General features: G+C 37.6%; 2 protein-coding genes across 7 annotated transcripts; one reads left to right on the forward strand and one right to left on the reverse strand.

The window, feature by feature from the left end:
- Window positions 1–35,153: 35,153 nt before the first annotated feature.
- LOC103176098 (ankyrin repeat domain-containing protein SOWAHC-like) lies at window positions 35,154–208,382 on the reverse strand. Of its 6 annotated transcripts, XM_007889478.2 has the most exons (14): window positions 208,164–208,382; window positions 205,258–205,319; window positions 175,234–175,488; window positions 147,685–147,807; window positions 122,834–122,896; window positions 107,459–107,581; window positions 92,832–92,843; window positions 89,487–89,489; window positions 73,665–73,751; window positions 70,660–70,662; window positions 70,367–70,369; window positions 66,347–66,419; window positions 41,128–41,223; window positions 35,154–35,862 (listed from the first exon to the last, which is right to left on the reverse strand). In XM_007889478.2, exons 1-14 carry the CDS (start codon window positions 208,300–208,302, stop codon window positions 35,672–35,674), a joined length of 1,233 nt encoding a protein of 410 aa, XP_007887669.1. In that variant the 5' UTR covers window positions 208,303–208,382; the 3' UTR covers window positions 35,154–35,671. The 6 variants fall into 6 exon arrangements, with proteins under 6 accessions (XP_007887669.1, XP_007887671.1, XP_007887672.1 ...); XM_007889480.2 differs by lacking the exon at window positions 70,660–70,662; XM_007889484.2 differs by lacking the exons at window positions 35,154–35,862; window positions 41,128–41,223 and adding an exon at window positions 57,633–59,084.
- Window positions 208,383–214,926: 6,544 nt separating this feature from the next.
- On the forward strand, window positions 214,927–218,106 carry irx5a (iroquois homeobox 5a). Its single transcript, XM_042340335.1, has 3 exons — window positions 214,927–215,487; window positions 216,087–216,492; window positions 217,116–218,106. Exons 1-3 carry the CDS (start codon window positions 215,251–215,253, stop codon window positions 218,024–218,026), a joined length of 1,554 nt encoding a protein of 517 aa, XP_042196269.1. The 5' UTR covers window positions 214,927–215,250; the 3' UTR covers window positions 218,027–218,106.
- The last annotated feature ends 70,252 nt before the right edge of the window (window positions 218,107–288,358 follow it).

Genomic DNA, 288,358 nt, shown 5'->3' on the forward strand with positions numbered 1-288,358 from the left:
CCTCTGAAGCATTCTGGAGAATTATTTAGTTATTGTATCTTAGAAATCTGAAGTTTGGAGGCAATTAATCTTAGGCTCTTATGCTCCCGTGGAACCTGTGTGATGTAAGGCAAGTGCTGACACTTTTATGTAAACATGAAGCTTAACCTATTTTTGAAGTGCTAAATGTTGCTTTGATCATGCACTTTTCACAAGTACCAAGCATGCCAGCACTTAGGTTTGCTCTTCAGGTAACAAAGAACCCTAATCCTTTTCTTTAATTCATATCCACCTGTAAAATAGTGATGGATTATTCTCTCTGTTTATTTTGGTTATCATTTTTTAAAAAAGTATGTCTCACGTTTAACTCTTTTGAGGTTTGAAGAAGTAGAGGTATTAGATAGTATTTTCTTTGAGCATTGAACATTTCTTACAGCCCACTTTGAGTGGGTTATGTAGTTTTACAGTTTTACGTTACCAGTAGAATCAAACCCATGTACAGATATTCCATGCAGTATGTTCGGATTATACTGCAAATTGGAATAAAATAAATGTATTCACAGATTAATTAACTGATAAAGTACATACCAGAAGTTAATATAATAAACTGAGATATAATAAGCAAAGTCTCTTGCCAAGGGACTAAACCAGCACAATGGAGAATAATACTATTTTTAAAACGCTTTTTACCCTCCAATCCATTCCCTTGCAATTTTCCTTTCAGCAAACCTTTTCATTTGTGATTTTTATTCAAAAGAAAAACATTTAGTGATGTGCCTTTTTGCTTTTAGCTATTCTGGAGGCCTATTCTGGGTTACTCCTAGAGTACAGTATTGTAACATTTAATGTGCCAGAAATGTACCAAGCAGGTAGTGTCTGTAACTTTGACAAACCAATTGGAATTACATTTGTTTAACTGTAACTAGAATGGCCTCATGAGGCTACCAGCCTTATTTACACTGAAGAATTTGGAAGAAGCAGGGCACACATGGGTCATGCCCAGTTGTCATCTTTGGGCAGAAACCAATAGATTTATTACAATATAATAATCCTTGCATTTCACGCGGGAAGATGTCTTAAAGCGCTTCACAGTATTTACTGTGGTATGTAGAGACTGAATTTGTAGGCAAACACATTAGCCAATTTGAACACACAGCCAATAATGAATTTCTTTGGGGGAATAGTGACCAGGACACCAGAGGTGGGGCCATGCGATTTTTAATGTCCACATGAACTGGTAGACGAGACCTCGGTTTAACATCTGATTCAAAGAATTACGCCTTCAACAATGCAGTGCACCGTCCAGCACTGTAATTGATTGTCAGTGTAGATCGTGCAAATTCTGACATGGGGCTTGGACACACAACTTTCTGACTCAGAGGTTAGAATGCTACCAACTGAGCCAGACTCCACTTTGTGTAAACAATACTGTGTGATGCCGATTTTCCTGCTTTTAGTCACATCTGTATGTACAGAACGTTCTGCTCACACAGTTGTGTCGTAGTTAGTGATTGCCAAGCCACCCACGTCCCAAAAGTATTCGAATATATTTTTTGATCATTTCCACTTCGCCTGGTAGCACTTGGATGGCACAGATCTGTGATATTCCCACATGTCTGTAACTCGGCAAACTTGTGTCAGTTACAAAAACATGTGTGTTTAAAATCTGTGAGACTGATGTGGTGCAACTATAATTTTGCTTACAGTGCCTATTTTTCAAATGCCAAGCTCTCTGTTCTTTAGAGAGAAGAGTGATTGTTTATGATGCGACTGTGAGGGGTCTGTGAGGTACTGTAACACTGTAAGATCAATTAAAAGAATGTTAAAAGAGCAGTGTTAAATGGTGGGATCTTGCTGTTGTGCTATTTTGAGATTGTTCTACAACTGTTACAAATTAACCCAGTATATTTATCCCATTGGATTTAGTCTCAAACATTTATAAATATTGGACAGGAAATATGAATAGGCAATCATTATAATCAATATTAACCTTAGTTTGGTAAACTATGAAGGACACAAGCAATGACCTTTGGATTTTTTTTAAGAAATTCTATTTCCCAGTTTTACATGGTTCAGTGCTGTATGTTCCCTACCTTGAATTTTTTTCCCCTTATTTTGCATTGACGGTCTTTCTTCGTTCGCTTTTCCATGTACTCATTTTGCTCCACTCTCTTGTTTGTGTGAAAAGTGCCAGGCAGTAATAAAATTCTCATTCAAAACAATACCTCTTGGAACTGTTTGCTTGTTAATGGCTCTACAAACAATGCTTATTGAGCGAGGATTTATACACTGTTGTAAAAGTCCTAAAACTGTTCAAAGTGCAGTATAACATCCCATGATTGATAGCAAGGAATCCATTTACGTTCCCTGTTATTCATTAATTTTAATTACCAACTTTTACCTATTCACTGGGCAGTTACTACAGCTGCAAAACATACACTTGTAAAATGCATAACTTCCCTTATTCTGATTTTTAAGGTGGAAACAAAACAAACAATGCCGCTTGGGAAAAAGTCATTGATCTTTTGTACTTTCAGAAGCATGACAAAACCTTGTTTTACTTCATTGAACATTCAGTTATGTCTTTGCTCTTCCAGCATCTATCCGATTTAATCCATTCTGTCTCTCTGCAGAGGTATTCCACTTTGTTCATAAGCACATAACATAACCCTAGTCCCTCGCGACTTCTTTCTGAAATTAAAAACCCAGACACTCGTCCAGATGTCTTAGAAGATAAGGACGAGGCTAACTTGTGCGCCACAGAGGACCCGAGGAGTAGGAATTCACGTATATATCATCACATAGTTATTAACCAGGACCACAGCTAGTGCAACACAAACATCTTCTATAGACCCTGATTCAGACTTGGCAGTGTTAAGAAAATACCCTCCAGCAATGTGTTCTATTATGCTGAAATAAAAGTAGACATGAATGGCAATAGAAACAGTAAAGTATTGTTTTCAGTTTCAATGTTGGCCATAGAGTTAACTAGTCTTAAAGTAAAATGCCTCCAAATGCTGATGTAAGTAGTTGCTTATACAAATGAGCTATTGAATATCAACAATCTTATTTGGCAATAAGACACCGATGCTTACAGAAATTGAGTATAGGAAGCAAATTTCTATGGAACAGTTTATCTTGGAGGAACTGACAGCTGTATCTGATCAAAACCAAAAGCAGTGATTGATTCTGACAAGGAGAAATCACCTTCATTGCTAAGCAACTTATTAGAAACCCAGTGTACATAATACTGAGGTGAATATTTTCAAGATAGCATGTGGTGAAAAGGTTTAATATGGTAACAATAGTACATGAGTACTATTCTAGACTAAAGGGCTCTGCTGTGGAAAATGCAATTTTTAATGTTTCTGGAGACTGTAAATGTAAGTTGATATACATGAGTATTGAATAATGTTCTCCATTTATTTATTTATCAGATTCTACCCAGTGATTTTCCAATATACAGTAGTTTTCTAATTCAGAGTATACATGGAGCAGCCCACATCCCTGCTTTATTGAATAAATTGAAGCTTTGCGAAAAGATTAAATTTGATAATGATATACAAAGCTGTATTTTACAATTGTAATATATTAGCTGCTGTGTAATTGAATCCCTTCAGAGGCTAGTGTGATAGCCTTAGCTCCTCGAAGTCGGAGTACGTCAAAACAACTCTTGCTTAAAACTTAAAACAGTTCTTACAAATGTGCTTAAATATTAACTGACATAACACAATTTGCAACAGCTTGTGGTGGTTTCTTAGATGAGGCAAACGGGAGTGGGGCTGAGCTAGACCTGGTTATAACTATTTGAGTGGATTCTGGCCCAGTTACATGCTGGTTTGTTTGGCCACTTTATTCTCTCAATAGTCCATATTTCGCAAGAATTCATACTGAAATATTAGTACATGGTTACATTTTCACATGCTCCTTCTTATGACCAAATCGAATGTTCACACCAGCAAACGTAACTGAGGTATTTTTTATCCCGTGTAGACATCAGGTAGCTCGAGAGGTGATTTTTTTTGTGTTCTTTTCTGGTCAGCCTGGCTATCACCAGGTGGATGGTAGGTACCAGGAACTCCCTGAGAGTGGCGAGTACACAGAGAGCTCTGGAAAGATGACCTGCGAATGATGCATCTATTTAAGCCATTTGTGGTTAAGGTTCAGGTATCTCCACATAAAGATGGATAAAGGAAATAAAGAAAAACAAGTGGGAAAGAAGAGGGAAAGGGAATTCGAAGCTTGTTGGCCGTAGTGATCAGGATAACTTATTTCAGTCTATATCCTTTGGTATTAGCTTATAATAGGGAAAATCCAAAGATAACAACAAATACTAAGCTGCTTATTAGCATCAAAGCCTGTTAATGAAGAGAATTGGCAGCTATTGTTTTAACACTTCGAGCACTGCAGTTCGACTCACAAGTCTAAATCCTGTGGGGGTCTTAAGAGCTGCTAGGTTTTTCTCCTTTCATTGTTCCTGCTTCCTGCTGTGGACATGAAAATCATACCAGAGATCTGTCTAGATTCAAACACCCGAGTCTTCAGTCTTATAGCTTTTCATTGGTTGTAAAGCTGGGCTATAAACCCATTTTGTCAGCTATTGAAAGGAAATTTTTCTAACAAAAAATAGAAGTGGCTCCTCCTTTTCAAATAGATGGTGGGAGTCGAGAGAGGTTTTAAAAGATGACTTTTAAAGTCAAATCAATAGAAACAACAACTTGGATTTTTATAGCATTTTTATAGCATCTCAGAGCGCTGCACAGTGGCGGGGTTAGATGCCAAGCAAAGGTAGGAATATGTTGGAATAGGTAGGAAAAAAAGGTATATTAGACAGAAAATAATAAAATAAAGAAATTAACTAGGAAAGGAAAAATGACTGTCAAAGGAAAGACAGGATGATCACAGGTGAAGTTTTTGAATTTTTTTATTTAATTTTTTTAAAAAATGGATTTCAGCGAGTGAAGGTTAATATAACACTAATACTGCTGCCCTGGTGTTTGAGGAGCTTTTCCTACTGTAATTGTGATTTTGTTTTCAGCATCAGAGTGCATGGATTGAAAATATACAAACCCAGTCTACTCACAGAAACAGAAGAATCCTTATCGACTTGCAGGGAGTCTAAGGGTTACACTTTATTAATAAAGAAGGGCTTGTATTTTCAGCATTGTAATAGCTAATCTGTGAACAGGAAGTATTAAACAGAAGAAATAAACAGTATTTAGACTGTTATGTGAGTATTATTGCCTCTCTATAATAACAAAACTACTCAGCCCCCTATATTGCTTCTTAAATAGCTTAGTCCAGGCTTATGGTTATCATTCAGCAGTGTTGGATCTTTGTTAGTTTCCCAGTGAAACTTGCAAGAAAAGCTGAGGAGTTTACTGGAGATATTTGTTTTAACACAAACCAGCTTTGTCCAATAATGCCCCGTCTTTACCAGACACCGCAGAGTGATTACTGATCTCAACTCTGCCGGGCAGTGAATTGAGTTTTTTTTTAAAAAAACAGGCTAATAATGACCTGTGGCAAAATAACTGGTTCGGATTACTCTGATCTAAACCTCTCCAGAAACTGTTTATTTTAGACTAATTCAGATTAAACTGTCGTAAGTGCTAATGTTTACAGGAGATCTGATTCAGTCTGTTTCATTGACTGCTCAAACCTAACTGCTTAAGGAAACAATCTGAATCTGTTCCAGGGAACCCAAAGCTGAACACTTTGAACTGGAAACTTGTGTGGAGAACGTAAACAGATACAAGTTATAACTAGTCTATAAGCTAAACTTCTTTAACCCAGAAGTAGAAACTAATCCAGATGTACACGGCATCAAAGTTTTCAGTATCAGAGTCCTATTTGAGCTTTCTTTGCTCACTCCAGGTTCTTTGATTGTCTATGTAAAATACTACTTTTTTTTGGTCAGCCGAGTGTGGAAACCCATCGCCGTGCTTGTGAGTATCTGCACTAGATTAACTTCCACATATGCACGGAAATTTCCTTTTGTATGAATGGAATGTTCACTCTACAAAGATTAAAGGAGCTGTAGTATATGAGGAGTGATGGCTGTTTGTACCTAGTTGTTAATGTCAAAACAACATATTTTCTATTAATACAAAGAGTTGTGAGAAGACTAAACAGTAAATACAATAAGGACAGAGGATATTATACCAAGTGACCCAAGTATGTCTTCCTTTATTTCCTCTCCCTCTCTTTGCTGAAAGCACATATACCAGTACCTTTGCAGTTTATTAGCTGTTCTTCACTTGCAAGTCTAGACGCTCACTAAATGTTGGTGGGCTATTCGACAGCAGGGGGGCATCATAGCCAAGCTGAATGACCAGACCGTGAAACTCCTTACCTCCCTCAGTCTTCCCTTCTTCTTACAATCGACAGGTTTTTATTATCCAAACGCAGTGTCAAAATTACCCCCTTTTTGACTTGTTTTTCTTTGCCACTCCTCAACCTTGACTGTGGGATTGATCTTTCATCCCTGTTTCCCAATAAAACAAAATTCCAGCAGGAGTCACGGGAGAAAGATGAGGAGTAGGAACTCTGGCTGAGTTTCTTCCTCCAAAGCGCCCAGATATTTAGGCTGTTATAGCTCTCGAACTGCTGCTCTGACTCAGAATCAACATGGAGTTGGGATCAGACCATGGTTTTTTCAGCACAGAAACATTGCTAAATACTTCTAACAGGCTTCTTATATTAAATTCTTCATATTTGTTATAGAGACTATAATATTGTACCATATCCAAGGGCTTTATAGATGCTTGATGTTCAGCATGACTTTTTTTTAGGCAAATGCTGTAGCCAGTTTGCACACAAGGTCCCATAAACAACCATGGGATGACCATGCAATTAATCTGGAGAATTGTTTGCCAGGACATGGGGAGAAGCTTCTCTTTTTAAACAGCATTATAGGAATCCTCAGTACTGATGTTGGGTGCAGCTCCAAGCCAACACGGAGTGGGCTCTATAACAGGTAAAGTCAGGAGTATAACTGCTCTAATATTCTCAATTTTTTTGTAAACAAAAATCTGCAGATCAGTTGTAGATTTAAATTGTGTAGTATAATTTCCATAGGGGAGAGAATTATCAATAAAATATTATTCCTGCAAGTAATTTAGACATCGTGGCTCACTTACTTTGCTAAATTCTAAGAGTCTGTGTTTTTTAAAAAAAGGAATAAATGGAGCAGGAGCTGAATACCCTCATCTATTTATTTAATATCTTCCTACAGAGTAGCTTATTTAGTTCACAATAGGAACTTTACCTCAGGACCCTTGTTGGCATGTTCTAAACAAAACAACACCACAAGAACTATGAAACAATTACTTAACGTGATGGATTAGTAATACATTGGGGAAGAGAACTGGAAAACAAGAAATGTAAATTTCCGAGGTTACCATACAACACGACCAGCCCTCATCTGCCCACATCTGCTTTAGGTTGCTCCACGGAGACTACAAAACAATTTAGCAGCAGATCTTCCTAAAAGTCAGCAGAGATTCCATAGAAAAGAAGTCCAGCATAGATCCCAAACCAAGTGGGATACATTGAAGAATGGCATGAAGGGAAAGGAGGCACGCTATGCCAATTCAGCACTAGTTTCCGGAGGGGGACCATCTGCCCACCTCAAGCTGCAAAGGGAGAGGGATCTGTATCCTTAGACATCAGGTGGGATTGGAAGAGTAATTTTCCACATGGCACAACAAATCTTAGTGCCAAATCTATAAAGTCAATCAAACTAAGCACATTTACAACGATTGTTCTTGGATACAAGCCATACTGTCCTGTTGTGTTTGGGCAAAGCTAGCAAATCAACAATCAAGACATGCTTAAATGACAAGGGCATCTGTCACCTGTGATGCTGAGATGATGTCGGACGAAGTCCATCACTGGCATTTTGAAATGGACCAAAGCAATTCAAGATTCTGTGACGATAACTTGGCTCGGGAAAGCATGAATTGTGGAAGTGTGTTCAAAATCCTCTTGAAAGCGTTGCTATTGTGCAGTTAGCAAACCAGTAATTCCTGAGCTATTTCCATCTGATCTTGATACTGAAAGTTCTCTCCTGGCAAGCAATGGTTTGATAACGTGTTGATAACGTGTTGACCAAAGCCAAAAATTTCTGCAAAACAATTTTCAAATCAGCAATTTTTAACAAGTGGATCAGGAATGTTACACGTGGGACCATATCTCCATTAAAGATTTTTTTTAAAATTAACCAGCACAGGCACAATGGGCCAAATGGCGTCCTTCTGTGCTGTAGGATTTTATGATTCTATGAATTCAACCAATATCTGATATTCACAAAACATCCATGACCAGTATTAGTGAGTAATGTTCGTTTTGAAGTAATCTTTTTTGTACGTTACTAACATTGCAAGAATAGACTACTTTGCAAGACCCAAAAGCTGATAATTTAGCATCAATTTAAAAGATATTAAAGAATAATTTGAATAATATCACTGCGTTCTAATATGTCTGACATAGATATATTTCAACAAGAAGAAAACCAATTTGGAGAACCATTATTTGGATTTATTGGAGCGTTTAAACAATCCTGTAAATGGTTAAAATGAAATTTTACAAAAGAAAGTGAGAATAAAGAGGAAGGGGAAATGTTAGGAAATTATGTGATAACAGGGCCAATTATATATTACTGTATGTTTTTAGTTATTTTAGTAATAATTCAAAAAACAATTGATATAATGTCTTTCATGTTAGGGGAACGTCGCAAAGCCCACAAATATACAGTCAATTCACTTTACAGCATATTCTGTGAAGTGTTTTGAGACGTTTAGAAAACGTGAAAAGCGCTAAATCAAATGCAAGGATTATTATAAAGTGCTTCACAGGATATACTGTAAAGTGTGTAAATTGTAATGGCACCACCTTGATGATTCAATCCGTGGGCCCTGTGCCTGTTAAGCTGCTGATAATCAACGAGTTAACAGCTACCATTAAAATATGGTGTGTAGTTAGTTGTTAATAGTAAAACAGGTCTATTCCTGACTCTATCCGATAACATTTCCAGATCCCACCAGCCACTCCTCCAGGTTTAATATTCATGAATAAACACTTGTTCTGAGACCAGCTTTCCTGATTTTTTTCTGCAGACTTTATTGAGGACATCGCTTCTACTTCAGTAATTTTATTATTCCAAACTAAATCTGATTGAGTTCATACAAATTGCTCACTAATCAAATTTTGAACAGTGATTTTTTTTGATTCACAGAGACTGGCTCCTCACGTATATATCTTTTTTGACCACATTTTAAACTTGAGCGCTTTACTCTTTTCAAAACAATGCCATCCAGAAGTTAAAAACAGATGTTTTGCCTTTTGTAGTTTTAAAGTTGACAATCGATATTCAGTTCAAATAAAAGCTGTTTAGGAACTTCAGAGAATTAACAGTGCCAAAAGATTGCCAACATGTTCGACTACATTTGTCACGAATCCTTTGATCATGCAGAGCAAAGAAAAGGGGTCATCAAAATCAAGCTGTTACTTGCTCTCCCTGAGTTTTATAACATGCAAATATATTTACTTCAGAAAATGCAATATTTATGAAACAGATGATTTGCAAGTTAAACAAAGGAGGTCACTGTAAACTCTGCATGCACAATATCTAGTCTTGATGGAAATATCTTTCACAGGCTGCTATATTTGGGCAATAATAGCCTCCATGCAGGGACTACATGAAGGTTGAATACTTGGGTACAGGATTAACAGAAACATTAAACATGTAGGGCACAACCCCTCCATCTTGACTGCTAACATTACTTTACTACACACCAAAAGAATTAAATTTTACAACCCAAAATATTTTTCGAGAGAAAATTAGCCAACAGCTATAGAGTGATCTTAATATCGATCATAATTTACTTTTCTCTTCTTTCCAAAAGGTCTCTATAAATGGAATCGTGTTGTTGTTGTTGGACTCTATCTGATACATGATTCTACAGCTACGAATAACTCAATCCTGTTTTTTTTGGGGGGGAATCTTTATAATTTAGTTTCACATCAGGCTTCAGTTTGACCAACCAATCCATTGAAGGAGTCCCTAAGTTACATTTACAAAGAAATCATTCTATCAGCAAAACTTATATGTACATTTGTAAATACTTGTCTGTTTCCATAAAGTAGCGCAATGATACGACTGTAAAATAACAGAAGCTTGTCACGGTCCTGGCTTTAATTGGTCTTAAAATTAAAGATGGTGACAAAATTTTCGAATTCAGTTGTAAACTGCAAGTATTCTTATTGTATTTGTTAACCTGACCAGCTCCAGCCTTTCTCCATTTGGAAATGTGCTCTTTGGCACCACACTGCACATTGGATGATAATAAATGAAAGTCACTTGATGTTTTTGAATGACTTTCAGTTATGGTGAAATATCATTCACATGAGATTCATTTTTAGAATTCATCTCAAAGCTAAGAGGAGCAATTTAATTCCATCATTAGCTTTTTAAAAAAAATTGAGACTAAAAGTGTTTTTGGAGAACCAAACGTTTCATTTTATTATTGTCCAGACTTCATGGGAGCCAGTCTGATTTGAGTTGTTTGCTGATGTGGTTGTTAATCAAAAGACAGGATTAAACAAACCCTTTACAAATTATCTTATGATGAAACTTACCCCGAGGGGTCTGTTGAAAAGGAAAGAAAGATTTAGAAAAAAATAGCATTTTTTTTAAAAAAAAGCCAGCTCCCTAATGGTCATTGACTGATGTGAATATTAAAATGGAGTGTTCACATCAAAACAGTAGGAATAACTACAGTTTGGTGAGTTCTTTGTTGCTCAATTTTGTTTTAATTTGATACTTGATGCAATTAATTTTGATCAAGATGCTTTTTTTGTCCACTTAAGGGGAAGAAAACAACAGTGTGGCTTTCTTGAGTCAGACTGACTGTCTTACTGACAAAATTGAGGGATGTAACATGAGGATTAGTCATGTATTAACCAACACATAGGCCAGCTACTGCATTCAAAGCTCCTCACATCAGTGCTCTCAAACTATTAACCTGAGCCATTCCCTTTCTCAGGAGCTCACAGTTGTCTTGTTGGAATTCTTTAATGTGGACCTCAGAATGGCAGTTTCCCAAGAGATAATAATAATAATAATATCACTGTTGTTCAATATTATTTGTTGGTATTTTACCCATGTTTGCTGCAAATGTATTCAGGACCATGATAAGTTCAAAGCCAACTCAACTGCTCAAAATTTCTTTGAAATGAAAGAAATGCATCTTAATTTTGGTCAATTTCTGAAACTAACTTCCTGTCAGGACTCTATCAACTTAAAGAGAAGGTTCATCACTGCCTTTCCAGGTTAGACAATAAATGCTGTGCTTAAGCAGCATCACCTACAACCCAACAATGAGTTTTAAAAAATGGTTTCTATTATATTCTTAGTGGTTGAGTATAGTAGGAGTAAAGTTCTCCTATCAACAAACTGTTTTTCTAGCGACCCTGGTTTGGAGCAGAAATCCAGGTTAAATTCCCTATCCTAGTCCAAAGTGCTAAGGCCAATTGAAATTACCCAGATTAGATTATTTAATCAGTGGAACCCTCTTGGTCTGTATGGACTAGTATTAGACTGGAAGACAAGTTTACTGAGTCATTGGGCAGCTTTGTTTCTTTTAATAGCCATGTTCAATTTGTTTCCAGTTGCTATCTGTCACTCCATCAACTTCACAACAGAATCCCTGTTGCGGAACAGAGCAGAGCTCTAAGTTTGGATGAAATTGCAAGAATTTTTTTTGTGTAGAGTGGGGGATAGGGGAACCTTACAATGTTTATCAACCCTCCTTCAGTCCAACTCAAAATCTAATGTAAGAATATATATTCCATCCCCTTTGAAGAATAGCTATGCCAAATAACTGGGAAAGTCACAGCATGCGAGATACAGGCTCATACTCTGCATGGGTCAAGAGTCACACAAAGAAGCTACATGACCTTGTGTCAGTCCCTGTCTGCTCACCACCCATTGAAAAACATTTTTTCAATGGTTGCTTTATTGGTAATGAATGAAGCACACAAAGAATGCTTCATTCATTGCAAACAGAAAGCATATGGAATAAATGTTATTCAATGGGCAACACTTTTTCCCCATAAACTGTGATGCAAGCTTGGATTCATATTGAGATTCTCTGCCTGTAGTGCCCTCACTGGACATTAATCCCCATAGTGGTACAAACTACAAACAACACACTTTGAATAACATGATTACCTTCCAATAGTAACAGTCTTATAGTTTCCAGGAACCTAACTCAGTATATCATTCCTTTGTAAAATGTTAAGTCTCATATCTTTCACTCTACAAGACTGGCTGTAAGGTAATAAAATTAATACTCCTTTTGTTTGATATAACAGCTTTCATATTGGGAGGACGTCTCAAAGCACTTCACGGGATTAACTCTAAAGTATAGGGGCATGTGTATTTGTAGACAAACATGACAGCCAATTTGTGCACAACAATGTCATGAAGTGAATGACCAATTTTAGCTGGGGTTAATCCGGCAGCACTCTGGGAGAAATTCCTTTTGTGAATGATTTATATTTGAAACAGAAAAAACACTCTTTTTGCACCTAAAACTTCAGTATATTATATTATCAAATAGAAAGACGACGTCTCAAAGTGTTTGCTGGGGAAATACCTATAATGTCAACAGCTGTATCTTTTGAAATGGTTATGTATATTTAGGTCAATTAGGAGCATCCAACACTGCCATGTCCCTCAAAGGAATGGCCTATCCGGTAGTCGGCACATACCCAAGAAGGCATCTCAGTTGACATTCTAAACCGTAGCAGGGTAACTGCAGGTGAGGTTGTGCATTGAAGGGAAATGCCTAGTCTTCTGTACAGCCACTGGGTGTGCATCCATGTGCATCGTCTGCCTAGGCTAATCTGGTGGGCACAGTGATCTTCTGCCTAATCTTGGCAGTGATCACAATCGCTGTGTCGTGTTGTAAAGGACATTGCTGTGGTCATGTTAAGACCATAGTGGCCAACCAATGCACCAGGCAGGGACAAGCTGTGACAACGGGACATTATGTATCAAGCATCGTCAGCTTGATGAACAAAGCAGCACCAGAACTCACTGAAAACGTTGACACAATAATGAATTCTAACCCTGGCTGAGTGATATCAAGATGCTTACAAATGTACAGTACAGCAAATGTCACAAATTGATCCAGGGGAAAATTGTGCAAACAAGTGGTGGAGTAAGAACATAAATGAGATTGAAAGGTCTTCCGACCAACATAACAGCAAACGTGTCCACAAAACCATCACGTCCATCTGTGAAGCACAAACCTGTCCAAAAAGGGCAAGCAACCTACTGATTACAGACCAGAACCTCACTCTCCAGCAATAGTTTGAACACTTCAATGAACACCTTGGCACTACATCAACTGTGGAGGTGGAAGCAATAAAGGCCATCGCATCACAGCCCACTCAGTATGAGTTGGCACGTCCATCAGGCCAAGCTGAAGTTTACACAGTCATCAAATATGTAAAGAATGGCTCGTGGACCAGATGGCCTTTCCTGCTGGAGGCTTGAGACACGACAGCTCAACCCTATGCGGCTCCCTTCACAAACCTATCTGCCTCGTTTGGAGAAAGGATTTGCATAAGAAAGGAAAAATTATATATTGTCGCTATATACAAAAAGCAGAGACAAATCTGTAGTGACTACAGATGGATATTAGTCCCATTGATTGCCAGGAAAATTCCTGTCATGAATGATATCTTCCCTAAGCCTCAATGTGGTTTGGATACGGAACAAAGTTCAACTAACATGACTTTCATGGCTGCCGGATCAGGGAGAAGTGTAGGGAACAACAAAATGGAATTCTTGGGTGTACCTGACTAAAGTATTTGACACAATAAATATAGTAACTTTCTGGCAAATACTCAGCATGTCAGGCTACCCCATCAAACTCAAGTCACCTCTACGATGGTGGTCGTATCTTAGCACTATAGCTGGAGATGTTTTTGAATCATTCTCTGTCACTAATGGTGTTAAGTAAGATCATGTGTTCGCTCTTGGCTTATTTGCTGCAGTTCTTTTGGCTGCTCAACACCTGGACAAATGAAAGGGTTTACATTTAATTCAGACATGCGAGAATTGTATCCCTTTTTAAAAACGGAATCCCACCATTACATTAACAAGAAATACCTGGTAGAAGCTTTGTTCTGTTTCAGAGATCAACCTACTGTGCTGTGCGTATAATGAAAAACAGGAGCAGTTCATTTTGTAGCTGATATTTCTGCTTAACAAAGGACTTTTGAGTCCAGAGTATTATGCACCATTTATTATACACTAGAGTGCATATTAGGAGATATGTTCTAAACTCCAGTTTTTTGGAGAAAAGTTCAAAACAATAATCATTACTCAGTCAAATCTTTGAAATCTACAATTTGAAAATGTTTCTAGTCTTTATCCTCTTACCAGAAGGCTACTTGACCATAGGGGCTATCATTGCCAAGATAGATTCTCTCTTTAGCTTTCATATTTTCAGTGTGTGGCTGTGGGGAGGGTGGTGAGAAACCTGGCCTATCTCCAGTGTGTAGTGACCAGTGTTAGAAATCCAGCCTACCTCTACTCTCTATGCTGGTGCTAGGGGCACTAAGTTTCTAAAGTATAAATCAACTGTTTGCAATTAGTTTGTTCAACATTCTGTGTATGATATTAAATACGACCGTATCCATTTCAAAGCCCTCCATAAAATATGGAATCTTCTTAATGATATATCTAATCAGATCAATTTTAAATACCAAAAAGGAAAATAATACTACTGGGGTAATAATTATATCAGTGGAATTTACTTAGGCCAACACTATTCACACCAACCCTTGTAATTCAATTTAAAGTTATCAGTAGTTTCCCTATTGAGGTTTCAGCTCTAACCAGCATCTCAGGTTACTTTTACATGTTCCGAGTTGAGGCTTGGATTCATGGCAGAAATAGAAACCAGATCGCATCATAAAAAAGGTTGCAAGGTTTTAAAAATGCCTCACATTCTGACATTATTTTAGTTGCTCTCCAGCAGATCACAACATCAGGAAGTAATGTTTTGAAAGATAGGAGAGAATATAGAAAGAGAGACATGTGGACAGGCTGCACTTAGGATCACTCCAGTGCAAAGGGAAAATAAAGTACATGGAGGATCATCAAACCTGATGGGGACTAAGGGCAAACACTTAAAGAGACAGTAACACTTTGTATCCATCAGCCCAGACTTGGATTCCAAACGATCAGCAGTGAATCCCTTCATCAGCGTTGCTTTGAGTACGTTTCCTTCAGCAAGTATTAACAGTCTTAATTGATTCCTTGCACACGTTTACCCAGGATGTGAAGTCACTTGGTACAGCCTGCATCCACTCTGCACAGCTGCAATAATATCACTAGACCATAGACAACTGTGAAATGTGGTAAATCCAGTCTATGATGTCCATGGAAAGCATCTGAAACTGTGCTACAGGAAGGATTCTATCATTTTACTGCGATGCTCTAACACTAGGGAACAGGCAGCAATCAGGGTCAAAAGACTGGTGTAGGATGCATTTGAGCAGTCTGCATGCCATTAATGTCTTTCGCTTCAGAAGCTTCAATCTAACTGTCCAGAGAAGAACACGTAGAGAATGGCATGAAGTGAGGCACAAGCCATTATATCATTATGTACAAATGAACTATGAAAGGGTACCAGCCCTGCTGGGTGTGAAGTCCAGAATTCACATTTGCTAACACATGCAAACACTCCTTGCCAATGCCCTGTAACAAAAAAGGAGTCACTACATTTTTTTTTGCTGCTCCAGTTTTTTTCCTTCCCTCCTGAAGGCATTCGACTCATCACCCCCCCACCCATGCCCCCCGGTTTCCTGTCTTTTGAATGAAGTCAATTGCAGCACCCAGGCTGAGATGAACTAACTCAGCACAGACTGAAAGTTGAACTATCTGGTTTGGATGGCAGTGCAAGTTCATGTTGATATCGTTCAGCTTTAAGCACTCTATATCATTGAACCAAGTTTCTTCATAGAATGCATCGATGTTTTATATGCTGACAGTGCCAAACATAGTGAGAAGCCAGCTTTGTGGAACAAGACTTCTCATGAGACCAAATTAAAACTGTGACCAAATGTTTCCCAAAGGGCAAAAAATATATGTATGAATGAAAAGTTCTAGAACAGTCTTTGAAGTATTTAGAATGGCAAATATGTTTGTGTTGGCACTATTAATTTGTGTGACTGAATCTGCAGTAGCAGATTGTGGGATACGGATGGACACAACCAACAATTGCACCACAAGATTGATTACAAGTTTGGTTTGGATGAAGAAAGCCCTTCGGCCTATTTGGTAAATAGAATAATAATGGCACGGCAATGGGCCATTTGGTCTAACTAGTCTGTGCCGGTGTTTATACTCCACATGAGTCTCCACCCCTCCTATTCCCTTCTCTCTCATTTATGTATCAAGTTTCCTCTTAAGTCTGCTGATGCTTTCTGTGCCAACCACAGCTCCCAGCAGTGAATTCTACATTCTCACCACTCTGTGAAGGAGTTCCTCCTGAACTTCCTTTTAGACCTGCAACTAGCAATCTTATACTATGCCCCCCCTCCTCATTTTGGATTGGCATTACACTTTAATGTGGCTCAAAGGATCTTTGAGCAGTGTTTGTTTATATCTGAAGTTGTGGCATGTCACAGTAAGAGAGTACAACAGTGCAAGTGACATCTTTAGTATTGAATGAGTTAAAGTTTGTGCTGCTATTTTCTTTCTTTGTCTGTTCAAAACTTCACATCTGTGTGACATATTTAAAAGCCAGGCATAGTACCAAGCAGTTGATGTAAAGACCAGCAGTTTATAATGAAAATACAGAATAATTACCCTGAGGCAATATTTATTCATTATGCATACATATTTGTATAATCTGAGTTTACTAATTAATATATTATGTATACTGTATATCAAGGAGATGAATATTCACCACTATTGTTAATGTTAATGGTGATGTAATTTTATTAAAGTATAAAATTAGAACCGCAGTTGTGGTGATATAGTCCGTTTCACTATTATTAGATCTGATCTGCATCTTGCAGGCTGGAAGGGTTTCAGGACTGAAACTCATTCCAGTTTGTTAGATTTGAATGAACTCTTTTTATGTGTAACACAGAATTAAATTGTTTAGTGCAGTATTTGAATATTTAACTCGGTGAGCAATTAAATCAATGTAAACCAAATAAAAGCCAAGCCACATGAAAAGAACATGCTTTACAGGCTTCTTAAAGACACAAACAGGCAGCACAGGATTAGGATATGTTATCGGCCTCTTTCAACCAATGTTTATTACTCCTGTAACACACATCCATTACATAATATTTAAAATCTCATTAAAATACAGCTCCTGAGACACATGAAATGATGGGAGGCAGAAACACAAGGTGCAGCTTTTGGATCGGGGGGCCTCTAGCTCAGTGTGTTTGTTTTCAGTCGAGGTTAATGTGGAAAGCACATGTTATTATGCCACAAAACATTTCATAATGTAACGATCAAATAGAAATGATAGATAGTCAGCAAAGGACATTTGTGATGTAAATGCGATCCCAGACTAATCCAGCTTTATACGTTTAAACCGAAAAACTATTTTGTAAAAATGATGTAAATGTGTTTCTGATTAGGACACACTCATAATTGTGTGATATTCACCCCCTACCCCCCCTCCCCTCCCCACACACACATGAACCTCTGTAGACATGAGCTCTAAGCAGGGCAGAGGTTATTAGAAGCAGTGTGGGTGTAATATGGATTACGTTTAAAAGTAATAAAAACGAGAGCACTTGGTTACGTGAAATATTTGTCGGTGGATTCCTGAGTGTAGCTTTCTTTCATGTGCAAACTGTATTAAATGAGGCATTTAATTCAACAAATCCAAAGATCTGATCCACCAGAAATAGAGACTGGGTTAGTTCAATTTGTAACAAACGATCTCCAGATGATCAAAGTTCTAAGAGATGGTTCCAACATACTGCTTAAATTAGCCTAACACCGCTGCGCTTGGCAGTGGTACAATATTTGGAATGTCTTACCAGAAGAAAAATTCCTTAGCACACATGGTTCCAATATCTGGGAATACCAGGCTAACTTTTTAATGGTCTGACAGAGCGCATTGGCGCTAACTTTCTTGACTGCAAGTTCTTGTGCTGTCACCCACAAGCCATGTTCAGATTTTTTCTTTTATTAAGGCTGAATAAGAGGATTGTATGCGAGCACTTCAGTGTCACTAGGTTCCCCCTGCCCTAACTACAAGCAGCTACAATGAAAGCTCTGCTTCTCCTTCCCTGCGACTGAAATTCGGCAAAGTGCATGATTGTTTTCAAAGAATAACTAGGCATTGTATTTTTTGAAGATTGTAAAACCAACTGCAAGATTAGGGTTTATGAGTTTATGTATCATGATGTAGATAAGCAATAAATTAATTATGTAAAGGAGAAGTGATGGACAGTCATGGAATATACAAAAACAAATGAGCTTCACGATAAACCTTATGAGAAAAGTTACTTGCGACCGGTCTAGATTTCCTGAAATATTGTGTTTGTTTTCCACAGTTTGCAAGGCAGGTGCTCTGTTTGAGTAAAAGGAAGTGATGTGCAATCAGAATGTTTTTATTTAGTGGGTACTTTTCTTCCGTAAAGGTTCAGGCAATATTGGCAATACTTGCTGTGAGATCCTGTGTCAGATATTTTGCATTGCTAAGCCCCAAGTTACACCAGACCATTATTATGGATATTGGTGAGCCCAAAGTATCTTTGACTTCAAGCTACTTCTGTTTCTTTAGGACACAGCTAGAGCTTGTGCAGCCTTAACTAAAGCACTTGCTGTTATCACTTTCAATGGATGTTTAACCATAGAGGGATCCACTTTCATGTGATAATTCTTCCGCTAAATTTATAGGATTTTAAAGGCTTTCTTGCTCTCATTGTTACTGAAGGGTGATTAAACTACTTCAGCATGCTCAAGGCTTGTATCTTGAACCTTCATCAGTTAACAGAGAGATCCTGAAGTAACCAGACTTCAACAGCACTTCAGTTAAGAAAAGCACTGAAATCCCAACTATGTTCGGTTTATGAAGAAAAAATTCATTTGGCGTTCATATGTATATATCTGAACTGGGAAATACACTTGCCAAGTAGCCAGAAGCAACTCACTTTCAAGCTTTGACATGGTCGAAGTAAACTCCCCCTCACTAGCTCCAGCTCCAACTTCATATTGTGCTAGCTTTCTCAATATTTGTGGTTTATTTGATTCTCTTTGCTCTCTTAGCATGCCCTCCCCGTCAATACAACAACAAAATTGCATTTGTATAGCGCCTTTCATGTCAGGAGGACGCAAGGCACTGGATAATCAGTGTGTTGGACCCAAGCAATAAGTGGGCCATTAACGACAGTTAAGCAAGCCAGCCTTGAATAGAGATTTCTCAGAGAGAACCTTATTATAGAAGTAAATTGTTAAATGGGATTAAGAAAGTAAACTGGGTATTCTGGAAGGATGAGATCAAAGGGGACAAAGGGTCTTTTTCATCCAAACCTCTCTTGTGATCTTGTGACATGCTTAGTCTTTTTTTCTATTAATTATTTTCTTTGATTAATATCCGGATAATAGCATTGTAGTAAGTTAAAGTTGGATAAATTCAGAATTAGGCCTATTCACAAAGCATTCAGTGATGCTTAAAAAATATTTTCTATCAGTATTTTAATAGAGTAACAGACTGAGAGATTGAATTTTAAGCCTATTCAGATGGTTCTGGGCAGCTCAGAATACAAGCATACAAGCCCCAATCCGATCTGTTTATATCTGTGATGCATCCACTGACTAGACATTAGTTTGTGGAATATTGTACATTAAACGCACTTATATTAAAACAAAAGCCACCATTCTGTATGGATGGAGGCGTACATTGGGGAGGAAGCCATAAGCTATGACATACAATGAACATGTGACAAAATATATCAACAAATAATAGGAAAATAATGTGTATGTAGTGAGTAATCTAATGCTGACTTTAACGAAAAAAAGGAAGATCTTTCCTACAGTTTTGTCCAGAAATAAATGTACATTAAACGCCAGACAGTAAATGTGTAATATAGAGAGAGGTTTTTGTGCAGCGAAGAAGCTGCTTGTTGTAAGAAGATTATGCAAGATGATGGATTTCCCTTTGTTCTTGTTTGCAATAGGAATTCTTCTCAGACATTTTTGATTCTTCACCTCAAGTTCTTCAGACCATTGGATCACAAGCTAACGCGGGATAAGAAAAGATCATTTAGCCTTTTAAGCCCAGAGACTATCATTCTCTGTTGGTCCTATTTTGTACTCTACCAAAGTCGGTCAGTTTTCTGAGGGGAAGTTCGACAATGATTCTCTTGGATGCACAAAAGGTAATAAGCCAAACACTCCGGATTATCTATTTATCTTTATATTCTATATTATTCAGTTCTGATTGATTCTTGTGTTTCATGGGGTAATTTTCAAATTTCTTTTGCATTTCCTGCATAGCCTCTTTTAGTCTAATTCCACTGCCCCAAATGTTGTACGGATTTTTATTTCAGAAACAATCTAATCCTTGTCAGAGTCACAAATGTGAATACACATGACTGTCCGTAAAGAGAGAATGCCCCACTCGTATAAATGCAGTCTGGTGGATTTTCTAAGGGTTAAAAATGATTTTGCTTAAATGAGTCAAAAAATCTGCCAAAGGATGTTAACTTTAAGTGAATACAAAACATTGGAACATTTGCTTTGATCAAACGCTTTTAATAACCTTTAAAATGCACAGAAGCTTTGACTTTCAAGTCAAAAATGCATTTAAAAAAATCTTCTTCAAACCTTTGCTCTCCCCTTGATAACAGTTCAGCTGTGATGTGTACATGCCATCTTTAAAGTATGGAACTAATTGATGGAAATGTAGAGCTCTTACTGAGGTGAACAGGGTGGATAAATAAAAACTCCATATTACATAAATCTACATTGCCAACATCAAAGCAACAGGATCCAACTTAAGTGTATTTGGATAATGCAGTAATTTATGCAAAAGTGCCCTGCGCTAGGCAGGTTTTCACTGTTCCAACAAAGCGCCTTTGATAAATACCTCTAATTTATTGTCATGTACCTTAAATCAAAGTAAAACATTTACAGCCTGTGTGTTGAAGTAATACAGAAGTCCCATCAGTTTAAGTGAATGCAGAGGCTTATCTTTTAAAACCCTCAGGTTTCAATAATGAAAGTTAAGATTAGAATACTCAAACATGCGGCTGAGGTTGTATTCTGCATCTCAGATTGGAAAATTCAAAACACCCAAGATTGAAAAAGAAAATATTCTTTATAGTAGCGTATCTGTGGAATTTATTATTTTTTTGAAGAAAAACGAGTTTTCAAAACAATCCACATCCTTCTGTTCAAAAGATCTAAAGTCTTTTTCTCGTGTTTGAAAATAATTTGAAGAAAATAAAACAAAATGAAAACCAGTGGCAGGGGAAGGAGCTGATAGATTAATCAAAGGCGTTCAAACTATTTTTTTTAACTAAGAAGTTATATATGGGCTTTTGGGGTTAATGGAGAATTTTAAAGGTGGGATGTGCATTGGGTAGCAGTGTTTTTTTTTCATGTTTGAACAGTAACCTAAGTAGACCAAGCTAAAATTGACACTGCTTTAAACTTGGGAAGACAGATTTAGACAAATTCCCTAATTTCCACTCTTCCATCAAGGGAGAATTTAATTTCAGTCAAGATCTGATAAGATCTGTTCCATTTCTTGCCAAAGAAAAGTTGATCTTAACATGATTTTCTAAGAGGGGAGAATCGTTCTTCCATGCAGACTGGGAACGCTTAAAAACCATGAGTAGGTTGCGTGGGTAGAGCATCGTTTCTGTGCTTAAAAGACTGTGGTGTATGTGTGCAAGTTAATTGAATGATGTTAAATTGTCGCAATTGTTTTATTGAATACTAAAATTGGCTAGTTTATCCATTCAAGCAGACAAATGTGTCTTATAATTTTTGGCTGAGCGAAACCTTTTTCTTTAACCCCTAAACTGTGTTTTCAATTTTATTTCTTACTGCTAGGCCCCCATGAAATGCCATCTTCACAATGTAATTTAATTTAACCACACACAGCTTTCGTAGCTTTAAAACATGCTTGTATTGCGTGCGCCTCTGCACTTCTCCTTAAAAGCTTAAATAAAAAGCAGAGTATGGTTTAAAGTGCCACATCTGTTGGACAGTGTATTACAGTATTAAACTGTGTGAGGAATGTTATGGTTTCCCTCTGTGTGTCATATGGAGCCTAACTATTCCAACCAGCCATACGTTGTTAATGTTTATACCGTGATAAGGCTTTGTAGACTTGGTTGGATATCCGTACCCTAATTCAATATTTGGGTGTGTTATTTTCAAGACTAGTCATCTAGGAAATCGCTCAGGCACCAAAACCCATGACACATCCACGCGCTTATACTTTATGTGCTCCCCCTCCCCCACGAATCAATGCCACCACCACCCCCCCACCCCTCAGCCCCACCATGAATTGATGCCCCATCTTAGCTGACAATCCCGAGTCCTTTCGGTCAGCCACTGACTGTGAGACTAATTGAAATGACTTTATAGACTCCATATCAGTCTCTATGACTCACTCAAGCCCAGACCACAATACACCGTGTAGTGCACAACGGGACTCCTACAAAGTAATGGACACCATATTTTCTCAATATACAGGAATATTTTTACCTGTTGTGTATGTGACCTTCATATTCCAAATATAACCACTAACTTAAATTAGAAAAAAAATGAGAATAAAAGCATATGGACTCCTGCAATGACTCATTGGAAAATGGTACTGAGCGATAATGAGCAGGATAGCCTCTGGTTTAGTTCTTCCTCTGCATTGTGTTAGATGATCAAAGTTGGAGCAGGGATCGGGTGGGGGGGAAGGAGGAGAAAATCAACCACGTTTCGAATTACTAAAGTAATCCCTATTGGTGATTGGAGTAAGAATAGTATCGGGCTTGATACCCACATTAATTGAATAGTGTGCTGACGATCACTGTTCAGACTCGCACATGAAGAATACTTATTTGGGAGAGCATCTTAACATCAAGATATTCACCAAAATCCACTTCTTCAATGAACAAAGCTGCCTGTAAATAACCAAGTACCTTCGGTAAGCCTTAGCTAGATTGAATATGACGTAATACCACTCATGCCTATTGATAGTTTGTATTTGCCAGTACCTGTGCTAATACACCTTATCTTGAGGTAGTATATTCAGAAGAGGATGGGGGTAAACAACAACAAATTATATTTATATAGCGCCTGGACCGGAGCAAGGGTTTGGGATCAGGAGGGGTAGAGGACGGTGGGGCAGGTCAGGTGGGGGACATGGAGCAGGCTGCTGAGTGGAGGGAGCGGACAGGTTGATATGATGTTTTTTCGCAGGTCACAGAGGTAGGAAGGAGCAAGGCCATGGAGGACTTTGAAGGTGAGGACGAGAATTTTGAACTCTATCCTCTGATGAGGCCATAGCAACGTATCTATTAGAATGGCTACACTAGTAGAACCGATTTCATTGTCTGCTTATTGAATAAATGTTGTACTCTTAAGCTAACCATTATTATCCCTATGTTACCTCGGGCCAAACTTTGGCTCAAGCAATCTTCATTTCAACGTAACAGAAATACTGTCCTGTGCCAGTGTATTTTTTTTAGGTTGTGAGAAGGGATTGATCCATACATTACTTGAATTAAAAAATGAGTGGTAGTAAAATTGGATTCACTGAGAATCAGAAAGCTAGGATAAAATGGTTCCAGGAAGCCAAATCTTCATTGTCCAGGCTTAATCTATGTTAGACACTAAAATCCCCTTGAAAAATGTGTTCTAAATACTTGTGGGATGTGGCTTTATGATCAATTGCTACAGGCACAGTGCAGAGATACTGTATTTGATTTCTCTTTTTGACAAATTCAAATCTCTGCCTTATGAATGTAAAATATGCCTTTTCCTCTCATCAAGTTACTCCCACAACCTGCCCTTTTGTTTCTACATAAATGAGTTTGAGTACTATGATTGGGGTGGTGTTGTGCATTCACAACAACTTATCTTACTTCTTGATAGCATGACTTTTATATTAAAAAAAACATGTTAAAACTACTGCTCTGCTGTTATGTTTCTGGTTACCACACAGATCTTAGTGAGGCAGCACTGTTGCAATAAAAGCTAAATAGTGCCTTTAAAAATACTAATGGATAAAAGGATCAAGTAATCCCAGAAATTTAAATGTGTGTGCATCCAGTTTCTATTATTTTTCAGAATTATAATCCATGAAAAAAGATTTATAAGTGCAATATTTGTGTCGGCTTATGGTGCATTTTGTAATGGAAACGGAGTCGATAATCTGATTTTGGTTCAGATCACTGAATTTCTGATTTCATTTTTAAAATAGTCCACTTTACTCTGTGTTTGGAACATTACAAGCAACTTTAAAATAGGAGTTCTACCAAATGTATTTATTTCCATTTGCAATTACAGTGTTTGCCAGTGTTGCGGCAACTTTAGTTCAAATAAACAAGTGAAGGGTAGTACTTATACACATGTACAGTAATGTGCACAAAGCTAAAACTAAAATCCACAGATGCTGAAAATCTGAAATAAAGACACTAAATGCTGGAAATAATCAATCAGCATCTGGAATTAAAAGCTAGGTTCGCGTTTGCGATATAACCTCATTGTTTTGTGCAATGTATGTAATTGAGTGCATGTATTTAGCAGAAATGTTGGGGAAGTGAATGAGCAGGGAAGCAAAACTGGGTGAACAATACATTTTCACACTTGTTTCAATCTTTTAATATTAATAATAGTTGTGCGTCTTGGCTTGCCACATGTTTACTGTTTACAAGATGTTTAGTGAATCCCCCCCAATTGTGGATGGCTTTGCAATTCTTTCAACTTCTCTCTGCATGTTCCTTGGCAGGAAAAACCCAAGCTTTAATTGGGGCTTAATGATAAGTAAGGTTTTAGCATTGTATTAATGAAAGCAACCAGGTAATCCAGCCGAACATTTATTTGCCTAATTTTTTTTAAATGGAGATACTGCTTGTACAGTAGTAAAAGGAAAGATTATTGAGGCTAGCTTGACCCTTCTTTATTATAGCAATAAAATGTTACAAAAGTAAGATAACCAAATCTCTGGTGGCTTACGAGAAGCTTATTCTCACTAATTGCCTTATTACACATTGAATCGTGAAATTTGTTTTAAAGGCGAGTTGTGTGTTGTTATACATAACAAATATATGGTGTGATTTTCACTGATTGCCTAAGTATTGAACGGTTAACTAACATTTTAGTGTAAGGAATTAGAATTAACACATTCACCTTTCACACCCACAAGCTATTACTTGCATTGCTTTGTAGCTTGTTACAAATTCTCAGGTGTACATTTGAGTGTTTGCCCACTAACATTGGCAACTTTACTGACGACCAGAGAATTGTCTGCATTGTTTTCACAGAAGCCCGATAATGAGCAAAATATAGGAGGAAACATAGCTCTGAACATTTAAGTACATGTTGCCACATTAAAGCTAGGGCCTAACTGCATGACTGCTGTTCTTTTATAAAGTAAAGACTGTTTTTTTAACAAGGGCTCAATCTGAACATACTTACGGAGTAACAGTGATTAAGGATGTACATTCCTTACCACGAAACCTTTGAGAACCCTGCTTTAGTAGTTCACAAGAATGACAAAGAAGCTTTGGCTGGGTCATTGAAAACATATGTGCATTTAATTCTTGTTGCTAAAGTAGAAAATGACATTAGCAGGGTCTGACCTTCGAGCAGAACATGGCTCCTTATTTGTGTAGGCCCAACATCTTTCTCTTTCACTCCCCCCCTTCCTCTCCGCTCCCCTTTCCCCCTCTCTCTCTCTGGTGCTTATTGATAGCAGCAGCAGAAATGCCTACAGTATGCATTATTTTAAATACTTTCTAATTTCTTAATAGCACAATCATAGAGATCAAATTTACACCTGAGAAATTGTAGGCTGTTTAATAAGCTACAGGAAAATGTATTTTAAAATTGACTGCCCTTAGGCCAGCATAATTGCAAGCTACACTTGCGTTGCTGTAAATTGCACTGCTCAGGAAATTCAAAGGAAAATTGCAAGGAAAGGTTGGGCTTAATATTGAGGAGGCATTCAAGGGTTGGAGCAGTCACCACTGTGCTCACAGTTTGCCTGAAACCAAAGTTGGCAGAAAACCAACTATATCTGAGACACATTCATTTATTTCAAGAGCAAAATATTGGAATTTGAGGGGCATTAGGAAAACATATTTAGAAAACATTTTGTTTCAGTGTTTTATGATCCTTCGGGATGACATGTGGAGCTAATAGTAATCAGATAGTAAGTATCATAATTATACACCTAATAATTGGGAATTTTTTTTCTGAAAAGCAGTAATTTAAAAAAAACTTGAACGTTACACATGATTTTTATTCGGCATTAACTTTATAAATTAGTTACTTCTGGGGAAGAGACCTATTTATTTTGTGCGCACTAAATTAAGGGATGTCATTCCAGGGAAATGGAACAGATAGGGATTTTTGCAGCAAGTATTGCAATCAGACATTTTAGTTCACTTTGAATGTTGTGTAAATCTCACTCTACTCTACCGAACAATGTGTCTAAACTCCACTCTCAGAAGATCTCACCCATTCCTCACCCATTGCACCAGCATGAGATTTCCATGTCTCATTGCCTGAAAAGAAAAGTGCGGACATATTTGCCCCAAATCGCGGACAAATTTTGTTGAAAATTGTGGGGAGTTGATTGGTGCTGTTGAGGTGCATTTTACTGTCAATCTACATTTTTTCACTGTCATGATAAAAACTAAACATGAGAAAATAACACATACGAGATGTGTGAGGGTTAGGGTACCTGATCTCTCGCAGGTTTATCGCACTGCACTGCCTTTAGCCACCCTACCCACCTTGACGTCAGGTAAAACAGGGGCCAGAAACGTATTTTTTTTAGCGGGTTTATAGCAGATGGTGCTGTTTTTAGCAGATTTCGCAGAAAAGTTGCGGACACACTTTTCTATGTGCCCAGCTAACAGTCTTTTGAATAAGATACTAATTTAGTACCAACTCACATTGAATTGTGAGCAGCTTTATGGCGTGGACTTGAGCCCAACAGGAACTGGAAAAAAAAACCTGGCCAAACTATACTTTATAACCTTGCAGCAGACAGACAGAGGCAAAATGAGAGTGAGTGCAAACTACAGGCAGCTCGAGCTCGATTCCAACATTGGTCAGAATTGAAAGTACTGATTCACTGTGACATCCAATTCCCTCAGCAAATGGATCAGGATGATCACAACACAACAATACTTTTATTCCAAATAACCAGAGTGGAGACAACCTCTTTTGTATATTTTTCCCCACAAAATACACAGTTAATCCACTTTACAATATATTCTGTGAAGCGCTTTGAGACGTCTCAATAATGTGATCAAGCACTATATCAAATGCAAGGATTATTATTTTGAGTTAGATGCAAGGGTTTCTCTACATGTAACTTGCATAATTGGAAAAGAAACAATAGGTTACAAATAAGGTGAAATTAATAACAATTGGACAATAGAATGGGAGGAGAAAAAATATTTTTTTTAAAGTGCTTTTTCACTCTAAGTTTCTCTTTGCCCAACCCTGAGGGCTTCCCAGTCAACTCTGGCCCTGGCTTCACTGCATTGTAGATCAATGGTTTGGATGAAGAAGGCCCTTCAGCCCATCTGATCCCATCACTTTCTCCAGAACTCCCTGTCATCTTCCTATCAAAGCATTAATCTGCTTTTTAAATGAGTTCAATGTCCTAACCTCAACCACCAACCTGGCAACCTGTTCCGGTTGGTAATTATCCTCTGGGTAAAGAAAAACTTTTTTCAATCCCATTTGAAATGTTATATACCTCTGTAAGGTTGTCCTTTTTCAGGATTGAGAGCCCTAGCTTTTTCAATCGTTGCTCATAGTTAGTTCCTCTTTGTTGCTTTTAATCAAAGTATCTATTTTTGAAATCTAACATTAAAATTGTATTATGGTAGCTTCTGACATTTCAGAGGTTTTATTACTCTTAAAGTGTCAGAGTTCAATAAATAAAAATGAGCTAAACCACTTAGCCCATGAAATAGGATTTCCTTGAACCTGCTAGCCATCCAAGGGTTAATAGTTTGCTCCATGCACAGATTTTTCCTATTAATTTCTGCAGTATTAAATTCCTCTCTGTAGCAAGCTGTTTCTTTTAATAAACACTTTTCTTCCTGCCTGCAGTGCACCCCAGTGATCCAAAGTGAACTTCTACTCTTTTTGCCCCTTAACAGCATTCACGGCCCATGTTCATTCAACAACGGCTTGGAATGTGTCAAAGGCTTATTCTTAATAGCAGAACATAAGATGATGGGTCATGTCACTTCAATGCCAGAAATGCCGTGGATTATCCCATTCTGGGATTCAATTGTTACCCATTAATTTTGTTCTAGTCATTGGGCAACGTATAAACAAATAGTTTCATAAGAACATACCATCAAATGTTTGGATAAAATAAGATTGACATGTGCGCAATATGAATTAGATCCAAGAAGAAAAAAAAATGAATGGAAAGAAGGTTATACATATTGTAAAATAGCACTGACAAATGCTAATATTGAAGCGTTTAGGTTTGTGAACACTTAAATATTGGCATTTTAACCTTAAAGGCAGTGCGCTGTCTTCTCTCGTCATTTCAGGCAGATTTATAATTTTGAGAATAGTCTGGAACAGCTCGGATTGCTTCCAGAAGTGGTGATGTCAAAACAGCAGGAGCATGCTCTTGCGGATGCACAGTAGTTGCTATGATGATGTCCTGCTCATTGAGGATGTCGTTGGGTCAAACTGTTTACATTCAAGTCTTGTTTGCAAGCAGGCAAATTGATGACGTGAAATAAACCTCCTCCTTGGAGAAATGGGCTGCCTTGAGAATTTATCACAAGCTAACTATTATGGGACATGACACATGAGTGGGATTTAGGGGTACGAGTCACTACATCGCTAAACCCATCAGCATAATATGTGATGTCAGTAAATAAAGCAAATAGCATCTTAGGGTGGTTGATTGATGGACAAATTACGTCAATGGAACCGATGCTGAACTTGTACAGGGCACTGAGCTGCTCCCACCTGGAGTATGGTGTACAGTTCTGGTTACCATTATATAAGGCCATCTTGACATTGAAAGGGATATAGCAAAGAGCAAGTAGATAGATATCTGGAATTAGGCAACTGGGTTATGAAGAGAGGCTATGGAACAGTAGAATATTGATGCGTTTTGCAGGTGAACAAGTGTGCAGCCAATTTGCACATAGAAATGTCCCACAAAGAGCCGCAAAGTGAATGACCAATTTTATCCAGTGGGTTGTTGGCCAGAACATCTCATCAGAAGGATGACACCTCTGCCAGTGCAGCACATCTCCAGTACTGGGTTGGAGAGACAGCCAACAAAGACAGCCTGGTCAATATTTAATTGAAGTATTGAAAATCATAAAGCAAGATAAACTAAACACGAATCATATGTCAAACACGGTTAAAAATCTAAACAATGGGAGAGAAACTCAACGCTCAGAAGAGGGAAGGTACCCAGAGAGTTCAGATTTATTGATTTATACCTAACAGTGATTATGTGCAATAGGCTAGTCAGGGAGGTAGATTGTGTCAGCAGATTCAAGAAGGAATGAGATAGCTACTGCCAATGATCTCTCTTTTTTCTCCTAAAGATGTTGCATTACATTGCTTCTTAGATCCTTAATAATAATAATAACTCTTGCATTTGATATAGAGCCTTATCATGTCTTCAAGACGTCACAAAGCGTTTCATAGAATATACTGTAAAGTGAATTGACTGTATATTTTGATATTTTGTGAGTGAAACACGGCAGTCAATTGCACACAGTAGTATTCCAGCAATGGCTCTCCAGTACCTTGTCAAAGAATATGTGCTTTCCAGCAGGTAGAGAACCGGAGTAGGAACTCTGGCTGACATTTCCTCTCTCTCTGCAGCTAATTTCAGCATCCTAACTGGACTCTATCTGAGATCGGTTAACTCAGCACAGACAGAATCAAATCTGCAACCTACTGTAAATCAAATACAAGGATTATTATTATCTATCTGTGCCACAAGCTTTTGTGCTTTTACTTACCAACCCATTGAAAACATCTTTGGCCCTTTTTCTTTATATTTATCCTTCTAGTATTCAATAAAAATATTAGAAAATGTTACTTTGTTTAACAATACAATCGGTGCTGCACATTTTGGACAATGCACTACTATTTTGATGTTTTCTGATTTTATTGGGTTGCGATTACACTGCAATTCATCTGGCTGATAGATCTTATTCTCAGACTGTTCAAGGTAACATTGATAATAAAAAAATAACTTTGCATCTGCTATAGTACCTCACAGACAGGAGAATGTCTCAAAACGCTACACAGGATATACTGTAAAATATGTTTTGTAGGCGAACACAGCAGCCAATTTGGGCATAGGGGGATTTTATCTGGGGGATTATTGGCCAGGACGTCTGAAGAAACTCCTTTCTCTTTTCAATCTTGCCATCGTATCTTTAACATCCACTTGAACAGGGAAACAGAACCTCGGTTTAACATATCATTCAAAGGACAGCAACCTCAACATTGCAGAGCTTCCCTCCCATCACTGTATTGGAGTGTTAGCTTAGTGAGTTCAAATTTGATGTAGGGTTTCAAATCACAAACCTCTAATTCAAATAGTGCTATCAAGTGACACCTCATTAACTGCATTGACTTTATGCAGGTAGTCATAAAAAGCAGCCAATCAGTTCTGATGAAGAATCAGCCTCAAACATTAACCTATCTTGTTTCTTTGATACTTTGCTCATTTCCAGCATTTTCTGTTTTTATTTAACATTCCCAATATGTTTTATAATTTATGGAGCATTACTCTAATGCAATAATAATCATAGCAATAACCTCAGCAGTTCCCCTACAGCATCTCAGGATGTGCTCCCATTTCACAGCGGAATCCAATGTTACAGTAAATTGTCAGATTCCAGGGATTGGTCACGAAGATTTTACAAATGTGAAATAAAATTAAAAGCTGCTCTCGCAGGGATGACAGCTATTATATCCAAACCTGTTATTAATGCTAAATATTTTTAAAAGCATCATTTGAGGAATCGATGAATGCTGTAAACAAGAATGTTTTAATGATAATCAATTTCCGCACTTAGTACTGGTAAACAAAGGTGGGACTGCAAGTTTGAAGAAAATTGTCAAAAAGATGAGGATTTAGACTAAAACATGCATCAGTTAGATGTGTGATATTCTGAGTCTAAAATCGCCATGCTCCAGTTTCAAGGCCTATTTTTCTTCGGTTGTCAATTGTTTTCTAACAAACCTTGGATTGATTTTTCCCGAAGCTTTTAGTAAGATATGCTTCTAAGAGTTCGTAATGTATGCATTGGCAGACAATTTCAAATTAATTGGTTCTTTAGCAGCTAACATGCTGCTGTTGTATTTTTCCACAGCTGTTTTATTTTATTTAGAAAGTTGTGTCTAATCCTATGATCCAACTTATAGACAGTTAGTCTGAGTATTAGGACTGTATCAAGTATCCATGATTTGATGTGATGAAGTCCAAAGTGATGCCTTCATTAGCAATATCTGCAAATTGCTATTTGAATTTTTGTTTTCACATGTTTTCAATGACGTTAATGCAATATCATTTCTTCTACTAGAATGCGTGGTTTAGCTCTGATATCTAGAAGTACGTCTACATTCTGATACAAAAGGATAATGTGTTGGCCCTGCCCCTTAGTCTTCATGGCAGGAATGATTGATTTTGCAAACTTTGCTTTTTTTAAATTTGACCAAAAAAAGAACTGAGGAAAAGGTTGGCCAAGAAGTTTCATGAAACGGTACAGCACCCAACGTATGAGAAGTAAAATGTAGTTCAATGGAAGACTGATGTATTTTGTCCTGACTTCTGGAACCTGAGAATCACAAATTATCACAATGAAAACATTTTGAGAGCCTGGATTTGTACTAGAGGGAAAAGGAACACAGATAGAGGAAGCTGATAGTATCAGCTGCAAAGGGGCTTTGTTTTCGCAAATGATGTATGGTTCCTGAGACAGGCTTAGCAAACAAATTACTGCCCCTATCCACTCCAGTAGAGTACTTGGCCACTTCAGAACAAATCACAGTTAGATAAATAACACTATAAGAAGATACCACTCCACAAACTGCTAACAATAGCCTATTCAGCATGTATCACAGGAAACACTGCCATAAGTATTAATTATAGCTTAAATGGGTAATTCATCAATTCCATGGTCTCTAGAGTAATAAACTTACTGTTCAGATTTAATGCACTGAAATGCTGGTGAAAAGCATCTCTTAGTAGTAAGTCACCAATTAAACCAATGGATCGTTTTAGAATTAAATTACTGAGTGTTTTTTATTTAGCCAGAAAAATGTCTGCGAGTGTTGGTTTTTATTCAGTTTTGAAAGAACAGCTGAAACGTCAATGAGAAAAAAGTGATGATGGTTTGTGATCTTGATTTATGTGTTTAGTGAGGACATTCTTCCAAAGTCACATAGATTCCAGGTAGAATGCACTTCCCGGTTCTGCTCCATACTGGCCTGATGTATGACACATTGCAGCTCAGCCACAGAGCCTTGCATGTGCAAAGAATGGACTCCTGGCCGCATTCTGGAGGTGCCACTCTGTATATTATCAGAAAGTACTTATATACAATTAACAAATTAAAACTTAAGAGACTTTATGGAAATACAGTACCATCAGTAAGAAAAAAATGCAGAGGTAGAAATTTTCTGGATCTAGTAAAAGGCTCTCAGTTTCTGCCTCTGACCAATATTGATGTCAAAATGTGCTTATGAAAAATCTAACATTAAATCTCATGATTTTTCTACAAATCCAATGCTACATTTTATTTAAAACACAACTCTGTACTTAGTAAACATTGCATCTAAATATATCGTGGGGGAGAAAACAAGAAATAATTAAAGCATTTCAAACCTATTGATTAAGCTCCTTAGCAGATTTGATTCAGGATTTATGAATATTTTAGTAAAATATGTGAAGTGTAACGTCATTTGCTGCCTAATCCACAAACTGACATGCCAAATTCCTCTAGTGAGGCATTGGGTTGTGTAAATAATAAATAATACTTAAAAAGGAACCACTGAGCGATTTTACAGTCATCCCTGAGAGTGTAATATCCTAGTGAGAATAGAGTGAATAATTGAATGCAGCCAAATGTTGTGGCACCTTATTTCTACAGGTCACGTCAATATCTTTGTCCAACCTTAATTTTCCCATGGTGGTCACTGCTTTCCCACAATGTGAAATATGTTTTTAGCCTGCTCCCCAGTGGATTATTTGGTTCTTGGGGAAGTGTCTTTGAATCACTGAACCTTCCTTGACCCTGACTAATCAAAGCTTGGTTGCTATTGCTAAGACCTGGCTCGTATCTTCCCTGGGCTTGGATGGACTTTGACCACCCATTAACACTTTGCAGAAGGTCTCAAAGTTTTATCACAGGCATCTGTACGAACTTGCTTTTTAATTTGTGGTTCCCTTTCCGCAATCAGTATTAACACTTCTGATTAGTAAATATTGTTATCATTAACACTCAACGTTAGGAGGAAGTATGCAGTGACATGTGCTGAATTTTAGGCAGTTTTCTGATTCTCGTTGGTGAGATCTGAGTCTATCTATATCATTGTGTTTTGTCGATAGAAATCCTGGAAAATCATCTACCCATGCTGTATGTTTTGGAGAAAATAACCATGATTGAGCAGCTCAGCAAAGCTCTGGTTTGCAATTAATTTTTCAAGAAGGTCCAATTTGCTACAAAATCCTTCACCCCAAAGAGCATGTGAACATCAACTAGTAATGAAATGTGTATTTGCAGTTTAAGCTGCTGCAGGGGTCTGGCCACAATTATTGACTTAAGTAATTGAGAGGATGGAGTGGCTGTTACAGTGCATTATGATCCCGTTCTTTCACACTAGCAGACAGGGGTTTCAATCCTGTCTAGCCAAAGACCACTTCTCAATGTCTGGACTATGAATTCAAATTCCCAATGTGGGGCTTGAACCCAGCATCTTCTAATTTGCTGGTGAGAGCAAATGAGCCAGGTTGACGTCTAACAGCCCACACTACTGCTGTCAAATTTCCTTTAACATTGGAATTTTAGAGGATGGTATTCCACTTACTCCTAAGACATTTAAGAAGCAGCTTGATGCTGTGAAGTGTTTTTCCTGAAGAATGAGATTAAATGGGCTAAAGGACCTTCTTCATTCAAATCTGTCTTGTGAAATATAGCAACTTTGACAATGTGTGCTCAGACTGTGATTTTCTCGTAGCTGCAATTGTAAGTTTTTGCTCTTACTCTTGGGAACATCAGCATAACCTAAAAAGATTTATGTTTTTAATTGCTAGACAAAGGGTAGTTTTTCTGGTACTGTAGTTGGGCAGACAGATAAGAGGATCCCAATACTGCTACTGTTCATCTATGCATCACGTAACTCAATAATGTCCCTGGATTCAAATGGCAAAAATGAGAGAAATTATCTCAAATGCAACATTTCTGTACGTGTTCATGTAAAACTGAATATAGTGCATATGTTCATGTACATTAATGAAGTATTCCCTTGCTGGTGAATTCTGACGATTGAAGCTTATTGGTATCTTTACGTGTCTGTAAAGTTTGTGAGTGGAGACGGAATGCCCGTTCAAATCTACGTTACATGTGAGCAAGAGTGGCTGTGGTTCAGCAGGTGTAAGCGAGTAATAGCTCTGGTCCATGGTTTGGGCCTTTGCCAGTAACAGATGTGTTCAGTCAAATGAATAATTGAAAACCTTAAACAAAATCAGCAGCTTGGCTATTTCTGCTGCATAATAAAGCAGCTCTCATAAAGGTAGTGGAAAAAAAACGCCCTGCTCATCATCACTGCCATTAACAATCATGAGCAAAGATGAAAACAACGCATGGTTTATACTGAAAATGAAGGCTTATAACCAGAAAGAGTCCCAGGAGTCCATTACCAATTTTAATAATACATCAAGGAGCCATACCCTGAGCAAACAGTTCTATGCGAAAGCCAAACACAACAAACTACTTACAGTTACCGCATGGAGAGGCAACTCCCAGTGCTATGAATTTAGCAAATTTATAAAGGTACATAACATGATAGCTATTAGCTAAATTAAAAGAGAGCCATTACTGTAGTGGAGAGTTGAGCCACTTGCCAGTTTAGGACCACAAGCCGGAAACTTGGAAGATGCATTTTTATACAGGCGAGTGGCATGAGCAACAGTCAAATTATGTGCATGAATAATAAAATACATCTAATTAAAAAAACTGTAGTTAAATATGCAAAAAATAATGATAATGAGATTGTGCAATACCTCAGAGTATAGCACATTATAAATTACTTAGAAGTGTAAGTTGGCCTGACCCAAACATTGACTGCTTGAAGCTGCCTCGTACATTGTGTATGCACGCAAGTGCTTGTGGTCCCAACATTGCAGTGCTGTTTGGAACGGTTAGACCACCATCAAATCCTGGTACAGGAAGGAGAGCGGCGCTTTTGTAACAACGCCTTCTCTGCACTTTGCAGAGCCATCTCTGCGTACGGCAAGATTTCCGTCCCCGTTCGACTCTGGCTGCGGGATTGAGTATTTCGCAGAAGGGCCGGGAAATTGTTGTGCTTACGAGCGGGCCTATCTTCACTCGTCAATTTGCCACCTAGAGAAAGGAAAAGTTTTCGTTTGGGAGCAGAATTAGGCTTTCACGAAGCAGAGAATTTTATTTCATTGTTTTCACACTTTCCAGTGTGAAAACATTTCCTTTTTACTGTCTGGGAAAAGGAGTATGGTGATGTTTAGTGAACAACAACAAACTGCATTTACGCAACAACGATTTGCATTTATAACTTACTTGGAAGTGCATTGCACTGAACTGATCAGTATAGCTGTTGGCTGCTGGTATAAAGGGGCCATACATTCCAACAGGGTTGATAAGGTCTCCTGAGTATTGACCTCCCGTCTACTTATTTTTGACTTTTCGTGTTGTTTTGCTACACAATATCTTTTGAGCAGTATTCATCAGAATTGTTCATGCCAACCAGTGTGCAAAGTTTCCAAAGTTCTGTTTGCCAAACACTGAATCCACCTGTATGTATCACGTCACTTCTACTGTGGCTTTGGTTCATTCTGGCAAATGTGTGCCACGCTCAATGTAATTAGATTTGTTTTTACTTGTGTGTAAGTATTATAATAATGGTCTTCTAGGTTGGAAGCTAAAACTAGGCTTGAAGTGTATTCCATACACTTATCCAAAGTGTATAATTATCCACTGTATAAGTAACAGATCTAGGTTTCTGAAATTGTGGACATTCAAATGGAATATACACTTAGACAGGATATAATTAAAATCATAGAATGCGAGTTAGGTATTTTGAGCAACTATTCCATATAATACCTGATTGAAGAATTTAATAAGCAGGGAATGAGAAAAGCCCCATCAAGTTGATACTGCAACATATGTTTCTGCCCCTGAAGAGCAATGGAAAGAATATGTGCATAACCTTAAAATCACTGACCAGGTGTCGCCTATGCTATGACAGTCATATGGCCTCGGAAGCAAATTCATTAAACCTTTTATTCTGTCACTTTTGAGGATCAAATATTTCTAATCAAAAGAACAACAAACTTTATTAAATAACACACACATAACACAAGCTCTAAATAATAGATGCATATTTCTCAAAAGAAATGCACTGAGCTGGTGAAATAAATACCAACTTAGTGGCAGACTGTATCCAGAGCAAGTTAAAATCCACGCTATGAGGCCACCTAAATTTTAATTAGTGACATATTTTATTTAGCAATGTGCTGTTTCCTGATTTAAAAGCTTAATTCATTTAGTTATTTATTTCACAACAGCAGAATTCAGACATGAAAAAGATGCAAATGAGGCTGTATATAATGTCTTATGCAGGAAGTTGAGGCACTTTTATAATTAAATGATGAAGTAGCAAATTCTTAAAACACCAACGTGTCTGTCTGAAATTAAGTTTAAACCTACGCAGTATTTTCTCTTCACGTCAATAAGCATTTGAGCTGGTCAATAAATTTTTTAATAGTACTATGGACTTGACTGACTTGCGCTTAACTATTCAAAGTACCAGCAATTAAACTGTCAGCTGATATCAGTAGCCACTTTCCCTTCAATCTGAAATCAGCCATACACACATTTAGCACAGACTCCAAACACACTGCACTGTTCTGTAATCCCTAGTCTGTGCTGCAGATATTCATTCCATGACATACAATAGTTGTTTGCATTCACTGTGATACCATTTGCAGAACAGATGCAGTTATAGCTATTATCTAAGTCATATTTGTTGCTTCTTATCTTAAATTTAATGATTTATCTTAGGACTGACAAAAGGGTGGAGTTCTTTTTTGTTAGTTATATAGTGCTACCAGATGTCTCTTTACTCTGGTTTATCTCTGTTTCATTGTTACATCCTAGTTTTAAACTAAAATGAGTTCTGGGGGTGGAGAAGACAGGAAACCGTCTCATTTGAGTCATCTCGAACCACACACAAGGTGATTCTGCAGGGTCAGTGCCATGTGTGTAGAGATTTTGATATCCAGTGAAACAACATTGATATGGGAATGGCCAATTTCACCTCTCTATTGTTCTAGTTTTCTGCTATTTTTCCTCTTTACTAAGGGTGTTGCCTTAGAGTTGCTGGTTATGAATACACTGAACACACAGTGAAAGTCTGAAACTTGGGCACAAGACATCAAGCACTTCAAGACTGGCACCAAGCCCTTCTCTGGCTACAAGTATAATCCTGTACCAACCTTGATGAATGCAGCAAAACAAATCGTTACGAGACTGCTTAGAGAACTTACTGGTGAATCTTGTTCTTTTTCTCCATATACTTTGATTGGATCTTGTTTCTGTGATGGCAGCAACACTTATCTGAATAATTTGCATGTTCACTCACAGAATACAATACTTCCCTGGAACCTACTGTCTAAAACAAATCTGACAAGTAGGTTTCAAATCAAATCGTTTGAACTGGGGCCTTGCACTGGATTTGAGAAGATAGAATAATTGAGATCAATGCAGTTGTCCACAGCAAAGTGTGAAATGTTAACGTTATTTGCATCAGACAATGTCAAGTCTGGCATTTTACACTAATCTAATAAATGGTTACATGACAGTCCTAGAACTTGCTGACTATGGGTAATACTTAACTCAGTGCTCAATAAACTTACTATACATTTATTATAGTGCTGCATTACAAAATAATGCAGTCTAATTATAAATGTATTGGGGAATAAATTCTGGATGTGTTTCAGGACCCACGTCCACTGGAATTCCACTTGGATGGTGATCTCAATTTGGAGATCCGTGAAATCACTGTGGAGTGCTGTTCCAGAGGGTCAGCCGAGACACATCTGGGATTTGTTAATTGCTAGTCCTTTTGTGAATCTCGCACGTTAGCCCACATTACCTGCTTTCCACAGAGACGAAGCCTGTGCAGAAGACAAGTCTATTTTCAGCAATTATAATATTCATAAGAGTGAATTCCTCTAATTAAAGTGAATATTAATTCCTTTCAGGGAGTTGAAAATAACAATACCTTGCTCCTTTAGAACTTTTGCAAAAATTGTCTGGAAGAAATAAAGCGCTGAAAAAATACTGCTTAGTATCAGCTCATTGGATTTGAAGACTCGAGCACTAAGCATTGCACCAGATTGTAGAAGAAGAAACCATGTGAAACTTGGTGGTTGAGCATGAATTCACTGAATAGTTTCTGTGCTGTTTTTATAATGCACTGAATGCATTTACTTCAATTCTAAACATCAGTGAAATGAAATCAGTCCCTAAATCCTCGTAATGATTAGCTTTGACTACCTCTTGCTGACTTGCCTGGCACATTTAATCCAACAGTCGGAAAATACAACAAAATCTTGGCGTTAAGCGTTTTTTTGTTTTTATGAAAGTTACGAGGACTATAACTTAATGTTAAAAGCTATGTTATAAAATATTTGTCATTTATTGCGCACTGGACTCTTGGGGGCAGTCCTCCAAATATGGTCAGCATTGGCCATAAAATTCAGGACTCTGCAATAATCTATATTACATGTTTATGTAGATGTCCAATTTATTCATGTCAGTCTATATACAAACTGTGGATTACCACCTATATATAAAAAACTGTAATTTCTGGCTGCTGCAGGTCTTTAACACAATAATACCCTTGATCTATTTTAAAGAATATGTGGCAGATTATGTATAATGTAAGAATAGCACTGAGATTATTTTGCTACCAATATACAGTCATGTATTTTCTCAGTCCGCCAGACAAGTCATTATGTTCAGCTTGCTTTAATTTTGGTACGCCTGTATGAAAACAGTACACTGCAAATTTAGTTTACATATGTAGCTCAGTTACACCAAGACACATTCTATACTTCACTTAAATATTTCCATGCAGCATACCTTTAAGCTTATGTAATGTTGAATAATTTTTAATATAATGTTCTCACTGCCTGCTTAAAGTGTTAACTTGAGAATTGGCCTATGCATAGAGAAGCATGTTTATTTTACAATGAGAAAGTCATAATATCGTTCCTGTGCTATGTATGCCAAGGCACATGCTTTTATTTTAAGAAAATAAAACTTGTTCTGTAATGAGTTCTTTTCCCCACAGAATTCCATAGCACTGCAATTTCAACAGATGAATAAATCATTGTTGAAAAGTTCTAATTTTTCATTATTTGTTTTTTGGAAAATTAACTGAAGGATACAGGTGAATAATAGTTGATCTATAAAGTATTGCCTTGAAATGAGTTCCTTCAATATGATGAAATCAAAACTTTATTAACCGAAAGATTTGCCAAAAAATATCTACTGTATTTTCAGCGTTGACTGTCTCGACAAGGGTCCAAACGCTGCCAATGAGGTGGGTGGGTGGGGGGGCAAGGATTTTTTTTAATAACAAGCATGTATTTTATTTCTGGCAACAAAATTAAGATTTAGAATCTACTATTGTCGCAGTGTTTGACAAAGCACAACACAAAACTTTACATTTTAAATAGGTAATACTAAAACTCTGAGACCCCTTCCCAAAAATATTAGAATTTGTGATTATTCTAATATTCTTAGAGAACGTATAATAATATAAGATTTTCAGAATTCTCCAAATCATCTCAGTTTATTGTTCGGATAGTATGTTCTGTACTAGAGTTTCCTTTCTCCTTTCTCCCCCCAACCCGCCCCATCATGAAGGCTGTCAAATCAAGAAAGTCATTAACAAATCTTGATAAATTACACCATATACAATATTAATGCTGATTAATTTCAAATTACACAAACTTCTTTTGCATAACATTATATTTCTTTGTCAAACTCATATACAAAGAATAACGCTCCAGGCATCATTTCACACAGACAAATTTAACACAGTGGTTTTTTTTTAAAAAAATGTTTCGGTTTTGTGAAAGAAATAATGATCCTGTCGTCTTTAACTGTATGAGCGCTGCAAAGTTCTATTTTTTGTGGGAAAACATCATACGTGAAACCTTTCTAAAATAAGTCACTATCAGAAAGTAATACTGTAGTAGGATTTAAAGCATAAATCTCAAGGATAGGGACAAGTACAGTTTTTGAAAAAATAATTAACCAACATGTCTAAGAACTTCAACAGTAAAGAGCTTCCTTAAGCCAAATCGTAGAGCCAACAGCTCCTGTCATCTAAGAGTTAATACTGTAGTCAGTTCATGACGGTTCAAACAAAAGTTATAACAATGAAATCTGTTCCCTATCAGTAATATGAAGGTCAATTGCACATTATTTTCACCATCTGGAGCTCTCTTTCTCTTGCATTTTTTAATGATCTACTGCACTTTTATTTCTGCTTGTTCTTTGCTACGACTGACAAGTGGGAAAGGGGGAAAAAAAATCAGTGAGAACGCTGAGACTTACATGGCTGCAATGAGGCTGGCTTGAATAAATCTTCACTCCCTTTCCAGTACTGCAGTGGCATCTTCCCATAGTAATCCCTGATGTTTGGTTTGGCATCTGGAAAAAAACACTATTATTAGGAGTAAAAGCTACAATTAACAATGCACATTGGACATTTTGACTGATTTTCCACTTCCAGACTAGTCATTTTTCCATTAGATTAATAATCAGATGTTGGGATCATCCCCTTCCAAACAACATAAATCTGAGGCAGCCACTGGAGTCCTGACATTGCTCTCACACTCTCTTTAGGAGACCACCCAAACGACCACAACAGGCTGTATGCTTGCTGACTTCATTGCTGCTCTCCCCAAAGTGCTCTAGAGGAACACCAATACCCTACATAATGCATTGCAGCATGATAGGATTTTCAAAACTTAAAATCCGCACAGTAGCAGTTACGTTTCGAAAGTACAATAATAATGCAGGTAATACATAAGTTACCGAAGCTTACTAAGGCTATAGTGTGTGATCCAAAAGGATTTATGGTAGAATAAGAGACTGAAAGCTAATTAAAGCACAACAAAAGGGTTTAGTGATTTAATTGGCAATCCAGCATAAAACCTGTGGACCATTCACTGACGATACATAGTTTGGTAAAACAATTTGCACTTATATAGTGCCTTTCACATAGGAAGAACATCTGAAGTGCTTTATAACGGCAGAGTGTGATTCTGAGTTGGGAGGCAGATAGGGGCTACAGGGAAGGTGACAAGAGCAGAGTCAAACAGAAGAATCTTTCAATAGGATTTGAAAGCAAAGAGGGTGGGGTGAGGCAGGTGCATTTCACAAGCCGGTTCTGGAGAGTGTGGGCAAAGGAGCTGAAAGCTCCCGCATTGATTGTTTTTATTCACGACCAAGGACAACATCCACGACAGATTCTGGATAATTGTCTTTGTACAATAATGTCCTTGGTCGTTAAACTTTCCTATGTTATTGGTGCACTTTCAGTGGTGCAACTATGGAGGTTGGCAACTAGACATCATATCATAGTCTCCAGCTTCAAATTACCCTGACACCCCCTGAAAATGTTTAACAACAGCTGAGGTTTCTTCTTTTTGTGCTTTATTTTGTGCTAGATAGCACTTCCTTCGCCTCCATGTGTTTCTCCCAGGATCCTGGCCAACAATTCCCCAAATAAAAATTGATCATTCCCCTCCTGGCTGTTTGTGGGACATTACTGTGTGCAAATTGGCTGACACATTGTGCAGTAAAATTCTGTGACGTACTTTGAGAGGTTTTGACAATGTAATATGGCACTTTATAAAATGCTGGGTTTATCTGCTCCTGTTGCATTGTTGCTATTGTACTTAGGTAATAAAATAGGAATACGTTTATTATGAGCTTGATCCGTACCAATGTCAGTTTAGCTAAAAATCTATGTTGAGTTTACGCCGTCGAGTTTTCCTGATACTGTACAGCAAACATGACATGCAGGAAAAAGTATTTGCAGATTGTTTTATTTGAAAAGGTTGCTGCTGATATCACTTCCTGTGCATTGCACACATGTGAAGGAAATTCTATCAGCAGCACTTCCTTTGCATGCTTACAACGCACAGGATATACGCAGGAACACGACAGCCTACATGACAGTTAGGGTTAGGGTTTTGGCCTTTATTTGCTCTCAGCTCATAACACGTGCTCTGTGAAATTAAACCCAGAATAACACTTTATAACAAGCTTGCCCCATACTGGTACTGCAAGATTTGCAAGGCCCAATTATAACAATAGCAACTTGATGACGTAACGATATCATTATGTCGTCGATCACGTCTGATTGAGCTGATTCATTATTTTAAGCTTAACTTTAGTACAATTGAGGTAAAAGTAAAATGGGCAATTGTACTACAAGCAAGCAGATCCCGGTACTAATAAACCTATTCCAAATTCTGCTTTCAGACAATAACTCTCCTTTAAACTCATTCCTGGCATGTTAGGTTTTGTTTCCAGGCAACAACGGATGATGTCACTACATTGGCATCCTTGTGTGTGCGGCTAGATTTCACAGGTCTGAGGTCGGCAGTATTGTAAACACTATAGGTGCCCAGGGAGCACCTATAGTGAGCCCGGCACAGTCCTCCAGGTACAAGTCTAAACGGGGTCACAGAGAAATGTACACCTTGGAGAGCGTCATTAGCATTTATTTATGGATCTATATAATTGTTTGTTTAAATACTTTTTATTATTCCATTGCTGTCTCTGATCCTCCCGACTTCACAGCAGCAGCTCTGATATCGAATAATGAAAGGTTGGGAGGCTCAGCCTCACAAGGCATTACTGACGTTTAACCACTGATGTGCTAAAATCTGTGGTAGCTTTTTTTAAAAAAAAGTGTCAGATCCACAACAGTAATTTTTACAATTCAAATTTTGCAGCATAAAATGAGCACCGCTGTGACCTTAGAATAAGTCTTCAATTCAACAATAATTTCTCTGTATTTATGTGTTGCATTTAGCGCATACGCCTTTAAGCAGTTAATAGCGAGATGAGTGTGCACAATCTTATTTTGAATATTTTGCGAAATGTTTCTGAAAAATATTGCCTTGTTTTGCTGAAGCATCTCCAATGCTTGTGCTTCAAGATATGTTCCCAGTGCCAGGCAGTGATCTGAGGAAGTCTTCATTTGATAAGTATACTCGATAAAAGCGTGTTTAATTCCTTTGGAGAACATTGTGGGATGCTCATGGAAGTGTGGATGTTAAAATAGGCTTCAAGTTTATTTCTGTTTATGTGACAGCTTGAGGTTTAAAATTTGATGCATGTTTTGACTGAACAGCAATGGTTCCAATGTATATTTCATTCGCACATGTGACTACATAGTACAAGAAATAGCAATGCACATGTAAAGCAGGTAAATACCTCATGTGGATTTTTTGCTACTGATTTGATCAAGTCCCCAAAGATCGAGGGGAATATAGGAGAAAATAATTATCTATCTCTCCTCATTCCAGGTCTTTCCCGTTTAATATAGCTGTTCCTTGGCTGAAAGGTGTAATTGTGACTGGCTTGGGGTACATTTCTTGGATCTTCCTGGAAAATTATCCAAATGGCCAAAATTCATGTTTGAAACTTTTAAGTTGTCAGGCTATTTGACAAAGGAGATTATCATAGCCAAGCCTGATCCTCTCCTTACATGTGCAGTTCCCACCAGGTGTTACAATAACAATTTACATTTTATATAGCGCTTTTCATGTCACACAGCAGAATAATAGATTACTTGATAATGATCAAGAGAGCAACTAGTTCTCCACTGGAATAAAATTCTCCAGGACCAACAGTTCTCACTGAGCCTATGCTGGTGCTTAAGACTTAAACTAACATTTCGCTTAAACTAATTACTTTTATCCCAATTCCTGTTTTTTTCCCATAAGCTTTGATATTATTCTGGTTCAAATGTTTATCTTTCTTTCATCTATTACCTATCTTTTTTCTCAGTTGATTGGTACTGGTGGCAAAACATTCAATAATCTGATAAACTTCTGCTTGTGAAAATAATTCCATCCTGTTTTACAGATTTGTGAAGGGAGGAAAAGGCTGTGTACAAATGCTTTACATGTTTGCTGGTTTCAGTCTTCCCTCTAAAGATTTCCAGTTCTCAGACTTATCCCCAGATATTTCCCTCAGTCGTAGTTTTATTTCTCTGTCTCGCTCTCTCCTGACTCTTCCTCTCTTCGCATTTACCATTCTCAACTTTCTTTCCACATATGCCCCAATCTCAACACTGTTCCAGGGTATCAATGTGACCTGATTTCTTAGTTAGTATGTGCCCACTGTACCACTCTAAAAACGAACAAAGAAAATCCATTCATTTTAAACAAAAACACACAAAATTCACTGAGATCTCTCCGGATGCTTGAAATTTGAAGCCATTCTCACCATCCAGTTCAATGTTAGCTAGAACATGTCTATAACACTAAATTGCCCATCAAATTAGTTTAACACTGTAACTCACTGTAGGTTAACAATAACTGGACAGCTTTGATTTTTTTATAATTGTTATTTGTAGAATCAATACTTGGATAGAGAGTGCTGTAAAATTATCCTTTTCAAAAATGGCAAGAAATATATCTTTGCCTTAAAATAACAATTCAGTTTGAACTGTTTATCTTCAATTCTTCATTACAAGTTAAAATACATAATTTTTCAGTTTTGTAAAACGAGTTCACAGTCTCGTTCCTCTTCACTGGATTAAAACTTCCAAACTACATAAGTGTTACTGAACACAGCTCCTAAGAACACATTATTTTCAAGGTAAGAACAGATGTTTCTTAATCTACCGGCACCATACATTAGGGTATTCAGATTATTCCATGGTATGTTACTGTGAATAACTTACTTGCTCCATCATTATGTGGGTCATTAAAGACATAAGCGAGCTTTTATGCTCTAGTTTCATACAGCTGTCAGCAGCCTGTGCTGCAATAAGTACATTCTTAGCAAACGCCTAGTACTTCGAAAAATCAAAACAATTCTTATCGCACAACACCCAGAGGATAAGGGTTGTTTTGTGATGAGGGCTTTACATTTTCCCTTGTTCACAGTTAATTACTGAAATCAAAACATGTAGTGAAGCCGCGGAGCTTCTGCTAAGAATAAATCAACACGGTAAGTCGAGGGGTCCAAACGGGCAAGGAGGCAGGACAATAAGGGTTATGTTGTTGTGTTCCATGGCTGGGTCACAAATCTGTGATTTAGCGGATGTAACCTCCACATGTCAGTGTTGCAAAGGTGTATGGGGAGCAGCCTTTCATTCTCATAAACAGGGCAGATTCCAAGCCAGCCTCGACCCACTCATTGTTCATTTCCTAAAGAAAACAGCCACAGACAGCCGAGGAAAAGAATTATTAGGGGTGTTGGAATAGGAAATGTCCAGAGTTCCTGACATATTATGATTGGCTTCGAGCAGAGGGAAGCGGCTAAAGAGAGCAGCCCTGATGGGTGCTAGGATTGTTCTGTTCTAACGTACACAATGACATCCTCATACAAGCAGATGGTAAAAAATAACTTTTGCGGAAACCTGCAATGAACTTGCCTTGCTTTCACTCTGGGGACTATTAAGAAAACTCAACTAACGGGGTAGAATATGGAATCAATCTTTTCCTTTTTAGTTTGTGCTCTTCAAACCCTCTTTAAATGATTCTGTCATCAACATGAAAAGGGGAAAAGCTACAATTTATACAACAAATTAGGTAATTAGAGGCAGAGTACAAACGACAACTCTTCCTTAATACCTGAACAAACATTGTAACTGGACTCACTGGTTCATAAGGAAATAGCCACTTTAGTGAACTACATCCACTGCTGACAAGTACTCAAGCAACTATAATGAAAGTGGAAAGAGTTTAGAACTGTAAATGTTCCACAGCTTTCAGCATGAAACAGCTACATGATACTGCTACAGGTTTCTGATTTATTCTGACTCAGTAGGGATAATGGGATAAATTTCCAGTGTTATGTTATCTTAATTAATACCTCTGTGTCAATTAATACTAATAGCTAATTTAGTGACCTCATGATATTTAGCAGATCAACTAGTTCTGGGTATTCATCGCTATGAAAAAGTGCTGCTGTGATAAAATAATTATATTGGTAATTTGTATGCTGATGCAGTGCTTTAAAAATTCATATGAACAATGAACATTTAGTTGTCAGATTATTACCCTTTGTTTTACTCCTTTGATAACGCCACAATACTTTTCTATAAAGAAACACGCTTGTTCCTGATCGGGGGCCTGGGAAATTTGTTCAGCAGTGGGCCCTTAAATTGTTCAGCAGGTAGCCCTTTAACCCCAAACACAGAGAGAATTTGCGTCAGTTGGCAAATCTTTTGGGATTTTTCCAGATGTCCCGGTGAGTTAGTTATAAACCCTGCACCTGTTTCTAAGACAAACTATCTTGTGTGACTTCCTTGTTCATGTGTCCTGCCAGATGTAGAAAAAAAGGACAACAAATAATAAAAACTTGGTGCTCTTTTCCTATCAAGGAGGTTGCACTGTGTGTCTATGTGAAATTAAAATGTCACTGTTTTCTTGACAGCACATCTTTGGTGACAGAAACAACATTAATTGTTAATCTGATCAATTTAGAATTAATATTCAGCACAGTTGGCAGCTTGTTATCCTGAGCTAATAAAGACTACAAATGGTAACGTCCCAGCCGTGTTTATCAAAGCAGTATAAAGTGGCAATGTAAATGCTGATGCATTTGGCACAATAGTTTGAAAGAGTAATTTAGGAAAGGCAACTGATGTATGAAAACTTGCATCAGTGCAGTCGTACATGCAACAGTTTGGGAACAAGTAGCTCAATGGATGTATGAGTCTGTGCTCATTGCTATGGTTTGTTGATATTTACCAGAGGCTGGAAATTTCTTGTCTAGAAATCCAGATAGTGTTCGCAATGGCATGCTACACGGCTTTAGCTGGTTTAACTCCAGCAGTACTCCAATCCAAACTCTAGGGTCTGCAAGCTTCAATTCTTGCCAACTTGCACTAATGACTTCTTGAATTAGTTAAGCAATAAGTAGGGTGCAAACCCTCCAGGGAGAGAGTGTGCCTTCTATCCCAGGAAGAGGTAAAATCTATGCATACATATGTGGAACTCTGTCTGGTTTGGATAGTCTTAAGCCTGTGGATGGATTTCCATGTGTGTCAGACACACAGCTGACCCAAAAACATAGCTGAAGGTAGTAAATCTTGCAGGGGTGTGACATTTGTATCCATCATAGGCCCACATTAACTACTCGCTGCCAGGGATTGGATGGATGCTTGCTTGCCAAGCACACTCCCTTGAGGAAAATAATTAAGTATGTGATGTGATAATTATCATCTGTGATAAGTTTCACATTCTACATTTTCTCTTCCATTCCACAATACTCCTTGACATTAAATGGAGAGGTCCTGAACAGAAAGCCACCAATTTACTAGAGGTCTATAGGGACAGGGATCAGATAGACCAATCAAACCCTCCCTATTTGACTACCGGGGATCAAACAAATACTTGATGTCACATTGCCTTCTTCATTGAACTATCGAGCAAACATTTGACAAAATGCAGAAAGTAATGGAATTTTTTTTGCCATTAACATCAGACGGCTCCCACTGAACAAGTTGATGAGAATTTTTTTTTTTTAGTAAGATTTTATAGAATGATTATCCAGCCCTCACTATGAGACGAGCGAAAATGCATTGTAGATGGGGAGAATTGCAGTGCAAATGCGAGAGAGATTCTATCCTCTGTACATGGGCCCATATTGCCCATGTATTTTTAACCCAAACTTGAGGGTCCACATGAGGGTACTTTCAGCTCCTCAGTGAGTCTTAACTAGTCCATTTGGGGGCATTTCAAGTATGGAATTCACATAAGGTGAAACAAGCTCATAAGCCAGTGCTAACCAGGTGCCTGGGGTACCATTTCAGTGTGGAGTGACAGGCAGCTGTCAGAGTGTGGGGGAAGGGTGCAAAGTGAAGTTGCTTGGCACATTGGGGACAGCATTACTGAGCTGTACATTATTATTCTACTGGTTGTGTTCTCAGTATTGTTAACTCATCCATTTACCTGATCCAAATATAAATCTGACCTGCGCAATTTTTTTCAAAAAACAAAAAATCAGAACTTGTGTCCAATCTCCCATCTTTATTCAAATATCACGTACGTTCCTGACCAACGCAGAACAGTTCTTGGTAAACTAGCTGTGCGTTTATCGAGGTTAAACATGTTGCAGCTCACAGTTCACATTGCTTACAGATCAGGCTGAATGCTCGAGCACAGAGGCAGAGCAAGCTAGCTGCCTTTTTAGCCAATCGCTAATACACTTAAAGTGAAACAATTGTGCTGGGTAATGTGGATATGTGTGATTTAAAAGCTAAACCTAACCCTTGATATTTGATTGAATCCCCCATTTCCACTTACAAGGAATGAATCAACACTGGCACACAGCTGATTGGACCCGATTAGTAATGATTTCATTTTATCTGTATTTAGTGTCAGGCAGTTCACGTTCGCCCACATCCTTTCAGTGGTCTTTAGATTTGTCAGCACTGTAAACAATTGTGTCATCGATTTAGAAACAGACTTTGGAACAAGTTCAGTGTTTTCCACGTCAGTAATAACAGATCATTAATGTGAAAGGCAAGACATTTTCAGGTAAATTCTACACCCACCACCACCTCCAAAAAAAAGGTTATTTTTATCGTTGTAATTAATCATTATATAGTTCAAAAGTAATAAACTTTTTAGTATCAACTTCACCTCCCCTCCCCTCATAAGCATATTTTAGTCATAGATTTCATTGTAGATTTCAACAAATGACAATGAGCAATTGAAGGAGTTCTATTTCCTTTGCTGAAAAACAGAACTGTGTTGTTGGTGCTGAAATTAGAGCTTTGGTGGCGATAAAATTTGAGCAAAAAATGTACATGATGCTTTTTGTTTCTCTTCAGATCAACTGCAGATAGTTAATCTGATACAGTATCTGAAAATGAAAGCAGTTTAAATGCCAACCCAATCACAACAACTTCTCGTTCTCACTTTCAGTTTGTAATTTAATACTCTACCCCACCCCCTCTCCTCCCAAAGATTTTGTTCATTGTTAGTATCTTAGATACAAATGACAGAGAATGGTTGCTTTGCACTATCACATCTCACAGTAGTTTCAGCTGGTCTGTGCTATGCAAATGCAATTCACAGCAAATAATCGATAATATCTTTGACAATAACTTCCGATGTATTGAGCCAAACTTGGCAGAGAAATGTGAATAAATCAAGGCAAAGTGATTTACTGCAGTACCAGGGATAATGCTACCATTCCAGTAAAAGATTACTCTGTTCTTTCTTCACAATTAGAACAGCTATCTTGGGTGAAGCACTACTCAGCAAGAACAAAAAAAAATTGCTCTTGTGACTTGAAAAATGTACAGCTAATGATAGTTTAATACTGCCAAAAGGATCATTTTTAAAGCATTTTACTTTCACTCATTTTAACAGTTGCAGCACTGGCATTTGTGACTCACCATGGACTTGTATCCACAAAGTCTCAAGTTTAAATGACACAATGAATTTTAGAAAGGCTCGCGCCTTTATATCTTTGTTTGATCAGCCAAAACGCATCACAAACTCGTATAATGATTGGATGACATGCAATGGTGTAAGTCAATGAACTTACATAAGAACTAAACTTTCTGAAGCCACAATGCCTCAAGGTAAAGTAGTGCACCAAACCGCACACAGGCCAGAATTGCATAAATACAAGTTTGCCCACAGGGCGAATTTGCGGTGGCAGATGCAACATCTGAGGCAGTTGTTGAATGGATGTTAGAGATGTTACTTTCCCACAAGAAGGGAGGGGAAATCAGAAAGTGACTCAAACCCAGCCTGCTCTCATACACCTCCCAATAGCTGTAGCTTTAGCAGAGGCCTGGGAATTGGTAGGTTCTTGCGTTTGAGTCTCTAAAGGGACCTGGGGAGGATGGGGGTGGGAGAAGAAAATTACAAGAAACAAAAGAGAGGAGGGGGTAATGTATTAAATTAAATAATGTTAATTGTCTAATGTATCCTTCACTGATATCCAAAATATATTTGCCAACAAGCTTCATTTTCTAACAGAAACAGTTCAGCACCATGCAAATGAGAGGATTTACAAGTCTAAAGATATGAAATGAGGGAGCTGTGAATTATGTGCCACCGTGTCAGAAAGGATGATTGGTGTGAGACTGCTGAAAACTGAAATCAATTCCAATTCAAGTATAATTGCCAGATATTAAATCTTATTTGTTCAGGGTTTGAATTATTGCTATTTTCAGTTAAAACCATTTTTTTATGAATTATAATTCCCGAATGCTCTCTTTTTGTTAGCAGATTTTCTAGCGAAAAAATGACTGCACCCAGGACAAGGTGTACTACAGAGTTAGATCAAATAAGACAAAAATATTAAAGTAACAGAGCACCATAAAACACTATGGAGAACTAAATTCTGCATTAGGTTAGCTTCTTTTTATAGTATTACTTATATATCAATTATATATCAATTAAAGATAATTGCTAACCAAAGAATAACTCGATAGAAAACAAAGGTTGAGGTGGCAGCAATCTACACATCGAACCACATGCAGCTTAACATTATGCACAAGGTAGTGTAGAGAAGGTGCAGGTTGACACCTTGCTCCGAGTACAGCTGGGCAAATAAGGAGTCTCGCACCTTTTCAACACAGGGAAATCTTCCATCTGATTCAACTATTTATTTGCATCAAACCAAAATTTGTTTGAAGTACGAGCCAGACGAAACGGACAAGCCAAATAAGCATAGGGAAGGCCTTGCAGCTCGAATGTCCTAGTGACAGATTCATTAATGGGCACGTTAAACAGCACGTGGATCAGTGTGAATCTTGTGGTGGATCAGTGTGAATCTTGCATTAAACTAGCAACAATCTGAAGCACATTTACTGGTTTAGGGTCACAATACTAGTTTAGGCCAGCGGTGTGAAGCTAGTCAGGGTTATCATCTCACAGAGCTTTGACTCTGCGGCCAGTGCAAGGTGAGTCCTGGGCGCTCTGAGATGCAAACCTGTGTGAGGGGCGCTTTATAAATGCAGGTTGTTTTTGTTAAGCCCAATTCATAGTCTAGACCTACCTTCCAATACACTGCTGGGGGTGTACTGTAATATCAGAGGTGCTGTCCTTTGGATGAACTGTTAAAACAAAGGTCTGCCTATTCAGGTGCATGTTTTACAAATCCTACTTCTCAACAACATTTAAAGTTGAGAGGCATTCAAGGTTTACTTGCACTTAGTGATGCAGCATTGACATATCCTCTGACTGGCATTTCTCTACTGCAGCCAGTGTGTTTGTCATATGACAGCTACTAAATATGAAGTTAGTTGCATTTTATTTTGTAATACATCTTTTGGTTCACCTCTCTGTTTGGACACCGTACAGTGATTATTTGATGGGTTTACAATATATAAGACAATGCTTTGCTAAATAGACCTTTTATTGTGGATGCTGACTATTATAGGTTAAATCGTTGAGTTCAGTTCGCTACCCGGGACTTTGTATGTTTAAGTCAGAATAGTGAATTGCTACTCTTAATTGTTTTTAAGAAACCTACCAACTTGCTGGCTGTTCAGAAGTTCAAAGTCAGTATAAAGCATCTCCATTACAGTTTAAAATAAAACAAAATGGTTCTAATGTAAGCTGCCTGCTTGTGACAAACTGGGATTGCTTTCTCTACCGGGGGCATTCCCATCACATTACAGCTAAGAAAGGAGGTGAGGCAGACCAGAGGCTCTATACGGGGGCAAGTGCTGGGGAAAGAAAGGTCAAGGACAAATAAATCCTGCTACCTCTGTTTGAAATAATAAATAAGCTGACTCACCAGAGGGGAATCATTAAAAATAATTTGCACAAGCTTTCTGTTCAGCAAGCTCTTTTGATACAACATTTCCTTCAGTGATTATCACTATGGACATGTTCCTGCCATATGGATAGGAGCTGGGCTGGGAGGCTTCCCAATACCTGAGTGGTTAATTAAGAGCTGTTGCTGGGCCGCAAGAAGCAGGTTTTAAATCCCTCTACACTCTCCTACAATGAGTAGCTTTTTGCAGGCTAAGTCACAAGGGACAGCCAGAAGCACAGGGTAATTATTTGAGATAACATACAGCTGAAATGGGGGGAATGTGCATTTGAAAGGAGGCAGCGGTAGGGGAAAAAAAAGCACTGTAGTAAAAAGGTCAACATTTCCTATTTTTTTTAGCACGCTGTTGACAGACTGTAATGTCTTTTCGGAATGAAAGACAATGTTACCAGTTTTATGAATATCTCATTTTGAATTCAACTTTGCAATTCTAAGCGTGTGCCTGCCAAACCAATCTAAATAAGCTATTCTTACCTGTCAGAGGATGCTGTTATGACTTTGATTGCCACTGTTGAAAAAAAAGCAGCACTTTCTCCAGTAATCAATAGGGGGGGGGGGGGGAACACACATGCATACAGACACACACACTGTGGAAAAACACCTTGAAATATTGTGGGCAGATACCTCCTGTCTGTAAAACATACATCATTATGTAAGTCAAAAACCTTCAGCGCCTTTAGAGGAGAAAAAAATTATCACTCAGGGTGAGGGGAAATCTATCTTCCTGGCAATCCAGATCCTAATTCAATAATATCAGTTCAATGACAAAAGCAAGGCTGTCAATGCAGAAAGAGCTTTCTGGGTTATGGGTTATAATAAAGGTGGGCAGATGTCTGATAATGAGACGGAGACATGCAGATGCTAATATCGCTGTTCACCAGAGCAGGATTGTCTTTGTTAAGCTGACCCAGGTAGCAGCTGTGGACTGTCAGCTTTTTGGAATGCTGGTTTCTCTTGATTCTCATTTAAGATCAGATTTGTATGCTGTCTGTCAGTGAACTTTTCTCACAGGGAACTGAACCCCAGGGTTATCAGTTTCATTTGGACATAACCAGATGTCAAAAGAAGTTTAAGTTGCGTGAGGAACTACGACACGCACCTTCCTGCTGACTGATGGTCTTATCCCTCTAAGGCCTCATGCGAATAATCCACCTGTATGCTCTGCAGTATTTTAATAACTGTTTCATTTTGAAGTTCAGACAATTATGTTTAGCAAATGTGTTAATTCCCTACATTGCCATGGTGTGGTGCTGTCCATTTTGGTGTCAAACTATGGCATATTGTGTCGTATGGTCTGTTGTTATTTGCACACACCATTGCTGGGATACATTAGAACTATCCCAACACCAACTTGCATTTATAGAGCATCCTTCATGAAGGCAGTGTCTCAAAGCCCTTGGTCATTATAAATGACCATTATAAATGACCAACGGCAAAATAAACCTCCATAGAATAATCCATAGAACAATTCACAACTACTAAGTATTCATAGCTTTATTTATTTATTTATTTATTGCATATGGTATTCCCACATTTTAGTTTTTCCTCCTTTATTAGATTCCTCAATGGTAAGAGTGATTAACTATCCAAGAAGTCTTTTGACTCTCTCCCTGGCCATGGCCTTCACTCCCTAGCTCTGGAGAAGTGCTTTGCCTCCACAAGGTTGCTTGTTCCTTGGGTGACCAGAATTGAACAACAAAACCAACTTGCATTTATATAGTGCCCCTCACATAGGGTAGCGTCCCAGAGTGCTTGACAGTGGTGGAGCATGACTTTAAGCCGGGGGGGAGGGGGTGGTGACCGAAGGCACGGTCGAATAGGAAGGTCTTCAGGTGCGACCTGAAAATGGGGAAGGAAGGGGCAAGGCGGAGGGATGGAGGAAGAGTGTTCCAGAGTTTCAGGGTGCAGTGGCTGAAAGCGCGGCCACCGATGGTGGAACAGAGGCTAATCTTCCTTCTGTGCTTGTGTTCTATTTGCTTTGAGCACTTTGAGCCCACAGAACTTCAAAGCATATGTATATACTCCATACCAAAGATATATCTAGCTATGGGATGTGTTGATGAGGAAAGTGCTCCGCTTCATCTCGTACTGTCTGAGGACATATTTATCCAATCTTTTATAAGTTAAGGGTATGTGGTTGCTCTGTTCACCCCATGCATTTCCAAGCATTTTAATGAGATATGCCGATACTTTTGTGCACTGTCACCCAATAGATACATGAGGCAGTGCAGAATATTTTTTCAGTTTCAGGGCATTTGAATGCACTGTGCAATATAATGATGGTACAAAGTTATATTTGAATAGTTATATTTGAATTCTACTCCCACTACGTCAATAAATGTGTCATTAGGTACATGGGTCAATTTTTTCAGAATGCTTAATGCAAACAGAAGGAATATGCAGTTTATTCTGCAAGAAATATCTCACAACACTCACCCCCCTTGAAAGAAAGCCCCAGGGAAAACTGATGGGAGAAAGTGGCAAATTTTAGACTGTAAAATACTAAAATACTGTAAGATTTGATTCAAAGGTTAAATATTGTTCTCCACAGTAAGTAAGTGCAGCTACTGAGTAAACCTACTAACTATTTATTACACTGGCTGCTTTTTGTTGATTGTTGGAATCAGTTTGGTGATTTATTTTAATGGTGGTTGAGCAGTTAGTGGAAACTATTGGCATGTAGCTTGAATCAGTCTGGGAAAAGAAACCACAGTAACAGTATTTGAAATGGCTGAATGAAAATCTTGGAAAAAGTTTGCAGAAAATACAGCTCTCACCTCCTGCAAAACTGATTTCAGTGAAGTGTTGCTCTTTAGTGGACATTTCTTTGTCGATTGATTGATTGATCAATTGACAGGCACGTGTCAGGCCATCAGCCATCTTTGGCTTTGATTGATCAGTTTTGTATGATGTTCAAACTGTTCTTGTGTGCTGCTTGTTTTCATCAGTGAACACTTGCAACAGTTCTCATTTGTTGAGACTGACTTCATACAGTATCACCTGTTCTTCCATAGATTAGAATCTTAGATACATGACTTTCAAAGCATTAACTTTAATACCTCAGAAACATTTATCCTGAAGGTAGTTCAAGATAGTTCTGCTTAATAAGAGGAAGGTATTGTGATATTAAAAAGTATAAGAAAAGCTATTAGTTGAACAATTGTTTTTTCAGTGGCTAGCAGGCAGCAATAAATAAGGCAAACAAGATCTTGGGTTATATTGCCAAATAGGTTGATTTCAGATCCCCAGAAGTCAAGTTGTACAATGCTTTGGTCAGGCTGCACCTCGAGTACTATGTACAGTTCTGGTTTGCGCAACATAAGGTAACTGCCCAGACTCTAGAGGCAGTGCAGAGATCAATGAAGATGATTCCCAGTAGACAAGTTGGAGCACTTCAACCTTGAAAATAGACATCCCCAAGATGGGGTAGAGAAGTATTTAAGATTTTAATAAATAATAGAACCCGTTTGCTAATAACCCAGATTCTAAGGTGAGGTTGTGCCATTTGGCTTGAGCCCATTGGCTGACCTACCTCCTGTGCACTAACGGAGGAATGACTTCTGTGTAACCAATATCACTTCCTGTACCCTTGCACGCATGCTAGTGATGTTGGCGGCAACCTTATTATCCTGATCAGTCACATCAGTCATGTAAATCATTGTAAAGATTGCTGGATTTTATGGATCCTGACTACCACCTTATAACAGGGTTCTATTATCATCTCAAGATTCCAGCATTAAAATTGCTACGGTTCATCCCAAAATAACCTGCTTCTACTGTATGATATCAAGCAGTGTAATGTTGGAGCTCAGATATTTTGTAGAAAGAGAACATAAACCTTTCTAATATTCCATAGTATAATGTGGCAATGAATGTGCAATCCATACCATGCAAATTTAACGTGCAGAACAGTCATTTAAGTCTCTGGTTTTAGATGCTGACATTGTGAAGAGAACTGTTTAAGAAAATAACAAATTGAATATATGTCAGGGATGTATTCATGGTGTTAAATGAATATGTAACCTGAAACATGATTAAGTGAAGGTGCAGACACAATAGTTCTTCATTCATGCTGTATTCGCATACATCACCAGACTTATTGGCAAAGGCCCAGTGGCAGGGTTCATAACAAACGCATTTTCAGTGAGCCTCCCGTAATAGATGTTCATTAATAAAAATTGTTACACACGCGTCTGTATGTACGCTTGCTTTGTGGACCAGTTTATGACATGATAAGCATTTGAGCAGATGAGCAGAACTGCAGTACTTCAAACTGACTGACGAGTGAAAAATTTGCACTGAAGTTATTTGATTTTAATACAATTGAACAAAGGACAATTTGAAGCATTACAAAAATAGATTCTCTTGTTACAACTTCAAAAATTGAGTCCAATGAATCACAGTATGCATGTCAGAATTAAAGAATCAAGTCACACATAAAATAACTGCTGAGCACCGGAAACATCTGGAGAGAAAGTGGTGAGTGGAAGTCCAAGACTGATGGTAGCATTGTCTGGAAGTGGCAGAATCAACTTGATAGCTAAGGATGTCCAAGCTTGCTTTAATTTAAACCAGAAATGAAATACTCCCACGCCACTAGATGTCACTAGTACTATTATAATAATCCTTGCATCTGATATAGCACCTTATCCTTTCGTTGGGATGTCTCACAACACTTCACATTATATATTGTAAAGACTGTATTTTGTGGGCGAAACTATGAATACTATGAAGATTTGTACCTGTAGATTTGTAACAGATGTTGCTTTTAGGGAATGTTGCTACCCTTTTATACAGTATTGGGCGAACAGAACCACTGAGATTTCTGCAGCTCCCGGCTTTCATTCCTGTGACTTTACACAATTCGTGGCAGCAGTGAATTGCTGAGGTTAGTGGTGTAAAATCTTAAGGGGGAAATGTTTCGCCCACAAAATCTACAGTCAATTTACTTTGCATTATATTCTGTGAAGCGCTTTGAGACATTTCGAAGACATGGTAAGGCGCTATATCAAATGCAAGGATTATTAACATTATTATTATTAAATGCAGTAAGCCTGAGTTTGGATCTTGGTAAGGACTGGGGTGATGAGCTTGCAGAGTTAAGGAATTTTCTATTAGAAATGGCAATGTTTTAGATCCCACTGAATATAGAGCAACAGGTTTATATCACAGAATTTACTCCACCATAGAATATTGTACAGTGGGGTGGTGGGTTGCACCATTTTAAAGTATAATAATAATAATCAATAGTTCCCTTTGTGGTGCCTGACCTCAAGTTCAAGGGCTTTGCCCTTTCCTTTATAGGGCACTACAAAAAAACAAAGCAACTGAAGAAGAATCGAGGTTAATGTTTTTGATCAGAAACATTTTAATGGTGGATCTTATCTAAGTTAGCTAATCCTTCGTTTTCAGATGTTCACTGAAAAGCTATACATTTTCTACTTTCGGATTTCCTGCATTTGTAGCTTTTTTTCCCTTTTTAAAAGAATACACCCCCAGCTAATATAAGGAAGGATACCATACAGTATAGTAAGACTATGGATCCTTTGATAGTTGGGGGTGGAAGCCAGGAAGTCAATTGATGCCAAGTTAAGATTGATTATAAAAGCAGATGACAGGCCTTGTAAGGGAGTCTTGTGTTTTTGTTAGTAAGTGAGCAGCAGGATTGAGGGTGATTTAACTGTGACAGAATAGGTGCATTTGTTTGAGGTGAGGACTAAATATTTGGATTGTGAAATGAAATGCAAATCAAGCCCTCCAAGTGTTAATTCTCATGTTTGGGGTTGTTCCATATCCAGGCTATAAGCAGTTAATGTGAGCAATTTTGCATGTACTGCTCAACCATCCTTAGTGTACGGAGGCAACTGCATCTCTATGATAAGGGTAATTTTCTGTTCAATGTTTCGTTTTCCACTCCATATCCCCTTTCTCACCACTGCAAATGCTAATCTGTTAATTGCTCATCTATCTTCTGGAGTCTAGACAGTGTACATATCCTATTCAAAGCTCTGTCACTGGCCCTAAACTATACTATCGTTGTAAATGAGAAAACTATAGCATTATTCAAAATAAATTCACTTTAGGTCTGCAGCATACATCTTATATGTATAAAAATGGTGGAAATCCACTTATATAATAGTGCACTGTGAGATAAAATATGATGGGTTCCAAACCGTGTACATGGCTGATACCTGTGGTACATTTGTCTCACTGGTGGTAACCCGCAAGCGATGTTACTGCCAGCAATAATCTGATTATCCGCCTGTCAGTAGTGGTAAATCCACGATACTGCCAAGCTTGTAATCTCTCCTATTTCCAGTATGGGACCGTAGCCAGGGTTTGGGTGATGGGAGGCATCTTCTGGGAAGAGGAGAAATCGGTGGTGTTCTGGACTATCTAGCCTTTTTTCTGTGGATCTTGGATCATTGTTTGTAGAGAAGAAGGCTAGTGAAAAACTCTGATTGACTCACAGTTCCCTCTGTTCACAGTTATGTTGTGGGGCCTGAAACCTATGATAGAAAAAGGGGAAAAAAGATCCACTTTAACAGAAGTGGTCTTTAGTTGGTCTACAACTAGTGATCAGATCCAAGCACACTTTTATCTTAAGTGGCCATTGTCAGTTTACAATAGTGAATTTTAATAATAATACTAATAATCCATGCATTTGTCATAGCACTTTATCACAGCTTCTAGATGTCTCAAAGTGCTTCACAGAACAAACTCTAGAGTGGATTGACAGTTTTTTTAAGTGTTTATTATTTACTAATAATAATTAGTGCTGCAACTGCTGACCTGGGATGGGATGAGCTGACACTCCATTAGTTTACCAATTATTTTAGAACTGGTTTAAATAGAACCATTTCTTAAGACAGTGAGTTGAATGCTGTTGTTTCTTAGCTATGACTCGTACCTTTTTTCTCTGAGCTTCTCCAGCCTCTGGGCAGGTCCAGAGCTGACTGTAATGCTAACCAGTGAGATTGGCCTGATAGCAACCCACAGCTGGTCATCTAACATAGAAGTCAGCCATAGCAGTCAATTTTTAGTTTGTAGAACCTTCCCTGAAGGTGAACCTGGAGGCATTGCTAAAAGCAAAAGAGCCATAACTGGTTCACATAAAACCTGCATGATCCTCTCGTCGGTATTGCTGTGGGGCCTTTACACCTTGTGGACGGTTTTGGAAAATACTGATTCATATAATCAGCTATCTTCCCCTATTACCCACCCTATCATGAGAGACAAAGAGAACACATGCACACCCTTGAATTGCCTGCACAGCAAACGTAAGGGTTTTTACGGGAAGGCGATGTTGCATTCTTCACCAGGAGTGGCATTCTGATGCCTAGGCTATATTATTGCTTACTTTGAAGGAATTTCTTCTCTCTCCTTCCCTCGCCCAAAGCCGCACATCAACAACTTGTTTTATATTGCTCCTTTCACCCAGGGCATTGTCATGCAGCGCATTAGAGGTGCAGAGATGCTGGGATCAATTCACAACCACTTTGGTGACATTATCACTGGAAACCTAAACCTCGTAACTGGTTGTTAGGTGAATAAGACTGATTTTAGTTTAAAAATTATGCAGTAATACAGACTTGTTTACATCATTTGCAGGGCTGATAATTGCACAAAATTTGCTGTCATCACACAATATTTAACAAAACGTACTTGAGGACAACTTAATGTGCCCGCACTGTCAAAAGTGTCAGCATCCCAGTAATGAGCGTCTGACACAAACAGTTAGGGAAATAGCACAATTACTGAAATATCCTAGAGGAATAGCATGCATTTTCATGAGTGTGTCTGTGTGACAGTGAGTGCTGAAGAAGGCAGCTTCTCATTGCCAGTCGAGTTGGCAAAAAACATGCTCTCTTCCCTGAAAGACAATTAGAATCAATTAAATGAATTAAATGGAGCTCTACATGGTTAAAACATGGGCAGAGGTTCAAAATGTTGGTATTTAGAATTCTAACAATCTTGTGGCTGGCAAAATATGTCCTGACGGTGCAGTTAAGTCAAGTGTGCAACCAAATGAAATAGACATAAGTTTCCACCCTAAATATGCAGTGATTTGTTTTCTCGGATGATCAACATTTACTCTTGTTTTTAACCTAAGAAATTTGAAATCTCATGAATACCTGACTGAAAATAACGTTCCAAATAGCTCTAGTATAATGGCTGTTACTTGCAGTTCAATGGGCAATTAAAAAAAAGCTTATGTATAACTGTACTGAAGTTTAGGACTTTTATTTGAATTTATTGATATTAAATATCTAAAATGTAAAGAACACCTTATATTTCTCTTTGGAAAAATATCAGATGTGTGTCTGCTTGTGTGGGTGTGTTAAAATGAAGTAAATGAACTCTATGTATTTATTTCCAAAACCATAGCCCGCAGTGTGGAAATACTGTTCGAACTTTTAATCACAATTATTGTACCATTACTAATCCTTTTGATTCTTACTGTGCCTCTACATCTTTCAATTACAGTTCTTACAACCCACAAGATGCTGGGAGCACAAAGAGAGAAAATACTAAGATTGAAAGCCTGTTAATGTAAAGTATGTTTTGTTCATTTTAACAGTGCTTAGCTATTTTTTTTAAAAAAAGGTAAAAAAACATTTTTAATAACNAAAAAATTAGGCTTTTACTTAAAATATTTTTCATTGTTTTAGGTAATGTTTTAAAATGGCTGTTATACTCCTCAAGCTTGCTCTGTCCTACACCCTGTTGCAAAGTTCCACATTCCTACCCCTTTAGTGAGCTGATGTATTTCATGTGCCATGAATTTTTCAAAGGCACAAAATCTATCACGATGCAATTTTCTCTTCTCTTCATTTACTTTTAAAGGGTTAAACAGGCTATTTATTTGGCTGTCAAGTTTCCGCATCTCAGCTTTTCAAAACGTCTAGCCTAGTTTTGTTCAGTATCGACACTTGTCTGCATGGCCCGTTGTTGTTAGCCTCGTGTAATATCCATGACAATCGTGTTGTGGCTTTCAGCGCTCTGTAGTGCTAAATCTGAGAGGCCATTTCTAGCCCGTAAAGGGCTTTATTTATGTGTATTTGAAAGAGTCTGGTGAAGGGCCCTCTTCTTAAAATCCTCTTCAGCGGGTCATCGTATTTTCAAAAGGCTTTAAATGAAGAGGCAGTGATCAGTACTTCCATCACGTTCTAATAGACTGACATGAGCATTTGGATTTGAAAGAGGGGGAAAAAAGTGACGCAGATTTGCCCTAAATTGGCCTGACGCACAAAGCAATGAGTGCAATTGACTGGCACACTAACCCTGCACACCCCTTCACTTCTAACCACTGCTGCACAATAAGAAAGCCGTGGGAAGCTACTTCGGAGCACAGCATATCCATTTTCATGGCCCATATGGAAATTTTGTTTTGTGTACAGAGAAAGTGTCTGATAACAGTGACCTTAACTGCCATATGTGTTCAGTGAATAGTAAACAGAGCAAAGCAGTCCGGCTCTCTGACCCTTAGCATATGGGCATCTATTCCGGAGGAGGTTTTTCACAACACATCCGCTTTCACTGCCATCTTGCCTGGTGCCCAAGGGATTTCACTAGATTTGTTAATGAATTGCTCTATTGACTCATATCTGAGCTTGCCTCATTAGAGTTGAAGAACAAAATTTTTATCTGTGTTTCCTTCAAGGAGACCAGAATGCTTCTCTTTGTCAGGAGGTGTTAAATCCTGAGAGCCATCATCTGTGTTGAGCTGATTTATTTTGTCAGTTGAAGAATGTTCTCTAGTGTTCATTGATGCTGAAGTTCCACTCCTGGCTTCCTCAGATCAACCTTCTTTTTTTCTCTCCCTCCCTCTCCCTTTCCACAAGTTGAAAAAAAGTTTTTAAAAGCCCTGCCTGGTTTACAAATAGCTGAACATGTTGTCACCCTGGTGATGGCTGGCTTTACTGTGCCAAGTGCCAGTGTGTACAGCAAGTCTCCTCAGCACATCACCACCTGTCACGACATCCTCTTCAATGTGGTCACAACACAAGTACAACCTTAAACCATTCATCCTCTTTCTCCCACACCACCCCCTCCCCACTCAAACCACAGTACATTTTAACTTGTTAATCTTAATAAACAATGTTTGCAAACAGACTGTGGACGAAAAGACAAATGTCTCTCCTTGTGTGCCAAACATACAGGGATTGGGATTTTTGGCTCCAGACCATGTAAGTGAATGGCATTTTTAAATTTAAATACGCATCAACAATGTAAACACCCATTCTTTTACGGTACCGCCTACAGTATCGTATGACACCTGGGATTGTGCAGTTGGCCACAACCTAATTGAAAGGTTCAGATGATGTCATAAAACTGTGAAAAGGAAACTGAAGTGATTTATATGATCATTTGAAGCTTGCAATTAAGTTCCAACTTTGTAACCTGCCATCAGGGATCACTTGATTCATATAATGTAAATACTGTAATTATAGCCTTCATTTGGGTGTTTAAAAGCTGTGCTAAATTCAGCTATGTGGGTGTGCTGGAAAAAAACCTGTTGCCCAGGATTTTTTTGTGTTGATTTTCTATTTCCACCCTTCAGTGTTATTTGAAAGAAGCACTGCCAAGTTCAAGGATGATTGTTAATTTGGTACTATTTATCATAAAAAAACTGGTGTTTCCATTAGAATGATGTAGGGACAAAAGCATTAAAATGAACAATCATTTTGATGTAAGCAAATAGCACAAATGGTATTAAGTAGCAGGTACTCTGCTGTTACCAAGTAGTTTTTTGAGTGTGATATAAAACCCTATGTCACGCATACAGATACGTAATAGAGAAAACTGAATGACGTGAAGAATACGCTTGACCACCTAACCCAGCTAGCTATTTTGGAAGGGTATGAGTTGAATACACTATTTACAGTATTCCTATTAATTACCAAATTCTGACGTTTGTCATTATTTTAATTTATATAGAGAAAAGAAAGGGGATGCTTGGCTCTGTGGAGGCACAGGATACTCAGAAATGCAGCCAGACATTCTGCAGGGCTGAAGGTGCTAAAGAGACGTATGGTATTCAATAGGTTTCTGGCAACATATCCTTAGGCTCTGCCAATCTGCTAGGAGATACAGTATGTAGAGTTTGATGAGCTGACCTGCCCTCTGAATTTCCCATTCCATCTGTGGGAAGCACTTGCCCTCTCTGCATGGCATCGCCACCAGACAGATACCATTATCAGTAGACTTCTTTATTATTTTTCTGTTGCCACACACTGCTTGTACATTGCTCATCACATTCAGTGCATAATGGAAGGAAAATTAGTTTGTTCTTCCCCAATTTTTTTTCTCCCAATTTTGCTGAAGAATTTGACTCTTCCTGGGAGCTGGTGCCATGCTTGCAGATAGCACTCTGGCGACATGGACAGTGAGAACCAACAGGCAATGTAATGTTGGGGACTTTATGGTTTAGTGCAATCCTGCTTCTGCATCATACATGTGCAAGTCACTGGCAATGATCAAAAGTGCAAGTTGTATATAAGTTGAAAAATAGTTACCAGTGGGTTTAGGTTTAAAACAGTAATTCAATCTCATAAATGCTGATATTATCTGAACTGCACGTTTGAATTACTGACACATAACTCAGTGCCAACCATGTATTACACTTTAATTTACGGTTTCCTATTTCACGATTCAGGTTAATTCATATTAATACAGCCAGTAAATTTGGCATTACCACCATATTTTATCATTCAGAATGGGATTTCCTGCAGCCACCAGAAATACCATTGTACCTAAGCACTCAAAGTGGGATCCCTATTGTGTGATAGAAAGAGTGAAGCAATGAGTAATCCAATGCAGATATCTCCTCAACTTTACATACCAAAGCCTTAATGGGTATGGGGAACCCTAGCTGAACAACAACAACAGCTTGGATTTATATAGCGCCCTCCACGCCGGATGGGATAATTTTCATAAGCCTTATTTTGCTCAGCCTATATACTGAATAATAATAAATATCAAACTGTAGGATTACTCAATCCATGGAAAGAATGTTATGTACCCATCTGTTTATTAACATGCATTCTTTAGCCTATATGCTATTAATATAGAAATCCCACTGGATTAAAACATCCCTTGTATGCATATTTGATTTTACTTACTATATAAAGGTGCTCTCACTCATGTACCTTAAGGTGGCTCTGAACTTGTGCTCTTGCTCTACTTGGGTTACTGGATATAAAAGGTCTGTGGACTTCAAACGGGTACCTGACATGAGTGTGCCAGAGAAAGTCTGTATACCAGTGACACAGTAATAGAAACCTTACAAAAACATATGCTGTGGTGCCACAATTCTTTGTCAACTTGTCTTTGATTGGGACAGTTCTAGTTTAGTCTTTCCCCGAATTCCTCTTTTTAAAAAGTACCACAACATGTGTCTTATATTTTTATAATAATGGACTCCACAATCGTTATTGTAACTAACAGCAGTAATACAATTTGTGAACAGGCTTTGTGATGATCTCTGGGGAAATATGCTGGATGTAAAAGGCGGATAAAGATCACTTTGACGCCCGCATTGTAAAAAAAATAGATGTGCAAATTTGTTTCCTGAAATTGTGCCAGCATTAGCTGAGTCTCAAAGCTCTGAAAAACTGGTTGATGCTGATTGTACTTTACGGGTTAAAGTTCACTTGCATTTTCTTTATAAACTGTGTGGTATTACCATAAGTTTCAGATTTCTGTACAGTGCGTGTGACGTAAATGAAATACTAACAGCAAAAATGATCTGGGTTGTTTCCCCTCCCTCAGGGGCTGCTGCAGTCTCAATGGGAGGATGCATAAAGGGAAGACTTGCAATCTCCGCCCAAAGGCAAACATACCCTACAAAATTGGTGGAAGCCGATGGGTGTTCACACTAAATACTGTAATTCACAATTTTATTTTCTGACAAGACAATGATTGTTATTTTTTCCCTTTTCCCTTTTTATCTCACCATCCATCGGACTCCCAACTCCTGTTTGACCTTGAACCTATGTTTTTATAGTGGACATTTCATTCATGCAACTGCCCTACTAGCATTTCGTCTACGTGACCTTTTATTTCCCCCCCCCCCTTTTGCCTGCTCCCACTGAGGTTTGAATGCGCTGAAAACTTGGCAGAGAAACTTTGCACTGATGCATGGCAGAGCTGTAAATAACAATAGCAAGGTCTGGCTAATTAAGGGAAAATTAGTCCTGCTTACAGGGGAGGCTAGAGCCTTGAAAAAAGCCGTTATGCTTCAGGAGACTAGGCAAATCAACATCTTAATGAAGAGTCAACAACTGCTGCTGTATTAGCCTATCTCAGCCAATCTGAAGTGCACCAAGGAAGATTTGTGAGACAAATTAGAAAAACATTCTATCACAAATATTTAGCTGTACTGTGAGCAATTATCTGATGATACTCAGACTGCCTGCTCTTTCTGTCCCCTGCTTTCCCCTCGGGGTCTCTGTCTTTGTTAGCTTGCCATGTTGATGTTTCTCAGCTAGTTTTAACTGGTTTTCAATTTATCCCCTGCTTCCCCGTCAAATCCTTGGTTTCGCTCACTTTCATTTTAAGTATCTCCACTAATAAGGGCAGCAGAGATGTTTTGTTTTTCTGTCAATGTAATTTTGTTGTACTTTACTACTTTCAAGCCTAGACAGTCCCTGTTTAGCACTTCAAATATGTGTTAAATTGAGATTATGGAAATGGCAGACCTCACTGGTCTGGGAGGAAAGTGTTTCATAAAGAAACAAGGGTATTAAAAGAGTTGCCAGTCACTTACTGTATGTGTTGATCAGCAGCACAATGATGTGTCGGTGGCCATGAAGAGCTGCTATATGCAATGCTGTATAGCCCTAGGATTTGAACAGAAGACAACAAATTGTAAAGCAGCAAATGCAAATTGCACAATTAGTCGACTAGAGAGGTGGAATTGTAACATGGTCAGACAAAGGCATTGAATTAGAAGTCTTACATGTGTTATCATTTAAGCTGCGGTACAATTAGATTTGTTGATGTTTGAGGTATTTCTTAAAATAAAATGTTAATTTTTACCAAGGGTAAACATCTGCTTTAACTGATTTTTTTTCCCCAGCCACTTGCCTGTGTTTCTTGGGTTAGTCGGGATTGCTTGCCAAAGAGAATGCATCATATCTGAAGTGTGTACAGTTTATGCTTCTGGAGGCAGGAAGAGCAAGTTAAAAGTGGAGCTGTTTACAATTGGGAGCCAAGCTCCCTTTCTGCCACCAGGTTTATTCAGCAGCTGTGCCAGTTCAAGGTCCTGGGATCTTTGCATGTGCTGGCTCACATGGGCTTCAGTGGGGAACACACAGCATAGCATCAGTATGTTGCTGTGTGATGATTTAACCCAACTGGGCATGTGTGGACAATGCTGAAGCCTGTACCGAATTGGTACAAATACAAAGTAGTCTCCATAGATAGCCTGGCCAATAGACTTCCTCCATATGATCTGATAACGATTCTGTGTGTGTGTGTATATATATATACACACACATTGCATATATAATATGTACATTTATAAATAGTTGAATCCAGCTACAGTTCACAGTGCCCTAGTAATATATTGAGAATAGTAATATATATATATATATGTATCATTTATGAGAATAGTAATATATAAAATTTAACAATAGCACAAATTCTAACACTGTGCTATTTCTCCCACTGGAAAAATAACACAAAATATGTATATTTTGAATATTGCACTATCTTGGCAAGTATCCCAAGTCTGTGGTTCCTGTGTGTGGACACACATTACTCGATATAATTGTGTTGCAAGAAAGACCTCATAAATTCATTGCGTCTGTAGCTCTTCTGAATTGAGATTATTTCATATTTATAATAATAATAATCCTTGCATTTGATATCGCGCTTTTCACATCTTCTAGACATCTCAAAGCACTTCATAGAATATGCTGCAAAGTGAATTGACCTATATTCGCGGGCGAAACACGGCAGCCAATTGTGCACAGCAGTGTCCCACAAACAATTGCGGATTGAAAATGACAAATTTATTATTGTTTTGTTTTGGAGGGATTATTATTAGGCGTGTGGAGTAAGGAAACTTGCCCAAGGTTTCACCCTGCCTGGAATTGAACGCAGGGGTCTCGTTTGCAAGGCGAGTGCTCTAACCACTGAGCTACAGGACTCCTCGTCCTCCATCAGAAGATAGAACAAATCCATGTATGCAAATAGTGTATGAACTGTTGAGATGAAGCAAGCATAATAATAATCCTTGCATTTGATATAGCGCTTTATCATGCCTTCAAGATGCTTCAAAGCGCTTCACAGAATATACTGTAAAGTAAATTGACTGCATATTTTGTGGGCGAAACGCAGCAGCCAGTTGCACACAGCAGTGTCCCACAAACAGTCATGGATTGAGTAACCAAATTATTTTTATTTATTTATTTTGAAGGAATTATTACCCTCGGAAAAGCGATATTTCTGGATGATCTGATATTTTCCTATTGAAATGCCGAAATAACTTTGGAGATTTTGTATTACTTGTGAACTTTTATTCGCCCCCCCAAAAAGTACATCTTCCACTTAAAAGTTACTTTGAGTATTTCCTCTATATGAAGTTTGAGAGTTGTCTCATTATCCCAATAAGAGAAATTTGGATTGTGGTGACAGTCAGAGTCATGTACATTGTGTAATATATAAAGGCCACAGACTCTTCAACCTTTTCTATCTTTTTTTGCTATGTGTAAATTTAATGAAGCAAAGAAAGGTCAAAGATTTTAAACAAAGGAAAAGGTGGCATTTAAAGAGTAAGCTCTCTCTAAAACACGATCAATGTTTGTTAAACAGACCTATTAAAGCACACTCTGCTGCCACATACTTTTGAGCCGAACCTGACTATGAAGTAAACATCCTTTGATTTATTCTTGGAAAGTGAACTGACAAGTTACTTCAAGCTGAGCACAGACAGTGAGTAGAATGAATGCAAGACACTAATCAGGGAACAGCCTTCAAAAGATAAATGATGTAATCGCTATAGCATTGCTGTAACTTTTGAGTTTCTTGTCATGACAGCTGTAGGCCTTAATGCTGCATGGCAGCTATGCTGAAACTAGCTCCTGCTGTCAGCACAGCTATCATCTTTCATGGGTCATCTATTATCTACAGAATCTGTCATTACCGTAGGCTTTTTTCAAATGGTTTCATCCAAAAAAAGAACTGTGGCATTTATTTTATACTGGAGGCATTTTTGGTGAAGTGGGTATTTCTGAAGCAGAGGTGGGCTCGATGTCTGTGAACGCAACTCCAGAGGATATAGCTGGTACTTTGTTTATTTGGACAGATGCACAGAGGCATCTCTGAACTTCTGCCGGTGATCAAAGGAACTGATGATGTAGAACAGATTCATGGGCTATGTCCTATCAGCCTTCAGTTTACCCGCCATCCATCACCTAAAGACTGAGACCTAGCTGAATGATGGTTGCACCCCTAACACTAAAAATTAATTACTGCTCCACTTGAGCCAGGTGTTTTGCCTCCAGAAATGAAGGCTACCTACCTAGCTTGTCGAAGAATTCACAGGAATCTTATAAAAGCCACAAAGAGCAGTAAAAACTCAATTCAGGGCAAAGATATGTCAACTTAATTTGTAGACTTACAAGACTGTCAAGTGCTAAACAGATCTCTGGGAGTAAAAAAAACCTCATTAGTAAATACAAAGTTTAGTTGAGTCGGTAATTTTTAATATACAGTAAATGCAAACTCTTAAGAATCTCAACCTAGCTCTCTACATAGTCCATCTCGAACGGTAAATTATTTTATTAAATGGTAACAGTTTGGAGAGTTTTTTTTAAATAAATCTTGTAGCTGCACGAAAACAACCACAGGGCACACCAATTTCCAGGTGACTCAGTTAAATCTCGAGCAGGTTTCAATACAGGACTTTTTTTTAAACAAAAAAAAAGGATTTCAAGACCTATCAGTTCAGTTTTTTGACAGTAGTGATGGTTGACGTGGCATCTGTATTTGTGAACAGGTGAATTGGGTTGTGTGACAGAGGGGTTGACGGCAACACAAGTGAGCTAGTGTGTATTGAAGGGCAGAAGTGTAAATGGGCAGAATGCAGCTAGTGTTAAAGACATGAGCTCCACAATAGGTTTCCCTTCATCCCTGCAGGGTATACTTCCAATGTTTTTACACAAAATTAATAAACCGTGGCAGTTTTGGTTATAGCTGGATGTGGGCTACTTTGAGGAAATTAAAGTGGATCTAAGAGGTTAAATGGCTGTTTAAGAGATTATTGAATCACTCCACTGTACACGATACTATGCTTGGCACAGTTTTACGGATCTTAAATTCAGTCTTGAATTTATCTTGTTACAGATCCTGTTTGTGTGGCCTTGAACGTAATCTGGAAGGGAAAGCACTATGCAATTTTATTTGGGGTGTTTTAAATACAACCGAGACAATATTACGCACAACATGCGTAAAAATCTATTCCAGCCAGTAAAGGATATCATTCTGTTGAATTCTTCTTATGAATTCTATTTGTTAGAGACCAGACACCTTTAAATGGGCATATTTCAAGCGAAACTAACGAGATAGCGAGAACAGTTACAATTAAGAGAAGTAAAACCATTTCCACCTCTTATAAAATTTGGCAGTTTCCGACAGCAGCATCCCTTATGGATACAATACTGAAGGAATGCTCAGTTCAGTAAGCCACTGGAATAACAATTTGACTGCAGTCAGTGGTGGCATTCAGCATATTCATGACAAACGTAGGCTCATTTCGCAGGTGTATTAAAGTATTACTTACCCCCTTTCAGGATAGACATGTCACCGTTCCAACAGTGAATAGTGATGCATAAAATTGAGGGAGAAAATATGTAGAAAATAAGCATACATCAGAGACAGGGTCAAGAACCTAATTTCACAGTGACATACAGGTAATTTGGCTTTGAAAATCTTTGTCAATTCTAAACTCATTTGGAAAAGCATAGCTCAAAAGGCTGGTGTCTGAATATGAGATAGCTAGCCTGGATTCCAATATTTATAGCGCAGTTTGCAAATGCATTACCCCTGTCACAATGAAATAAGTGACATACTTACATGCTGAGCGAGTTGGTGCAAAGGTGTTGGAACCGGGGGAGGGGTAGATAAGAAGACAAGTAATTAGTACATTAATCTTTTTTATGATATCATTTTTCAGACCTATATGATCGTAATGTAAATTAGAAATAAAGGAGGGTTCATGGAAAATAGAATTAATTTCAAGTAGGTCAATCGCTCTGCAATAACTGCATTTCAAGCAGTGTGTAATTTATGGCAACATTTGTCCATTTTCCTGCACGCTGCTGATTACAATGCTCTTGCTCACTTCTATCAGTTGAAAGTCAGCTTGCCAGATAACATTCTGCACCATAATGAAATTCATTTGCAGTACAAAAACTTGAGTGAATCAAACAAGCGCAGTTACAGCCCTTAATGGCATTCTATGGATTATTGATTTTTGATTTACTTTCTGCTCACCAGAAACCCATTTTAACAGCACCATTACCTCCATAACGATTAGAGACAAAAAGTTAATTATGTAATTATAAAGCCAATAACAGACTTGTCTGGTTTACTTTGCTTTAGTCAGTTTAAACATTATCTCTCATGTGCACATCATAACAGCCTGGATGTGAAAAGAGAGATTAACACAATCAAAGCAGATGTGAAATTTAATTCTCCAGGCCATTGCTGTCTGGGAAACCATTAAGTAATCACAGCATTCTTCCTCTATTAAATTCACGTCTGCTACTTCACACACAAAAGGTAGAAAAGTGGAAAAAAGGTGCAGTGGCGCATTCCAATTTTATTTGACTTTAACGCAAACCTAGCCTCAAGCACACTGGGGTGTGCGTTGGGGGGGAAGCCCTCTTAAATGGGATGCCTCAATTTATTTGAAAATGAAAAGGTTGGAGAAAAGAAATTAAAGCCCGGATGCAGTAGGAGATAAACCAGAGGATGGCCTTCACCTTGAAGAATAAGGGAAACGACTACTGAAAAAATACAAGTTTTAGTTTTTTTATAAAAGAGCCTTTTCAGGGTTACATTTGCAGTTTTTCAGTATTTCTGCAGTATTAGAAATACAATTTATTCTGAGGATATTTATTAAAGAAGATACCTCTCTTGGTGTTATGCACATTTTATTTTTCTCCTTGGAGTTATTTGACAATATCTCTTTTATTAGGCTGTGCAGCCTGGATCAAAAGACTGAATGAACATGGCAGAGGATTTTTACATCCTTGTACTCTGAAAAAAAATTCTCATATACTTAGTCAATAAAGTCACAGACTGACCATCTTCATTTAAGCTTATTATTCCTTTTGATACCGAATTCAATGATTTTTTTAAAAAAAATTATGTACCAATTATTTTAATAATAATCCTTGCATTTGATATTAGCGCCTTATATAATCGAGACATCTCAAAGTGCTTCACAGAATATATTGTAAAGTGAATTGACTGTATTTTGTGGGTGAAACGCGGCAGCCAATTGTGCACAGCCTGCTGGCAATTCTCGCTGCATGTACTCACTGCTAGCCGGAGTATAGTGTCTGGGCATGGTTTGGACTCCCAGAGTAACCTACAATGCTTTTTTTTAAACAATAACAGGATTTTCATGCTTTGATGTCACAAAATGTCAGGGTCCATTACCTAGCACCTTATAAAAGAGCCAATGTTATATAGAAGGGCATTGTAAACAGATTCCCCGTATGACAAAAAAAATGCTGTGTAAGATTAACAGAAATTTAGATAATAAATATTATATCCAGAAAGGTTTTCTACATATAATATGGAGTATTAAAAGCTCCAAGGGAAAGACAGGATTTTTTATGTCCAAAAAAAGCTACCGAAAAACTAAAAAAAAAGTAACTTTCATTTACCAGGTAATTTTGTGCTATTTTAGTGAAACATTACACTTTTGACTCAAAGGTCTGCAATGAATGTTTTTTTTCCCCCTCTTAGAATGAGATTTGCTTTATCTCTTAAAAAAAATCAGTGAAAACAAATTGTGACTCCAGGTTAAACTGATGACTGCGTCAGCCAGAAAACGTCCTTAAGACAATGAACCAATTGCTTTTTGGTCTACTCTAGCATAATCTCGATATGGTTTGTTATGAGATTACCTTGATGCAAGAATTTTTAATGCAGTATTGCGCTTAGCTGTGGTGCAAGCTTTCGGATCAGCAATATGCAAAGTAAATGATGATGCAGCAATATAAATAAATGGTGGAACTGATTCTGTTTGGGTTGAAACAGAAAGGAAGAACTAAGGAGTTCGAAATAGTGGGGCAATTTCAGCCATTCTTCCCACCCTTGGCATGGAAAATGTCCCATTGCAGAATGCTCTTATCTTACTTAAAACAGGGAGATTATTTCTTTTGGAAAAATTGTCTTTCGGGGCCATAAAGGATTTGATACGGAATTTCACCTGACCAATACCAACAACTCCAAAGTCCAGTAAGAATTTCTACCAAAACCCTCTTAATACAGTAGTTTCTAATGACATAAAGCAAATCTTAGATGGTCAAAAACTGAAAACTCTAAAATGTGCCACACTACAGTCTGATTCCACTGCAATAGCACGGGGTTTAGTCCATTTCAGTTCCTGGCTACATTTCTCACCATAGAATCTCATTAGATTTAGAAAAGTGGCCAAAAAATGAGCTTACACCAAGTTGTCAATTTATTAAATTGAGTCCAAAGAAGCTGAATGAATATTTTTAGAGAGNAAAAAAAGGTATTCAACAGATCTACAGAGCATTCTCCAAAACAGCCGCATTAGAAATGCATTTCAAAGTATTTTTGGTAAATTTCCTAAAGTAATTTGACAGTTGCTCGGTGTTTGCCTTTAATGGTATGCTAAGATGGAATATTTGACAGGTTTGAATGGCAGTCTAGCAAGACCACTATAAAAGCAACGCTGTCTGTTTTATAGAAGGTGCTATTTTTTTTAAGTAGCCCAGCAAGGGGTAAAAGTATAAAGACAGGGATGGAAAAATAAGGAAACGCACTCAAGACTTAAGGGAGCCAATCAAATGTCAGTTAATGTCACAGTCACTTACGGATTTAACATTGACATCAATGTCAGTTTTAGCGATCATCTCTGCCATCTCTTCCTTGCCGTGCTTGGCTGCCCAGTGGAGTGCTGTCTGAGAAATTCATACTCACGTCAACTGCGTGTATTTTGTAGCATTAAGATCGTTTTTGTTGTCCTCACATTTTAGATGAGAAAATACTTGAGAGTAATAGATAAAATTCGAAAGATTGTGACCTCGTTCCTTCTAAGAACTCCACATGTGAATGACAGTTCTTAGAGAAAAAATAGTCACATTATTTTATTATTCCATGCTAACTTGATAATCTAGTGACAACAAAATAGTACTAATTGGGGTTTTAGCAACTTGGGATTAATTAGTATGTATCCATTATGTTTTGCTAATATGCATATGAATTTTCTTGATCCGTTAGTACACTGCGTGTGGAAAACCAGCCTACAATAAGTAGGCTGAGTTATTATTTTGAACTGTCATTAAAATTACAAAACACAATATCTTTTTTTATAAACTTTGTGTTCCAAGGTGAAGATAACATTCCTTGGGAACAAAGCTTTGTCTTCTAATTGGTAGAAACAAGCACTGTTGGATAAAGTGCATTATTCAGGCAAACAGTGTAGAGCTGTCGCATTGTCTTTCAACCTCATCCATAGAAGAGCACCTCCTACCTTACTGACATGACGCTTTCCTGGGTCATCCATCTTAATGACCTCTCTAAGTGAGTATTCCTATGCAATGATTTATTGCTAAATCATGGGCAGTTTGGCACAGTGCTCATGTGCACATTGAGAATTGGATTCAGAATTCAAAACTCAAGCTATCAGGAGTGTGAAGACACTGACCACATCTGCCCGGGACAGATTCAAACCAGGGTTCCTTAGATGCTGGGCTCCACTATTACAGAACGGATTGATTTCAAGATTTTCACACTCCTGTACAAAATGACTTCATGCCCTGGCACCTCCCTCCGTCCTGCTTACACCCCACTCCACTACCTGTCGCCTTCGCTTAGCTGGCTCCGGCCTCCTCATCAACTCTGCTCCACCAATGAAGACCATTCTTTCAGTCACTATACCCTGAAACTATGGCATTCTCTTCCTCAATCCTTCCGCCTTGCCTCCTTCTTCCCCATCTTCGGAACAACCCTGAAGACCTTCCTCTTCAACAGTGTCTCGCACCGCTCAGTCGAGTTCTATTGTTAAGCGCTCTGAGACACTACCCCGTATGAAGGGCACTATATAAGTGCAACTTGTTGCTGTGAAAGAACAGATTATATATATTAAATGGCAGAGCAGGCTTGAAGGACCACAAAAGGACTACTGCTTCCTGTACAGTTATCACCCTAATTCATGGGTTTAATTTTTTTTGCTTAAAATAGCTTTGAATTGCACAAAGAGTAAAGATAATAACCGTAAAGACAAGCAGGTTTACAAATGCCCATAATCTACTGTATTTGGCACATTTTTGAGCAATGTAATAAAATGTGCTGAATTGATTTTGAAATGTTGAAAATTGACTACAGTTTTTTTTACTAAAATAACCTCTATTTTGTAGATTAACTTTCATGTTTTTTTTTACACATCCTGTTTATATACTCTCAAAAAAATGTCCCTCAAGATTCCTACACCTAAGTAGTTCTTGACCCTGTCTTTTCACCCTTGAGCCATCTCCTCATTTGCCTGGAGATGTGGTTTTGCTCATCAGTCCTGCATGTCTCCCATTGACACTTGCTCTCATTCCACTTTGCTGAAGAAATCTGCACTGTGAACACAGTTTGACATTTCCTGACATTTCATGAACTAATTACACTACAAATAATTAAGCATGTTCACATCTGTAACAAACGAAGGCAAAATGGTTGTCAGCGCCAATGATTGATGACCTCCCTGAGACTTTATCTGATGAGATTCTCTCCACTACAGGCAGACCTGGATGCCAGCATGTTTGCAATAATGCCTTCAGCCCTTTTCATCTGATCAAACCAACGAGATGCTTTAAGAAAAGGATGGGAAAATTAATGACTACAATGAAATATTTGCATTTTTTTGCCAGGCACGGAAAACAATGAACAAGAGATGTGACAACCTCAATTATTTGGTGGTGCTAAAAGCTGGAAGACAGCTCCTGCTGGAAAGAGCTGCTGGGAAGCCCTGGGGTGTCAAGTAGGCAGTGAAAATGGCAGGTGACGAGAACATTCCTTTTTTTTCCTGGGAAAAACCCACAGGCCTGGCTAAAAAGAACAAAATACTTAGGGGCAATTTTCATGATGAGAAGAATTTGTCACTTGTGTAAAACTGTTTTGCAAATCTTATCACTTCACTCAAACATTGTTCAAATCCACTTCACAACAGATAACATTCTGTTAATGCAGAACAAACCCTGTTCAACATTTCCTCCACTAAGTGCGCACAAATAATCCGTTAATAAGACAATATTGGACAATAAAAACAAAACTGGACCCACGTAAAATATTTCTAAAGGAGAAAGTCTCTTCTTTGTTAGGAACATGCAACTATAGAAAACCATCTGATCTTCTAATTTTCCAATGTTTGGCTGATCTCAGTAATTTTGCACCCAGCAACAGACATTTTAGATCTTCACATTATTTTTTTTAAAAATAGCAAATTATAAGTAAGACACTCATTTTCACACTCATTTTAAAGAGAAGTAAGTATATAAAGTTAATTTGGGATGTCTAGCTTTCTAGGGAATTAGAGAAAACTTGAGTACAAAAAAAAGTTCATTTTGAAGGTACTACAACTGTCCAAAAATGCCCTACAACTAAGAAAGAATACCTTTGATAATCAACCACCCAGTAGGTTTCAATATTTGCACCCTGGTCAGCTAATGCCCTTCCAGACAATAAATATTCACATCAATCAACTCTGCATTGTGCCACTCGGAGTCTAAATTGTTTTTGCTGCCTCTTATAAATTCCTTCTCCAGATTAAATGATGATGCATAAAACTAACTGAGCACGACTGAAACTGGTGAGTTTAATTGGGTTTGTACAGATTTTAGAGTTGGATAAGTACTGTATCAGTGTCCTCCCTTGAAATTTGGTGATGTACAGTGGGTTAGAGCTGGATACACTTGAAAGCATGGTCATTTAATGTTAAAAGGCATAGATAATACACAAGTTAAATCAAGGAAAACGACACAAAGCTTTTAAGCATTTTCCCAAGACAATTATACAATATTGTTCCTGAATGCTCAAATAGATAGTCTAAAGGCCATTTGGGTTTTTAAAAAAAATCGGGGCTGGTTAAAATGTTCATGTGGTCAAATAAAATAATTTGTTACTATACAGACTCAAAGCGTTTCTACTGTTCAGCAAAATATCACATTTGAAGTCGTTGTCTATTGGTTCTTGAGTTGCAGGTTAATTGATGTCACTTGAGCATTTGTTTTAGTGGAACTGAAAACTACATTGAACAATGCTAAGTATATCATACATATATATATATATTACACACAAATATCTTTATGACAACCAAATTAATGAGATTGTTGTTTTGCAATCTTATATAATAATTGCTTTACACTTATTCTTTTTGAAGTAATTTTCAATGTGCTCTGCAGTCAGTTAGCAACAGTCAGACCAGCATTTAACCAAAACCAGAAGTGTTAAATTGAAAATTATTACCACCACATTCTCAGAACGTTAGTAAATTTCCTAGGCTCAGTGGATACCCAGTGGAGAAGAAATAAAATAGCATGGTGAATGGGGGGAAAAAAGACATGAAGTGAGAAACGTATTATAAAGATATTTAACATAAAATTAAGATTAAGCAAAATAAGTTTCAAAGAAAATTTGGTACCAAGTATCTTTGGATAATTAGAAAGAAAATTTGATATTGAGTCTATAATCGTTAGCAAACTTTCCAAGTGGTCTCTAATGAGATAGTAATGAAAGAGAAGGTGGGTATTTAATGAAGTGAAGCTAACAGCCTAATCATTTCCTGTGGCTCAAGCCCCACAATAAACCTGCATTTTGAATTTTTTATTGTTAATGTATTATGGGGTTTTAATCTTAATTTTTTTCATTGCCATTACATTTTCATTGTTGTAGAATATAAGGATTTAGATAAACTGGGTGATTATTGTAGCGCCAGATTAAAATCTCACTCACTTGGGAACCTGAATCCTAATCCCATACCATCTCATTTTAATTTCAAAGAATGTTCATGAACGAACCAGTGAAAAACAAATTCACATTATAAACCGGCTTTCCTGAAGTAATGCTGATTTGCCCTGCTTTTAAACTGCTGACAGACTTTTCTGAATTCCTTCAGGACTGAGTATTTAAACTGATATGTTTGTGAGCAAACCTATGGCATTGTTGTCTCGTGTCTACTGGCACAGGAGCAAAATTACTTGTGGAGCAATTTGGGCGAAGAATTGCAGTTGCCATGACACATAAATACATGACAACACAATTTTACTGAGGTAGTGCATATCGCAGAAATAATCTATAAGGGAACAGTAATCTAGTGAGATTGTGATGTGAATGCCAATGTAAATGGGAACGACAACAAATGTTAATCAATTGATGTGAACTCCAGAAATCGTGAGAAATCATTAAGCAAGCGCGCACATTGTATTGTTCATCCGGTGTTTTAATCTGTAAAATGGCTGATTAGAGGCAAGCTGGGAACAGATACCCTTTTTGGAATCCCCTCCGTTTGGTAACAAATTGATCTTCACGAAATTCTGTTCCAATGATATTGTGATTAGGGAATGTCGCTGGACCTTCTGGAACCCATTCATACTGACAGTCGAGAAGAGCTTCATAGTTTCACTTCAAGAAGAGTTCTCATTCTCTGAGGGTTGATTAAAACTAGGCTACTTACTACAGAAGAATTTCCGTTATAAAAATATTCCCATTTTGTAATGGAGGTCAATTTCAATATGCATTGTTGGTCTGGTTGGACACTAACCTCTGCTCTTTGCCCTGGCTTCTTCCCCCATGATTGGCAGGATCCCAGGGTCAAAGAGTAGAGGTCATAAGCGTGAATACACAAACCACACGTTCCTGAAATTGACCTTTTAGTGTGAAAATCTCAACGTCCTCTTAATAGTCTGAACTGGAAGGCTGAGGCACTGTAAAATGCCCCATTCTTGACTCAATATTTTTACATGCATTTAATTCTAAGAGTTATTCTGTAATTAATACAATTAATGATATTAAATCGACAAAGTATTCTAATTTGCACAGGATATTTCATAGCATGTTATTCCTCTAAACAGTGCTGTGAAATAACTCATTGGGGTCTAATTTGCGGAATTTCCTAACTTTAATGAGGAGTCTCATTAGGATTTCTGTTGATCTGTAGGAACTCCACCACAGAAGTAGTTGATGCTGAAACAGAGTTCCCATGGGCTGGCATCACATACTTCTGATTACTGGAAAGAGTCCCTAAATGCACAACTCCTTCTTAAGGAATTGCAGTTACATTTCAAACAATTGTCTGCCAGACAGACACCTTCCACTTAGAAAATAAAAACAAATGAAAACAGACTGAACTGCTTAGTTGGTAGCTTTCTCGTCTCTGAGTTAGAAGGTTGTGGGTTCAAGGCCCGTATTGGGAATTTGAGTTCATAGTCCAGGCTGAGCATAGTGCTCTTGTGTGAATGCCATCATCTACAAAGAGCATGCAGCATTGTGACAACAACAGTCAGCACACGCATAGCCGCTAAACTGAAACAGTATACATTATAAACAATTACAGATACAAGGTCGTGATTTCAAGGCTGTAATCTAATCTTAGGGTTCATCTGAAAGCCCTGATTAGATATCTACTTTGTAAGTGCTCCATGCTTTCCATTATTCTATATTTAACTAATAGAAAACTATACTTCATGTCATCAAAGGGAAAAATGTATCTAAGTACATCCTACAAGATGGGATATACAAAATGGGATGTGCTGCCATCTTTCAGTTTAATCAAAATTAGTCATCTGAGACTAAATTGAGGTCAGTTTATGTCTACTTTAGTGATAATTCATTGCTCCAAGTCATGTCTTGTTGATCATTCACCATTTTCTTTCACTCTTTATACAGTGACTAAGACTAAGCTAATCTTACAGGGGCGATGTCTAGAGATTGCTCTCCTTTATTAATAATGCTCAAAGTTGAAGAAAAAATAAGTTACATTGTACAATGAGTGAATGACACTTGGAATGTCTAAAATTCACTTCTCAATAACCATTTTATTTCATAGTTCAAAGTGGCTGAACAAAATGCTCAAAGGAAATCATGAGGTTATTTTTATTTAGCAGTTAAGCTGGCCAAGCATCTGTAGACAAAGGACAAGTAAACATATGATGTCAGAAACCCAAGATACTAGATTGCTGCTGCTGATAAAGGACGATTTTATTCCATCGGATCATTGTAACATATTTACAAGCGCAATGGTATGAGCGGTGGTTATGTTTTGTTAGATTAACATAGAAATGGCAAGGAAAATAGCTGTGATTCTTCTGACTTCTCTCTCTTCACCTCTTCCCCCACCCCGCCATTCCATTCTCTATCACTAGACTGAACGAGGACCAGCTCATTGACCACGGACGCTTCTGCTCTCTATCTCTCGACTGCTCAGAGTGAATTTGTCTGAGGTGAGATTACAATGAATTTAACTGCATCCCTGCAGGGAGTAATGCTGAAGGCTCAAGCCAAAAAATAGCTTATGAACATTGAATGGCATATATTTCACAACTCACTTTGTATTATTATAAAATATATGTTAATATTGAATGAGTTTTTTTTATAAATGTGAATGTGTATGTGGGCGGCGGGGGAAACTTCTTTTATTTTAAAGAAAATATATACAGCTCCAGCGTTTTTGTTATTTTTAGATGGGAAAACTTCCAAACAGAAGTTTGAACAAAAGAGTATTGTCCTAGAAGGACAAGTGTGTAGATAAGCAAACTGCTTGAGGGTGCGAGGTGTTTAAATGGTGAAGGGTTACTCCCAATCTTTCTTTCATCAGATCAGCTAGGAAAGCCATACTGATTTGACTGAAATAAAGCATCATTTAATGTTATCACACTGACACATTATAATGGTGCCAATCTTCAGATCCAATACAGAAGGATTGGGCTGTATTTCACTCTTCTCTTCTCCATAAGCGGAGCAGCAATTATAGCAGGTTTATCTTTGAATTTTTTTTGACTAGCTATTTCCATACCTCAGTACTATTCTACTCAGAGATGCACACTGCAGTTTCACTTCATACCTTCCTTCCCCATTGAAACTGAGACAGTATACCTTTGTATCATGCTGCTCTAAGTAGCCTTGGGTACAATTAATTCAGTGCTAGAGCTTCTGCTAGTGTAACACTAGCCTTGGAGGCACTACGCTGATGGTACCTTACTGTAAATTACAGATTTAATTCTCTTACACTTAGAGTCAAGAGGCACTGGGGCAAGAGCTCCCAGCGGCCTGTGCAATGTTATGCAGCAGATAGCTTCTGTTTAATGCTCAGCAACTGAGGAGAAAATAGCCCTTTAATTTCCTGCGCCATGTGAGTCCATTTCCTCACTGGCAGTCAGTAGTAATTCCAATGCAATAGCATGAAAGCATGCCAGAAGTTGCTTTAAATTAAGTCATTAATATTAATTCTGAAGTATTAAGCTGTGCATTGCCCTGGTGATTCTAAATGGTTCTCTTCCACCTAGGTCCACAGAATTCAATTCATCTTCAAAGCTGGTGTAAAAACAACCGGAAGTCAGTTGTCCCCTAGATCCTCAAAATCAAACTGAACAGGGTTTTTTTTTTAGAAAGAATATTGGCATTTTGACAAGTGCTGATAAATAAATAAAAATTTGCCAAGAAACTAAATTTTTTCTAGAACTGACTAAAATGTAATTTGTCCTAAATGGTGGTGGTTAAATAGGTATATAATTTCCCCTTTTTTTAGAAAATGGAAGAGGACTTGAATTTTACATTGTACTGACGTAGCTCGGTTACAACTGCCTTAGGCTCCTGCATCTTAACGTATTCTGGAGGCATCAGATCTGAAACGTGCACCTCTGTATCCATACTGGATTTTGAGGCCAGCAGTTTAGTGAAATGTAGATGTGTATTTGTTCCCCGTTTGGGTCATCAGGATAGCAATTCTAGTTACCTGTATTTCTATATTTGATTTGGTGAATATTAAAGTCTAACTTTATGGACTCTATTCCCCTTTCAGCTGGTGACGGCAATCATTCTGGAGAGATGATTGCAGAAACCAAGCCATTACCAGATGAGCAACTGAGACAAAAGATAGGCAGGTTACAGTAATAAAGTATTAGACCATTAGTACTGAGTGCAAAATAATATGGGTAACATGTATATATTCTGTGCCCCATCTAAAAATGAACAAATGCAACTGTGGGAAACTCATCAATCTTTAAATTAAAGTGGGGAAACAAAGCTGGATGTAATCGCATTAAAAGCATCGCTCTTGATGGTACGAGTCTTGAGAAAAGCTGGGTTAAAATACTGCTTTACAAGAGGAGGAGAAGTAGTATAGATATATTCAAAAGGTTGATGGACTTTCACACAAGGGAGAGGGGAATAGAAGGATTTGGGAAGGAAGTTAAGGAGTGGGTAGAGACTTCTGTGGCGTATAAACACCAGCATGAACTGGTTGGGCTGAATGGCCTATTTGTGAGGAGTATTTGATTTTGACAATGGCTGCCAAAAATTAATAAGATGTTCCGTCAACAAGGATTGTAATTCACTTTAATGAGCCCAAAAGGTATGAGGATAAACTTTAAATTCTCTTTTTGAAAATAAAAATAAGCAACCAATATTAAAACTATTTATTCTTGAGCATATTTATCTATGGACATTCTTGATGAGACACTGAAAATAAGCACACAACTAAGTTGTTCTGGAAATTAAATGGTATTACCATAGTGTCAGTACAAATACTTTATGGCTGATTATAGATTTTCTTCCAAATCAGAACAACATTTATAAACAACATGTTTTCAATTTAGTCATATTAGCAATTTACCTTTATAATTTGGAGCAATCCATCCCAAATAATTGTGCCTTTCAGTTAAAGATCTTTTTTAAATTTGTTGCCTAAATTATTATTATTCTTTAATAAATTTTAGTAATTTATTATTCTGTCCTAGTTTTTTAGTAAAAAACTAGGACAGAACCAAATATTTGCAGTTCCCTTCATGAAGAAACAATTGTTTGTTAAAAACATAGGCTTGTTGAATGTAAGCCAGCACAATGCTGAGGAATCTATACCATTCAAAGTACTACAGATACAAATCATACAAAATGACCTTCTGCTTAAGATTTACAATTCCATGATAATATGTAAGAAATATTGCAAAGTTAAGTGAGCAGTCGATGCCAAGATGCAGTGCTGAAACTTAACAGAGTAAGTAAAAAAATGAACGAATTTGCTGGTCTGGAATGGGGAATTAGAATCAGGGGCTCTTTTCCCCCCTGCAGACAAAGTTTGATCAGCAGGTAATGGCTATCAAGCAAGTGCAGCAGAGTGGACTGACATCTTGCTTGAGAATCAATTTGCCAAACCTACACATTCATTGGAATCAATTGAGAAGGATTAAGTGAGACAGATTAACGACATTTTCATGAACTCCCCAACTCACTTATTTGGTATGCTACGCATTGTTCTGGCTGTATACACACCCCAACTTGTACGAGAATTTATAAAACTGCATTGACCGACTCAGACTTGTCTCATTTTCACCTACTATATAAAAAGGTGTGTTTGATGTATCAGCCTTTAAGTCTGCACGCGTATCTTTAATATTTTTTTAAATGAAGCATGGAAGGAAGCATTCTATATGTGGAGTCCCGATGAAAGGTGGCATCTCCAGGGTTTTAGTGAAAATGAGTTTTAGACCTCTGTCAAGTTCAAGCGTTCGCTACACAGCTTCTCATATTCAAAATGCAGTGAACAGATTGCTTCTACTTCCACTGTGTGGGATTTTAACTCTGGTAACCCATAGGTTTCCCATCTCCATCACATTGGGGGCACAAATGGTTTTACCCATCACCTTCGGTAGAATTCCAATTTTGCAGCAATAAAATGCATTGTCAAGTAACAGTACAATTACAACACTTGCCTATTAGCGCCCATCTAATGAGAGAATGGATTGTAAATGCTTTGTGAAGTGCTGCCACCAGTGGCCACTAAATCATCAACTTTCACTTACACTACACTTCTAAATCATCAATTATTCTGAAACTGCACTATGACTAAATCACACTCGGATTTCCCTCCACCCTTCCAAAATAATTTCAAAGTGTTGGTTTGACAATGAACATTTTTCAAAGATGTAATAATACTAATACTAATCAATGGTGCAATTAGATTGCAGAGAAGAGAGAACTGAAACAGAATATTTCCATTTCCACAGAACAAGTTTAAAAAAAAGCATTGAACTTGGAAATCAGCTGCAAACAGGATTAAAGCAAAACATAATAGCACGGTGAAATAAGCACTCAAAAACAAGTTGCATAGCAACAATACATGATAACGTATTTGCTTAATCACAAAGTATATTACACTTTCAGATTAGCATCTTTAAACATGACAATGTTATTTTTATGGAATGAAAAGGTGATTGTCTCTTTTTATTCACTTCAAATGTTATTTTTTTCTCAGTATTTAAAACCAAGTTATTCATTTTAGTAACTGAATTCTATACTTTTCTGCAATACGTGCTAAAGGTCCCCTTGCACTGGTTTTTGACAACCTGTTTATTCAAATCAGTTGACTTGAATTCAAATCGGAAAACACATACATTTTATCAGTCACTTCTTTATCACATTATGCAAACTGGATCTATTAAAAACCTGATCATTGAATGCAATTCAGAAGAAGCTAATCCATTTATGGGTAGTTGATTTTTACCCAAACTAAAATACGTTTATAATAGCTATTTTTTTAAAAAAAGCCTTTCAGATATTTAATTAAAATTATTCACTGCATTTCAGTTGCTACTTTCCATACATGGAAAAAAATAGAAGAAAAATTATTTAATCTAACCAACTAACTTTAAAGCTTAATTAATTTGCTTACAAAAGGTTTTTTTTCAATATTCTAATACAAAATTCCAAAGACTGTTCAGTTCAATACAAAACCTTTCGCAAGTTAAAAGATGGTTTAAACATGCAACCAAACACAGCAATTTCTCTTTGGTGCCAAATTCAGTACATAGTGGTACAAAAGATGAGATTATCCCCTCTGTTAAATACTTAGAAATCAAAAACCAAACTGAGCAAGAAACTAGTATAAGATTATGATAACAGGATCATGTTCAGTTATAAAAACAAGTGTCCAAACTTCTCTCATGTCACTCTCTTTACAGGTCCTCTCCCAGGCAGTGAAAGGGCTCATCTGAATGTGTGTAGTAGCTCATTTTGAAACCATCCCTTTGAACTGGATTCATGGGGTATTTGCATAAGAAGATTTTGGTGAGGAGAATGGGCTGGTACTGCATCTGGTCATTAATATGCCTGGTAATTCTGCATATTGTAAGCCCACTGATGCGTCACTAAAGACTCAAATTCAAGGACAGCAATCCCAGTCCTATTGTTTGGGGGTTCTTTTCCATAAAGGCTGAATTTTCTTAAAAGTGTTTACTTGGTGAGCACAGTTAGTACAAATTACATACTTATCTGAAAACTATGACTTGGGAGCCTGCTGGATATAAATTAAACATGAACTAAGAGACAATAGGCATGATTTAATATATATTAGCACTGGTGGTAACTGCTTATTGCCTGAGGCCCAGCACAAACGAGTATTTGCATTCAAAAACAGGCCAAGTGTAATTTAATATTTTGTTTTTTATGCTACCACTTATAGAGTTTGTGGTTCATTTCCATGCCAGAGTACGTCTTTACAGAGTTCCAATAATTTTTTTTGATATTGTATTCTGCCATCAACCCTGTCAAAAGTATGAAGAAGAAATGGGAGGCATTTAAGTAACAATGTCTCCAATTTTGTTAGAAATATACTGATTCAAGTCGTGCCTGTGGGCAGTCTTTGTTTCTTTGCTGATTTTTTTGTAACGTTTTTACAAAAATCATTATAATTAGAAATGTACAATGCTCCTTCATTTACTAGCATTATCTCCAGCTTTACCTCTGCTCAAGAACTGATTTCTTGGAATATCATTTGGACATGCTGCAGCCGCAAATATAAAGCAATGTTGCAGAACACCAGCGTAATCTCGGATGCCTGCCTTTCGATGACGCAGCCATGCTGCTCAATATTAAATCGGGCCCTCTCATAACCGATGGTGCAAAGAAACGTGTAATTTATTTGACATCAGAATTTAAATAAACATAAAAAGAAATCAACACAGATGGCTCATACTTACAAACTGATTTATGTAGCAGTACAGACAGTTAGTCCAGCAATTGTAAAGTGATTCCAACAGGCCAGGTCACACAGTGGGTATAAAGTGTTTTTGGTTTGGGCAATGCAAGATAAAGAGGAAAGATATTAGTTTCAGAAAGTTATTAGCCACAAATTTAAAATAAATATGCACAGTGGTGAATGCTTTTTATTGCTCTATTTTGTTTGGACCATTAGATTGTATCTTCACACTGAAGCATTGTCACAGGTCCCATCATGCCATCCAATCCAAGAGCAGAGTATTCTCTCTTTCTCACTCTACATCGCTCAGAGAAGACATCAAAGAACACAGAGATGTGCTCTTTGTTTTGTTTGGTCCCTGACTCTCAACATGTGGTTTCGTGGGTCTGAACATCGGCACCTTTTAACCTATTCTGTTCAGCTTAGCCATCAGCCTCAATTGAGCATTAGTGAAACTATAGTAACCAATAATCTCCCCATAGCTGAATAGAAACTATGTATCTTGTCACACAAAAACTGTCCGAACATCACGGTCCCAGACAAGTTTCTTTACAAGCACTTGGCTCCCTTCATCGAAACCCAGCCTGCTTCATTGAAAACGTGTCAAAACCCTTTGCTTTCTGCAATGCTATCTGCGTTAATGGTAATTTATATTTAACAAACAAGACGTTGTTCCCCGCAAGACGCAAGCATCTGATTATCTATCACAAATGTTTTCATCAAGTCACAAATGAAGGCCTTAGTAAGGGTGAGAAAAAAGGCAGAAAGCCTGCAGGAGAGCGTCCGACCCACTGGAAGCTTCCGAGAGAAGAGGAAAAAAACAACCTAATTTTTTCTTGCATGTGTTTGTCACGATCAACCACAGTGCGGTGAGCAGCAGGATGCTGCCAACTGCTTTAACAGCCCTGGTTTCATTAAGAGGAGCAAACAGTGCACAGTGATTGTGGATAGCAGCACACAGCCAGCAAAATGCACACTTCTCCCCCAGCCTGGCTGGATCTGAGGGCTCATCACACCAACAAGTAATTAAACCAGCACTTCTACTGCAACTTGTCATTTTCCATTTTGGGGGGCTTCTGCTGAAGCAGTAAGTGCTTCAGTGCTGACCCCACATCATTTGGCAACTGCCAGCCGCCTGCTCCTGGCAGTTTGGCATATTTGGTCATTTAGTAGGTCCTTGTGAAGATCAAAAGGGTTAAGATTTTTTCTCTTAAACAGCAGGGAAAAGAACATCAAAAAGGTGTAAATTTCATTTCCCCAGTTTTGATTAAGTCAAGCATGAAATGAAATGTAATACTCTCAAGTGGCAAGGGTTTACACTATTGATGTTGTTACTTCTGCTTCAGGAAGCCCAATCAGCCGACAGCAAGTTGAACAAGCTAACAGAGTTTAGGGTGGCCAGATGGAGGGTTTTACCATGTTTGAAAAGAAAGCTTAGTGCTCCTCTCTTCAAACCAAGTCAATGCTGACTGTGTGAAATCCTGGCCCTGCTACACTCGGCTTTTCATAGTTGGTGGCGAGGACCATAAGCGCTTGATAAAATCCCACAAGGAAGAAACTAAAAAAGCCTGAATAAATACTAATTTTTTTGTGTTTAGCGTTATTCCAAGAGGGCAGGGTTTAAATAATCTCCTGCAAAAATAACAGGTGGAGCCTGATTTGTGAATTAGTCTATATTGTTTTATTGTTGTTCATTTGTTGCTGCACTTTGACCTCATCAGATTTAGAAATGTTTAAAGTGAAGTGCAAATAATGAAAGAGGTTGAAGGGCTGATGCATATAACAGCGTTTAACTTTAAATTCGCTGAATAAAACTGGCTGTTACCAGTTAGCGAGTTAAATGAACAGTTGCAATAATCTTGTAACTGAAGCATCTTGTTTTTTGTAACCAAATTTCTTTAAAATTGCCAACAGTTTTTTTTCTCTATGCGGGCTCTTAGACCACTTGTTCCCACTCTTGCATTCTTAAATTTTATCCTGCAACCACTATAGAGTTTGTAGCAGAATAGAGTGGCTTTTGTAAAGACTTAATAGAATCTTTAACGCTTCCAACAATCCACTCCCATTGAGTTGCATTAAGTAGATATTATGGTGGGACAAAGAGCTAAATAGCTCAACATCAACCTCATTAGGCATGCAGGCAGGCCTTGAACCATTTCATGCTGAAGCCTATTGTTAGTGCACACACCAGGTGAGCTTTAAATTGCAAATGATACCCTGAAAAGGCAAGCGAAGTGCAGGAGAATAGGCCTTGCAAAAAGAAATGGTTTCAGAGCAGAAGAAAATGAAAGCCATTGTTAAAACTGCTCTGACCGTGGCAAATGCAATACATCATGGCATCAAGAAACTGAATACCGCACTTGAGGCTTCTTGCATTTTCTCGACTACACTTTACTGCGCTGTTTAAGGTTAGCATCCAGAAAGAAATCTGGCTCGCAGCTCAATTCACTTTGACATAAGACAAAATAATAAAAAACAGTACGAACAATAAAATACTGAAATGTATGGACTGTAAGATTATTACATCATCAGTTTGAAACGCTTAACATTATCTCCACTGAAATATACGTATTCATGTGTACCAAGCCTAATCACTTCTCAGATCAACATATTAATAAAATGGTCTCTGAAGGGTCTCTAAAGAATTGTTTGTAACTGCAAAGTGTTTTAGCAACTGACATTAAGATGCTGAGCCACTGAAAACATATTCCCAGGCAGAGCCCTTCTCTGTCACCTTAGCGGATGAATAATTGTGCCTTTGCATATTCCTTGTCATAAATGGCAGGAATGAAGGGACCCGGAGGAATGCACTGGCAAGATTGGTGCCATACAAGCAGAGTAAATTAAAACAAGGATTATACTAAACATGATTGGGGATGACAAGCAGGGCACCGGTAGCCACATCATGTAGCTTTTTACCCATATGGTCTTTACAAGGACCGTATTTTTTGTTCTTCATACAGTTTGCTTCAGTAAAAATGTCTACAGAACAAAAAAAATACATGGAGTGTTTCAGCCGAAGTGTTTCTGCAGTTGCTAAAGGAAAAGATGGATGACGGTCTTTGATTTCAAATACACATTACTCATTTCAGAAGAGTAGAGAAAACAGTTTGAATTGCACTTAGCCATCTGACTTTATTTGGCCAGTCTTGACTCCTATTCATGCTTAAATGCATTTTAGCTGACAGAAATGAATGAGCCTTGCCTGCAAATTATTTGGGAGGGAATGAAACAATCACTTGGTAACAAGCACTAATGAAGAGGTTTTTACCAAAGGCCTCTTGGTAAACAACTACTGCTTCTTATCAGAGGCATTATAATCAAATCAACATTTATTTTCTTGTAACACTGATCTTTCAACACTTCCACTGGCCCGTATCAAACTTTCAGGATGCAAGGGCTACACAACGCGTTAGATCAATAGCAAGATTAAAGACATCATCAGTAGAAAAACAAGACTTACCCCCTTTGTTTACATGATGTGTTTGAAGAAGATTCCTCATCCCAACCACAGTTGGCCATCAGGGAGTACAATATCATTGGATGTCAAGAGAACACAGATGGGATGGAAGAGAAACAAAGGAGAACTGTATGAAAATATAAGTACAGTTTTAATACAAAGACTTCATCACACCTTTCTCTGGCAGCAGGCAGCATTTTTAGGAAATATGTTTTCAGATGTCGTTGCCCAGATCCTACAAGAAAGACTTTACGCGGTGAATTCCTACAAAATAGATTGAGACCCCTCTTTCCTCCTCCAAAAAAAACCTTTTGGATTTGTGCTTGGGTTGGCTGTGATCCTTTCTCCTAATTTCTTTTTATTCCTGTGGGGGTTTGCTTTAATCTGGTCTGCTTCATTCGCACCTCCAGACTGATCCTCCCAGGGCTGTTATATGATCTCAGTGGATCATTATCCTTCCAAGCACAGGGGTTTTTCCCTTCATTAATTTCTCTAAGAAGATTACAAAGTACATGTTTGTTGTTGTTTACGCATCTGATTTCCCTAAGCTCTTTGTTTTTCCAACCGGTTTACACTTTAATGCCCTTGATTGAATTTCAACGAATAGAATCAACTTCTCTCAGTGATGCACTAAAGGGTAGATAAGAGCTTCATATATAGGTTTATTACTGTAGAAATTCTGAAGAAAACTGACTAGGATTCCCAAGGGAGTGCTCAAAGAGCAGTATCCCATTTATCCTTAAACAGGCTGCATGAAATTGTAAAGTATAAAAATACACACGCCATGGCTTATGGAGACTGTAATGAGCTGCCACAGCTATAGTATATATGGCTTATTATCATATGCAATGGAACGTCTCCACAGGGTCTACCCCTCAAGCCAGTGTAAAGCTTTTAAAGTAAGATGACGTGCATTATTTTGCAGAGACTGTTTTAAATACTGTAGTTTGTGGCTGGGTGCACCCAGTCTAAATTTTGCCTTGATATTGGTTGACAACTGAAGGCCCAAATCTTTTCAATTGAACAAAACCATTTTGAACCATATTCTGCAATTTAAGGGTGATGCTATTGTGGTGGGTTTCAAGGGGAGTATGATGTACCTTCACGTGGTTCAGGAAAACTGCTAGCAAGTTGGTAAAACAGTCATCTATTGAAAGCTTAGTGTTCCAATTCTAAAATACTTTAAACAACATTTTAGCGTTACAAGTATGCATTGTACTTGCCTCAAAACGTATTAGAAAGATGACATTATTTAAAAAGTTCAGTGTTCCATCAAACGCAGTTTACAATACACAAAAACCTGGTTATAACTCTTTGTAACTCTAGTTTACATATAAAAGTAGGTGTTCGTCCTATGGACTCGCAATTGGCTTCGTCATATGAACCAGCTCATTTCCTACATACTAAAAATGGCCAACGTCTTGAATCATCAGATTGCTATCACCCAAGAGGCCGGCCAGCTTTCTAAACGTAATTAATACAGAGGTTCTAACCAGCAAATTGCACCCCATTATAAGGCAGGCTGGGATTTTATGGAGAACAACTATCACCTAAATCACCTAATAATAGGATTTTACTGTAAATCACAGCAGAGATTTTTTGAAATGCCAGGCAGGCAAAAGATACCTTTTTGCGGATAATTTAAGTTTATTTCCACAAATCACTTATTGTCTGCTAAACTCGGTTTCACTGTTCTTCATAGAGTGTCGTGCATGAAGTGGAGCACCATGAAGTTTTTGATCTTAGCCCCACTGTATTGAGGGCATGTCCAAGCCTACTAGATAGCTGATGAATGAGAATGGAAATTCAAGGCTAAGTTTCCACTGGGCTACTCTCAGGACTTACTGAACACGTTGGGAGAACGTCCCAAAACGCTTTACAGGATATACTGTAGCGTGCAGTAACTGTGTTTTACGAGCAAACATGGCAGCCAAGTGGCACACGGTAATGTCCCAGTACTGCTGTAGAGTACCTGGAAACTGGCAGAAGATAGGTTGTGTTTCATTGTGGGTATTTATTCACAACATTCAAACATGATGTTTTTTTTCTCCATTAATATTTCTTCTCCAATTTTCTCCCCTTTCCTCAAGGTATTGAGTACAGTTCCTCAAGCACCTGTTCCCCTATTGCCAAAAATAACCATTATTCATAAATAAGCCTCGACAATCAGTATTGGCTGACTATTTGAATGTGGGGAGGGGAAGAGGGCAGCTCAGCCAAGCTGGATCCTACTTCTACACGACATCCATACAAATGTATGAGCTCTCCAGCAGGAGTTACTGCATAGCAATAAGGAGCAAGGATATTGGATGTTTTTCCCCCCTCAAACTCAGGGTTGTTTAGCCAGTTCTACCTCCCCTATTGCTGTTTTTGTTGATTCCCTCCTGCTGCTGCAGCTAAAATCAACCAGATAAAGCAGAGAGACCTTCTGATATGTATAGTTTAAGGCTGCCTTGTAAAGTGTTGTTATGCCACCTGTGGAATAAGTTGAATGTTATCCATCACAGAAGTGTTTTCAGAAGGACATCGGCATTCAAAGTCTAATTAAATCTACTGAATATGTAGTTTCTTACTAATTATTTTATACAATTGCAGTAAATATGTCTCAGTGCTAATAAGGGTATCTGCCTACCAATTGGACTGCTTACCAACGATGACTGACAAGTGCCACCAGCAAAAAGAAATGAAGTGATCCCTTTCACTCCAGTTATAAAGAATAATGGGGGCGGGGGTATTTAAGGTTTGAATGGGAATTACAAATTGCACAAGGTTTGTTTTAATAATTTATATCTTACCTCAAATCCCTCAATGAGAATACTACTTCTAATTACTTGTGTTGACAATGTACGCTTCAGGATAATTTTACTGGGTGTTTGTTTTACAGACCTTTCGAATCATTTCTGTACAGTAGCTAAAAGTGATGTACGAGTTTCCAGGTGCTGCTTTTATGTTCTCAGTTCCGTCACCTTATTTGGTTTGTTCCATTTTAAGTCTCCTCTCCCTACATGATGCATACACGAAAGTGAGCAGGTGACTTCTTTTCAGGTTGCCACTAACAAACTCCTAAAAGGCTCAGGAGATGGAGGTAGGGTGTAGCCCTACTGAATTCCCCCTTCTGTCCTTGCTGGGCAGATATCTCGCCCTCCCTGAGTTATGCCCCCCGACTATTCAGCTTGAATGAATTGTATATTTATACGTTATGATTGAATAAAAGCCGATATTCTGCTTGATGCAAAAGACCACATGATCAGTCACCATCTTGCCATCCCTCTAGCAACAATCAGCTTAGCTCAGTTTGTCTCAGAGGGAGACTCAGCTGGGTCTAGGCTTTGTCCCACTGGTACTTACAGAGTTGAAGTCCTAGGAGCACATTGTGAAGGGATTAGTAGTTTTTCCACACACCATTGTGGAGACGGGCAGCAAGGAGGGAAACAGAAAAAAAGGAGAAAGGACAAGATGTAATTGATTTGGTTTAGTGGACAATGACTTGTGTATCATAGCAGGGTAAGTTAAGGGTGAAAACAAAAGACTTGGGCCACCAAGGAGCAAAGTGCCTTTCTACAAGAGGTGGCAGAAACTTAAGTTCATCTATTACAATTTTTTAAAAGAGGAATAAATCATAGGATGACAAGATTCAGCAGCAATTTCCTTTGCAGCTCTTCATTTTTCCATTTGCACTACAATCACAGATTACCTGATTATTGATTTAACCTCTTAAGCACTGAGAGAGTTCAGAACATAGCTCATGCCGTGTGCCTCCAACTGACCCAGTCCCATTCTGCTTTCCGCCCCAGTTAGAACACATTATATGGTAATTTTACGGCAGGGTCACATCATTTTGTAATTCTATTAATTCAGCAATAACTAACTGAAACGATCTAATTACTAAAATTATTTTGCCGGGGTTAACGTGCACAATTCTTCAAAACTCTTCCATGTTAAATGGAAGAGATTTAAGAACACAGAAGGTTAACCGAGTGCAACTTGAACCTGGAGTAATGCCCCACTAATGTAATCAGGAGGCCAGTGATATAATGTCTGGTTTCGCAAGCATAGCAATGGAGAGTGAGAAAAATCATTATCTTAACAACCTTACAACACATAACGATTCTTCAGTCCCCAACAGAAAAGCAAGATGATTTTCTGCAACTAACTACACAATCTGTCATAGTTAAAAGTAATCATCTTAAATAATCTGTCCAGTTAAACATCATTCCTCATGACATCTCCTGTCACCACCGTCATTTCTGTCAACCTCAGCTCTCAGATCTTTCTCACTATCAAACTGTGGATCTTTTATAATCACTATTATCAACTGAGTAAATGGAATGTGAAAAGGTGCCCCTAATAGATGAATGTATGATGTCATATCTTGAACTGAGTGAGATAACATGCAAGGTAAATCCTCTGGGTTAAGCAACCCGGTCAATTTTCGAGGCAGAGATAATGGGTGATGACAGTCAGTAGCCATGGAGCAGTAGGTTTGGAAAAGAAAATGTGTGCAAGCATGTAGAGTTACACCGCAGTGCACTTTGCAGCAACAAACATTATAATCACAGTTGGTGGTTATGCTGCCGAGAAAGCCTGATGGCACACAACTCAGGAAAATGAAATTAAAAATATTTGTGTTGCACAGAGATATGTGATTGTAATCATTTAAAATTACAAATGCTGCTATGTTCATATAGTTGAGCTTGGGATGATTAAAACATAGCAAATATGCAAATTCTGATCTCACCGAAATACAGATATGTACATTTTTTTTCACGTGCAGTATAAATGGCAAATATTTTAGTTTGATGGATATGCAAAAACTCCACCGTTTCTCCAATTTGTCCAAGTTCCAATAATTAAATAACACTCATTTGTGCATAAAATTCTATTCCAGTTCATGGAATGTCACTTAACACAGTCAGTAAATATGGTGTGAACAATGTAGTTCACAATGGTTCATATTAGTCACAATGACCAGTAGTTATTTTCCCAGGGAGCTGAGGAAAGATATAAATCAGAACATTTACTCCACCAAATTACAGGGACATCTGACACACCATTTAATGTTTCATTATAACAGTTTACCTTTTTGAATCTGGTTCACTGCTTTGTAATACAAATCTCAAATGGGCACATTATTTTCCTGCGACTAATTTATAAATTGACAAATTAATTCCAAATAATATTAAAAGAAGGCACATTGAAGGAGATATATTTATCTGTACTGAATCCCATTTTATTTTCTCATAAGTATGAAAGTTGTATTGTACAAGTTGAGAAATCAAAACCTGAAATTTTGTAACTCTGATGACCAATGCATTTTTACGCCATCTATCATCAGACGTTTAAAGTTAATTACAGGTGGAACGTACCCTATGAAAACTAACCTAATTTTGTATACATCAAGGGATGAATTGCTGTAGTGCACGTCTGCTCCCTCCCATCTCAAGCAATATTAGCCCCAAACTACCTTGGTCTCAGTGATTCATTAGAATGCCCATCACCTTACATATACACACACACACGTACACACAACAATTCTGAGTCCATTTGAGGGCTGTTGCCCCAGGGAGGACAGAAATGATTGAGAATGGGTTACAATGCACAAAGCTGATGGCTGAGGGCATTAATACATACTCAAGGTCACTTTTGTAACCCAAGGAGCAAATGTTTATCATTTATATAGCTCAAAAGTTGCAGTTAATATTTGTTTTATTACACCCTTGGGCTGAACTAAATATAAAAGTAGAACTGTCATGCCCTAAAAGTGGGATGTATAGTAGTCTACTTTGTGACTTGGGCTGATTTCATTCTATTCACGGCTGCCATTACTCCACATTGATGACCTGGCTACTCTACTGATGTCACTAACTGTCAAATGATGCAAACTGTGGTCCAACATGTGACTTCTTCTTTTGTAACCAATCGCATTGAAGATTTTAACCTAGGGGGACAGGTACCCCGAACATACCGGAGTCAAGAAAGGTTAAGAGAGAGCTAATTGGACAATTAAGAGATAGAACTGTTGCACTTTCTAGGAAGGATGTGACATACATCTTCGTGTGCTTTTTCAAATGAAACCAATTATGCTAGGCTCCGGGGAATATATCACGAACACGTCCATGTACACGTAAATTGAGACCAATTATGCAAGACAACTGAAGGTCAACTTGCTGATAGTATTTAAAAAGGCAATTAGAAAGAATGTAACCGAGACACCCCATCAATACATTAAGGTGTCTACCAAACATTATCCAGGCATCAAAATCACTACCCAAGCTAGTGCTGGTTCTCTCACTGGATCTAGAAAAGGTCTTTGATCAGATTGAGTGCCAATGTCTCCATCAGGTCCCAAAAGCAATAAGATCTATGAAAACTTCACCCAATTAGTCTTTATCCATCACTTACACCCTGACCTAAAGTCTCACAAATGGGCTGAACTCTGGTAATTTAATCCCCATTGCAGGAAATGTCAGACCCGCCCTCTCACTCCAACTCTTTGGTTTAGCCACTGGAACAACTGCCTGTCGGCGTATCATCAAAGCCATTATTTGCAGCATCCAATTCTCAGGTATGAAAGCTCTCATTCCATGCTGATGAGATACTGTTATTGAACTCTAACCCATGGTCCCTCTGCCGAATGTCTTCATATCCATTGAATGTTATTGGAAGGTAGATGTTCTGTGTACTGGCAAGTTGAATCCAATATAATGAGAAGCATTTGCCAGTTTAGACTTTGCTATTGGTGTCAGGTTATCCAACTCCGTCATTATAAAATCTAGGGTACTTTGATGAGTGTAGCAGACCTCTTAACTCATGGTTAACAAAGTTGTGAGAGAGTTCACGTTATGAATCAGATAAAGTGTGTAGCCTTATTCCCAGCAAGTAAATTGTATGCTTTGTATATAAAAAAAGTTTGTGATTTCAAGCAGCATTCTGTTCTGTCTTGGTTAGCCCTCAGAATTCCACTGATATGCATTTATGTTGGAGCATAATCTTTCTCTTGGTCCTGCCGAAATGTATTCACATGTGTACCCAGACCTGGCTTCCATTCTATTTCTGCTCTTTTTCCAGTTTGAAAATTTATAGGGAGGTTGGTTCCATAACATGGCCTTGGCAACAGCCAAGTCTTTAACAATACCTGCACAAATAGCCTGAGAGGCTATTTTTGAGCCAATAAAACTACTCTTAAACAAGTTTCTCCCAACTACCAAAATAGACCATGGGCGCTCGAAGAAAGAAAATAAACTTTAATAAGTGTTTAAATGTAGAAATATTGTAGTTAGGGGAGGGAAAGTATAAAGTAAGTACAAAAGAGGCACATTAGCAACAGTATAATGGAGCCAAGGGTCCATTTTATACACAGAGACGTTTGCACATTCTCTCTCCATATAGAAAGGAAATATTGCACTTAAAGGACCTGTACTTATTTGGAATCAGATAGGCATTATTGACCCACTAATATAAACACAGGATTTTACAAGGAGTATAATTACATTATTATTATACTTCTTAAAAAAAAGTAGAAAGCCACAGGGTGCTGACCTTTATCTCATATTTAAAACCCGAGCTTTAACTGAAGTTCATTTTCAATTTATTTTTCAATCATATAAAAAGAGAGAAGAAATGACTGCACTGAACCCTTTTAGCTAGCGAAAGGTTACAATAAGATACACTTGAGGCTTTCCAGGGAGTAACTGGGAATGTCCCTATGGAACAACCTTAATCGAATAAACTAATCTTTGCTGTGGAGATTAACTGGATGGGTTCAGCAGTGTAATATCAGCAGAATGCTAAATATCAGCACCATCAGCTGCTTCAAAGGTGCTGCAGGCAGTGGGAGAGCCTCCCTGTCGGGCCCACCCTACTGATCCTGCAAATTTAGTAAACTTCATGGAAATTTAATAAGTACTGCTGCTTTGTGTTTGCCTGCAGAGCAAACAGCCTGGTGCTGTGAGGCACATATGTGATGATTTACAAGTATTTTGAGGCTATAGTAGTTGTTGTATGAGCCTGGGGCCTTTACAGCTTAAGCCAATATAATTTAGTGTACAACCTCCAGGTAAATAATATTTTGAGATAATGAATCAGTTCAAAATATTTTTAAAGAGCACTTTCGTGCATGAGGTTTAGAGGAGCATTTCTTTCAAAAGCAGTGATTACTACTCCCATATCAATAATGCTGCACAATGATTACTCGCGTTCTCTGTCTCTGATACTCAGATCTGGCTCACAAACTGGTGTTTAAGAGTGTTCATTTGCATTTGATGGCAGCCCTAAACAATACATATAACAGATGAGCTGATAATTAGAGAGCTGTTGTCTGGGCACTGCTAAACTCGCGAGCACCAGTATACCTTCTTGGAACTCAATACCAATAGGCAGCAGGGGGACTTTGGCTAATTAACAACATCTGAATTCTTTGTTTAATAGAGGGGAGGGGGTGCAACAGAAGGGAGTTGAGGAGTGAATAATGGTGAAGGTGGAGGACGAGACTTTAGTGGTTGTATTGAGAATGATTTGAGTAAGAACACATGGAAAAAGAAAACCCAGGAAGCCAATGTTTAATATGAACTAATACACTTTGACAAATCTCCTCTCTTTTAATTTGGTTTCCAGCTGTTTTTTCCCCGTTTCCAACACTTTATCATACTCACTTAAGCATTTAAACACAAGCCTGTTCTGTATCCCGGTCATGTAGTAGCTGTACTTGAATGTCTGTGTTAGAAAAATTGGAAGGTGTTTAGTTCCTTTAATTTCATCCTAGAAATTCATGATTGCTAACAGGACAACTTTTTTATTTGCTCTATTGTCTAGAATCCCATAGCTGACAATCTGTTCCATGAGGTAGGCTTTTTAATCAATCAACTAGATAATCAAATGTCACTGGCTATCTGCTCCATGTAATTACTTTTGCAATTAAACATCAACCTCTAGTTGCCTCATCTAATTACAGGGACGGCCAGATTTTCATCTAGATTGATTTTTTAATAAATATTGACTTAAAATATCATGATCTCATCATATTCTTTCATTTTCTTTGTACCAAAAATCAAACAAATGGTCAAATTAACAGCGAGACAGATTCCTGGGGCATCAATGGGTTTTCTCAGTTCAAATACACAAAACATTGTGATGAACTGAAGCAGACCCAAACTCATGTTAATAATACTCAAGTTCTTCCACTTTTTTTTAATGGGGGGTTTGGGGGGGTGGGGGCGTTGATGTGACAAAGTGAATAATAGATCAAGCCTTAATTTTCAAAAATGCAGAGAAGGAAAAACTGATGTGTCATTCTTTAATGAAAAAAGACTGCAAATGTCATTGCTCCACTAAGTTAAAACACGTATGTGTTAGCAAGCCGTAACGTATGTTCAGACATAAACACAATTATTTATGTTAGCTAGCTTAAAATTTATTTAAGGTAAAGTGGTTCCCAATTGACGATTTTCTAGCATGGCTCTCAAAATGCTCCATACTGTAAGGTCATCGACTCCACATCAATGCCAATGCTGAGCACATAAGAGTCCAAAGTGTCCAAGTACTTTACAATAGTAGAGACGCTATTGCTACCTAATGAGGCATTACTGTACGCTGAATGGGCTTTACATTGTAACATGCTTTCTAGAAAGCATATCCTTAGAAGAGGATTATAGTCAGACTAATAATTTTATGATGTAGGTACACTTTCGAGTCACAGTTTTCAGTTGTATTGGAGGCTAAGAATCTAAAACAGCAACGTCAAACCATAGAGCCATGAGTGGCGTATGAAGGGTCTCAGTGTGGCTCACAGCCAAGTCAGCTTCAGCAGAAAGCATCTGTCTCAGATAATTCCCATTGACAATTTGCTTAGAGACGTTTGCATGGCTATTTAAACGTGTTCTATGTATGCAGTAATTTTGTCCATCTTATTGGACTACTGTATATTGGATACAAAGCCTTGTTTTGAGACATACTCTCAGGTCTTTGACAAGAAGGAGGCATCAATGAGAATTTGAGTATAAAAATGAGAGCAATTCAACACATAAGCAGCTCCTAGCAGCATCAAGTCAGAATGAGAAGGGAGGGATAGCCTGGAGGGGAGCTTTATATAAACAGGATAAAATTCCTTCAAAGAATAAAGACGTGTTCCTACAATATAATAATAGTAAAAAAAATATTTTTGCTGTTTGCAGACCATAATCAAGAACGATAATGATGATGGGAAACAAAGAACTAACAGTATGTGGTTCTAAATTAGAAGCTACAATTGAGGACTTGGCAGAAGATAACCTGTAACCCCTTAATTTTTTTATATATAAAACAAAGTGTTGCAACTGGTAAAAGTTAACTTGCGAAATATTTTGTTCCCCTGTGCTATGGGAAAAAAATGTATATTGTTTACAGTGGTTTTAAACTGTCTTTCTGTTTAAATAGTGATTTGAGGGTATTTCATCTCTGAAACCATAAATAATTTAATGTAAAAAAATTGGCAGGATTTTGCACTTGGCTGCTTTGCAGAGGGAGGAACCATTTGTATTTAACACGCTACAGGGGGCCAAGTGTCTCTGGATGATTTTATGTTTCAACCCAATCTCATATTTAAGATGCCAGCTTTGGAGAACGAAGCATGGATTGAGTTTCCTGCATTATGTTAAAATTGTGAAGCCACGTGACAGAAGTAAAATTTCATTGCAATATTCAAATGGTGCTAAAATTATACAAAACATAAACCTAATACCATTTTGAAATAAAGACTGGATTAATTAGTGAATTCATTCAAATTCTAAAGTCAAGTGTAATTTTGGATTCGATCTTTGCTATATCAGCATACTTATTAAAAAACATAGGAAATACACTCTCTATAGCATACCTTTTGCTACTTTTGTTATGCTTAGGATTACTGTATGGAAAGTTCTGTTCAGTTAGTATTTTTCTTTGTCTATCCACATTCTGGGTCAATCTCCTGTGAAGTCAAGTGAAATTTCTCAGATCTCCTTCATTGAACTACTTGTCCATTGGGTGGAGGGGAGCTCAAACTCTCATAGAGGCAAACCCTTACAATCAGATTACATATAGAGCAACAAAATAAATATTACTTTAACATTTCAAACTGATACTATATTTGTTTTGACTGCAAGAAAATAAAGTCCATTGCAATGTGTGAACTTTCACACGTGCTTTACAGTGACTCATTTCTCTTACCTCAATTAGAGATTGGATTTATCATATGCCAAATTATTTTTATTGTGTTGAAAATGGGTATTTTCTTTAGAGATGATCAGCATACACTGGATTACTTTTTTTTAACTGGTCTGAATCTTAACTGCCCAATACAGTTGGCAGAATGACACAGCATCTTTCAGTCAATGAGTGTCTTGTACTTTTATTCTTACAATTAGTGCTGAAATATATTGTTCAAGATACTATTATCTGACATAGGAACATGAACTACAGGCGGTGAAAGAAAATGATGTTCAGAAAGTCTTCTTTTTTAAAAAAAGACGGACGTTAAAGTAATGTATTCTTTTTCTTGCACAGTTCAGTGAATTTTTAGTAACTGATTTTCACCAAAGTGACAGTTCTTTGTTTTCTGATTTAGTGACTGGTAGAATAAAAAACATTTATACATTGAACACTACTTTTCTCTCACCTGATTCCATTATAAATAATCAACATTAAGGTCACAATATACTACACACCGCACACATTTGACTTAATTTGGGGTAATTTTGGCGATTAGACAGGAGGTGTGGAATAATATTTTTTTCCTATAAGATCCTATGAATACAATCCTTCCTCCAGCAGAAATCTAAGTAGCAATGAAGGTATGTTGTTGGTACCTGGTCTTGTTTAGCTTTCTAAACTTGGCACTTTAAGTGGAACATTGTATCAAAGGTGGAAGGCAAATATAGATACCAAATATCACTTTATAATTAATTTATAATGTTTAAATGTTTTGCATAATTTTTTATGATTAATTGCATGACCACTATTGCGGTGTTCAGATGTCAGATATTCTAAATTGATATTTTACATGTGGTTCTGTAATATGTTAATAAAAATGGTCACATTTGGCATTAGTCTCAAGTCCTAAATCTTTTAAACTTTTAAGCTCGTGTTCCATGCATACCTTTTGCTTTGCAAAATCAGTTATGGTTAGTTTCATAAAATCAAGGCAAAATTGTACATTGCTCAAATAAAGAGTTTTTTTGGTATCCTCCATTTAATTTCTACATTATTTTTCCTAACAGTTGGGCAGAGGAGTTTTCCAACTTTATACAAATAATGGCACAGTTTATGTTGAATAGATTTTGTGGTTTAAGCCACACTTTTTTTCCATTATAGATTGCTAACACATCCAACTCCGTGAATTAAAGTCTTGTGGTCACCTTAATATGACCATCAAAGCATCACACACTATTGGATAAGAGGTGCTTTGAAGCATGCGTTTCCATCATTGCCAATACAAAACCCAGTATTCTATCTCTACTGAGTCTCATGTATAAACACTGTAAATATATTCTCATATTCGGTACTGTATCTCCATTACATATCACAAACTCCTGATGGGGGGGTGGAGGAGACAGTCGTCAGTACAGTATACAAAAGTCTCTTCCATAATTTACAGAGTTTACAGAATTGGCACACAATGACATCACTGTGTTGCCAATCATATCTAGTACAAGAAATCCATGGAGCATCTCATGCAGTGTCACTCAATAGCCAACATTATTGTGCTACAGGAAAGTTATCAGAGTAGCCTGTTAAAGGAAATGAGCTTGCTTGCCTCTATAATAATAATAATCCTTGCATTTGATATAGCGCTTTTCACGTCTTCTAGACGTCCCAAAACGTTTCACAGAATATACTGTAAAGTGAATTGACTGTATATTTGTGGGCGAACGCGGCAGCCAATTGCACACAGCAATGTCCCACAAACAGTCGTGGATTGAAAATGACCAATTTATTATTGTTTTATTTTGGAGGGATTATTATTAGGCGTGTGGAGTAAGGAAACTTGCCCAAGGTTTCGCCCTGCCTGGAATTGAACTCAGGTCTCTCGCTCTAAACACCCCAAAATGGAGCAACCACCCCTTTAATCATGTACCAAACACAGAATTGAAGTATTTAATTGATCAGGCCAAACCATGCAGACTGCTCTCTGGGTTTTTTTCAAATTAACATTCCCGCAATTTATTAGGGGTTTCAAATAAATAGTTAAAGCCTTTTATGCGATGCCTGTAATTGAGCCATCAAATAACACCTATGAAATATTGTGACCTGGACCATTTAAAAAGAAACCAAACTATTGCCGTATGAGGTTAACTCAGGTGGCACAGGGAACACAGTCAAACCCTTAGATCCAGTTTTTACCAGTGTTTTATTTTCCAAACGAAAAACAATAAAAAAACTCCACAAAGAATAGCAATCCACAGGAAACAAAATCCTCTGTCCACCCTACTTCTGTCACGTTTCCAGTCCCCTCCCAGAGTTAACTGAATTCAGTCTCCCTTCAGAATCGCCTTCCTCCCAAAAGCTCTTTTTTAAACATCGCAGCACTGCTGAGCTCCACGGAAAGCAGCACCACACTGACATTAACCGGGAGCAACTCCCCTGGAAGGCTATTACATGATACTGTATCACACAACCACCATCTGTCATTCTCATGATGAGAACTCTTCAACAATTTCAAATGCAAAATCTACAAACTTTTCAAGCAACTGTGCACGGTGCATAAATACAGCTCACCCCACTGCAGTCTGATACATACTTTAGAGAACCGTTAGCGGATCCGGTTTACTATAATTGGGAGCAATAGTAATAGAAGTGCCGATAGAAATTGGTTGGTTTGTTCCTTTAGTTATTTAATGGTATCGTTCTAATTTCTGAGAATTTAAGTAAAGAATTGACAGATTCTCAAGGATAAAAATGCAATTTTTATTATTGTTATCATGTAAAATTATTTATGTGATTTACCAGTATGATTAGCAATTTGATATTTTTATGCTTAGCCTTGTATTTCTCGGGAAAGAGGATTTTTAGTGTATAGTATTTAGTCAAGTATATAATATTTACCATATAGTAAATAGTATAGTCAAGTGTACAAGTGTTAGTGCACTTGTCTATTTACTGTTTACTATAAACTGAAAATCATCTTTCCTGAACAATATAAGGCTAAGTGTAAAAAATTTCAAATTGCTAGTTATATCGGGAGATCGACAAATCGATGTCCAGTTGCCTTTCGACGATATTCATTGTGTTAATCAATAACACATGAATGTTGTCGTCCTGTTCCCAGGCTGAGCATATTAGGATGAGCAAAGTAGCTGTCAGAGTGCTGGAAGTCTTGATGCTACTATTGGGACCTAGAAGTTGAATAATTATATCCCTATATATTTTGAGGCCTGCAGTGTAGACCTCATTCTTCCTATGCGGACCTATTAACTAAAAGTACAGGTGCAACACAAGTTATATTCCATGAGCAACGTGAATCTATATAACCCATTCATTAATGTGTTGCTTGTGAGTTAAGCTGTGCAGTATTATCAACAATGCAAACAAAAAAATTCCAAAGGAGCAGGATTTTTCTTTATCTTGAACCATAATTTTAAAACATTATACATAATGATATGATGATATTCAAACCAGACAGCATTCTCTAATCATTAAAACCAATGTTATGGTGAAATTTTAAATAAATTATTGCAAGCCATCATAATATAATTAATATTTTGGTTTCTTAATGTAATCAACGCTTTAGAATTCCGAGATTTAATAAGGAAATACATAATTTAAAACTTTTGGCTTTAATTAATTTTCATAAGTCTCTTTTTTATTATTTGACTCAGAATTTGTTCAACATGCCTAACTTGTATGATAAAATGATATTTGTCAATATAAAACTAAACTAAATTCCATATCCTCACTTTGAAAACCTCCATGAAGCTTAAAGCATTTCCTCACAAAAAAACAGAAAACCGTCCACCAACTTCAAATGGGAAATTGAAAATCCATACTAATTCTACATTTAATCGACATGGCAACATGTAATCTACTACAAAAAAGTCAAAAATTGGATGTTTGTCCCCCAAAAAATCAATGAAGAGTAAAATAAAGAATATGTTTCAGTAAATATTTAATATTGTTGTACTTTCATTTATGGATCCAAATTGTTATGAGTGACAACATTTAGAAACATGGGGCTTGTCTTGGGCTCTTTGGAGTGTATAATGTATGGTGATTAATGGATTAAATAATACATTCAGTACACTTTCAGTTCTGAACATTATTTTTCCCCTGGCAAAAAGTTAGGTATCCAATGTAGATATTCACAGTTGGTCGGTACATGCTGAGATTTCTTTTAAGTCCACGAATGTGACATTTTATTTGGGAGAGTACATCAATGATGGAGGGCAAATAAAGACAGCTAAAAACACTTCTCATCGAAACCTCTGATTAGCCAGCCTTTCATTCTGATCACTTGTGGAATAAGGGCAGTCATAGACATTTCCCTTTTGCACAAAGTAATCAGAGCTGCAGTTATCGCTTGTAGCCTCCAGCAAATGGCGAAAGGAAATTAGAAAAGTCCAATGAAGCTGAGAAGTAATTAATCATTATACAGTAGAGCCTGTCAAATGTAGGGTCTTTCAGCTGAGAATGCTGCCCAGCACAATTTAGGCTCATAGAAATTACATTTTTTTCCTCTGGCAAAACAAAAAGACAACCGTTAGCACAAGTGCTGCCAACTATTTTATTTAATGTCTGTACATTTATTGCGAACACATCAAATGCCTAATTTTCACACAAATCTAGAATTGCCATTTATAGCTCATGTTGAAATTTAATATCAATTTCTTGAAATCAACATCAATTAAATTAGAAGTGCATCTATTTCTCAACACTTCTCTGATACAAGAAATATTCAAAACAGATTGTTTACTTGGTTCTTATCAAATAGAATAAAGCCTTGTTATTCCCATTATAATGTCAACTCAACATGCCACAGTTCACGATCCCTCATTTATCTAGTTAGCAATTGACAGTTATTGGTGTTAACTATTATGCTGTTTGAGACATAAAGGTCAAGTCTGTGCAACAAAATATGTTACTTCAAGATAGTTTTCAAACATTCACAACAGTTTTCGCTGATTTGTTTACAGACTGTGGGTAAAAGCCAAATAATTGGGGGAGGACTTTTTAAAAGAATCTCCTCTGATACCAAGGCTAGGCTAAGCAAACATTGCACTTACACATTGAAATGGAAGATGAAAGGCAGCCATCTGCCCTTTAGTGGTCAGAGAGCCTTATCTACCGACGAGAGTCTGAACTGGTTTGAGCAAGCACAAGTGACTTGCATTGAGCGGTGTGTTCAAAGTGTGTTTCAAAAAAGATAATGCTATCCAAAATGTCTCTCTCTTAAATTATTTGGTTGAATATGATATCTTGGTGACCCCTTCGCCCGCAGTCCCCATCAAACACTCATTTTAAAACCATTTTATCTGTTCATTTCATTTTTTTAAAAGAAACTATTGATGCAATGCCTGCACCCAAAAGGGCTTCAGGAAACTTCTTGTTTTCAAACAAGTAACACAGTCGGGTGCCTGACACATGCGGAATCCCATCATCATGCTGAAGAGTCCTCCTGACGTGAAAGGCGCTTTATAAATGGAATCTTGTTGTTGTTGTTGTTGTTGTTGTTGAGTATCCAAGCCAAGCCGAGGTTTCCATGCATCCCACTTACACATAGAAATCCCAGGGATAGATTGTTGGAATGGAAGGCCATTTAGCACATCAAATTTGCACTGAGCCACCCAATATTGTTTGTGGTCAGCCAGGAAACCTATCACCATGCTTAAGAGTGTTCAAACCAGCATTCCAACATATGTGCACTATCTACACATGCAAATTTCTCTGTCCCTGGAACGGAATATGTATTCTCTTCTAAATGAGCCACGTAAATCTAATCCCACTCTCCTGCTTGCTCGCCATACTCTTCAAAACAATTTTTTTAAAAAAACTTTCAAGAATTTATATAATACCCACTTGAAAAAACACTTTCCTTAACAATGGTTTCTAGCAGAGAATTCCACCCAAACATACATGTCAACATACATATCAGATTACCATATTTTCTTCGACCTGAAACTTCTGGATCTCTCTTCATTGCGCAAATTCCAAATATTGACATACTTAACAAACGTTTACATAGTCTCCTCGTATTTAACACTTATTCGTAAAGTAACTTTGTTTTCAGTGTTTATTTTAAAAGAAAATACACTGCAGTACAGGGGAGCAGACATCGTTTCCAACATGGCGAATGATTGCTAATGGCATTTCTGCACCAATACCCCTACATTAGGGTCAAAGAGTGCACCTTTTGCATCACAAGGTAACAATTCATCCCTGTTTATTCTCCATAAATGTACAGTAGCTTCATAATGAAACCAGTACTAAAAGACTACCAGGATTTAAATGGTACACCTGATGCCTGTATTCCTGACATACCAGTCTCATGTAGAAAACCCACAGTGTAAATGAGACATTTGATTCTCCCCAAGCTCAATATAAGTCATTCAGAGCTGAGATATTTAGACCCTCTGTGGGCTCATACCCACTAAGGCTCTGTGTTTTTAGTTAATGTAGTCTCAACTTACTGTATTACTATATATAGATTTTCTGCAGTTCACTGTGGATATTAAGAAAACACCACAACTTGATTCAGAATACCACCTTAAAAATGCCTCCAATGTTTCTGATGAAAACTGTAAAATGATCGCTGGACATATGCATATAACAACCTCAGCATCAAATGTAACACCAACATAACAGAAAAGGTTACTGTCAGAAATTTAATAACACGGGTGTGAAAATCTTGCTTCCTATATTATACTGTAGCACAAAATGGATTTGTATTGACAAGGTTTACATGTTTGAAAATATTATCTCTAGTGCTTGCTAATGAATGGAGTTTGTGCAAATTCTTTGGAGAAACATCTTACCTTCTTTGATGCAAGAGTTGGATCCTGGAGCAAAAGGTGAGTCAGAGCAGCTGTGTTTCCCATAGCAGCATAGCGGATCCAATCATGTTCCAGTGGATCAAGCTGTAAGCGTTGGAAAAGGGACTGGGATAGGGGAATATGAAGTGTAAAGTCGTAAGGAACGCTTGGAAAGTGACGAGAGTTAAGCCACTTAAAGATCAAGAAAGAAAAAAATGTAAACAAAAGTCTACCAAGAATGATAACAACACATGATGTATAAGAACAGGATAATGGAATTTCTTTGGAGACAGAATATAATTGTATTCAGCAAAATATTTCTTTCACTTGTCTTAGATGATGGATTTTAAAACACAGTATAACTAAAGGTTAAATGTACAACAGACACAAGTTATAAAATACAACATGATCAAAGCCAAGGTTTCGAGACATATATGTTCACAAATGATGATAAATCAGTCCCAGAAGAACTGTAAGGAACGTACAAATATAACTACATGGGAGAAAAAGTCAAGGGTTGGGAAAAAGAGAGGGAAGAAAAAGAGTGGAAACAAATGTTGAAGTTAATTCTAATGATCCGGTGCACAGGTCAAATAATTTAGTCTCACAGAAGAAAATCAGACAATATTGTAGGAAAACTCTGGAGGAACTGGAATAAGGAGGCAATTGTTGGTCTGACAGCAGGGAACTGCTGTGATAATTTGATCTGTGCTCTGTTAATAAATCACTGCACCATTTCTTCTAGTTTAGTATCTGTTTATGCTTCTACAAATTGAAACCCCACTGGCTATGCACTGCAGAACAACATTCAGTGCAATAACACATAGGCTTGCCGATTAGTTCAAGGTGGAGAAGGATTAGTCGACCATCCCAAATCTACAGTTACTTCTTCATATTTTGTCTTTCCCTGCTGAGGTAAAGGGGCTCAGACATATGTAAGTAATAAACTAACAGGCCTCCATCTCCTAGGGGTTGACTCAAAGGAATGCAGAACCAACCTATAAAAATATAATGGACAGCGAAGTAGAGCAGACTAACAGGAACACAAAACCACATCTGTAAAGCTGTGTGGGGATGCAACACCAGGATGCCCGTAAGTTTTGCGATGTAATAGTGACCTTTTGTGACCCTGAAACATACTATTAGAGGTACGACTTGCCAATGTATAGAACTGACAAGAGATCAAAAGCTTGATAAATTAAGAAAGGGGAGATGTTTGACCCGATACAACACATCCGACAAGAAGCCAGAGCTCTTAAAACAATAAGATAATAAGTATTCATATCTAGAAACAATTATTAAAGGTACATACTTGCAGCTCGTGACATTTTCTACTTACATTTCATGAAGAAACTATATCATTCAATACCACTGCAGACCATTGACAGTTTAATTTTACAAATGCCTAGGTGAGGATAAGTAGATTTTACTCTCCATTCAGAGCAGATTCTCCTCACTGATGACACAAATAAACTGTGAACCTTTAGCCAACTCAACTTTCCTTTGCAGAAACTATGTTTTCGACAGTTTCTTCAGAAAATAAGTACAGTAGTTTCTGCTCCTGTGTGTAATACTCTACTCAGTCAATAGAGCTCGTTATGTGATGCTGATTTCAAACTAACCTGTAACATACATGGCTGACACCTAAAAGTGCTTTTCACAAAATGATGAAGCACATCTTTGAAAATACGGATTTACATCAGAGAACACTTGAATGAAGAGTTAATTTCTTTGTTCCACGTAATAAATGAACTAGACTAAGGATTCACATGTTTATATTTTACAAAATCCTCTGTTNAAAAAATTCACATCACCAGAACGACTCACGGAGTTTCTTTGTTGTGACTCTAATCAACTAATTTTGCCATCAAGAAACAAGAGAAACGACAATTCAATAGGCGAGGTGTTAAATACAAATGCCTGCTGGGAGGAGAGTCCTTTGTTCTGTTCCCCATTAGAACATCCATGAAATAAACACTGACAACATGTTGCTTGGTCAACAAACACAAGTTGATTGATGGTGACAATATATGGCACGGTACAAAAAAAATTGTCTTCCTTTCAAGTGCTCTTCCATGTGCAGAAATCCAAGTAGGCAAACTTTCAATTGTGGACCGTCTGTCCTAGCCCAATATTAATTCTGCCATCAGTTTAAGGATCATTTCCCTTCAAAACTGTGCTCTTCTGAATTGAATAGTTGCCCCTTCTTAATGCTGACTGCATTCTTCCCAGTATCAGGAAACTGAATCCAAAGACGCTTTCACACACTAATGATGATAAATAGTGGAATTTTGAATTATATTACAAGGTCACTTTTATCATCAGCATTTCACTGTGAGATCAGTTTTCATAGGGGAAAGCACACAAAATTGAATGAGCTATTTTATGTCATTAACAACCTGGAGAAGTCTCAAGGCTATCATTGTTCCTGTACTCGATTTGTTGAATGATAAAGAACTGTTAATGAAAATTAAGCACACAAACACATCAATCCTGTCTGAGCCAAGAAAATCCTAAGGCAATTTGCTATGAATATATGTTTCTGATTATTTACAAGTCAAAAAATATAGAGAAAAATTAGTCTGCAGTTTTGCATCATTTTTTCTAGAGTGGCAGCTGCTGTTTTACTTTATGCCGCAAAATATTTATACACGTTCCTCAAGCCTTTTAAAATGTGTTCAGCACTTAGAAAAATGCAGAAATCTCACTCATGCTTAATAAACTGTTATCATCGAGCACACCACTGAACGAAAATGTGTTTGTAAAACACTATAGAAAGGTCACGCAAGAAAAACTTCATATAAGCAGACACATACACACACAAAAAAAGTTTGGTCCATCACTGACTGGAACTTAATTATAACAAGCAGAGCAAAAGTCAAGGCTCATTGCATATTACAAATGAAAGAAACTTTGATAAAGGCAACATTCACGCAGGTTTATATTCAAAGAAAAAAAATCATTATATTGTGGACTTAATATTTTAATCTTTGATTTTACAGCACGACTAAAATAAAGAGGTAAACAGTTAGGCTCTGACGTTTCAATAAATTTTGTTACAGACAATTTTATAGGTTAAAGGCAAGCTTTGGCAATAATACACACAGCTCACAGAACTTTGGAGTTCAGCTGACTTTATGGCGCTTTGAAATCTGAACCTTCCTTTGTGCATGAGAATTGCTGGACTATTTTGTTACAATAATAGGCACCGTCAAATTTTATCAAAAGGCTGAAAGGTATGTTGATTATTTATTCTTTTGAAAACTTCCTTGTCTTGGTTGAATTCCAATCGTCATCTTTGGTGTGAGTTTTCTCTTCTTAAGATACCACTGAATATCAAATTAACACCTGCGGCTCTTGGATTCTTCAGTTCATGGCTGCAAACTACACAGACTGCATTAAAGGTTGAGACCTTAGGGTAGCACCTCATGGCAAAATAAGCACATGTTATTGCTTTTTCACCATTTACATTTAAGGTGAATTTCCTTCAGTTGATTTAGTATGTCAACACTGTTAGACAAACATTGCAACAGATTGTGGAAAAAAAACTTTTCAACTCATATTCTTTTCTCCTCTGGACTCGAACCCAGCATTTCACTGGGGATGCAATCGCCTTACCATGCAGAATAGCTTGTCCTTAGCACACTTTAAAAACAATGTTTAAAAAAGCAAGAAAATTGCAACAACTAAATGTTTAATTTATGCAATCGCCAACTGTTTTGTAGCAAAGCTGCATTGCAAAAGTAGGAGTAGGAGTAAGTTCACAAATTACTCTTAAACAATCTGGCTAAAAGTGCCTATTATAAAGAAGTACTTCAGCTTCCTGCTGCGTTTTATTAGACAAATGTAAAATTAACAACAGTTGAGAGCTATAATAGTCAGTTAGGTTGGTTCCAACACAAATTTCCAATTTGAGGTCAGGGGGATAAACTCAATAAACGTTTAATGCTGAGGTCACAGAATTGTTGTGGGATAAACTACCAGCAAATATGGCTTTTAAAATATACATTTTAGTCGAAGCATACATCACCATTTAAGTCTTGATCAATCAGATACAATTACTAACAAGAGAAAACAATGGTTGATAACGTTTACCAAATGGCAATTTTATGTCCTGCCGTTAGGTTGAACTATAAAACTGTGTGGTGGAATTTGATCTGCTGTGCTCACTGTTGTTGGAAATTATAAAAGTTCACTTCTCAGAGTAAACCAGGTCATTTAACAATAGTGTTCAATCGATGGCTACAACAGTGTGTAAATGTATAAAACAAATCCTTTCTCTTAAGCACATTGCAGTACAAGTACATCTTTCTACTGTGCTTTTTGCTTTCAACTTCAGAGGTGCTTGAGAGCAGATCAAGAGGAGATTAGGTTATACTATCAGAGATTAGCTTTATTTTTCCACATAAGAGAGCCTTTTGGGTTTTGTTATTCAGCTCGCCCCTCAGGCCTGGGGATAATGCCATTAGAGGCATTTTGCAGGCAGCGGGGTCCTGTAAATGAGGCCCTGATTTAAGCAGCTTCATGCTGTGCCAGTGTCAAAGTTCTCGCCTGTTTACAGGTGACATCATAAGAACGTAGCACTGCAGTATGGTCTAACAGAGGTCATGAATGTATTCCAAAAAATCTGTAATACACATCAGAAACGACCATAAAATTTGGTGAGCAGTGATGTTTAGTATTCGCATTCAAAGCAGCAGTAAACTCAAAATATCAGAGGCCAAACTTAGCGAAGTGCACAAGCAAATAGACTGCAAAATGATATTTAAATAGCATCTCTGTGGTTATCTCTTTTAGAGTGATTTCAAGTCGTGCACCATTTAGAAATATTACAGCTTACTGGTGGACCCTGGCTTGATTTACTGTCTCAGAGTGTATGAATGCAGAGGATATTAACTACCATGAGTATGCAGCCAAAGGCCTTCAGGGGAAATACAAACCGATTTCACATTTCTACTGATCACATTATAGCTATTCAACAGGCCAACAAATAATTCTGTTCATTCACAAGTGGAGAAAAGCTAACTGTATTTGCTGCTTAATAGATTACCAGGTTTAAGATCTACTTAGCATACAACTTGTTGCTGAGCCTTGCAAAAAGCCAAATACATAATTCACAGACGTATAACGCAAGCAGGTGTCGGAAGCTGGGAACGCTCTGTTGTCATTCCAGAAGTCACAACTTCCTTACAGTATAAACTAGGGAACAGACAGGCTGAATAGACCCCCTAACAATCTTGTTTGTGTAAGCAATCCCACCATCCTGTGCATCCTTCCTTTCCAACAACCCTTCACAGTAAAAGCCTCTATTCTTGACACAGCTTTTCAATGCATTAGCTTTATTTTTGGAGAAAATACCTTTGTGCTGCTAGTTGTGTTAAAAGACAGATTTGTATTGCTTCCCGTGGACTCCTAAAGATTGAAGTAATGCAACAAGCCACCCTATAGATACCGATGTTCTTTTAAAGGTAAAATGGGAAGAGCTGCTATGGGTCTCTAACAGAAGGTCTTTGTCCCTCAAATGCAAATTAATCTGAGAAAAAAAGTAATCTCAGACAATGAGCAGCATGAAGAATCCATAGAGACTAGACAGCCTTTTACCCGACTGGCTATAGTATTTGGCTATGTTTCTTACATTCTTTCCAGTATACAAAATGCTTCACGTTGACAACAGCTGCACGTTGTAAACCTTCTATTAATTTATTAGGCATTTAAATTCTGTCACTTGTTACACTTTTATTTCTTACTGCTGAAACTGCCCATCTTTGGTTTCAATAATTAAAATTTTCACACCTTTGATCTAAACAAAAAGTCTGGTAGTGAAAACACACCCACAGCAAGGACTTCAAAACAAAACAAAGCAGCATTTATAGTCACCAGTGGGAAATAAACACAGTTCATCGGGTTTACAGCTTGCCACTTGCCGCTTAAAATGGGGGAAAATAAGAGCAATGAGCAAATCGAGAATAAAACCAGTTGATCAATGCATATAATTTCACGTAATCTAAGAGTAATTAGGTATTGCTATATTCCTCTGTATAATTTAAAATCTAAAAGTAATGATAGTACTGCTGGTATATATATATATATAATATATATGCACACACATACATATAATACATATATAGGGGATTGTTGTATTCTGCAAGCATTTTGCCCACAAAATATACAGTCAATTCACTTTACAGTATATTCCGTGAAGCGCTTTATGGTTACTTGAAGATTCAATAAGGAGCTATATCAAATGCAAGGATTATTATTATTCAAATGCTGAAATTATCGTTAATGATCATGTGCTAAAATGCCACCAAAGTCATCGGCATAACGCCAACATTTTCCACTTTGCCTGGGGTTGAAAACATTTGTGGGGTCAGCTTTAACAACATCTGAGCAGGCCACAAGAAGACACTTTCAATAATGTGAATTTCTCTCGTTTTAATTACTGCAACAAGGCAGATGCTCGTGCTAACAACGAGAAACCTAACCAATCCAGCTGTGGTAATTTTAGGACGGAATAGAGCAACGCCAACATCTTAAGACTAACATTTGAGAGAATATGGAAACCCCAGAGGGACAAATAAAAGACATGCTGATTTTTTTTCAGGAAGCTCAGTATAATAGCCATCTATTTCCAATGAATTTTGTTTTGCAGCAAACATTTTTGAGAGAAATAATTTTATTCAGTGTACTCCAGCTGGAAGCCAGAATTAATACTTTAGCATAATTTTTCATATTTGTCTTCGGTTTCTTGTGAAATTTCCCTGAAAGCTGCTTTGTAATGTAAACCCTGGGGATTTGTTTTTTTTCCTTTGGAGGTTAATAAAGTACTGATATTCCTGTAATTTATGAATTGGAGTAAGAAGGTTTGCACAGAACTATATGTCCAGCTTGATACATGCAGCAGATTTTCTCAACCATTAGAGACTTTTTTTTTATCCAGGAGCAATGACACTATGGACGGAGTCTGATTCTGTATTTGCTTTCAGCATTAGCTCTAACAGTGACAACAGTGATTTTGCACACACTAGGAACACATTTATTATAAATGGATGAATGTGCAATGTTAGAGGGGTATAGGAGATGGGAACAGGAGCAGTAGAGACTAGTGTGGAATATAAATACCAGCACAGATTAGTTATGCCAAATGGCCTGTTTCCATGCCGTATTAATCTTTGTAATTCTATGTGCAAACCGTAATCCTTGTGTGCTTTTGGCACACTTCAAGCTGCTTTTAGTATTTATGGAACTAGATTGCAAAGCAGGAGGGAATGAATGGCCACAAGTTTACTTCCTGACTGTGTATTGAATTTATGTAGACAGTGAAGCACTCCAGAGGCCTGTAGCTCAGTGGTTAGAGTACTCATCTCGCAAGCAAGAGACCTGGGTTTGATTCCCGGCAGGGCAAAATATTGGGCAAATTTCCTTACTCCACACGCCTCTGTTTACCTAGCAGTAAGTAGGAACCTAGTTGTTAGTCAATTGGCAGATCACTTTTCCATGAATAATAATCCCTAAAAAAAAACAATAATAATTTGGTCACTCAATCCACGATTGTTTGTGGGACACTGGTGTGCGCAATTGTCTGCTGTGTTTCACCCACAAATATACAGTCAATTCAATTTAAGTGTGAAGCACTTTGAGACGTCTAGAAGATGTGAAAAATGCTATATCAAATACAAGGATTATTATTATTATAAAGTGAAATATGTGAATTATGAACGTGTTTAGAGTCAAAGTACTTGTGAATCCAGGAGCATCACATCAGAAGTATAAAGATAGATGACTCATGATCTGTAGACAATCGTCAAATGGTTCTGATGAAGACCATACCCAAAGTATTAACCTTTCTCTTTCTTTAAAATGCACAGTTATTACATTTTACAACCACGTATCCTGTAAGACTTTCTCCGAATGTGAAAAGCACTATATGAAATATAAAGATTATTATTTTGATGCGGAATGACCTGCAGAGTCTGTCAAGCGCCTCGCTTCTTATTTTGAATTTCCAGGACTCGCAGTTTTCCTTTTTATGCCTTGAAATGGTGTCGTTTCCTTGTACCACATATCAGACTTCACAAAGCCAACACATTTTAAAATGGGGTTCTGCTCCTTCCAGAATACACCGTGTCATCCCTTTGTAACAGCTCCTTCCCACACACTTTTATAACACTCCCTGCAGAGCCTCATCATATTTGTTTTCAACTGGAGACCCTTAAGAAAATGACGTTGAAAATGCAGAGCCGCAGATACAACATTAGGACTGGAGAAAACTTTGCCCTAATATCTTTTGAAGATGGGTCATTACCTGGTTAGAATATCTACATCACATTACTTGTAGATAAGCTGTGATTGCAATCAAATGAGAAGGAGTCATTTAAATGTTTATACTGTATTTCCTCTTTAACAAGAGAAACATAAGCGTGCACAAGGCAAATCTTTTTTTTTTGCAAAGGTGTATTTTAGGTGCAAGTGTGAATACGGTCCCAAATGTGTATGAGAAAACAGCACAGATTAAAACCCATCTAGCCATTGCAACATTGGTGAAACAGCCACAATAAACTGTAAAACAGGCTTATATTTTTGATTCTTAACTTCATTTTTTCTCACCAAAAAATTGCCATTTATGAAGAATTTAAAATTGATGATATAGGTGTCCACCCATCTGGTGTCTGTTACTGAAACGTGTCCTTGGCTTTTCTGACAGATAACCGTTAGATTGACATTTTGCGAGACAGAAAAAAAAATGAAGAGGCAACTCCTTGTCGTTATGGAACACCATTCTGAACGCAGTCTGTAGCAATCCAAAGTTATGCAAGATGAAGGAATCGGAGGCCAAAATATTAACATTATGGCAAAAAAAGGAAGGTAGCAGAGCGGACATTGATTTTGAATTCCACGTCAAAAACTAAGAGAATTTGAGGGTAAACAGAAAACTAAAGGCCTAAGTCATGGAGCCAAGTGGCACACACAATGCAGTGAATCAAATTACACTAAAACTACTGAAAATTTAGAACATATAATTCTTCAAGTAGTTGCTTTAAAACTTCTTGCTCCTTTGGTTATTTCTGCACTTGGGGTTAAGTATGGTTTAAAAAAAATACTGTGCTGACTTGGCAATCCTGATCTTGACTGCCATGGAAACCAGTGAGATAGTCTTCCAGGATTTCATATGGCTTGCCAGCCATGGATTGATGAGCTAGTTTCACTGAAACCTACTTGATTTTATCCTACAGTAAATGTGGTACATCAAGTCTCTAAATATGTAGTGGAACAAAGTAATTCAGATGTGAATCAGTGATTCTTAAATACCTTTGCTAGGATGATGTTCAAAGCATTAGTCAAACAAATAGCAAAATCAATGAAGGTCATATGTCGTGGATCAATGGTGATTGAAACATCTGAAGTTTTCATGGTATACAGTACTCACTGAGGAGGAAATGCAGAACTCCTTACTTTTTTTATATAAAATACAGGCAAATATTTCAGTCGGTACACTAATTGAGGTGTCAGGTGACAATCTAAGGCTGTGGTGGAAGATGGCACACAAGTGGCACACTACTGGAACCATCAAAAGAAATTGGCCTATGAGAATTACCGAGATTGAATGCAAGCTGATGTATTTACCAATGATGCATCCCATCCGATGATCTCAAGTACTGTCTGTGTTTATAGTCTCAGCAGCTGTGTCACAGGGACTAAATATCCCTGGTACATCTCTTACATGGTCAAAGGGGAAACTTACAGGTCAAATACTAATGTTCAAAATAGTTTTTTCAATGTTTAATACTTGGTTCTTCAGCGATGTCAAGATTTGACAGTGGGAGAGTCATTGTGCTAGGATCCAGGGAGAAATTCAGCAAATTTGCTTATGAACACCTTAATTCCCAATGTCAACAGTTGTGGGAGACTGGATTAAATGATGGCTTTTAGAACTGTAGTGAGTAAAGGCACTGACAAGAGTAAAGCATACAGGCCAGTAGATGATCTTAGCTGGGAAGCAATTAGGGTTTTAAGATGGATTTCAGAATTTTAACATGCATTTGAAACAAACTTCTCTGAAGAATAGAGTTACTCACACAACAATGACAAATTGAAGCAATATCTATTCTCAGAATTGGCCCCCAGAACATTTAAACCTAATTGAAGTAAATAAAATTATTTGACCATGTGATGGAATAAAAAATTCCTCTTTTGAGCCGAACATCACCCATTAAATAATGTGTATTTTTACATTCATTATTTAGATTTTTTTTAGCTCGTTTGCAGCAAAACATTTGCCCCTTTTCTAATTAGCATCACGTTTCTCCAGTCAGGAAGCAGGAAGTGTCGGTCGTTGACTTCACTACAACTCCTGTCGATATTTCTCCATGACTGGCCAGCAGGAAGTGTGATTTGAGCAATGTCCAGGGTTTTTGTTTACACTGGGACCTTAATTCTGAAACAAAAACTGTTTTTGTGATGTGCCAAGAACTCATTGAAAGCAACAAGGGTGTTTTATGTGGATAGCTTTGAATTGGGTTCATTTCAGCATCCTATCTGTGCTGACTTTCTACAAAAACAGCAAACCCACCTCTTTGTCCCCCTACATCAGGATAACGGACTTTATAAACTAAGACATGAAGCCAAGACTGTGTAAACTTATAATAGGGAGAGCTGGGGAAAACTACAGACTATTCTTGTGCCTTACAAGTAACTTTGCAGGGAAAGATCTTTTGTCAAATCCTAAGTATTTGCAGAGACTGGGCAGTCTGAAGTAAGAATCTTCCAAAGTGAAATATTTATTTACTGTATGTAAATATGTTTTAAAAACAGATCTTATTTCAAAATATACTTCAAAGAAAGAAAAGTAAGATTTTTAATCCAAGTTCTAAAGTAATAATAATCCTTGTATTTGATATAGTGCCATATCACCCCTTCAAGATGTTTCAAAGCGCTTCACAGAATATAGTGTAAAGTGTATATCTTGTGGATGAAACGTGGCAGCCAATTACGCACATCAGTGTCCCACAAAAAGTCGTGGATTGAGTGACCAGATTATTTATTTATGAAGGCATTACTACCCTCAAAAAAGCAATTTGCCAATCAACCAACAACCAGGTTCTTACATAATGCTAGGTAAACAGAGGCGTAAGGAAATTTGCTTAATGTTTTGCCCTGCTCGGGAATCAAACCCGGGTCCTCTTGCTTGATTGTGTATCTAACCAATACCCTACAGGACACCGCAAAATAGTTTTAATAGGTAAAAATACTACTGTATATCATAATTGGCAAGTGATCAGGAACAGTCACTGTTTTCCTCCTTTATATCCAAGACCAATTCTGGAATCCTTACTCTGAGTGAGAGAGATCCTTACCTGAGTGAAAGAGATCAACTAATTCAGCACAGGAATAGGAATCAGACCTCCCTAGGTTTATGGTTCAATGTTAAATTCCTACTGTGCTGCAACAACAAATAATGAGACTACCCCAGCACTGCACTGGAGTGTTGTACTGAATGAGGAATTCACATCATACTGTACATAATTCACAAGTTTGTACACAAACGTCTTGTTATGTTAAAATGAAATCAGCAGCATGGAGAGAAAAGATGTTGAAATGTGCTGTGTTTGAGCAGCATCCATTTATATGCCAAATACAGTACAGGTTTGATCACCTGGTACACATGATCAAACATTAAAGACCATTACGTGTTCATGTTTTCATAGTATATAGAGATGTTTTGTACAGAATTATGTCAAACTTCACTTTTCACTTTTCAGGCCATGTACATTACCCACTAAATCTTTACATCAGATGTAAAGATTTAGTGGGTAAATCTCACTCCCACTTGTGAAACAAATCGATCAAGTGGAAGATGTGAGAGTGAGGTTTCGGCACATCTATATTAAAGCAACGAACTATAATTAAGAAGGCTTGTCACAGAAAAACAGTAAAATGCAGCAGAGTGAAAAGAAAACATTATAGTGAACCAAGAGGAGACTGCTGCAATTCATCTGATCTAATGAGTTTTTATTTCTATAGAAGGCTGTGTTTTAAGATCTTAAGCCTTGTGACCTTAAAACAAATAATTAAGCCTTTGAAAATACAAAAAAAAGAGTGAGTTCATTAGCTTTACTTCAACAATAACTACTTCTACTGCCAAGCTTTCAGAGACAAGGCTGGCTTCCTTTTAAGTAATTGATGTAGACTTTCTTTAGTGGCCAGGCTAGACAACTGCTCAAACGTCAGTCAGGAAATCAGACCGTCAAAGGAAAACGGTGCATTCCTTTCACGTGGCCTGGGTCAGACTAGCAATACACTGAATTTATGTTGCTTCTGTCAAGTGCTTACATTTTCATGCCCTCCTGTTGCTTAGATAAAGAAAGTGTTCCTTCTACAATGTGAGGCTGTGTCAAATATAACTCCAGCTAAGTTTCTGACAAAATCTGCTCCTGTCTCCCTGAATTGAGCAAATGAATCTGCGTTTTACAGTTTGAAAGCTGAAGGGGTTATTGGATATCACCCGGGGAGCACAAAGCGAACACGTTCTCATTTCTCCCTGACCTTGTGTGCATTTCCCTTGCAAACTGTCTAGGCCTTCAGCCTTCATTTCTCATTCTCTCTGTGGTAGCACAGGAAGGACAGCTAGGGCTTTCTGTCCAGGCCAAACAGATCGGGTTTTGGAACGGAAGGGAATACTGTGAGCAAACTGGAAACTGGCAGAGCTATAACTTTTCATGGTCCACAACTCAATGTCAATATGCAAAAATTCTTCTTATTCCTGGCACTGAGGCTGACACTCAGTGCACTGTTACACATTTTCCCACAGTTACTCTTATCCCATGTCCAAAGGTCAAAGGAAACAATTTTGGTTTTAAAAATACAAAAGAGGTCATCTGCTGAAGCAGAAGTCACTTAGTTTAAAAAGAGCAAAAGTATCCGACCAGTTTAAAGAAACAGAATCTCCATCTTATCGTGTAACTAAGGTATACTTTACTAACTGCAGCAGAAGTAGAAATGTAAAACTCATTGTTCTGGGAGTCTCAATTCCCAACGTTGCTTTAAAACATTCTGCTCACTGTTTCCTGCACTTTTATTTCTCTCCTTTTACTATCAGAATAGCTCATTGGTGTCTTCAGTCCTAGATTTAATAGTCTGGAAGAATCTCCATCTCCCTGGAGATTTTTTTTAAAAAACAAAAACAAGAATCACTGCTGATTTCCAAACTAGAACAAAGATTACAACTCACGAGGCGAGACTCTCTGAGGGTCGGTAAATTTATGGGCGGGAACATCTTATTCTCTGCTGGTCTGTAAATTTACAGACCTTCGTGGTCGGAGTTTATAATAGGGGGAAAATCCCATTATCAGCTCATGCTGCCAAGGTCTGTAAATTTAAAGACCAGCAGAGAATATGATTTACTCACCAAGATCTGCAGATTTGACAACCATTGGAGATCATCCCTTTATAGTTCACACATACGTGTGTGTGTGTGTGTGTGTGTTAGCTTTCATGAAGAAGCTAGTTTGCATGTTATTCCCATTCTTTTAAACAAAAGGCATTGCAAAATAAGAAGGAAAGGGGTATCGTATTGTTCAGGCATCAATCAACTTGACTGTTCCACCTTGGGAAAGAGAACTTGTAGTCTTGGAAATGAAGTTAGGCTGCAGGGAAGCTGGAATTCTAGCAAACTGTGTTGCAGCAGAATCTGCAGAAACGTTTAAAAAATAATTAACGCCCAGTGGTAGAAATATTACTCGAACAATTTTGACTGCAGCCAAGTGACATACCTTCATGTCAAAATGGTTAAAATAGTCGTTACCCCTTTACCAAGAAATATGATGTAATTATCAGAGTCGTAATGTGAAGAAGGCTCCTGTGGAACCTCGTCTGGGGCAATGTAACAAAAGAAACTAACATTAGGATGTACCTAATAAAACTTTCCGTTAAGGGATTAAGGGATTCTAAACTTTCAACATAAGTTTGAAAGGGACTGGTTGGTTAAGCAGAATGTTATAAAAGTAGCATTGATGCAGAAATTTCCAAACATGAGGCCATCATTGTGTGACCTTTCTTTGCTTTGTGTTGAGAAACACGACGCTTCCTGATCCCCAAAGAGGCAACTGGTCAATAATGTATTATTAATAACAGAGTAGCAAAGGTCAGGATCAAAAACAAGTTTAAGAATAGGCCAAGGCTCAGACTGAAGTGGATTCATTGTACAGGCTTTTCACAGTTATTTCAACGGTCAACTAACTGTCTAGCTAACCAGTGTCAGGTTGATGCTATATTTGGTTAACTGTTTTCTACTGCAATAAATCTTTGTGGGAGAAATTCCACCTGGATCGAGATCTACTCTATGTAGCATTTTAGCATGTCGAGAATTTGGGATATTGTTGAATTTAGTTTTAACTATGAAGTCATTTTTCTGTAATTTTTAAAAGAACTTACAGAAAGCTAGCTTCAAAATTAAGCTGCATTGGGGATTTTTTTGCCAAATTCTGGATTCTCTAAAGTACTACATTTCTACCCAATGGAATTTCTCCCCACTTGAACCTTCCTCTTCATGTAAAATAAGATGCATGATAATACGTAATGCATTCAAAAGTACTACTCCAATTAATCTCTTGAACTAGATCATCATCATTAAGAACTGGCTGCAGTAATACACTTTAAACTTGCCAGCCTCATCAAACATTTTAGATAAAATACTCAGGCAACATTAGAAGGGTACTTCAATACAACAAAGAGTTAAACCGCGCAAACAAGCAAATATGTTTTATAAATGAGAAAAATCCAAAATTATACCATTTTACAAAAAAACAGGAAGCTTATTGATGAATACTTGAAACTCAATAGAAACAGCTGAAAGCAAACTCCAGGAGATCAGAGGCTTGAATAAGTAAGTAAGCAGTTGATGGTTTCAACAAAAAGTCTGTCAGAACATTTTGTAAACTCTAAACTTTGTACTAATTATATAGTACAATATTATGACAATTAAGATTTTTGATTACTCGCTCTCAATAATTACTGTAATAGTAAATCAGATTAGAAGATATACCACTAAGTTGATTAGGAAGCCGTTTTCAAAAAAATATAATGAATTGCAAATATTCATTTAATATTTGAAGTATTTTCTTGTCTCGATGACTTCCTGAGTTAGGACGTATGTTAATGCAACTGCAATTAGCTTAGTCTGTTGAGCAAATGCTGTAAAGGCAGCTAAAGAAAGGAATTGTAGAAACTATAATTTTGCTGTGTACAAAGAAAACATCTCAGCAAATGTCACTGGAATATAACTGGCTTGTTCAACACGTATTCTGTTCTAGTATAATACCACTTTGATTTCTGTAATATCATTTAAAATTGTTTCTTGAAAATGCCACAAATATGACTTACGTTGACAGATGAAGTTGTAATACTTTGAAGGTCATCATCAGTTCCTTCTTGGTCAGTATCACCCTGCAGGAAACAAACATACATTTAATTTTACTTACAGTATTTTACATTGCCATTCTCTTCACAAAAATCGAATAAGACATAGAAAATTATTCATGATGTTTTTGAAATTGTTTTCAATCATGGACTAGGCAGCGATGTGGGTCACCACACAGACTTTTCACTGAGTTTGAATACAAATTGATGTGCCAACTGTAAGGGTCCTAAGTGTAATAACTTTGCGCAGTTTAAATCTACCCACACAGAACACAATATACTGAACTGCTCGTAGCACAAATGTCAATCTCCCTCAATCAGAGAGGTATTAAAGATGGGTGGCTTACGTGAAAATATTCACGTAATTCACACAAATGCAGTAAGGAACAGCACTTCTCAAGTTTGAGATAGGGCTCATTGTTGAAGCTGAGCAGACCGGACGCTTCTGTCTGAACTGCACCCAACTTAGAATGCTGCTTATGTGGCCGCAGCAAATGGGAGTTTAGTTTTGCAGCATTGCCATCCTGGGCCTTTAACATTTAAAAAAAATAAAAGCACAGAATTTTGTATTATTTTGATTGAGTGATATCAAGATATAATCTTGACACAAAAGATTTGACAAAAATCAAAATCGACTTCTAGGAAAAAATTACAGCTGTTTCCATTTAGTAGAAATGCATTAGCAGGTGCAGGAAAACATTCAAATTATATATGCAGCATACAGTGCGGTTCAGTGGTGAAATAAGTCTGAGAGCGGAATCCGAGTCAGTGATATATATATATATCTATATATCTAGCAAGTGATAACCCCAGCCCAACTTCAGTTGGGTCAGCAGGCAGAATACTGTATTGAAAGGCTGGGAGGCACCTTGTCAACAGGATGAAGGGAAATTGTCCAATGTTCCAAATAACACCCTATCAGTTGGTCATAGAGTGGTACTGATAGAGGCTATAGAGATACTGTATCTGCAGATGCTCATTTTCCCTTTTCAAAATAAAGCTGGGCTGCACATCCTGGAAAGACTATAAAAGGGGAGGAAATGGGAATAAAAATACATTGAAAAAAACATTAACAATATTGGAATGACTGACGTGTACAAGGTGCAGACAATACTACAATGCTGCAACTTTCAGCATGTACTATGGACAACCAATTAATTTGCTCCTATTACACATTGAAAAAGAAGAAAACGTACAAGTGAAGCCAAAACTGAAATTGAACTGAAATGCATTCGTCATTAATTTCCAAACACCTTTGAATTTCTGACAGCAATGATATATTTATTGCCTCTTAGCATACCATTTCAATGTGTAATTCAGTAAATAATATCACTTTAGCCAACGTTTGTTTTAAAAGAGAATCACTAATTATTATATTGTACAATGCCAAAGAATGTGGTCACTAAAAAGAGAATTCTTTTTCCACAATGTATATGGAAGATGATTTAATGTAGACGATTTAGAGAAATCTTCATTTAATGTCTACAAATGTTCTCTTCTTAATGAGGAACTTTGATAATAATAGACAATATCTCTAAATTGGCTGAGTAAATGTAGAGAAATCATGGCTAAATTAGCATACATGAAAAAATAATAATAGTCATTGCATTTGATATAGCGCCTTATCCCTTTGTTGAGACATCTCAAAGCCCTTCACAGATTATATTGTAAAGTGAATTGACTGCGTCATTTTGTGGGCAAAATGCAGCAGCCAATTGTACACAGTAGGATCCCACAAACAGTCGTGGATTGAGGTTTTTTTTGAGGGATTATTATCCCTGGAAAGAGATGCACCCATCGGCTAATGACCATATTCCTACTTACTGCTCGGTAAACAGAGGCATGTGGAGTAAGGAAACTTTTCTAAGGTTTCACCCCACCTGGGAAATCGATCCCCGGTCCTCTCACTTGCAAGTCGAATCAAAGGTGAGGAAAGTCAGATAAAGAAAATGCAATGGAACAATATAAATAAAAAGAAAAAATACCTGAATCTCCCACAAAAATACAATGTAAAAAATCTTGATTTATATTATCAGTAAAGTATATGATAGAGATGGATATATTTAGGATTTGTTTAATATAGAATATATTTTGAGATATGAAATTTACTCTGAAAAGCAGTGAAACAGTCAAGAAACAGAATTTTAATTACATCTGCCCTGATTCATCTGTGAGCTTTGCAAACATGCACGGAATTTGATATCCCCCAAAAATCATAACCCACAGATAAAAATTGAAGGGAGTGGAAACTGTTTTATTGAAATAGCCGTTCACCGAAAAAAATCAAACATATGTGATAGGGCCTCTTGCATGAAGGAAGTAAGATCTTCACCTCTTAATCTCTTGGGAAATGCTACAGGCTTTGTATGCCATTCTGCGTGGCTGCTTTCATACAGTCAGTCCCACTCTGTAGTCATATGTAATACCCGGTTTATAATGCCAGGTTTATGCCACAGTGATTCCAGCACAGATTACACTCTGGCACAATCTTGGCAGTTAACGCTGCTGAAATGGGCACTCATAAAAAATGCACCTCTTCACAGGCTTGCTTATACATAATTTGTGTAAGTGTTGAAATATAAACAAACAAACCAAAAAAATGACGTTTGTATTCCCAGAGAGACCTCCAAGTTAGCGTCTGTGATTTGAATGAATATCTTTTGCTGCTAAATTCAATGTTATAATAATTAAGATGTTACAAACTTCTATCATGTCAGGCTGTACAGAAATATTTAGGAGCCTCTTTTTAAATGTTCTCCCCAGCTGAGAAGGTGAGCGGATGACCTGCTCCAATCCTCCACTAATGTCAGTCTTGATCTAGTCACTTATCAGTGCAAGAAAAGGAGATTTATCCCCAAATTCGCAACCTCTCACTACAAGAATATACATAGAATCAGTCAGTGCTCACTCCAAAAGCCACAAGTAAGATCAGCAATCGGCTGTCCAGGGAACCTGTGCCTCTACCCACACTGTGGCTTGGAGTACTGGCATGTTGAAATAACATTTCAAACCTTGTATTTCTAACATTTTGGTTTCAGGATGGAGGATGGAGGATTCTTTGAATAATTGCTGGGAATAAGAAAAGGTAGAGGGTACAAAGTAAATAAAAATTTCAGGCAAGATGGCTTGCCTTTATTACTGTCGAGCACATTCCAATTGGGATTTTTGTCGTGTAGAAATAAGCATCCAATTTAGACAGCCGCCCCTGTTGGTAGCTGAGGAGTCTGTTTGCACACTGCAAACTCTGGTCAGTTTGGAACTGCCACAGGATGGAATGTATTGAAAGCTCTGAACATGCAGTAGGAGTTAGTATAAACTGTTATACTCTGTTGATAGAAGTCTGATTCACCTTGTGAATATAAGCTGTCTGAACTGTGAGTTTCCAGTCCGCATTACTGTATACCATACCCACCAAAGTAATAAAGTTTTACGAGAGTGACCACTTGTCCTGTCAGTTTAAACTGCCTTTTGGCTCATCACCATAATCTCCATAAGCACATTCCTTATGCTCTCATTGATTGCTTCCCCCCCCCCCCCCACCACCACTGCCTACTAAATTAACCTGTTGTTAAAAAGATTACATTTGCAAGTCATTAACATACACATGCATATGTGTATATGAGTGCATGCATGTGAGTATAAAGTGCTTATTTTGTGACGTTGCCAAACAGTGTCAATGGGCCAACTCCACAAAGTCACTTGTGTACATTTAACTGCTGAGCTTGGATTACACCCCTGGTCTCTGCGAAGCAAGGAATTGAAGAAGTTCAGAGGAAAATACTATACAGTATCTGCTAGCACCTGTAAAATGAACAACAGTGAACACTGCTACCAATTACAACAGAAAAAATGTAAGGGCATCATTTAATTCAGAATTCAAACACAATGTTAATTTGACCTTTTAGTGTATATAGACTAGCTGCACCTAAATGTTCCTTAAGGGTGTTGTCTGAAACTAAGAAGAAACTATTTCCCCAGATTATCATTATTTTAGCAGTGTTTATGATGCCATGGTTTAAACTGTAATACTGTAAAATACAGTATGTAATACAACAATAACAACAAGATTTCATTAATAGAGCGCCTTTCACGTCGGGAGGACGTCCCAAGGCGCTGAACAGTTGGGTCAGGACCCGAGCATTGGGGAAATGGTCAGGGTGAGGGGAGGGAAGGGAGGGGGTGAGGAGGGGGTAGAGAGTCGAGAGGGGAGCTGAAGGCACGGTCAAAGAGAAAGGTCTTGAGACCGGCCTTGAAGGAGGAAAGGGAGGAAGCGGCAAAGGCACTGGGGGATGGAGTTCCAGAGCCTAGGGGCTGAGAGGCTGAAGGCCCAGCCACCGATGGTAGGGCGGTTGGGGTGGGGGATGTGGAGCAGACCGGAGCCAGAGGAACGGAGGGTACGGGCAGGTAAGTAGGGGGACAGTAGGTCGGAGAGGTAGGAGGGAGCGAGGCCATGAATGGCCTTGTAGGTGAGGATGAGGATCTTGAATTCGAGTTGATTAAATTGAATAATAATTTATGTGTCTCAGCCTGGTGCAAAAGTAGCACATTGCCTCCAAGTTGAGATGTCTCCATGATGTTAAAGGCACTATATCAAATGTAAGGATTATTATTAGTTAATATTATATGCTTTCCTGTTCCATTTCACAGTAAAAACTGGAATCACAACATGTGTAGTAAAGGTATTTTATAACACATATTTCAATTTGCAACAACTAGCCAATTCAATCCTACAATAATGAGTTCAACAAGCTAGCTATTATTGTATAATCTAAAATACATCTGTGACATAATACTTTCTAAGAGGCAGTTCCTAACATTCAGTAAGAAAGTGGAATGAACTTTTAAAAAAAACACGTATTTGGCCAATATTACCTGGATAGATTGTGATTACAGTTTTCTTATCTTAAAGAAACATGGCATGTTTTTGGTTGCATTTTTCATAAGGGAGATGGATCAACAGTCAAATAATTTATTGTACTGTAATTACTGATAAGAGTGGGTATTCAGTGCTGGGTATTCTTGGCAAACACCCAACATTAGTAGAGATGCACGAGGTCAGCGTGATCTAGCATAATCCTTCAGAGTTTTCAAGGTTTCAGCTATCCAGTGATTTGCAAGGCTTTCACTGTTCATATCCTATGAACATAGAATTGCACTTGATATAGGGCCTTTCAGGTAAAGAGGATGTCTCAAAGTACTTTGAAATTTGCTGTGCATTTGTAACCAAACATGGCAAACAATTTTGCTGCCGTTTGTGGGATATTGCGCAAGTGAATGAAGTGAATAACCAATTTTATTTGGGGAATTGCTGGCCCGGGCACTCGAAGAAATTCCCTTCTCTTTTTGAATTGTGTCATGGTAATCTAAGGCCTAGCTGAATGTGCTGGTGGCACATTTGTTTACTGCCTCATCCAATGGACAGCATCTCCAACTCGCAGTCCTCGCCCGGCACTGTATTGGAGTATGAGTTCAAAGTCCCCATGTGGATCTTGACCCCATAACATCTTGTTACCAACTGAAACTGTCAGGCTAATACCTAATTTTTGATTTTTGCCTGCTTCCCTCTTGAAAGCTAGTATGGATCCTGTCTCAACCACCACCCCAAGCAGGGCAAATGTGTATAAGAATTGAATGCAAAGATTTACAAAGAATGTACTGCACGGAAACAGGCCACTTGGCCCAACCAGTCTGTGTCGGTGTTTATACTCCACAAGTCACCACCCACTCTCTGCTCCCTCCCATACCCTGAAGATTTACAAAGAAGTGGAGTTATGGGGAGTGCAATTGAGCCATTTTAACATCTTCCATTCATTACTCTTCGTGTAATTAATGTTACAAAATCAAAATTATGAGCCTCTTGTTTTTGTAGACAAATTTCACATGAAAAACAGATAACTTAAAGACATTTATTTTCTGGTATCTAAGGGAAATCACTACAAGACTGGGTGCTTTGAAACTGAAAATAAATATTTTTGATTTATGAAACATGTGGTTTCCCATGGTTAAAATGCTTAATTTGCTAGCCAAATGTGTTATGTAGCAACCTTTGACACTAAGCAGATTTCTCAAAACAGAGCCACAGTAAACACTGAAATAAAAAAACTACAAATAAAAAGCAGCAGGCAAATGTAGTATAAGAAGCCGAAATAATGAAGTGAGAAAGAGGTTTATAGAAATGTTGCAAGACAGATGAAAAAGATAAGATAAAAGAATTCACTCAGCGACTCAGGTTTTTCACCCACTAATCTTTTCATGGGATTAACGATAGGGCCATTCATACCAAGGGCCAGGTATGGAAAGGTTTATCTGAAATTCAAGTTAGTGTGCACAACTGAGACATTTTAACCTCAAGATAATCTCTATAGAATTAAAAATAAGAGATTTAGACATTTTAGAATTCTTAGTGTTAATGAGATAATGACAGGCAATGTCTGATAATAACATATCTTAATTTAAAATTAAGATTACTTAATATGTTAACACAAAGTGGATCTTTATATAACATATATGTGAAGATTTGAGACAAGCCTGTTGAGTTGCATGAATAAAAAATTCATAAGAAATAAATCTGATTGATAACATTTTACTCGACATATAAATCCCCCGATTGCTGATCTGTACTCATTTTATATTCTTTCCCTTGCGTTATGACTCAATGTTGATATATGACAAAAATTGCATTGTCCCATTAAAATTGTGATTGTGCTTTTCATATTGTTTTATTGGACTAAATCAATTTCTAGCAGCGCCACTTTTACACAATTTGATCACATATAGATCACTGGTCTCGTACTTATAATTAACGTATGTAAAATTGACAACCGTGTTATACAGAGTAGCTTTAAATATTATTGAATTGATGATACTTGGTAGAATAAAGCGCTTTATATAATAATAATAAGCCATATAGTCAAAGAGTACAAAATAATTGACATTGCGACACTGGGTAGTTCAATGTTTTGATCACATCGGTTTTCACTGGGGTGCTATTCAGCTATTTTTCAAGCTCACTCATCGGTCTTTGTGGGCTAGCTCTTGGCATGAGCTGAGCTGGAACTGATAACACTGACAAGATGAAATTAACAGCCTTCATTTTCCATTGGAAATTCCATGCAGCCAATTCACAAACATTTTCATATCAATATTGAGCAATTTCACTACATTATAATCCATCAAAGTGAGCCATTAATCCTCTCTGTGCTGTTCTCTTTTCAAACGCTAACAATTTCTTCTCACAAGCTAAAACATTTGTCCTACAGCCCCTCACACAAAGACAGTGCACTGTCAGCAATGATTGATCAGCGGCTTAATATAAATGAGGAAAGAAATGTACATCATATCAATGATGCTGTACATCTGTGGCAAAGGCACTTATTTTTAGAGATGGTTTGAATGCGGAAGATAATGTAACCTTCTATATTGAAGCCTTTTCATTTGTGCTGTCGGTTCTTTGCACATTCATACTGAGAAGACTGTTCCCACAGTAAGTAATTATAAAATCTATAGAAACTTTGATGGAAGGCAGTGAAAACAGATAATTTTGTTGCTTAACATTCAGCCCTAATGCTTCTGACATTCTGAAGTCATCAGTCAACAGTACAGGCATCGCAGTATCCCCTGGGAACTGACTGTCATGGTTGGAAGCTCAGTGGGTGGATAATTATCTAAGATCAAGCCTTCCTAGTTAGTAGGCAGGAAAGGAGGCAAATGCCAAGTAACCAGCCAATACTTCAGAAACACTTGTTCAAGGATATCCTAATTACTGTAAGTGGTTCCTCCAGCACTTCAAAGGTATTCATGATGTCATGAGTTTAACTTTTCCAATGTGTCTCCAACAACCAAACAAGGAGCAATAAGCAATCTATGAATGTTACAGACAATGTTTGTTTTACAATTCTTCAGTTTCACCTCCCTGGCTGGGAACTGCCTCGTGTTGTACATTTTAATCTTAAGCGTCTTGATTAGAAAATCATAGCTAAAATTTGCTTCCTTTGACTTTCGCCAGGTGGTCATAGAAACATCCAAATGGCTCCAGGTACTTCATGCCTTAATAAAACATGATCAGCCCTGCATCCCAGAATTTACAAATGATTATCATGTCTCCACCTTCGTGGGTAACCAATAAAATAAAATTTTACTTAAACTGAGTAAGTGGATCTGTCGGACTTTTATAATGTCCATCTCTTAGCATAACAAAGCTTTTTATACCCTACTAATGGCTCCTCAGCACTAATGCTGAGAACTCTTATCACTGCTCTGCCCCTTCATACAATCCTTTCAAACATAACTGTTTCACTTAATTCTTTCACCTCCTTCAGTTCAAATGCAATAAAAACCTTTCACAGTCTGACAACTAAAAGGCAGAACAGCTTCCAACTGCTGTATAATTCAGGAGGTTCTTTCTCATTTTAATTGGCTGCCTAATTGGAATGTTTATGGGTTCTGCGATAGCTGGGGATGAAAAGGCAGGCCAAGCCATTATCCGCTGAGCATTCCTATCGGTGAAGTTAATCATCAAAAAGTTAAAGTTCAGTGGAATGTATTGTAGTCATTCTCCCTAAAATACCTTGTTCTAAAACAATGTAATCCCTAAGCTAGAAATTATGTCAGCTGCACTTATCCAGAGATCGTTTCAGCTTCTGGAAACCCCTTTGTTCCCCTTTGATGTTGGCATAACGTGAAGGACAGGAGGCTATCTGGTGGCTGTCAAGTTTATAACTGCTCACTCTCTCACTGGCTGGAGATAAGGCTGTAAAGCGGGGCACTTGATGGACTTGATTAATTCCCTGGAACGAAGGTTTGTCTTCCTTAGCTTGGTGAATGACTTCATTCTAGTAGATGAGGTCACACAAGTCAAGGCAATAAAGTATCTGATATTCACATTAAAGCCAGCTTTCAAAGCTGTCAGCTTATAAAAAGAGAATTCTGAACGTTTCGGTGCCTGCGTTGGACGAAAAGGAAATATGACTATCTAAATAAATAAGCTAATGTTAATTGGCTTTGAGATCAATTGAATTGAAGGTCAATGGGGTCAATCAAAATTTACAGTGTAACATATACATTAACTCAAAGCCACATTAAAATGCACCCAGTAAAAAATAATGACTGGAACTTAAAATCCATTTCAACATAGAAGCATGCAATTTAATCTAATCTATCTAATTTAATTTATCTAATGCAATTTTTTTTGTACAAATGTAAAAACAATTCTACGCACATAGGCTAGTAAAATTTGCAATATGGATTTGCCTGAACATAATGATCAAAATTTACTTCATGTCTTTAGCACATAAGCAAATTAATTTCAAGAAAATTGCTCCGTGCTGTGTTCAAATGACAGAACATAATCACCCAGTAAACAATTCTTATCTTGCCATGATATCAGTTACAGCTACTGTCTCGTTACTTCGCATGTTGCCATGTTAAAAGGTTTTTGAAGCATTTCTTCAAATTAACTGCCTACAATACTTACTTCAGATGACTAGCAACTTGTGTTAAAAAACACAAAACCAGGAGTAAATTATGATTCATGCAGAAATTATGCAAGATAATAAACAATTGTGCAGTAGAATTAGTGCCAATAGCTAGATTTTTCTGGCATCAGCCACCGAAAGCAAAAAAGAATTGAAAAAATAAATGCCGAATAACTTAAATAATCAAATTTTTTCATGACAGTGGAAACACTGAAATTGAGTTTTCAAATATATGATAAATTTTGTTTGCTGAATTGCACAGCCTATTTTATTATGACAGTTGCTTTATCTACAAAGTCCACAGAAATCTAGTCACTTCATATCATCTGAATTCACAAATCAACTGTCGTATTCACTCCACTGACTCATTGTTGATGGACTTTTCACAACATAAGAAATCCCTTACCAGTTGACAGGGGTAATAAATGGAGAGGTGAGTGGCATTTATCCATCCTGCTGTTCAGTGGTGCTGCCTGTAGTGATACATGGCAGAATAAGCTCATAAACTAACCTTGTCCTTTGACCTTTGCAGGCACAGTGGAAACACAGGGGTGATCGTGATAATCATTGCATTTAATGCTCAATATTATCTGGACCTGTCATTACAATTGAAAAAGTGTTTTTATAGTTCAAAACACATTTTTAAAATTAATTGCCTTAATAACTAATATAACATACAAACAGTTTCTCCGCGAGGAAGGTATAATTAATTGAGGGAGAGTAATTAGTAAAATAAACTTCATTCACAATATTTAGGATGTTTTCTCTTTTCGTCAACTGATTGCTGACTCATCTTGGAGTGCAGATCCCCCTCTGATACCTCATACGAGTCTTTTTGCGCGAGTGTTAGCAAGCTATTTGAGCCAAGCACAATTTTCTTCTCATCGGATTTCCGAACACAAAGTTTCCAACAGGAATCAATAATGATCAGGAGCGAAGGCTAGAAGATTCCTTTACCCTCCCGAACCAAGAGCAATTTGCAAATTCTAGTGCCACTCTAACTGAAATCAGACAACTCAACGCAATCTTCTGGCTCACTTTACTTCAAGCATTAACTTTATAAACTGTATTTGATATAGAACCTTATCACATTGTAACATCTTGAAACAGTTTGCGGAGTTTTTCTATGAAGTGTTGTGACTGTATTTGTAGACAAACGTGGCAGCCAATTTGCGCATAGCAATGTCTCACAAACAGCTGTAAATTACATGACCCATTTTATCTGGAGGCCAGGAGACGGGAGGAACTTCCTTCTCTTTTGCAAATTGTGCCATAGAATTTTTAATATCTACCTGATCAGGCGGATGGGATCTTGATTTAAAGTCTCATCTGAAACACATCACCTCCAGCAATGTAGCGCTCCTGCAGCACTGTATTGGAGTGTCAGCCTAGACTGTGATTTCAACAACAACAAAATGACATTTGTCCAGCGCCATTCACTTTGGGAGGATGTCCCAAGGTGCTTGACAATCAGTTCAAAGTTCCGAAGTGAGGCTTGAACCCAAACTTTCTGACTCAGAAGCAAGAGGGCTACCAACTGGATCAGGTTGATGCCACATGAACCATTGGATTTGCCAACATTATGATTTGAAACAAAAGTCTACAAGGTTTGAGCTTTAGCAGGTAGACAAAAGGCTGCAGATAAAACTTAGCATTTTATAAGTAGTTTAATCTAGTATCAGTACTACCTTTAATCCCAATAAAACAATTGAAGCAAGCTATCAATAACCTACATTCATTCCTGGAAATATTGTTTACTATCTTTATGCTCTCAACAACATACATTTTAGCTTTGAGGGTGTCTTTCACTGATATTGTAGAGTGTAGTCTTCATACTTTTCAATTTCTTAATACAGTGATGACAGCAAACAGGATGTGTTTAACTGAGGTGCTGATTTATATGGGCAAGTGTCTCGGTACCAGGTGATTTCTGAAGTACTCTAATAAAAGAGCAAAAGTGAGAATCGGGATGATGTCAAATCTATTAGTGTTCTGCACGGTAGGTGTTAAACAGAGGAAACAAGGGAGGGAGGAAGGGAGGAATGGGTGGTACAAAGTACGTTCAGAATAACTTGTGAAAACTTTATTCCTAACTTTATTCCATTTGGAACCTCGCTATATTACATCGCTTCTAATTTAATGGAAAGTATTGGTGCACATGTTAGTTAGAGATGTACCATTGGATGGAGAACAATTTGCAGGATTGTTGCAAAGATGTACTGAACTAGCTACAAGGAATTTTCAGGTTATATCATTAAGGATCTTATATCGATGGATCTTTGTTGTTGTCTTTGATTGCTCTAAAAGAAGCAGTTAAAAGTTTTATATTATTCATGAATACACCTGTACTAACACAGATGTTTATAATTTGCTATATTCCAGTCTTTAAAATCAAAAATGCACACGTGAATATAATTAGTACGTAAAAGAAACATAATGAACAACGAATAGTCATTTACAGGCAAAAAGGAACAGCTAGGGAGCAGCAGAGTAATGAGAAAGGAATTGCAGGAACAGTCTAGGACTCAAAATGAAAGCAATTGTCAGAAAGTAAACAACTGACAGAACTGATCAACTGGCTGGATGGAACAACCATTATCAATGCATTGTAAGTGTATGTAAGGAATAGGTATCAAATCTCATTCATTTTCAAATGTTGGCTGTAAACTGGGACTATATGGGCAATTTTTAATTTCTGTTTAGGATACTGTGCAGCATACTTAGGAAATCTTTTGGATTTATTTCTTAATATAAAGTGCGGTGCATTTATTCAGAAGACCAGTTCAGTGCCAATCTGTAACTAATGTAATGTAAAACAAAGAACTCTACAAATTATCATTTATAATTTCGGTATGCAGTACAGAGGACGAGATACAGCAACCCCAATTTTTTGTTCAAAACTGTCCCCAAAAAAACAGGTTTTAAAGTTATGAATCTTTGGTGGAGATGAGCAAATTGATCCAGCCAATCATACTAAAGGATTCTGCTTATCTGCTGTATTTGACACTTGAAAAGGTACAGCTGTAATGAAATTGTGGCATTTGTAATGATTCCAAACATTTCAATGCAATTTATTACCTCAACATTCTAAAATGGCACAATGTGAATCAACTACTTTACATCAGACTGTTGAAGCATTATAAACTTGTTTACAAAGTTCTACTTAAATGTAACCAGTCCATAAAGCGGCAAATGGTGCATGTTCTGTGCAGTTTCCACAAGATTGATCAACAACTACCAAATATGTAATTTACATGCAGATTACCTTCAGCAATAAATGATTTAATATCAGTGTGTATCCTCAAGGAAAGGTAGCAACACTGAGAATTCTGCTAGCATCCAACTCTTTGAATTCTTTTTAATTACTGTTTGTAAATTAAATATAGCCCCTAAAGCAATATTTCTACAATTAGCAATGCTACTAAGAAATTCCAAATTAATATACAACAAAATCTAGATCATAGCCTTTTGTAATACATTTTGAATAACTAAAACCAGGTTATCTAATACAAATTATTTTCATTACCACTATTTATGAGATATTGGGATTGGTGCAAACATATATCACCATGGATGTGCAAAATAAATATCCTTGTGATTTGGTCACTCGGTCCACGACTGTTTGTGGGATGCCACTGTGTGCAGTTAATTGCCGTGTTTCGCCTACAGAATACAGAGTCAGTGCACTTTGCAGCGTGTCCTGTGAAGCGCTTTGAGAAGTCTCGGTGGTGTAATGGGGCGCTGTATCAGATGCAAGGATTAATTATTATATCAGTAATGCCTCTTTGCGCTGGAAGTTAAACATTATTGCCATCATATATTAGGCAAGTGTGCCAGCTCAATTTGTGGTGAGTTAGTGCTCCAAGGTCCCAAGACAGCAACTTCATTCATATGTGGGCTGAGAAACATCTTTAAGGCAACACCAATAAGGCTGCATTGGAAAATGAAGGGAATTTAAATCCTAGAGTGATCTCTCTTTATTCAAAGTACTCCCAACAGAAACAGAAAAATAACCTATCACTCAATATTTTCTCAGTAGCAAAGAAACTTGATTTCAAGATCACCGCTTCCATTTGGCTACTTTGTAAGATTAGTAGAGTAGCGTGGAACGGAAACGACTCCATGGAGTATAGTGGGACAGGTGCCTTGGATCAGCCGGAGAACTAATCTCAAGCTGTTTGACCCAGGAAAGTTCAGTACTGATTAGTTACTGAAGTTTCGCTTTGGCAAAGTAGCTATGGATCAGCTCTTTCATTGGTCCAAGTGCTCATGTAGGACAAGTTCAATGAACCCATCCCAATATATGGTCAGCTCCTCTATGTTATATTGAGATGCAACATATATCACAGAACTGCCAAGAGCAGGAGGAAGAGCAACACTATTAATGTGTTAAAACAAGGATATTCTTGCTGAAGGGAAAGTACTGAAATTATTTACAGTTCAAATGAAAATTCTTTATTTGCTCTGCACTTTAAATGTATTCCTTTTTATATCTCCCTCCCCCCACCACCAAGACTTTTTAAAAAAAAATCTAATTGTAGAAAAGAGGAGAAAAATCTTGCAACAACAGAACTCTGCTATCCTTTTATAATTACCCTTGCATTTGATATGGTGTCTTTCATGGCAGGAAAATGTCTGAAAGTGAGCGTTCACGTGGTATGCCGTGAAGTATAATATGACTTTTTTTGGGAGAAGTGAAAACAGCAACCAATTGGTACACATCAACACCCCCACAAACGGCAATGACTAATTTTATTTGGGGGATTGTTGGCCAGGACACCAGAAGAAACTTCCTTCCCTTTTTGAATTTTGCCATGGGATCTTCAATGTCCATTTGAATAGGTAGCCGGAATCTCAGTTTAATATTTCATCCAAAGGATGACATCTCCAACAATGAAACACACATTCGAGTGTCACCTAGACTGTGAGTGCAAAGTCCTGAAGTGAGGCTTGAACCCACAACCTTCGGAATTTTTGGTAGATTGGCATCACAACGTTTTTACGCAAACACCCTCTTGCTTTATAAAATCTAAAATGTATTAAAATAAAAGGTTAAGTAAAGACTTATGTGGTTTAAATTAATGTATGAATCTGCCTTGTAATTATTCTAGGTTTGCAAGGACATTTTTCTTGAGAACTTTGTTTTCATTTCAGACTCACTGGCACCAGCACTGTGCAGTTATAATCAGTAGCTAGAATTATGATGACAGTCCTTTTTCCATTTAATATTAAGAGCAGTCAAAATGTATCATAATGTGCAGACTCCTATCTGCAATCGACCGTTTGTTCTCTCTTGGACATGTAGATTGTTGATTAATAGAAAAGGTTTAATATTTGAAAGTGAAGAGTCTTCATATCTAGAACAGAATTATATTCCGAGTGTGTTGAAGGATGATCTCAATATATTTTTAAATTTTTCTCATGATTAAAACCCAAACACGTGTTAAATTAGCATTCAAATTACAGTGAATACCAATTGTATATGATAAACTAGTATGTGAACAAAAGCTAGTGTGTTAATATAGAAATGGACAGATACTGCATAGAAAATAATTCCCCTCACAAGAGAAGTTATCTGTGAATGAATCATATAGGTCTTCACTATTTTATTTTGGCGGCATTTGTGTGTGTATCTTGTGGGTTGCATAACATTGTTATTTTTCTACAATCTCTCAATGGATTTTCATGAATAGTATTGATGCTAAAGAGCATTAGGGCAGTTATAGAATGAGAGATCTCATGAGTAAAGCTAATGTTTCCAAAGATGTTGCTGGTTCATTGGAAAACGGTTCCAATTTAGTTTGCAATTTGATTTATTCTAGTTTAAAATTTGCGTGTTTGAGATAATAAGGCAGATGCTGCACTGGTCTGCATATGATGTATACAATATATTATTCAAGTTTTACACTGTACAGGATAGTCTACACGTTGTTTGCCGTTGAAGCAACTCCAGCTGTTGCATTGATACGATGTGAAAATAACTTTGCCTAGAGTAATTGTCCCATTTGTTAAACTAATCTGAAGCACATAATTATCCGAAGGACACTTAAAGCAACTTGAGGTATTTACAACTGGTGGGATGACAAAAAAAGCTAAAATAAATTTGTTAAATCTGCCATGTTGGTAAATTGTTAGATTGCATAATGTAACTTTTCCCATTCAAGCACAACACACATCAGAATCCCTTTCCTTCATAAATAAAGGTGGTTATTGACACATCACTCTGAAGTTTTCAGTCTGACACAGTTGGTGTTGGTTGCTGACAATATTGCAGAATAAGTGTATTTAATGTTCAAATATATTTTGTGCTTAAACATAGTATACTGATAATAGCAAGGAGTTAATAAAAGCTGCATACAATCTACTGGCTTCAAATAATTGTATAAATCTAGAATCTCCTTGGTGCAGGGGTGGGGCTGCTCTACAAGCATAAATCTGAAACGTGTTCACTCTGAAAATCTTTTCTGCTCCAGCTGACAAATGAAGGCTAAATGTTTGGCGCATTCATTGCTCAGCTGCACCTTATGCATTTTGCACTGCTTCCAGACTGGTGTAATATTTGCAGTACAAATGCTACCGTAAAATACAGCAGCATGATGCTTTCGCCCTTTTGAAAAGAATGTCAAACACTTTATTCTCGTAGTCATATCAAATAAAAAGTTAATTTAGCCACAGGATCAAATTTTTTTTTGAAGAAATGCAAAAAGCACTCTTTGCCAAGATGACACTAATTGACCAGTTAAAACTTGTTATTAGAGTAGAAAAAGCCTTCCTCAGATCAAAAGGCTGACAGCAGAACAGTAAAGCAGTTGTTTCAGTTACCCTGTGTTTTTTTTACTGAATGGAATTATGTTCTGTAACCACTTTGCCTTTATCCTGTGATTAATTTTTGGTTCGTGAATAGCACAGAATTGTAATCAGTTTTCAGAAATATTCATTTTATGAGATTACCTAGCTTGCCAGCCACAATGTAAAAGTAGACTAAAAGTTTGTTTCAGAAAATGTGCTCTTTCCAAAAAATTCTTGTGCTGAATGTATATCGTACCTATAGGACGAGACTAAGAAGGCAATTTAAGACATGAATGTGGTAGAACATGCCACTTGAACAAATATTCACTTAAGAGAAAATTACATCTCAATGCACTCTATGGTCACTCAATTCATGACTGTTTGTGGGACACTGCTGTGCGCAATTGGCTGCCGCTTTTCGCACACAACATAATAATAATAATCCTTTCATTTGATATAGCGCTTTCCACGTCAGGAGGACGTCCCAAAGCGCTTCACAGAACACACTGTAAAGTGAATTGACTGTATATTTGTGGGCGAACGCGGCAGCCAATTGCGCACAGCAATGTCCCACAAACAGTCATGGGTTGAAAATGACCAATTTATTATTGTTTTCGGTTTTGGAGGGATTATTATTAGGCGTGTGGAGTAAGGAAACTTGCCCAAGGTTTCGCCCTGACCTGCCTGGAACTGAACTCAGGTCTCTCGCTTGCAAAGCGAGTGCTCAACCACTGAGCTACAGGACTCCACTGTACAGTAACATGTACAGTTAACATGTACAGTCAATTCACTTTACAGTATATACTGCGAAGTGCTTTGAGACATCTCGAAGATGAGAAAAGACACCATATCAAATGCAAGGATTATTATTATTAATAATAGCAATTAATACCACGGTTGGAGTTCAGTAATGTTTTTTTTTCTCATTTTACTCAAACACTACATAAAGTAAAGAAATACCAGAATATAAAAATAAGAAAAACAGAGGTTATATAATTTATACAAAGATTGCAAATGCAAATGAATATAGCAGACGCAAATTTACATTCAGTATTATATTTGTGCACTGCTTTCTACACCTCACGTGCACTAGCACTGTAGGTTCCCTCCCCCACCCCACCTCCCTATTTCCTTCAACTGAAGAAATTGAATTAGTTTGAGGGGGCTAATTTCTTTCCCTGCTTACAAAACAAGCTTTTTGTTTTTAGAAAAAATCTCCATTTTTGTATCCTGTTGATATGCTGCATTTGGAGAATGCTCTGCTTGTCATTTTACGCAGTTGCAGCGTTGTAATACAAATTCTCCAAAAATGTATAGAACAGAATAGTTTAATTGCACTGCTGTGGGTGCTACAATTATGTATTCCATGAGACTGAACTAATACTGAAAGCATTACAATACATCCCCAATTATGTTCTCCATAAATTGGTCAGGTTTGTGTTGTAAATGACAGTCATACTTGAAGATACAGTATTTATGACATTTTTGAGAATCTGAATGAATTCCCTAATCAAGAATCATGTTCTTTTCAGAGGTTATGTAATAATTTTTCAAACAATGTCAGATACTCCTACATTTTTGTTTGGAAAAACTCTTGATGTAGGTCCTAATCATACATTAACAAATTGATAATATTTGAATTGATTTCCACAAGCTTTCCCATAAAACTTCATAGAAGTTTCTAATGCATCCCCCCCCCACCCACACGAAACTCTAAAAATAGGAAAGATAAACAACATCTTCAATAAATGGAACTTGTTATAGTTAATAGCATCCCACTTTGTGATCCATAGTGTTTAACTGCTTTTTATCCTTTCGTTATATGACTAGCCACAGGACTGACCTCTAGCTACGTTTGGCAGTTGTTCTATCAACCTGGTAGATTTCCTTACAGAAAATAAATTAAAAAGGTGTGACCTTGCTGAAGGCTCTGAGTGAAAATGAGGTACATCTTGTCAGAAGCTGAAGAGGCTATTTGAAGCAAGGTTTGTTCAATTTGAAAGGCTGCAGCTTCACTTAGATCAGAAGCTAAGATAAGGCACCAGGATGAAAAGGGGCGAAACATTTTCACCAACTGAAATTAAAAAACGACACTGAAAACCCAGTCAGCCACACACTGGCTTTTTGTACATTTATCTGGGCCTCATCAACCACACCTTGTCCCCGTGCTTCAAGCATTGCCCCCTGCTGAATACACAAAGGCTGTCATGTCAAGGAAATGATGAGGATTGCTCACAGATAGAAATCGTAGGACATATTTGCCAGGCAAACACTACACCCTTTCCTCTCAGCAGGTCACCTGAGAGGCACATAATCCGCCCAAATTTTACACACACAAAAAAGATATATGCTTCTTTTGATCTATGCAGCTGCACCTTCAGTACAGAACTTATTAAAAACTTTGTGATGGTCATTGTGAATTAAGAAAGTAATTTATTCAAATTGCTCTTGATGAGTACAGTATTATCACAGGCGTGATAAGGCTCTATACCAAAAGCAAGGATTATTATTATTATTAAAATACATCCTTGTGACAAGCACTCATTTGCACAAGTTTCATAATGACTACTCAAAGTAATATGCAGCTAACAACAGAAATACAATGTGCAATGTTAGGCTCCTGTCATGAGACTGGTCAAAACGTAAATCTGCAACAGGGAAATTATCATTTAAAAATTCAGATTCTACACCCCGAACATCAAACTCCCTCCCTATCTGCCTTCAATTCCCATTTTAAAACCTACCTCAACTGCGCCTACGGTGACCTCCTCCTTCAGTTTAGAAGTTCCTCCTGAACAGGCTAAACCCTACTCCTACTATTTCCAATAATATTTATATTGTTCTGAGATGAAATGCAATCCCCACCTTTAGAACAAATTATATACTCGTCAATATAGTCTCTGGTAAGCAGTAGAGAAAGCAGGGACATTGATGGAACCGTGGGAACTGTGGCCATTAATAATTTGCATTCACGAGGTATAAGTGTTTCAAAGTACTTCACAGGGATGATAGGGAGGAGAGATAGCGGAATTTAAGGGTGCTGATTTAAAGGCAAAGTGATTTTTTGGGGAGGGCTCCCAGTTTTGTAAATGTTTATGGAGTCCTGTAGCTCAGTGGTCAGAGCACTCGCTGTGCAAGTGAGAAACTTGAGTTCAATTCCAGGCAGGGCGAAACCTTGGGCAAGTTTCCTTACTCCACACGCCTAATAATAATCCCTCCAAAAAAAACAAAATAATAATAAATTGGTCATTTTCAATCTACGACTGTTTGTGGGAAATTGCTGTGCGCAATTGGCTGCCTCGTTCACCCACAAATATACAGTCAATTCACTTTACGGTGTGATCTGTGAAGCGCTTTGGGACGTCCTCCCGACGTGAAAAGCTCTATATCAAATGCAAGGATTATTATTATTATATGTACAATTACTATCAAAATAAATCCAAATTGATGCAGAACATGACATCCAAATAATAAGGAAGTGTATCCAAAAATATCACAAGAGTCAGAGGAAAGTGAATGATGACATCGGGTGATATCACTGAAAAAAGCAAAGATTTAAGGAGCTCCTTTCAAAGATATTACTTCTAGTATCAGCAGAAGTTTGAAAAGTCTGAAGTTTCATCTCAAATAGAGTAAAAGGAAAGCACACTTTTCTTTTAAACCCATCAAACAAGCAAACCCATCAATCAATAGCAGAATACTTTAGCTTCTTGTATTATAACTGTTCAATACATATCAGTAACTGCAATGCTAACAGCTGTAGCAATCATCAGCTGGTTTTCCTATGGCTTGATAGTCTGGGGAAAATTCAAGCGTATATAAATGGAAAAATATATTTTTTGAAAACAGGATTTTTTTAAAACGAAGCTAAACTACATTTACTGTGCTAGTTAATGTCTGTGTTTAGATCAACGTATGATACAAAAGTGTGTTTCACCGACATTATTTTTAAAATGCTGGGCAAATAATGCATCCAATAGCAGTACAAGCTGGTTACATTTCAAGCAAACTGAAGGATGGATTGTTTTGATGCATTCGGTGTCTAGGGCACAGAAAAGAATGTAGGAATGTACAGCGTTGGACTAGGCTACGTTGCCAATGTTTTATTCATTTTAAAACAACAACAGTGACTTTAAACACCTTGAATCAGCTTTCCCAATGGTTGAATCAGTAAAGTCACAGTCTAAATCAAAACAGATAAAATCTCAAAAGGTCCCATGTTCAATCCCCAGGCTCTGTCAAGGGATGGCTATATTGACCTATTTATGCTGTCGGTATTCAACAGAATGAATATATTACTACAGATGTTAAATAGCTAGGGTATTTCTTTTTTTAAAAATTGTTAGATGCTGTTGATTTATTACATTGACTGGTGTCAGTTGGGGCAGCAATTTAACCCCCTTCTCTAGCCCAGCACCTTCGGAACCCAGAGTGGGGAGGCAAAAACAGCCAGTGTGGTTGCTGCTGATATGCAAAGATTTTTTTTTCCCCCTTACATTTGATATAGTGTCTTTCACATCAAGAAATAGTCTCTAAGCTCTTCACAGGATATATATATTAAAATGTATACTGTACAGTATTTTTAGGTGAACATTCATTCATTGATGCAGAGACTCAGGCTCAGTTGTGATGTCCCCACTGACACACCTCACTGCCAGGCCCTTCAAAACATGAAGAATCGACACTTGACCAAGATATTGGAGAACTGCTGGTTGTTTGCAGAATCCACACCCCAGCACAGCTCAATGTTTTAAAGAATGGTGAAAAACAAGGGTCGAGTACTTTAAAGCCAGGTAAAATAAAGAAAGCATTGGCTGACTTGTACATCTCTTAAAGGAGACGATGACAAATAGTTGCCCGCTACACTTTCAAGTGAACCATAGATGCAAACATATGGCCACGTGTTTTTTCAATGAACTGTCAATTACTTTAGGTTACATTTTTAGAGAAAGACTAGTATCAGTGTGCTGAATAAAATATTTTGCAGTGTTATTAGCTAAAGAGCTTGAATTAAGTTTTGCAACGCTGAACAAATACAAGGTTGAAATTATAATAAACGTGTTGTATACCTATTGCTACAATAGTTTTAAACTACTATTTCAGACAATCTATGTTGTGTTAACACAAAAATGCAAAGGAAATGTAATAATAAAGGATCAATAGAAAAGGTTAGCTTGACCTCAAAATTCCAACTACGTCAGAATCATTAAATCCTAAGCCATGCAAACAGCCATGACTTCCAGGCACACAAACATAAGAGGATTAAGGTAAGTATCCCACCTAAATGCCTGCAAAAACAAAGCTTAATTTTAAAACCTGAAACAAAAATCACAGTGCACAGTACACTAACTTAGAAATCTAGAGGAATGGCTCAGTTTCTGAAGTATTAACCCCACTAAAGTATCAAATGATGGATAGATAAAGGTTTTAAAGCCATACATACTGATAGAATACTAACTGTCTATTACTAGTTACTGTTCAAGCTTGGAATTTCATAAAACCTGTTGCTATTATTCTCCAAACACCTAAAATACAAGAATATAACCAGACATGAAAACATTTTTGGTCTTTTGCTCCTCTATTAAAGATCTACTTGCTTAGATGCGTATATGCAAAGAGTCCTAAAATGCCATATTTTTCTGTCCTGATTTGAGAGAAAGATAAGGCCCCTGATTACAGCAGCCAAATTCTAGGTACAAACGTGACTAAGTTTAAACAGTTGTGTGTGGTAAGACTATTATGTCGAAATTAAGTAGACAAACTGGATGGATAACCACCAACTCTTTTGAGGAAATTCAGATCTCAGAAGAGAATGAATCAGTGTAAATTCCCTTTTGAAGTAACTAAGGTTTCCAGATTCACTGCTATGAAAGGCCTAGGCTAAACAAAGGAATACTAAATTCCCCTGTAGGGGATATCTCAAGTACAACAAACAATGAATGCATAGAATTATATAAAATGTCAAAATTTGGGCAGCAGGAGGAGTTGAAGGATAACAATATTGAGGAAAATACAACATTTTGCATACAGTGTGGTTTACTCTCTCGCCCAATACTACAGGTAGGTTAGTTGAAAAGCAAGTGCAAGGGATTAGAAACAGTTTTAAAACATGTCCTTTTGCTGCTGTTCCTCTAAAATAAAGGGCTTCAACCGAAACCATTTAATTTCTTAAAAAAAAGGTTTTCGTTGCTAAAGATAGAATTTTCAAGATGCTCTTAGCTGTAATGGTCAACACACTAGGCCACAAATGCAACTTCATCTCTAGGATTCCTTACATAGTAGGCTCCTGCTGTCAACCAGGGCAACAGGAGGTGCTCAACAGTAAAATGAGGCATTTGATAACTCATGCCACTTGTGAGTACTTACACCTACTCATTTTCTTGGGATTGAAGGATGAAGGATAGAAAAAACGAATGTGTGCAAAAATGTGCATTAGGAAGTTACATATAAATATAATGTAGATGTTATTTAAATACCTTGTGTACAATGTTTCTCATTAGGTTGCCGATTCCAGAAGAATACTGTCCTCCACGCCACAGCAAAATAGCACATTAAATAGTTCACACCATACAGCATCGGCAGCGCAGTTGGATGTGGGCCATTGCTAGTGACATCATGATCACATTGTGCAAGGAATGAGTTAATTTAATAGCACATCTGTCCAGTTGGACTTTTACAAACATATATGGTCAGGAAAGCAGGTTATTCTCTACACCTACAAAACACAAGTTAAAGGAATGCACAGGACATGAGCTGAGGATATCGCACATGAAAAACGTGGCTGTAAAGAGTAAATATTTAGACAAGATGGTCACTCTTGTGTTAAAAAAAGGATGCAAAATCTTCATATTCTAAGCCTTGGGGATCTGGGCATTTTTACACCTTTGCAGACGGTCATGCTAGTCAAATCGATGCTACAGCAGGGCAATCTAAAAAGATCCAGCTGTCATTATTAAATAGGCTTTTAAAACATCCTCAGTTATCTAAAATAAATATGCTGATGAAATTTTTGTTAAGAAACCTAATGTTTCTATTTAAGTCTGAACCAAAAATGTCTCGACTGCTACAGAAGTACACTACAAAGCACTGGGTAAATGTATGGAAATGTGTGCATAATCTACAAAACTTTTCAACCAACAGTCTTATGCAAAAAGACCAAGACAGGAAGTGAAGCTCAGTGAAGGAATAGTACAAGAGAGACAGACAAGTGGCCGAATAATACAAGTTGACAGAGTGTTCTTCTGAGGGAGAGAAGGGTTTGGAAGCTCAGTCACGATCACAATCATGAGGTTACAAACAGGAAACAGCCCAGCAAGAGGATGATAACTCTGAAGATGAGTAAGTCCCTGACATGCCAATCTTTTGAGGGTTAAAAAAAACAACAAAGCAAAAAAAAAATGGCCCAGAGTAAAATGGAAATATGATGGAAGCTCAGCAAAGAAGTGGTTTGAGGGTAAGACAGGGGAAAAGCTACAGGAATGGAAAAGTGAGAAAGAAGTTTGCTACACATTTCTGCTCTTTAATTTAAGGACTGGGGAATGGAACATTTGGTGCTAGCACTAGCAACCATCCATGAAATTAATTCAAATGTGACTTAGATGAGTGGTTTACTCCAGTTTAGGTCCATAGTGAAACTGTACCTCCAGCTGTCTGATATGAGAATTTTGTATTAAATTTTATTCACATGTTATTTAACAAAAAAAATTGAAGTAGATTGCCTGGCAGAAACTGCACAGATTACAAATTTGGTTAACTATCTTTGGTGCAAGCTTGGCAAATAACAGAATTCAGATCACAAGATACTTAACTAATTGTAACGTGTGTTATTCATCAGTGAAGCAGAAAGTTAGATATAAAATACCAACAATACTGAATTTAAAATACTGAAATTGAACCTTGTGTCTATTACATAAACGATTGTAAAATAAATGCAGAGATAAGTAATGATGCTCAAAGAAGATTGCTTACGATTGTCTATAGTTTAGGTTTTTAAGATAAAGCAATTAAGGTTCTGGGAGTGTAAAAGCAATGTCATAAGTACATATATTTACAGGTACAGACATCCAAAAAAAAGGTAAAAGATGCAACATACCACAAAAATGCATTAACACTAGTTAGTTAACGAAAATGTAAAATCTCTATACATTATAAGTGACACGAATGACATCATCTGGTACTGTGAAATTAAGTTATTGGAAAACTGTGCAGTTTGTAAAAATAATGGGATTTACCTAATGCTGCAAGATATCTGTGCAAAGCTAGCAATAGATTACTATGGTAATGCTCTAATATTTTAAAGGATTTTTTTTTATTTTCACTACCTACCAAAATAAAATCATAAACTTGGTGCGACACTGGAAATGGAACATGGCTTATGATTAGCAACTGACAGCATAAGATCTGAGATACAAAGCAAAACAAGAAAAACGTTTAGATGTGCTACAAAAACTATTTTTAAGATGGCCTTTTTCATCTGTGGAAGTACTGTTCCAGGATAACTACATGCATTGTAGCCTTGACAAAATAATATTCAATAAATCTTGAAATATTTACCTTTATGGAAACAGATGCAGCAGCCTCACTCCCAACTGAGCCAGACTCACTTTTTAGAGACTCTACATCACCATTCAGGTCCTGCCATGGGTCACGTTTGTTCATTTCAGATTTGGTCTCTTTCTGTGGGGGAAAAACAAATACTTCAGGTTTAGAGTCTCTTTCCTGTGATATATTCCCTATGAAAAAAATGGAGAGCTAGGCAAATTACTTAAGGTTTTTCTTTCTACGTGGAATGCCACCATAAAAATAAGACACACCCAACTTTGAGGAAAATGTCCATATCTGTAAGTACTCACATGTGCAGGATGAACATGGACAGATTTTTTTAAAAAACATAAATTTACACATTGAACTCTATTTTTAACCAGAATAGCTGATTCACATTACAGAACTTCTGTGGTTATATCCAATATCATTGTAAATCTGGACTCCCGAATAAAGCAACGATAAATATACAATGCTTACCCATTTATAATATCTTTATAGCATTATATCAGAGATCAACTTGAAAAGGAAGTGATATATTTTTTGCCATCATGTGATATTGGTTTTTGATACCACCTTCCATCATTGGCATATTACCTTGAAACACTCACACATAATCTCCTTGGCAATCATCTAGAAAATCTCCTTAGTGGGGATGAAGAATCAAATTCACAGGTCATCATCTTAGCCCAAGATAAAATATATTGCTCCATCGATTAATAGAACTAGAATGAGATTTTAGCTCTATTACTTGAGAAAAAAATATAAAATTGCCAGTTGTACAGAAATTAGTGACCATATGTTATAATATCAACTTCCATCATTGCATATTGTCTGTTATAGAATCTCCCCATCTGATTATAGCCCTCTACAAGGTCAGAGAAAATCAGATTCTGTGAAAATACTTTATGATTATTTATTTATAAACATGCCTGACACTGTGGAATCATTGGAAGTTCAGAAAATATATTTAATATAGCAAAATACGTGGTAATTATTTGTATTCGCTTTTTTAATATGCAATATATAGGCACGTCAATTTTAGAAATTGTTAATCAGTATTTATCCAGTTTGCCAATGCTCTCCAAATCAAGGAAAATTCATTCATATTTTAATTTTTAAAAAATCTTTTATTTTCAACAAATAAATGGCCGATTTCCAGGTCACAAAGTCACCATAAACATTACATTCTGTGTGATGCAGGAATGTATAGCACTGCAGTAAAAGGGTTAAATTATACACAATGTAATGCTATGATTCTGTACTGGCTTTCCAAATGCCTTTTCTGCATACAAGTGGCATGCATTTTTTAAAATTTGATATTCATTTGCAATTCACTGATGTGTGTTGTGTATTTTGGAGGATCCAGAACACAATTGCCTTGGTTCACCTGTCCCTGAATTCAATGTAATGAACTTTAGAACAGTTGTTATTAAGATGGCTTTCATCTCATCAATCTGACATCAAAAGATGTCCTGAAGCAGGTTATTGAATTGTCCTGATGCAGCCCCTTGAAAGATGTTGGGCTAAATATTGGAGGACCCAAGAATTTTTAAGCAACCATTTGGAAGCAGAACAGGAATCGATTCACACTTGCTGTACAGTATTGCAGCAGGTCAAAGTTAAGCATTACCAGAACACCCTCCCCTCAAAAACTCTCTGTGATTTGTCATGTCAAGAACAGTATACGATCAGTATTAATCTGATAAAGCAGTTAAATACTGATCTTCAAAGAGTTGACATTTTGTTTTCACATCACTCACAGGGAGACTCAACCTCAGTGATACCGTATATTCTACTTTAGGCAAAAAAAACCCTATGGTTAATTGCATTTCCTTTTTAAAGAGGATTTTAAATGAAATATGAAAAAATAACACATCACCTACCATTATTGTTATTAGAAGCATGTATTTCAAAGAAAATGTCATTTGTTTATTTCAATGTCCGCTAACAATTTTCACCACAATGATAGATGCTTTTTAAAAAAAAAATCATATTTTATGAACTCTAATATCTAATATGTTGAAACGTGAATATTTGGTGAATATATAATTGTAGGCAAAAGTTAAAAATCATTCACTTTCAGACCCCGAAGCCATACTCTATTTCTCTGCAATCTGCACGAATAAAAGAATCCTTTACCCTAAGCAATCCAAATTATAAGCAATAGCAATTAAATTCAGCACACAATATGTTGCATTGCACCAATATATGGTCTGACATAAATTTTGTTTTGTTAAGTAATGATCGAATATGATCTTCTATAGTCCAGTCTCAATTTGCAACTCACAGCAATTTAAAATGCTCTGCAAATCCATTCACGTGAAAAATAATAAGCATCCATTTCAATAAAACTCCTGGCCTTGAATTTCCTTTGGTGTTCTATAACATTACCATATTAGAGACAATTTACCTCTATACAAAACTCCCTTCTTTGCTTATAAAAAGCATGTCCATTATTATCATGATACATAATGAAAAGTCTGGCTTACTTGTTGCATAAAATTAAGCCTCAGTGAATTCTCAACAAAAGCTTTTATTAGGCAGTTTAATATTTCATAGGCTGTAATTATTCTTTAACTGTTAGAATGTAGTGTCCCCATGGAACTAATTACAGAAAAGCAATCATCATATCCAGAAAATACAAACAAATCCTTCAAGCACAAAGTAAGTGCCTTCTACTGTTAAATGTTAAGAGGATTGTATTACGGAGTCATACCAATCAGATTGGTCTGGTTAGTGAAATACTAATTTGCTCTGGGTTTCACTGCATTAGATAGTTATGATGCATAATCACAACTGTAACAAAGGAAAAGCTCCAAGCTATATAAAAAATAAGGAACTATTAATCAGTGCAATACTAACGCAGCAACATTGAATGCAAAACAAAAGTATTGTTTGTTATAGATCTAAATGATAAGATTCTGGCTAAAATACCAACTCAGTTTCAAAAAATCTGTTTGTGTTTAAGCATTTTTCCCCTGTGTTGGTATCTAGCATTTTCTAGGGTTAATTTAAGAGAGGTTCAATTAGTCCACAGCTTACAAGTCTCCATGTCATAGCTTCAGAGACAAACAAAGCTCAAAATCCTATTTAGGTCAGAAACTACACAAGTTACAAACATGGAAAATAACCTCGCTCTACTTCTAATACTGCTAATGGGATGTTCCAGCCTAAGTGGATGCAAATGTTAATACCATGATTTTCTTTCAATCCTGTTGATTGTAGTTTTACAATATAGTATAAATGGTTTAACCTCCTTCAAAATGGGGAGGGGGGAGAAGTTTTGTGGCTACATGAGAATTATCATATTTGTGGAATTTGATTCAGCTTCCTATCGTCAGTCAATTACTATGCAATTTTTTTTCCTTATGACTGAGTAACTCACTGTTAGCAAATAATGAAAAGGCAATTACAGGAAGCTGTGTTCGTATTACACTGTTCATTTTATGCAGACTGTAATTATTCTCAATGGTACAGGCTTACTGTACCATGTAAGTGGCACTAAGGAAGAAAATGGAGTGGGCTGGTGCATAGAAAATTGCAAATGTCACAGATACCTTTATCATCACTGCTGGATTTCTAAGATTAAAAAAGAGCAATAAAAAGCCTCTCTATGTGTAGCATACTCTTTGCAGCAAGCTGTTGTGTTGACTGAAGTACCAGTGGCACAAAAAATTCAGAAACCACTTTTGTTCTTTCAAATAATTCCCCCAAGACAGCACTTTCAGCCACTGACTTCATGGGAACAAAGTCATGGAAATATTCCCTTTGCCATGCCTCTCATTAACTGTCTCCATGCTGTTCTATAATGGGGAGTGGCGTATAAATGATCCACTTTATGGGTTTTGATCTGTTATTCCAAGAGGAAATTTGCTGCATATGGATACGCTTCCAGGAAAAGATAGTGACAACCTTGACAACAGTATCGCAGTGCTTTTTTTTAATGGGTGACACTGACCGTCGAAAACACGTTTCATCAATGTTTCCTTTTGTACCTTGGCTGAAGATGCATCAAAATGTCCCAACATCAACGAAAAACATGCAAATAAATACAAAACATGCTACAGTAGCTGCAAAAAAAGTCTCTCATCAATAGACTGCACAACATCAGCTAGAAATCAAAGAGAATAAACAATTTCATTAATATTCCATGCCTCGGCAGCAAGAACCTAAAGGGAAAAAACAGTTACAAACATTGTTTTGACAACTGGTGCTGAAAGGCTATTGCTCCAGCCCAACCCACACATGTACGTACAATTGAAAGATGTATCTTTCCAATGGTGAAAATGTTGACAATTATTAATGTTGGTTTTAACTAATCTTTCCATTCCCACTGTCGCAAGACATTAACAATCTTTTTATGGAATGCACTATTCTCAGCATTATTTGAATACCAGGGTCAGAGCTACTGTAGGTAAACACTATTAAAGGAAATAGGCAGAACAATCTAAATATAAGTAACAAAGCACAGAGTTCAGTAGCAATACCCTAGAGCCAATATGGCTGTTGATATATCATTTCTTCTGCAGTTTCAGTGTCATACAGAGACAGTAAATGCAATTTAGAGGTTTGATTTCTGGCAGCTCATATAATTCAATGACCCACGGACCTCTAATTCCTTAATATTAGTGCACTGTATCTATTTACCCATTATATAGAGCTTCTCTGCTGTGCTATCTGAAATGTCTCTTAATCGAAACATTTTCATCCAGCGAGCATATTATTCATTTCTATGAGGAACAGGAATTACAGTGATTTGCCTGAATGGAAGCAACTTACACCAAACCGGAGGGGATTGTTTAATTGTTAGTCAGCTCAATTAGCCAGTGTATACTGTATTGAAAAGCTGCCTCACTTGTTCAACCTCTCATTTGGGATGGTGCATAGCCTTGAAGAAAAACTAGTGTAAAAATTAACCAATGAAAAGGGGGGGGGGAGGGGTGCACATAGATAGTATTATTTCTCCCAGTGAGGTCCATGTAGACCATCAGGTGGTATCACAATTGTTGCTTTGCATAGCAAATATGGCCTTTGTTTTGTGGCATTGCTATATTTTTACAGATGATTACACTAATCAAATTCATACTACTGAGCAGTATAAATAGGATTTCACCCATGATTCTCCCTATGACGGGCTCTTCAACTCAACTTGGCTGCATTGGAGGAGCTTAAGAGTAGAGCGGATTTGCTCTGCTTCGCTAGTTGACGGGAAAAGCATTGGAAGGTTTAGATAACCCATCCAATTTTTTTGTCAGCCGAGTGACCGACAAATGCGGAAATCCATCACCATGCTGAAGAGTATCCAAACAAGCTGAGACTTCCATGCATCCCACCTACACATGGAAATGCCGGAGATAGTTTGTTGGAATGGAATGCACACTCTCTCTCTGAAGGAACGCATCCTGCTTATCTAATTCCAGAAAGTAATAGGCACAGGTTGGCAAGAGTCAATGCTTGGGACCCCAGAGTGTGTGTTGGGGTACCGCTGGAGTCTAATCAGTTGAAACTGCATAGCTTGCCATTGATATTGTTGTCTGACAAGCTTTCCCGCTGCATGGTCAGCTCGGATCACCCTACCCGTTAGGGCTCTGGCTTGCAGGGTTAAAAGGAGCTGAGTGGGATGACTCTCTGTCCCCAGTGACTGGTCTGACATTACAGGTCTTGCTAATGCCACAAGCTTGACCTACAATGGGATCTTGCTTGTTCTTGAAGAGTGATGAGCATGAGCAGTGCCCTTTGTGTCTTCTCAGTGGCCTTCGTCCCTTCAGTGTCCATACTGAAATTGGTGTCCACCATGGCCCTGAGGTACTGATAAGAGTCAACAATAATCCATCCAACCAGCTCACAAGTACCAAAGACAGAAACTAGGAGCAGATCACTTGCCTGCTCATTCAGTAGACAATGGTACCTTGAGGTAAGGGTGATTAGTAGCACTGTAGGTACGCATATTTTCCTATCTGGGACATGGGCTGAAAGCCAGACCAAACTAATGGGATGAAAATCTCTCCTGGTTCTAAGGAACTTAAATGGAATGGGGTTGGGCAGTTCCAAGTGGATATGAATACCTGGAATGACACAGGGACAAATTCACATGATTACAGTGGGTTCCTTATTCTAACTACAGGCTTAACAGGTTTCACCCACAAAATATACAGTCAATTCACTTTACAGTATATTCGGTGAAGCGCTTTGAGACGTCTCAATGATATAATAAGACGCTATATCAAATTCAAGTATTATTATTATCAAAATCAGTTTACTGCATTTTCTCTTCTTTTCTCAAGACCATTTTGGAAGGTGGGAGTAACTTCCAGTAGAGGAAGTTGGTATCAACAAAGTGTGCATGTGCCATGCACATGGACTTCTGATAAGATGAGGATTAGTATAAGCAGTGACCACATGCCCCTTTCCAGTCAAATAGCCTGACCCAGCAGAGTATTCAGGGAGGAAGAGAGAACAAATAATCAGCTTTTTATACGCAGTAATAACTCAATGTTAAGTTAGATCTTTAAACATGAACTAAATGTAAACCGTTAAAATGGGCATCCATATTGCCCTCTGATTTGAAAGGCTTTAAAATGACTAAATGCCCTTTAAAAAGGCAGAGCTTGCTACAGTAAACACTGCAGATTGCAAACTGTACAAAAATACTAGTGAAATCAATCACATAAAAAGTAAAAGCTTTGACTTTTAGGGTGATGAGCATGTATTTTGTATCATCAATAATGTCATTAGTTTAGTCCATTAGTTTTACACAAAATCCTGGGAAGACAGGTTCAGCAAATTGATTTCCAATTAAACAATCCAAAACTCTTAATTGCTTAATTGCTGCTGTACATCTTGGCACATTTCAAACAAAATCTTAACATTTCCAATTCTGTTAATTCAGGAATGAATCTAAAGCTTCTTTGAAAAAAACTGAAATCTATCAAAATGAAAAAGAGTAACACGTTGAATGTAGATTAAGCACAATTCATTTGCTATCAAATTTCAACCATTACACGATGTTCCTGGGAGCATTCACCCAAAATATTACATGATGAAAATCAATTTACTTGAATAATGTCACAACCAGGTATCATGGAATATTGTTCATATTTCATGTTGCTAGCTACAAATTCGGTTAATGGCATAAAGGCTCAATAGTTTGCTTCCATAGAATCAAAGTGATATTGAACAATGCTCGATGATGTAGTTAAGACAGACCAATGCCATAGTTGTTCCTCAAGTCCTGAAACACAAATATCATTGCTACGGTTTATGTTCCATGAACGCTTTAGAAATTTACATTAGAAATTTACAGCACAGAAGAAGGCCTTTCAGCCCATCATGTCTGTGCTGAATCTTTGAAAAACCATGTATCTGATCATATCAACTAGCTGTTTAATGGCCTCCTTATTTAAGGATATGAACTGTTATTCAAACACTGTTAGGCAAAATGAAAATGTTAGATTGTGATAATCTGGTGCATTTGTCAGTAATATTAGTCATAGTTACATTTCACCATAAATTTTATAGACTGTGAAGTCTATGCTTAAACTTGACTGTTTATTTCACTGTAATATTCTATTTAAAAATGACTTTTTTTTACCATAAATGTATTCCAAAAAGCATGTGTTTACAACAAATTCTAACAATTTTATAACATGAAATGATCTAAAAATTCTACATGTGCCAATTAGATTTGACACAATTAAAATGAAATGTAACTATGACTGTTACTCACACACTTTCCCATTGCTGTACTTAGTTTTCAAATGATCATTTACAACAGATGTAATGTTCTTCATAGCACCCTATCTAATGTGTAAAGTCACAAATTGTCCCATGCTACTTTCACATTTAGCATAGCAAAATATGAAGGTCACTGATGTAATCACTAATCCTTTTGTTTGCACCTGCCTCCCAAGAGGCAAAATGGATTTTCTGTGTTTTTTGAAAATCTTTTACTGCAGAGCTATTTGTTGTTGAAGTGGTGTAGGCGACATGTCCCACAAGGGAATTTATTAAGAAGCACAGTGATTCACTTTTTATTTCACATTTTTCTTAGAAAGTATTTACCGTACTGTGGGTCAAGCGTTACAATAAAAGCGTCATGAACCAATATGGTGCACAGGGATTTCAGATAACACATTATGGTACAAGAGAGTACAGGGGAATAAATCAGGAATGCTCCAGTGTCCGTTGCAGATTCTTTTGTAATGTTGCTGTTCACACATGAAACAGAAGAAGGCAATTAGGTTAATGATGTGTTAATTTTCTTATGGCACTTCAGAACCAAACAATTTCATTCTAATTGCACTGAAGACAGTAAATGTACATAATATGATAACCCTTCTACATGCTGACATCCATGCTACCTAGTCAAGTGAATGCATTCTTCCTATAATTAGCTTGTTGGAATGTGATTTGCATTGCATACCATAGATTATATTTAATGTCAACTATGTCTTAAAAGCCTGAAATGGAAGCTGGCCTACTTTCAGATTTGACCCCTGCATTCAGTGGAGGTGAGGCCTTTGGTGACCTCACCACTCCCTTTTCCAATCAACCTTTATTCTCCTTGAGATTACATTTAGACATCCGCAAAGCACAGCAGACGGCCATACTGCAATGCTCCATTAAAATGGTATATTGATTTTTTTCCCAGAATGCATATGTATTCTGGGAAAGCGAGAGAGAGGAAAGCAAAACAAGAGTACAGTTTTTTTTAATATACACACACATTAATGGACTAATAAAAAGGTAGTCAGTTGTCCTTTGTTCTGAAGGGAAAGCCACCTGGACTCCACATTCTCATAAACTTCACCATAATCAAAGTATTTCCTGACTATTCATTGAACTTTTTTTTGAAGAAAACACTATATTTAGTTGCACCATAAACTGTGCAGCAGATACAGACTAAACCACAGTATCATGCACCCAGATGTGGTGAGAAAAAGACAAAAATGACTGTTGTGGAATTTTTTCTGCTAATGACATTATGTTTCCATTCTATTTTCAATCAAAACCACAATAACCTACATGGAATCAATTAACATACCGTACATTATGTGAGTTAGTGTTTCGGCATATGGTAAAACAGAAATAAAAACTCCCAGAGTTTGAGGCGGACATAAACGAGCTTGCCAAATTAAGTTCTACTGGATTTATCCAAGTAACCAGCAGCAGAACTTCTGATCCACACCAAGAATCCTATCCAAATTGCGGCCAGCAGTACTCACTCCCCCAGCAAGCAGAAATTTGCTGGCAGTCACATTGTATACACTAAAAGGGCCACATTCATACAGTAGTTCAGCATTTTTGCACATTAAATCAAACATGAAAATTATTTAGTGAATCTCAAAATGAAACAAGTATACAGTTCTTGGAATAGTAAACCCCATTAACAGTCAACCCTCCAATTACTATAAGCCAAATGGAGTAATATTACTGCAATATTGAAATCTCTACCCTCTTACAGGGAAAACTTGAGAGCTGATCTTCTATTATTTAGCCAATAAGAAGCGATGAAATGCAACTTACAAATCAATGGAAACTCACTTAATCTCTTTGCATTGACTGAACCTCTTACAGTAATTACAGTTTCAAAAGTGTGCATTCCGCTACGGAAAAGTCTTAGGACCACAATTTTGGTGAAGTATCTAGTCAATTTCAGCTTTGGTTCACAAGCTCAAGGATGAAGCACCTTCATTGGATTAGTTCTTGAATCACTCTGTAAATCAATGTCTAGAACGCAACAATTGCAAGTTGACCTGACTGTTTATTGTAACTGAACATACTACTTTATCTGTTTCATTAAACTGTCAGGAGGTAACTCAATCATCTGGCTCCTTAAAGTTAGTCACAGTAAATAAGATTCACCATAAAAGGGCTTCACAGCATTAAATTAGAAAGCTTTTTCTAAAAAAAATGTAATTACATTTTATTACTTTTCAAGTACTTACTATAGCGCTATACATTAACGTATTACCCAGATCAAACACTGTCCTTGTATAAGCTAATCACCTTAATGTTTGGATGTGTACAGCTGATGCCTTTACAAAACACTGTGGAGATTACTTGTCATTCCTGTTCAAGATAATACTCATTTTAGTAATTCTATTAAACAATCAGAGTAACCCAGCCCAATAATTAAACACTTATTGCAATGTAATTTTAACAGCCACTAGATCAATATTCAATGTCCATCCTTACCATGTGTGCCCATAGGAGCTGGGTGGTTAAAACGCCCTGCTTGTCTTCCTTGCTACAGAAAGATTGCAACTGTTCACATTGGAGAATGTGCTCAACACATCTCCAATTCACATCGTGGATGTTGGGTTACATTTAGCTCAAGACTTGAGGGATTGAAATTCTCACTCCTCTAAACAAGGTGGTAATCTCACTTAGGAAATCATTACTGATGGAGGAAATGGAAAATAATAATAATAATCCTTGATTTGATTATAGCGCTTTCATATCAGGAGGATCTCTCGAAGCACTTCACAGGATATACTATAAAGTATAGTGACTTTTTTTGTCAGTGAACACTTATAATAAGATTATACTGGCACCAAATAGTACATTATTGCAGCATAAATATGGAAATCATTATGAACGTTACCTTGGAGTATCTAATACCAATACTTCATGCCAACACCTCAAAAAGCGTTCATTATCTAACACACACACACACAAAAAAATCAGCAATAAAGGTCTTAATCTAAATTTAAAGACTCCTTATGCTTTGTGTTTCAGACCAGTATGGAGGGAGGGACCACCAAAAACATTTGTCCCAAGGTATTTGAACAGGTGCAGACTCATACTAGGCCCCATTAGCCAACTGTCATGTAATCTGCAGGACAGTCACTTAAATCAACTTTTGTCACAAAATAATGCAACTGCATCAGCTATCTTGTGATCCCTAAGTAAATGGAGACAAGCACTGAGCTCTGACCTCAATTCATCAGGACACAGAGTGATATGACGCCAAGCAGTCACTGAAAGAGATTGTATATATTGCCTGCATATTTCATCGTCACTCAGGAAGATACAAGTTAGTGCCAGGAAAGCACAAATTTCAAAACTACTAAATAGAATTAAATTAGTAAATAATTTCAAGGATATTAAAACAAAAACTGAAATATTCCATCAGGTGGGAAATCAGTTATGAGAAGTTTATTGAACAATTACTATTATGGACGGAAGTGTAAATTCAGAAAAATACTCAAAAGCCTGACATTCCTACCAAAAAAAGATTTTTGTTGCTTTAATATATCTAACTCTCAGCATTCCTGAGTGGCAATTGTAAAGAAAAATGCAAATTCATAAGTGCAGAAAAACTGAAGCAGCCAACTCCGTCAAAGGGCTCAGCGTATTTATTCAATGAAAAGCTGAGATCAGGAAGGTCCCAGGTTTGATTACTCAGTTAATTGATCTTAGCTGGAGTGATGGCTGTGGCGCTACAATTAGTTTCAGTGCTCCTGGGTGAGGGAAAGGGGAACTGCACGTGATCAATATGCAGCAACTCTTCTTGGAAGTACATGTCTGGACATCAGACTCAACAAACAAATGATACACAATAAACAGCAAAAACTAGACAGGGATGTCAAACAACAATTCTATGTTTGTAAGCATGTTCTAAGGAAAATAATAGTACTCAGTAGCAAAGCTTTCTGGAAGATTTCCTATCTGCAGGGGCTGGTTCATGTTGCTATGCATGTAGCATTGTATGATACAGGGCTCGGGTACTACCTTAATTGAGCAATACATACCAATGGCTGCCTCCCGAGATGTTTCCTTTGGGTGTTGCAGCCCAATAAATGTTGAGGGCAGCAGGTGATATTCAGTGTTACTGGTAAGTGCATTGTGGATGGTCGAATAGCCCTGCAGGTCTCATTGGGGCACAATTTACCATAGGTCTCCTAATTTACCCAAGCCTCCTCAGGCACTGATTCTGCACCAATCCCACATCCCCATCTCGAATATGATAAATCATACACTACGCTATTATGGATAATGCCTCTTGTGATGAAGATAAAAGTTTTGCAAATCACTTCCACCCTTGCTCCTCCCCACCATCACCACATGATTGGTACACCTATATTCATGGTCAGAAAACATTATTACCTTCACTACTGGCCAGTAAGGTACAACTTTGTGCATTTTGGAATTCTCACTTGCAACAGGTCAGAGCTTCCATAGCTATGGAATGCAGTATTAGTTGCTCATTAATGACCTTTACTGAGGATTAACCACTTCAATTGGACTATTCTTGTCTAACTCTTTGCAAGCAATCCTACTCCTGTTTTTGAAGCGGAAAAAATAAGTGCTCAGAGCATAGACAGATATCCAGCCCCTCCGACATTCCACCACTCTTATAACCTAGCTTTCATAAAGCTTGAGGATCAGAAGAATGTCGACCCCATTGCTTTTAGAGTTTTTGCTTTGGGGCACCCTGTAATGAAAAGGACTGCTGGTTATCCAGTACTTAAAAGTATGCTTTGCCCTCCAGCGAGGATTAGAATAACTTTAAAAAAAATCTGAATGAGTTTGTATCTCTGTGAAAAATATGGATTAAAACAATCCCACAAAATACAGGCATTACTGTAAAGAGCTATTTTGCTTCATCTTCAACATAGGCCAGTAGTACTAAATCAGTTTGAATTAATAACTTTGGCTAAATTTTGAAAATAAAAGCTACATTAAAAATATAGAATTAAAATGGAACATTTGATGGAATGCAACCTTTTTGATATGAGGCAACAACATTAACTGTTACAGATAATGTAGAAATAAAGTATGGTTGCAGAGCAGAAGGACAGAATAAGTGCAACAACAGAAAATACCATGCATCTTCCAAGGCAGCATCTTAATAATCACTACATGTGACTATGGATTTTGTAGATTCACGATAGGGATCTTTGCCTACCAGCTGATAGCATGAATCTTAGCATCCTATAACAACATACCTACTCTGTCTAGTGACAGCTTCACCTAACTGTTACAGCTGTGTTCATCTGCACCAAGAGCAGTCACTACAGTAAATTTTATGAAGCACTGAGATTTCCTCCTAACATGAAAGGTATGATATAAAATGCAAAGAATTATATATTTTCTACTGGATATATATAATTGACTGGACTGAAATTAGGCAGGAGGTAGTCGACAAAGTGTGTTTGGATATCACCAAGTTATCTGAGACACAACTAAAAACAGCAGACATGGTAACATTCACACATACATATTAATTGTTTGGATGAAGAAGACCCTTCAATCCATCTAATCTCAACCTTCCAGAACACCCACCCTACTGTCCATTCCTCCTTCACAACATAAAGCTGTTTTTTTTAAATGAGTCCAGGCCTCAAACATCTTTCCTAGCAACCTGTTTCAGTCATTGATTCTTGCACTGGGTTGCAAATCCAGGTCATTTATACAAGGAACAGGAGGGACCGCCTGAGGTACCCCATTTAAAACATCTCCCCAGTTTAACCTAACTCCCCAAACAAAAACCTTCTGCTTCCTTCCCTTCAGCCAATTCTGAATCCATGTCATACCCTTGATAACTGGTTTGTGAATGATTACAGTTCGTTATCACATCAAAATGTTGCAAAGTGCTTTCGTTTTCTATAAAGTGTAGTGACACTGTATTTGTAGACAATTTAACATCCCTTGATGCCGGAACTTTTATTTCTGGGCAAAGCACCCTGGTTGGAGAAGCACAAATCATATGGATTGGTTAAGTTTGGAGTAACGACATTAAAATTGTTTATAAAATAGTTGATAAAATAGTTTCCCACCAAATACATTTCCTCGTCTTTCAACTTTAATGTTAGTGCGAAAAGACAAGAATTCACGAATCGCAGTGCACTATCTTAATAACCTTGAACAAAACTATTATTTTAGAATATAGCGCTAAAACCACAAAAGTAGAGGTTTCAGAATGTTCTTCAAAGAACAGACCAGCTGTATCCTTGCAAGCAATGATTCCACTGATTGACTGTTCCCCTATTAAGACACCAATGTATTCATTCAGCTGCATCAAATTGACTGTGTCTTGCCCCCACCAGTGATTGTGGACTCTTTTCTGTGGTTGATGATCCATTTTTTAGTGCTGTCATGTTAAACTACTGCTGCTTCGCTTTTCAGGCTGTGCACATCAACACAATCAGCTATTTCACCTCAGGAACATTTATTTTTACTTGCTACAGTAACATTACGATTAATAATCCACATAGGATTTTTTTGCATTTCCCCAACTTTAATTTCAATTTCTTCATTATTAAATCGTCTCTTTTTAAACTTTACTATTTTAGTGTCTAATAAAGAACTATTATATATCTCAACTGACTTCACTGGTAAAACACCATTGTATTTATTACTGCACATAACTCTGATTAATTGGAAATGAAGGATAAATAAGTCTGTATATAAACCATTTAAAAATGTAGTTTTCCAAAACGATAGGATTATCAAAAATAGTAATGTATGGTACAAACTTTATGTGATCCTGAATGTATCTGTACATATGGATGTGGACCTTGCTGATCTGTATTTGTATTGCAAAATGAGTAATTCCACATCATATTTTGAGTTCAACAATTTATCTCTGGGATTTCCATGTGTATGTGGGATGCATGGAATTCCCAGTTTGGATACTCCTAAAGCATGGTGATAGGTTTCTGCATGTGGCTGACCAAAACCAAATATTTTGAATAGTTTAAATACAGTATCAACTTTGTTATAACTGTAAAAAAAATTAAATGAAATCCCTAATAAGTGAAAGAAAATCCGAATTAATTTAAAATCTGTACCACACATCAGTAAGAATGAACCCAGCAATACTCCAATTTGAAGACTGGCATCTAGAAATTGAATGTTGCATAAACCTACCAACAAAATAGCCACAACTGAGATGCTACCCACTTTCTCTCAGGGAAAAATCTAGTATGTTCAGAGATTAATAAGACTATAATTTTACACCTCTAAAATAAGATATGACATTTCTGTAAGGTTGGTATTGTCCATTGCATAGCACAATACTGTGTGGTCTATGGACAAAGAAAGCATAGAATTTACAGTTATAGATGAGTATATTTTTCATTGTGGCTTTTCATTGGATTTATTTAACTAAAACAATTCACTGTTGATGCATGTGCAGCAAGTTCGTAGAAGACACGATTACATTTTAATATAGATTGTATTTGTGTGGGAGAGTAGCGAATATGATTCAGGAAGGGTCCACTAGGAAGGAAATGGTGGCTTTAGGAAGAATATTTAGAATTTTGGCAATGGAAAAGAGAACATCCTCTGCAAAGAAATCGCAGTCCGGGAACATGACTGGACAGCGAAGAAGGTACTAGAAGTATTACTGTTTGATCAGAGGAGGAATAGCTGTTTTCCAGCTCCCTCAAGGTATTTACAAATGTGCACTGTTTAAATATCTAAACAGAAAGAATAAGTCCTTCAAAATAATTCTACACATTTCTATGTGAAACTGATAGGCACTAAAGTATTGTATGCTAAACACTAAAGCATGGTAAACACACTACATACATACATTTCGCCCGATTAAGCAGAGTAGAATGCTACAATACCACATGCACTGTGATATTGGAACAGTATTTAGTGACGTAAAATTAGGAATTCAAGCAGTTGATATCGTATTCTTCTTCTAATAGAAGAGAAATCTGGAAAATATAAAATTAATGCATCAATATAAAGCCTACTCCTCTTGACAGTACAGGTCACATGCAGATAGACTGAGGTCATGGGGAAAATGTCCATCAGTCAGACAACCATATCTGATTTTGATGCAAAATTATTTTTTTCTGCATTCAGTATGTGGCAGACTTCACTGATCACTGGGTTTCACCATCTTATAACTACATTCCTGTTATTATATATTACTTTATGCAGCTGGAATAAAATACATCTGAAATTCAGAGAAAAAATTAGGAATGCAATTGCTTGCAGTAGCCTGGGTTCACCACATACATTTTCAGTGAAGACATTTGTAACATCTGCATATAAATTGTCCTATCCAAAATTATTATATTTTCTAAATTAATCAGAAATGCTTTTTAACAGTTGAGGTCATGTGAATAAAAATCATGCTTTTCAGAATGGCTTTCACTTTTGTTTGGGAACTTATATTTCCATTTTCCTGACAAAACAAGGATTGAACTTTAGTTCAGTTAGTTAAGTATGTTGCCACAGTTGTAGCCAGTCACAAGATTTAAAATATGGCTTTAATTCTACCCTTTGGATAGAACATATTAATATTAACAAATATTAACATTTAAAGGACCAGTGTTCCCTTCGAGCTACACAGGTTACAAGCGAGAAGAGAAATAAATGTATGAAAGAAATGAGAAGCACAGTACGTTATTATAAAATAGTAACTATCAAACAACGTTCTGTAATTTGTTATTTAGAAATGAAGGATGTGTAGTTTCAGAATATTATGTTACAAATTTCTAGATTAAGACATGAAACCAGACTGTTATGACACATAAAATAATAGGCCACGAAAATATGTATTTAGTAGGCAACAAATCCAATTATCTGATAGCTTCTTTCCTTTGGCCCTTCTATCAGAACAAAATAATAATAATCCTTGTATTTGATATAGAGCTTTATCATGTCTTTGAGATGTCTCAAAGTGCTTTGCAGAATATATTGGAAAGTGAATTGACTGTATATTTTGTGGGCGAAACGCGGCAGCCAAATGCGCACAGCAGTTTTCCACAAACAATCGTGGATTGAGTGACCAATTTATTATCTAATACATTTACAAGTACTTCTATTCACTGATACCTTCAATACAACATACTCAACAGTACTTAAAAATAGTTATAGGGCTAAAAATTAGAAATAGATTCATCCCATCACATTTAATAGGACATACCGTTCTGAGTCAGTAATGGATTACCAAGTCTAATGTTTTGTGCTAATTAGTTGTATTACTGTACTGATACTGTAAGTTAATTATAACAGTAGTTGGTTAAAAATACAGACAACGAACCATTAAAGCTGAAGTGATTAATCACTTTAACATGCTGAACATTCCTAGAGAATGATAAAACTGGAAAAGAATCATTGTATAAATTCTAATTAATATGCACATGTCAATTAAAATGGGTTATTACCTTATGCCATGGGGTCAATATAGCAAATAAATTTCCCCACCAGTCAATTTTTTAAAAAAAATAGACATTTGTACATGCATGTTAAAGTGAAAATCATAATTAGTGCTACTTAGCCACATTTTGCATATATTACCTAAGGTTAATTGTTACCTAAACTACATAATTTCCTAATTCTAAATTGTGGTACTTATACTGAACAAAGCCATCATATTTCACAGAAATACACTATTACATGTCAAAATAATTCTTAGTTGTCTTTTCGACTAAAGAGTACCTGACAGAAAGATATGTAAAATCTCAAGAAACTGATTTTTTTTAAGCTTGACACAACTGTATCAGTATTCACAAACTCAAAACAATTATCATGAATGCAAGCTGTTTAATAGTAAGCAGTGTGTCTACTCTACACCTCATACAATGATTTCTTTACATGTAATTAATAGCTACAGAACTGAGCTCTGTACGACGCCATAGCAATAGTTTTTTTTAAAGCATTGGTGAAGCTTTTAGATTTTAGCTTTTAAATTCTCATTTTTAAATTCAGAATATTACGGCACATATGTTACTTAATTCGCTTTCATTGTAAATGTTCTCCCTCCTAAGGGACTCACACATGCTGGGGTATCTTTGCATGAGTGCCTCCAGCACCTCATCCAAATGATTATTCTTAATGAACGAGCCAAGACAATGAATGTTGGGTTGCCTATTTGTCTGTGGAGAGCATCATACCTAGGCCTGATCCTGTCATTACCTCAGTTCAGCACATGCTCACTTTAATATAGAGGTCAATGGATAATGATCAGCAGTATAAATGTTGGTTGGTTCTCCTCTTCCCTAACTCAAAGGTGCTAAGTCAATTGCAGTGCCTCAACCTCGATCAACCAACTAGGCATAGCCTAGAAATTGAACTTACAACATTTCAATTCTGCATTGACTGTGTACTAAAGCTTCGCATTACAGGAAACTACAACAGAATTACTGGGAAGTTGCATGTTGTGACAAGATTGGTGTCATGAGGAAATGTACACACTGTATTCCATAGGGCAAGAAACATCCTGTCACTTCAATCAGTATTACAGATCGGTTCTTTAAGGATGATATCAATTCTATTTGTTTCACTACAAACCTTTCATTGAGTAATATTCATCAATCACCATGCGTTGGACCATGTTAGTAACACTTAACAGATTTGTTCGAAAGTTCTGTCATGGTGACATTTCGACATGCAAGGCAAGATTGCAGTATAAGCGTATTCCACTGCATTTAGCTTGTATAAAGTGTAAATTAGATTAAATGGATTTTCTTCATGATAGAAATAATATATATTGGACTTGGTTCTCAGTATTACAAAGGTAGATGTAAAGAAATGATCTGTTGAAAACTCTTGGGTGATTCTTTGAAAGAAGAGAAAAAATAGGGCAACTCAGGGAGGAACAAAAATTCAAGAAATGTTATTGTTTGTTGAAGTACATATAACAAATTTAACATGAGAATTTTATCAATTCATTAAATCAGCACATTGTACAGGGGATATGCTAAATATTTTGCACTATTTATTTTTTAATGTGTTACTGCAAAGAATATGGAAAATTTGGAAAAAATTATGTTGTCATTCTAAGAAAATGCTAAAGGGGATCTGATTTTTAACCTGTAAAACAAAACAGCATATTTGGAACACAGTTGTAAAATGTTCACAATTAAAAATAATGTATGTCTTGCTTTTAAATCTGTAAATGTAGGACATTGGTATCCAAAAAGTGATGGGTCCCAATAGGATTCACCAGCAGTATCCTTTGATTCATAATTAGTGAGATTTGTTGTGAAATCAAAACTTTTAAGACCTTATTACTTACAATAGGATGCAAATTAATAAACACATTTTAAAAGTTTCAAATCACGAAGCTTTCGTTGAGCGTGTAGTCTTTTGGTATTATGATCACAAAATAATACATAATTTCCCCTCCCCCAAACATACAGGTAAGATAATTTTTATAAATAGCTGCTGAAATTGTGGAAAAGTGTGATTTTTATCTTGTCAAATGTGATGCCTGTACAGTTAAAAGTATCCAGTATTATTTGCCACATGTTCTGACCGCGTTCTCTACCACAGCAGTTAAGTTACAGTGCGCCAGCTGTTCAAACAGATAGGATTTATCTGCTTTATTTTGATAGTTTCATATTTCTGACATGAATGAAACACCAGTATATGAGGAGGATGCAAAGCCCTTTATACTACAGTAATGTGGCAAGACCACCTGTGGGGAATAAAGAAGTGATTGCGCTATGAAAGTTATCGTGTTAGTTTACGTAAATAGTTTAGAATGTTTCAACCCCACTTTTTGGATAATAATGCACAATGTTATCATACAGGTTCACTCGTGGTCAGCATTTAACCTGACAAACAGGGTAGTGACTATGGTTTTCAAAACAAACATTATTTATTTAAATGTGTTGTGAAACAAGTAGTCCCTTCTTTCCTCAGTTTATACAAGAGATTTCCTCCAGATAGCTCGGACAGTGGATTTAAAATAAATTATAACAAAAATCCATCAGTGCAGTTTTAACAGGAACAAACACAGGAAGAAGTATCAGAGTAAATGCATCTCTCCCCATTTCATCTGTTGCAGATCAAAAAGATCCATTATGCAGTTTACCACACATTTGCATATCCTGTTTAATCCTTCCTGTTTGGCACGCGTGGAATGATTGATAAAAATATGGTACAAAAACCAACACTCCATCTTAACTGACAACACTATCAAACCACATTCAAAATTGAACACGAATGCTTACTATACATACAATAATGCCAATTTGCATGGCATCAAATGACTTTCTGGAGCACTTATCTCACCCTTTCAATTCAGTTTACATCATTATATTGTTTATCAGCATGTTTTTGTCATCCAGACTTTGTGGAATATTTTGTTTCTTTGTTCCATTTCCAATTGTCAACAATTCGTAAATATGTATCCATAACAAAAGTCTAACTATTTAATGTGTTCAAACACACTGTGCAAAGGTAAAACAATTAAGGATGTTTAAAAGTGAATAGATACTAAAGAAGTAAATGTTTGGGGGAGAAAATGGGATTAGCCTGCTCCTGTTTAATCATACATTGTGGAACACCATACTATTTCTAGCAAATGAGATAGGTTGTTCTGTAATAAATAAAACCAGTTCTTGAATGACAACGAGAAAGAAGTTTGAATGAGACGGGAATCAATACATTTTGACAATTAAAACCAACAATCTTGAGACCTACACATGTACAAGCATTTAATAATAATAGTAATCCTTGCATTTGATATAGCGCTTTTCACGACTTCTAGACATCTCAGAACGCTTCACAGAATATACTGTAAAGTGAAGTGACTGTATATTTGTGGGCAAAACGCAGCAGCCAATTGCACACATCAGTGTCCCACAAAGAGTAGTGGATTGAAGTGACCAATTTATTATTTTTTTTCTTGAAGGATTATTATCAGGCGTGTGGAGTAAGAAAACTTGCCCAAGGTTTCCCCCTGCCGGGAATTGAACCCAGGTCTCTCACTTGCAAGGTGAGTGCTCCAACCACTGAGCTAAAGGACTCCACATTTATGAGTTAAAGTCCTTGAATATTATATTTCTGAGTTTCACCATCAGTGGGTGTTCCAAACTTTATGTGGCTTGTAAGTTCATGACGGTGATTTAAGCAATTATTTGTTTGGCATGTGATCATTAAGAATGTTAACCTTACATAGTCTTCTTTAGAAATCAGGTCAAAAACTACATTAGACTTTCCAGCATGCTGAAGAGCTTTTCTTATTTTTGCCAATAATATAGTTTGAGTTTCTTGGACTACTCCCTTTCACCTCCCAAACCAAGACTTAAAACATAATGAGGAGTGATTAATTGGTGTTTAAATCAAAGGAAAGAAACTCCAGTCAGATCAAGAGGGAAAAAAATGCAGAAAAAATGTAATACATTTTCAGGTTACTGCCACCATCCACTCATACAAGATTGCAGGAAACCGAATGTTGAAGATATAAAAACATTTGGCAAAATATTAAAAACTGAAACCACATTAAAAACAGAACGTATTTAAAGCCACTTTATGGGATGAGGAAAGTATATTCTGTTTACATAAAAGAGAACACTAGCAAGACCTAAACCACAGTGGTTAAATAAAGAAGTCAGGATGAATATCAAAAATGAGCAAAAGTGGCAGTCATGATGGTGTAGTAGATGCAGCTGCAGGACGAGGAGCGTGCTGGACACAGCAGGGACTGAATGGGTGGTTAAATTGGCCCCAGCCTTCCAAAGGTTTAGGGAGGGTAAAATCAGCCAGGTTTCCTAATCCTGGACTGATCTCCGCTCAGTCCTCTCTCTTGTGGTAGTGTACACGTGTGGCACAGATGAGAACTATGATGCCCTCTATAGTCGGGTGGCCTCATTGCCAAGGCTCGTGCATTAACCTGAGGGTAAAAATGGAAAAGCAGCCCAGCATCATGAGGTTGGAGATAAGGAGCAAGTGCATATGTCAATGGAGGGGAAAATGTAAACAATGAGGAGAAGCTATATGTAAAAAAAAGTAATGAGGATTGGGATTTGAGGCAGTTGAGGTTTACTAAACAAGGTGTAAAAAAATATAAGTGGACAACAGGTAATGGCAGGTTAATATACATAAAAGTTAAAATAAAATTAGGGGAGAATTAGGAAGAGAGAATAAAGTAGTTTTAAAAAAACACAGAAAGGTATTACAAATTGTTTTTAATATTGTTGGCTTAATATTGCAGAAATACAGCTCCCCTGATGTTTGAATAACTTTGCTCCCATTCAGCCCCTGCTATTAGTACGTTCCAATTTTGCAATCAATGAGCTGAACCTTTAAGAACCAGTCTGCTCAGGGAGAGGCAAGTTTCTGTCGACCTGGCAACGGACCACAGGTCAAGCCCAGAATGTAAAGATTCTAAAAATATTAAAATTGAAGCAAACTGGGTGAGGCAGTAAATTTACAACACTGTTTTTTTTACCTCTAGAATATCGGTTTGAATCTGGCTATGACGAATAGGCTGACAGTCTCCTCTCTTGGCTTTTAACGCTCTTGAAGAAAATGAGTTTCGTCACTCCCAGTGGAATTTGTAGTAGACAGTGCCATTGCTCAAAATAGACCACATTTCAGCATAAATTGTGCTAAATCACTCAACGAAGACATAAAGTTACTTATGTGACAAATAATAGCCCTTATATTTGACATAATGCCTTTTCACATCCAGAGGATGTCTCAAGTGCTTCACAGGATATACTGGAAAATAGACGGAACTGTGGGTGAATAAAACAATTCATACTGGTGCATGAGGCGTGCAGTACGGATGCTCTTGAAGTCGGGTTTTAAACACCCATTTGGGGTCAGTAATAATTGAGTTTCTCTACATCTGATTTATGTTCTCCATGTCCTGGAGGCTGCCTGATTTTTTTTTGATGGGGGGACGTAGATGTCAGCTGGGTGTCTGATACGTGTGCAAATCTATCAGCATGCTTAAGAGTATCCAAAACCAAGCTGCGATTCCCATGCAGCCCACCAACACATGGAAATCCCAGAGATAGATTGTTGGAATGGAATGCACACTCTCTCCCTAGAGGGATGCATCCTGATTACCTAATTCTGGAAAGTATTAGGCGCAGGTTGGCAAGAGCCAAAGCTTGGGAAACCCCAAGTGTGCGTTGGGGTACTGCTGGAGTCTAACCAGCTAAAGCCGCATAGCTTGCCATTGATATCACTGTCTGGCAAGCTTTCCCACTGCTTGTCCAGCTAAGGCCATCCTACCCGTTAGGGCTTTGGCTTGCAGGGTTAACATGAGCTCAGTGGGATGCCCCCAGTGCCTGATGTGAACCATAAAAAGATTTTAAGGAGCATTCATTGCAACTTTTAAGTGTTTTAGGTGGGGCCAGCAACCCCTATGCCCACATTGCGTTGCTTATTAAAACTCATGACTCAGTTCAATGTTTGACAATTTTCAGTTAGAAATTTGATAAGTTTGGAAGCTCCATGCAAAATTACTGAGGTTGTTTTTACAGTAATTACTGTGATGTGCTTCGTGACATTTCAACATGATATAGGTGCTATAAAAAGCTGGATTCTCCATTAGACCCTTAAAGGTTCAGCTCATTGATTGCAAAACTGGAACGTACTAATAGCAGGGGCTGAATGGGAGCAAAGTTATTCAAACATCAGGGGAGCTGTATTTCTGCAATATTAAGCCAACAATATTAAAAATAATTTGTAATACCTTTCTGTGTTTTTTTAAAACTACTTTATTCTCTCTTCCTAATTCTCCCCTAATTTTATTTTAACTTTTATGTATATTAACCTGCCATTCCCTGTTGTCCACTTATATTTCTTTACACCTTGTTTAGTAATTATTTAAATTCAAAGCTTTGTTTTTATTTCTATTTGCAAAAAACTTTTGTACGTATTTGTGTATTTACTTAGACAATATGATCTGTCTTTGGATTAAACTTGCAATTAAAGATCTTAGCAGGAATCATTCTGCCTGTGGTAATATTATCACACATTTAACACTTTTAATGGAATGTTTACTTTGGCAGAACCCCAACTTTTGCAAGCTTACCACAAATCAGCATTTTACACATTGAATTAAATACAACTGTAATGGATTAGTGCATAATGACCAAACCACCACTTATACAGTCGATTAATGGATGAACCAGATAAATTGGATGGCTTTTTTCTATTAATTACTTACAATGTTAGGCATATTCAAAAGTGGGGTTTAAAATATGCAGAATTAATAGGTCTCCATTAATAAATATGGTAAAGGATTTTTAAATCAAGAGGATTTGGGTGCAACTATTAAAGCATCTGATCAATGTAGCATTGTAAATGAGATAAATCAAGTCCTTTACCTGTGCTTCCCTGACTGCCACTTCTTTTCTCTTCCTTTCTGTTCCTTATTCTCCTATTTTGTTTCTGAATTTTCCAGCAGTTCTTAAAAATAGTTTTACCCATTTCTATCTTTGGAGCTGATATTATTTAATTAAACAGGTCAATAAATTGATATAAAGTTATTGTGCACTACAGTAAATCAAAAATAGTTGGAGCAGTTTAGCACCCAGTGGAATTGTTGGATTTTTTTTTTTCAAAAATCTCATTTTATAAATTGTGAAAGATAGAATCACAACTACCAAACAGTCTTTGAACATGTTGGCACCAACAACCCCAATAAACAAGCTAGTCATTGGAAGTCTAGAGCAGCTCTGCCTTGATGAAAGTGGCTGGTAGAGGATCAGTCTCATTAACAGATTGACAATCGAGCCAATCTGCTCAATTAACTGTGTCCAGCCAACTTGCATAATGTAGTACAAGGATATCAGCAGACTGTGCAGCTGGTGTAAACTTGTCTGCACATCATCAAGTACAATTTCCATTCACTGAGCTCTAAGGGCTTTCCCTATCTTGTCCAGGTAGGAATTGAAGGGGCCAATTCCTGATTCTTCCAAACTGATGAAGGATATTATTCTGCATTCAGTGTATAATGAAGAATAATCTCATCTTTTTAATAAATTAATTCTGTGTAAGTTCTGTAACTCAGTTAATGCCCTCCTTGCATTTGGTTTTCCTCAATTATTGGACACCCAATGCCAGTGAAATTCAACCTTCATCTTTCATAATCATAACTTCTTCCAAACATTTGAGGCATGGAGAGGAATGTAGATGAGTCACCTGTATAAATGCAAATGCATGATTTATGAACACATCATTGAACTTTACAACAGAACTTTGCTTTTTTTAAGACTGCGGTTAAATGTGAATTAATTTCTGGAATGTAGATAGAAATGGAAGATGAATATTGCAATTTTTTTAAAATAAAAATTGCTGTGCAATGATTTACTGCTATTTTATGTTGGTCTGAATTACGTGCGCCTGATGTTTTTATAGCAAATGGTATAACTCATTCTATTAAAAAAAAGCTTACCAGAATCTGCAGATTTGACTGCTGTGGTATCTTCCCTGCTCAATGGAAAGTAGGCCTGCTTTATTCTCAGTGCAGTCTGTTGTTTTCAGGAGTACCACTATAAGCCAACTTCAATTTGGAAATCACGGTGCTTTCTCCAGTCCCTTGCATCCCTATCGGGCATGCCAGGCATTTCAATGGCCGTGTTGACAGGCTTCTAAGGTGCATAACTTCATCTGTTTCTTTCAAGGAATTACGAAAAACCACTTATCTCAAGCATGGATTGCATGTTACAATAGTTTTGCATACCATTTTCCTACAACCACTGCCAACATAAATCAAACCACTCTTGTTAACAACAGCGGCAACAACTTGCATTTGTGTAGTACCCTTTATGTACTACACATAGCACATCCGAGCACTTCACAGTGGGGGGGTTGGATTCTGAGCAGGGAAAGAGAAGTGGGAGGTGACCATACAACAACAACAACAAGATTCCATTTATTGAGCGCCTTTCACGTCGGGAGGACGTCCCAAGGCGCTGTACAGTTAGGTCAGGACCCGAGCAGGGGGGAAATGGTGAGGGGAGGGAAGGGAGGGAGCGAGGAGGGGGTAGAGATTTGAGAGAGGAGCTGAAGGCACGGTCAAAGAGAAAGGTCTTGAGACCGGCGTTGAAGGAGGAAAGGGAGGAAGCGGCGAAGGCACTGGGGGATAGAGTTCCAGAGCCTCGGGGCTGAGAGGCTGAAGGCCCGGCCACCGATGGTAGGGCGGTTGGGCGGGGGATGTGGAGCAGACCGGAGCCAGAGAAACGGAGGGTACGGGCAGGTAGGTAGGGGAATAGTAGGTTGGAGAGGTAGGAGGGAGCAAGGCCGTGAATGGCCTTGTAGGTGAGGATGAGGATCTTGAAATCGATCCTCTGGGGGATGGGGAGCCAGTGGAGGCGAGCGAGGGTGGGAGTGATGTGGTCCCGAAGCCTGGTCCGGGACAGTACACGAGCTGCAGAGTTCTGAATGACCATAGGTAAAGAGAAAGGTTTTAACTGGGATTTGAAGATGGATTAAAGAAGTGGCGAGGTTGAGCGATTGACACAAGGAATTCCACAAATTACGGGTGTAATGTCTGAAGGCTCAGCCATCGATGGTGATATGGGGGGTGTGAAACGTGCAGCAGGCCTGTGTTAGTTGAGCTAAGGTGGGTGTTTTACTACTAAAACAGTCACCATGAACTGAAAGCCATTATCATGTTGAGGACAACTGATATTTTGCATTCTATAAAATATCAACTGGAAACTAAAATAAAAAGGACATGCATTATACGACTTTCAATTATACAGAAGCACAGCAAATTTATGTAAACATGAAAGATGTTTTGGTTGTTAGAAATCTGGAACTCTAAAAATGGTTTTCTGACCTACTCATTTTGTGGGCCACATTTTAAAAGTTCTTTCAAATTGCCCTGTGCTGTGCATCATTTCCCAAAACAAAATATTTTACAATCTTTAATTAAAATTTGACAAGACTTTTAATTAGCCATTAATGAAAAATGCAAGACAGGAGTAATCACAAATTACAGTGAAAGAAAGATTTTGTTTATAACCATCTTTACCATTTCAAGTCGTAAAAATGCATGCATTGAAAATATAATCTGCCTCCAAGTATACCCTAGGAGCTGGAAGTCAATGGATCTGAACAGAAAGTTTCTCCAATAAATAAATGAATGAGTATATTTTGACTGAAATAGTTTTGTACTGATTTTGCCAAATACAGTTGTGTGCTATTCAGTTAATGGATTTTCTGCCCAGGCTGTTGACACAACCAGCTGCTAGTAACTCCCAGCAGAAATAAGACTGCTGAAAGCTGTTAAGGGTATCCTGAAGGGTACAGTGGTTATTGGAGGTTTAATTCATTCTGGGCCCAACATGATTTAAAAGTCTGAGCATCGCAATGTGAAATGTTTATATATTAGAAAGTAATTAGGTGGTACATTAGAATCTACTAAAGGAAAATTAATGTCTTCAGAGGAAAAAGTAAGCATTTTCATAACGCCCATCGATAGAATCTGAGTACCACTCTTAACATGGGTCTCTCAGTCTGGCAGAGCATACAGAATCTGTAATTGTATCATAATATGCAGTACATGAAAATAATTACCTTCTTTTATTGTGCTGTACAAGAATACCATGTGTGCTGATATGATTGGGGGGGGGGGTTAGGAGAGAAGTCAGATAAGATATTATACAGTAAGTTTACTTGATTATCTTTTAAATAATAAAATCAAAAGCACAATTTTGAGAAATAACATGTAAATCATACATTCTAACAATATGCTATTGATATTTGAAAATAAAGGCTCACAAAACTGCATAGTGGGAGAAATAACATCTGAACAGTATGTTAACTAGTGTCTTGCATACAAATCACCAGAGATAACAGTGAATTTTACATCAGGTATTGTCTATCACATACCTCATCTGCTTGTGTGATCACAACGAATGGTATGCAGCTACTTCTGTCATCTTTTTCATCTTCAAGCAGAGCTTCCTCTGTTCCTGCCCGAGTTGATGGATCCAAAACCCACCATTCCAGCAGGTTTGCTGGAGCTTCGTCAGGGAAGTCAGTGTCAACAGATCTCTTTGAATCATCTACAAAAGCTGACAATGTCTCTTCCTCAACTCCAAATGCACCATCGCTAGCTGGTTTAAGGACAACATACTTTGTTCTCTATTTGAAAAGAGAAAACAAAAACATTAAAAAAAACTACACAAACAGTCATGCTTTAAACAAGAGATTATAATCCTTTTCAGTTCTGCATTCCAGTAATAAATCTTCAATAATCTGTGTTGGCTGTCATTGTAACAACCTAAGTTAGTGTCCATTTATCTAGCTTTAAATTTCTCAAATCTAAGAGGGCTACTATCTCATTTAGATGTGGTTAAGCAGCACTGTATTGCCTTTGGATTTACTTTTTTTCTTATTACTGCATTAATATTCTTGGCTGTTCAAGTCACAATTCAAAGTCATTTAAAGAAGCCTTAATAAGACAATGATGCTTTTACAGAAAATATCTGGTACTACTGTACAATTCTATAAAAAATAAATCTATTCACCAGAACTAAAGACAAATCTCAAACTTAGTATAATGGTGTCTGTCTGCTTGTGACTTTGAGGATTACTAACTTTATTTTGAATAAATATATTTCTTAATCCTAAAATAGATATGTAATATACATTAAAAACTGAGAGGATGATATTTTATCGATGAGTTTTAGGTATGTTTAGAACAAAATGCAGTTGTGATTCACTCCTGGAATTCATCACTGAGCCTCACCACGAATAAGATGGATGAATAAGATTTTTAAAAAAGTAGTTTTTACTGATATCTGACAATGCAATTTGTCATCATATGGTCTTTCACACAGCTTTCACATACCTCTGTAGGCATTCACTCCATGATAACATACCCACTGATTTATTACATTTAGTGAATGTTATAATAAATGGAATTTTACACCTACATGTGTTTGTACGCATTGCTTAATTAGAATTAATCCCAAATTACTGGAAATTAGTTATTTTTTATGATTTACAAGTTCCAATTTACAATTTATAATTTGGGTAGAAATCCATCTGCACTGATAATATTATTTAAAATGTTAGTTTCAAAATGATCGCCATGCCTAAGAGTATCCAAACCAGACTGAGAGTTTGACATATGTCTGCCAACTATGATGGCAATTTCACTTTATCTGGAATGGGGCACACATTCTCTCCCTGGAGGGACTTAGCCCAGCTTAACTCATTCTGGAAAGTATTGGGCACAGCCTGGGGTTACCAACTGAAGCTCTGGATTACAAATGCAGTGCCAAAATCAACATATTGTAAGCAAAAAGCAATGTAATGAGCCACATCAGTATTTAGGAATCGAGCATACATACGAGATTTGTTGTACTAATTGCTTGGGAAGGAAAGACCGTCATGTAAATAATATAGCCCCAAGAGTCTGCCATTTTCCAACTACGGTATTCAAAGACTTTTGGTACATTTGTCTAAGCGTGACAGTGAATCCAATGAGGATGATGAAATGTAAAGCAAAAATACACCTGTTTCAGACATTTGTGTAAACCTCATTCTGAACACTTATTTAAAAATTATATCCCTTTCAATTACAGGTATACATTAATCCACCCTTTTTAGGTTTGCATTTGCTTTATTTTTCTTCAAAAAAAATAATCCTTCAAAAAAAACAATAATAAAATCGGTCACTTCAATCCACGACTGTTTGTGGGACACTGCTGTGCGCAATTGGCTGCCAAGTTTTGCCCACAAATATACAGTCAATTCACTTTACAGTATATTCTGTGAAACGCTTTACAACAACAACAAAATTACATGTATATAGCGCATTTCACGTCGAGAGGACGTCCCAAGGCACTGGACAGACAGTTTTTTTACAACATCTCAAAGACGTTACAAGGAGCTATATCAAATGCAAGGATTATTATTATTTTTCCAGGTTAATATTTTTGAAAACTAAGTACATTTTCTGTACACATGCAGGTCTTATCTTCTCATTACATTTGCTTTGGCAACCTGAAGACAAAGATCGTCTTCAGTTTTAAAGCATGTTCTTGGGCTCTTTTTGCTTTTCTCATTGAAGATTTTTTTTTCTCTCAAACTATCTTTGTGATCTATTGATGAGCATTATTGATTCAAATAAGAAGGACTTTAAAATATATGGCAGAAAGTAGGATTTTCTGTGCACGTTTTTCAATCCAGACACATGAAGAATAAAAATAGAAATTAACATACTCTTTCATCTGTCTCAGAAATTTCACCAAATGTCAACAACAATCACAAATGAATTTGGTGCATTGATTTGACACTGGGAGTCGATCTTCCTTCAGTGCATTTTCAAACTGGTTATCTTCTTCAGAGATTTTCAATTCTTTTCTTTGAAATCTGGAGATCCTGCCCAAAGGGGGATTTTTAAATGGAAAAAACACAAATTGCTACTAGTTAGACAGATATGCTGCACAGAATTGGATGATAGAGCTCTTTTTGTTCGTATATTCAATAGTTAGCAGAGAATAGGTGAGTTTTCTCCAGTGGTTCATTTGAGCCTTTGGAGCCTTGTGATGTAACTGTTAGTCTTAGTCTCCCAGATGGAACACATCTTCCTTTTAATACTTGTAAAAAATACAAGACAATGACCAACTCCGACCAAGTCTCACTGATATATCTTACTTTTTTTAAAATCTCCGCTTTATATATCTTCATTATTTGCTGCTATGTGGCCTTTAAGATTCCATAAAATAATTTGAATCTGTTATAGTATTTGGTTTCCTTCTGGGATCACGAATAAATATTTACCTTCATGGCTGACTGCTGGCTAGGCTGAGGTCTCTTTCTAGCCTCTTAATCTCTGTTCTTCCTGGTGGACTGTCTGATTCTAAATTACTTTATAAAGGATCAACACCATCCACGCTGACCACATGACTCCTGTCTGATGACTTCCTGGGGCTGCTTATCCTGGATGATGGTTGCTTCAGTGTGGTTGCTCTTGTTCCAGTGGCTGTCATCCATCTTTCAATTTAACCAATGTTTCTCCTGGTCTCTCCTTCACAGATCATTCTAACTCTCACTGGTCTTGGTCGGTTTGTTGCCTTTTGCAAGAGACATTTTTAATGATTTTTTTGGCTAATATGATTAAAATAATTTTGTGGATGGCAGAGGAACGTTGGTGATGAAACTAATATATTGTTTAATTGGGCATCTAGCTATTTTTAAAGCTTTTCCTATCATTATTTTTTAAGTGGAGAATAGTTTTGAGCATTAATCACTACTCTTCTTCAATTGATAACTGCTTTTCATGATAACTTTGTCACACTTCAAAATAAACACTCATTCACTTGCTTCTTCTACCAGTTACAAGCTATTACGATCATCTTCTTGAACTCAAACCAACATCTGTAATCCACCTTACTTCCGTGCAAATGTCTACTGCTGCCCTCACTTACACTCGAGATCACAGTAGGGATTCACTAAACGAACACCAGTATCAGTTGATGCACTCAGTTCATTTGCACCTGAGCTGCATCACAATATTGCAATATACAAATCCTGATGTGCACATCTTTGTGTCAGAGATGGCCAGATGTGCTGCACTTGAAATTTGAAGCTTGAACATCAGTTTAACTTGCACTATACTGACGTTCAAGTGATATGAAAGTGATTTCAAGCTGTGCATCAGGGATCTGTTTTATGCTGCTTTACTGTCAGTTTTTTGCACTAAACACAGAATTCAATGCTACTTTCATAAAGTTGCAAATTTAGACCTAAATAAGCTGGTGTAAATCAATAACTGCCGAGAAAAACTGTAAATACAGTTGGAGAAATATCATTCTAATCAATTTATTTGTAGATTTTGTTTCAAAATACAAATTTATTTGTATTTTGTACGCCCATGATCACCCAGTTGAAAAATACCTTTGCTCACTTTTTCAAATTCTCCTCGTTTGATCATTCCATTTTGGACAAACAAAGGGCATGTGAATGTTTGAGTTTCAGCTATACCATTCCTTAACTGGCCACAAGGAGGTGCCTGATAGTACTGTAGATTGGCTCGCCCGCTAATATTTTCTACTTGCCCCTGAGAGAGCCTGGCAGAGTCTCACAAGGGAAGTCCTCAAACTACCACTTCACCCCACCTGATGTCAAGTTCCCAATTCGCTGTGCAACCAGGCCATCAGGTGCTGTTTTTCTCTCAATACTGTCATAAAGAAGTACATGTCCATGGCTGAGTATTAAACAGCAAACATTCAATCTCAGACATCAAATACACTCTATAAAACACATTTGCTCTGAAAGCCAAAAAAAAACAAGGGCACAGCAAAACAATCAGATTCTAATCTGTCGTAATGGGCAATTTTTTATTAAATATTGCCAAATTTGTGACCTTATATTTGCGTGAACGATTTCATTTACTGTCAGGAGAGTACCAAAGGGCAACTGTGTTATAATTCAAGCGTAGAGGCTGTAAAACCCAGATGCACTAAATGTGACAATGCATTGAAAGAAGCTGGCATAAAGCAAGAGTGAAAGGTTTGTATGCTGTCACAGAGATGATCCACATACCCTAATTATGGAGGATTGCCTTCAAAAATCTGACACAAATGTTAGGCTAAATTAAATGTTGTCTAATTAACTAACGTATACAAGACTTCAAAGTATAACATTTCCATGTTGTTCAGTGACCAACGAGAACAAAAATGCCTGAGAATTATCAGTCAACACAGACTTCCAATCTCAACTGACTGTTACAAGGTTATACTGTTTCATTTCCATGAATCTATCCCTTTACCGCACTGTTTGTACAATTTACAGAAAAAGTCAACATGGTAAACAGTTTCACACAATGAGGTGTGAAGGCTGATAGAATGGTATTCAATGGCTCTGAACTCCCCTGATGAGCTGCCAGAAGTCGTTATGAATGGACCAGCTGATGGACTGATGACTGATAAAGGCAAACCAAACAGCATTGGTAATTTGAGAAAACATTTGCCACTATGACAACCGAAAGCACTGTGACAGTTGCTCAGATAGAGATTTTTGAGAAATAATATTCACCATTTATGTATTCCCTTCATATATTTTATACTACTGTAATTATAGCTATCTCTGAAATTGCCTTGAGAGATCTGTTTGTCCTTTGGGTGTCTTTTCTGACAGTATTACTGATACTAAAGTCTTACCATTTATCTTTATGATCTGCACGAGAACTTTGCTCTAGGTAAAACAATATGACATAATTACAGTTTTTCAGTTCATATAAAGAAAATCTTTAAGGGCACTGGCTCCCACCCAGATTTTATTTTGCAATATTTAGCATACTAAATCAACAGGATTTGATGTTTTTATAAAACTAGAAACACTATACACAAGAAATATTACATTCATTCCATATAGCAAAATGAGAAATGATATCAACTTTCTTCGTTTATGAAATATATAACCTTTTTCTGGTCTGGTTTAATGCAAGTTATCTTCACATTTCACATGGATAAAATGTATTCAAACAAATTAGCAAGTCACTGAGGTCAGCATTTGATTGCATCTTATTAGCTATGAAAATCCTTAACAATAAATTGTATAGCAGTTATGGTTGACTTCTCTTTCTAGCATAAGGCTTCGAAATATGATTTCCATTCAGAATTTTAAATGGTAGGTTTTGTTAATTAAAGCCGATAGATAGTGAATTAAAATTGTTTGAATAACAAACTAATTCAGATGCTACCAGCTTGAAGAATACTGAATCTTTCATTGTTAACAAACATCCATTGTATTTTCATTGTAATCTGAGTCTAAGAAGAAATTTTGAAGGATTCCCAATATGCAGTTTGTTAAATGTTTTTTGCAGCTTGTTAAATATTATAGGGGCAATATATTGTTTGAAACAGACATGTATGTTGACATTTTTAACTACAGTTAAGCACAACCAGGTTGGTTAGAATACAAGTATCTGCGATAGTTCTGCAAGTGTGCTTTAAATATATCCAAGACATCATATTGTGTCCAAACCAAATACTGTTCTACAGTTAATTTAGTGAATGAATCCCCCAGAGTCTTCAGCTATCTACTACTACAGCTCATTAGAGCCCAATATCCGACTTTTCGTGTTATATCAGTGAAAGCACTTATGCTCAAAATGCAATTAATCCTAAAACAAACAAGATCTTTTTGACATCTATGTTTTTACTGACAACATCAAGAACTGATGTTGAGTTAGTTGGTGGGAGCTTCATGTTTCGGGCACTTAAGACAAGACATTTGGTCAACTGTTTAGCCTTCATGCAATTAGAAATCTTAGTATTTTTGGTAATGCATTACATTTGGGGATTAAACTTGCAGATCTCTTACCAGCAAATGATGTGGTAAAGCTTGCCATCCAATGAAATGTCTTATTGAAATAGCCCTGACTATTTCTCTTGTCACAGCTGTCGTTACAGCCATTTGCACTTACAGTAAATCCCTTTCATTACTGAAATAGAAATTTGTGTCTTAGTACTGCTACATTACTAATGCTAAATATTTAATTCCCTAGTGTGCTAATTATGGTTGAGTACTGGCAACACTGATTCTAGTTTTTAATAACTAACAGCAATATGAGCATTTTTCAATTAATTAAACACAATGTACGAGTAACCTCTTGTCATTTTGCCCTCTAGGACCTTGACTAATTTATGCTGGATAAAACATTTTCAAATCAACTGTTACTACATAACATTTCCTGGTCTTTCAATACATGGCTTTACTTTTTTTTATCTCTTAAAATAAAACTGGATGTTTTAGAAAAGTAGACATAAAATTGAAAATAATAATAACCTTGCATTTGATACAGCGCCTTTCACACGGGGAAGATGTCTCAAGGTGCTTCACAGGATTTACTGTAAAGTGTATTTTGTCGGCAAACATGGCAGCCACTTTGTGCACAGCATTGTCCCACAAACAGCCATGAATGAATGACCAGTTTTATCTGGGCTATTGTTGGCTAGGACCCTGGGAGGGATTCCACAATGACAACAAGAAGGAAAATAACAATTTGGACAGACCAAGGAAAAATTAATTAGAAAAACAACAGGATAGGATTGGTTTTATTTGAATTATTAGAGTTGAAGTAATTAACCAGATGCATAGGCTTGTGCGTTAGAGTGCAAATCACTTTCTTGGTAGATTTGATAGCTGTAACTGGCAAAATAAGTGCTCTATTCAATCATGGTTAAACATTGATGCAGACTGACCTACAGTGCAGTGTTCAAATGCTGCCTTCCAACACAATTCTGATGGATACAAATTTAAAAACACAGCTCCTGACCTGATCTTTAACAAATTTCAATGCAAGCCAGCTTTTTGGAATGAGCATGTTAAATTAGCACTTCCAAAATGGAATCAGTTCACACATCCCACAGAGCACTGCAACACATGTTGTTTGGGGAATATGTGGTGATTCAAGTGTGTGCATGGCATACCTCAACTGTTACACAAACTGCATGTGGTTTGAGGTACCATTCTTGCTCAAATCAATGCCTCTGAAAGAGAGCTCTATGAATAGAATGGAGATTGAAAATGAAGTCTGGAGATTCAAACAAAGTGGACTGAAATTCAAACATTGTGTTCATGGCACCAGACACGTCATGTTTGCACAAGGAGATGTTCACATGTAATTACATTTTTAAAATTATGCATATATATTATGTTATTTTATTTTTCCATTTTTATTTCCTTTCAGTTTCATACTCTGCCAAACCATCCTGTTTCAGTCAAACTGACTATGCGGCCTGAACTATGGCAAAATCAGTGCTGTAGCTACTTCCATCAACCTAACAGGAAGTCAAATCCCCAGTGCGAGATACGTCTCTGTTGTGTCCTCCTATGGTGGGTTAAGCATTTAACTATAACAAAGCACTATACTTAAAAAAAAGCTGAAACACAGTAACATTTGCCTCAAAACAAGAACCACATTTTGAAAATTTATCAGGCTGCGACTCATTCTCTGGCTGGGCATGTGTACCCTAATCAATGTTTTAAAATATATTTTATTAGATCTCATTTTGGACCTAAATCTATCATAATAAACCGTTCCCACATTAAATATTTACCCATTTATTGATGGACCTAATAACTGAATAGTCTTACGGCTGCAGTGTAAACTTCACAAACAGAAGATTACAGTTTTGGGGTACAGTAATTCTCTGCTCAAATCTGCTCCTCACCAAAGAGCTTTTTGAGGAACTGCTACATGGAATTCATCAATACAAACTGCAGAGAATTATGATGAATTTAACAACATTGTGCGTTTTTGTCTATTTCTGTTGTTTTTCTGTTTTGAGGGGGGGGAAAAAACTTTGATACCCATTCAATATAATAGTAGCCAGTTGATAATAGACCTGTTGTTTCCATTATTCCAAGTGGGTCTTATAGAAAACTCAATATGGTGGTCTCAATGAGACTGGTTTAGACTGCTTCAATGCAAAATATGCTCTTTCACATTGGGACAATGTAATCATTTAAATTCAAGCTTTCTTTCAATCAGTTTATTCTGGATTGCTCAGCTCATCTTTAATCCTATATTTGAGCAAATCATAAGTCACTGACTGAAGGCAATTCAAAGACAATTAAAATAAAATAATAATAATAATCCTTGCATTTTATATAGTGCCTTATCATGTCATTTGAGACATTTCAAAGCGCTTCTCAGGGTGCAAGTGTAAAAATTATTTGTTCTAAACAGTAAGAGTATCATATCTGGATAAATAATTTGATGATGTTTACCTTGACAACAGTACCTTTTTTGCTTTAAACTATCTTATTAGTAGATTCCATGTTATTTTTCTCATTAACATTTGAAAGGTTTTCAATGCAAATCTGCTCAATAGAATAATTACTGGATCTACATTTACCCAAACTGGATTTTCTTAGGTGAGAAAGTGACAGCTGGTTGATTGGCTGACAACACACCATTGTTGTGAGTACTGATCAGTGCATGTAGTCCTTCAGGAATTCTAAGCTTTGAGGAATAAGAAATATACACTTCAAATCGGTTGCTAAAGGAAAATGTTAGAATGGCAGCTTCTGTTCAGAAATAAAAACCCTTAATTAGAATTTCTGCACTGCTGGTTCAACATGTTATATCTCTGCAATAAAAATGGGCATTTTATGATATATTGGAAACCTAATCACACTTAACTGCAGAAAAGTGAGCTTAGAAAATCTATGTTAAACAGAGTATATGAAAGAGAAAGAATAAACCTAATAGAGAAGAACACACAAGGTTAATGTTGTTTTCTATATTTTGTATCTGATTAACCGATTAAAATGCTGCTCCTCATAGCACCTCTGGCTTGCTTTTTCTACACTGATCAAATTCAAAACTGTTCCAGAGACCGACAAATCCCTCTGAGTGAAGCTGCCTGTGTTTTCTTAACTGGCTGTTTCCAAAATAGTAAGAGACAGCTTAGCTTTTCACATCTATAAAATTCTATAGCATTGCTGAAAGAAGAGGAAGCACAAGTCAAACCACCTCGTGTTAAGCTGTGAAAAGCAAACCTTTAGTGGAGTAATTACACGCAACACTGCTCTACAACAGATTTGTTAGAGTTGCCTGTTAATGTAAATATGGCTGAGCTTAACATTATTTCTACTAATACAGTACTTTATAATTCTACTCTTTGGAGAGTGGGTTGCTTGTTAATGAATAATGTTTGCATTAGGCACCACCCATCCACCAGTAAATAACCCTCCCAATCATTTGATGCAATGTGCCTTTAAATTTATGTTGACAATCTCCACTAAAACCTAATCAATTTCCTTTTGATGTTCTTACCGAGCTCTCTTTCTAATGACATACGTTCAGCCACAGTAACTATTTGTAACACAGATGTTTCGATATGTAAACAACAAATAATTACAAAGAATAGATTTGGTGATGATACTGGGAAAATATCCGGTACAAATAGACCATAAAATGGACCTTTGTTATACAGAACCTCTGTTGATTTATAAATAAATAATCCTTACATTTGATACAGTAATTCGCTTTTCATATCAGGAGGACATCTCAAAATACTTCACAGAATATAATGGAAAGTGTAGTGACTGTATTTTGTAGGCAAATTATAGTACTGAACTTATGACAGTACTTAACTGCTATGCTACATTAAGTTAAGCGTCATCAAATATTTTTATTTCAGAAAGAATCAAGTATCAATAAAGACTGAAAAACTATGGCAATCCTGAATATTGAGTCACATTCAATTTTAATATGATTTTGGTGAAACAACTGACCTCTCACTGATAAACATTTAAAGCTTCCAAACTAAATGTTCAGGAATCTCACCAAACATTTTAGGATTCACACAAAATCTTTCAGTCGGAAGGGCCATTGGTACACAAACGTTAATAATGTAAATAATAATAATAATCCTTGCATTTGAAATCATGTCATTGAGATGTCTCAAAGCACTTCACAGAATATACTGTAAATATAGTGGATTGACTGTATTTTGTAGGTGAAAATGTGTAAGGATCCACTTTTGCAGTCTCATGTTGCACAGCCTCCGCACTCCTTTTCTCCTGAGATTCTTGACTTCAAATTAGATTGCCAGGATCCCGACCCCCTGCTTGGGACAAGCAACATTTAGCTCTTTAAAATAAATTCTCAAAGCTGTTTGATATTATGGTAGGATTCTGCTATAAACCAAATGTAGAAATTGGAGCCTGACTTTTGCAGATCTAACACAGATGAGAGAAACTTGATAAGACAATCTGCAAATAAAATAGTCAAATTTAAACGTCCTTGAGGGGACTGAGAAGGTACAAATCTCATGAGACTTTGTTGGATACACGTACGTAAACAAGTTCAGTAATGAATCTATGCACAAATTTTAAATGTTTCTGTACATAAACTTGAATCAAATATGATGGTAATAATCCAGCAAAGCACTAGCACATTATTTGCAGATATTTTTATGAAAGCTTACAGGTTACAAATGATAGCCAGCATGGCCTACTTCGAAAGATTGTTTTCAGAAATTATTTTAAGAAAAAAGATAGCTTAATTGTAGTGATCCAGGGGTACTAGATACTAGAGCGCATGTGCACAAACACACACACAGACACACACACACTCATGGAATGATAATACCCACATTCACAGTTACAATGGCTCAAGTTTTCAATCTTAGCCATGCCGAAAGGAGCAAGAGCTGAGCAGAAAACAGTGCCTTCCGTATAGGAAACCTGGAAACATCACAAGGTAAGTTACCCAAGGATGCTTCCACACATGCTGTTGTTATATTAACACTGCCACTAGTGAGCTGCATTAAACAATATCTCATTCATTTTGGCAGGGTTATCAGTTGTACTTGAATTCCAAAATTAAGAACACCACTGTGCATCCACAATCACATACATGTAAGCTGTCAGAGTCCAGGGAGAGTACCCATTGTGTGTGCGATCCACTTCATGCCAGTAAATAATAAGACAGTTTCACAATCTACGTCATAATGCCAAATCTCTTGGTGGGGCGCTGTGCCAGCTCCAGCTAGGTTACTGGAAAGTGCTATTCCAACATCAGGCGCCTATGTAGATACTCTCATTAGAGACTGAGCAGGTAAATTGGAGTGTGATTTGGCTGCTCTACACTTAGATTTTGGCACCTAGTTACTGGCACAAATTCAGCATAAAAATCATACAACTGTATAACAACGCCTCTGTTTACCTAGCAGTAAGCAGGAACCCGGTGTCAGTCAATTGGCGGATTGCTTTTCCGAGAGTCATAATCCCTTATAAAAAATAATAATAATTTGGTCACTCGATTCACGACTGCTTGTGGGACACTGCTGTGCGCAATTGGCTGCCGCATTTCTCCCACAAAATATACAGTCAATTCACTTTACAATATATTCTGTGAGGCGCTTTGAGATGTCTCAAAGACGTGATAAAGCACTATATCAAATGTGAGGATTATTATTATTATAAGGCACACAAGGTCAACTTAAAAGGGTCGCTTACAATTGTAAGGAAGGTCAACTGCAACACTACTCAGTTAGGGAGGATATGTGCCCTTGAAGTGAACTTGGATGGGAAAAAAATAAACATTTACGGAAGGAAGAAGAAATCAAGTGCTACATTTTCTGACATTCCCATTACTGGATAAGGGGCCCTGCGCAATACAGAACTGGTGATTCTTCTAATAATAATAATTAATAATCATTGCATTTGGTTTAGCGCATTTCACTTCAGTAAATGGAAGTGTGTAATTTGAAAGGGACCTTAAATTCTAGAGGGAGCTCTTTTGTTCAAAAAACTTTTAAAATAGAGTCTCATTGAAAGGTGGAATATTTACTCGCTTCTGTCTAACATGCTTCTGGTACCCAGCCTCCTCCTGGATCAAGCTGCTTGATTACTTATCCTATGGGGACAAGTCGAAGCACAGTCATTGTGTTTGTTGCAGACACTACAGCGAAATGTCAAACATTGTCATTGTATTTAGCAGGGACGGCAGCCAGCAAAGTTCTATATTGCCTGAGAATTAAGCTATGCCCCCATTAAACTCGCTAGCATTTATAAATGAAACACAGAGTTAAAACTTCATACTATATCATTGAGTATGACTGACCAGTGAAATGATTGTGCCCATTTATCTCTGAAGAGAAGCAAAATTCAGCTCACGTAAGAACTGGGAATATTAAAACACCATTCAAGCTTGCAACAGCCCTCATTAAGACTAATTAAAACTTAAATTAAAACAAAAATCATTTAATTATGAGTGTTATAAATAGAATATGCAATGGAGGGCAGTGAAACAGGATTTCTATATCCACTCATGAGACAGATCATAATTCACTTGGACCTTTGTCGATCATGAGTTATCTGGTCAGCCTCACTATGGATACAAATAACATTGTTTCTACTGCTTCTGTACCATGGCCACTACATTCTGGTTTTATGTTTCAGATTGTTAATGTCATTGAGCTTATAATTATCACCTAACCAAATTATACCAACGTTTTAACCCAATAAGTAATATGTCAGCATTGAAACAATTTTGTTTAATTAAATTTTTGTTGTTTCTTCCAGATTAGGGTGTTTTGTTTATGGAAATTGCTGGTAGTTTTGCTTCTTTCTAAAGATCTGAAGGCACTGTAAGAAAATGCAACACCCTAGGACCATTAAACAGAGTTAAATAAAGGCATTCTATGCAGCAAATTATTGCATAAGTGTTATTAAAACTATCATTTGATTTGATTTCATATAAAATTAGTAAAAATAGTAATATGAAAATTATAAATTATGCTGCAATGGAGAACAAAAGAATAATACAATGTTATTCATGGTTAATTCTACATTGGCAGCTCCCATAACTAATTCTGCTTGATTTAATCACAAAACAGGAACAAGGACATAAAATGTTATATTTTTAGTGTGCCCTTTCAACATTAACCAGAGCCCTAAGATTTGTGTCATGTGGCTATCTACTTTGACATAACTGCATGTCATCAAATTATAGAATATTCACAATAAGGCTGCTAATCATTGTGTGCATCTCATGTGGTGATTTGTTAACTGGATGTTGTGTCAGAATGTCTCCCTCAGGATCTTAAATATACTGCCAGAAACCGAGAACCAGGCATACTGAGTAATTGAAGCAGCTAGTATTTTCTTCTGCATTTCTTCTTGAACCAGTAAGATAAAATTGGTCATTCACATCATGGCTGCTGTGCAACATTGCTGTGTGTAAGTAGGCTGCTGTGTTCACCTACAAAATACAGTCACTACACTTTACTGAAATGTACTTTGAGCTATCTTGATGATGTTAAAGCACAATATGAAACGCAGGATTATTATTAATAATAATTATCTGAAACCCAGCCAATTCTATTCACATATATTAGCTCAATGAAACATAAGAGTAATAGATAAATAACAGTACTAATTAAACTCCAGAGAGCTCCTTAGTGCAGATTGCTAAGGACAGATAAAACCATTATCATTTGGGCAGCTAGATGACTTCCAGTTCCTTCATTAAAACAAGTTAAAAGCAAAACATTTTTTGTCATCTTTCTCTATTTTCTTGAAGGGACAGACTCTTTCTAGAGCACAGTTCCTTGGGTGTTGAGAACCTTGGTGACTCATCCAAGTGGTCATTCCTCAAAGAAGAAACTGAACAGCTAGTGTCAAAAGACTATTTAATCACGGTCTGCCCATCCCAATCAACATGCTTGTACTGGCCACTTGTTAGCAGGAATATTGGTACTTCAATATTACAATATTCCCTACACAATGAGTTCCCGATTTTGATAGGATGACAAGATAAAACGTCAACCAGAAACAATGAACATCCCCACATAGATGGAAGGATTCAGACGATAAAGTTACTTGGCTCAGTTCTTGCACAACTGTTAGTAAATACTTTAAAGTATGCCCAGGGATAGATGGTCAGCTAAAAACAGGAAGATTTGGGAGTGCATATATATTGGGGATGGGGAATGGAACTCATGTCAATACTGCCCAAGTACTGTGCCCCACATTTCAGATTCCAACCTTACAAATTATAGTGCAGAAAATGGTGGGAGGGATCTCTAACACTCCATGCTAACCAATATAGATGCTAGTCTTCGATATGGATAATCATGTATGTCAGCAACTGGCAGCTGTTTTAGAGTACAGTAATCACAAGTTTACTGGAGAATAGATTTACAACGGGAAGGCCCTTGGGCTTATCCTTTAGAACCCAGTACAAATTATCAGTCCTTCGGAGCTTTAATTAACCATCAGGGTTGATCCGTGAGGCGTTCATCCTCAATGCAGTTACCTTTGGCTACACAGTTTTCCCACCCAACAGACAAAATGAAAGTTTAAATTCTTTCACTTCAATTGAGATCATAGTCAAGGAAACTGACTCCCAATGCAATATTGTGGTGGTGGTGGTGGGGGGGGGGTGGTAGGGGACGACGACGTAGTCAGAGGTACATCTTTCAGATGAGACATTAAACCAAGGTCTCGCCTGCCTGTTCAGGCAGACGTAAAAAGATCTCTTTGGCACTATTCGGAAAGAGAAGGGAGTTTCTCCCAATGTTCTGGCCAACATGCCCCCAGATAAAATTGGTCATTCATGCCATGGCTGTTTCTGGACCATTGCTGCCCCAGTTGGCTGCCACATTCGCTTGCAAAAAGAACAGTTATGACACTTTACAGAAATGTTGCAAAGCGCTTAAAGGTGTTCTTGATGTTATAGGTGCTAAACCAAATGCAAGGATTATTAGTAACATATAGGAAAATGCTGCTACTTTATCATTTTAATAATGCATTGTTAAGATAACAGAATTTAGCATATTCCCTATGGTTTTCGAAACAGATTAACTACACTCTTGATTATCATGTTGCATGCATTTTCCAATTACCAGGCATAGAAATGCAACTCAGGCAATATTTTAAAATTCAGAACCAACTATGCGTAGTGGTTTTTCAGCGGTGCTTTTTTAACTTAAGTACTGGAACGCTCAAATAACTCTTTAAAAAGAAACTGTACCGTACAAATTTGCAGTAATAAGTTCATATGCCATAATCAGCAATGTCAACTTGGATGTACAAATAAATACTTTTGGTATAATTTTGTACTTTATCATCTGATGTATGGAAATATACATGATCATACTCTGTAAAAACAGATCATCATAAATAATATCACTATAATGTAATGCAGGAAGTATACAAGCACCATTTACTGAATCACATACAGCCAAAGTAGTAATTTTGCTACAACTATATTTTAAACTCAAGGCACTTCTGACTCCAACATGCATTACAGGCTTCAGTCTAGTAATCACTCTGGAGTCAGAATGTCTATTGGTCATCAGCCTATAATTTACAATATTCTTTAACAAAATACAATATTTTTCAGTCGGAAAATCTATTTTACCTAGAAATTACCCACCAATGAAAAATATTACTTAAAATATATTTGAACCAAATAGAAAAAATGCCCGTTCAGGCAACATAAAATAGGCTAACTAATCACGTTAAAAGAACATACATGTTTTGCCATTGTTTTTATGCAAATACATTGCATTAAAGAAGCTCATCCCTCAGAATGACAAAATTATACATTTTATGATGAAAGATCACACTCAAAATATTAAGTTGTCTGTTTTCTTCAGATTTTGTTTAACCCAGATTTGCACCATTCTTAAGTTTTAACTAACAAATATGTAGCCGGGAATTACTTTTTTTTGTCATTTCCTGATGTGAAATAATTTTGCTGAAACTTTACTGAATGTTGTTTAAATATCACCATTAATTCAAAAGCTGTCATCTTTCTAAAGGATTCGATAATATTTGAAGGAATTTGCAGCTTTGGAGCTTTAATAGGAAACTCAATCCTATACCTAGCAGGCAGATTCACTGCAGATTTTTTTTCAACAATTACATTTGCAGCCTTGGCAAGACAACACTGGTGACTACTAAGAGAAACAAAAATAGTACATCAATTTTGTGAGTGATTTTCTGAAGTTGAGATAGAAGTATATTTTGGCAGAGTGAAAGAAACTTTACTGAGCATTTAGCCTGCACTGTAACTGCTGCCCAAAATGGAAAGTCTTCCATTTCCAGGCAATTACATTCTCACCTTGACAGAGAACTTGCAGAGCCAAGCTCATCTGCCTTTAATAAGTGAGATTTCCAGATTCTCATCAGACTGCTAGATATAACATTATGAGCTACGTGAACATTCCAAGAAATGTGAAGGAAAATCCTCAGTCCTAGAAGCAATCTAAGGAGACTGAAAAATGAAGAAAATATAAATAAAAAAACAAACCTAGCAAGGAAACCAGTGGTGAACCGCAATAGATGTAAACCAACTTATTGCTGCCATGCCTTTGTCAGTTAATTAAATTCAGACATCCTTTTGTAGTTCATAAGGCAGCAAATATTTTGTTGACTATTTTTCAATGGCATTTGATCTAACATAGGTGAAGCCAACATGCACATTAAAATTTATCTCTGAAAAAAAGTAGAGAAAAACTACATTTATTTCTGTTTGATAATAAAACAACATACTTCAAAAAAGTCATGGATCATTCCTAGATTGGTCATTTGTAAGTAAATAAGTAAAATTCAGTAATAATAAAGAATCCTTGCATTTGATATAGCACCTTATCACATCTTCGAGATGTCTCAAAGTGCTTCATATATTTTGTGGGTGAAATACGGCAGCCAACTGAGCACAGCAGTGTCCCACAAATAGTCATGGATTGAGTGACCAAATTATTATTTATTTTTTCGATGGATTATCCCTGGAAAAGCAATCCGACAGTCGACTAGCAAGCGGGACCTGCTCTCCCCACACACACAGGTAAAACCTACTCCTATAATGGCAACGATTTCAGTTTTAAGCTAAAGTCACAAACCAATGTTTCTCATTGTTTCAAAGCTGTCACTTAACTCAATGGCCTGTTCCTTTGCCCCAGTCGCCAGCTAGGTGGCTTGTATTGGCATGTCTTCATAGAGTCAGTGGTCCAACGGAGTTTGTAATTAGGTTAATGTACAGCACCAGTGCACTCATTATACTGAGCACTCGGAAGACTGCCCTGAAAGAAAGCACGAGTGTGGGGTATTGTGAGAACCTGGTGGCACGGCCAGCCAAGGGATTGGAGGCTCAGCAGGTCCCAATGTCGGTACTGATTTAATATAGCACTCATTTTAAATGTAGGAACCGGAAAAGGATCATGTAGTGAGTAGATTGAATGCTATTTTTGAAATTCAGAGCCTGCAAATTATTTGTGCAGAACATTGTATCCATCAGAATATGATATCATTCTTGTACGTTTTATTTCGTCTTTATAGAAGCAGAGATTGTGGCTTAATACATAAGTCTCAACAACTTCTTTTGCCCAGTTCAGTTGCATGCTGACCAACAGAAATTATTTATGATTTAGCCTTACTTAAATAATCTATAAGGCTAGTTTGTGATGATATTTGTTGCGTATGCTGGGAGTTGTAGTTTGATCGTAGACAAATTCCAGTAGACGCGGGATCAGATTCCAACTCTCAGCATGCACAGCAAGACGTCCTGCCAACCAGAGAAGAGGCCAGTCTCAGAAATTCACGTTCCCTAGGTAACCGTCCTTTGCTGTCAGACCATCACTAACAGAGCAGTCTATAGAGGTTTATTAATTGATTCGAATTGTTGCAATTTAATTTAAATTTTACTCAACCAAATTACTAAAAAAAAAGGTTTCTCCAATCTTATGCAAACTAATACATACACATTCTTCGCCCATGGAAAGCTATATACAAATGTTAAACGACAAAAAATATATGGCAGGAAGCTCAGTAGCTTTGGTTGAGAAGGAGAAAACTGTCCAAACTTAAATGGACAATGTAACAGATGAATTCCAGTTCTCAGTAGCTTAGGAGGTAGCAAAGTACTAAAGCTGCACTCCAAAAGTTTGATTACTCCTCCACTCCAAAGTTTAACGCCACAATTGTGGTTGGCACACTTAAACGTACGCAATAACAAGAGTACTTAATACTTCATCAAGTATGTTAGACGACACCTAACTACACACACATGTAAAACCTACTAATGGCAATGATTTCAGTTTTAAGCTAAAGTCACATACCAATGTTTCTCATTGTATCAAAGCTGTCACTTAACTCAATGGTCTGCTCCTTTGCCCTAGTCGTCAGCTAGATGGCTTGTATTGGCAAGTCTTCATAGACTTTCCTGCCTCCACCCTCAACAGTTGTTCTGACAGACATCAAGTCCTGAATGAGCCTTCATTTTCTCTAACTCAAAACTCGACAAATCTGAAGCAATCCTGCTCCACAACATTTTGTTACGCCACTAGCCACTCTCTCCAGTCTTGACCACTCTGGCCTGATTCATGCCCCTTGCCCACTCCATCTCACAAACAGAGGTAAGCTTTCAGCCAATTTGACATTGCCTTCTGAGATCCCCCTCTCCACCTCGTTCCTAGCTTCTCTGCTTTGAAAACCCAATTAAACACCTATCTCTTTGACCTGGCCTTCAGCTTCCACCCCCATCCTCCACTCCCCATCTCAAGTTCCCACTCCCGGAGTGACTTAACTAGAATGGTGCTAGTGGGGCAGTTGCGCTAGGGCCCACAAGGCTATGGTGGCCCAACTCATTGACGGGGAATGTTATCAGGGTGGAAACATCCCGCCCCCCCATCTTTGAGCCATTTCAGAAATGCTTACCTGTCTCCTGGACTCAAAGTGGTACGATGTACGAACAGTTTTTTTTTCAATTCAGAGGCTCCCCTACTCCTCTTCCGATGACTTCCTGCATTTCACTTTATGATGTGGCTACATCAACCCAGGGAGAGAACATGACTCAATCCCCATTTTGATGTAACAGCATCAAGCATGCGCTTTGCCAGGGAGGGAGAGAACAGAACACGAGGAGACGGAGTGGGAGAAACAGTTCCTATTTTCTTATTTTCCAAGTTGGTAAAGATAAGCAAAATTTTAGATTTCAGAATTGGAAAGGAGCCCCTAACTTGCTCTTACACCAGGGCCCCTTGGGGCCTTGTTACCCCACTGCCACTCTGCCTCTGAAAACTGCTTTTTTTTTTAGACATTCTCCAAATGTGAAGGGCACTATATATATGCAAATGGTTGTTCTTGTAGAAAAAGCACAATTCCAGTGTTGGGGTATTTTTTTAAAGTGCTCTTTCAAGGTACAATACCAATTCTAATAAAGTACATGGAAGCATTTATGTCTTTCAAAACATATATTGACTTAAAATTCGAATCATCATATTTTGTGGATTGTGCGGATTTTTTTCTTTGCATTTTCAGCCCCTCATCCCTCCGACAAGTCATCTTTTTGAGCAACGTGCAGCATGAAAGAAATATTTTATTCCATAAACGTAAATCATTAAAAGGTGTGCACTGATCTCAAAATGACTTTTGGCAACACCTCACAGAACAAACAGCCCCTGCATTAATATTAAAGCTGTTTTATGTGTATATGATATAAACGCTGAAGTAAAAAAACATGAGAGAGCAGGGCTATCTATCACTTACAGTAGGCCCATTTGCAGTCGTCGCATTGAGATAGGGTACTGAATTTTCTAATGATCTGTTCATAAGCAGCAGCATTTCATGACCCAGCAGTGAAGAATGGAAAGCCTCCTGCTATGAGCTGAATGGAACCCTTTAGTTGGCTTCTTGAAGAGCTCATTTTCGCATTACTCAGGCTTCATTATGCTGAATCAATATTCGTTTAGTCACTGAGGTTATTGACATATCTTAAAATAAAAGTATACCCTTCAGCTATTGCACTCATTACAGGTAATTTGTCTTGTCAGGGAGCAGGGAATATTATCGCAGTCTTTCGAGGACTGACAGCCCATGGAAATACCTCCCCATAGTTACAACTGTAAATAATTTTGGGGTAAAATATTGAAAAATCAATGACTGTTTCCTGCAATCTGTCACAAATAAATCAATCATAATCTGCACAGTCAGGGAGTGTGATATAGGGAGGGAAGGGAGCAAATGCAATCTTCCAGTGAAATCTCTCATTTCAAAATCACTTCACATAATGGTGTCATCATTTAAACACTTAACAGTCATTGCAACTGCCGCTCACAGCGTGGAATGGGAAAACCATGAGAAGGAGAAAAGCCATCACTGTTGTATAAACAAACATTTAATTTAAATGGCTTTTGCATTAGCTGGTTGTATAAGTGAGGCCAACTACCTGTCAATATTACATAGCAGTTTTTCTGCTAATCAATTATGTATGGCTCACATGAAGCACATGAACAATTTCACTGCAAATTAGCTCCTGTAGGAACTTAAAGACTTTGATATTCATAGGTTCTATAAAAGCAAAAATTCTACTTAACTGTTTTTGGTAGATACTATGAATATTGTTATTGCCTTACTCTTCTTCACAAAATAAAAATATCTGTAGTGAATATGTGGCATATCAATTTAATCTGATAAGTAATGAATATATGAATTCACAATAGCATTCTATAGAGTCATATGTATCTGAGCTGTATAATAATCCAGTTCATTGTGGAAAAAAAAGCACAGATGACTTGTCTTTCACCTCAAGTCACAGGTTTCAATACCCATAGGAGGAAGATGATGAAAAAACCTCTGTCTGTTGCCGGAGGCCAAATGTATTGGACTGGCGACTATTATGCAGCTACTTAGAGGACTAAAGGTTTTGTGAACAACATGGAACAAAACATTGACAGATACTGCACAGTGCACATACTCAACTCTGCCATGGATTATGGATGTTTCCCTGGNTTTTTTTTGCTTTTTTTCCCCCAAATGATATTTGTCTCTTATGTTCCCTGCTTTCCCACATTTACATATTGCCTTTATATAGTCCGAAAAGGCAAAGTAAAATGTATATAAATGGTGTAGATAAACAAAACTCAGCTATAGCTGCTTCAGAAACTGACTAGAAAGTACATTTCACCCATGAGTAAAATATATGATGTATGTTCACACTTAGTATTTCAGCGTTTTTCCAAATAATTGTACTAGCCATTTCTTTACAAATAAAATAACTGTTCTATGTTAACTTTTCTTGTGATTACAAATGCCTTGCAAACTGTATGAACTCTTTAATCATTAACAAAGTACTATAAAGGTACTATAAATTTATATAAGTATAATTCATGGCAACCTGTGCAATACTACTTTAACTTCTACATAAGTGATTTTCACTGAAGAATCTCAAGTAACATAAAGCAGCATAATTGGAAATAAAGTTGGTAATTATGCCTGCTGTGAATTTTTATGTATAAACTTTTAATCACGTAAGAGGGAAGAAAAAGTTAATTTTTGAAGGGTGCTTTCCATTCTAGACAGAGCCTTTACTAATTGTGGAAATCATCTCATTTGCTTCAGTCTTATGCTGGAGGTCTCATCTGGGAGAGAATCATGCATCCAGGGAGGTGTTGGAGTTCAAAAGACAGGGGGAAGGGAAGCAGCAGTTAACTTCTGATATGGAAGTTTAATTGTTTTGGGTGGAAATAGTTTCTGGAGTGCTGGTTTCGACTTGCTAAATATTTAAATATACAAACAATATAATTTGGGGGTACAGGGTGGCAGAGTAGGATAACGCTTATTACTTCTAACAGGTGAGTTCAAAACCGGGCCCAAACAATGTGCTAAAAGTTGTATCGGTTCACTGGCTCTAAACATGCAATGTGAAATTGTTTGTCTCAACTGTTTCTAATAATCACAGCACACTGTGAGAGAAACCATAAGAATAACTGGTGTGGGAATGAAAGGTCACCCTGATATAAGTTAGAGGTTTTCTGCTGTGGGTGCAACTAACATACATTGCTGGGTGTTAAGCAAGAACAGAATATAACAAGCCTCACAGCATAGCTTAGAAAAGAGCAAACTGTACGCTGCAACTAGATGTGCGATAACGCACATAGGCTAGCACCGACATATTTCACCTTAATGAACACAAAACATCTTAAAATCAGAGCAATAACAGCAGGCTTTTAAGCGGGATAGCAGGATCTTCATTGTTAATACAGCAACATGTTTCAGAACTGGAGATCAGGCTTCTGCCTAGTAATGTGGAAGCGCTACTTCACACAGAGGGTGGTGGACATTTGGAGCAGGCTCCCAAATGAAGCTATCTATGCAAGAGTGCGTTAGACAGATTATTCAGGGAAGAGCGGATCGGCATATATAGACAGGGAGCCTGAATGTGCAGTAACAGTGGTGTGACAGAATACAGCATTGATTAAATAAACTCTTGTGTTGCTAGGGTCTCAGGCCTCCCTTAAAGAGTTTGCTCACCTATCTTCAGGATTCGTGGAGAAATTTTCCAGAATAACTCCCCACCGCATATCAGCCTTGGGATTTCTTGGTTTTCTCTTTATATCTTTTTCTGGAAAGGTGGGGTGGGCGAGGAAGAGATGACACCCGGGTGACCAATAAACAATAAAGATAGTCCAAGTATTGGGTGGGAAGTCGAATGGAAAAGTTCTCCTAAACTTTTCTGCTGTTTCCTTTCTACGTGACTATGTAATTAGAATGCACATCTTCAACTTGTTAATGAACAAATCAGATAATATTGTGTTTGGACAAGTGCCTTATGTTTGAAGTAAACTGATCAGAAATGTATGTCATAATTTGAAGATTCCACAATTATTTGAAAGCTTGTAGTATACTAAAACAATTAGAAAAAAGTGATTATAAAAGGTGAGTTGATATTGTGCAAACCTTTGCAATTTTTCGATACACTTTGCAAATTTTGCAATAAAATAAATGAGACATATGGCCCACCAAAAGTGCAATTGCTTCCCAGCAGTTAGCACACTATAATGGCACTTTTCCAATAGCTACTTTTCTTTCACTTAAACTAATAAAAAAAACTTTTGGAGTCTAATCCCATGAGTCAATGTAAGTCAGAAAAGCACTTTACTTAATTAAAAATTTTAAGTCATTAGCAGACTTACTTTCAGCCTGTAATAATATTCAAGATGCAAGGATTTCAAGCTTATTATATATTGTAGCAATTATTAATTGGCACCTTGAATTCCATGTATAATTAAAAAAAATTCAATAACGACTAGACTCACTTTGCTGATGAAACAGTACATAGATTTTTTTTCCCGTTTCATCAGCAACACTAAGTTTACAGCACTACCCAATCTGGTTACAATATAAAAATAAAACAGATGTTGGATTTGATAAACTGAATATTTAAAATGTGTGAACAAAATGTCATTGAAAACACTTATAAATAATTGGAATGAACAAAGTTAGTCAGTGTAACTTACCAAATAAATGAGAACCAAATCATATGAATATTAATTATTTTTTAAAATAATATTTTGCCAGGTTTCCTCTCAATCCTTACAAATTAAATAACATATTACTATTAATGTGAAATAGTGTCAAAGCCACAGGTTGGGTGAACATTGTAAATGTATTCTTCCATCCCAAATGTAAACCTTTCATTTGATCATGGCTTTTAAAACAGATTGTGACATTTCAATGAACTCGCATAAAACAGCGACATATGTAACAGCCTTTTTGAGACTTTCTCTGATGAAGATCCCCTGTTAAACAAACAAGATTGCTCGTCTCATGGTATTAACAAATGGCACACACGTAGAGATAGCACATCTTTAATTCTCCATCACTGCCTCGGAGTGACCATTTTAAAACAATAGTCAGGTACAAAACCTTAATGGTTGCCTACAATTTCAAATCAACCAGGTACGAGATTCTGACGTAGACATATTCTAAGTAGAATTTTTTTTTCCTTCAGCTTCCAAAAATCGTATTCAATATCGTTTACTATGAATGCACCTGTTGCGCTAAGATGATCACCCAAGAATGTCAAAATATATGTTATCCCCACAAATATCAGTGCGATATGACAAGCCTCAGTTTATTCCACAAGAATGACACACACGTTTTCCTAGTCTGCTCTGTATGTATAAGAATAATACTTGCATTTGATACAGTGTCATATCAGGTCAAGATGTGTAGGTGTTGACAGTCAACCCCACCAACACTGTGCCTCAGCATCAGGCACTGTCAAGCGCTCTGACATGCTACCCTGCATAAAGGCACTATATAACAAGATATATAAATACAAGTTGTTGTTATCGTCTCATAAAGCTTTACACGATATACCGCAGAAGTGGTACAACTGTATTTGTATCCGAAAGTACAATTCTCACATCATATAGATAGGTTATGCTATTTATACTATGATTTTGTTCCTATTAACATTTTTCATGCTTTTTCATTTCTTTTGCATATAATTTGCGTTGATAACTGTATTGATAGTGTTTTAAAGTAACTGTTGAAACAAGGCAATTGCCCATTGAAGACTATGCTACCAGTTAGTAATAGTAATCCTTGCATTACCAGTTAGTGTTTTGACATCTAGCCCCCTCAAGTCTCCATTGGATCACCACAGACCTGACTGGTTTTGTCAAGTGTCTCTCCTTAAGGCCAGTTGAATCCAAGGAAAATTCTGCTTACCTCACTTCTCCCACCAGATATTTTAAACCTTGCACTCATTTTATCATCCTAGAAAGGGTGAAAGGGTGAGTTACAGTATATTCAAACCAAGAAACTTCCAGCTCAACTTCGTTACCTGGGTTATGTAATATGATCAATTTGGTAGAATTGGACTGTCTTCAGTACCAGCTGAACAAACAAAGCAGGGAGCAGGTCAATTCCCATCTCAAAAAGAAGACATGGAGAAAAAAAGGTTGTGCTGAAGAGATCAAAGAGTTCCATGTAAAAAAAATCATCATCATCATCAAAGGTACACGATCCCTGAGGGAGGGTTCGGGGGACTGTGAATTGATATGGACCAAGCTCATCCGGAGACATTGTCATTTTTATGAATTTCTAAATGAAATTTACATTAGTCAGTGACCTGGTCCGTAAGAAGATTACAATTGGTTTGATGTTTTCGTGAATAGGCCTGAACTCATTGCGTTCGGACCTCAATTTCTTGTTAATCAATCATTGGTTTCTGGGAATCTAACTGGAGTGACACTGTAATTTTCAAGACCGAGTTGTACCCTACTTTTTAAATAAAAATGTTATCTCCATTTTTCCAAATTGTGTTTACTATTTTCGTTACTAAGATTAAGGTAATTCATATTTTGAAGGGGAGAATAAGAAGTATAAAGAAAAGTATTATTAATGGGACCAAAACGTTGAAGTCCTCAGTTCTACAAAATATGTATAACTAGGTGTCTTCCATGATGTATATAGAGTTTTAATATGCTTGTATCATTAGAAAGCTAAAAAACAGCCTACAAATATTTTGTAACTCCAAAATAAAATGACAAAAAGAACACAGGACAATATAAAAATCTTTATAAATATAGATGTCTTTATTTGTGAATTGTAAATTTTAAACAGTGCTTAACGTCTTCACTATTACAATATGTAGCATAAAACATCCTAAACTATTAAAAATGGATAAAAGACCATTTTTAGCACTGATAGCACTGGTTCTCAAGTCTTGTGAAACCCAACCAATGAAATTGTTGAAGTCATGCACTCAGATTTTAATGGATGGAGAGAAACATTCCCTGCATATTCCGGGAATTTAAGAGACATAATTCCACGTCATGGATATTTTTGTTAAAATAAATTCACAAACAGAATGGGGATTTGGCTAAACATGAACACACTTCAAATTTTTTTTAAAAAACTTTCTTCCAACAATACGTTCAAAGAGTTACAGCCAATATCTCTGCCTTCATGACATACTCCGACATTTGTTCATGCTGTTAATTAATATAATCACGAACACCTGTTTAGATATTCTACATCTAACCACCGTTATCAATCATAATCCATTTTATATTTAAATATACAGTAAATGATATGACAATAATAATCTTGCTTCTACATAATAATGTCAATACATTTAAACAGGTTGTAAAGCAAACTAAGCTGGAAGATTTTCAACCAAAACTGTGAACTGAAATTAATATAATTAAAAAACACTCAATGCTCTAATATTAATTGAAATGCAACATGGAGTTTTTGATTGAGTCACATAACAGCCCACCAAAATGTATTTTTGTAAATACTGTTAAGAGTATATACATGAATCTTACACCCACAAATAGACATAAGCCAAAAATATTACAAGAACATAAGAATTTGCGAGGCGAAAGAAGACCAAGGTCCACCTAGTCGCCTTCCACTAACCTGGAAGTCGCTTGACATGTTGTGTCCCAAACTATATACAATAACTTGTATTTATTTAGTGCCCTTCATGTTAGGTAGCGTCTTGGAGCACTTAAACTGTATCCCAAGATATTATTTTCCAGCAGAAATCTATCTAATTTGTTCTTGAAACAAACGACATTTCTGCTTCCATTATTATTATTATTATTATTATCGTATATATAATAATAACTTTTTACATTTTGATAATTGGATTTGTTCCAAAACCTGAAATAAATGACTGGATCTGAAAAGATCAAAGAATCGCAGATTTGATCAAAGAACTAGAGTAAATACAGCTAATCCAAGAAGAGTTTTCACTATTCTTGATGAGTCGTTCATTTAATCCATTGATCTTTTATAGCCAAAATGCATTTACAAAATGTTTGTGGAACTAATCTTTGACAATGAATCAGTGCGATAAAGTTAGGATAAAATTAAATAAATGTCAGACAAGTTAAGATGAAGTATATTTAGCATGATGGATATCCTATAGTGATTACAAGGTAGTAATCCCATTAACAGGTTTAGATGATGTCATAACCACAAGAGTGGAGCTCAAGCATTTGACAACCGTCATTTGAACCCCGCAACAAGATTACAACCTTGAAGTCATTTCCATGCATCTATTAGTTTAAAGTTGAATTTCACAAGATAAAGGGGTGCCTTAGTTCTATTTTTTTCGTCACAGTGGATATTACAGCAGATAGCAAGGCCCATAGCATTTCACATAGTTTGATGATGGTTACACTGTTGTGATAATACCACTACCAGTTTATTGAGTGATAACCAAAAATTAATCACTGCAATATATGCTTAATGGACTTGTTCATTTAAGGTTTTGATGGAAAAATATCATCAAGCTCACATTTTTCTACTTAAATACTGTTTACTGAAATGTAGCTGTTAATTTATGTTTCATTCATTTCAATGGCACATTTAAATTTTCAACATAATTTACAAATATTTAATCATTAAATGCCTTCTGCTAAACCCATCTTCTCAATTTAAATCTCATAAATTGCAAACATTAATTATTTTCTTAATACCAACAATTTCCTGTGTTGACATTCAGTGCATAACTGGAGAATTGCAATGTTGGAGGTGCCATCCCTCAGATCATACATTAAACTGTACCAGCCTGTTCAGGTGGATGCTAAAGAACTCACTGCACTATTCAAAAAGAGGGATTCTTCTTGTGTCCTGGGCAATAATCCTTCAAAGAAAGTGGTCACTCACTTCCTGGCTGTTTGTAGAACCTTTTGTATGCAAACTGTCTGTTGTATTTGCTTAAACATACACAATCACTGCTTTGGATAGCAGTTACCTGTACAGCACTTTGAGAAACTGGGATTTTACCAGCACTATATCAAATGCAATGGTTATTGTTTGGATAATTATTATTGCCTTAGGGAATAAGGGGAAAATCTACTCAACCCTAGAAAAGCTTTGACCACGGACTTTTGTACTTTTCCTGAAGATTTGATCTTTTGGATACTTTTAGTTAGAGTAATGCAGGTTCATATCCTTTATATAGTGGTTTGTATGGCTATCTGTAATGAGTATGTGGACCACTTGGGGCTAATTAATATCCTATAGCCAGTAGGGGCTACTTGTAATCGATAGGCAGCTCATTGAGATAAAGGCATTCTTTCTGTCTAATAGTGTCTACTATAGCTGTGATTTGAGGTCAGATTTGGGTTTTAAAAATATGAACTGGTTCCACCCTTACCCTTCTGCACCAGTCAGTGGTATTAACTGTACCTATAATTTGTCATTTCTCTAGTTAGGATGTCCAGTTACTAATTTTGACATGTAACTGAGAGGTAGGAACCCTGAAAGAAGCATTGAATATCAAAGTCTATGTACTTAGATTGTCTGCAAAAGAGCAATATGTGAACTGTTTCCCAAGGAAGCCATTTTTTCACCCATCACTACACAAACATACCCACAAACAGATCCATCTCCAGCTAAACCACACATGTACAAATTATATAGGAAGTAGAAGAGACATCCTTAAAGAGTTGTTTTCAATCCCAACAAAAATATGGATGACAACTCATTCCATTAAACCCTTAGTTAGTTCAAAATGTAGTGTTGTAGTACCAAACTTGGACAATTCATAAAAGTTATGAAAAATATTGTAACTGTCTCTTTGACCTTTAGTTTTCTATTATGTGCTGTAAATTATATGTAATTATCTATTTTCTGACTGACAAACAGGAAACAGAAGTCATAATTTGGGAAGAGATTTAGGCTGTTACTGCAGTACCCAAAACCACAACTCTTTAATCAAACTATACAAGCTGTTATTTCAAAATTATAAAGAACTCTGAAAACGTAAAATCACTACTGTACAACAAAATATTCTTCCAAACAGAATTTTGGTTATTGTTCTTAAGAAAAGCAAAATTACAGTTTCATCATTCCAGAGTTACCAATAATAATGCAAAAAGATTTTTAAAAATGTAGTAATTAAGATTTCAATAGGTACTGTATTTACAAAGTTGATTAATTATTTTTTGTAAATCAAGTATGTCTTTAGAGATGTGTTTTTGATTCCTGAAAGAGTCTCTAATCACTTTGTGATGGAATTTATTCCAAATTATAACTTAATAGTTGTTTGCATTTAAATATGAATCCTTAAAATACTGTAAGTATTGGTAACACTATAATATTGTATACTGTAAATGCTTCCAGTACTGTGTAATGTAACAATGATGTTCAAATGCTAGGAAACCTCAATAACAAAGTTTATCCTCAAAAGTCAAAATAGGATGTTGACATGTTGGGAGTACATCTTTAAATAAAAACACATAAAATAAATATCAATGTAGCAAAAACACTATTCTCATTGATCAACTTATAAAGTTTATATTGCAACAGAATGTTTATTTACATTTGTTTATGCTTATTTACATTTGTTTATGTTTATTTACATTTGTTTACCAAAGCTATACTGTATTTTCAAAACAAATTATACCATGAAGGAAATAGACAAATATGGGGTCACAAATCCACTGCAGCAGCTGTTTTTGGTGACCTATAAATAACATACATTTTAGTTTTAGAGGGATGCTAATAATTTTTTTCAAGGCTGTAGGTTAGCTATTCACACAATACTGCAGACTTGTTAAAACAAAAATTATAATTTGATAACTTGCTTATATTGAACATAAATTAACGGAACAGCCTTACCTCTTCTTCTGTGATAAAACCAACTTTTGAAAGGATATCTTGGAACTGTTTTCGGTTTCTATCTAAAAATAAGATATTAAAAAAATGTTTATTTTATTAAAAAGCTTTCATTGCCAGGAGGATATATGGCAAAGATATTATTTATTGGTTTAATGATAACTAAGGTACTGATAGAACAGTTCAGCCTAGACTGTTTTATTTTTTAACCATCATGCATCCTCCTTTAGCCAGGCTAGGATGGTCTGGACCTTGGTCCATGTTCATCAAAGCGATTATCCTACAGGAGGTGCGAGCCAAGTATGTCAGTCTTAACGCCCACCCCAGCCCCGTCCAAGATGGAGTATCTTGCCATAGCACGGGGCTCCATCTACTGTAGCAGTCCCGCCAAGAAATGATGAAGTTCACTCCAAACAGTGGCAGGCAAACTTGACTGGCAGACACAACTGGCACTCCAACCTACGACTATCTGTTTGTGAGGCAAATACTTTACCACCTGTGCTAGCAGGAACCCTAATAACTATACATCGTTGTTTACAGAATTCCAAGATTTTAAAGGTGCAATTGAACAAGTATAAACATGAGATTAAAAACATTATGATTTCTAGAGGGAAACATCATTTCATTAAAATGTTATCAATGTTGATATCAATGGATGTTTAAAGTGTTACTGATATGCGCCTATAATCTAAGCAGAGAGACTGGAAATAAAGGCATGATGTTACTTAGAGAATACATTTCAGTGGGAAAAGAAAAGGCTTCCATTTCTGTTAACTCTTACCTTTAGGCAAAGATGAAATTGAAACAGTAGTCACACCAATATCCACTTCTAACTAGAAAACATCCTTATTATTTGAGTGTTGCAACAATTGTTGCTCATTTTACAATTTGGGACAGATTTATTTTTTAAAAATACACCCTGGCTATACAAAACAAATCACAACCATTGACAACAGACTTTTTTTCATTTTTAAAGTTATTTTTCCCAATCCATTATCCAGGACTAAAACAACCTGAGAATCAAAGTGACTGCGTCCAAACAATTATAGCGATCCACAAGACTAAAAGAATACTAAAAAATTTAATTTGAATGTGTAGCTTGTACATTAATTTGTTCAGTGATTTTCTATGTGATGTGGAAATTTTGATTTTCTTAAATAGGTAATCTAAACGTTACTACATAATGACTGCAGTATTATACTGAGTTATATAATTATCTTTAAAAGATAATAAATCTCAATAACATTATCTAAAGATAATATGAGAGATTATATAATATATTTTATTAAAAAAACATATTGTGCCAAAATAATTTGTCCCAGCTCATCAATGTGTAAAGTTAGTGTTAAAGTTTTGGAAGAATACACATATTGCTGATTAATGCCAATCATATCTATCCATTTTGTCATGTTTGTCTTGCAAAAATTAATTCACTAGAAACTGTGTGACTCATTGCAAATCTGCATTATTTTACATAAATTTAAGCTTTGTATAATGGTAGGAGCAGACATTTTTGCATCACAGGTTTTCTAATTGAACAGTTAAATGCAACTCTCAATGCCCAAAGCACAAATGGATCTATACTATAACAGAGTTCATATAATTCATAGTTTTAATATTTAAAAATATTAAATACTCAAAGTAAATATTTAACAGATGAAGTAGCAATAGCTAATTATTGATACACCTCAGTACAAGTTTCAGATTTAGAAAATACAAATATTAATATAGCTCTTACATTGCCAATATACAAATTAATATGCAACTATAATGCTACAGTATTTATTTTGGATATTTCTAAATATTCAACTGATTATTAGCAAAATATGCAACACCATGATGTCCACCAAATACTTTGCATTTCTATTGCAACGGTAATAAAACTAGGTTTGTTCTGTTTGACAAGTTCTGCTGTGAGTATTTGCCTGAAAAATAAAAATTGCAGACACGGATATAGCAGAATTGAACTACAGTAATTCAATACACCCGTTGACCAACTTTATACAGACGTGTTGCGTTCTCTGGAATTACGATTTTTTTGAAAAAAATTCTTTTTTTTAAAAAAAAAGTCGAAACAGAAATGTGACTCGACAGCAATCAAAACCACTGCGTAAAGAACGAGAGAAGTCTGTCGATGCCGAATAATGAAAGTGGTGCTGAAGAGGGTCGGTCGGTCGGTCGGCTTCACGCTTGAAGCCAACATGTGGCCCCCCAAATCAGCTTCGTATCAAGGGTTACAAAACAAGGAGCAAGTTTCCGCTGGCGGCCCTGAAGCCCGAGCGAAACCAGCAGCAGTTTTCGCAGTTACTTTTGCGTCCAAACAAAATCACAGACAGACAGCTTCAATATAATCCGTCTCTCTCTCTCTCTCTCTCTCTGTGTCTTGTCTGTTCTTGTTTATATATACTGTATATACTGTGTGTGTGTGTGTATATATGTGTGTACCCACACACGCACAGGTATGTTTCACGCTGTTCTTTCTCATTGCGTCTGAAATAAAAATAAATAAAATGAAAATGCAAAAAAGCGGAGAGAACTCCCGTTGGCGCGCGGCTGCAACCCTCCCGAATTCGGAATAAAGAGAGAGAGAGAGAGAGAGAGTAAAATGAACGATTGATTGATTGATTGATTAATTAATTCAGTGTCCGTTTGCCTTCCCTGGTCTCACAGCCTAACTTGTGGTTGCGGGCGCTGGTTTGGTGTGCTGATGTTGTTCTCGAAGAAGAAGAAGAAGAAGAAGAAAAGAAGGTAATAAAAATAAAAGGAACACAAAAAACGGGACGAGTTCGAAGCCTCCGGGTTAAGCCCAGGGATTATGATTTTTTTTAAGAAAAAATAAACCAACAAACAAACAAACCCCTAAACGACGCGACGACAGCGGCAGTCACCCACTTCACTGACTGACTTACCCCTGGCGTCTGGCGCGGCCTGGAACAGAACCGTCTCAAACATGTTGACCAGCTCTGCATATTTTATCTTGCCCCCTCTGTCGTGGAGCAGAGCGAGAATAAAATCCACCTTCAGCTCCTGCGATGCCGCCGAGGTCATCCTCCTCCTCCTTTCCTTTCCTTTGCCGCGTCTCCTCCTACTCCTCTACCCGCCGCCGCCTCCCCTCCACCACCACCACCACCAGCTCACGCCGCACTTCCGGTCGCCAGCCCCGTTACCCTGACAACGACGCAGCCCGCGGCAGCTCGCTCCGTCACCGCGTTACCATATGCAAATGAGGCAGCCGGACCCCTCGCCAATCCACGGTGACAAAGAGGGAGAGGGGAAGGGGTGGGGGGGAAATGGTGGGCGGCGCGCTGCACCTCGGGACGTGGAGTTCTTCGCTTGCGTTGAACACCCCCCCCCGACCACCGCCAGGTTCGAGGGCGGGAGGGGAGCAGAGACTACATCTCCCAGGGTGCCCGGCGCCACCGCCCTCCTGCCGCCGTCCATTACGCCCAGGCTGTCCAGGCAACGGCGTGTATGGCCGGTGATCGGCGGTGTGCGCTCGGGGCAGTTGCAGCACCTTCTCGGAGGACGCGCCGCAGCAGCGGCTTCCAGCTCAGCCTGCGAGAGGGAGAGAAAGAAAAAGTTTATATCAGAAAATACTTCAAGGCATTTGCGTTCATCTGCCTAACATCAAGCGCGAGGGAGAGGGCGGCGGCGGCGGTGGTGGGGTGGGGGGGTGTTAATACTTAAGGTGGTATCGATATGGGTCGATTGGTGAGGTAAACCTTTACCGCTAAAACCGATAAATGCTGTGAAAAGCATCTAAACTGCGTGTGTGTGTGTGTGTGTGTGGGGGGAACTCGAGGGTATTATGATTTTTTTAAAAAAAAACAACCGCTCTTTTCGTTTCTCTTGTGTTTTGTGGCGATTTAAGGTTTGGGATCCGTCAGTCATTCAAAAGGCATTTTTGTCCTATAAAACACCATAAGTAGTGTCTCTTTGGCCTGTGTGTGTGTGGGGGGGGGGGGGGTGCAGTGTGGGGGGGTGTTGGGGGGGTGCAGTGTGGGGTGTGTGTTGGGGGGTGCAGGGTGGGGTGTGTGTTGGGGGGTGCAGTGTGGGGTGTGTGTTGGGGGGTGCAGTGTTTGGGGGGTGCAGTGTGGGGGGGGTGTTGGGGGGTGCAGTGTTTGGGGGGTGCAGTGTGGGGGGTGTGTTGGGGGGGTGCAGTGTGGGGTGTGTGTTGGGGGGGTGCAGTGTGGGGTGTGTGTTGGGGGGGTGCAGTGTGGGGGGTGCAGTGTGGGGTGGTGTGGGGGGTGCAGTGTGGGGTGTGTGTTGGGGGGTGCAGTGTGGGGGTGGTGGGGGGTGCAGTGTGGGGTGTGTGTTGGGGGGTGCAGGGTGGGGTGTGTTGGGGGGTGCAGGGTGGGGTGTGTTGGGGGGGTGCAGTGTGGGGGTGTGTTGGGGGGGTGCAGTGTGGGGTGTGTTGGGGGGTGCAGTGTGGGGGGTGTGTTGGGGGGGTGCAGTGTGGGGGGTGTGTTGGGGGTGTGTGTGGGGGTGTGTTGGGGGTGCAGTGTGGGGGGTGTGTTGGGGGGGTGCAGTGTGGGGGTGTGTTGGGGGGGTGCAGTGTGGGGGTGTGGGGGTGTGTGTTGGGGGGGTGCAGTGTGGGGTGTGTGTTGGGGGGTGCAGTGTGGGGTGTGTTGGGGGGTGCAGTGTGGGGGTGTGTTGGGGGGTGCAGTGTGGGGGTGTGTTGGGGTGCAGTGTGGGGGTGTGTTGGGGGGGTGCAGTGTGGGGGTGTGTTGGGGGGGTGCAGTGTGGGGGGTGTGTTGGGGGGGTGCAGTGTGGGGTGTGTGTTGGGGGGGTGCAGTGTGGGGTGTGTGTTGGGGGGGTGCAGTGTGGGGTGTGTGTTGGGGGGGGTGTAGTGTGGGGGGGTGCAGTGTGGGGTGTGTGTGTTTGGGGGTGTGCAGTGTGGGGGTGGGTACAGTGGGGTGTGTGTAGTGTGTGGGGGGTGCAGTGTGGGGTGTAGTGGGTGGTTTGTGTGTGTGTTCTGGTGACTTCCACAACGATGCTGGTTATATAAGTCTTAAAAAGGTTATTAAGAGCAGCAGAATGTATTTATAAATACACAGATATATATATATATGTACCTATATTTCGGCTGTGTGCAAATGTTTTTTTATCTTGAAACAGCTTTATTTAATGGGCGCGTATTTTTTTTGGGTGGGAGGGGATATTTTGCATTATTTTTATAGATATATATGTATATATATATGTGTGTGTATTGCATGTTTTGCCTATGCTTTAAATGTGTGTTTGGGTTTTTGAATAACAGTGGTCATTCTTCTGCGTAAATTTAGTTTTAGTTCCAAGAGATGATTTCTGAAAGCTGTAGAATTTAAGCCTTTAATCCACACACGTACACACACACCCTCCCCCCCAAAAAAGTAATTGAAAGTAACAAAAACGGATTATGTACAGATGAGAGCAAGAACAAACATCTCAATCAACCATTAACATAGAATAATATTATGAGAGCATTTGTGTTGTATTGTATTAGAATAGGAGCTTTATTATATTTATGAGACTGAACACAACATCCAATGTGCAGATTAATTTCGCAGGGCAAAAAGACTTTGAAAACTATCGATTTATGAGATTGTCTACCGAGATATGGGCCTGAGCAGAATAGCTGCTATAAGCAGACAAAGAGAATTAAATAAGTCAGGATATGTTCGTGTTGGGAAATATATCTGGTGGAATCAAAGGAGATTACATCCGTTGATCGGCAGGGATTTATCCCAGTTCATATGGTTTTAATCTGCTTTCGCTTCTACCCTTTTATGAGTTTTAAAGAAGGGATACCTGGTTCGTTTATTCGCTTATATCCACCAGTAAACACTCATTTTGAGCTTAGAGTTCAAGACAGCGATTGAGGTGGTACTAATATGTACCGGAGCTTAAAACGACACTCCTCTTTACAGATTGGAATTCTTCCAAAAATCTGATATGATTCAAGAAATATAAAACAAACTACTGCATTGTTATGTGCTGCTGAAATATTCTTTCATTTTCCATAGAGCAATAGTGCTTCCAGTGTACTTCACATGTAATTATTTGCAGACCAACCCTAACGCTATTTGCTTGAATTTATGTCAAGTTATATATTCATACCTCTAAATTACGGAAGCAAATTATTGTTTGAGCAAATCACATTGTATAGAAAGATTATAAAGCTTTGTGATTAAAATTAGATTTGGGTAGATGGCAGTTCAAATAGTTGTAGTTTATATTTTAAATTCAAGTTAGTTTAAAACACAGATTACTTGCAAGTGTCTTCATTTTATGACCTGTACACTCAAAAGTTTTAGATGTTGTAGATTTGTCTAAAGATTACCAATCAGTTAACATTTTAAAATTTATCTCTGTCCTTAACCCAATAGGGAGTAAGATATTGAATGAAGACCCTCCTCAAGATTGCAATAAACTGGATATGGAACAGCAGATGTATCGTCTTTGAACAATGTGTTGTGTTTATTAAAAAATTTAAATAAAATAAGCTGTATTTTAAACAAAGTCCAGGAAGTTACTGTACTTTAAATATCCTGTACAAGGGCATTGCCGCTTCTTATTTCTCACTGTGTGTCTGTCTATCATTTTAAAATTTCTTCAGTTCAGTGCCTTCAAATATTACATTTTGATGCAGTATCAGGTAAGTAGAATGAAGATTTAGCAATGTGGTTTGAAATCAACGCAAAAAAAAGCTTGAAATTTACTTTCACACAACACTTAAAGCAAATTTTCAGTTTTCATTTAACTTACATGGAATTTTAAATATCAATCTGAAATTCCAAAAGTTAATTCCTAAAATATATATATATAGATTATGTCCAGTACTAATGTATTATCATGTAAATTGGACTGTAATACCGATGTTGTAACACTTCATTATTAAAAATGTGTATAGCTATATAGAACCCATATCTACTTCAGTATTCTCTGATTCATGATATCTGCCTTTCCACACAAGCTTGCATCACTCATGACGAAATGGTAACCTAATAAGTCTTCACCTCCACCAAGAAGCTCTCTTATAATAGACACTAAAAATACTAAATTTCAAAAAGCACCAACTAACTCTTTGACTGTGACAACCATGGCCGTCAAAACCTTCAAACACCAAGAGGCTGCAACAAAAGCAAAGTCTCAGAACTCACAGATGTTGTCAACAGCTGCACTACAACTGTGCAGCAGCTGGGTGAAAGGACTACAGTGAATTTCTCTTTAAGTACAAGTTAATTTTCCAAAACTATGTTTGCTCTGAACAGGAATTACTCTCAGCTGAAGTGTGTGGATCAGTTAAAACTACATATTGTTGCAGTGTGTTGCCCTTAAAACAAAAAAGAATTAAATAATGTAGGGTTGTAAAATAGAAAGAAAACAAAGTGTTCTTTAAACAGCTGAGTTGCACACTTGACACACAAAATGCAATAGCTTAAGGTGTACCACAGCTAAAGAAAACAAATCATGCTTTCATTTCCTTCAATGAGAGGAACGTGTATTCGTCTTATTAGTTTCTTTGGTTAAGAGTAGATTACGTGTATCTATGGCAGAACAGGCTCGGCAGGTTGAATGGCCTACTCTTGTTCCTATGTACTTATTTTAGTATAACCTTCCTGTTGTCGACAAATTAACCTCAGTGGACAATGGACGTCAGTGTCACATTAACAAGCCACAGATACTGTTCCCTAATAATGCCACAAAGTATAGGTTATAATAGCTACTGAGAGCATGGTGTCCACAGAATTGCTTATAATCCACTACATACTTATTAATGGCTGCAGGCCTACTGTGAATCTATGGTTCTTCTCTGTGTCCAGCATTCCAGTAATGCGGATGCTTGCTGAGATTCACTGGAAAGGCTTGAGGATTCCCCCCACACCAATTAGTTCAGCTTCAAACATCCAAAGTAAGAAGTATGCCATTGAAAACCTGATATAAAGTGTGGTGTCAGTTCCCAAGGGTATAATAAATCCAACATTAACCGCAGTTTTAAGGTAAGATATTGCTCATCAGGTTACAGAAATTACTTGCAATGTCCTCAGCCTTCAGTTTCAGGCATAACAGATGTTCAGTCATTTGTGTAACCCTAGAATCAATACTTTAATGCTGTAGCCCTCAAGTACAAGTAACATTTGTAGAATAGATTTGTACCAAAGACAAGATTTGGGGTTAATATGGACTTCAGGTTCACATTGCCTTCTGAGGAGCATAAATTCCGAAACTCTGAAACTCAAATATTAAAGCAAGCTCGCAAGTCAAAATCATTGTCGTTTTTACTCATGGAACTCAGCAAGGTGAAATGGCTCTATAAATTTATAGAATTACTTATATAATGATTTTTCATATACTAAAGAGACTAGGCAATTAAATATTAGCCATATGCATCCTCAACATAAACCTGTCTCAGCCTTATCTCCTCTCTAATATTCTACCACGATTGCCCTGTCTTATTAATATCTAAATAAATGTTCGACTCTGACCAAATTTACTTAGCGAGAAAATGAGTCCGTATTAACATAACATAGGTATGCAAGGGGAGAACAATTTATTCCAGTCGTCAAGGATTGTAGTTGCCGTTTTATTTTGGAGTTAAATTTAAGTTGAAAACAGTAATCCATTCCAACACTTTATGCAAACATAGCTTGTACCTTTTGTTAACAATAACCTGGGTTATATTGCTTATGATGTTACTTATTAAAGACTGGTATTCTTTAATAAGCGAGCAATACTGAAAAAGGAGTGTTTCATACTTTATGGCTTTTTCAATCAAGCATATGTTATAATTACATAGCAACAGTACATATAATATACATATAACAATTATATCATCAACTGCAAAATCAACTGCAAATCATTTCTCAATATTTTTTTCAGTAATGACAAAACAGTTGTTAATCCTTCAGTGTGAACCTCATTATCCGTCAGTGATATGGACTGCACTGGCAGCTGCTGGCAGAACAAAAACAGACCTGAAATTGAATCAAATCACCATCAAATTAACCGTATATGCTGCTAACAGCATATAAAAATAATACCCTGGAGTGATTTCCAGGCAATAACATGATCTCTGGGTTCAGGAGACTGCTTAGTGGCATTTTATGACTTTAGCTGCACCCCGAGATTAAGTAATCCGAGATCCACATTGTCATTATAATACCTGGAAATATTACGATAAACAAACTTCCCGATTTAAACATCTACGTGTAACAGATATATATATATATATATATGTGTGTGTGTGTGTGTGTGTGTGTGTGTGTGTGCATACACCTGTAACGCCGAACAATAACCATTCTTCGTATGAAATCTGAAATGATTGCAAAGATTAATCAAAAAAAAAAGAAAGACTGCTTCCAGTGCGTCCGGGCTTGTATTTCGAGTACACTCATCATCTGTCCCTGGTTGTTGTTGTGCTATGATTTCGGTCGGGGCTCCTGTCACGTACGGTACTGTATTAGCAAACTAAGTTAAGTTGCTGGAGCCTGGTAGAAGATTGCCATCCAGGGGCCGGCGCACTTGAGCCTTGGAATGAGGCTCTCTTTTTTTCCCAGAGAGAGAGAGAGAGAGAGAAAGAGAGAGAGAGAGAGAGAGAGAGAGAGAAAGCCTCTCATTAGGTTGGTTCTGGCACCCCATCAGGCAGCTTTGCCTTTCTTCCATTGACAACACCCTGATAGGAGGAGCTGCGAGTGCGTAGAAGGCGTCAGAAAACCCTCAATTTCTAACTTGCATCTTGCAGGACCTTCTCTGAGCCCCAATCCAAAGGAAAACTTCTGCAAGCAAGTAAACACCGACTGGGAGAGAGAGAGAGAGAGAGAGAGAGAGAGTCAGCCCCAGCAGCTGACAGCACAGACCCAGGCGATCTGCCGCTGCTCTCTATGACTACCGATCACACCATTCGCATAAAAAGCTTCGGAAATATAGGCTGTTGATATTTTTTTTTTCTTTTTTTTTATATTATATATTATAGACACCTAAAGAGAAAGAGAGAGAGGAGAGAAATCTTAAGCCATGTCGTATCCTCAGGGCTACTTATATCAACCTTCAGCTTCTTTGGCTCTTTATTCGTGTCCAGCCTACACTACGAGCGTCATATCGGGACCCAGGACGGATGAACTTGGGAGATCTTCCTCGGGCTCTGCTTTCAGCCCTTACGCCGGATCTACAGCCTTCACAGCCGCCTCCCCGGGTTACAACAGCCACCTCCAGTACGGTACAGACCCGACCGCTGCCTTCACTTCCTACGTGGTAAGTTCTGCTTTTCTTTCAAGACGCACCATTTACAATGTATTCGTAACTCTTCCTATGACACGTTGGTGCCTTTTTCCACCCCCACCCCCCCCCATCCCCATCCCCCCCCCCCCCACCCCGCACCCCACACAACCACCGCACCCACCCCATCCCCAGTGATCTTTCACCAGATCGTCTCCCTCTCTCTCTCTCTCTATCTCTCTTTTTTCCCCCCCAAAAAAACTTTTTTGTTGTTAGTTCTGGTGTTTTATTTCAATACGATTTGTTGTTTCGCGTTGAGATCAACTTTTGGTCACATTGCGCGCGTGTGTGTATGTGTGTGTGTGTGTGTTTTAAGAAAAAATATATAATCATTGGGTTGGGGGTTTGGAGGGGGTGGTGGGGGGGTGGGGGGGTGGTGGTGTGGTGGAGAGAAACCCTGACTGAGAGCATCGCATTCGGTTATTCCTCGTGTTTTCTAAGTGCTCATTCCACTGACTCGTAGGCAACATTTTTTACAGCTGAACGGCGTTATCTTTGCCGACCAGTGAGTGGTTGTGTGTGTGTGTGTGTGTGTTTTTTTTTTGACGGGTGTGTGTGTGTGTGTTGTGTCTCAGGGCTCTCCCTACGATCACTCCACGGGAATGGCCGGATCTATCGGATACCACCCCTACACAGCTCCTTTGGGCTCTTACCCCTATGGCGATCCAGCCTACCGAAAAAATGCCACCAGAGACGCGACTGCCACTCTCAAAGCCTGGCTCAACGAGCACAGGAAGAACCCCTACCCCACCAAAGGCGAGAAGATCATGTTGGCCATCATCACCAAAATGACCCTGACTCAAGTGTCCACCTGGTTCGCCAACGCCAGGAGGAGGTTGAAGAAGGAGAACAAGATGACCTGGACCCCGAGGAACAGGAGCGAAGACGAGGAGGAAGAGGAGAACATCGACCTGGAGAAGAACGACGACGACGAGCCGCACAAATCGTTGGAGAAGGGCCACTCGTCGGAAGCCGAGTCAGGTGAGAGGGAGACCCGATGAATATTTTATTTTTTTATTCAAGAGTCGTTTCCGATAAAAAAGGACGCGGATCTGATCACTGGTTTCTTGCGACGGCTTTATTATTTGTAGTGCACCCTATGTGCCGGATAATACTCAGCGATTTTCGTTTCGGACTCTTAATTCTTGTCGCGCCAACACGTGTCTGAACACCTAAAATAGGTTTGTAGGGGGTGTGGAGGGGGGTGTGGGGGTGGGGGGGGGGGGGGGGAGGGGGGGTGGGGTGTGGGGTGGGAGGGGTGAGGGTGAGGGTGTGGAGGGGGTATATTCCTGTTTAAAAAAAAATCCATCGCGCTTTTTTCAGTTGGGGTTGGAGTCAAAAGTGCTCGAATTTCTGCCGAATGAAGACATCTAAAACTAACCCGTAATTTCCGAGTTGAATTTTCAACGGATAGTGGCGTGAAACTAAATGGTTGTCTTTTATTGTTATTTCTCCCACCCCTCCTCCCCCCCCACCCCTCCTCCCCCCACACACACACCCCACCCCCCCCTCTCCCCCCCCCCCCCCCCCACTCTCCCCTTCCCCCGCACACCCCCTACCAACGGATTTTGGGTGTGGGGGGCGAAAAAAAAACCCAACCCCAGGAGATCAGAAGAGCCACCTGGTCGAAACTCCTTGCGAAAGATTCGAAGATGAAGACGATCCGAGTGGCAAAGAGAGTGAAAACATCACGAGCGATTCGGAGTTAAAACACCCCGAAGAAAGGGAGACCTCACGCTCGCCCAAAGCCACCACTTCTGCTTCTTCTTCTTCTTCTTCTTCTGCTTCCAGTTCTACTTCGACTTCTTCTTCATCTTCTTCTACTTCGTCCTCCACCACCACCTCCTCCACCGTCTCCTCCACCATCTCCTCCTCCTCCTCCTCCTCCTCGCTGCTGCTGCTGGTGCCTCACGGAGCTGAGCTCTCGCAGGAGAGCCACGACCCCCGAGTGGAAAACGCACATACAAAGCCGAGTCGCTCCCTGACTCACGGCACCGGCTCCGGCCACGCGACCTCGGTCATCCATTCCACCCCGACGGCGGCAACGGGGCCAACGGGGCCAACGGGGACGGTCGCCTCCAAGCCCAAGCTCTGGTCACTGGCCGAGATCGCCACCTCGGACAAGTCGAAAGAACAGAACGAGCCCCCGCAGGGTGTGTGCCCGGGCCAGGGCTGCGCCGCGCCGGCCAGCGCCTCGTCCCCGTCCCGCTCCCCCTGCCCGTACCCGAGCAGCGCCGTGTTGGCTCGGCCTCTCTACTACACCTCGCCCTTCTACACCGGCTACACGAACTATGGCAGCTTCGGGCACCTCCACGGCCACAGCCACAGCCACAGCCACAGCCACGGCGGTGCCCCCACGCATTTCCCTTCCAATGGATTAAGTCAGACTGTCTTAAACCGAGTAGAGACTCTGGTCAAACTCAGTCCCGAGATTAAAACAAAGAGCCCGACACAAATAGATCATTGCAAGGACACGTCGCCTTTTGATTTGAAGAAAGGTATGTCGACTATTTAATATTGGTTCCTCCGTCGAATCTCTTGGACACTATTTATTATTTTCCGTGGCAAATTATTTTTCCTTCCCCACTCCCTCCCCTCCCCCCCCCCCCCATCATCAAGATGCTTTTTAAGTCGCACAAAAAGAACTTTTAGTTTTTTTTTCCCCCTCTCCCCCTCCTCCTCCTCCTCCTCCTCTCTGATGGGTTTCAATTCCGACTGATCAAACGTGTAACATGTCAAATGTCTTAACCAAGTCAACCCAACAACCCAACAACCCAACCCCAACCCATCCACGAGTTAATTTGTATCCAAACTAATTCTGTATATTTAATGTAGCAATTTTTGTATTTAAAAAAAAGGATAATACAATCTCTTTGGAAGTAAATTATGAAACGAGTCTCTTGTACAGACATTATTGTTGTTCTTTCGTAATATATATATAATATAAAGCTGTGTTTTCGGAGAAAAAAAAATGTTTCATAGTCGAGACGATGCAAGTTTAATTTATGATGGAAGCTTTCTTCCTTTTTTTCTTTTCCGGTGTGTGTGTGTGTGTGTCAAAAAAAAAGGTTTTAACAGGACAAAAATACAAAAAAAAATAGACTTACTAGTGAGAGAAACAAATAAATCAATCAATCCAAGTCGCCGCAGTTGAATATGTACATATTTAATTAAAACCCAGTTTTAACTTACACATCCAGGCAAGCATCGATTATCATTTTGCTTTTGTTTTAAGTATTGACAGACGTGTTTTTTTTGGAGGAGGGGAGAAAGAAAGAAACAAGACACACACACACACACACACACAAAGCGTGGCACCCTCGCTATGCAGCTGGTACTTTGGAAGAACTGGCTGGAATAATAAGTCTACAACTAAAGTGCCATCCTTTAACCTAATTACATCCAATCAGTGTCCTGTTTTATGCAAAGCAATCAGCTGGTGAACTTTGCTAATGAGTTCGATTTTATGCCAAATTTAGTCCTCATTACTGTCGCAAACCAGCACAGCAGTGCTGTACGTGAGGCGGTCAGAGCTGAATCCATATTGACACCCATACGAGATAACCTGGCCTGTGCTCTCTCCAGCCCTCCAAAGTTACTGTCGTTCACAATGTGAATTCACTCAATTACCCCGTGTTTGGCATCGGCTTTCCTTAGGCTTTTTGCTGCTCTTTATTTGTCCTACACCCCCACCCCCCCACCACCACCTCTCTTCTTCTCCCCCCAGAGTGTGTGTGATACTGCAAGTCTATTCAGTTAAACGAAACGTTGACTTGAACTTTTCCCAGATTCGCAGGTAGGTGTCACACTTGTTCTGAACAGAAACCGTCTCACTTTCAACTAAATGCCAAAAAAAGGCTCGTTTTCCCCCCTCTTCTGAATGAAGCACCACTATTTCTCTACATTAAAGCCTCCAATACTCTCTAAAATCAGGAGTTTCAAAATTAACAAGACACTTTTCAAATCCATATATATATACATATCTACACAGTGTATACTGGAAATAAAGATCATCTTATTTGTTAGGAATAATTTCATTACAATCCAAGCTCTGAAAAAAAAGGCACTTTATTTTGAAGTGTGCTAACCACGAAATCCAGAATTGATTGATTTTTTTTGGGGGGGTGAAATTCTGTCGTCAGTGTATCGAGTGTGCTGCAAGTAGGAAAAAAAATCGTTGAATTGTATTTTTGTAAGAACTATACCCAGAGCTTTTACTAATTTATGCGGCTGTTTTTTTTTGCAAAACAATGGACTCGGAAATGTTTGTAAATAAAAAAACTCAGCCTGATTTTTCCAAATGCGACTCGATGCTTCCTGTTTATGCTTCTGTTAGGTTTGATTCAGTCAGTTCATCTTAATTCTAAAAGATCAACAGATTGAGAAATGAAATATTAATGACAGATGTCTCTGATTATTTTCGCTGCAGAAAAAAAAAGGGGAGGGTGGGGGGAAACGAACTCATTTATGGTGGCAATTAAACTGAAAATGTCAGCTCTTTTCCCTTCAATTGAATTTAGTTAGCAAACCCATTAAATATTGTATAACGACGCTTCATCTCAATCCACAGGCATGATGTATACTGGTAGTTTGGTGCAAATGAACCGCTGGAAGTTTTTTTTTGCACTTGACACGTATATTTTTCCAAAGGTAAAATTGGCTTTGGTAAATTTTCATTTCAGGAGTATTTTAACAAGCAATCAGACGGGAATAAATTCATACGCTGGCTGTCAGACTAATTGAACAACGGCACGTTTCATAAATTAGTGGATTTTCCAAACAATTACATTGATCAAAGCTTCACATGGTTTTTTTATATATATATATATATCAGAGGAGAGCAGGTAGCGGTTTAAAAATTAAAGCACGGATACAGTTTCACAGTTTTAAAAGTTTTAAGGCAAGCATGGTTGTCTTGTCTGCTTCGCATCCGTATTTATCATACACGCGATTATTTTTGTTGCAGCCTATAATACATTCATATTTATCACACCCCTCGTTATACAAACATATGCCATAATCTGCCTGCACCCGCAATGCATAGAGCAGTTTATTATTGCAGTGCGAAACACAGTCATTTGTTAAAATCATTCATAAAACGACACCACCAAAGTTCTCCCAGAAAAGAAGATTGCGATTTGTCCTCAAACCCCTGTATTACACCCACCTAAAGTTGCACATTTATACCAAAGTTTTTTTTTCCTAAAAATGCAGAAGGGGATGACTTTATTTAGCTTCTCCCACCCCCTTCGAAATAGTTTATCTGATACAGCTGCCTAAGGATAATTTTGCCATTAATCTTATTTAATTTCGTCTTTTTTAGTCTTTCAGTAAATAGTCGTGAAGGGACTCGTGGGGGAATATAAATACTCATGTAACGCTCCTAAATGTGCATAGTCTCTCGAACATTCACACGAGAACTATTTTTATCTGGCGTTAAAGTGTTAGCTACACAGGCGTGATTGCAATATATCATCAGCCTACACCATAATTATTAGTTTCTTTTCGCCTCCCTCTCCGTTTGCCTTTCTTCTTTGTAATTTTCCCTTTTTTTATGATTACAAAATAACCAGCAGCTTAAAGTTACCATCACTTTCAAACAAGGAATTAGTAGCAAATTACTTTTTTTTTCATGGAAACTATGCAAATTAGTCGTGTGACTATGATGTCTATTTTAGGAATTAAATTAATCTTTACTTAATTTTAAAGGATTAGAGATTTACAGGCGGCATTAGTTATAGGATTATTTTTTATATTTTTCATAAAGAAGCGATCTTTTATGAGTTGCTGAAGTGCATTAACGCAGATTTAGAACTGCTATTTCTAATGTTATACACACAAGTACAGTCTATGGCAGTACTGTACTGGGCAGGTATCAGTTCTGGTTACTTTGTGGTTTGGATTAAAATGATATGGGTATTGGGGTCAGAACTCAGGGTGGAATTTTCATATAAGAATCACACGAGTCTTCCTACAGGGCAACGCAAAGAAGGTTGATAACTAAATACATATCAATAATACTCAATTGTATGTCCGTTTTCCCAACGCTTGTCAATACGTTTACTGTTCAAATCTCCTGCCCAATCACCCATATGTAAATGAAAAAGATTGGCATAATCTGATTTCATGTATTTTTGTTAGACATTAAATCGTTATTTGCAAGTAGCATTTGTGTTTATAACACGTATTGCCAGTCTATATCATATATAGAACTACCAAGGCATGCCTATACACAAATTGTTTAATTAAGCGTGTATTATCTGTTTAAGCAGATGTGTGTATGGGTACCTATATATAAGTGTGCACGCACGTTACGTCCCTATTTATGTTACAACCTTACAACTCTGGTCCTTTACTAACTAATGCTTTAATTTTGCCCATTGTGTAATTTAACTATTGTTTATGTCGGTACGTTTATAACCTTACATATTGTTTTAATTATTTTTTAATTATTATTTAATTATTTGAAAGCAATTACAAGTTTGCCCGCATTTTAGGCTACATATATATATATATTATATATTTATTATTATATATTTATATATATATTCACATTCCGAACTATTTTTCCTGTCTTTTAAACGAATTATTTTGCATCTTTACAGATAAGATTTTTTTTAAAAAAAGATGCTCCGATGACATTACTAATTCAACTCACTTTTAAACAAATACAAGAACATTTCCGGCACATGTATTTTCTGTGCTTTAAAGTCCAGTACTGCATTTGTAGGAAGCGTTGAGGTCCATTTAGCAAGGAGTTATTTCATTTGCACTGCCCTGAAAAACCTTTCCTGGCTTTACCCCAGATATTAGCGATTTTGTGTGCACATGTTCAAAGCATTTCTGTAAACGAAGCAGCGTTTGATGTGGGGGAAAACCTTTAATGTCATGGTCTCCCGAATATACCTCTGCAAAGACAGCATGGCGAGAGATCTGAAGTTTTGACAGGGCTTTTTTTCTCCTAACAATGTAGATACAGTCAATGTGTGTATAGAGAGACATTTACACAAACAATCTTGAGCGTCTACAAAAGGCTTTATATCCCAAGCATTGTTCGTTAACATGGTAGGTTAGTCAAATAAACAGTGTCGCGAACATTAAACTACAGATGTAAAGATAAGGAACCGACAGCATCGTTGCTATTAACGCGATCACTGTTTGTATTTGTGCACATGGAAACCTGTAACTGACACAAGACAGAAGTAAGACACTGGATGTCGCTCCTTCCCTGGAGAATATTGCATTTCAGGTAACCAATAACACCAGATTAACGGAGCCTTTGGAGAGAACAAAAAAAATGCATATTGTTCCAACTTGGAGAGGTAAACTGGGAATCAGTTAGTCCAGCAGTTTTCCAGTTGAAGACATGCCCTCACAATCCACACAAGGTAGAGGAGGTTTTGCTCCATCCACGCACCCTAGCCTGTCCTTAACTCCTTTTCACTGACTGGCAACAGAGGTGAAAAGTCCGTGTCCTCTTCCCAGCGGCGAATTCCTGACATTCCTATCTTTACACGGTGAAAAAACTCAGCGCAGTAACAACAAGCAGATAGCAACTGCTTTCAGTCCCAGCCAAACACAGGGGGAAAGGGAAAGAAAAATCAACCGTTGCTATTTCACTTCTTTTCGCCTGACAGGTACTGGTGTCAGAGAGTAAGAATGGCTCTGCCACTTTTCCTGGTTCCTTTAGCTTTTGCTCACTGACAACCTGAGCTGCCTCCTCCAGTTTGGGTAAATAAATACTGTTCTGCTTTGTTAAAAGTTACTGCGAAGTGACACCTCTCCCGTCGGGTGTGTGTTTTTTTTTCGCGTGTGTTAAGGTGGTTTTCGTTTTTCTAACCAGCAATTTTTTTTTTCTTTAAATAAATAAATAAAGAAGAGAGAAAACAAGTGTGAAATGATCCGCGAAGATGCAACAGTTAGTCAGTCAGTCAGTCAGTCAGTTAGTTAGTTAGTTAGTTAGTTCTCTTGTGAAGAGAACACTTATTGCTGCTGTGAAGGTGTGAAACTAATTTTGTTTAACCCTCTCCTTCCCTCCTCACACACACACACACACACACACCACACATATGCACACATCAGGGTCGGTTGTGCAACGCAACTCGGGCGTTGAAACGTCTCTAAAAGGTGCATCAAAGTACATGAAGATCACAGCATTGAGCGCTCTTCGTGAAATCCTCAAATGCTTTTGAGGTCAAGATCTTGTTTCTCCCAATAACCCGCCGTATGGAATACAGTGAGAGCATACAGTCTGCATAATAACATGGACGCGCGATTGATCAATACATGTTTAAGTGGTTTTTATCAGACATTTGATCTTTGGATTTTCTATCTGAAGATTACACTTATTATGGTCAATGCGATGCTGATGAGTGCCCAAGAGATGCATTACTCTCAACACAAATGGGGGTTATTTTATTTGCTGGAGTGTGAGTGATTGGTTGGGACTCGATTGAAACAATGAAAACGAATGTGCTTTATTTTTACACTAAATGTTATTTTTTTAAAAAAAAGTCCTCGGGGGAACGCAGACATTGTTGGATCATTATTTCTTAAAACAGTATTTAAAGTCGAATTCCAAGTTTGGGCTATAAACTTGGATAAAAACAAATCAGGTTATTTGGCGATCTGTTTTTATTTGACAACGCAGCCCTCGTTCCCTCAAACAGACTGTTCGAGATTAGTTGACCATTTAATAATCTACTGCCGCCTCCTCCAAATAAACCTCAGTATCCGGACAAGGTGTGATCTGATATGCCTTGTACACTTTTGTGTACGTTTGGGAGCAAAAGGTGCCGTTTGCACAGCACATAAATAATCATTTGGAGAGAAAACTAAAAAATGGGCTACAAATCGAGTCCATCTGGAGCTGCTCCGGATGATCAAAGGCTGTGCTTTGCTTGGGCTGAAATGTTAGTCCTGTCTATGTCCTGTGAGCATATTTAGGAAACTCGCTTCTGTACCTAAAGAGAAAACTCTACTGACCCTAACCCTTGACATTAACTCAACAGGGAGACTACTTTAAGAAGCCGTGTAAAAATACAACATTTTCAGGAGGAATTGGATGGTAAACGAGACTTTTTAACCCCCCCCCCCCCCCCCCCCCCCCCCCCCCCCCCCCCCCCCCCCCCCCCCCCCCCCCCCCCCCTCACCCCACAACCTCTCCATTCTTTTTGACAAATACAAACTTTGAAGTGCTGGCTGACGCCGTGGATGGGAACATTGTGACTGGTGCTAATGATTACAAGCCTCTCTCTCTGCATCGAGTACGTCAGGGTACTCCTGCTGGCGTGGTAATGAATGGATGGTCATCACTAACGTAAGTAAATTAAAAAATAACAAAGTGGAGAGTTAATAACTTCTTCTTTCAACTGTTTTCCTAATTGCTTTAAACTGCCTTGTGTATACAATGCGCAGTGTGCCCTCTCCGGAGACCCCAGGGTTCTTTGAAACACCAGCAATTTTATTGTATTAAAAAATAACTAATCTTATGTGTGTTATATATTGGTCTCTGCGGTCCAATTCAGAATTATGTCCACTGCAAATAATATACATGTGGAGAATCAGTAGGGGCATCATTATATGATTGTAAAGTAGAGAAGTTCTTTCAAATCAGTGGAGAGAAACGAACAGTGATCAGAAACACGTATTGTGTGTTAAAAATGGTAAAGTTTTCTCTCCCCCCAAAAAATCCAAAAATAACATGCACACTATTCACAATGTCAATGCAACGAGTTGATTAGATGTTGTTTAAGGATATTCTTGAATGCTGAAGGGGTTTACAAAACATCCCATGGGTTTTTCTTACATAATTGCTTTCCACATTGGAAATAAAATAGGAAGATGTCTCTAGCAATATTAATGACCAGGACGCCGATGCACTTGGTAATATGTATCTGACTGCTGTTATACGGGGAAATAGATTAAGATTAACTTTTCTGACCTCACTTAAACTACATATACGAGTGTGAGAGGAAACGCAGGCTGGAGTTAATGGCTAAGATGGGGTGCAGAGCTGACCGTAGTGATGTAATCACACTTGCTGTTGATATATAGGTGATTAGATGCAAGGTGTAACGCAGCGAGGAATGCAGATGCAGCGTTTCCGATGGTTGTTGTACAATTAAGATGTGTCAATACGATCATTAAATGACTTTGGGTGGATTATTGCCTAAGTACGGGGTAAATTACGCGTTTAACTTGCGGCAAGCATTTCTGAAGCCCTCTGAGCATTATTACATGGTTTGCGGTGAGGTTAAAAACTGAATGAAGGTTGAACAACGAGCTGTTGGGAAGACGCGACTGATGTGGAGGAATACATTTGAGAAGCCCTTCTGTTCCCTTCACTGTTTGCGAGAAACATTCTGATGTATCACAAACCGGATTTTTTTTTTAAAAAAAACTCCGAGCATCGCATCTCCACGATTTCCTTCTACTTTATCCGCCCTTTGAAGTTGTTCTGCTTTTTTTTAAAAAAAAACAGTTCTGTTCTCGTTTACTTACACGCGGATAAAACGGTGGAGCAACGTAAATAGATTCCAGATTTTTTTTCATACACGCACAACACGCAAAAAAGAAAGGGGGGAAAAAACAGTCGGCAATTCATTATGTAATAGGGATCTATTGACAAACGAGGTGATACGTTGTTAATTATTGCTATTATCCAGATGTACAAGTCAAGTTCTGCTACAGCAGTGAGTGAGCACAAACACATCACCAGAGGCACTGACAACAGACAGTCTGCCACTTCACAGCACAATCAAAATCAGCTAAAAAGTGTAAAGGGATCTCTATTATTTGACCTGGTTAGATTATTAGTAAGGACATCTGTGACTGGCAGCAGACCAAGTCTTGCCAAAAACAAAAACGGCTGTTTTTTTCCTCTCTCTCTCTCTCTCTCCAAAAGAGCAATATGTTAATTCCTCTGTCCCCTCCCCTCAGCTTCGGAAAAAAATTTGGCAGAAAACCCAGCCAGCGAGAATAAACAGAAGCCTTTTGCCGAACAAGTGGCTGTTTTGAATTTACCTTTTGTGTGCGGCTACAAGCAATCTTGTGGCATTTTTCTTCACGAAAAGGGATTATAATGTACTACCGGCGTGGGACCAGGAGAGTTGGGCTGGAGTTAGACTTTCAGGGAAATCGCAGAGGGGATAAGGGTCTTGCTTTATTTAATCATCAAATCCCGGGAATGAAGCTCTTAATTAATTATGGGTGCTAAAAATTCAGCCCAGCTGTTTCTTTCAGCTTGGCCATGGCTCTTGCGAAGAAAGACAAACTCTGGGCTGAGAATCTGCTACAATCCAGTTAGCATAAATCATTTCTTAATGATACTCCTTGGTGAAAATGAATCTGTTAATGACGGATGGTTTATTGTCTCCCAGATTTCTTTGCTCTGCACACTGCAACACTGTCCAGGCGAGTTGTTACCTATTAACGACTTAGCACTCATAAATGTTAAAAGCCTTTTAAATATTTATGGTGAAATTGTAAATTGACCTAGATAGATTGTCACAGTATGAATTACAACTGTTTACAAATCCATTCCAAGAAGAAAAGTATATATATATATCGTGTGTGTGTGTGTATATAAAAACATACCCTAAGATTTGTGAAACAACAGTTCAGATTTATCAGATGAGGTCTGCAAAGCAAACGAAAAAGTAACAAACACAAATAATCATGTCCCATGTTTCTCCAGTTCCTACAAAAGCCTCTGGGGAACCTTGTGTGTGATTCTTGCAGCTGTTTGATAGCACTCTACATAGTCCTTATTGCTGATCCATGCAGATCCTATCAATAGACATTGCACGCTAGAATTTGAAAGATGTCATGATAGTTTAAGGTAAATCCAGGGTTTAGTTTATCTGTTTAAACACATTTAGAATTCGTGTCCTGTATACAGGATGACTATAAATAGGTAACTAGATGGAATAACTATGCACAAACACACACACACGGATATAAAACGCTGAAAGTTTTCGGATGTACAGAGAGGAATTACAATGGGAGATTAAGCAGGTTAATTCCAACGTTGGATCAGAAAGATCTTACAGTGGGTTTGGGGGTGGTGGTGGGGGGGGTGTGGGGGGGGACACGTCCGAAATGTAGGGGCGATTCTCTACTTCTTAAAATGTCCCTCAACTTGGTGACATGGGTAGAGAATTGGAAATAAGTGCTAAGAGCCTGCGTTAAGAAAAAAAACACCCCATTCCCCATCCGCAATTGTGCTGCCCCCAAAGTCTGTTAGGTTTCCACCTCGTTGAGAATTTCCACCCAGTAAGTTTTTAATCATGTTTAGAGGGGACAGACTTTTAAGTTGGGGAACTTGCAGATCATCGGTTGCTGCGTTGGCACTTTGGTACCCCAGAGAGAGAGAGAGAGAGAGAGCTGTGAGACAGAACAGACAGCACCTTCACACAACCCTCAATGAATCTCACCTCCTCACTGTGTGATCTGAGTACACCACACGCTTAACAATAATACAGGTACCACAAGTGGACACGCAATAGCCTGTAACTACATTTACGACCATTTGGAAATAATTCAGGCCGAGAGTAGCCACAGACCAACAAGTAGGGTCACTCTCTGTAACGAAAGGACTCGGTTCTGCCTGTAACGTCCCCCTGAATAAGAGGTGAACGTTAACTAACACACGACCACCGCCTGTCTCCAGGCGCATCATTCCATCACATTGTGGGAACAAAACGCAAATGTCAAACAAATATTCAGAAAGAAGCTGTTGCACAACGTGGCAATTTAACTGGAGATTACTAAGTACACAAGCTCTAACCAGGAGCTTTCACTATTCCCCAGTAATCTATCGGGGGCATGTTACACGCAATGGTTTGAGAACAACGAAAAATGGCTAATTAAGAAAATTTCATTGCACAAGGAGGTAAAGGAAAAATAGTAATTTCGTTATCAAAAAAATATGCACGATAAAATTCCGAAATTCAGTTAGCTGATGCACCAACTTTATGTATTCAGATTCCTGGGAGTAGTTTTTTTTAAAAAAAGAGAATAATAATAATAATAATCCTTGCATTTGATATAGCGCTTTTCACATTTTCTGGACGTCTCAAAGTGCTTCACAGAATATACTGTAAAGTGAATTGACTGTATATTTGTGGACAAAAAAAGATGGAACATTCTGGCAACTAATGTGGCATCCAGCCTGCACAATAAGCTACATTCCTGTGCATTCTGAGCTTTGATTGTCTTGTGGATGTGTATATGCATAGTGGATATATATACATATATATATAAAACAGGAAGTGGTAAGTACAAAATGTGAGTCACATCAGGTCACATGCTTAACTCCAACCACAGGTGCAAGATTGGTTATGTGTCATTGTCATGTGTGGTTAACCCTACCCAATACCTTCTGTGTCAAAATCCACTGACTGTAGACAAACAAAAACAAGTCATAGAAGTATATACACTGTAAAGGTTTGATTGTTGCAGATGGAATATACTTGGCGATGGTCTATTGAAAGCCTATGAAATATCAGGGTTTCCATCAGTGTTTGCAACTTTTCATGTAAAGGTGGTCAATACAGGGGGTAGTGACACTGAAGAGCTGGAGAGAAAGAGTTGAGAATGGGAGAATTCATTTGGGAGCAACTTAGAAAGTAACAACCGAATGGCTCACCAGAGAGGTGAGAAGCATTAAGGAGCAGAGGGACTCTTTTGGAGACAGACAGACGGACAAACTGAAAGCAGAAATGAGATGCAAAGAGAGATAGGGGGGAGGGTGAAAGATTTTTAAAAATGTGGAAAGAAAGGTGAAGCGGAACTCAAATAAAAGATTTAAGCTTACATCTCAATGTAGGCTTAATTTATCACTTACTACCTTATGGACACATTTTCTTTGCGTAACTCTGATAGGGATAGTGTACAGAAAGAAGTGTGTGAGAAAATGTTAGAAAATGTTGCAATATAGTGTAGTTGGGTTTAACACATCAAGCCTATTTCTGCATGTTTACAAAAAGTTTAATATTGTAAGGAAACATCATGGGAAAGGATTTTTGAGATAAGTGGTTCATGAAAGAGATGCATTCCAAAATGCATCTTATGTCAGAGGTCATGTTATAGCACAGTTATTGCAAGAAGTATGTGTGTATGTTCATCTTTCAGAGTCATTATAATCTCATGTGTGTATTATTTATGGGTGTATTTGATGCAGTATCAAAACGGATTTTGTAGTATAACAATGCGTTGTTTCAGATGAGGGCTTATTTCGATTTTTTAAAAGTACTTTCATAAATATCCAGCTTTCTAACTCTCTGCACCTGTTCTAGGGTATTAGTTTAAAGGTTTGCCTTTGAGCCTTTCCACAGGCTGATGTGATCAGATAAAAGTTAATTTTTGAAAATAGTAATCTGGCATATTTTGCCCAGACAACCCCTTTCCCTAAAAGAAATAGGCTTTTATTCATTGAAAGCAAACCACAGGCTCTCTTTACTTAAGCTTGATGGATGCAAATGTAAATGTGCACTTATTTAATTGGATCAGGTCCCAAGATAAAAGAGATAAACGGCTCCCAGTTTGCCAAGTTATTTTCAGAGGTATGCAGTGATGTGTTGTAGGGAAAGTTAATGAAGAAGCAAAGAGACAAACTGTACTTAAAATATCTTGAGTCTAGACTTGTTGAAAGGAAGCCTAGCGCTTTTTGCATGGAAGAGAATTTAAGAGAAGGATTGACTTGCTTTGCAGTGAAACAGGTGTTGATTTGTGGAGGATTGCTGCCTAAAGGATTACTGAATTAACAGGCAACCCGAGGCAACCACGGAAAGATCAATTTTTTCAAGATGATTGATAATATTTCACAAGTTAAAACGTTACTCCAAGTTTCTTAAGCATGACTTTCTGATGTCCACAGAACTAAGCAACAGCTTCACCTTACAGGGTGAAATGAGGCATTGGCTGCAAAAGCAATTATTAAAACAAATCCCATATTGCTGTCTTTACTTGTTTTTTTGTGGGTTTTACATCCATATGCATGAGGCATTAGCAGACAGTTATTGATACAAACACTGTTTTTGTTGCTAAAGGCTTTCCAAAATAAATTCTTCAGCTGAGTGCCAATGTATGCATGTTGGCTTGGTGCAAGCTGATTAGTGAGATGATTTACAGCCTAACAGAAAGGATGATACTGTCAAGCCAGCAATTCAAAAAGACAGGATAGCACACCCGCAAGGCTCTTTTCATGTTACTGTAAACCACCCAACAAATCAAGATCTACACCACAAATACCTGAAACAGCCAAGCAATCAATTGGCTGCAGATTAAATGCAGTCTCTATTATCAGTTTCTCTGGTAATTTGTTACCCCTGACAATAGTATCTTCTGCCCGTTTTTAACCATTCTTCCTCACCTGTCTAACTGGGTGAGAATGGAGATATTTCAGGAACCCAGCAGGGCACCTAATACAACTCTTACAATATTGCTTCTGCTTTCCCCCTTACATATAACAAGACAATATGTCTAAATGGTGGCTCACAAAACCGAGGGGTCAAAGGCTGTAATTTCAGCTGCATACAGTTGTTGCTTTTGTCACTCGACGTTCTCTTGCCTCCTGTTCATTAATAATAAAAAGAAATCTTCCTCTTCAGTAGTTGTCCTTGATACAGAAAGCCTTACTCCGCAATAAACTTAGGGACTTTGATCTTAGACCATTCACTTAGGTCTTTTTTAAACTGAAATCAGTGGCAAAACTATGTGAACTTATTGTTCACACTTGCTGCGCTCTGGTTTAGAAAGAACTGATTTATTAGCTTGTCAAGGGAAGCATTGTTCAGGAAGGCAATCAAAAAGCACTTACCTAGCTAAACTAAAATTACTGCCTTTTCACTGGCTAATTTGTATAACTCCCATGGAGCAGCTTGGAAAAGGTTTGATGAGGCATAAAATGATGATTAATGAATTTATTGCCCTAGTGCTCATCAAATAGGAGTCTGATTACGTTCTTTTGGTGTGGGGCCTTTTGCAATATAGGCTCCAGCTAGATACATACTATCCAGTATGTGACTGATAGTGCTGGTATTGATAGGAAATTGTGTATATACTGGCCGACCTTAAATATGCTTTGCCTTTTTAATTCCTCGTGATCTACATCCCTAATCACCTCTCCTCATTCACAGCTTCCCTGTTCACTTTCCAATGCCACCTGCGCTCCTTCTTGGCTCTGTTGCCAAAAAAAGACTGCCTTCACTCCACTTACTTTTGACCTCTTTGCTTACTTCCTCGGTTTCAGATTTTTTCCAGCATTATTGTCTATTATTCATAATCTCCAGTCTTTTTTTAAGCTTACGATAAACCCCATCCCTTTCCTCATTTATTGCCTTTCCCTGGCTCTCTCACCCAAATCCACTTTTCCTAGACTTTCACTCCCTTTCATCCAGTCTGAAACTCTTTCACTCGCTTTTGCTCTCTCTTCAAATCTACTCATTCATCTGCCAGTTCAGTCAGATTGGAACCTAATGTCAGTCTAAAAGAACATGAGACAAGCTGTTACTACATCCACTGGGCAATGATTGGAATCAGACCCCAGCTGAACTGGACCATCAGTGTGATTGCAGGAAGTAAGTAATGGAACTGATAGATACGATGAAATGAAAAACAATAAGAAACGAGGAGAATGAAAGTAGATAACAAAAAGTCAGGAAAAGATGTGGNAAAAAAGAGTAAAAGAGCATTGGAAAGAAGGACATGAGGTAACAGTAAAAAATAAACTAGAAGAAAGAAAAATTATTATTTAAACAATGGAAAATATTTAGAAGAAGGACAAGTGAGACATATAATCCTTGCATTTGATATAGCGCTCTATCATGTTATCGAGACGTCTCAAGCGCTTCACAGAATATACTGTAAAGTGAATCGACTGTATATTCTTGTGGGTGAAACACAGCAACCAATTGCGCACAGCAGTGTCCCACAAACAGTCGTGGATTGAGTGATCAAATTATTATTTATTATTATTATACCTTTTTTTGAGATTCAGGTAGAAAGAAGGAAAATGTACAAAAGAATTGGTCATTGAGAAGTAGAACCTTTTAAAAATTAGAAAGGTGTCTGGTATCAGCAGTTTGCATACTGACTGATATTTGAGGCAACGATAAATGGTGCTATTGGTCTATGCGTAGATGCTAAAATATCAGTTCGACAACAATTCTGATATGATCTCTTTCTGATTCTTTCTGACCTCATATGACCTGTTAAACTTCCAGATATAACACAGGTGACACTGGGGACCAGTGAAACAAAGGCCGATTTGATAGAAGGTTAAATCGGAAATGTGAGGAAAGTTGCTGGAGGGGAGGAGCTGCTCAGTTTTGGTCTCTCAGTCTCTTTGACCATTGAAGTGGTAAAATGAAGAAGTAACAGGATAAGGCACAAGACCAAAATGACATGAAAGGTTTCAAGGTTTAAAATAAAGATGAGGCGAAGCCATACATTTTTTAAAAAACTGACAAAAGTGAAAACAGACGATACATTGAATGTAAGAAACAAAAGAAAATTCAAGTTTATCTTTTGAAAACTGTTGTTTATGCAGTATTTTCATTTTTACAAGGTTAGCAATTGATAGAATTTCACTGTCAAACCAAAACTGCATTTATAAATATTGCGCTTTAAATATAAAGCGTGCTAAAAATTGGGCCTGTACACACAAACTCAGTCACGTGATAAATTTAAGAATTTTGTGTAATAAACATTGCACAATATAGCTTTGAACATGGTACAATGAGTAGTCTATGGCAGGGTGGTCGAACCTTTTGGCTGCTGAGGGCCAGATGCCTTATTTGAGAAATGTCCACAGGCTGCATAAACAATATTTTTGTGCTTCCCTTCCAGAAACATAATATAATATTTACGGGTTACGGAGGGAGCGGGTGGGCCAGATGAAGTGGAAGGAGGAGAGGGGCCAAATGAAATCAGGCCACATCCGATCTGTGGGCCTCCAGTTGGACCACCTGGTCTAAGGTATGGAGCAATAACATTCCCCTACATCGGCCAGAAAAATAAATCCCAATAGCTTTGCTTGTCTAATCACCTGGTATATTACTTCAATCCAAATCATATGAACGGATCACAGACCCTGCTATCACATCGCGGCGGCATTCTCCTTCCCCCCCTCCTCCCACCCCTCAAATAATGATAAGAAATCATTACGTTTTCAGATGTTACAGAAAATAAACATAGGGATGTTCTAAGGCATTAATATATCTTGAGGATGAGATGAGGTTAATAAATAGCTTGAAATTTACTTTCATTATTTATAAGATTGTTGCAGCCCATTAGTTTAATAATAATTAGCAACCCTTGCATTTGATTTAGCGCTGTTCACATCACGAGGACATCACAAAACTTCACAGGATTCACTGTAAAGTGTAGTGACTGTATTTTGTAGGTAAAATTTGCTTTTTCTTTGTAGTACTTGGAATGCTATAAGAGATAAAACAGGGTCACTTAGTATATGGTTTAATAAATATTGTGGAATGTAATTTAGAGTAGTGAGCAGACACACATAGAGGTTAAAGATAACAAGAAGTTAGTATTTTATGAGCTCTGAAGTAAAGAAAGCATGCAGCATTGTCATTGTACCATTTTGCTGATTTGGATTCAAATCAGGCTTTTACCTACTATTTTAAACAGTTTGATGTGTACTTTGTGTCGCTTGACAAAAGGGAAACTGACTCTTTAGATCTCATAAGGTGCATGCAACTCTTCAGCTCATGAGCACTTAGCATAAGCCATGCCCTTATAAACTCTACATCTTTGTAACATGCAGTATTTGTATCAAAGCAAGTTATGTGATAAGCATATATTAGGAGATTGGGCAACGCAGCGGTTTAAAACATTGTCCTTTTAACTCTTAAACTTAGGTTTAAGTGCAGCTGGGACTGATAATACAAAAGACGTTATACTGTCTAAGACTTCTGAGTGAATGAGTTCGTCCAGCATCAATCAGTTCCTTGTGAGTACAAGCCTGCAGTGCAAAATGGTCCATAATTCAGCACCAATTGACACTAAGTTGGTAATCTTTCTTAGACAGCCTTTAAGGATGGTTAGTGTGAGAAGTGGAAAAAAATGCACTGGTGCAGTTAGGGGTGATCTCCTGAGATTGGGGTTAAGTCATTTTATAAGGACAGAGTGTAGGGAGTTTCTCTTTGCTCCTAACCCATGTTACCTCTGACCTGACAGTGCTCAGTTCTTACACTGGATGCAAAGAGTGGAAAGATGTTCAATTCTCTAAACAGTGATACCACTTATTTTGATCAGCACAAAACCCTCACCCATCAAAAGAAATAGAACGCTTTAGGAGATTCTTTCGGAAAGGAATACTGACCAAATCTTATCGAGCAATTCCTAAAATTGTAACTGTTTTGATAGTCTGTTCAATAAAAATGATAATTCCATTACCACTGAACAAATCGGCAGTTCCTAAAATACTTGCGTGTTATCAGTTAAGTCATTTGATACATCTGATGCAACTGACAGAAATTTTGACATTCAGAGGAAGATGACATTTTTGCTATTACTGCAGTGATATTTCAGAACATCAGCAGCATGAATGTGTGGTAGAGAGCAGGGTTTGATTGATTTCCAGTAAATACAGTTTATGTCAATATAAGTAAAGAGATGGTATTAATAATAAGCATAATGTTAGACAGCAATAGTTTGCAGACATAATTGCTTTAAAGTGGGCAATTAAGACTAAGTGCCTGTGGTTTTAGTGACTGCCCTACATTCCTTTGGATGATTACAGTGATCAATGCATATGATTTGTAAGTAGCTCTGTATTGATCAAGAGGTGGAACATTCGACCTTGTAGAAGTCGTTTACTAGGACACCAAATGCAGTTTTCGTTTGCGCTCTAAAGACTTTTGTTTTAAAAAGGATATTTCTTTACTTGCAATTGTTCCACAATTGGTTCTTTCTTGCATTTTATATATAGATTTAAATATTTTACTGACTTTCTAGGCTAGAAAATAATATTGTTTTCCATGCTCCAGACTATCATTTGCGCTATTTAAACCTTTTGGTTAAAATGTGCCATTGATTAATTAGCTCTGTTATATTTAAGGGACAGAATAATAATAATGCGGGTTCATAATCTTGATTGAATGAATAAAAAAAATCAAGGTTATTACATGCAAGAAATCCTTTTTTTATTGCTAAACACAAGTATTATGGAACTGTGCTCAATCGTTTATGATTTTTTGCCAGTCCACGTTTTAACCAATCCTTACCCATACAGACTGACATCAAGGAAGGAAAGTGCTCACAATAGGAACTCACTTGTTAAACTTTACTTGGTCACCATTACATTTTCTACCCTTAATTTGATGCTGGCAAGAGCCAGGAAAATATGCTCACCAGAACACAACTGGATGTGCCACTTGATGAGGGAACCTGAGAAATGGGCAGGAATGGATTTATCTCCAGCAGAAGTTCATTATTATCCACCAGGAGCAAAAAATCCAGGCCTGTTAACCCTCTGTGCAATAAAAATGTGGGATGTAAAATTATTTTTTCTTTGCCTTTCTTTTCCATTTCCCCTTCCTTCTCTCTTCCCTTTCATTCTCCATCATCATTGTTTCTCTCCTTGCTCGTTTCTTTCTGTTTTGATATTGTTAGAAACTTCTAATCCAGTCCTTCTTCAGATTCCAGTTCTTGCCGTGCCAACTCTTTACTGTGACCTTCACTACATCTTGTCTCTATAGCCATCATCTTCTGATACTGTCATTTGCCTATTTCCTTGCTCTATCCCCACAATCTGTCTTCTATTTTTTTTCTTCATCTCAGAACTCTTATCTCCACAACCTTCTGGCTCTGAACACGTCTATTTCCTAGCTCTATTCCTCCAATCTCCAGCTCTTAGGTCAGCTTACCAACACTGACGACTGCATTCAGTGCTGTCAATAAGTTTAAAAATAGGCCTTGGTTGACTTTAAAGTAGGAGGGGACTGTTTGCAAAGGAAGAAACTGATCTGTGTGGTGTTAATTGGTGCAGTAGGTAAACCAGAGCTCTGGCAAGATTGTCAATATCTCCTGAATTGAGAGGGTTCTGCCTATAACATACATTACACAGCACTTTGAGACGTCCCAAAGATATGATAATGCCCTATACCAAATGTAAGAATTATTATTAGTCAAATTGTTTGGGATATTTACACTTTTCTCAGTTTACAACTGCAAGATTATATGAAAATATGGGAAATAGCAGTCAAGCTTGTTTAATTTATAGTCTTTTAAACCACTTTCTTGGTAAAATGCGTAAAATAGCAACCACTAAAAAAGGCCTTTTGATAAAAGTAAAACGTTTGAACTATTGACAGATAATATCAGACAAATGAAGGAACCCTGTAGAAGGAACAGCCTTTCGACACTCACTGCCCAGCTCATACTTGAAGAATGGCTACTTAGGCAAAGTATCGGAGGGCTTACAATTCCTGTGGACCTGTATTCCATCAAGATTTGGTGACATTGGGTTGGTGGGGGGGGGGGGGGGGGGGAGAGGGGGGAGGAAAGGGGAAAGAAAATGAAAAATATTTTGTTTCAACTTGAGTTATAAGAAAATGACATCAGATATTACTAAAGATAGTTTGGGAAGGTTCCTCCATTAAGTCAAGTTAACTGGGCCCTTGTCTCACATTTTCATGCTTTCAATGAGACTCTCCCAATTATCGTGGGAAACAGTAAGCAACCCATGTTTGTAACTACAGAACTGTGCTCAGTGTTCAGTTCATGATCCAATTGAAGGAACACATTATTGAGGACTTAGACAAGATCAACACAGTCAGTGCAGAAACACTTAAGTCGATGCAATGGAATCAAAACAAGGCAGCCGATGCCTGAGATCAAACTAGGCAGAGATTCTAATAAAAACACTGATGCACGTGTCTGCCACGACTAAGATATCACAGCAGCTGCAGCCGCCCTTCCCCCTTCCCTCAGCTGCCAAAGGGTTACACAAATGTTAATAGTTTAATTATGTCGGAAATGACGAGTCAAATTCACAATCAACAATTTACAATCTTTAGATTGAGTTGAGTTTCAAATTCATTTTTAATTTTAAATAAGATTTATTGTGCAACTTATTTGAAACCAACACAGACAAAGAAACATACTGATCCTACTGGTGGTATCTTTTATGAAAAAATATTTTACAAATAAAAAAAGCCAGGACTATGTTAATTGATAACAAATGTAATTTATAAGCATGTTTGAGTTCCCCTCTTCTGAGCCACTTTTAAACACTGATCTGCAACTGATCTCAAATCTTTTTCCAACTTCATCCTATAATTAAAGTTAATATTTTTCACATGTATATGAATTACTTTATATTTATTCCCATTAAACAGCATTTGATAATCATTATCCCAAATACCGAGTCCCTTGAGAGCCCTTTGAAGACGAGCTGCTTCTGTCATATGTGTTGCTATCCCACACAATGTTGCACCATCAGAACATTTTACAATTCTGCTTTTGATCCCTTCATCTAGATCATTTATGCAGATTGAGAAAAGTATTGGTCCATGACTGGTCCCCGGGGATCTCTTCTCTCCCTTTTTATAATTACTCTCAGTTTCTTATTATCACACTAGTTTTTAATTCAGTTCATGCCTTTTCTTCGAATTCTATGATCTCTCCCTTTGTTTTCAGCCTCCTGTAAGGTAGTTTGGTGAATTCCCTTTAAAAGTCAACAGAACTTTGCTTGTAGATAGCCAATTAGATTAAAACAAAAAACTGACAAACTTACTATTTGTTCTTTAGGGTCTGCAAGAATTTAAAACATTTCAATACTGCACATGAATCAGTCATTCTATTTTACAATACATTCTGTGAAGAGTTTTGAGACGTCTGAACAATGTGATAAGGTGCTATATCAAATGCAAGAATTATTATTATTATGAATTAGGCAGAAGCTTTGAATAGGATGTCAGTATGGATCATTCTTTGTCATCTTTTTATTACAATTATTAACTTTGTTATTAATAATAATCTGGGTTCCTACTTGCTGCTAGGTAAACAGAGGCATGTGGAGTAAGGAAACTTGCCTAAGGTTTCGCCCTGCCCAGGAATCGAACCCAGGTTCTCGTACTCTAACCAATACAGTACAGGACTCCACGATATTAAGCTACAGAACAAAGTTCAATTGTTAATAATGATACAAATTCCACCAGCAGGTACAGATCTGGTATTCAATACTGATTCTTCCAATCAAATAAAAAAGCTTTGGTGTTCTCCCTGCAAGGCAGAAAACTCAAAATAACTAGTTTTTGTTTAAAACAAGTTACATTTCCTAATCTTTTATATGAAGCTGCATTTCTTTTGATACTGCATTCAGATATTGAATAATTAAATCGAGGCTGTTACTCTCCAAATTGGTTGTACTTTAAATAAGCTTTCAAATAATAAGCATTTTCATTTCGACTCAAATTATAGCAATAAAATAATGTCAACCTAGGCTGCGTGGGTTGGAAGTCCTGCTGAAACCCACAGCTTACTGATTCAGAGGTGAGGGTGCTTCCAACTGAGTAAGGCTAAAAACCTCGTATCAGTTTCTGTTTTTATGAGCGAACAACAGTAGCTATGTTATGTAACAAGCTATTTTATCACTCTGTTTAAATAGTAAAATATAACTGTTGATTATTCTCAGTTTCCAGCTGAGTACAGTTCAGCTCAAGAGAATACACAGGCATGCCAATAGGTATGCAAGGCATTAAAAGACCATGATATAAAAAATATCACCTTTGTGACATTTATGTAACTTGCTCATTTCTCATTGTCTCTTACACTACTGCACAACTGTACCAAGTTGCCGTAATACAAAGCTGTAGTTGTCATAAACATTTTTTAAAAAATTGCAGAGCAATGTTATCAGATTAGCTACCATGCATGGCAGAGAGGTCCTAGGTTACATTGCTTCCATCCCATTCAGTTGCTATGGAAAATATTTTAACTGTGTGTGTAAAAAAAATGAATTGTAAAGAAAACCAAATTGCATTTTCTAATACGATTTGCATGTTAAACCAGACTCTGGTGGATAGTCCTATTTTATAAAAGAGCCCATAGAGGCTAAAACAGGAAGGATGCAGTCTGCCATAAAACATTAATTGAGCCTAAGCATGTGGTAGTGGGGGGTGTCTAATGTAGATGATTAAGCTATGAGTGGATAAGCAACACTACAAGCATTTCAAATGAGTGTGCCTTTATTGCAAAGAATATGAAAAGTGTTGCATTTGCATATGAATGAATGAGCGCAATATTGCCTTCAGCAGCATATCTGTGATACTCGCTTTATTCAACGAGTACTATTAATAAAGATATGCCTCTTCTTCATAGCTGCACAAAGATGATAAACGTAGTACAGTACCGAATGCTTTGGAGAACTTCTGCAATAAAGAGTTAAAACTGACAAAAGGTTTATGCCAGCATCTTATTTACTATAGAAACTGTGATTGAGTTCCATTCTGTCTGCAGCTCCTCACTCTCCAAAAAAAAGACATTACAGGTATATGGAGTCATTTTGCAGATGTGCAGAATTGTATCAAATTACATTGGAGTGTCAGCATAAATGCAATCTGACTTCAGTACAAATGCTGTAATGTCTTGAAATTCTCTGAAACTAAACAGAACTTGACATGTCCCATCACCACCTAAATTTTGCATTGACACCCAATATAGAGCTAATGTGGAGTGTTTTAACAGCTGCATCGGAGCACAAAATGTGGATCCTGTTCGGCAGCGAGATCCGATTTGCTGTAACTGCAGCTTGAATATTTAAATATCGTTTTACCTTTCACTTGCTTCTCTCAGCAGGTTTGTCAGCGCGACAGAAAGGAATAGGTGTACATAGCCACAGGAATTTAAGGGTCGTTCCCTGCTGCATTTCGTAAACTTTAACTCTACTTAAAAATAATTGCTGTCCAGTATGAAAACGTGGGAGAGGACAGTTGCAGATTCAATCCCCACGTTCTGCCTTGGAACTCGGATACTCCACGCTGGCACACCAGTGCAGTGCTGGGAGTGTGTTTCATTGTTGGAGGTTCCGTCCTTCAGGTAAGACTTTAAACCGAGGCTCACCTGCTTGTTCAAGTGGATGTTAAAGATCCCATGGCAAAAAGATAAAGTTTTTCCCGAGGTCCTGACCAACAAACAATGATTAAGGGAACTATCATGTTTTACTTTATGAATAAAAGGTAACACTTAAGCAATTATGTTAACAATAGAACATTCTCGTGGTTCATAAATAATCTTAAGTTAAAACGAAAAAAATCTTGAAAAGGTGAAGTGGACAATAAGCACTTCAGTGGCAAATGGTTGAAATGATTTGGTTTATTGCCCTGTTTATAATGTACCTGGGTTCCAATTTGGCTGCTTTTACAAATTTTCAGTTTGAACTTTACTGCCTTGATTGGTGACATATTTGTTTGCACACAAAACATTCGGCTATGTGGATTTTGTAATCTGACAGAATGTAATCTTTCAGAATGATAGAAATTGAAATGCTTTCAAGTTCACCCCATAACACCAAGAAGCAAATCACCCACCATCATTCATCTCACTCTTTAATTTATCTCACTCTTTAATTTGCAATCGGTATAAACATATTATTTCAGGGTGTATGAAAAGAATAAGGCCAGTATTTCAATGACTCAGGTTCCAAAATATCAGCGTCAACTTTTGGGAGGAATGTTAATACATAGATAGCAAAGTATTAACCCGATTGCCACTTTTACCAGAGCATAATTCCCATCTAGTTAATTATGGTTCAGTTATGACTATGAAAGTTTCTCTGTGGCAAACCTCATTGAACTGAAGACTCACGATAGGGAGGTGTCATATCACAAGTCATAAATAATGTAACGGAAGGCTGTTTTCAAATTCTTTACAGAAGCATCTCTTATGTTTCATGTAAAAGTATTAATGTTTATGATTCCCTTATTTTGGAAAGTGTCAACAAATGTTTGGGGGGGGGCGTAGTACAAATGTTATTTCTGATCACTGAAATATATGTTGTAATGCTATAGCTTGCATATATAAAGGGTTACTGCACAACGTGTTACAATTTGGGCTATCACACTAATAATAATATCACACTAATCCACTAATAATTATTATTATTATTAATTCATAGTTCCTATAAGCCATAGTCCTCCCAAGCCAATACAATAACAAGGAATAGGTCTAACAATTAAGCAAATTTAAGATACTGGAATAAGAACAGTATCACATCAGAAGATAGAATATAATCAGCGGAATAAACATTTGCAAACCAATTAAATTAATCTGAATAATTTTTTAAAAAACAAAATGCTAGCACTAAGTAAACATTTGTTTTGCCCACAAAATATGCAGTCAATTCACTTTACAGTATATTCAGTGAAGCGCTTTGAGACGTCTCGAAGATGTGATAAGCTGCTATATCAAGTGCAAGGATTATTATTATTATATTAAGATGATAAACATGCATCACTGAAGATTAATATGCTTTGTTTAATATTACAGAGATGGTTCCTGCACTTCTTTTGCTGCTGCAGCTGTAAGTAAAAAGATTATTTGTTCTTTCTTTTCAGAAATGCACCTTTGAAGCCTTAAGTTTCTTCAGTGCACGCATGGAATAACTGGTTGGTTTTGTGTTGAATGTGAGCATTTATTCATTCAGCCCTATCCACATGAAGTACCAGCAACTTTGAACAAGGACTGCAGAATTCTGGAATTCCTCCTTTGATCTATGATTGATTTATCTTTTTAGATAAATGATATAGAAACAGACATGTTCTGCACAGAAGGGAGCCATTTGGCGCATCATGTCAGTAGTACGATGATGTACCCGAACAAATTTTGGCAGAAGTCAACTCTATTGGATGAATGGAAACCTTTCTAGTTTCATGCTTGCAAAATACATAGTCAACAATAACTACAACAACTTGCACTTAGATAGTACCCTCCACGCAGGGTAGAGGCTTAGAGCGCTTAGCAGTGGCGGAGCCTGAGTCCAAGCCGGGGGGAAGGGGTAGGTGACCATAAGCACGGTCGAACAGGAAAGTTTTCAGGTGGGGCTTGAAAGAGGGGAGAGAAGGGGCAAGCAGAGGGATTGAGGGAGAGTGTTCCAGAATTTTGGGGCGAGTGGCTGAAAGCAGGACCTCCGATTGTGGGGCGGAGGTTCCGAGGGACAAGCAAGAGGCCAGTGCCAGTCGAGCGGAGGCGCCGTGTGGTGGATTGGGGAGTGAGGAGGCTGGAGAGGTAGGGAGGTACCAGAGAGTGAACGGATTTGAACACGAGTGTGAGGATCTTGAAGTCGATCTGTTCGGAGATGGGGAGCCAGTGGAGCCTGGCCAGAACTGGTGAGATGTGGGTACGGAGTTTGGTCCGACTCAGTATGCGGGCAGCAGAGTTTTGAATGAGCTGAATCTTGTGAATGGGGAGACTGGCGAGAAGTCACTGTGCTTTGCAGTGAATCCTGTGCAGCGCTTTGAGATATCTGAATGGCGTGAAGAAAACTATATCAAATTATATAATTATTTATAACCTTCTTAATTATTTTTCCATAGAAATCTGCTTTGATCGGCTGTAGTACATGAACACAAGATTCTGTGCTTCAGCAAGAACTAATACTTTGTACTTAAATTAGGACAGGAGCTCTTATTGCAGACAGCTTGTGCATTGCTGGTCATTATATAGCCTTACATTTCTAACAGCACTCTGGTAAGTAATAAAGTTTCTACGATGCATCACTATTTATAAACTGAGAGAATGCCACACTCTTCCCTTAATTTAACCTTTGTTTAAATGGTATTCTTTGGATGTTTAAGATCACAACATGGTGCACTTCCCTTCAGTTGTATTATCAGATAAACACACTGTTTATAATTGCATTTCATGGTTACAATGTATTGCATTTCAGCCTTTGTACCTAGTTCCGTTTTCAATGTTAGAACTCATCCAGTGAAGAGTTTCATATAAAAAAAAGCTACATTATTTTATTAATAATGGTTCATGTTTTAAATTCAAGATTTTAACATTTGAAAGACTAGATCTGAGCAAATCACAAGCTATCAGAATTTTAAAAATGTGCTGTTAGTTGAGGGATTTACGCAGTTATTAATATTTTATTGAGGCTACATTATTTATTCCTAAATTTCCTGAAATTACCAGTACAGATTAATATTTTTTCATATGCCTAAAAGAAGGCATAAAATCACCAGCCTAATATATACAGAATATATATTTGGCAACATTAGCTTGTTATAAAGCATATCTAATGAGACGTTAAACCGAGGTCCTGTCTGTGCTTTCTTCAGTTGGATGTTAAAGATCTCAAAACATTATTTGAAAAAGAGATAGGAGTGTCTCTTAGAATACTTGCTTACTTCATGGCTGTCTGTGGGTCTTAGCTGTACGTAAATTGGCTGCCTCATTTGCCCCTCCAGTACAGTACACTTGGCAGTGCTGGGTAAAGTGGTTTGAGCCGTTTTGCCATTAATATCAAATATAAAGATTCATTTATGTTTGTTTATCATTAAACAGGACATTCAAGCGAACCTATTAAAATTCAGGTAAATCACCCAGGGAAAACCAGGACTGCATGGAAGAGCTTAAAGTACAGTGTAACTTCATTACCCAGGTTAAGGAGACTAGATTTCTCGTCTAGACCTGTAGTATCTAGTAGTTTGCACATGTACAAATATGAGTATCACACAATTGCATTCTTAAATCTACAAAGGCTGTTTTTTTTCGATTTAGTCAATGGCCTGGTCTGAAGACTGATCTGATCAGGTCAACCTTTGTAAAAACATATCAAGCCTGGATGACTGAACTCGGAGGTAGCCCCTGGTGGCCAATTGCTACCAGTCAATTGTTTACCTCAAGTATCAAAACACACAACCACAATTAGAATGAATGCTCTCTTTTCTCTCTAGAATTGAGATAATTGAGAGGGGACCTGATAGAGTGGACGTTGATAGGCTGAACTCCCAAACTAGAGGACATAAATATAAGACAGCCACTGGTGGATCTAATAGGAAGTTCTTCATGCAGAGGGTGGTGAGAATGTGGAATTCACTGTCGGTAGAAGCTGTGGATAAAGCAAATTGCATGAGGGAGAAGGAAATAGTCAGTGAGGGGATTAGCAGGAGTGGGGGCTTGTTTGGAGTATACACACTGTTAAAGACTAGTTGAGCTGAATAGCCCGTTTCCGTGCTAGATCACTTTATGTAACTATATAACTACTCATCAAGGGAAACAATTAACCTATTTTTAACAACAGTTAGAAATACTTACTACAACTGCAGTAAACACAAGTCCAAAAATGCAGAATTCACAACAATATCCAATTTACAGCTTGCAATGATAAAAACCTAAACTAAACTATGCCATTTCATCTTAATTTAGCAAGAACCAAAGATTTGGACTGTTTTAGAATTGGGTTGAGTGCAGGGCAGGTGTGTTCAGTATGGAGACACCTTCTCTTAACCCTCTGTCTAGAAATCTTCCTTGCATCACTTCTTGCGGTGAACACAAAGTTCTGCTGGGCCACCTTTTAAGTTTTCTCTTCTTTACCAATACATTTTATTTATTTCATGAGACACAATGAGATCCAAGGAGGATTTGGTTGCTCATACCAGTAGCACAAACCATCCTTAATATAAAAGGAAAAGAGCAGTTATAAAAATGATGCGGAAAATGGAAATAAGCTGCAGGCTGCAGTTATTATGGTAGCAAAGTAGTGACTCGGTGATTTTAATGGTTCTGCTAATTACAATATGCGGTGATGAATCAGCGAAATATATAGCAATCCAATACCAGTAATTACAGTTTGCAAGTATAAAATATAGTGGTGCAAAGAGGGCAGTTAAGCCTTTCTTTCTCAAAGATAAACTCAGGAATGAGAGTGTATCTTTAAAACTCAATTTTTTTAGAGCAAAAATATAAATTGCAGCTTTCAAAAAACAAGCAATTTCTATCGTATCATCTGCACAACTTAAGACTATATGTTTTTGTTTTGCATGTTCTAAAGGTTTAACAGACATAACGCCAGAGTATCGTTTTTCATTTTTAATCTTCAGTTTTCCTCAGCTAGCAGAGAAAGAAAACTGTAGATTTAATTCAATGAGGATTTGGAATGTGTTGACTTAATATTAAACAAAGTAAACAAAGCTTCAGAAGATCAAAGCAAAATGACCTAAAAAGGCTAGTGGGGTAAAACTTCAGCTGGGTTTATATTTACTCTATTAATGTAGCATTTGAGAGCATCCAGCATTTGGCAAATTGTATTCAGTCTTAACTCTGAATCCCATTTTCTGTAGTTCTTAAAAGAATTTACAGGAAACTGACTTCAAAATTAAAAACTCTATTTAAGAATTTGACAAATTCTGGATGCTCTGCAATGCTATGTCAAAAGAACAAATCTAGTCCCAGATGAAACTTCTATCCTTTATTTGGAACAATTATAAAGAAATTATATATATATTTTTAGGTGAAAAGATACAGTGATGGTCTATTTACTAGAAATGGAGGGCTCACCACTTGATGTGCTTTGATTGATTAAAAATAAATTGATTGTGATTTAACCTTTTTAATACAAAATCTCCGCTGAAGGGGCAGGATATCACCATATTGGAAGACAATGCAGATTTCAAGCTTGAATGTCCTCTTAATCATATGCTTTTCATACAAAGAAACTGTTGATTTCAAAGCCCGCAGATTGATCTTGAAAGAGTGAACGGTATTACTACAATAATAAAAGGTGGGAGATATTTTATTTTGTTTATTTAGGATACAACATGATTCAATAAATGTCTGTTATAACATGGGCACAAGTTTGGGATTTTCTGTAGTATTAATATATACTATCTTTTGAATACAGTCAAGCTCCTGAATAGGTCCAAATCTATTTTAGTATCTGAGAAATGAAGGTCATGATGATAACAATATAGTGTCTGTGTATAAAGCCTCCTTCCTTCTGATTAACAATTTAATTATTTAAATGAGAATGATGTAATGGAGGTTGACTTTAACATAGTGACTTTGTGTCCATGGTGACATTGTTCACTGTATTTGTAAGCAGAGAGATAAAAGATGTCATGGCAACCCATGCGTTCCTAATAAAAGAGCACAGAGTGTTCTGGCCAGAAAAATAAGGCACAGCTGAAATAAAAGGAGTTTTAGAAAAAAGTGACTAATGTATTTACCAGAATGGCTCAACAGTGAGGCTCAAAGAAATAGGGATGGAGTAGGTCTTTGGCCCATTTGATCTCATCCTATACAGGCTTCCCATTACAGTGTCAAGCTGTTCTTTCAACATTCAGTCCCATTTTAAGACAAGATAAAAAAAATCAGCTATAGAGTGGCTTATTTCCTAAAATAGTTTAGATATCTGTTTTAAATAAACAATTAATTGGGTTTTGTTTACATAGCGAGAAAATTATCTCTCACAGATTTTCCAGAATAATAACAAGATGTGTTTTATTAATCTGTTGTGTGATTACAGCTGCATTAAAAAGTCAAAGGTATTAATGTTAAAATTAAACTGCAAGCATTGAGAACAAGCAGAAAATAGCTTCAAAGTGTTTTTGTTCTGCAATATTTTTTCCAGCAGTGATTGATGCAGTACTAATACACTGCCACTAGATGCCTTTAGGGTAAACTATTGACAAGGTGGATTAGTGGCATCAAGTGGGAAAGTACGTCACATTTTTCTGCCCTTCAATGATGACGACGATATACTCTTAAAATAAAATTTCACCGAAAATTGAGTTGTCTTGGCACGTAAAGGCTGACCCCGAGAGAACTCCACTGCAGGTTTACCTCTGATACTAGAATTTTATAAAGTGGAATCCTGTTATATATATTATTATTGCAGTAGATAGAAAAGGGTTTTATAATTAAACATTGTGATAACGTCTCTGTCTGCTTCATTATTGGTCTGGGCGACAATTTGTGTATATTAGGGACAATACCTGAACTGGAATTTTAGCAGGACTGTAAATGCATGGCTTCAGCTAGAAATGGCTCATTAAATGACCTTCTTAGGGCTTCATTCGTCTCTATATTTAAAATTTATACTGCAGATAAAGTGACAAATCCTGCATATTTCTTACAAGTTTGGAGGAAATGAGGTTCATGTGCAGGAAGGTGGCATAAATCCTTGCAGATGGTATGTTAAAGTAATTTAATGCAGTACACTAGAAGATTAAAAACCACTTGGCTGCATATCCCTTACCAACAGACCATTCTTTAATTACCCAATTCCACAGACAATGATGGCATTTCAGAAGTTAGCTTTAAGAAAGATACAAGGTTTATGCACTGCACTGGTGTAAGATTAGTTACCACTCTTGCAGCATGCAACTTTTATCATCACTAGCCTACTATAAAAATGAATAAGCTTCATACATCTAGACAATTGCATATTTAATGGAAGACATTAAGCAGATACATAATATTTTGCACAATGTTCACTTATCTTCTGCTTACTGACCAGCCATCCACCTTTACTATTGTCAGGTCTCTCGGAAAGTCCTTTTCAAACCAAATGCAATTTCATATTATTAATACTGAATTTTATGGGCAGAGATTATCCCTCATTCTATATCAATGCAAAGAATATCCCCCCCACTCCACTCCTGAATGTTAGTTACCAAGTTATGCCATGTGCATGAAAGATTAATGTATAGGAGTTGGTAAATAACGCTGAAGGTTGATAACAGGGAAACCAAATTGGTCTTAGGGAAAAGTAACATATGTAATTGAGAAAAGATCTTTCAAAGGCATGCAAATAGGGATCTGCTTATATTGAATCAGTTGAAGGGACATTCTTCTGACTTGAAAGACGTCATGTAAATGTAGATTTGTTGTTATTCTCCCGCTGTCTATTGTCTGTAGGCACTGTATCAAATGTAAGGATTAGATATTTTAACCTATGTGTAGAATTATGTCCAGACAGGAATTGTGTCTATGTAACATGCAGCACTGTCCAGACCGGTTGGGGTATACCAACAACTTGCATTTATACAGCTCCCTTCACATAGGATAACAGTACCAGTGGTTTGAGGAACTGTAGATCTTGACCCAGTCTGAGTTTGCAGAACTGAACATTAATATGACAAGGCAGCTTCAAGTATTACACCCCTCAGGATTGTTGTGACTCAAATCCATGCCCATAGAAACTTTCCCAAATGCCAGCCCTCCCGATGGTTTCTCAGGACCTTCACTAGGGAGATCTTCTGCTCAATGAGTGTGTGAGAAAACCCACCATTTTCAGTTGCAACAGAACAATTGTTTCACGGTTTGGCAGTACTTTTGAGGCAAAAAAGCTGGAGAATGTATAATTTCATTTGATGCGATTGTGGTCAATAATTTTTTTTTGCATTTCACAATGGTACATCAAGTGTTCTTCAGGAGGTGGGAAGCTGTCCTGACAAATAACTGTTCGGCTCAATCTTAATGCTCTGGTCTTTCCTCAACAGCCTATGCAGCTATAGAAGCCAGCCTCAATTCAGCTTTAGAGGCTGAACGTCTCTCTCAATGGAGGCTATTCAGTTGTATCAATGTCTTCTTACACCAATTTTCTCATCTCTTGTGCAATTTCCTTGACTTCCAGGGCTACGATCAGGAAATGAATGATTGGGAAATCATGAGTACAAACCCATCTCTTACTGCTCCATGGGATGGCACATCACTGTGTGTCTCCTGCAACAAGCGTTTCTGATTTGTTTTGAACATTTGTTGAAATAAATCGAGAGGAGAAACCAAATAAGTAATAGAGCAATTATTGTTTCTTCCTCTCATGCCTTTTCTTCCCCTCTCTCCTCAGCTCTTTTAAGCCGAGCTGGGCTGTGGTTCTGAATGCTCCCAGCCACTCTTCTCCAGCTCAGCCATTATCGATCTTCACAGATAATCCCAGAACAATAACTGCCAGCAGACTGTTCTCCTGTAATCTTGTTCACACTTGCGCAAAAGCATTGGTCAGTAATGAGGAACAGGAATGCTGGCTATGGGTTGGCCCTGCCATGCCTGGGCTGCAAAAGGATATACCTGCAGAAATCAGCTAAATCAGGCATTGAACCTATGACCTGTTTAATGTTACATCCAGGAAGTATCTTTACTCCTTTAGGCCATCAGGGAATGTTCTAAATTTATTTTAGTAAGAGGTCATTATGGAGACAATATAATAATGTTTGGACATAATATTGCTTTCTAGCGAATGATATGAGCAGCAGTTGTTCTCAAACAGCTTCCTTTCCAGGTACACTTTGTGAGTTAAATCGATTCAGATATTATAATAATAATACAGCGCCTTTCACATTGGAAGGGTGCTTCATGTGATTTACTGTAAAGTGTAGTGACTGTAATTTGTAGGTGAATGACGCAGCCAATTTCGGCACAGCAATGTGCCACAAACAGTCACAAAGTGAATGATCAATTATATCCAGGGGATTGTTGAAAAAAACTCTTCTCTTTTCGAATTGTGCCATATACCCCGCATGGGGTGATTAATCAAATTCTGAACAAAACAGACCATAGATTAGATATTTTAAAATATAATAATTGAATATAATAATAATCCTTGAATATTGTACTAATCCTTCAAATGTTATTGATGTAGTTTTGCCTCAATTTCTCAACACCCCCTCTCCTGCTAAAAAAAAAGGTACCAATTGAGGAAAATATGGCTTTTATAATGCATCACTTTCACTGAATACACCTGGAATGTAGGCCAAACCAAAAATGGGAGTCAACATGTTTCTTGTAACATCAAAAGAAACCTGACACCTTAAGTATAAGGAGATTAACAGTTACAGTAATCAGTAGCAAATACCAAGAAGCTTAATACATACAGCCAGAAGGGATAATTATCTGTAAATTGCCACCAATGTTCTTCGATTTAATTTACAAAATCTGGCACTTCAAATAAAACTCATCTCACTTAACATTTTCATACAGCTTCTTTTTTGGGGGAAAAAATATTGCAAATGTAAACTGAAAAGTATTCAATGAACAGGAGAGAGAGGGAGGCTGTTGGGACATGTACATGAAATAAATGGCGAGAGCCCACCCATTAGAACTCAGTGTACAATTTAAATCATTCAACTTGTTCAATGCTACTAACATTCTGATCCTTTTACTATTGCTTGTAGACGCTTTTGTTCATTTGATGTAAGATTTATTGAGCGTCTGGTATTTCATGACATACAATATTTCTTTTACAGTTTGTTATAACTTGCTACCTTTTAAGCTTAATCAGAAAGAAAATAAACCTTAGTCAAGAATGTCTCAAAATTACATTGTCTCATTTCCTTTCAAACATACATCTATAATTTAATGGAATCAGATACAATGTGTAATTGGTCTTAATTTGGGAATGGCACCACATGTTCAGATTAAAATGTTGAAGTGCGGTGTATTATTTCTGAAAGAGGATACAAGCTAATTTTTCTGGTTACCTTAGCTATACTTAAAAACCATTAAAACAAATCTTTTTAACACAATCTCTCAAATTCAGCAGCATTTTCAGGAAAGTATGTATTATGTAAAATATGGTACCTCATTTTTATTATTCCAGAAATTAATTCTTCAAAGTTTATGGGTAGGCCACCTTGAAGGTTCAGTAGTCAGATTGCCATTCACTTCTATCCAGAACTTTTAATAGTTGTATCTTTCATCAAGATGGTCTGCTGGCCCCACACTCTGCTTTGATCAGTGCCCCATTCAGTCTCCATCCACCACTAACCTCTCTGCTTCGCTGAATTCTCTTTCCGTGCAATAACCTTCGACTCCAAACACGTCACCAGAATTTAAAAAAATGGTAGACCTGCAGTTATGTAAGATGTGTAGAGTATTCCTTGCTGCAGTCTTATTCAGGCAGACCCTTGATCGATTTCTTTGCTGCATTGTTGACTGTGTTAGCGCTGCTTCCTGCTCCAACTCTGATCAGAATTAGAGTTTCAGAAATAACCTTCAATTTTCTTCCTCTAAGTCTTTTCCTCATTTGTGACCAAGGAGCTCCTTGATGAATGCTCCATTTCTTGTACTGCGCTTATTCTCACAACATCACAATTTCCCTCCCATCCTTACTTCCTTCACTCCAGCCTCTGCGTTCACCAAATTATCCTCCACCATTTTGGCCACCTACAAGATCCAAGAACACCATACCCATCTTGCCCTCCCCTCCCTTTCCCTCACTGGAGTCAGGAGAGAACAAAGCCTCAGTACACTCCTTCAACACCCCCAACTCTGACTGCTCAACAATACGTAATTTCTCCTGCAACAAATAGCAGATGCTGTAAGCTCTCTTCCATCCTATAAAGAAGTCTGAAAGATCATGAAATGATCTTTCAGACCGCCTTATAGCAGCATCTTCAAACAACTTTGATACTTTAATTAAGATAATGGGTTCAAATGTAAAAGTATTGTCTGCTCCGTATCAACTTTACAATGTAATGTTTAATGCTTTAAGTTTATTGTGATTTGTCAGAGGGAAGATGTTGAGTAATAGTGCTGTTGAAGGAACAGAGAACACTGCCAGGGAACAGCTGTTCATGGTTGTTTAATTACTTTACACTGCAGATCACCAAAGTAAGAAAGTTATATATCTGACGGTGTCCATTTCAATATAAAATCCTAAGAACGCCTATGGTGCATCTTGTAAATTGATGCTTTGAAAGTGAAACTCTTCAGCAATAGCTTTGTGTCCTATTATTATGTGTTTATAGTTGTTTCGTTGCATATCTAAAGATATTAGAAGATGACAGAACAATACTGTAAGAGGAGTGAAGTGCCTTGTACAGAATCTAAGTGTTTCATTTGCAACATTTTCTTTAGAAGATTGAAAAATGCAAGCCCATAATTGCATAAAATTATTGCCTATTTCTATTCAAAGGTTAAATATTATGGGAAGAATGGAATCTGCTGCATTTAAGATAAACTACACGTGAACTCTGATGACTGATGACTCAAACTTATTCAAAGTTGGGAAAAGTTTCAGTCTCACAGTGAAATCCCATCTTTTGTCACCTCGCCTCTACCTTGTCTGATTCTCTGATGCCCCTGATAATGAAGCATTATTACAAGGTCAACTGAACGTATTACTGAATTATTGAAAGCTAGGGTTAAGATTAGCAGTAACTCTAGTACTTCACTTTAGTCACAGATTCGGTTACAGCATTCTTGTGTTGATCATGTATGAAAAGTTAAATAAGACTTCATTCTCTGAAGCACTGCTCAGCATGTTGTACTTAGTTCACTAAGAAATAACCTATAATCAGCTCTTAAAAAGCAGCATTAATAATACATGGTAAACTATCTTGTTAAAAGGGATTGCTGAGAATATTGCAAATGGATTAATATCAATTTGTGCTTTATTAATTCATAATGTAGTTAAACTGACTAGTGCAAAGAAAAAGGAAGATCAATCTGATAGGGCTTATTGTGAATGGATAAATGCAAACAAGTGGTGGACTAGAATTATTTTTTCTACATAATAGTCTATTTTTCTCCTTCCAGCAAGGCATGTTTGCAACTGCATCTAAAATATCATATCATCACACATTCCCACGTCAGTGAGCAGATATGTGGGTGCAGTAGGTATGGTTGATATCAGCAGGTATCAGAACGAATCAATATTTTGGAATCAATAATAAAAATAATCCTTATATTTGATACAGTGCCTTTCACGTCAGAACAACACATCAAAGTGCTTCACAGGATATCACGGAAAGTGCAGTGACTGTGTCGTGCTTGACTACCATTGATAATCAGAGAGCATTTGTACCCACGTGGGAAAATACAATGTTTGAAGGAAGCTATTAAATGACTGTATAAACTCACTGGTCCACTGCATTCAAGCTGACACCAAGAGCAATGCCAGGGAACAGCTGTTCATGGCTGTTGAAATGCACGCAATGGATCCAAGAAACACAATTCTTAAATCACCTCTTTACCGCAGAAAACTGATTGTCTCATGCGATATCCTGGGACTTACTGCAAATTCCCCGCAGCATAATAGTTGTGGGCAGACGTGATCTTTATTGTTACTGATGGTTTCAAAAGTTCCCTCTCAGCTTCCCATTATAAGCTAAGTTGACCTTTCCCCCTTCTATCATCACAGATTTTCACTGCGGTTTCCAAAGGTTGGAAAGCACTGCTACTGGATAAACGGCTAATTCATCAATTGGCAACATTTCTCTACATTCCACACAGTTTATGCACACCGTTGCTAAATGTGGTGAACGCAAGAATGCAATGCCCAAGGATAGAATCTTTTCAGCGCCACAGCTGTTGAATTACAATACGGTAAAACATCCCTTTCCGTTGCAGCTCAGCGTCTACTATAAACCTAAATGCAAGAATTGATGAAGCATTGAATATAAGTGAAAGTGTATAATCCTCACTCCCCCAGTCAAGTTGCTAAGAAATACATAAAGTTGAAGGCAGAACAGAGTCTAGTCTTGCCGCGATATTGTTACAATGCTGTCAAAATGACTTGCAATTTCACCTGTTAGGATTATTACCTTTTTAAAAGACTGCTATAAATTGAATAATCAATATTTATTTCACACAAAAATGACTGAATCAACTCTCTCACTGGTCCAAGTGCCGATTGATGCCAAAATTGATTTGGTGGGATTTTTGATGTCTTCCTTTGATAGAAAAAAGCAATTGAGGTGTAAAGTTGTAGAGAAGTACCGAACATGTGAATTGCCAGTTGCCAAACTGGCCATTGAGACTTACAAGTGAGCTGGTAAGTACGAATTCTACATGGCCTCATTCACTGATGGAAGTGGGCTTCCTGCACATTTCTTAAACTGCTGCATCACAAATTTAACGACAATGCTCAGAGAGTGAGGTTTCACAAAGCACCCAAGTAATATCATGTTTTTGCAAGAGTCACTTGTTGAAACTTAACTTTAAGCCAATAAAATAATTGAAACTTTGTTCACAGTAAAGAACTGTCGCTCATAGAATTTTCTATGCAATGACATTTGCAAGAACTCCACAAACAAATCTGCCGATAGTGGAGGCACAAACAACCAACATGCTGTGCACTGAATATTTATCGGATAAACACGGAAAAAAACAATGCAGAAAACAAAGGGAGAGACACACAAAGAGTGGAATATTGAGTATCAATTACCTGAACAAGTGCTGCGCAAAAAAACAAATATTTATTTATGGCAACTCCACTCGTAAACAGTCTTAACCAAATCTAGTTTCTCCGAGAGTCCTTTAAGGCTGAGCAAAATGTCAGACACTATTAGCTCAGAAAGGAAGTTCAAACATGACCTGATACATAAAGCAGCTTGTGTGGCTCAGGTTGAAAGGTTTTCAGGTGAGCAGTACTCAATCTTTTAAAAGGGCACTGGCTTGAATACACAACTACGAGGGATATAAATGGCCAAATCCTAAGATTAAAGCTTTGTATCATGTCTGTGGCTGGCATATCCATGTCAATGACATACTGAGATCTGAAGAAATGACCGGTGCCTAAAACACACACCTTTCTTCTTTTATAATGAAACATTCTGTTCTCTTATCTGAAGTTCAAGGAAATATTTGCATCAGATGTTCAGACCTGATGAAGAGAGTCTTTGAGGATGAAAATTTGGAACTATTGATCAACAATTGACAACTGAAATAGAAATTTTATATCTGCTGAGAACAGCCCATATATAATTTATGGTTGAGCCAAATATGAGTGACAGGGGAACAGCAGGAGATTTCAGTGCAATATTGATTACTCTAAAAAACTGAGAAAGGCAGCATGCTGTGGACTGGAAGGATATAGTGACAGAGTGGAAGAGGTAGAGAGAGGGGGCAAGAGAAAAAAAAATGCAGAGAGAGAAAAAAGCAAAACCATTATGATGCTATCAGATACTGGTAGGTTAGGAAGTGCAGTAGACGGTCAGGTAGAGACCACTGGTCTCCTACACTGCTCTAGATCAATAAAACCATGTCAAAACATAAAATGCATGCTTTTGCTCTTAAGTAAAAGGTTCCAAGATTTTTAAAAGCATTGATTTGTTAGATCGATGGAAATCAGGGCATATTTTCCTGTGGAAGGAGCACAAATAATCACACTTTCCAGATAATAGCACAATAGAAAGGACTGGGGACCAAGGGTATAAATGCTATGTATGTACCTGTTTCTCTCCTCAGTAAAGGTCAAAGACACCGAAAACAGGTTTCAATATTATTTCAATTTCATTACTTCAAGAGGTAGAAAGTAACAGCATTTACTCTTGAACGGGAAACATTTAACCACTTTACTCCTGGATGTTTTAGGGTTTAACTGAGCTGCTAATGTCTGCTTTTCATTTATCTGGACAAATGCACTGCACACCATTCTTTTCAAGTGAGCATTCTAGGCATACACAGGCATTGCGAACGAACAAATTGATAAATACAGGACAAAGCTAGCTTTTAGCAGCTCGGGAATTCTTGAGATTTAACTTAAAAAGTGTAGAAAAAATTATCTTTGAATAAGGCCAACAATTAATGGATTAATGCACATTGTTCCCATTTATTCAAAAAGCTTGTGTGACAAAAGTGCATCTTTTTTTGCAGCTACTTTGAATATAACATTTCATTTTATGGTGGGGGGAGGCACAAAATATATATGATTTAAAAAGAAGCACAATTCAACACATCAGTTATAAAAGTACAGTACCAGTAAATCTCGTGGTCAAAGATTTCTACTAAGCTTTAAGTGGAATACTTTCAGTGCTATTAGATGTATATTCTAATAGGATAATGCTAGGTTCTAACATGTAACGCTTGTACTATCTTGCTCTTTTCCATTAAAAGAATTGTTCTGACTGCAAAATTAAAGAATATTCAGGGAATTAAGATATGAAAAGCATGTTAGACCACTAAACTCTAATTAGGTAAATCAAATTGGGTGCCATTATCTACCTGTAGCAGAAGCAGTTGTCTGCATTAGCACTCAGCTTATACTGTAATGAAATTAGAGAATAACACTTTAATTGAATTACACATAAAAGGATCGTGCAGACAAATGTGATAGTATCTTGCTGTAATGTACACCTTCTCCAATGGTCGTTAAATCCAATGAAATGGAAATCTACAGGTCTTGACAGGGATCTGATAAAATCTGCAAACAGTGTTTCATTTAGAAATGGCAAATCAATTTATGGCAAGCCCATAACAATCCAGCACTATTGTCCTTTGAAGCTTTATTTTAAATACCAAAGCCAATTACCTAGAAAGGACAAGGTCACATGATATCCATGTACGTGTTATTTTTGGCCTAACGTACCTTTGATTCACAGATGAGGACATCCTGTGTTTAAATGTAACTACATCACCTTGTGTTGTACAAGTGGAAGATGTGCTGTAAGGTTAGGGAATGTTTGTTCTACAAATGCCAAAGCATTTCTGTGGATTTGCCAATGACAAATTCTTAATTGTCTTCACGGGATTGGTGGTCAGTTGATTTAAAAATTAAATAGATTTCATAGAATCATAGAATTATACAGCACAGAAGGAGGCCATTCGGCCCATCGTGTCTTTGCCGGCTCTTTGAAAAGAGCTATCCAAATTAATCCCACTCCCCCGCTCTCTCCCCATAGCCCTGCAAACTTGTTCTCCCCAAATAATTATCTACTTCTCTCTTAAAAGTTGCTATCAAATCAGTTCCACCACCCTTTCAGGCAATGTATTTCATCTCCCTCCCGAAGAGCATTAGGCTTACAGCACTTTCTGTGTCAGAGGTACAATAGTACAATGAATGGTACAGCTAACTGTACTGCCATGGGGCAGTACAGAAAAAATCAATTACGAGAAAATCAAAGCGGAAAAGTTCTCAAACAGGTAATGAAGGAATGGAAATAGTCATTACCTTGGTAAAGGAGAAACACTTGCAGGCTTCTTGAACCTGATCTACACATTTAGCAATTATTGTTTTTTAACTGAACATACAAACATTTTGTTAACTTTCAGCACAAGCTTTGATTATAAGCTGCAGACGCCACCGCATTTTTTTAAACAAAACATCGCATTAGAACGAAACATCTCAAAGAGTTTCACGCAATGAGCTGCTTTGAAGTGACTGTTGTCATGTAGGAGAATGTGGCAGCCGATGTACGCCAGCAATGTCCCACAAACAGCAATGAGATAAGTGTCAACACTGAATCATTTCTTGTGAACTTGGACGAGGGTGGAATATTTTTGGAGCCTTGTGCCCCATATGGTGTGTCTGTGTGTGGGTGAGCTCGAGTGTCAGCTCATGCTACAAGCAGCAAATGACAGTATTATAGGAAGCAGAAGTAGTGCATGTTTGGTGTGGTTTTGCTGACAGTTGTGTGCAAAAATGATGCTAATACAATAATATTGATAAAATAATAATTATGGAAGAACCACTAATTTCATTTCCACAGTTGCTCGAAAGCAGATGTTACAAATGGTGTACACCTTTCCCTCTTGGTAACAATAATTCAATGCCTTGGGACATCCTTCCAAAGTGAAAGGTGCTATGCAAATGTAATTTGCATTTATATAGCGGCCTTCACATAGAATAACATCTTGGAGTGATTCACAGTTGCAGGGTTTGACTCCGAGCAAGTGAGAAGAGGGAGGTAACCCTAAGTGCAGTTGAAGAGGTAGGTTTTAAGATAGGATTTAAAGAGATAAGAAGAGGGCAAAGCAGAGGAACAGAAGCACGGTGTTAGGGTCAAAATGATTGAAAGTTTGGCCACTGATGGTAGAGTGGAGGGGATGGGGGAGAACACATAATGTTCAAATGCAGTTTGTACTTTCCCAGTTCTATTTTAAATGCTTAACTGATCATCTAGGCTTAGTTGTCTCAACAACATAACAATCCCACATATCTGTTTTCCAAGTAGCCCTGTGATGTCTTATGATTAAAATGATAAAATTGTTCCTTTATAAGACCAAATTCAAATTGCCACCCAGACAATGGCTGGGAAGGTCAGGCATGGTTATGATGCCCACTGCAGTTGAATAGTTTGCAAATACTGTGAAGGTTCACACATGAACAAAAGCCACTTGGACAAGGTATCAGAGGGCAACTGGTAGATAGGAAATTGCACACTATAGAAAGAAACATAGTCCAAGTGCTGTAAGCAGGCAAGAGGAAATTGGTGGAAACAAAGGAAATTTAACCAATTTCAAATAGTTAGCTTTTCCTATTTCTGTTGATACTTTTTAGATTTTTGGGGGATTGAGTGCCGATGATATCATCAACTTGGCTGAACATGAGACAGTTACATTTAAAGGAGTTCATGGATTAATCACCGCAGCTCTGCTCAGCTTTTTATGTTATTGTGCTCAATAACTCTCAACCAGGTCCCCTGAGGACCCTATCAGAAATACTGAACCAAAAACCCAACAGACGTAGAAATAAAAAGTAAAGTTAATTAGAATTATTTTGTAACTTTGAAACAGATTTTGAAGAGAAGACTCCTCTGCTTTAAAATATTAAAAATTCCAACAAACTTACAGTTTGTGACTAAAATTATTCCAAAAACCTACAATAGGTGTGAATCCATGTTCATAAAGTACACTTTGGTAATGTGCAAGTTTTCATGTTGTGGAGCTTCACAGTCAATGATGAACAACAATCAAATTTGCACCCAAAGCCATTAAACAGGTCAGGTGTGTCCAAAGCCATTTGTACATGTATTTTGTTCTGATGATTTTACAGCAAAAATATTCTGTAAAAGTGCCACAGTTAAAAAAAAACCCTAACAGCTGTGGGCCACGTCAGATTAATATCAGTTCATAAAACAATGCTATTGCAAATATGTAAAATGGGATTTGGTTTAATTTATTTTAATATCCATGCTTTATGTTGCCTTGGACATTAGCTGCATGATATGGCTGGACCAGGAAAGTCATTGATGTGTACAGAAAAATGTTTATGCACGTCTCAACTTGATTATTTTCCATTTCCAGCCCACACATTGTGATTTTGGTGCATTGAGTCAGATGGAAAGGCAAATGGCATGTTTTAAACCGATAAACTGTTGGGCACATTTCCTAATTTTAGTTAATTTGAATCTACATATAGAAAATTACTTATCCTGGTTTATTTCATGAGATCAAATGATTGCTATCCACTAAAGAACAGGTCAGGAGTGCTCCTTAAATTACCATCTTGGTCATAAACATAGTATTCCACATATATCCCAAGTAGTGAAGTTATCTATCTTATTACAATACTCACAATTCTCTCTGTTTAATTTTTTTTGGAAGTGCTTTTTTTTATTCATTTGGCTGGAACACTTTTCTTCATCTTCTTAGCCTTTCTGCTGGGCTGCAACATTGACCATTTCAAACTTGTCTGGTTGAGCTCATGGAGTCTGGAGTTTAATGCCCCTTTTATATCAACTAGCCCCTTCAACCCCAAAGCAGGAAACAACCAAACCTACAAGGACAAAAAATGTGAAGATCAAGAGGTCAATACTTCATGCAATACTTCATGCAATTTTCCCACGTCAAAAACAGGCCTGCTACTGCTCAATGAGTTATCTTGTTGGCAGCTTGGGCGGTGATATTGTGCCCGGGAAGACAATTCTCTCGTTAAAATTATATGTCCAGTTTCCATGAATTTAAAGTAGTTTCTTGAACTTTTCATAACTTTCAGCCACAGTTTTTATTAAACCATGTTTTTTGTGCAGTGAAGGAAGAGCAATAGGGTAGCAACTTGGCTGAGGCAGTAACTCTCGCCTTCCTGTCAGAAGGGTGTGGGTTCAAGCCCAATGTTGGGACTTTGAGTCCAGGCTTACGCTCCAATTTGGTGCTGGGGGGAAACTCTGCATTGTCAGAAGTGTCATCCTTCGGATGAGATACTAAACCAAGGTCCCCTGTGTGTGTGTAGAGATGGACGTTAAAGATACCATGACACTGATTGAAAAGAGATTGGAGTTTTTCTTGACCAACAATCCCCCAGATAAAAAAAGAGATTTGTCATTCACTTCATGGCTGTTTGTGGATACTGGTGTGTGCAAACTGGCTGGTACATTTGTGCACACATACACCCTCACTACATTTTACCAAAACCTCTGTGAAGCGCTTTGAAATGTTTTGTTGTGATAATGTGTGGCACCAAAAGCAAGGATTATTATAGTATTGTTTGTGAGTGCACTAGGCGCAAAGCATGTTTAAGGATTGATGTAGTCTTCAAGCGCTCTGAGACACTACCCTGTGTGGAGGGTACTATATAAGTGCAAGTTGTTGTTGTTGTTCTTAGTCTCTGGGGTTCAGTTGGGCTGAGGCAGGAAGAGAGATTTTCCTATGTCAACTGGTGGTCCTACTAAACGGGTCTGATGTCCTTGACTGGCTTCAAGTAAAAAGCCCAATTCCCTCTCCCGCTTGGTTATTCTGAGTAGAGTAGGAAGATAGTGGTTTTGTTCTGTGAGCCTGCTGGAAGGAGCTGCCGACTACTTGGGATGACTGTAGCTTGAAGCAGATTTAACATTACTTCCAAAATTCCTGCTCATGACTGGGAGCTTTGGAAATAAATTTGTTATCACATTCATAATAGATGATCAAAATCAGATCTGCCCAGCATTTGCGTTCAGTAGTTCTTTAAACCTGGACTGTATCTCATTACACATATGCTATAGTGTAAAATGTAACGTCAATCCAAGTGTTTGAATGAGGCTGAATTCAAATCCATTCACATCAGAGTAAATGATTTTACAGTGTTGATGCTCTCTTTCTATGCTCGTTATTATGAACACAAATTATTGCTCCTCCCAATGCATAACTATAGGATAGAGAATGTTCAGGGTTTACCTGATATTCTGCAATAGCTGATTAGTCATCTACCTTTGAACATATCTGACAGGATTATTGATAACACCATCTATTTTTTGCTTTGTTTTATTGATGTCATTGACATCTGGAGTATAGCACTCAGGACACCTGCAGAACAATGCTAATGCAGGCAGAAGTCTTTCTACTGGAGCAGGTAGAAGCCAAACAATTCACCACGACTGTAGTCAGTCATATCTAGTGTGCTTGAACATGCATTCTCGGATCCCGAGTGATCGCTTAACCACAGTGCAAGGTTTGTGTTGCACACGTCATACGCAGAAACTATGAGCTACTAACAACAACAACAACTAGCATTTTATACAGCTCCCTTCACATAGGATAATGTCTTGGAGTGCTTTACACTGATGCAAAAGCCAAATTATTGACTGTCCAAGATTAGCTTGTAAAATATTTTTTTTTATTTTGTCGTCGTGTCGACAATTCAATTGCCCTGTGTCGTCCTGATGGGTCAACACGGGCAATTGAAATGTTTTTGGTGATGTGCTTAAAGCTGAATAATGGATAAGGCAGGCTGAAAAATAGACATGCACTGTTTAAGCATATGTTTCGCTTAGTTTCTTACATGGGATTAAACCCACATTATATTTTTATTGACTGGATAACACCGATATTTGATTAACTGACCAGTTCAACAGCAAGACTGCAATTGCGGTGGAGTTCATGGTTCTGTTGAATCCAGCAGCATCTGGTACCAACAATAGTGAGTGCAGTATTGCCAACTGGCTGCAATTGCATATTTGTTTTATGTGTGCTATTGGAAAAAACACATATCAGGCTTCCCATTAAAAAAAGAACATACATTTGATAGAACACCTCATCACATCTGGGAGTCGTTTCAAAGTGCTTCACAGGATAATAATAATAATAATAATAATCGTTGTGTCTGATGTAGCACCTTATCATGTCGCTGAGACGTCTCAAAGCGCTTCACAGATTAAATTGTAAAGTGGATTGACTGTGTATTTGGTGACAAAGCGCAGCAGCCAATTACGCACATCAGTGTCCCACAAATAACCGTGGATTGAGTGACCCTTTTTTTTAGGGATTATTACCCCTGGAAAGCGATCCACCAATCAACTAACAACTCGGTTCCTATTTGCTGCTAGGTAAACAGAGGTGCGTGGAGCAAGGAAACCTGGCTAAGGTTTTGCTCTGCCTGGGAATCGAACCCAGATCCTGTCGTTTGCAGGGCGAGTGCTCTAATCAATACATAGCAGGAGTTCACATTGTATTGGATAGACTGTAAAATGCAGTGACTCTATTTTAAGATTAACACAGCAGTCAATTTATACATAGCAACATCCCTAAACAGCCATGAAGTGAATGACCGATTTTATTTGGGAGATTTTCAGCTAGGACACTGAGAGAGGCTGCCTTCGCTTTACGTCCTTGGTTTAACGTTTCACCCAAGAAATGCAGCACACCCTCAGTGCTGTAATGGAGTGTCAACCTAGACTAAAACATGGGGCTTGAACTGATAAACTTCTGAGGCGATGCCAACACATATCACAGTGAAAAAGAGCATTGATTTGAGGTGCAGGAAGTATTCTTGCACGAGGAGACTTCTGAATAGCGTGCGTTCTCATTTTCATCAGACAAAATAACTGGTATTTGCCACAATGGGAATGTGTTGCAGAGATAAGGGAAGAGACAGACAGAAAAGACAGGCAGTCATCCCTCAGTGTGTTTCATACAAAGTTAAAAGGTAAATAAACAACGTCAACAGGCAGGCTTGATTGTATCTGAGAGGACTGCACAGCTCAGGACCTGTGAAGAGATTAATCACTGCAGAGTTGGTTGCCGGGGACTAAAACAACAAGGGCGGGAAACCATCTGAAAACAAACAAGGCTCAGGGGCTGCAGTCTTAGGACAGAAATGTAATTGTAACACATCAGTACCCACACGAGTGCTGGCAAAAGACGGGAGCCTGAGAGAGCAGTAAATAATACACCTGGCTCTCTCCTGCACCTGCAAAAAGAGTGTTCCGGAACGAAACTGGATACGTCAATGATTCCTCTGAATTCTGTTCAAATGATACACTTCTACACTCGGTTAAGCATTTAGATACTGCACGTTGCACACAAACCATAAAGACGCACACAAAACCACTTTCTACCATAGCCAAATAGGCGGTAAAAGATTTCTGTTCGATAACAACTCATCACACCTGTATGGATAATTGCCATACAAATTTTATTGTATCCAAATTTTATAACAAGTCTTGATTCCATGGTTCTAACATGATAGTGATGAAATAACACCACAAGATAGCTTTATGTTGCAGATGTTTCCACTTTGATCTCCGAGCTCCATTGTCCACAAGCTTCAACTGATCCAATTCTATGAACCCCATGTATAACTCATCCAATTCTCCCGCACCAGGCTCCACACAACTGCCCTCCAATCCTACCAGGCTCCATGTAGCTCCCAGAAACCCAGTGGATCACCTGAACTTCAAATCCCTTCAGTCTCCCCTGACATTGTCCTCCCCCCTCTCCTGCACACCTCCTCTGCTCCTTCGCCACCTAAACCTGCGAGCACTTAGTCTAGTGTCTGAGTCCTTAATGGTGTTCACTGCACTGGTTACAATTAAAAAACAAAAAACAATAATAAAATTGGTCATTTTCAATCTACGACTGTTTGTGGGACACTGCTGTGCGCAATTGGCTGCCGCGTTCGCCCACAAATATACAGTCAATTCACTTTACAGTATATTCTGTGAAGCGCTTTGGGACATCTAGAAGATGTGAAAAGCGCTATATCAAATGCAAGGATTATTATTATTATTATCTATATTTTTAATGCTAATAGACATTGGATGGATCCTAATCTGATTTCAATCATGTTCCTTGATATGAGAAAGCCCAGTCCTGTTAGAATGCCATAAGCTGAGAGTGTGTTCTAGATGGAAGATTATCCCACTCAGATTTCCTTTTGTCGAACAGAAAACCCAAGTTATTGTTCCCACTTGTACACTAATTCCTAAAGTCTCAAGTCTGCTGCCTCGAGACCGGTTCAGGATGCCCAGGAACTCTTTGGTGACACGCCACGAAGGGGGCATCATAGAGCATTCCAGCGATAGCAGCTGATAAGATCACACTGGAGGTATTTCTGTGAATCAGTGCAAACCTTTTACATGAAAATAAGCACAAGTGGTGTATGGGGTGCCTATATATGTTGCTGATGTGCTACGCAAACTGATCAGTAGGGGAAAAAATAATTACAAAAATCTACTTAGATCGTTCTATGTGCCCTACTGGAAACATTGCTCCTAGTCCGAGAAGCTTTCTACTGTATTAATGTTCCAAAAGAGTTTCCTCGATGACAGAGCCCAGATGACCTTGTAAAGCTGATATGCTTGTACCCCTCAAAAGCTTATGTGCAGCAGAAGGACAGATCATTATTACCAGAAACTGTGAAATTGCACGAAGCATGTTAAAAATGACATTTCTTTCTTTTCAGACTGCCTCACTGTCTAGACAAAGCAAAACACTGTTGTATTCAGTTCAGAAAACTAGATTATATGGTGGAGGATACAAAAACCACGATTGGCTTCTAATATATCCTGGACATAGAATTTCTTGGGAATGAATTGCTGATTATTTCTCAATAACATGTAGTGACAATACCACAGTGGTTAATCCTCAGTGTGAAAGTTACCACGAGTTGAAGGGACAGATAGTTCTCTGATGGAAACCCGCTGCCACAATAAAAAGACCAACCTAAAATAGAACAAAATCCTTACAGGAAATTGAAAACGTCCACACCATAAATAATAGCAAGTATTGTATCTGGGAGCAATTTGAAAATCCTAATCTAATTTAGGGTTCAGGTGATTAAAAACCATTTAATCATAGTTTATGATGTCGTCAATTTGATTTTCTTCTGCTAATCACTTCAAGGTATCCATATTTTTTATATAGAGCTTCATTTTGTAATAGTACTATTAATATGAGGGTCACGCAAACTGTTTTCCCCCTCCATAGGTGAGTTTAGCCAGTTCTCAAACAGGCTGCAACTCACTGTAATAGCATTCATTGCATTCTGTCTCAAGGGAGAGGAATGATTGGCATGTCTCCTGCCTTGTTGTTGAATCACCATAGGCTTCTTCTCAGACTTCTATAGCAACAGACTCGCTTGCCCTCTCATGTGAAGGAGGATTGTTCAGTATGGAGAATGATATGAAATGGAAATCAAATGGTGGTGGTGTTGGGGATTCTTGGCAGTGATAGTATTTCACATTATTGGAAGGTGTCTTGGGTGTCATTATTAAGGAATCCATTACAAATCACTGCATTTAAACCCTAATGGGCAGATGTGTACGACTCTAATCAGTCCATATTAATGTTAATGCTTTATTTTTATACTTGTTAACTAAAGGTCACGCACTCTCTTCTGGGCCTCTTATTTCTCTATGATGGGATCCACAAGGTAATGCAGGGCCTGGTCTATAAATCCTTTTTTGTGTGTTGTGGTGGCTATATTCTCATTGTAACTCTATACTGCAGAGTTTCATACAGGCATTTTAAAATTTATAGCGCCCAAGTGGCTGAAATTTTAATTATTGCAGGCATTTTCATTGACTACTGCGTAAACACGAATACAACCACAACTGGCACTTAAGAATTCTTTCAACAACTGACCGAAAAAATACTTTTCTCCTGTCTTTCCGCAAAAGAAAGGATGTGAACTGCATTTATTGTGCAGCACTGTGACTGGTGTGCAGCTGTGAAATGCAGGCACATTGATGATATACCAAAGGAATGACTAAAGTCACTTTTTTAACAAAAGAAATGGCCTCAGATATGTTGCATTGAGCCATTAAATGCTTTTTTGAGCAAAATATTTTATTCATTATTCAATGTATGTCTTTTCTGTTAAAGAAATCCTCACATATGCTCCCAAGCAGGAAATCTAGGTTCAGTGATAGACATTGTTCCAATTAAAATTGTCTATAATTACTGTTGTTTCTACATCATCGATCGGATGACAGATGCTGAAATTACCCCAAAACAACTGTTTCCCAAGAAATTTTAAAAGATTGACAAAGGCCCACAAGGATTTAATTGGATTTCTGTAACTAGTATTATAGCAAAATGTCGGCTATGTTATCCATCCAACCTTGCAGAAACCACCGAGTGTACAAGATCTTCTTTATAGCATTGTACTGGAGAGGTGTATAGAAAGCATATTATAGTGAAGATCATGTTACAGAGAAGTGAACAATATCATTGTTGAAATCAGTATTTTTAATGATTTCTAACAGCAATATCAGTGCTTATGTGCAGCTATAGGTATAGGCTTTGTTTAATAATGGGCAATGCAATAGGTTAAACCGTCTCTTCATCTGTCGGACCAGAGTGCACAAATACCCCAGAGGAAACAAGTGTTTCAAATTTGACAGCTGTTTGGGGCCCTGAGATCAGTAGGAAGAAATCCAGTGTCTAGTTTAGATGACACAACAACAACAACTTGCACTTATATAGCGCCCTCCAAGCAGGTAGCGTCTCAGAGCGCTTAACAGTGGCGGAGCCTGATTCCAAGTTGGGGGGAGGGGGGACGTAGTCGTAAGTATCGTCGAAGAGGAAAGTTTTCATGCGGGGCTTGAAAGAGGGGAGAGAGCGGGCAAGGCGGAGGGATTGAGGGAGAGTGTTCCAGAGTTTTGGGGCATAGTGGCTGAAAGTGTGACCTCCGATGGTGGGGCAGAGGGTACAAATGACGAGCAGGAGGCCAGTGCCAGTCGAGTGAAGGCGCCGGGTGGTGGATTTGGGTATGAGGGGGTCGGCGAGGTAGGGAGTTGCCAGGGAGTGAATGGATTTGAACACGGGTGTGAGGACACTTCTACAATGCAGAAATTCACAAAAGGTTCCAGTACAACGGCACTAATTTGGCATTCCAATTGAGAAAGGTCACATGGCTGCAGAAGGACCTTGAAGTTGAGGTTCAGTTGTGCGGTCGAGAGCTCTGATTGGGATTTTACAATACAAAGTGAGAAAGAAGTTACCATTCGCAAAACTATTGAGAAATATCCAAAAATGTTTTAGTTGCAACTGTATCACTTTTTAATTGTAGCTACATTGATTCAGTGCAATTTTTCACATTGCACTTCTGCAATAGATTTGTACTTACTGCTACCGCGTAAATTCTCAATTTGAAAATTGTTGTTTTTGTGTGTACAGTTTGATCATTGTGAAAGACATGTGTAGAGAATATGGCTCTAATGATGCACAGTGGTGTATCCTGTATCATGAATTATTTACTGAAGATTGAATTCTATGATTCTAAGACCTTCCCTATATACCATCAAAAGGAAAAGGATAGGAACATAACAACTTAGCACTTGTATTGTGGGGTATTGGTCTGGTACTACCAAATTAATTCCAGATCAGAAGGTAAGATTTCTTGTTGAATTTACTTTTGAAAAAGGAAAACTATTTTGTCAAAGGCAGGGGTGTTACCAAAAGCAAACCAAATTACTGAGTTCCCCAATTGTAACTGTAGCTACAATAAAACTTGTATTATTGCAACACATCAGTGTCAACAGGACGTAGTCACTAAGTGTTAGCTTGTTATTATGAGCTAATTGTAAACATGATCAATGCAGATAGGTTTCACTCTCATCACTTTAAAATAATGATGATTGTAATATATCCAAAATTTGATACAGCACCTTTCACATCGGAAGGACATCTCAAAGTGCTTCACAGGATATACTGCAAAGCGTATTGAATGTGTTTGTAAGTAAAGACCTGGAGACACTTTATAAAGTGTCCAAACATATTTCAGTTTGGATGTCACATTCAGTTATAATTAAAAGGTTCACCTCTGCTATGACTTATCTGTTGGTTTATCTACAAACAGACAGCTTTTTACAGCAAGGGCCAAAGTCCTTTTGGAAACATTGCCCAATCTGAGTGTTTTATTTATAGAATCACCTAATTATTCCTGAGACACAGGACAGTACTAAGGAAAATATTTGAGTAGTAAATGACATAGTCTCTGTTCTGACGTTTCTTCTTTCACAACCAGTCAGTGTTTGTGTCAATAAAACTTAATTTCTGCTGACTATACAATTACACAGACCGTACAGCACCGAAACAGGCCGTTCAATGCAAATAGTCCATTACGGTGTTTATACCCCACAAGAGGACCCTACTTGATCCCCTCTCCCATACACATCTATTCCTTTCTCCTGTCTACCAATGAGATTAACAATAAACGTAAAAGCAATTTCTAAAATGATTAGTTACAGTGAGAGTTTGCTTTGTCAGCTATTTTGCTCTGGACAAATAGTTTTTGCTTTCTTTTTCAGATGATTTTCATGAATTGCATTGTGTCATTCTTGACTTACGTGTGTCGTATTTTGACTAGTGTCACAGTGTATGTGATGTCAGTGCAGTTTGGTTTGCTCACAAAGAGTTCTCACATTTAATAACATAAGAACAATAATAATTAAGAACATAATAAACTTGAATTGAAGTTATAAAGACTTTAACAAACAAAATATAAATAATTGATGGCTATGTTAATTCTCAAACCCAATAAAATAAAACCTCACATTAAAATATATTGAATGACCATACTGTAATGCTAAGGATATTGTGGTTTGCTAGTACAATAGTTTAAATAGATAATAGTAATAGTAAAGAAAATAATAGTAGGGTAAACAAACCAGTTGGATATTGCTTAAACACAGGCCAAATCAGAATGAAATCATTTTATCAATGCCAGAAATCTGCAGGAGTAGGATTTTTCCTTGATCTGCCTTACAATAAGCACTCTAAATTCTCAATTTTAAAGCAGCAAATGAGATATCTAGTCCCATACTGCAGTCATTACCTATTGTATTGGACTTCCCTGTAGGTACCTACTGCACCTTATGTCACTTAATTTAATCTTTCTCTTGTATATCCTGCTTGTGAGTTATATTGCTCAACATACAGTTCAAACATGTTTGCTGTATGTTGGGGGGCATGTTTTGAGTCCTCCCAGGTAATAACCTCCAGAAAGTAATCATTTAATATGTTTGCTATCGCCCGTTCATTCTCTTCAACTTCTTTTGGTGCCCTTAGGATTTTAACATCTTGTCTGTTATAATTTTTGGCATTGTATTTTTATTTTGCATTTGCTGTTACATCCCTTTCCAGCTCTCTTGGCTCTTGTATTTTTTTTTAACCTCTTTCTGTGCAGTCTTGTAGTCAAGCCAATGGCCATTCTCTGCTTCTTCCTTATACGTTTAGTGAACTCTAGAACTCCCTGTCTCAATATCTCTGCCTTGTCCTCTCCTTGGCCATCTTCAGATCACACCTGAGCCCTTGCCTCTCTCCCCAGCTTGGCAGCAAGCTCCCCCACTGTTAGGGTGAAAGGCCCTATATAAATGCAAGTTGTTGTTGTGATGATAACATTTACTCAATTTACCCAGGGTTACAGTTGGGGGTTGGAACAAATTAGCAGGAAAAGGTTGTTGAAGCAAGAACCCTGAACCCGTTTAAGTGACAACTTGACACTGCGATAGGATGCCAATCGGGTGGGTATTCTAGAAGGATGATATCAAATGGGCCGAAGGGATGCCTTTGTCAAAACTAATCTTGTGATATGCCTGTCCAGAGTTAAGAAAATAAGGATGTGTTTTTTTAAAGGCTGTTTCCCTTTAAATTTTTCCTCTCTCCCTGAGGTTTCCAATGCTCTGCTTTTTACTGCTTTTTAAAGTGATATGAAACTGAATTTGCTTTCAGATTTGTCAATTTCTAATAACAGCTGTTACCGAGTATTGTAGCGAGTTTATATAGCTCACATCAACTGTATTTTGATCCTGCTGTTCCACTGCTTTCAAGTAAAACCAATCCAATTTTCTCTACAAGAATGCTGGGTAATTTCACCATCCACATGTTTGTTATTTCACACATGTGAGAACATTTAATCCTTGGCAAAGGACCTGTTCCAGAATTTATTTCAAGATGCACTTTAGTTTCTAGTATGTTTGACATAGTTATAGAAGAGAGAACTTACTTACTACTCCATGTCTGCAAGGCTAAAATTGCTATGACAAATATATTACGCAAATATTTTATAAAAAAAGGATCATATTCATGTTGATAACATGTCAGACGTGACTATGTAGTACACTTATAGAGGGTAGCAAGCTGTTTTTTTTCCATTTGGGGGATTTGGGCTGGAATCCAGCGCAGGCTGACAGGGCAAAACCATCTGTCAGGTCAAAGGGTTGTATTTGAAATAAGCTAGGGCAATCTTTACCTAATTCCTTTGGATGAGGGCCCACACATATGATTGAACAGAATGCATCAGAAATTGGTAATGCCACTTAAAAGGAGGCTCAAAAATGGCCTGTGTGGGAAACAAAAGTCTACATTGTGAGGCAAACCTATTTCAACAGTCGCTGTGTACTGCTTACTCAGTGTACCATGAGTATGAGTAACCAGCTCATGGTTAACCATTTCAAACACATTCAAGTGCTCTTATTGATCGAATCAGCTGCCAATGAAAAGGATCACATATAATTCTTCAAAAACAAATTCCTGTTAAGGTTCCATGTCGATAAGTGCTGAGTGTCATGTCACAGTGCAGCAAGCAAATTATCTCCTGCTCCCAAAAATGTCTTCCAGCAGCCAGCATAAACTTAACAAGAAACTGAAACACATTACAGGAATAGAATCCGGCACAGTGCAACATTTTCAGCCCTCTTATGAGGCAGTTATATATAGAAGTCGCTTATAATTTTATCGCATTTGAGCTAATGCAATCAATTTTATGTGAAATAAAACCCTTTTTTTTGGCCAATTTTCTTTCTGTACTTTCTCCTGGAGGCAATGTGTGACCCTTAACTGTGAGCATTGGCAGGCTATTCGACTGCTGAAGGTATCACAGCCAAACCCAATCTTGTTCTCACCTGACATTAACACATGGGTTCCAGGAGGATCAATTGTAGTGCTGCATTAATTGCTGCTCCTGGCTGAGATCAGTTAACTCAGCACAGTCCACAAATCAAATCTGTGAGCTTCTAGCCTGTATGACTTAGCACGACCGCAGTCACTGGATTTACCAACTGGACTATTGGGGAAGCTCTCCTGACACCCACTCCACCACCAAAAAATCAACTCACAAAAGAGGCAACTAGTTTTCAAAGGAAAGAAACACACATACAGTCACACATTCATACACACAAGGTAATTCTGCACCACCCATGAGATGACATATATATTTTAAGCTTATTTGAATTGGATGACCTTCCAAGGATGGAATGAGATACTAAAGAAAATGTAATTCAAAAAATAATAGTGAGCTCCTGGTGCATTTGAACTTTTGCAAAATATCACCATAAATTCACTCATATCTGCAGCACAAGGGCTAGATACTTATAGAAAAACTGCTACGATTTTACATCAACACAGAACAATATTCCCTTTATATTTAATTGTTGTTTCACTGAATTAATAATGTATAATGGTGTCCCAAAACAACAAAGTAAAACATTTTAGGCTGTTTGCAGTACTTCATATGTGTGGCCTGCAGTTAGAGAAATATTGAAAGGCTCGTTTGATGTTTTCTGCCTACAGGATCTCTGGATTTCTAATCAATTCAAATATGCATCTGGATACTAGTGACAGGAAAACTGTACAATACCTCCAGGCTAAAACACGGTGTTTTACATTACAAATACCGAGTTACAGAAAGTTCAGGCATTGAATAAGAATTTGTTTCTGCAAAGAGTTTGCAGAGATAATGGCACATTGTGCAGAGAGCTATGTTTATATTACAGTGGAATAATGCTGTCAACAGTAAATTGCTTCCCTGTATTTCAATGCACAGTTTTTGTATCTGGAGTAAAGTTAATAATTAGAAATGCGTGGACAGTCCAGATGAGCATTAGTAAGTCTCTTCTGGGAATGGCTGCAGACAGAATAGGCAAACTTCCATGTACTGTCCATCATGCCAATTTTTAGTACACAGCACAAAAAATCAGCAATGTCACAAGAAGTCTATTACTGTGACTTGCTAAAGCAAACAAACAAGGGACAAGGATCCAAATGACGTTATATACATCAGTGCATACATACTGAATTGCTGGGTAAGATGTTACCAGTTTATTTTATGCAGCATCTGAAAATAAACAGCAGTAACCTCAAAAATATAGTGTCAACGTGCCTTTATTTCTTTAGTAGTACAAAACCTCTGCACATAATTTAAAAATGATTCTCAGTTCTTTTCACATGTTGGCTCATACTGGCAATTCCTTCACCCCGCTTCCTGGTCTCAATTCTTTCCTCAGTGAGAGGCTCCCAGTTTTAGGTCAGGTATTGGAGAAGAAGAAACTCCCCAAGGCAGAAGCAAAATTACACGTGCTCCTTTTGAACACACTTTCTACTGGGTGGTTATACAGCAAGTCCAGGGGAGTCCTGAGTGTGGATCATTTGCATGTCCTCTTAGTTTGGATCACTAAGGCACTTACATTTGATAAAGTGCCTTTCATGTCGGGCAGACATCTCAAAGCCTTTCAAAAGATCTACTACAAAGTATGGTGACTGTATTTTGCAGGTGAACGCCAAAGTCACCCTCTACGTTGGAGTTCGAGTAGACTTGCTATGTAGAGACTCTTTGGAAGGAAATGTAGATTGAAAAAGTATTTGTGTAAGCCTATTATAGTACATCAGGGGATGATCCAATTCATATTTGCCAAATGCAATTTTATTGTTGCAGAAATGTATTATAGGGGCCACTCTCCCAGCTCCACTGGCCTACATTGCATGATTGCTTTCGGCTGCGTGGATGTGGGCATGTAGTTCTGATGCCAAATGTATCCATATCACTATAACATGCTTTTATATGGCTCCCAAAGGGAACATTATGGTGGGGTTACTGTTTATTTAAGCATCATGTTCAGTAAAGACCATTTTGTGTATGACAAGAGCATTTGCATTGTCAAGCCCACCTACTTGACATGAATACTAAAAACAATAACTCAATACTGTCAACACACAGGTTTCCAATGAAAATTGGAATATCATTGGATTTAATCCTTGCTTCTTTCCTACCTTCTTGAGAGTATTTGATATAGTGCCTTATCGCATCATTGAGACATCTCCAAATGCTTCACAGAATATACTGTAAAAGGTGAATTGATTGAATATATTGTGGGTGAAACTACAACAGAATTTAACTCATTGCAAGGGTGATAGATGGCTGATTGATCTGACCTTATCCCTCCAGACTGGAACCTGCATTTGAACAAGTCAAAACTGATGGGATTAAAACATTTTTTATTTGATGACTGTATAGGTTTTTTCTGGATTCAGCTTGCACAGACTCAACTTAATTCCTAGCGAGCATGGATTCAGCACAAAGCTACCCATGTAGACGGCAACCAAACTCAGGATTTCTGGTTTGCTAAAATAAAGGTTCACACTGGTCCAGGAGAGAGGATGACTTATTGGGGTTGGTATTGAGGCAAATTATTGCAGAAGAATAGAGGGAACTTTACTCAGTGTTTTAATAGATGTGGCATTACTGTGATGGGATACTTGTTGAGGTCTTGAAGATTGCGCAACCAGTTTGGATCTCCTTTAGTCAATTATTATATAGTGCATATTGTCACTGTATTTGTGAACCCAGTGATGGAGTAGCCAACAACATAATTACATTTGTAAAGCGCCTTTCACGTCGGGAGGATGTCCCAAGGCACTGAGTAGGTCAATTCATAGCATATTTGATCATGCTCTCGTCCCAATAGCTATCAAATATCTTCCCTCTTCTACTAAAATTTGTATCTTTCGGCTAAATCTGAATTTAATGAATTGTCATCTGATAAAATCGAACAATTAAAAAAATCCATATTCTTCAGGTGAAACCCCTTTGTTGCAGGAAAGTTATGCTGGGGGAATGGTATTCATTCCAACAAAAGAAGGTTAACAGGTCCTGTGATACCAGTCGGAGCAATGGGTTTTAGAACTGGAGCAGACCTCATAAGACATGGGGTCAAAATATAGCCTAAGGAAACAGCATGGCTGGAGGGAAACTGAAGAATCTTCTCTCTAATGGGGCAGTCATACCTTCAATATTAGATTCCTTCAATGTACTAACAAGAAATAATATCCTGGGGAGATAAAAAAATACTTTCCCATGAGGACCTATTCTTCATTGGGATATCAAGCTCAGTCACCAGAATGCTGGGCTGATCTACCCCACACACATATTGGAAAGGGACCTGATGGTGAACAGTGCAAAGATTAACAATGCATCCACAGCTTTCAACAGAGAACCTTGGAAAGCACAGGATACACTGGACGCCCTGAGCAGAGGCAGATTAAACTAAAACAAGTGCAAGAGAGTCCTATTATCTTGCAGGTCTAGGTTTTGGAAGCCATTAGCAACATGAAATTGGAAAGTCAGCATCTTCTAGCATCAGTTTTGTAAACACAATGTGGGAGATGTTGTTTTCTCCTGGCAGTTGAACTGTTTACATATGTGCCTACTTCTGCTGAATGACTTTCTAGATTACTCAGCTCCATGACTTAAGTAATGATTCTTCGATTCAACAAACGGTGCAGGCTTTTACTAATAGTGTTATCTATTTCTCACTACACTCAGCAGGATATGGAGGGAGGAAGGGAGTGAAAGATTAGGCATAATGTGGAGGTCACATCAATTCTTCAACTACACTATTAGGCAGGTCTGCTCCACATCAATTCAAGGTGGGGTCTCAGATGGTAATCAATGAGAGAAGAGTTCTAGGATCAAGCACTTTGAGATGTCCTTCTTGACATGAAAGGCCTTAACTAAATGTAAATTATATTGTACAATATACCCTATTCCCTAAATCACACACTTTGAACTGAAAAAATGGGCGTAAAACTTTAAAACCGAAGCTAATCTTGCCAGAGAGCAAAAAGGAGGTGTCTTGACATAAAATTCTGAGCTTCCCCAGTTCACAGTCTGGGCCACCATTAATCCAAACTCCAATTTCACTTGAGATCAGAGTGATCTGGAATTTCAAATGTAAAAAGAAGTCTAAACAACCAGGATGTTTTTATTTTTAAAAAAAAAAGATTCATCTTCTTCAAGTTCACTTTGTTTATAGATTAGGTGCTAATTATGGTCCAAAGCTCTATTGGGTTACCTAGAAAATACATATACTCTACAATATATCCTGTATATACGCTTTTAAGCATTTTGAGGATCTGATCTGATAAGATGCTGTATTAAATGCAAGGATTATTTATTTATTTGTGAAATGAATATGGCAGCAGGGGGCAGATAAATCATAAGTGAGAGAGCTAAGACTGAGGGCAGTTACAGTCTGAGGAGGAATGAAAGGTATTTAGATAATAGGCCTATTGTTCTGTATCAGGACCAGTAGAGTAACTTGTGATTTAGCCCATCATAACTGCACCTCAATGATCCCTAAGCAGATACCCTGCTTCGAGTACACTGCTTGCAAGACGAGTGCTCTAATCACTGAGCTACAAGACTTTACTGTTGTGGAGTCCTGTAGCTCAGTGATTAGAGCACTCACTTTGCAAGCGAAAGACCTGGATTCGATTCCCGGCAGGGCAAAACCTTGGACAAGTTTGCTTAATCCACATGTCTAATAATAATCCCTCAAGAAAAACAACAATAATAATTTGGTCACTCAATCCACGACTGTTTGTAGGACACTACTGTGGGCAATTGGCTGCCACCTTTTGCCCACAAAATGTAGTCAATTCACTTTACAGTATATTCTGTGAGGCACTTTGAGATGTCTAGAAGACGTGAAAAGCTCTTTGAGATGTCTAGAAGACGTCAAATGCAAGGGTTACTATTATTATTATTGGATGGGTGCTGTGATACTGCACTCTCACACAAAGATTCCAATTTCATACTCATTTTCAACCAACCTGAGAAAAAATATGGATGAACCCTCCCAAACGGGCAGAATGATCCATGCTTACATGTTAAGGTTGTGTGGGATTATGGCTTCCCCTTAAATTTCCTCTTGTAGTTTATATTATATGTGAACCGTATCTATAGTTGCTGGGGGTGGTGGTTGAGGAATAATTCATATTGGCCATCAAGAGGGAACTAGACAAATAACTTAAATGCGTCAGCTGAAGGGGTAATGGGGAAAAAGTGTTAAATGGAACTGAAAGGAGTGCTATTGAGGGAGCAGCCACAGACACGATGGGCCAAATGGCCTTCTACTTCACTGTAAATTTCTATGTTTCTATAGTGAGAGGTATTGTCATGCTATTGTACATAGTGTATGCATTCAGCTCCTTGGCAAAACAATTCCTCATTGAATGTAGACAAGTTTTTAAATGAAACCTCTGTAATTTTGTTTAAAAAAAAAGTGGATTTGCAATAAGCTCTGAAATAAGTTTGTGCTTATAATTGTGTTGAAGTTTCTTTGTTAAAAAGCAAATGAGTAACATTGCAGGTAGTGCAATTTTCTCAGAGCACTAAACACAGAAAAAATTATATTTGAACAATGAGAAATCCCTCCAGAGGCCTAGCAGAAGATCATAAATTGTTTGCCAGTGTTGAATGAGTTTGCACCACTAGATGAAGTGACAGCTGCCAAACCTTTTGTTCATGTACAATGAAGTTCTCACAAAATAATGCTAAAAAAAACATTGGTGCAGTGTAACAAGCAGAACTGAAATCTCATCAATTATTATATGCACTGTGTTTTTGTCTTTGAAAAATAGAGTAAATTGGCGAAAGGTAGGAAGGTGGCTGTTGTCTGCTGAATCTCTACCTGAAGTCAGTGGCATCCACTCTTTAGTGTACTGCACACTTGCTGTGTAGCCATTAGATGAAAGAACCCATACCTGTCAAACAAACTGCTAGAACTGTGATAAATTAATGATCAAAATGTTACATTCTGATATACAGGAGCTGTGCTGCGGCTAGTTACAGCAAGACCTAGCGTTCCTAAAATGTGGCTGACATAAAAAAAATCACCATTAATGCATTGGAAACAGAAGGAATTTTTACTGAGGAAGACAAAAGGGGCAAAGAAATAGACAGTTATTCCCTTGGCTTCTGTTTGCAGTGTGAATACTTTAGTAACCTAAGTCTTTTTTTATTTTCCAGAATGTGATTTATCTAAATTATTAACAACCGTGTATGGATTTAATAGTTAAAATATGTTTAATCATACTTTTCCCAGTTGTGATTGAACATAATTAAATATATGGGAAAGTTATTATATAAATAAAAGCTTAGCCTAAAAAAAAATGAATTAGGGGAGAAGGTTGCAATTCTCAGTGTGGTAGTCTCGTTTTACGACTCTTATTATAACATATCAACATAAAGTACAAACATCCCTTTATCGATCCTGGCTACTATATAACATCTGAGCATCTCATTTTTAAATTAAGTTAATTGAACTCAAGCAACATGTATCAACGGTGTCAGTTTGGCTCATGTGGCAGAACTCTTGTCTCTGAATCAGAAGGTTATGGGTTCAAACCCGACATCGGGTCTTTGATCTTACAATCTAAACTGACACTCCAATACAGTGCTTGGAGAGCGCTGCATTGTTGGATCTGCTGTCCTTTGGATGAGCCATTAAACCGAGTTCCCGTTTGCCTGTTCAGGTGGGTGTTAAAGATCTCTCTGCACTATTTGATAAAAGGAAAGGGAGTTTCTCTCGACCTCTTGGCTAACAATTCCCCAAATAAAATTAGTCATTCACTTCATGGTTGCTTATAGGCATTGCTGCGTCCAAATTGAATGCTACATTTCAACAACATGGTAAGGCTTTATAGCAAATGCAAGTTTACTGTTATCATAGAATATAATAATATTATCTGTTATTTCTTCTAACTATTATTTTAATAGTAATGTGATGAGTGCTTTGTGTTCGCAAAATCTATGTCTGTATAATGACATTTAAGGAGAGTACATCTGGGTTATTAAGTAATACTGTAAAATATTCATTAGCAATTACTGTAGCTTACAGTTTTACCGATGTAACTGTTCTGTTGCCAGATATTTCTGTTGTGGAATGTATCCTAAGAGGGTTTTCCTTTTTACTCTGAATTCACCAATTTGTTTTTCATATTCATATTTTATTACTATTATTTATTTAGACAGAATTGTTAGGAATCTTGCATGTTGCCATATTTGAGATGGAGAATCAAGTGAAACTACCTCTGATTTCTGTCAATAAAATCAGCTTGGCAATTAGGTTACTTGGTTGAATGTTCAATCCATCCTATAAAACACACAGTAACTATTCTTCACAGTAAATCCTGTGAAGGTTTTGAGACACACTCCTAAAGTGAAAAGTGCTTAATCAAATGCAAGGATTATTAATAATTGTTTTTATTATTATATTCAATATAGGAATATTTTTATCAATATAAACTTTTTAAATATTAAATATGGCTTCTCCAATTCAGCAGATGCAACTGGCTTTCATTTAGCTTAGATTTCATGTAAAAATGCCAATTTCGATTTTTTTTATCAGGAAACAAAGTGGAGAGAAAACAGAATTTGAAGTTCATTGTGTTCACTTTTGGGTCAAACCAACCCAGAAAATTTGAACTAAAGATGAAGCCACTTGGCATTATTGTGGAACGTTCCAGGTATCAAATATTCTTCAATATTCAAAGCTTCAGGATACAACTCTAAATTGTAAACCCTGATTATCAAGAGCAGTATGTCATGTCATTTTTATGCATTGCCTCATTTTAAAAAAATTCTGCTACTATTGTTTTGTAAAATTGGATACAAACATTTGATTGTATACAGCCAGTTGTAATTTCAATTTCCATTGATGAAGTCTATCAAATATTGTGTCAACATCTGAGCCTGTTTGGATCCAGTAATTCTTTCTGTTGCAAAACTAAACATGGAAAACTAAACACTAGTAAAAACCTTTATGACTTGGTGCCATTTAATAACTTTAGACATTTATCCTGGAGATCAGATGAGAACTGCTGAAGGAGGATACTTCAGATAGTTTTAGATATTATCCAGTGTCATTCAGTGAATGAAAGCAGCACTGCATAATCCAAGTTACTTGGGCGTATTGACCTCAATTTCAAAAGCCACCATGACCTCACTGCACCTAATCTATGTGACTTAATGTGACCCTGCACCTCGGTTACTCCCTTTGCTTAGATGTGCTTGCTGCACATCCCCTGCTCCACAACTGTTGTCCTTCTGCCTCTCTTACCTCCTTCAAAGACCCATCTCAAGACCCTCCTCTTCGACTGTGCTTTCGATCACCCTCCTTCCCCGTCTGCCCTCCACCCTGCCCAATCCTGTCCCCCAGCTTGGGTCCGAAACTGTTCTGAAGGTAAAAGTATGCAGTTTTAAGAGTTATTATTTTAAAGTGAGAACTTTTTTCAACCACTCACAACAAACACAGGAACCTTGTTATAAAGCTTCCAAATAGCGTTCTCTCTCCAAATAATGTAAACCTGACTTTCCCGCACTATATTTACAAACCATTAACTACTGTGCAACACCTCATTATAAACATCAAGATGTGTGGCTCTGATGGGCCATCTTCAATAACAGTGAACATGATGATTATTTATAACTTGTGGGATATAAAGCGAGGCAGGTTCACAAACACTTACGTTGTTAGGTTTTCACTTGATAACTGAAAAAGCTTTCTTGAGATGAAGGTAAGTTTGACTGTGCAGTAGAATTACATTAGGGCCTGTCAGAGATCAAATCACAGTTTCTTCCAACATCATACTGGTTTATAATGTTGATAACTAATAAGACTATTATTAAATCATAAAGCTCAAAAACCTAGAGTACGTGTTATTTTCTAATTTATGCCACTCCCTGTTGTCATTTGAATTACTATGTGACCTGTGTTGCCACCAGTTGAACACACTCTTGTGAAGAACACAGCTGTCAGTGATAATGATAGTGGTGAGAAAAGGAAATGAGGAGATGTCAGTAGAGCAGGGCTACCCGTGGGCAAGCAACACAAGTAAATGGATAAACGGATTGCTACTCTCAAAACAAATAGGACTCATGGTTTTCTCCCCTAAAGCCCAACTGTGATTGGAAATCCTCATCATAAACGGTCAACAGGGAACCCCAAATTGCAAATATAACAGTGATACTGGAATGATGCAGGGAACCTTTGCATCTGACTCGCGTCCTCAAAATCATCTGTTTTAATGTGGAAACTCCTGATGGTTTGAAGTGGAAGGGTGGAAAACACTCGGAACATATGCTACTTCCATCTGTGCTATGATAGAAAATGGGTTGGCCTGAAGTTCGCAATCAGGATATGAATGGAAGGCAAATGTTATACTCTTGGGGCATACATCACAAACACAAATATAGAATTGGATTATTTTTGTCAGATGCAGCTCAAAAAGCTCCAGAGAACTATGAATCCATTAGCAATCAATTTTTAATTGCCCGTTTTAAAGCAAGATCTATGACTACAGCTCCCATTTATGCTTGGAATTAGAGCACTCTGTTTCTGCTTCATGACTTATTAAAAATAATCCACAAAGCACCTGAAAGAGATTTCTTCCACATTTCGCCTTCAAAATTACACAAGTCACTAGACTTTATACCATACCATTTTGGGGTTTGCCCACAAAATACAATCACTGTACCTTACAGTATATCCTGTGAAGTGCTTTGAGACATCTCATTGATGCAATAAGGTGCCATATCAAATGCAATGATTATAATTTATTACAAGTGCTTTCAAACATTCTCCTGATGTGAAAGGGTATTGTTATCAAATGCAAGGATTATTATTAGTATTTTATCAAATGAGTAGACTATCCAAGGTGAAAATAAACAAAAGTAAAATCGATCAATTACTAATACATTTATAAGAGAAAAATGAGTAAGAAATTGGAAGTGATGTTAACAAAGTCTACAGCAGTGGGTCGACGCTTTCTTTAATAAAATGCTTAAGGTATTTGGTACATCTAAAATATGAAGACTTTCTTCATCGTAATAATCCTTTTGCTTGACCTCTAAATCTGAACCCAATATTATTCTAGGTGCAGAGTGACTGAGGGCAACACAGTATTTGTGAATTCTAATTTTAAAGATGAGCTTTCACCTTGCTCCATTTCAGTGCCAGTTTGAACCAGAAATGAATGGGAAAATTTTAATTTATCTTCGCATTCGTGGTTAAGAGAGGAAAAGGAACAATGACAACAACTTGCATTTATATCACGCAGGGTAGGGTCTTTGTGTGCTTACCAGTGGCGGAGCCTGACTCCAAGCCGGGGGAGGGTGGAGGCATAGTTGAAATCATGCATGCATTTCAAAGCAGGGAAGCAGGGGGCAAGGCATAGGGATTGAGGGAGAGAGTTCCAAAGTTTCAGGTTGTAGTGGCTGAAAGCATAGCTGCCAATGGTGGAATGGTGATGGACAAGCAGGAGGCCGGAGCCAGCCAAGTGGAGGCAGCAGGTACTGGAGTGGGGAGTAAGTGAGTCGGAGAGGTCGGGGGGTGTTAGGGCATGAAGGGATTTGTAGGCGAGTGTGAGAATCCTGAAGTGCACCTGTTCTGTGATAGAGAGCGAGACAAGGACTGGTGTGATGGGGCTACAGAGTTTAGTGCAGGTGAGTATATGGGTGGTGGAGATTTGAATTAATTGGATTTTGTGGATAGTGGAGCTGGGGAGACTGATGAGGAAGGCATTGGGATAATTGAGACAGGAGGTGACGACAGCATGGATGAGGGTTTCAGCTGCATTGGGTGTGAGGTACAAAGAAAGGGGTGAACTGAGCCCACAAACAGTATACAGTGAGCAGCACTTTTAGGAAACAAAGACAGTGCAGTCAGGGTGCAAACGTGCATTGAAGGGCATGACACAGAATGGCAAAGATAAAGGAAAAGGTAACAAACAGAAGAGATTATGGAAAAAGAAACATGAGCTACATTATTTAAAAAAAACAACAGTGAACCACTGAAGAACTCATTTATAGAAAGCATACTGAAATAAAGCCAAACATTCACAAATAATAGATAGTTGACCGGGGATTAAGGAATCCATGTCAAGATTTTTTGTTGAGAAGTGGTACAACATTTTAAGTCAATCAAGTGAAAACAACAGGGAACTGGATACTTGAGTTGAGCTGCTGCTCTGTATTTCTGAAGATTTGCCAACTTTCAATGTTTGATGGATTGCCAGGAGCTAGAGTACTGTGAACGCTGTCCTAAAAATCCTGTAGGAGAAGGTTGTGTTTGCTTCTGGGGATGAAGCGTGATCAACCGCTGATTGATCTGAGTTCCCGGGACCAAAGGGGAATCTGATTTAGCAATGGACTCCCAGGAACCCTGCTTTGAGGGAACTGGCAAACTTGACAGAATAGCTGCAAAATTGACTTTGCTCATAAAGCTAAGGAATGTGTAGCAAGCAACCCCTCCTAAAAGCAACCACTTCTTTATTAATGGAAAAACCCACAGGTTGACAAGATATAGATTCCTGAGGAACTCCAGCAATTGGCTTTATTAGTCTCTGCAGCTCCGAGTAGCAAGCATGAACATTTTGTTTATTGCATTCTGACAGATTGTCCATCTATTCACTTTCCAGTCACCAAACTGTTCAAATTGACCAATTTTCTCATGAAAAGGATCCAGCGGGTGACATGTTCTCGATAAGCTCAACAATGGGCTTCGCAGCTACTTCAGAAACACAAGATCACAAGATTAGTTTGGAAGAACAAGGCTCTTCCTTCAACCCATCTGATTTCAACCCTCCAGAATACCCAACCTACCAACCTTCCATCACAATCAATAAGCTTTTAAAATAAGTCCAGTATCCTCTAACGTGACAATTGAGAGGCGATGGACAAAGAGTGGACAAGACACCATTCTGTGCATCACCTATGTCAAAATTGTACCTCTGTTGTTACTGATTATGATATGGGGCGCCCTCCAACTTCACAATGAAACACCCGTTACGACTGAGGAAGATTTTTAGTTTTTTTTTTAGACTTTCAAGAAAGGTGCTGGGCAGAGAATTTCCTCCTGGTCTAGATTTTCTCTATTTATGTAGCATTTACATAACACTTGGCAAATTGCTGAATTCAGACAAAACTTTGAAGTCATTTTCTGATGTGTGTAAACGAATTTTGCAGAAAAACAGCTTCAAAATTAAGGCTGTGTTTTAAGAATTTTTCAAATGGAGATACTCTCAAAAGCAACATAAATTGCAACATAAACCCAGGTGTATTTTCTCACCAATAGTTGATAATTATACATTACGTGTGGAAATTATCAAATATCAAATGCAAGGATTATTATTATTATATTTTCATCACACCACAGTGTTCCTTGTCTGTTGGAAGAGACACAGTGGAAATAGCTATACAAATAACTTAAGGAATAATTAAGCAATATTATGTATGATTTTAACCATTATATGTAAAATTAGAGGTGAAATGAGGCTACAAAACCTCATTTGTCTTGGTAAGCTTTGATTATTTTCCCGTGATAATTGTAATGGGGATTTCAGTAATATGTGCGTACTTATACTGAGTACTAAAGAAGCACTACCATTACACGTTGTTATCCCTCTAGGTTATATGACAAATGCCTGGGGCAAAATTACCATCAAAGCATGTGACAAGCTCAGCACATCTCTTTGGAGCTTCTCCTGGATAATGGACACTCTTTTCAAAAGGGCATTGTCAATGAAAGAGAATTTAAGCAAATAATTTAACATAGGGACAATGCTCTTGCTATCATTATGTCACCCAGATCAGCATTCTTCAGTTCAGCTATTCATCTGTATACAGCATCGGTATTAATGTTACATTTATGAGCACTGCAGGTCCAAGTTTGGAAATAGCTTGTGACAGATCAGCAATGCATTGTCGAGTCAAAGTTCGCAGTTCAAGCAGCAGGTGAAAGTCTTAGCCCTTGAATATTACAAATGAGGTTCAACTTCATACGACAATTGACTGGTGGAAAAATTAAGGAAAGAAATGCTGTACTTTAGGCTTAAGCTAATAATCACGTGCATCGCACCAATTGTCCAATGCGATGTGGAATCCATTCAGCAAGTATCATCGATAAGGAAATAAATAATATCTGATATTATAAATGCCCACTAGACTGTGTGTTGCACTTTGAGATGTTCTCTCGACGTGAAAGACACTATAGAAATATAAATTGTAGTTATTTTCATACATTTTAAAATTGTTAATCAGTGCAGTATGATTCTGGTATAATTGATTGGTAGATAAATATATATGATATATCAAATGCAAAGATTATTATAATTACTATCTTCTTGTGTGCAGCAGCAAATGCAAGGAATGGTACAATTTGAGCAAGACCAAACGTCCTGCAGAGAAAGGCACAGGTAAAAGAACATGAAAGTGTTGCACACGTGGGCGGAAGGACGTGAGCAACAGATGACATTTAGATTCTCAATTAATTTTCTGTCTCCCACAGATATGAAAATGTATTTTTGATTTAAATCATGCAGACCTGAGATGCCTGGTATTAGAGCAATGTGAAGAGTACTGGTTTATTTCCTTCCTTAAGTAACATGTCGTGACAGTGTTTTCTTTTTAAAAAAAGACTGATCCATTTGATCCCTGAAACATGCAGACAATACAGTGTTTTCCAGCAGCACAGTCCAACCTATAACCAGGATTTACTGACTCCAACCACTCACTTGGCCACGATTGGATGCAAATGCAAAACAACATAGCGAGGGGACTGACTGAAAATGAATTCTAAAAAGAGAAAAATGCTCCGAAGCCAATTTTTTTAAAAAAGTAAAGCAAAATCTAACAAGAAGCATCAAATAATATTTTCTCCATTATCGTGTTTAAGTGAATAAGTATGATCAACAAGATGCTTTCTGCAAACTCTTGGATGCACAATGCTCTTCTACTCAGGCTTGCAGCTTTGAAATTCCTAAATCTGCGTGTACACAATACAATACACAATATTCACAAAGGTAGCGATGTCAGTGTTTTTGCACTTAGCACCTGACAAACCAGAAGTTGGACATTTACTCATGCTTCACATATAATGCAGCCTCTGATATAGTTGACCTTGCCTGTATGTTCACCTCTGTCCTTTTTGGTCAAATTCATCCCTCAGGAATCACACACTGATCAGTTATAATTTCCTTAAATGGTGAAGAACCAGGAAGACTTCATTCTCTAAGGTACAATATCTCACGAACCCAACAATGCAAGTTTATTCCCCCAGATTCTCTCAGGATATAGAGACTTGCATGCTTGCAGGCATGTTAAGATGACTGGGAATAGCTTGACTAGTTGAATCTCTTATTTCAGCCCCAGCATTGAAGGCAAGGTAACCGGTCCCAAGTAGATGTAATCTACTGAACTACAAAAGGATTGCCTTAGGCTTTGGATCACCACTTGCACAACAAAAACAGACAACTCAAATCTCCAGTGGTTGACAGAGGTGTTAAAAAATAAGCCAACTTAGATCCTATGTTTTCAGGCTCCACAGCTACATTAGTATGTGGAGGAATTGTTATTATTTTAGAGAACTTATGTCAACGACAGCTTGAAATGATGACAGCTCTGTTGATTTGCAAGCTTTCCATTAAGTACCTTTGCCTCCACACCTTTTCTCATCCATACATGTTTCATTGGACATTAGTGACGGACAGAGTATTTTTAACACGACACAAGCCCAGTGTTTTCGCCCCACATATCCCTTTACTGCATGTCCCTTTATCGCTAGGGAAATATGCTGCAAGACAAGGTGGTAGTCAGGAAAAGATGTTGAAGGAGATGAATGGCAAGATTAAAATAAACTTGACATTTCAATAGAAAAGTTTTTGAACAGGTGAATCAAACTGTCGAAACAGTCTCTGATGAGTGAACATTACCCTCCCTTGTTTCATAAGAATGCATTGTATTGTGGGTTTTATTTGTAAAGTCATACATATGTTGTCTTTTCTATCATCAAGTCTGTTTTATACTATGTACTCTGCAGACTCATCATAACTATGTATGAGACTCACATTCATCTTTTAAGATGGAAACTACCCTGTCCCAAGATTCAAAGCATTGCATGTTCAAGGATACTGCCTCTTTATAATGAGATTGTGTTGGGCACACCATGCTGACTTTTGTGCATGTGGATACACATGCATGCATGCATGCATGAACGTGGAATGATTACATAAACTTTGTAATAAGACATTGACTGGCGTGCCACTCTTTACAGAAATTGGTTTAAGCCGTCCAGAAATTCGCGATAAAACCTGGTAATTTTAATCCTCCGAAGGTTTCAGAAATTCTTCTTTGTCGATGTTTACTGTGTTGCGATCTGGAATAATTTGCATTAACTCATTTTCCACGGCAATGAGTTTGTGCATTTGTGGTGAACAAAGCCTTGGAGTTTTATGAAAAGCTACATGAATGTTAATTTTAATAAATACATTTTAAAGGGGGGACCAAATAATTATACATTTGCTTAAAGCTATGTTACACAAACACAATTCAAAGATATTCAATATATATTCAGTTTACTCATTTCCATTACTTTCTTTCATTATTTTTGGGAGGGTCTTATCAGTATTTAAAAAAAAACTGTTATATTCTTTGGTTATAACCTTTGGCTTAATGAGGCACTGGGATGTTCTGAGAATATGTAAACAGACAAAATAAAGAATGCATGCAAATCGTAGCCAGGTGCTGAGAGTGACATGATGCCAATTAATCAAAGCAAGTCGGCAGGCTTGTCACATTCAATGTAATTCACATGGTTCTCAGACATTTCCGTGCTTATTAAAACCCGAGGCATTCCAAAGAACTCTGCCTTGAAAACACTTGCCAGAGGCATTGCTGCTCACAACCTGCCCACAGGTTTCACTACTTTAGACCTGCCATGTCAGGAATGACCCCTATCCCCTCTGGTACAGTAGCCTATCACAAAATGCCACAGATTCAGAGCAGGGAAGAGCACAAGTTATTAATGAGGTCAATGCCAATGAGGTGATTCCCACATGTTTATGGGTGGATAGAAGAGGAGCAGACAGATAGTTCTAGCAGTGAAGGGTTAAAAACAATTGACAATCCAAAGTTCAAAGCGTTGCTGGTATTCAAATAATCACCCACAAATGCACAGTCACTACATTTTACAGTAAATCCTGAAATGTATTGAGATGCTTTGATGATATAAGGTACCTTATGAAATGTCAGTATTATTATTTCAATATGAATGCACCTTTATTCATTCCAGGAGTTTCATCAGTTATCAGCTAGGTAAAATAATTTCAGTGTTGTATGTTCCTTTAGAACGGTCAGCATTCAGGAAAGGAACCTAATATATATACCATTCTTGTTTGTTTCAGAATGGACCATCCCGTCCCTTGCAAGAGAACAGAGATGAGCAATGAGGGCAATCCCTAGTGTTAACTGTATGGGGTACATTCTTCACAGACTCTCTATGATCTGCAAAAGGAGAGCCAGCTAAAAAACGTTACAACTATCTGCGTCCATCTCCACATTTACACAGTTCAACCCTGGCTTGCTTTCTTCCACTGACAATATTCCCTCCCTCCCTGCCCCAGCAGTACAGACATTGATGAACCTTTGAAACATTTGTTCATCTTAGCCTGCGTCTATCCCTATAACCTTCAAAACTATACAAGCTGGTATCCAATGCTTTTTCTGGAGTAGTCATTGAGTAGCCATTTTAAGCTTTCTTGGTGTTTACTGTGGTATATTGGTATATATGTATATGTATTTTGCATGCAACCTATACATATACAGACATTTATTAGTCAAACAATCAATCAAGAAAACAATCAAAATAAAGATACCGCCTTCTAAATACTATTTTCCAAAGCAATCAATCTTGAAGAGCCTTTCAGACAGAGTTCCTCTGAGTAATAAACAATCAGAAACATTAGAATAAAAAAAATCCCACCCATTAACATTTAAAAGGTCTTCAAACAAATGCAATTGTAAAAAGAAGAAGAATTAAGCTTCAATTGACAATCACAATCGTTGCATTTCAAGCTCCTCAACTAATGTCTTGGTCTCTGATGAAATTTGTAAAATGCA

This window comes from Callorhinchus milii, unplaced genomic scaffold (genome assembly GCF_018977255.1).
Source record: "Callorhinchus milii isolate IMCB2004 unplaced genomic scaffold, IMCB_Cmil_1.0 Scaffold14, whole genome shotgun sequence".
In the NCBI taxonomy this organism is placed as follows: domain Eukaryota; kingdom Metazoa; phylum Chordata; class Chondrichthyes; order Chimaeriformes; family Callorhinchidae; genus Callorhinchus; species Callorhinchus milii.

Coding starts and splice junctions, on each gene's coding strand:
- LOC103176098 (XM_007889478.2), bottom strand. CDS start 208,302: ATGACCTCGGCGGCATCGCAGGAGCTGAAGGTGGATTTTATTCTCGCT. Junction 205,320..208,163: donor GGCCGCGCCAGACGCCAGGG/GTAAGTCAGTCA, acceptor TCTTATTTTTAG/ATAGAAACCGAAAACAGTTC. Junction 122,897..147,684: donor CTGCATCTGTTTCCATAAAG/GTAAATATTTCA, acceptor TGTTTCCTGCAG/GGTGATACTGACCAAGAAGG.
- irx5a (XM_042340335.1), top strand. CDS start 215,251: ATGTCGTATCCTCAGGGCTACTTATATCAACCTTCAGCTTCTTTGGCT. Junction 215,488..216,086: donor CTGCCTTCACTTCCTACGTG/GTAAGTTCTGCT, acceptor GTTGTGTCTCAG/GGCTCTCCCTACGATCACTC. Junction 216,493..217,115: donor CTCGTCGGAAGCCGAGTCAG/GTGAGAGGGAGA, acceptor ACCCAACCCCAG/GAGATCAGAAGAGCCACCTG.